The sequence below is a fragment of the Manis javanica genome, chromosome 3 (assembly GCF_040802235.1).
Source record: "Manis javanica isolate MJ-LG chromosome 3, MJ_LKY, whole genome shotgun sequence".
Taxonomy (NCBI): Eukaryota; Metazoa; Chordata; class Mammalia; order Pholidota; family Manidae; genus Manis; species Manis javanica.
Window position 1 is genome coordinate 59,143,402 of NC_133158.1, and position 234,576 is coordinate 59,377,977.

The following is a 234,576-nucleotide window of genomic DNA, read 5'->3' on the forward strand; positions in this document are numbered from 1 at the left end:
AGCCGTACACATCTGAACTCTATTTTCTTTGGAAGTGTAAACCGTAAGGAAGTGCTAAAACACATTTGCGCGTTCTGCCTCCGCATCCTAAGGTCAAACTAGCCGAATACCGGCCTTTAAAGGCGCCTAACACATATTTTTTAACCTTCCTGAAACGTTTAGGTAAAACTTTCAAACCGTAAATCTTAGAGTCTGGGCATAAACTCGGCTACGCTCCCCTTGCCTATATGCACCCTTGCGCACACGCCACCAGGCTCTACACCACCAGTAGAGCGAGAAGCAAAGCCACTGGCCAAGCAGGCTTCACGAAGTCCCCAGCGTCGGTGGACAGACGTTAGCCACGTTCATAAATGCAAACCGTTTGGGCAACTCACGTGCCAAATGTGGGTTAACCCTGCGGCCAAACGCGCGGGAAATACCGTCCTTTATCCTGTCACGGTTTTCAAAAAGAAATGAACTCTTACTGAAATTTCCACCGCTTCCCACACTGGCCACTCAGGTCTGGGGGAAGCTGGGTTTACTCTCCCTGCCCAGTAACGCAGTCCTGCCTTTGTGAATGGAGGGCGGGGCGAAGAGCACCGGAAGGAAACCCCAGTACCTCCTTTTGCGCCAGCGCAGATAGGCACCTCCTATTGGCCACCTCGGCCCGGAAGTGTTTGTGGTCGAGAGGGCTCCCTCCGCGCTTGCGTACGGCTGTGTATTTGCGTGATGCAGCCTTCGGGCTCGACCTCAAGTAGCGGTGCCTACGCAGGTTTTCTCCTACCTTCTGAAATCTGTTTAAACCGGTGATTCATTCATGCTCAAGCACCTGAAGTATGTCTGACTGGTAGGATTGCTCTGTGTTCCCAAACATTTCGGACCTGTTGGCGGCGGGTGGGGAGCCGCGGTGAAAATTACTGTCTGGAGATTCCCCCCGCTCCGCGCGGCTTTGGACAGCTTTATACATTCGCAGAAGACCCAAAATTAATACCTTATTTGCCGACAGCACACAGGACCTTTCTAATAGTATTTTTTCAAGTATTCGTTTACAGAAAAGGAAGCGGGAAAAACTGATGTAGTCCAAGCCGTGGTGCTGAACCAGTGTATATCGTAGTTGTAAGATGATCCAGAAATAAACGGCAATTTATTTTTTATTTCAATGTTTTTATCTTCATTTGGTTGGGCAGAAAGCCCAAATACTGGGCTGCCAGGTTCAGGGCCAGACGCCTAGCCAGCCTGCTGACTTGGAGCTTCAGAGCCATGGCGACAAAGGAGTCAGGAGATGCCAACGCAGAGCCGGCCCCCTCATCAGCCAAGCGGAGAAAACCTGTGCCTGAAAAACCAAACTATGCGCTCAAGTGTACTCTTGTGGGACATACGGAAGCAGTGTCCTCGGTTAAGTTTAGTCCTAATGGTGAATGGCTAGCAAGTTCTTCTGCTGATAAAGTAATTATAATTTGGGGAGCCTATGATGGAAAATACGAGAAGGCACTTTATGGCCACAGCCTGGAAATATCAGATGTTGCCTGGTCATCAGATTCCAGTCGTCTTGTTTCTGCCTCAGATGATAAAACGCTAAAGATTTGGGATGTGAGATCTGGGAAATGTTTAAAAACCCTTACGGGTCACAGTAACTACGTTTTTTGCTGTAATTTCAATCCACCATCTAGTCTTATCATTTCAGGATCTTTTGATGAGAGTGTGAAAATCTGGGAGGTGAAAACAGGAAACTGCCTCAAGACTTTGTCTGCTCATTCTGACCCAGTTTCTGCTGTTCATTTTAATTGTAGTGGGTCCTTAATAGTGTCAGGTAGCTATGATGGTGCCTGTAGAATCTGGGATGCTGCATCAGGTCAGTGCTTAAAAACACTTGTTGATGATGATAACCCCCCCATCTCATTTGTAAGATTTTCTCCAAATGGTAAATATATTCTAATTGCAACTTTGGACAATACTCTTAAACTATGGGATTATAGCAGAGGTAGATACCTGAAGACATACACTGGTCATAAAAATGAGAAATACTGCATATTTGCCAATTTTTCCATTACTGGTGGAAAGTGGATTGTGTCTGGTTCAGAGGATAACATGGTTTACATTTGGAACCTTCAGACTAAAGAGATTGTACAGAAATTGCAAGGTCACACAGATGTTGTGATCTCAGCAGCATGTCATCCTACAGAAAATATCATTGCATCAGCAGCGTTAGGAAATGACAAAACAATTAAACTGTGGATGAGTAACTACTAAACCCTTTAGAAATCAAAGCCAAGTTGGCAAAAGGAATCAGATATTTATAAAGATGGTTTCTCTTAATTTTGGCATTTTTTAAAACAGTTTTGGATTACAAAATTTTAAAACCTCAGTCTAAATTTACAAAGCAAGACAATTGGGCTGATTTTTAATCTTTAGGTCTATTAATCTCTTACATCTGTCCCTGAACAGACTCCCTTTCTGTTTCTCTCAGTGGCTTACAGAGTGTCAGTGTATTTGAGAAATAAATAGAAGTAAGGTTCACAAGACAAAAATGACTGATTCAATGAGGGGAACAATGGAGTTTGGAATAACTCCAAGGTCTTGGGTTTGGGAGGTCAGATGAATAGAAGCATATAAACCTGGGATGGTGGACTGGAGATGTATGTCAGATGCCACTCACACACTTTCAGGTGATAGCCTACATGATGGGATAAGACATGGTCCATGGAATCGAGTCTGTAAATTGAGAAAAATAAGTCATGGTTTGGTTCTGAGTGTCTAAGATACTAAGTTTTTATCAAGGTAAAAACTAAAAATAAAAAAATTATAAATGGCATTTTAGTGAAAGACCCTCTCACTACCTTGTCAAATTGTGCCCTCTCATGGTTTTTAGGCAAGCTAAGTGAAAGGTGAGCTGCTCTTTCATTATATGTGTCCTTACCTATGAACTCCTACCCACACTTCAAACTCAGCTCAGAAATCACCACTTTGTGGAGCCATTACTGCCTGCCTGACTTCTACCACAGCTGACAGCTAAGTTTTTTTGCTTCTTCCTACAGCTTCTGTTACAAAGTCCAAAATACATCATTTACCAGTTTGTTATGTAATAGGTTCATGGGCCCTGTTGCCAGTCATTTATGAGCTCTTGGGAGTCAAGAGCTCATAATGTTTTCTGTTTTTGTACATGGAAGGTGATAACAATAAATTATACCACCACCTCAGCTTCATTCATTCCTTCCTTACCTGCTTTCAGTAAATTTTTGGAATCAGTCCCCCATACTATTATTTTTGTTGATTGAAATTAAAGGTACCTGATCACACTCTCACATACTAACTTTATTCAAACAGGGCTTAGAGGAAATAAACAGTGGGAAGTTTGTGCCCACATTACCTATAGAGACATGGTAAACATGGGGAAAAAAGGTTAGAAATTAAGGTAAGACAATAAAACAAGGGCAAACTATCTTAATTCTTCTGTATTCTGCAGTACTTTGTAATAGTGCTCATTAAATCTGATTTGCTTGACAGGTTCTGAGGAATCTGAGATATTAAGAGTAATTATTAGGGTATGACAGCTAAGTATATGAAGTACTGGGAGGTGTGGAATTAGATAGGGGCAGTTCTGAAATTCTGGCCAAGAAACTTAAATTTAACCCATAAAGAGGTAGTCACTATGAGCTACTTTTAAATAGGAGCATGACACAAAATGAGACATGATTGTGTAAATTCTTGCTGCATGGTTACACTTGTGAGATTTGGTTTAATATTTTTTTTTACAATAAATCTCCAAGATAGAATACTTTAAAATGCTTCTTTAGAAGTTAAAAAATGGCAGTGTTCTATGAAGAAAGATTTTAAAAAGAAGATTAAAATTTACCCATTTAGAACATTAAGATGTAACATAAGTGTACCAAAATAATTGAGAAAAGCAATCTGCTAAAATGTGTAAGAAACAATGCTTTCTGATGATAAATTTCCAAGTGATAAAAATTGAAGAGCTTGATATCTAAAAAGCAGTGAAGGTCAAATACTCTAAAATTTACTCAAATTACTGAGTATTTTATTAAGCCAAGTTCCTGAACAGCTGCATAATTTTTTAATCTGCTATAGCCCTCTGGGGAGAAGCAGGTTGGGATGGCTATAAGGACTTACCCATTAATATTCAGGACATGTGAGAATAAATGAAATACTTAAATAGAAACTAGCATCCATATCTAACTTCAAGAGAACTTGGCATCCTAGTGAAAGTGTAAATGAGATACAAACCAGGTACAAATGCTTATCTCTAAACACTAACTTAATAAGAACATGCATCCAATAGATTCTCATAATTGAGAAATTCAGTATAAATAAAGGCAGAAGAAAATGGATCAGTTGTGAATTCCAAGCCCTGGAACAGAAGAGGCGACCTGGTTGGCCCCAGGGAACTCCACGATGCAGGGATTTCCAAGTCCTCAGAAACCTGCGGCTAGACCACTCTGATCACTGCACTTCTCGAGGACTTCTGCAAAGACTGCTCTCCTAAAGCCTCATCTGCCATGACACCTGAAGATGGCAGAGTATGGCTGCCTGCTGCCCAGGGTTCTAAGAAACACCACGGCCTCTGGGGACATTAGCTCTCTGAGATGCACTTGGGCAGTGTACTCAGCTGGCCTTCCTGTCTCAGGAATGAGTACACAGGAGAACGAAGCAGAACTAGAAGCCATTTTGGCTTTTTGGGCCATGTCACTGTGGTAATGGGAATCAAAGTAAAATGTGGGTACTGACTCTTTAATATTCTTTTTAGTATATTCGTCAGTATTTTTTATTTAGTATTTAATATTCTTTAATATCAAACTTGTCTCATTTTTCCTATTTTCATTTTCTCTGAAAGAGCTGAAAGGCTGTGTTTAATCTGGATCAAAGCTGCAAAATATGAATAAGCCATTTCTCTTAAGAAAATTTATTTGTACTTCTAGAGCAGAACTACGAAATGCTGTAAGTTTGTGCAAACCGTACGTTTGTGACCTGGATCCTCATTATCACATTTTTTCATTCAGGCTTGTTTTCTGCCACATCATTCCTGGATTTTCAAAGTCCAGCCAGCAGGGTACCTCTGCTACTCTGTTTTGGCCTTCATAGCTGCTTCCTCTCTCAGACGAGCTTTCTTTTCTAAGTTCAGGCTTGTTAAAGATTCATTTCTTTTGGCAGCCTAAAGTGAAACAAATTTGAACCCATGATTATTTGTACCAGTCTGGGGAGGCCACCATTATCCCCCACTGATAGTCAGTGGACTAGGACAGTGCAGGCATGGGACGGTCCGCCGCTTGCACCCAGGGCACAGCAGCCCCTCTGTGCACCCTCTGCTCCCTCTAATGCTTCACAGTACAGTAGCCCAGCCACTCAAGTACGAGACAGAAGGCCACACCTCTACCATCTCTTCCTTTCTGCTGCTTTCCTCAAATCTAGCCTCTCTTCTTCCTTTGCAGTTTATTCCCTTGCTTTGCCTTCACACTCCCTTTAGTGTTTCCGTACCTTCCTGTTTCCGTATCTATCCCTTTTCCTCCTCTCTTTCCTTACAACCGTTTCTCCTGCCTCAACTCATTGGTACACTTGCACTCTTTTGGCTCCTCCTCTTTTACCAAAAACATTCAGCTTTGGGGACCCCGGACTTGACCAAGTACTCCCACTGATGACTTCCAGCAGTATCTGTCCTACTTCTCCACCCTCTGAGAACCACGGCAGTGGGGGAGGGCAACCATCTGCTGCCTTCCCCTCCAGGGGGCTTGGCACATTACTGTAAAGCTTGTGTTAACAGCCCAGTTTCAAAATGCTTAAACCAAGTAAGTGAAACGAGCACCCTCTATATCTAATTTCACATGTAAAGAAGTAGGTGCTGGGAAGTGGGGAGAATGGGAATGATAAGTGGATGGTGAGGACAAAACACAATGGCTACTTCTCTCTTCTAAGTGGCACTAAGTTCAAAAGTTCTCTTCCAGTAGCATTTACCAGCTTTTTATAAATGGATAGTTCCACATATGACAAATGATAAAATTTTATGGTGTAGAGGATGCCTCTAAATTACATGCTGTATACTCTTTGGATAAGGCTAGAGGAGATCCCAGGAAGTAATTTGTTTCTGGAGTACTTAAACTCAGTATAATCTAGTATACAACGTAAATGTGGATTTCTCAGAATTCTAGAAACCCTTGTGTCCTATGCATAAAACTGCTTCTGCAGTTTTCAATCTGAGAACTAAGCATGAGAGGGCAAAGAGGGAGACAGGAGAAAAACTGCAACAGGGCAGGAACAGACTCGTCAAGAGAACGTTGACGAGTTCTCTTGACTGCACACTTGTCCACTGGACTCCCAGGTCAGCCTAAAGGGTTGGTATTTTCCATTCCAAGACTTGAGAAAGTGCCACAAGTTCATTTCCTTTTACTCTGGACTCAGTGGAGATAAGTCAGTTACTACTGGGTTTGTAAAAGAACCTTTTAATATTTGATATTAGATACCAGGCATCTCTTACCACAAAGAAGCTGTGATTTATAGAATCAGACATGGTATTAAAATGATGGTGTGACCAGAGCTGCCACACATAAAAATAACTCTATTTCAATCACAAAATAGAATGGTATGAAGTTTGGTAACTTGTAAACTTGGCTTTAAATTTATACCCCATCACTTAATAGCAGTCAGTTTAAACCTAGACCTGAGGTGACGGTAAAGTTGCTCCCGCTCATTCAGACTCCTCTTTTATAAAACATGGACAATAAGAGAACCTACCTCTTAGGTTCTCAGGGTTACTGTGGTGATGACATGAGTTTGACAGTACATGGTATATAATAAGCACTCAATGAGCGGGAGCAACTTTACCGTGAAACTAGCACCCTACAAGATGTTAGTTTCTTATATCTATTGTTTCACGTTCCTTCTTTCACATTATTTATGACATCTGTGATAACTAAACACTTTTTTACTTTACACCAAACTAATTTAGTCCTTCACCTTAGTATTTGCTATTTATCCTGGGCATGACATCCCAGGTTTGTCCCTACTATGTCTTACTTTGTTTCTTATCATTTCTTGTATAGAAAGTAGCCTCCTCTTCTCAGAGAATAAATATGAGGGTCAACCCCCGATTTCCTCAAGATCCTTTGTGGAAAACAGAGATAATAGAGGAAGTGGACACTCACCTTCTTGCCCTCAATAACCATCAAGATGCATCCTGCTACTGTAAGGGCAATCATTAAATAGCTGATCTTCACCCGAAACTTGTTCTTCGCAGCATCGAGCATTTCAAACCTACAATACAATGGCATCATGTGAGAAAGTTAATATTCTCTTTGTAAAGCTGCCAGCAGGATATAAAACTCACTGTACCACAAATCAGAAGGGGAGTGGTACCTAGAAATAAAAAAGGAGGTGGGGCCTAGAGATCTTGTAGGACCTTAGGGAGGATGGGACATTTTCACAACTCACTTTACATATAAAATACAGTAAGATAGTACAAATTTAAAGTAAGAAAAAGAGTGTGAAGATAGTGGAGCCAGGAACAAAGCAAAAAAAAAAAAAGTGAGGCATGTTAATCCACTCTTGACACGGTGGACTTCAGTTTAGGCTCTCAGGTGTGACATGAGCAGCCGATGTTAACAGGGAGACCAGCTGCTCTTTCTCCCTGGGGTTCTTAAGAAGATATGTGATATAATGATTGCCTGAAAAACAGATATTGCAATGAGCTTCACAAGCTTCAACAGAAAACACAATGGAGACCAAAAACAAACACAGGAGAAAGTGGAACATGTGCTCTTTCTGCCCAGCTTTTGCTCTGTCTGAACCGGATGAGATGCGAGAATACCTGCAACAGCAGTAAGAGCATTTAAGCAGTGCTCCCTTAATGTTTGCCTTTTAACTAATGCTTTGCTAAAATTGAGTAACAGTGAATTTGAGATTGCGCTTTTATTAGCAAGTGCCTCTTCTAACCTGCCCACTGATGCAGACCCATGTGCCTTAGCAGAGTACTGAAGATTGGATCATCATGCTTATGGGAAGGCTAAGAGGCCAACGGAGGAAGAGTTAACAGGAAGGCTGCTCCACCTTACGATTCTGTAGGTAAGCAGCAAGTCGAAGCTCTATTACCTGAGTATCTGGCAAAGCCTCAGGGAAGAGCATGTAGACTCCTAGCAGGCCCAGGATGGAAAACTGGTCTACTCAGTAAGGGTGTAAATAGAACTGATTATCCTTAGATGATTTTTAGCACATACTGCTTTTGAAATTATGGGGATAAAGTACTTCAAAAATGCTTAGAAGGGGGCACATGGTCTGGCACATGGCAGGTGGCAGGAGAACCCCAGAAGTACATGTGCCACGTGTAAGAGCTGGGACCAAGTGAGGCAGCCATGTGGACAGAGTTCTTCGAAGCTGGGCCTACAGGGTAGGAGAACTAGGGACAACTGCTAAGGATGGTGATGCTCTATTAAGAGCATCTGCGATCCTGCCAACCATAAACTAACTACCCATGTTGACAATATTTTATGTGAATTGGTATTTTCAACTGAAGGGCTGTGATCCTCATGAGAAGTGACAACAGTTTACATGTGAGGGAATGTTCAAAAGTAAAATGTGTTTGAATACAGCCAAGAACTTGCCCTCCATCCTCCAGGGAGTAGGCAGATGAGCAAGCTCAGCAGCACCCGTGCGGGACTGCCAGCCGAGGGATAAATGGCTGCCCAGGCCAAGAGAAGAGCCTTCTAAGTGTGACTCACTAGCTAATACTTTTGGCTTGAGGAGATCTTGGAAATCACCTACATGGCAGACTGAGGAAAGTGTTCCACAGCAAAGTCCACATAGTACCTAGTAGGGCTATGAGTATATACCACATTCTTTTCTGCTGGATGTTCAGGAAGAAATTAGGGCACAGGCAAGACCTTGATGTCTTAGGACTCCAGAAGCAGTCAAATTCAGGCTCTGTTAAGACTATTGTAAACAGAAAGCCAATACTACTTATCTTCCTGGAAAAAGATGTCCTGAATGAACCCAGCTCTTTTTCAGTCATCACCTGAAACCAGAAGCCAGAAGTTCCAGGAACAGTTTCTCACTAGAAGGGTATGTTTCCAGGAGCTCTGTCTCAAGTCCCTGTCCCTGGAGAGAAGGATGCCCCACAGAGGCATTCCTCAAAATCTCTCTAGGCCAGGATGCAAACCTGTCAGGGTCTTTGACATCAGGCTGGAGCAGTGGTTCTTAACTGGGGGATGATTTTGCCCCCCACCTCCTTGGAATATTTGGCAATGTCTGGAGACACTTCTGATTGCCACAATGACGTGCTGCTGGAATCTAAGCAGCAAAAAGGCCAAGGAGGCTGCTAAACGCCTACAATGCAAAGGCCAGGCCCTGCAACAAAGAATGCTCTGGCCCAAATGTCAGCAGTGCTGAGGCTGGGAAATCCTGAGTTAGTGGAATCTGTGCTTGTCACCTACAGACTGAAACAGTCCCACAGTCCCAGCCACAGATGGGTCTAAGATGCTGGTGACAGGAGACACTCTTTCCTGGACACTAGAAAGATAATATGTTGCTTTTAAATATTTATATGCCTACGGCTTAATACCTGAGAAGATTTTTATGGAATACAGTTACTGTCACTGGTACCTAACCAATACACTCGCAATAAAAACAAACTAAAAACAGTGAACATCACCATTTAGTCCCATTTCTGTAGCTAGGAGACCAAATCACATCAGATGACTTCCGAACACCTGACAGCTTTCATCAGGCTCTATATAGCTCCAATGAGAAGACACAGCTTTTCCTGCACTGTTTTTATTCCAGGTATTTGCCACAAAGCAAACATTTAGAGAAGTGAAAACTGTCCTAAAATTTGGCTGCAAGGTTTTAAGTAGACTCAGAGAAACTGCTTTTCCTTTAAAACATCAGAAATAAAAGCAGCTTACAACCCTAAGTTGAGCACTCACGAGACAGTCTCTGGGATTTCACCTTCCTTTTTGAAGCGGCCTGACCATATCAGGATCTTCTTCTCCCAGTCCGTAGGTTTGTGTAGTGGCACTTTGTGGCTGTAAGTGTCTGTGAGAAAATCAAGACAAGGTATCTTTCTTATTTGAGATAATGACTATCAAATTTAGCAATAGGAAAATGGCATTTGTGCTTTTTAGGTACTCACTAAACAGAACCACTGAGAAACCTCAAGCTTACTACAACTTTATTTGAATGCAATTTCTTAGGATGCCCCATTTCTCAAATGAGATTCCAAAATTTTGTGAGGACTGAGGTTAAATAAAGGCATTATTTCCAAACATAAGCCCTAGCCTTTGAAAGCTGAAAGAACACAATGAATAAAGATATAAAGGTAAAGATGAACAAGGAAGGACAGTGAGGAGCTTGTATGGCTTCAGTAGAATAAGAAAAACTTTTTAAGGTAAAATCAGATTATGAAAGACCGTGAATGCAGGCTAAGTTTTTAGACTTCACTTGGGAATGACTGTACATTTGAAGCAAGGAACACAAAGATTCAGGAAGATTAATCTGGAAGACAATGTCTGGGAGAGAAAGCTCGGTTGGACAGAGTGGGCAACAAGTCCAAACAGGAGGCTGTGATACCAGGGTGAGGCAGTATGTGTGGCCTGGAGCTGGAAGAGTGGGAGGACAAACAAGTCAATGTGAGGGTAACTGAGAGACCATGAAGAAATCCTGAAGGACCTCCAACCTGGATGACTAAGACAAGCAGTACTGTTAACCCAAGTAAGGAGACTGTGAAAAGAACCACTTAGGGAAGGAAAGAACACGAATACCACTTCAGAGCTATGAGACCCTAAATTTATGAATCTGAGTAGGTCTGACTGATAAGTTGGAAGTGGAGATAGCCATCAAACCAACAAAAGTAAACACCAAAGGGAGAGCGGAAGGCCAAGGGCTGAGCCTTGGAGCATGACCCACACAAGGCGACAGGAGAAAGGCAGCAAGGAAAGTGGAGTGGCCGAAGAGGCAGATGAACAAGAAAGGTACAGAACCTCAGAGTGCACAAGTCTCTCAAAAACAGGGAAAGTCACTGAAGATGGGGAGCAGAAAAGGAATCACAGAATGCCAGGGCTAGAAGGGACCTGGCAGATAATCTCTTCCTACTTCTATGTAGTGCCTACATCTTTTTTGCAGACAGACCATGTCCTTGACTGTCACTTACACACCACACTCATTTCTGCCTCCACACCTTTGCCTACACTGTGCCTTCCACTTCATCAGAAGGCGACACCAAAAGGCAAGTCATCAGGAAAAAATTCTAGAGAACCAAAGGCAAGAAAACAGGTTTACAAACAGTACTGCTGTAGTTTTACCTTTTAACCCTTCCAGCACTTGGCACAACTCTCTACAGTTTTCTCTTTTAAAAACCTTAAGTACTATATACCCCTTAAAGACAATTCAGGAAGTATAAATATGAAAAGATAAAAAAACCAGCCCTAATTCTCTTGTCATGGCATAATCACTGTATTTTTATTTTGGTGTATTTTCTAAGTCTCATCCTGATTTAAGTACATATTTATGTATAATTTACATGTACATCATCTTACACTTAAACGCAATATAAAATTTTGTACCTGCTCTGTTCATTAACATGACATACTTTCCATGCTAGTACGAGGTATTTATAAGCACCATTTCTAACAGCTGCAAAATCTCATCAAGCAGGTCTAACATATATAATATGTTAATCATTCCTGGATTATTTGACATTTAGATTTTTTCCCATTTTCCTATTTTATATAAAAAATGGGAACATTTTTACACTCAAAGCTTTTCCCACATGGAGGAATTATTCCTCAGGATAGATGGCCAGAAGTGAAATACCAGGTCAAAGGGTATAAACATTTTTAAGTTCTTGATAGAAATTCTTTGACGACAGTTCTTTTCCACTCCCCCAGACCTGCTGGCCCTAGGGCACGCCGTGAAGAAACAACAACCAAGTAGTTCCTGAGACCCTACAGTTTATATATTATGCTTCTTCTTTCCCTGGTGGTGATGGTGACAAGTTTGAGCTAGGGACAGGACTAAACACAGCTGAAATTAATGGCCAATGCAGAGCTTAGCCCTATTATATTTTACTGAAAACAGCATTCTTGAACTTCATCTTTAGGGTTCCTTGAAAGATAATTTCTAGACCACTATTTACTTTGATATTTTACTACTTACATCTATTCTCCTACAAAAAAGCTCCAGTCTAATCCTTGAGGCAGAAGATGAAAATGACACAAGGAAAATGAAGAAATCATTGTTATTTGTGAGCACAACCAATATAAATACAATTTGGGAGGCCTGAACTACCTGGTAGGGTATGATGGGGAGAACTTGTGACCACCTCTCTTTTAGGTTCCTTTGATTCCAAGTTCACTCTTTGGGAGCTCCCTTGTCCTACCAGGAAAAACTAATAAAAACTTACAGGATGGAGCTTTTGAAGTTTCCTGTGGTTTAGTGCAAAATCCATGCATGCTCTTCAAATCAGTGTTTCTGGTAAGCCTTAGAGATGAGGAAACATTTCTTTCACATAACCTAAAGCAACTTCCTAGAAAAGAGGGAAAATGTTTCAGAGAAGGAAAATCTGATATTGTCTCAAAATGAGAAATGCCTGCAAGGTATTTCATCTATAAAAATTAAGTCATTTAAAAAATACACTACTCTCTATGTAAGCTATACATACATTTAAGGTGCTATGCTCGGTGCTGATTTAAAATACATTTTGCTGATTAGGAAATGAGTCATTTACAACATGTTTCGTCTGTTGTAAGTTTTAGAGAAGTACTTCTCATATGTGTCCTGTCATAACAATAATGGTGGAAATAATACATATTATGGCACTGAGCTGTGTAAACAAAGATTAGAAGCTCTCAGAGGTGACAAGCCAAGGTGCCTGGCTGTCAGCACTGTTCTTGTAAATTCAGGATAGGGGGCTGCAATGGCTAGCAAGGTGCTCTAGGAAGCCTTGCTCCTTTAAGCCGTAATTCTCCAATTAGAAATCAACTTTAGATGTAGTCATGAATTATGTGTAATTTAAAAATAATATATATATAAAAGTATAAAACTATTATTTTATATATATAGTTTATTTTTACAGTCTAAATTCTAAGCACCTAAAGTAATATTACAAATTTCTATGTACTCACACCTGGTTTCAGCAATTATCAATACATGACCAATAAATACACTTTCATTTGAATCCTACTCACTCCCTGCCTCCTACTGAATATTTTTTTCCTCAGACTAAAACTTATTGTTCCAATAAACCAACAAATGACATTTTAAAATTTAGGACAGTGTACATTGCCACTTTCTTAATGTGAGGAGAGGTTGGGGGAAAAGCTTTTTATTTGCATAAACCAACAAACATTAAAATTATGTTTATTTTCAAGAGGGCTGTCATAATTCAACAGTTAGGAAATAGGACTCTCAAAAAGTGAGGTCATCATCTTCAGGTCCTGTACAATTTTAAAATGGTCGCTTCTCATGAAAAATCAGAAAGCATGGCAGAAGTGGATGCCATGAATTTCAATGTCTTTTCAAGACTTAACTCACTCAACTTCTCCCTTCTCTATGGGAACCAGCAGTACCACTTCAGATTTGCCCCAGGTGTGCATTGCTTAAAAGGTCTGGGAGGTACAGATGAATTCAGCCTTCACATTGTCTTCCATGTGAAAAATTTCTTTAAAAACATAAAGAACAACAAAAGAAACTCTGGCAGAGGCACTGAGGATGGGAATAGAGTCTGGTTTCCCCAGTCCCATTAATATACAAAAAAAGGTAGAATTCTACAAAGAGTGTCAAAACTCATCCTTTCTAGCCTCCTCCTCAAGTCCCAAGAGTGCAGCCAGAGGACATGGCCCCCACAACTCAGTCACAGAGGCAGGACAGGAGCCCAAGGGGCTGACAACTGGCCTGCAGCATCTTCCACTATGTCAGCATGGAAATGATTCAAATGCCACAATGACGACATTGACAGGGCACTGCAAGTAAATGACTTCTGTCCTGGCTCCATGAAAGATTGTATTGTTCCAAATGTTTTTCTTCTCAATTTTTTTATTGAGGTACAGTTGATATACAATATTATATTGGTTTCAGATAAACAATAGTGAGTCAACAGCTACTCAATTATTATAGTGCAGTTAGTATGTGTCAACATAGAAAGATGTTACAGAACCAATGACTACATTCCCCATGCTGCACATCTATCCCTGTGACCAACTTATGAATGAAATTTTTGTGCACTTTTATCCCCCTCCCCACCCACCTTAAACCCTCCTGCATGGTAACCACCCATAATTTCTCAGTGTCTGTGAGTCTACTGCTATTTTGTTCATTTTATTTTTAGATTCCACAGTAAGTTAAATCATGATATTTGTCTTTCTCTGCCTAGCTTATTTCACTGAGCGTAATACCCTCTAGATCCATCCATGTTGTCACAAATGGCAGAATTTTTTATGGCTGAATAATACTCCATTGTGTATATGTACCACCTCTTCTTTATCCACACGTCTATTGATGAACACTGGTTGCTTCCATATCTTGGCTATTGTAAATAATGCAGCAACAAGCATAGGGGTGCATAGATCTTTTTGAATCAGGGATTTTGTTTTCTTCAGGTAAATTCCTAGGAGTGGAATTACTGGGTCATATGGTACTTTTAGTTCTAGTTTTTTGAGGAACCTCTATACTGCCTTCCACAGTGGCTGTACCAATTGACATTCCCACCACAACCTCACCAGCACTTGTTATTTATTATCTTTTGGATAGTGGCCATTCTGACTGGTGTGAGGTGATACCTCATTGTAGTTTTGATTTGCATTTCCCTGTTGATTAGTGATGTCGAGCATCTTTTCATGTGCTTGTTGGTCATCTGTATTTCTTCTTCAGAGAAATGTTCAGGTCCTCTGCCCAGTTTTTAATTGTGTTGATTTTTTCTTATTGAAGCATTTAGGTTTTTAAAATATTTTGGATGTTGAACTCTTACTGGATAGATTGTTTATGAATATATTCTCCCATACTGTAGGTTGACTTTTTGTTCTGTTGATGGTGTCCTTTGCTGTACAAAGCTTTTCAATTTGACGTAGTCCCACCTGTTCATTTTTTATTTTGTTTCCCTTGCCCAAGATGATGTGTCCAGGAAAAACTGCTCATGCTTATGTTCAAGAGATTTTGCCTATGCTTTCTTCTCAGAGTTTTATGGTTTCGTGTCTTACATTCAGGTCTTTAATCCATTTTGAGTTTACTTTTGTGTATGGAGTTGGATACAGTTTCATTCTCCTAAATGTAGCTGTCTAGTTTTCCCAACACCTGTTATTGAAGAGGCTGTCTTCTCCCCATTATATATTCATAGCTCCTTTATTGTATATTAATTGACCATATATGTGTGGTTTATATCTGGGCTCTCAATTCCATTCCACTATTTATGGGTCTGTTCTTGTGCCAGTACCATAGTTTTGATTACTGTAGCTTTGTAGTATAGCTTAAAGTCAGGGAGGGTAATCCCCCCAGCTTTGTTTTCTCAGTATTGCTTTGGCTATTTGGGGTCTTTTCTGGTTCTATATGAATTTTAGGATTTTTTGCTCTAGTTCACTGAAAAATGCCATTGGTATTTTGATAGGGAATGCACTGAATCTGTAAATTGCTTTGGGTAGGAGTACCACATCTTCTTTATCCATTCTATTGATGGACACTTTGGTTGCTTCCATATCTTGGCTATTGTAAGTAATGTGGCAATAAATATAGGGGTGCATATATCTTTTTGAACCAGGGATTTTGTTTTCTTTAGGTAAACTCTAGGAATGGAGTTACTGGGTGCTTACTGGATTATTTTAAAGCAAACCCCAAGCATCCTATTTGTTCATCCATAAATACTTCAGTGTGCATCTCAAAACATAAATTTATCAAATTCACATCCAGAAAACCATTAATATAACTAAAAATATTTCTTTAATATTGGTACATTATGTTAATGTATGATTCAATTCCCCAGTGGGCTCAAAAAACTTTTACTACAGTTGAGTAAAATTGTGTAAAATCTCTGGACATGAAACTCCATTCTGAAGCTCCATTTTCCTTCCTACTTATGAACTTTTGAACTGTGCCAGAAACACAGTTTTCTTTTTTTTACCAAGTAATTGCTAGTAAAATCAACAGGGCAATAGGTATCTGAACAGAGACCATAAAGAAAAAGCTTTATGGAGATTGGGTAGTTAGTGAAGGCATACCAGTACACCAAAGAGCTAACAAACAGTTGTTATCGGCCTGTTAGTGCCAGTCAATAATTCTTTTTCTCCTCCTCCTTCCCTATCCAGGTCATATAATTGCCCCTACTTCCTCTTTCTTACAAGAACCCCTCATTTCCCTGTGCAGGTGGAATACTTCCTGGTTGATGCATCTGTGCTCCTCAGATTAAAATTCTGAGACCCAAATAAAGGCCTTTATTTCTTTTACAGTATTGCCTGCTGTTTCTTGGTTGACAGTTGATTTAAAGAGGTGCACATAGAATAAGGTTGATGCATACTGTATAGGTCCCCCCTCTTTTTTCATCATTTATTTGAAGAAACTAGGTCATTAGTTTTATAGAATTTCCCTTATTTTAGATTTTGCTGATTGCATCCCCATGGTGTTAACATATTCTAACTCACTTATTTCTTGTAAACAGATTTTTGAGATTTCATCAGATCGAAGTTAGAATTTTTAGCAAGAATATGTCATGGATGGTACTTCCTATTGTAGCACAAGAGGTATACATCAATTTTGTCTTTTTTTGTGAGATTAAGATTGATCAGATGCTCAGTCTGACTCATCCCTTATAAAGTTCTTCATTAATCTTTCTTTCATTTAATTTTTTTTAGCCGACATTAGTGATTGTTACTTAGATCTACTGTTTCATCAGGGAATGCAAAAAATTAGGGTAGTATTCTTTTTTACACTAACTATTTGGTTATTCTAAGATAAAAGTCATAAAGAAAATGTTGAACAAATGCTTGATTCTTTCCCATTACTTGGTACTTTTCAAATTAATGAATTAGTGTCCCTGCAACCTCCAAAGGTGACCTTTTGTTTAAAAATAACATAAGGACCTCTTGAATTTTAACACGTGATATGCTAAGTCCTGTCAAGTTATTTTTCTTTTTTGATCTTCAGCTATTCCCACATTTAGTCACTGGGGAGCTTTCTAAGTTGGTTCCTAAGTCCTTTCAACATGTGGTGAGTGATCCCTGATAGCTTCCTTACTCTATGACAAGATGTTTTGGGCTCATTTTGAATGCTTCCTGCCCCCGATCTGGAATCGGACATTCTTCCAACGTGCCCTGGCTCCTTTAAAGAGGAAATATTTTAGAGATGCCTTAGGGAGGCTAACTGTTACGGGTTGGCCATTGCTTCCAGGACTCTTCGGTGAGCAAAGCTAGTAAACACACTCTTATGTAAAATAAATGTATGCTTAAGAACTGAGTTTCATTAGCAATTTTCACCTTCAGCTTTAGTGTGAAAATTGTTAATAAGTCAGTAATTAACCAGAAATCAAAGTGGAGTCAGACTGAAATAGTTTTGATGAGGGTGGAAGAAAAGAGGGTAATTTTGAATATGGAGGTCATTGTGTAAGAAAGACCAGGGCTCCTTATAGGATTCAGTCAGGAGACCACAAGAGGCCTAAGGGCTGTAGGACATGGAAGACAGGGAGCACTCTTAAGAAGAATGGAACACAAAATCAAGCTGGAGAGACAAAGTAAAAAATCTGACAGGGCCCTGGCATTTCATGATGCTCTGGGTGACAAAAACAGGAATGCCCAAGGCTTGTCTTTAATGCAACAGAATGTGTACCCTCACAGCTTTGTGGTTAAAAGCTCACAGGAGAGTTCAAGTAGTTCCAAAAAATCTTGTTGTAAGTGGACAGATAGCCTATACCTTTAAAGTTGCAGATTCCTACCTGGCTGTCTTTATAGCTCCAGAGTTTGGAGCAGTAGGAGAGATGGGAGACGTAATAGGGATGAAATATGGTTACAGAGGTGGACCTTCCAAAGCTGGTAAGGAACACAATTTCCTCTTTTCCTCTCTTCTTTTTAAAAATAACATTTACTGATACATAATCTCATATCATCAAATTCATCCTTTTAAAGTGTATGGCTCAGTGGTTTTAGTGCTTACTCACAAAGATGTATGCTGAACACTACTAATTCCAGAAGATTTTCATTACCCTAGAAAGAAACCCTACATCTATTAGCAGTCATTCCCCATTTTTTCCTCCCTTCAGTCCTAGGAAACCACTATTTAATGTCTGTCTATGGATTTGCATATTCTGCATGTTTTATAAAAGTGGAATCATACAATATGTGGCTTTTTGTGACTGGCTTCTTTCACTTAGCAGGTTTTTTAAATTTTGGTATCATTACAATTACATGAGGAACATTATGTTTACTACATTACCCCCATCACCAAGTTACCCCCACATTCCCCATTGCAGTCATTGTCCATCAGCGTAGTAAGACATTGTAGAATCACTACTTGTCTTCTCTGTGTTGTACAGCCCTTCCTGTACCTACCCCCCCCACATTATACATGCTAATCATAATGCCCCCTTTCATCCCCCCACTCCTTATCCCTCCCTTCCCACCCATCCTTCCCAGTCCTTTTCCCTTTGGTAACTGTTAGTCCATTCTTGGGTTCTGTGAGTCTTCTGGTGTTTTGCTCCTTCAGCTTTTTCTTTGTTCTTATACTCCACAGATGAGTGAAATAATTTGGTACTTGTCTTTCTCCACCTGGCTTATTTCACTGACCATAATACCCTCTAGCTCCATCCATGTTGTTGCAAATGGTAGGATTTGTTTCTTCTTATGGCTGAATAGTATTCCATTGTGTATATGTACCACATCTTCTTTATCCATTCATCTACTGATGGACACTTAGGTTGCTTTCATTTCTTGGCTATTGTGAATAGTGCTGTGATAAACATAGGGGCGCATTTGTCTTTTTCAAACTGGGCTGCTGCGTTCTTAGGATAATTCCTAGGAGTGGAATTCCTGGGTCAAATGGTATTTCTATTTTTAGTTTTCTGAGGAACCTCCATACTGCTTTCCACAATGGTTGAACTAGTTTACATTCCCACCAGCAGTATAGGAAGGTTCCCCTTTCTCCACATCCTTGCCAACATTTGTTGTCTGTCTTTTGGATGGTGGTGGGCCTTAGTGGTGTGAGGTTATATCTCATTGTGGTTTTAATTTGCATTTCTCTGATGATTAGGGAAGTGGAGCATCTTTTCATGTGTCTGTTGGCCATCTGAATGTCTTCTTTGGTCTGTTCAGCTCCTCTGACCATTTTTTTATTGGATTATTTGCTTTTTGTTTGTTGAGGTGCGTGAGCTCTTTATATATTTTGGATGTCAACCCTTTATCAGATCTGTCATTTATGAATATATTCTCCCATACTGTAGGATGCCTTTTTGTTCTATTGGTGGTATCCTTTGCTGTACAGAAGCTTTTCAGTTTGATATAGTCCCACTTGTTCATTTTTGCTTTTGTTTCCCTTGCCCAGGGAGATATGTTCATGAAGAAGTCACTCATGTTTATGTCCAAGAGATTTTTGCCTATGTTTTTTCTAAGAGTTTTATGATTTCATGACTTACATTCAGGTCTTTGATCCATTTTGAATTTACTTTTGTGTATGGGGTTAGACAATGATCTAGTTTCATTGTCTTATATGTAGCTGTCCAGTTTTACCAACACCAGCTGTTGAAGAGGCTGTCATTTCCTCATTGCATATCCATGGCTCCTTTATCATATATTAATTGACCATATATGTTTCAGTTAATATCTGGACTCTATATTCTGTTCCACTGGTCTGTGGGTCTGTTCTCGTGCCAGTACCAAATTGTCTTGATTACTGTGGCTTTGTAGTAGAGCTTAAAGTTGGGAAGCGAGATCCCCCCTGCTTCATTCTTCCTTCTCAGGATTGCTTTAGTTATTCCGGGTCTTTTGTGGTTCCATGTGAATTTTAGAACAATTTTCTCTAGTTCATTGAAGAATGCTGTTGGTATTTTGACAGGCATTGCATTGAATCTGTAGATTGCTTTAGGCAGGATGGCCATTTTGACAATATTAATTCTTCCTAGCCAAGAGCATGGGATGAGTTTCCATTTGCTAGTGTTCTCTTTAATTTCTCTTCAGAGTGTCTTGTAGTTTTCAGGGTATAGGTCTTTCACTTCCTTTGTTAGGTTTATTCCTAGGTATTTTATTCTTTTTGATGCAATTGTGAATGGAATTCTTTTCCTGATTTCTCTTTCTGCTAGTTCATTGTGCACTTAGCATGTTTTTGAGGATTATCCATGTAGCACTTATCAGTATTTTTTTTTTACTGACATTTTATTCTATTGCATAGATATCAAAGGTTTCAATTATACATTAGTCAGTCAATAGACATTTAGGTGGTTTCCATTTTTTGGTTATTATAAATAATTCTAATGTGGACATTATGTACAAGTTTTTGAATAAATATCTATTTTCATTTCTTTGGGGGCATATATGCACCAAGAGGTGAAGTTGCTGGGTCATATGTAACTCTGTGCCTAACTGTTTGAGGATGTGCAAGACTGTTTTCCAAGAGCTGCAACACTTTACATTTCCATCAGCAATGTTCAAATTTCTCCACATCCTGGCCCACACTATGTTTTTTTAATTAAAGCCACCCTAGTGGATGTGAGTAGTATCTCATTATCTATTTTCTTACTAAGTAATGTTAAGGATCTTTTCAGGTGCTTATTGGCTATCTGTGTATCTTCTCTAGAGAAATGTTCATTCTGCTCCTTTGCTCATGTCTTAACTGGGCTCTTTGCATTAGTACTGTAGGAGTTCCTCATATGCTTTAGATACAAGTTCTTTGTCTGATATATGATACAGAAAATTTCCTCCCATTTCATGGGTTATCTTTTCACTTTTTAAATATTCTTTAAATACAGAAATTTTTAATTTTGATGAATTCCAACTTATTCATTTTTTCTTTTGTTGAACTTTTGATGTCATGTACATTCACAAAGACTACTGTTAGGTTATCAAATAAGAATGTTATACGGTAGCTTTAACACTTAGGTCTGTGATCCATTTTGAGTTAATATTAGCTATTGTATCTGGAAGGAGTCCAAATTCATTCTTTTCCATGTGGATATCAAGGTCTCCCAACACCATCTGTTGAAAAGATTATTTTATCCCCTATTGTATTATTTTGGGTCTATGTAGAAAATCAACTGAACATAAATGTGAGGGTTTATTTCTATTCAACTGACCTATATTCCCTTGTATTCTTTCTTGTGTTTTGACACAGAAGTCTGTATTAGCTTAGTGGTCAGCTAATAAGTGGACAGAGACTTCTTTAACTGCTTTCCACCAGTAAGTTTGCTAGCCTTTGATGAAGGGATCTGGGCATCCTCTGGGGTGGGTGGGGGAGCTGTTCCACTAAATTAGCTCTGAATCACATTGTAAAAAAAGGGAAGGGGGCAAGCCCTATGGTGTGAGGGGGTAACTGCCAGACAGGCCAAATAGTAACAATTCTCTGGGGTTGGGGTTTGGGGAAGCTCCAAATCTATTCTGTCTTCTGCAGTGCCTGCTCAACAGCTGGTTTTTACAGCTACTGTAATTGTGAGGCTATTAGTTTTCAAGGTTATCGTGAGGCTGAGGAGAGAGGAACTGGTTAAAACTCCACAAAGCTTGCCGTTCTTACTGCGATTAAGTCATTTTTGAATGAAAAACGGTACTCAGATTGTCACAAGCTTCTGGTTATTTTCTAGAGTTCTGAAAAAGCTGACTTTTAAGAATTTTTGGCAGTTTTCATTGCTTTTACATAGGAGTGGATTTTCAGAGGACCTAACTCTTACATGCCAGATGTTGGAACCTCTATTTGTGTAAAAATTTGTGGTTATCTGCAGTCCTCTTTCTAGGTCTGCAATCCCAAAAAGCTTTGCCTGAGTCTGGGTAACCACACCATCAGTGCCACCTAGTGGCAGCAAGTGTCCATTATAAGGAAAGTTGAATTATAATTGATCTCAGCTAGTTTCCTCACTTTAAATGTGGATGTAGAATGTACTTCACCAGGGCTGATTTGAGCGTCAAGTAGAGAAACAAATATGAGTGGTGAGATGCTTGAAACATAGCAGGCACTCCAAATTAAGTGTGTGTTTGAAACACTACTTTAAACATTAATCTGCAAAACATTTCAGAGCACTTTTCAATTTTACCCCAAAGGTGGTCTGCATTTCTGACCAAGGTAAATTTATGTAGTTATCAGCACATGAGGAAATTTTATGAACCACTTCAATAGTTTTTCATATCTCTCAGGATTAAAACAAAATTATTTAACACTGTGATTCTCAAACTTCAGTGTGTATCAGAACTACCTGAATGGCTTTTTAAAACACAAATCACTGGGCACACCTACCTCCAGTTTCAGAATAAATAGTCCTGGGGTGGAGGCTGGGAATTTGCATTTCTATCAAGTTCCTAGAAGCTGCTACTGTTGGTTCAGAACTACACTTTGAGAACCACTGTGTTTTGGGATTTTTTTTAAAAACTGTGGTAAAATACACATAACATACAATTTACCATTTTAACCATTTTTAAGTGTACAATTCAGTGGCATTAAGAACATTCACATAGTTGTGCAACCATCAAACCATCCATCTCTAGGGCTTTCTCGTCTTCCCCAGAGAACCAATGGTTTAATGTGACCTACAAGGCCCCATCACAACATCCTCCCCTGTTCCCTTCTGGTGGGCACTGAGACAGAGAGGGGCAGGGCTAACTAGCAGTGAGCAAGGAGGACTTTGTTGTCCGAACCGGAAACAGAAAAAGGATCAATTCGTTTTTTTCCTTAGGTATTACTGCCTTTCCCCATCCCTTTTGATGAGAACAGTGGCAGTTTAGGAGAATAGATGGAGGCAGTTTAGTAGAAGGCAAGTTGCCTCTCAGCTCAGTTTGGTAATGATAAAGCAAAAATGCTAACATGTACACCTACCTACCATCAGTCACATTAAGCGCATTTTTGGAGATACTAATTCATTCAACAAATAACAACCGAGTAAACTTACATTCTATTGGAGAGAAAGTATATATACGTGGTTAGACAGTAAATGCCAGAGAAAGAAAATCAACAATGGGGACATGAAGTGTTTCTGTGTTTGGAATGGGAGTGTGTGTGTGAAATTTTAGACAGGGTAGCAGGTAAAGTTTTCTTTGAGAATGCCACTTCTGGAGAAGGTGAGGGAACTATCATGAGAGGTGCACCTACGTAAGAAAATACCTTCCAACTTTTTGTTATTACAACTTCACACTGCATGCCAGTAATTTTTACCTAAGTATAAATGCTGACTAAAACAAATACAAAAAATGATATGCATATTAGAAATAACAAATGTAAAAATAATTTTAAAAAACCAACATCACTAAAAAATTAGGAAGTACTTGATGTGATTTTGCTTTTCATTTTGCATTACAAAAAAACCATAAAAAAGTTTTGATAATCACTATTAAGACTTCTTTTTCTATCTCAGACAGATAGAATACACCCCTCCAGACATCCAAGCCAGAAATGTTCTATCCTCTGGTGGATCACAGTTAAAAACAAACATACAACCCAAAAGAACAGCCCATTAATCCTTTTGCTGCAATGACAGCCTGTCTCTTGCTAACCAGGTCCACATCCCCCGGGGCCCAGCAGTAAGTCAAGATGAAGCCTCACTGCGGCCTCTAAGGATCTGACTGGCAAACAGCCAGGTAATCTTAAGAGTAGAGGTTCTCAAACAGTAGCGTGCATCAGAATCCTCCAGAGGACTTCTAACACAGATTATTGGACTCAGCAATAATGGGTGATTATTATTCAGCAAATATGGGTGGAGCCTGTGAATTAGCATTTCTGACAATTTCCTGGTGATGCTATACTGTTGGTCTGGGGGCTCACAATACGAAAACAGAACCTTTCTCATGGTCAGAGAAAGACGTTCCAAAAGTAAGGGTGGAAAGCTGGAGCGAATGTGAGGCTGGATCAGTCAGAGAGCTCAGTATGAACTACTTTAGCTTTACATACATGTATTTCTAATATATACATGTAACATATATTTAGAAAGAGAAATATGAGATTGGATAGATACAGACATAATGAGAAGTATGTGTGTACACATGGGTTAATATACATACATGTATTTCCTACCTCTACCCACTGGGAGGGCCTGGATTCAGTGCTACTTCACTAGCAACAAGCATTCTTAGTGCCCAGATCTTGGTTTCTAATACTATTGTCCAATAAAAGGAATAAGGACTCCTTGGAGGAAAATGACTGATTTTAAGCTGGGACAGAGAAAATACAGGATGAATCTGGGGCACCCTGTAGTGCGAGAAAGTAATGAAGTGTTAAAAAATACGATATAATGAGTCATAAGAAATACGTATTTGGTCATTCATAAGACCAATTATATATTTCCCAGGTATAGTTGGTCTTCATCCACAGTTCTGAAAACACTGCAGTCTTAAAGGGGAAAAGAGTACCTTGTCATGCTAATGAGAGACCTTTGGATCCACCCAAGGGTGGGGGCTGGAGGCTGAATCAGCCAGTGGCCAATGATTTAGTCAATCACGACTATGCAACAAAGCCCTCACAAAAACCCAAGAAGAGCTTATTACTCTGCTGTCTTGGATCCTGCTTCTCAGGAAGAGCTATGCTTAGGGAACCAAAATGCTTCCAAGCTCCACAAGGATAGAAGCTCCTTTATTTGGGACCCTGTCCTATGGATCCCTTCTTCTGGCTGTTAACTTGTATCCTTTATGGTATCCTTCGTTAAACAGGTAAACCTAAGTGTTTTCCTGAGTTCTGTGAGCTGCTCTAGCAAATTAATTGAACCTAAGGGGGAGGTCACTGGAACTGTTAGGCAAGAAGCCAGATATAAGCAGGAGGAAAGGTCGGGTTGACTAGAGAGAGGTCAAGACTACAGATAGCTTCCACCAATGAGGAAATTCCTAACAGGAGGAGTAAAACCACAAAGAAATTCCACAAGGTGGAGTCCAACTGGGCATGCTTCTGGGGTGTCCTGAAGTTACTTTTCCTCACTATAAAGTTATTAAAATAAATCGGCATTGCAGTTTAGGGCCCCTTACTGGGCAATCAGAATTCTGGGAAAAAGCATGCTCAGTAAAAATTAGCTTACATCGCTGCCAGCCCATCCATCAACACTTGTTTGTAGAACATTACCCCTCCTAAAAACCCCTTGCAGTCCCCATGAAAAGGAAATCTCCCTAAATATGAGGGGCCTGTCAGACACTAGGTGAGGGCCTGCCCTGTTACAGAGTGTAGTAAAACTTGCTTTGATTTCTTTAGTTTCATGTCTCATTCTATCTGACTTCTCTGTATCATGGAACCAAACTCCTTCCTAACAGAACCTCCCATCTGTAGTCGGTAGGTCAGAAGCACAGGCAACAGCCTGGGGCTTGTGACCAGCATCTGGAGTTGGGGGTGGAGGGCAGTCTTGTAGGACGGAGCCCTTAACCTGGGGAATCTGGTGCTGTGTCTGGGCAGATAGCAGCAGAATTGAGTTGAGTTTTCGGACACCCTGCTGGTGTTCAAGAATTGCTTGGTGTAATGTGTGAGAAGACCCCCCCTCCCACATACCTAATCAGGTACACACACTGGAATCAGGTTTGGGAACCCAAATGGAGTTATATTACTATTACTGCTGTGTATAATACTATTATTGTTGCTGTATATGATAGAACACACCTCAAAAAAAACAAAGGAAGAGGGCATGTAAAGGGCCACAGGAGATGACCTGATAGAGCCTATACTGGAATAATCTGAGCAACAAAATAAAAAATGTAATAACAGATTATAACTTAAGGTATAAAACACATAAGTCCATACTGATATAAATAACTAGATGAATGAATAAATGGGGGATAAGGGACAAATCTCTTACAGAAGATCCCAAATAATGTAGATACTCTTCCCTCTGGATTCCTTCCCCCTTGAGTGTGGGCTGGACTTAGTGACTGGCTTCAGAGTACAAGAGAGAAAAATAGTAACTTTGCAAGGAAGACACAAACTGGCCAAGGTGAAAATCAGGAGTCATAAATCATGTAGACATCATATACCATCCAATATGATGATAAGAGGGGCACTATTTATTCTTCCCCCAACCTGTAACCCTAGTCTTATCATAAGAAAGCATCAAACAAACCCAAATTGAGAGACACTCTATGAAATACCTGACCATTATTCTTCAAAACTATCAAGATCATGAAAATCAAAGAATGTGAAACTGTCATAGACCAGAAGAGGTAGAGACATGACAACTAGACACAGTGTGGTTTCCTGGACAAGATCCTGGAACAGAAAATGGGACAGAAGTAGAGCAACTGGTGAGACTGAATAAAGTCTGTCCTGTAGTTGACAATAATGTACCAATGTTAATTTTTCATTTTGACAAATGTACTGTGGTTATATACGATGTTAACACTAGAGGACTCTGGGTGAGGGGTTTACAGAACTCTGTACTATCTTTGCAACTTTTCTTTAAATTAAAATTATTCCAAATTAAGAATATTTTTTAAAACATGGTTATTTAGGTATTAATATCTTATTATTTTTAGTTTATACATATTTATGAATATTTTATATTTACTTGAAACTGAATATTTAAAAAAGAGAGAATCTGATATTACCTTTATAAAAAATGCCACTCTTACTCACACTGCAATATGCTTTTGGAATAGGATAGAAAAAGAAAAGAGTTCCTCTCCCAACCGGGGGAGACCAAAGATGGACAGATAAAAGTCATCTAACTAATGTACCTTGGTGGAAATGAGATTTTTAAAAAAATTACACAATGGTATAGATCTTGTCATACCTTGCTATTCTCAAACATGGTTGACATCACCTGGGAGCTTATTAGAAATGCACTCTCAGTTCCCACCCTAGACCAGAGAATCTGAATCTGCATTTTTAATGTGATATCCTAGTGATTCCTATGAGCATTAGATTTTAAGAAGCTAACAGACACCACTCCATTCACTCAACAGTTGATGAGTACTTACTGTGTACCAAACACATGGAAACCAATACCACATACTCTAAAGTGTAAAATAGTGCTATTCAGCTTCAGCTGGGTACTTAACAGAAATACAAAATCTCAGATTGCCCCCCACCCCAAATCTCCTGGGTGGGGTCTAGAAAAATGTTTTTATAACCACTCCAAGTGATGCTTATAGATACTAATGTTTGAGAAGCACTGCTCTAGAGAAGTGGATTTCAAACTTGGCAGACTGTAATCACCACAGTCCCTTAAAAAAAACAACAAAAACAACGTACAGGGGCTTCCCAGTGAAATCCCACTCTGGCAGCAGTACTTTTCAATCAAAACTCTCAGAGATTCTAGTGTGTTGTAATGTTTGAAGATCATTGCTCTTCAACATAATCAGCCAGAGTCCCTGTTGAACCTATGTGAATAACCAGGGCACAACCTGCAGAGCTTAATACCTATATCTGTATCGGGGCTCAAAAATCCCTTTTGGCAGTTAAACTACAGAAAAGCTCTACTCTATTTCTAACATCTGCATATTAATATTGTGTGACTCGTTACACTGAAAGTTTGGAATCCCTGTGGAATGTATTAAAATATGCACAGATTTCAGAGTTTACAGAGTCTCTGATAGCCACTCAGTACTTGATGACATGTAGTGTGAAGTGTCCTACAATTGCCTTACCTCCTCCTCTCAACCCGTGCGGAAAAGGCTGTATTTCAGCCCTCCTCCACAGCAGCTTGCTATGCCTCATGGATACACAGCCACTGTCTGATTATTTCACAATGAACGCGGAGCTCACAGAGCTGACCCTTCCGCAGGGCTGGGAGACTGTCGGCCCAACCACCTCATTCTCTTTCCCTGGTGTTCCAGGCCAGCAGGTACCATGACCTCAGCTTGGACAAGCAGCCTGTTTCTGGGGCAACAATGCTTTTTCATGTCCCAAATAAAGGTTTTTTACTCTAAATACTTAGGTGGTTCTCATGCTAGCCCACAAATGCCTGTTGCCCTTCAAATTCAAATAAAATATTGCTAGTCCCAACCTGTTTGCTGTGGTAAGAAAGGGCAAGTCAGAGAAAGGAACATTGAAAGAAGTTTGTTTTGTGAATCAGTAAATGTATGATTATTTCCAGGATGGCAAAGTCCATACACATATACTGTCTAAGCAATACGGTGTTTCATAATCACAGTGAAATAGTATGTCCAATGTTTATAGCTGCTCAGTAGACCTTACAGAAAGAAGAATGACTAAATTAGGGTTACCATGTCACCTAAGTTAGAACTCATTTCCCTCCATAGTTCATTTAGAAGAGGGAACCACTGATTTAGTTTCCACATTAGAAACAAAGCTAGGCTGCCCTAAAGGCTGATGGTGACAAAACAAACAAACAAACTCAAATATTAACTTGCTCTGAGCTTTTTTCAATGATTAGACCAGACAGGGATACTCCCTGTCTGCAACTATTCTGAGAAGGGATGGATTTTTTTCTGGCTTCAAACTGATTTGCCCAGCTCTTGTATGTGACATAGCCGTCTGAATCTGCCGGCCAGGCCAGCAGTGCCCACAAGCCTAACTGCCTAGTTCATGAGGCCCATGCTGACATTCTAGGGCTCAGGATTTAAGTGATGATATTGCCTACTGGCTCTCACTCTGGCGCTGGTATTGTGCTTACCCATGCTCCTCCACAGTGAGATTCCTTTTGTCTGCCACACTCCAAAAAGGATTTGGGAAACAGGGATATAAGTTTTAAGCAGGAAAACAACAATAACAATAGTGATTTTATCACCTGAGTGCAGGTAGAAGAGGGTGAAGGGAGGGGGAGTGGGAAGACATGAATATGGAAACCTCCGTTTAGGTGGTGCCACACTTAGTTTAAGTGGGCTCCTAATGGAGAGACCTGACATGTGAAAAATACTAGGGAGGAAAAACGGGCAAGACAGATTGACATTATGAGCTTTCTGAGCTGGCTAAAACCCTAATCACCATTTTCAGAATTATTTCTATGGGAAAAAAATTTTAGAGTTCAAAAAATAGATCTCCAAATAAACCTTTGGAACCTGGCCAGTTTTTAAGTTGGGGGAGAACTATGGAAAAAAGTCTTGCAATTCTATGTATCTGGCGGCCAAACTTCAGTGAGATGGGGCTACTCCTTGGTGGTATTTTTTCCCTTCCATCAACATTCAGCCCATTCCCGTTTTGCGGAATGGAAACTTGCAACTCTCTCGGCCTTAGCTGTTGACCTAAATTGGCTCTGTGACAGAAAAAGATTCCCTATCTCCCCATCTGTTTTCTCAACCTTCCCCATAGGCTTGGAACAATATTAGTGTTTTTTTCATTCTGAACTAGTGACCAGTTTCGTCTGTGGTCCCTCTTACTGAGGGATGTTGTACCAAACCTAATTCACATCCTCTAGATTCTTCCTTTTCACTGCCCTTTTCTTGCCAAACGTTGTCTCCCCATTCTTAAAAAAAAAAAAAAACTTTACGTAATAGAAGTAACACTTGCTCATTACAGAAAATTTGGAAGCTAAAACAATGTATGAAGAAAAATAAAAGCACTTATGATCACACTATCCAAGGATAATATTTAGGTATATTTTGTCCCAGACCTTTTCCTGTATTCATATACAACATACACATTTTTCATAATCAGATAATACTTTACCTTGTTGATACCACAAACTTTTTAGCAAGAACAAACAAAAGAAACAATGAAGGCACAGAATGCAGTGGAAATAAAACCAAAATAGTAGCCAGGAGAGATCAGTTATGCCCAGCTTTGTGCCTGTGTGGCCCTAACCAAGTCAGTTCCCTTCTGGGGCCTTGAGTTTCCTTATCTGTAGAGTCAGAAGCCTGGACTACAGGACTTCTAAGTTATCTCTTGATACTAATGTTATGGAATGTGTGTTAAACTGACAAGGAGGCCGCCCATGGTCCACTGCCTTTGTATACTAATGATAATAATAAATTCATTTAAAAATCTGCTGGTAAGTCAAAGGAGTTTAGGGCAGTAAAACTATCCTGAAGGTGTAATGGAAAGCCATTCCATTCCTTTGACCTAGTAATTATTCTGTAGAATTATTAAAAATAATTTAAAATAATGATTTCTAAAAGTAATTATTAAAATAATTAAAAGTAATTACTCCAAACATATCTATCATCTGTTAAACCATAAGCTAGACACTGCTAAGTGCTGAGGATTTGGTTAGAACAAAATAGACTCAGGCTTCACCCTCATGGAACCCACAGCAGCCATTTAGTTTCAAATCACTGTATCAGTGCTTTTAAAGTTAGCACAGACTGCTCTGAATAATGGATATGAGCTACGAACCCTCTCTTCCCAACACAGGTATATATAATCATAAGAATTTGAATATAGTTTCAGAGGTTCACAGGACCTCTCCTCTGTGAAAGGGTCCAAGAATGGCAAGTTACCAACCATGACCTTACCTACAGCTATATCTGCAAAACAATAAAGAAATTCGAGTTCATAAAAGCCTATGCTTTGTTTGTTAAGGGAGTATAGCAAAGATTTCCAAAAGAAACAATTAAAAAATAAATATCCGTCATTTAAAGGAAAAGCTTTGGCTGCTTGAAATTTCACTCATCTGGAGCATCTTATTCAAAATAATATTTTGGATAAGTGAGGTAAGCCTAGATTATGTTCCTATTTAAGCTACTATTCCTTTGGTTAAGACTGACTTAAAATCAGTACTCACAGTTGAAAATCCATCTGCACGTGAATGTGTGCTTCCATTTCACAAGTACATCTGCATTTCATGACTCTCATTTCAATCACATCAGAGACCCAAATGAGCCCTGACAAATACACATACAATACACACATAGCCTCAATAAGCAGCTTGAACACAGCAAAGAGCAGAGGTTCCAGAATTAGGGGGCCCTGATTCATCTGCTGGCTCTAACATTTTATGGCAAAGTGAGCTTGGACAAGTCATTTAACCCTCTGACCTATGTTTATTCATTTGTAACATGGGGGGGGATGGTAAGACTTTCCTAAGGAGGCTACTATGAGAAATCAACCAAGTAAAATAATTTAGGCCCAAGTATTTAGCTATAAAATGGGCAAAAGTGGGTGAGAGAGCAGACTGCTTCAAGTTGCTCACAAAACATCAAGACATTCAGAGAAGGTTCTTTGGAAAAAGTTGCTTATATAACGTCTTTAGTGGATCTACCTAGTAAAATTAATTGTTCTTAAATTGCTCAAGGAATTTTGCTTTGATTGAACATCCAACAGTGAAGTTCTTAAACACCAAAGTCTACAGACAGGCTTTGGAATCGTTATAATGCATAAATATATTCTCAAGGCAAAAGGATAACTACTTACAAAATACTCAGTCTTCATTCTTATGTAGTCAAAGTCCCTTTCACGCAGTCTATTCTTTTTTACAGACCAAGGATTTTTTCACTTACCTTGCTGAAAAGGTTAACAAAAGATTTTAGGTGAACTGGTTTAACAAAGCTGAACAAATCAGTGAAATCAATCTCTCTTAGTGGAGGTGGTGTTTGTTTTAAAGGAAGCAAATAATATTCTTCAGTCGGAAACACATTTTCCAGTTCATTTTCCACTAGAACTCAAAATAAGCCATGTAAAAGATAACTTTTTTTTTACACCTTACTTCATTTACATTTGCAATGTATATTTATATTATTTCAGTAGGCAAGTTTGGGCCAATTCTTCCTTTAAAATTTGAATCGAACAACTTATTGATAATTCGAAACCAAGGAATAAAAGATCATTACATCCTATCAAAACTCATAAAGGTGACCAAAAGAGTGATTTGCCCTTGTACCTAGAAAAGAGCCAAGAGGCAAACAGCCTCATTTCTCAGTCCCTATGAGCAAAGGCTCTACTAGTTCTCCAAGAAGGGGAATTAAGCTGACTCCAAATAGGCACAACACAAACGTCTACTAGGAAAACAAACAGCAGATTCTGTATTTACGTAACACTTTTCTCCAAGAAATTCAAAGCACTTCATTGTAGAACTGTTTAAATGCACCCCCCCCTTCTTAAGAAAACAACTACTACTATTCTGTGGGACACTAAATCCCTTTCCTAATCAGAAACTAAATAGGAAACCGCACACTCGAGGCTTTCTGAGAGCAGGGGAGACGTGGGGGCCGGAGGCGGAGACTCAGTTCTCAAGTAGAGTAACGACGGGAGAGGTTAGGGTGCAAAGCTGAGTGTGGCAATGGGGGAGTTTTAAGGATGGCAGGTGCCTTAAGAACTGAGCTCAGAGGAGGCTGGGAATGGGGTTGGGGCGAGGGGTCGGCGAGCAGGAGGTCGTTAAGTCGGTGGGAGCTGGGTGCGAGGTTCACTCCGGGCCGGCCCCTGTGTCTGAGAATACTTGCTCGCTCAGCCCTTGCTCTACCTTGGGGGTAGGATTCGAGAAACCTGAGGGGAGTGCGTGATGGAACTGAGCAACCACCAGGCCCGGGGAGGCTGCAGGATTCCTCCACTTCCCGCAGCCACGCTGGCTTCCCGCCCTACCCCAGCCTGCGTCTCACCCGCCGCCAGGCGCAGGCCACGGAGGCTTCCCATGGCCGCGTTCTCCGCCGACCAGCACAGCGCCACCGATGCGGCGACGGCGCGAGGGCGCCTAATGTCATCGGGCGCAGCGAGGGGAAGGGCGAAGGCCGCCCTAGAGGGCGGGGCTTGCGGGCCCTGCGGCCGGGGCGGGCGCGCCGTGCGCGGCGCGCGGGCGTGTGGGACGTGCGTGACGGGCGGATGCGCGGGCGTCGTGCCCGCTCGCCCGGAGGGGGCCGCATCCCGGAGGCGTCCCTAGTTAAGGCTGCCCCTGTGGGTGTGGGCACCGTGATCCTTTGCTGTATGGTTGCCTGCACGTAAGGAGGTGCCCCTTTAAACTACAAAAGCAATGTGCTCATTGTAGAGTTTTTGTGAACTGTAGACCCCGAAATCACACTGCTTAGTAAAACCAGATTTCAATACGCTGTTTTTCCAGATTTGCAATGAATTTACGCTTTATAAAAAAACACATTGACAAGTGGCCCTCTATCTTACTGGCTTTGGGAGTATCTCTGAAGGTGCCCGAGAAACTCACATATATGCTTCCTATTTTGTGTTCCATTTGTCCATTTTTATAAAACTAAACATGTTATTTTCACACCTTAACACCTTAGTCAACACTTAACCCACACTGCCAAAAATGTCTTTTCTTGACATTTCTTCGTGGTCCCAAATTCTTCACGAACAAAGGCCCCTCTGCTCTAGGGACGAGGTAAATAATGGAGTGGGAGCGTTAAGAAAACCTCACTTCTCTTAAATTTCCTTCTTGAACGACATGGTTGATGCGACTACCGAGGATCGCTTCCCTTTTTGTAAGAAAATGGGATTGGGGTAAAACGATCTCTTTTAAGTGCCGACATTTCGGCCCACGCATCTGAGCAAGTTCCAGATGTTAAAGGGGTAGGACTGAAAAGGATAGCAGGATAAACGCTCCTGTGTGGATGAAGACCAAGGAAAACACGGACCCTGCACTCAAGCCTTTTCAGATTCTTCTCCGAAAATTCTTGGTTAGGCGGTGCCTCGGACACCTTTGCTCCGCGGTGATTGGCTCGTGGTGGGGGCCTCGCGCTTGTCCAATATGGCGGCGCCCAGTGGCGGTGTGAGCTGTGAGGAGTTCGCCGAGTTCCAGGTGATGGGGTTTTCCTCATATAGCAGGCGTGACCCTCCCTTTGTCCCTGGACCCTGTTTCTTCTCTGGTCTGGGAGGGAGTGCGGACCAGTTGTGGATGAAGCGGGCACTTCAGGCTCCATTTTCGAGCCATTGGAGGTCATGGGGGCGCAGGCGTGGCCTTAGGGAGCAAGGCTCTTAGTGGGGGTCACGGTGCCCCCGCCGCTCCCGCCGCTGCCGCCGCTGCCCGGGCCGTGAGTACCCGCACCGGGAAAGTCGGGTGTCCCTGCGGTGGCGAACCCGAGCTCGGGCCTGGTGAGTAGGGATTGTAACTACCTCTCCTGAACTCAGTTCGCAGCCTCTACCATTCCCCTCCTACTCTAAGTTGAGCATTTATAGGAGAGAAGAAAGTGAGGAAGAGTGTATTTACTTGATAAAAAATTTGGCACAAGTTTTACTATTTGATGGGGCGAAATGTTTGTACCCTTGGTGGGGCGATTAATGCTCTTGCTACTGCCTTCCAAACCATTAGAGAAAATGTAGCATTTATGAAAAAGGCTGTATCTTTTATATATTCAAACACCAGAGGTCTAAGACTAGTTTATCAGCACATAAAGAACAGGGGTTTGGATTTTGACCAAGTTGCTATGAAAGTTATCTGTTCCAATGTAGGCATAAATGTGCTGCTGTTTAGGTCGAGTTGAATTTAAATATAATGACTTTACAAATGTATTTTTAACTAAAGATTTGAAAAATCATTTCATCTATCATTAACGCATAAGCTTTGTGCTTTGAGCCATCTTTTAAGGAGTGGTGTTCTTGAAGATAACCTCAACAGACTGAATTATTTGACAAACGTGATGTGGAAGATGTTTACGTGGGATCTTGCCACTATCACTTGTACTCTTCTGCTCCTCAGGTTAGATCAGCATGACAGCAGCCAACTTCAAATGTGAGCAAAGTGCCCAACAAATTCATATACTTGCAGAAGTCTTAAGAAAGAAAAAAGACTTTTGGATTCTAAAGAATATGGCCTGTTTAAGGTTTACTGGCCCATTGGTGGTCATGGTTTTGTCACAGTAGTACTATGATTTAACTTGAGTTAATGAGCTCGGATAATTGAACAATGATAGCCTTAAGGTTTATTGAAAAGAGGCCAGGCCAGGGAATTTAGCTGTTCTGGGTTCTAGTACTGCTTCTGGCATTAATGCTTTGGAGCATTAAGCTAATCACATAACCCCTTTTGAATTGACTTTTGAATCTGTATGTTTTCTTGGTCAATTTGTGAGAGAGAGAGAGCGTATGCCATTGTAGCTAGTCATCAGATAGGCAGTCAGTTACGCTTTGTGAATGATACACATGACTTAATGGCAGCACTTGTGCCTGCATTAACCTTCATTTGCTCTCAGTCTGGGAGGGTTGCCCAGCACTTTCTGTAAGAATCTCTCTGAGTAGTTTAAAGAGCTCTGGCACTTTTTGCACTGTAAGGAAATGTGTGCCTAGCGAGGTGATTTATAGTGTTTTTCCTTCTTTGCAGTCTTGAAAGAAATTCCTTTCTGGATCTTTCCCTCCTTTCCCCACTTATCTTTAGCTTTTCTAGTATCTTTTCGGTGACATTTAAAAATAGTTTATTCTCAGCAATCCCTGAACAAGTAAGTACATGATCAGTTTGGAGACTGCCATATTTTCTCAAATTCAACACTGCCCAATAGAACTTTCTGTGATGGTGGAAATTGATGCTGTCTAATATGGTAGCCACTAGCAACATGTATCTCTTAAACATTTGAAATGTGGCTGGTGCAGCTGAAGAACTAAGTTTTAAATTTTATTGAATTTTAATTAAAATAACCTCATATGGCTAGTGTCTACCATATTAAAAGCCAGGTTCTAAATCAGATACTGGTAATTCTGTAGTACACAGAGAAGAATTGATGTATTTGAATATCTACATTTGTAGGTTCCATTGGTAAGATTGAAACTGATAGATTCATTACCTAGTTAATGCAGATAACTGTAAGGAACTTAACCATATGTTCAAATTGTTTTATTGGAGGGATATTTGGCTATATAGTTAATGATCAAACTCCAAACTCTTTAAAGTTCAGAGTAAATAAAAAGCAGAGAATGTCAAACTACATAATCTTCCACCTGGATTGCTGTATCAATCTCTCCTGACTGATCTCTTTGCATCTACTCTTGTTCCTTTCTAATCCATTTTCCACATTTTAATATACTAAGCGATCATTTCAGAATACAGATCTGATCATGTAACCCCACTGTACTTAAACAATTCATTAATTCTCCATTGCCCTCAGGGAAAAGACAAAAATCCTAAAATGAGGGTCTCATGGTACACTGTTTTCTCTTACTCTGTATTTAAGCCATTTTAACTTTTCGATCCATTAAACTGGATTTAAATGAGTCTTGTCAGGAGCACCCATAATTTCCATCCTGCTAAATCTCAAAGTTATTTTTGCCCACTTGATTTCCCAGTAACATTCAACACAGTTGACTGTTTCCTCCTTGAAACCTTTCTTCTGATGTCTGTGACATCACAGTCTTCCTCCTATACTTTTAGATGCTAGAGTTCCTTTTTGGTCATTAACCTCCCTCATTTACAGTCACCTTGATCGCTGTTTCTGGCTTCCAGTAACATCAATTTGTTAATACAAACTGAGCCCAGTTCACTGTCAGACTGGTATATTCAACTTTCTACTTAGACATCTGATATGTATCTCAAATTTAACATATCCCAAACAGAACTTAAAAAAAAAAACCAGAAAACTTTTCATTATGCAAAATTTCAAATATTCACAAAAGAAGAGATAGTACCACAAGTCCACATATACCCATCCCTCAGCTCTGCAATCAATTCATGGACACTCTTGTTTCATTTATATACTACCATTCACCCCATCCTAACCAGATTATTTTGAAGCACGTCCCAGATATTTTTTTAGTAAATATGTCAATCTGTATCCCTAAAATATTACAATTTTAAACACAGTACCAGTATCACATAAAATTAACAATAACCCTAAATATCACCAAACATCCTGTGAATCAGAATAGAACTCTTAATCTTCCCACTCCTTCCAGTTGTTTTCCTTCCACAGTCTCTCCCCACCATTAATTACTGATTTTACCATCCCTTCCATTGCTCAGGCCTCACACCTAAAAGTCATCCTATTTTCCTGTCATTCCCCCTCACCCCACCAGTTCATCAGCAAATTCTATCAGCTCTGTCTTCAGCTAACTTCTATCAGCTAACTTCTAATTCTACTGCTACCTCTCAACCTATATCTTGCCTAGACCACCATAGTAGTCTGCTAAATGGTCACCTGTTTGCATTCTCCTCACTATAGTTAGTCCATTCTTCATTTAGCAGCTGAAGTTACCATTTAAAAAGCTAATCGTGTTCTATCATTCTCTCTCCTTTAGAGTTGAGTCCTTAATTGTCCCCATGGTCTCTATTGTCCTTTGCTCTCTTGTTTCCTGTGACTCACCTGATACCACTTTTCCCCTTATTCACTCCCAGCCCACTTGCCATCTTTTAGTTCTTCAAAAACCCCAAAGTTTATTTTTGCCTCATTATTTTTGACTTATTCCCCCAGAAGTTCTTTTAGTTGGCTCATCTACTATCTGAAGTATAAGTCCCTCGGCCACACCTAGTCACTGTTCATCCCATTACTCTAGTTTGTTGTCTTTTTCATGATACTTTTCAGGACTGAAATCATCTTGGTTTATTGGGGGTACTTGTTTTTTGTCTGTCTTCCCTTGTAGAATTTTGCTCCATAAGAGCAAGGACCTTTTCTGTTTTACTCACCACTGTAGCCTTGGTGTTTAGAATGGTGCCTGACACATACTAGACATTGCTAAATATTTTGTGAATGAAGAGTGAGTTAATCAGTGAGTGAACTGACTTAATCAATGAGTGAACTGGGTGGTACTCTAAGTGCTGCCTGTGCTTAAAGAAAGATTGCTGAGGACTCTACTCAGCCAAAGAGAGCTTTATCTAAAAGGTATAACTTCATACTTGGCCTCAAAAGATCAGTTTGATTTGGATAAGGAAAAAAGACTAAGATTTTAAAAGAGGCTTTTTAAATTTTTTAATGGACAAGTTGTGAGGTAAAGTTGGCAAGGAAGGCCCTTGTCTGCTCTTTTTGACTCTCAATCATGCTGCCACTATTTGTTTGGAATTTGCCACTTATTACCATTGTATTCACCACTGTTCACAAAATATTATTGGTGGTTGCCTAGTGAATGTGTTGGGATTATACCCTAAGAATTCCATTTTACAGAGAATGATGATACTACTGACAAAAACAAGAAGAGGGAACAAGATAATGAAGTTGATTTTAAGCCTGCCATTTGCCTGTGTTTTCTATTAGACTATATCCTTCTATAAGCTGTTTTATTTCTAGATTAAGATGTAGAAAAGGCCATTATGTTACTCAGGAAGATTAATAGATAGAAACAGAACCCAGACTGCAGATTTAGACTGAATGGCCTAAATGGTTCTACTTGGAAACACCTTAAATGTTCATGCCTGGGGAAGTCGCCAAATAAGTTGTGATACCCCCACAGGATAGAATATTTATGCAAATATTAAAAATGTCTTAAAGGTATTTTTAGTAACAAGGGAAAAGTGCTCATGATAGTATTGTCCTAAAGCAGGACTTCACAGTGTTACATAGTACTTTGATTTTGTAAAAATATTCATAGATGTGTATAGAAAAAAACCAAAGGGGCATCTTATATTAATAATGGTTAACTATGGACGATTTTTACTTAAAGTCCTTTTCTAATTTCTAAAGTGATTATGTAGTGCTTTAATTATAATAAAAGTTTTTATTTTAACAAATGGATGAAGAAAGAAATGAAGGAGTTGGTTTCAGTGACGGATTTCAATCTGCCAAAAAGGAAAGAAATAGGTTGGTATGTTGAGGGAGATAGAGGATCAAACAAAGTTGCTTTTGCTATAAATTAATATTGAATGTTAACTTATTGGATGTTTTCAGTAATCATATTCCTAGTATTCCATACTTTTATTTTCTTGATGATTTTTGCAGTGGTCATGTTTTGTTTTGTGGGGCAGAGGTTAGGGGGAGAGAATTTAAGAAACACTTAAAAAAGAAAGAGAAAGGTATACTGCCAGGAATAATTTCTAGAGTTTATGTTATGTCGAGACAATGTAGCTGATGCCCCCAGCCTTTCTCTCTGGGACTGGTGAAGGAAGTACCCTAATCAGTGGGCGGAAGGGATCCTGCTGTGTGGGTGGACCCATCAGAGTCTTTCTAAGTCCCCTGCCCTTTGGTATTACTTTTCTTTCGGTTGTTTTCTTTTCTTCATTTATTTATTTTTTCTTTAAATGCTTCTTTTTGTCACGTAACTTTCCATTCAGGTTATTATTCTTTTATTTTAAATATATATAGGAATTACTCAAGGTGATGAGGACGATTGATGACAGAATAGTACATGAATTAAACACTACGGTTCCAACAGCTTCCTTTGCAGGGAAAATTGATGCCAGCCAAACCTGTAAACAACTTTATGAGTCTGTAAGTGTATCTTTTGAGTCTTTTGTGCTTCTTTTATGCCTTTCTTTGCAGGCAAAATAAGAAATGAACATACAATTAAGCTGCAGATAAAAGAATATCTCCATGTTTTCTTGCCCACTCCTGAGTGTGTGTGTAAGTTTTGATCTGGTTTCTACAAATTAAAGAAAATGTGAGATCGTATGCACACTGCTGCAAAGAGACAGTTCTGAGAACAAGAGCAATTGTTGTTTTGTTGCTCTTACTGGCAGCCTTTAACTTGAGGAAACATTATGCACCAAGGAATGAAGGAGAGAGCAAAACAGTCAAGGAATGGAGTGAAACAAGGGCTTTGAATGAATAACCCTAGGAAGCCAGACAGCAGACAGAAGGAAGATAAAACCCTTCACACTTTCTCCATCTTTTTTCCCTCACTCATCAGGAAGGGGAAAAAAGCATCTGGCAGTTGGGAGAGAAAGAAAGCCACAAATAGTCTTTTCCTGAAGCTTTGGTTTCTCAAGTGTATATTTTGTCATTGCCTCTTAAAGATACCCTTTATTTCTCTTAATTGCCAGATGCAAGGGAAATATTGATGTAGCTAAGTATTTTTTATAGTTTACTTGTATCTTTTCATTAACTTGGAAGCTACTGTTCAAAATGGCATTTGCTTTTTTAGGCTCTACCACAAGATTGCTATTTGCATTTATAGTCTTATAAGGAAGGTATTACAAAACCCAAAGTTATGAAAAACAGTTTTGGATGTGCTTATTCATATCAATTAAATTGAAAGCATTAATTTCTGATATTTGTGTTCTGCTTTTATATGAAAGTACAGTATTTTATTGAATGGTAAGGTAATTCTTGTGGCTTGAGAAAATTGTTGTGGGCTTTAATGAGTAGAATCCAGTATTGGAAGTAGGTAGCATGGGTCCAAGTCCTAATATATTGTGAAGTTGTTTTGACATTTCATAAAGTTTCTTTGGATAGCTCCATTTAAAGAACTAGAAATTTCTGATCATATTAGTGACCACCCCGCCCCCCACCACTGTCCATATAATCTCTGTAATCTGTTCAGTTGTTTCCATTTACAATCTTTATGAACCTAAAGGTTTATAGTGCTTAAGGACATGGATTTAGATCTAGATTAAATCCCTACTTCCTAGCTGGGTAATGTTGAACATGTTATATAACCTTTTGCCTCAGTTTCCTTATTTGTAAAGTGGAATCATAATAGTACTTACTTCACAGGTTTGTTAGAGGACTTAGTTAGGATCTTAGCAAGATACCCTTATTAGAGCACATGCTTTCAATCTGAAGTTTTTCTAGCTTTATATTGTTTATTCTCTAACATAAAAGTCAATACTGAGTTAATACAGAGGACTGGGCTTGCTATACTAAACGATTTAATATAAATGCTTCCTGCTTCTCTTACAGTTGTTACTATTTATCCCTTTGTTGAGCCAGGATAACCTTGCATAGTAATTTGGAACCTTTCTGTTTGGTATATTCTAGTGTATCTGCTTGGGTGTTGTGGTCTGTATTCTGTAGGGATGCAGCAACGTGAACACCATGTAAAGGATTGTTCATCCAGTAGCTTTGTGCCAAGGATCTGGCCTGCAGAAGAGTGCCCATGCTAATGAGTACCACTGAGTCCCCTTAAAAACTGTCTTAGTTAGGAAGTGGAACTCTGAAATACCCAAGTTGTTTATGGTCACTGTGACTTATTTTAGCCCCTTTCCTTCCATAACCAATGAAGGAATATTTGTACTCTCTTAATGATAGGAGTACAAATCATAGGAGATGATCAGCAAGTTATGTGAAGCACTGATTTCAGAATTTCTAAATCTTAAAAGTATACTCTTCATAAAAATAATTTTAGCAAGATACCCTTATTAGAGCACGTGCTTTCAATCTAAAGTTTTTCTAGCTTTATATTGTTTATTCTCTAACATAAAAGTCAATACTGAACAATAAAAAGTCTGAACTTGGGACAGTGCTTTACAAATGCAAAGCTCTTATTAGTGTCATAGTGCTTTTGGGGTAATTCTTAGAGGTATCTCTTTAATATAATGAACTTCTGGACTGTATGTTTAAATAGTATGCTTCACCTTGTATCTTTTTATCAGAAGTTCTACAGGAAGATTTAAAACGATGCAATGATGAACAATTTTCGTTTTTTTAATGGTAGTTAAATGAAGGGTCATTGTCAGGATTCTCAAATGATTTTTGGGAAATTAGAGTTTAGTTTAATTTAGAAGCAACCCTGTTCTAGAACGAAAACACCAAAAACACTGTAATCAGGAAAACTGTTGGCATTATGTTTCCCTTAAAGGCAAAAAAGCATTGTTTTAAAATAATGACTAAAAGATAGTAGGTGAAAATTTTAGACTAAAAGAAGTTCTCAAAGTTCTGGTAAAAAAAACCTGGAAAGTCTTAGATATGCTCCCTTGAAACTAGGTTTCAGTCATTCCCTTCCACATTCCAAATGCTTTCATTTCAAAATTGCTTGCCCCAAATCAAAGGAAGTATGGTTATGATATAGTTGTCATTCACAATTTTTCTTCTCTAACCAAAAGCCTTGCCTTTTACCTTACCTAGTTTCTTAATGAATTTTATCTTAGTTCCTTTGATAGCACTTTATGTATCAGGAACAATTCTCATGTGAGCAAGTCTTTAAGATCTGAATTACTAATGAGCTAATACACCTGGTTTAGTGCTTTATTTTTCTCTGATAAGTTCATGTCACACACAGTTATCTATTGCTAGTTATCAAGCGTCCTCATTTCTTTGACGTACATGTACAGAAATCTATACATACTCCTCTTGTATATGGCTCTTAATTCTGAATTTTACTGAAGGATGTCCATGAAAACCCGACTACAGTAATTGATAATACAGACTACAAGATGATTTGTGGAGTAATTTCTGTCCACATGAGAATGGGTTCATAGTGGGGCTAATCTGAAGGGAAAGCAGGTTTAAGGGCAGGAGGGTGGTCTGCAGCTAGAAGTGCATCCACACGAAGGGGGCCAAGTTAAAGAGGGAACTAGTGGAGGAAAGTCCAACCGAGGAAGGAAACTGTGGTGAGAGACTGAAAGGAAAATACCAAACATTTTCATAGAATGTACACAATTTGAGTTTGATTTTAAAATGTAGATAGAAAAATGAGAATGTTGTGATATATTTCTAGTTGCTGCTAATGCTGTTTAATCAGTTGCTGGGCTGGGGGTGGGGGATGGTTAGAAAAAATATCAAAGTGACTGAATAGCATCTGACATCTGAGCTGTGTATTGAGTTATGTTGCCCCTAGATTTTAGATATCTAGGGAGGATATCAGGGATATTTTCTCATAATCCAGAGTTGATGCTCATTATTTAGCCAGTCTCATACAGCTACAGGAGAGCCTCTTAATTCTAAGGATGGTTCTGTTCTTTCTCTGTTTTGGGTAAACAAAGAGATTTGCGTAAATTGCTGCCCTCAGTGGCTCCTTTAATTCTTTGTAGTTATAACTGAAGCAGCGTATTAGCCAATGAAATATGGGCCTTGAGGCTGTTCTTGTGAATCCTGAAAAAAATTATCATATTGGAGAAATTTTCTATAGGTGGGGTTAATGTCTATTAGGCAGTTTAATTTCTTTCTGTTCATATAGGTAAGATTTATAATTGATGCGTGTTTAGTATCACACTCTAGTAATGCAAGGGTTTTTTTCTTTCCTGGCATATAGTAAGTAGACCAGTAGTTCTTAACCATAGCGTCCTGATATAATCATTTAAGAGAGATATTTCAAATAACTTACGAAGAATGCTTATAGAATGTTTAAGTTAGTCCTGCATTTTATGTGAATGTAAGTATAATGGTTAGGTTATGTCTCTTATAAAGATCACACGTAATAGTAGGATATTCTCTAGAGGGAAGAAGGAATACCAACGTGATTACACAGAGCAAGTAACAGTTAAATTTTAGTTGGAAGTGGACCACCATTGTTTATGTGCCATTATATAATGGCAGTTACATACTATTTTAGTGTTTTGCTTTTCCTCTTCCCAAAATTTCTGGGATGTTATCACAGTTTGGCTATGATCATGGGAGTTTGGAACATGGCCATCAGACCTTGTGAATCAAGGCAGAAAATTAGATGCAAAGTATTGTATTGGACTTGTTGCGTTAAGATGAAGTTTAGTAGAGAATTGTTTGTTGGATAGCCTTTCAGTCAGCACACACTATTGATGGAATCAATAATCTGTACTTCATACGTGATTTTTCCTTAATACTTCAACTGTAAAATCTTGAAAAGGGCTCTGTCTTACATAGGTAAATTTACCATTCTTTGTTTTTCTTTATTGTGTCGAAGAGCTTATCTTCTTGCACTTGGTTGCAACATGAAAGTACAGAAAAAGAGAGGAAGAATAGCCATAGGAAGTGGCCCAGAAGGTGTGTGAGGCTGGGTATAGGGTAGAAGAACATATGGGTGGAATAGTGGGAGGAAAAGGGATGTAGGGAGAAGACTGAAATGAAAAGCCCAGGGCGGGGAATGCAGGAGGAGTGGGCTCTCCTGGGAGAAAGACGACCCTGACCTCTTACCTTCCCTGGTGCTTCTGTTTGATCTGTTTTCAGGTGATGTAGCTGATTCAGCACAATCTTCTGTAGATTGGAATATAAAAAATGTTTTAGAAATTGTTACATTTCTGTAGTCTAAAGATTTTTTAAAAACACTAAAGTGCAATAAATTAGTATGACTTTTTTCTTTTCATTCTTTTGTTCTTTTAGTTGATGGAGGCTCATGCCAGTAGGGACAGAGTCATAAAAAATTGTATAGCTCAGACCTCATCAGTAGTAAAACACCTCCGAGAAGAGAGAGAAAAGAATTTGGATGATTTAACGTTATTAAAGCAACTTAGAAAAGAACAGACAAAGGTAAGTTAAAGATTTACATTTTGAGCCAAAGTTTTTCCATACTTTGCCTTGAAAATAAAGGCAGTATTTAATATGAAAAATTTAGAGTAAGATATTATCATCACTTTAAAGAATAGTGACCAGGAGATAAATACTTCATTTATAGTAGGCTTTATTTTATTACTTTCAGATATTCATTGGTACACTAATGTGCATTTCATGAACAAAAGAACTATAGTAGCTTTAGCTAAAAAAATCATATAATCGTATTTCTATTCCTTTATGTATTCTACTGATGAAAGGATTAATATAGATTAATATCACATAGAAAGTCACATCTATGTTGTGAAGCTTAACTTGGGAAAAAACATTTCTAATATATTTTTTAATATATTACATTTAAAAAATAATTTATATTTTTAATATATTTACATACATTTAAAAACTTTACATTTCTGTGGAAGTAAATATTTTCATCTGTAGAAATCTGCTGAAGTGTAATGTAGATATTTAAATTCAGGATATTGCTCTCATCAGCCATAAAAAAATATAGTACTATTTAAATATAACCAGAGACACTGGAACCTCATCATAACTTATTTCTCTCTGGTGGAAGTCACTGTGGGTCTTTGGCTCATTTTGTGCATTCCTTTGTTTCCACTTTATCTCCCATCCCTACAGTTTTTGCTTTTAAGAAAACAGCAAGTGTCCACTGAATGATTCTCCTTATTTTCACAGCCAGCTGTAATGTAGATAGGGTGTGGACCTCTGAGTACAGTTAATGAAGCAGAACTGTTTCTTTATAGCCCTTAAATGTAATATGTCAAGAAAACAGTTGATCCATGCACCATATTTTATTATGTGGAATGCATTGCTTGCTATATTCTTTCTTGAGCAGTGGGTGCTTAATGGGTAACTTTTTATTTTGATATAATTTCAGACTTACAGAAAAGTTTCTGTAATAGTACAAGTAACTCCTGTGTACCCTTTACCTGTATTCACCTGTTGTTTACCTTCTGTCCCACCTGCTTTGCCAGTCACTCTCCCCACCCTCTCTTCTAACGCCCCTCCCTCTCTTGTTGCCTGACTTCTTCTGTGCCCCCACACACACTGTTTTTACCCTGAACCATTTTGAGAGTATATTGGGCACATTGTGCCCCTTTACCCCCACGTATGTTGGTTATTTCCTAAGCACAGGGGGCTCTTCTACATGACTACCATACAGTTACTAGAATCACACCTGTATTTCAAGCTGGCACAGTGGGTGACTTTACTGATCCTTGCGTGCCAAGTGACTGAAAATCCATTGTGGGATGGAATCCTATTTTTCATACTGAACAGTTATCAAGTTTGCCCTTTGTTTAGTGGATACAGCCAAACTTTGAAAAGGGGCCCTTGTCATCTTGCAAGCCTTTGTTCTTACAGCTGCACACAGATGAGTGTGTACTTTCTCAGTTGTCCCACTGACACACTATGTCCCGCTGGGTAGAGGGCTCGTCCACTGTTTTTGCTGCTCTGTCTGTGACTCCTGCTTCAGCCCTGTATTCCATGCCTGCCTATTCATCAGGCAGTGGTGGGTTTCTTAGATGGTGAACTTATGCTCTAATGGTCATCTTATCCTACCCTCCCCGTTTATGAAAGCTGATAGATCATTTATGTAAAGCTGGTTAAAATCTAGTATTTTGGGATTTTGTGTTTTAAAAGACTCTTAAAGTTATTGACAAAGGAAACTGCAGGGCAGGGCTGTTAAATGAGACTGAAAAATCACTATTTGCAAATTAAGTCAAACAAAGAAGAGAGTGACTCTTGTTAAAGGAGAGCAAAGTCCAGAGGGCGCTGAGTAGGAATGACCACTGCAGGCGATTGAGTCCTCCCTCATTTCTGCCCCAAGCCTTTAGGGCCCAGAGAGACTCCCCAGGACGACTGCCACAGGAGGAGTTTGAGAAAGCAGTCAGTGGCTGGGACAGGTAGCTGCCTAGCTTATAGCTTATAGGACTAGAGCATATCCATGAGTCGTACTTAAGCAAATAAGCAACCTTGAATTTTTTTTTTTTGAGTTTCCTATAAAGATTGTGGAATCATAAAGACAGCTCTTGGAGCTGTTCCAGCTCTACCTCTTCATTTTCTATATGAGGAAACTAAGACCCAGGGATGCTGACATCCCCAAAGTCACAAGCTGGTAACCAGTCAACTGGGATTTTAACTCCTCTCTTCTGACTCTGTATTCATTGTTTTCACATTAAGCTGTGACTAATATTCAAATTCTGATTACTTTATTGAACTTATTTTTATATACACAGACAGCAGTCTGAAAGTCCCCACTTCTTTGAATACTTAACTTAGAAAAAAGCACATTTCCTCCTGAAACTATATAACTGCTGTCACCTGTTAGTAGCCTTTGAGAGGAAATTTACCTGTTTAAGACCCAGAGCCTCAAAAACAGTCATCTCAACAGCAGCATTTTGTTGGTGGCACTGAAATTATACTAGAAGTTGGCTGTAATAACATCTGTAATGCTCAGGAAGCAAAAAATGTGGGTTCTAAAGGCAGGTAGCTGCAAGGAAATAAATCCATCTACCACTTGGTGGCTTTGTAACCTTGTAAATTAACTGTTCTAAAACTTTTGAGTTTTAGTTTGTGAAATGGAGTTGATATGTTAATAACTTATGTTTTCTGTTCTGGTGAGGATTAAATTCTGTAATGTGTGTAGAGCTAGCATATTGGCTGATATGAAGTAGTAGTTCCTTTCCTTTTTGAGTCTCTGGGATCCCGTATTTATTGCATTAATCTTTACAGTATCCCCCAATTACTGGTGTCCACCTTTTGTTTAACCAGTACTTACAGGGGCACGGGGACTCACAGTCTTCTGTGGTAGTGCATTCTCTTTTTGAACAGTTGTAATTGTTCCAAGATTTTCTTACACATTGTGAAAATCTGTCTTCTTGTAATGTGTAATTACTGCTCCTTAAATCTTCTCTCTGGAGCTCTATAGGATAAGTCTATATAGGACATGTCTGTACATGACATCCCTTTAAATATTTGAGGGCAATTATGAAGACTGTTTTGTGGCATGTTGTGACACTGTTTTTTGACTGAAGCTGTTACTTCTTTGGCAGTCAGGCCAGGCTCTGACACTCATGCCCTTCTAGATTAAAGCAATGAAGCTTTAATGGTTTCCGGTCTACAGAGCTGATCAAAGTCTGAGACCAAAGTTACTTTGGTGTAGGCAGGCGGGCATCTTTAGGCCTGTTACTACTTAGTGCCCAGCACAGTACCAGCCGTCAGAAGGGCAGTCCTTCCTTTCCCACAGAGGGAGTCCTGTGGGCCTGTCTACACTCTGACATCAGTTCTGAGTCTAAGAAGGGAGTTTACAAGGAACCATTGGATCGTGACAAGTTCCAGTCTTAATAGTGTTACATCCACATTTCTCAAACCTGCCTAAACTGTACTACTAATTGGTCAGGTTCTTTGGCCTGGATGCCCGACTCATGGTTGCCCAGATCTTGGCTAGCTCACTGGCATTTTGTTCCCAAATCTTCTGGCCTAGTTCTTGACTTTGGCTTAAAGAAACCATCCTGGTTTTAACCTCTTGTCTTTTTCTCCCTAAGTTTGCTGAATATTTTCAAGCCCTCTTCTTCGAACTAGCTAGCTTCTTTTCTAGCAAGTCTCTCTGAACAGATGTAGTTAGGAGTATGATGGGCACTGCTGTTTGGGCCTGTGATGAAATTGGCTGCTTTTCTGATGAAGTCATTAGGCTGGCAGTTATAAAGAAAGCTGGAAAGATATTAACATATTCAACCTCAGATCTCTGGCTGTGCAGTCAAGGCGTGGAACACTCATGCCCTTCTAGACCCCTTGGGCCTTATATGTTCCCCTTCCCATCTCTGTTTTCTTCCTGATTCTTTTTTCTTTATCCGAATCAGTTTGTCACCTCCTTTTCTTTCTTTTTATTCCTTGTATTGTCTTTGCAAATGTGTATTGTAGGATCAATAACTAAAAGTGGAATTACTGAGTTCAAGGACATGTGATTTTACCTTAATAAATCTTACCAAATCGCCCTCCATAGAAACTGCAAGTTTGTACTCATACTCACAATGTGTGCATCTCTTCCCATACCCTCACTAATACTAGGTTCTATCAGACTCACAGACTTCATTTGAAGACATTTTTGTCATATTATGGCTTAATTTGCCTTTCTTTATTCACAAGTAAGATTGTGCATTTAAGAAATACGTTTATCGGCCATTTATACTTAGGTGGACCATGTGGGCATTTGAGTTTTTTTTTTTTTTCTTACAGCTCTCGAGGTGACTAGTATGCAGCAAAGCTTGCAGACCATGCTGTATAAGATTTAACAATTGGTTAAATATGGGGAGGATGGGCTGTGTCAAAGAAGGTTCCAAACTCTAGGTAATAATCATTGGTAGAGATTGCAGAGGCAGCAGCTGGTTTTGTTGGGAAAACATAGAGTTTGATTTTAGTTCTTTAATTTCAGTTTACATAACCTCAGTTTGTTTTCTTACCCTGCTTTCTTGCAGTTGAAATGGATGCAGTCAGAACTGAATGTTGAAGAAGTGGTAAATGACAGGAGCTGGAAGGTATAAAATGCTGTTTCTTAGAGGGAACTAGGAGGGAAAGTGAACTAACAAAGGGAAAGTAAGGGAGGGAGAGTAAGGAGTGCCTCGAGGCTCTTCTGAAGAATAGAGGGCCTTCCTTCATAAGCAAATAAAGGTTTTTACTTTTTCAGGAGGAGGTGGGGATAGTACCCAAATAGAGCCTTCTTCTAAAAATTAGCTTTACAGTCATGTAGTGAAATTTTATGACCTATCATGATAACAGAATTAGAAATATTCTCTGTGTTTCCTAATACTAATTATGGACATATTTGATTCTTAGAGTTTTTACTGATTAACTCAGAATCTTCAAGTAAGTTATTTTTTAAAATTAGCCTTTCTGAGCCCAGTTACTTTGCATACATTTCCACATCATTAGCTACCCTTCACAGTTTTTTACTGTCTAACGTATCTGCTCATGAAACTGTTTTTCTACATAGCTTTACTGGTATCTGATAATAGGGCTATTTTACAGCTTCTAGATTTACGTGCTTCTTATTGCTACCTGCATAATTCTGAATAGGAATTAGATGGGGGGACCAAGATCCCAGGACTTTATATGTAGTCAAAAATGACAGAATTCTCACTAGTTTTTGAAAAGGTGTATTATATACCCCTCTTAAACTTCAGAGATTTCTGAAGGGCAAATCTATTAAATCTGAAAAACTGAACTGAAAATCCTTTGAAATTAATCAGTGGAATGGGGATAAATCCAGAGATGTCAACTGAACCAAAAATTAGAATGTACCAACTTGCAGAGCCATAAATAAAGGTGGTATGATGATTACAACTTGAAAAATTTTGGCAGTATTTTTCCGTTTATATTCTCTGGAGAGATAATATTTATTTTTGGATTAGGTTTGGGAAGGCTACAATGAATATCTTGTTTGAAAAACCCAGTGCAGAAGCTGATGTGTGAAAAATGAGTGAGAAGAGTGAGGCATTTTTGGGTTTGATACTAGTTTTAAAGGAAATATGCTCCATCCACTCTGCAGAAAGCAAGGTTCCCCACTTGTTTTACAAAGAAGAAAATGTATCTATGGTGCAATACACTAGCAAAAGTTACTAGGAAGTCATTTAGGAAAAGGACTTGGAAATGCTCTGCCAAGTCTTAAATCCCATCCCAACCACTGGGTCTTGGCCCCCCTAATCTGAAGCCTCCTTTGATCTGAGCAGTGGAAACTTCAGGAAAATGTCAGGCCTGGGAACCTGACATGGAATGAACTACAAGATGAAAGGACCAGAAAGAGTCTATATACTTTCTACATGTTTTCTTTTAATTGTGAGATACATATGTCAAAGAATATGTAACATGTAGAATTTAAAGAATATTAATAAAATGAACATTTATCTACCACCAAACTTATGAAATTGAGTAGTACTTGTACCTAAAAAGCTTCTTTGTAGATTTTTCTTTGTGTATACACACATTTCCTCCTTTGTCACAGAAGTGGAAGTGAACTGTCCACACTTTATTTTATCCCCTTAATATAGCTTGAAGATCTTTACAAATCAGAACATAAAGAGCTTCCGTATTTTTTTCTATGCCTGCATTTTATTCCATGGAATGGCTATACCAAAATTTTTATTTTAGCAATCTCGTATTGACAGACACTTAGTCATAGAATGTTCTTTTAACATTTATATATTATTTGTTCAGGATTTTAGGAAGCAAGGTAAATAGAACAAAACATGTAAATTTACACAATTTAGCAAAAGACTGGCCTCCTTTCAAGTATATATCTGCTTGTGAGAAGGACCTGGCACTCCTTGGAAAGCAAAGCACAGCAGATAGCTAAATAAAATTTGTGTTATAAAAAGAGGAAAGAGCTTTCTCATAAACTTATTTTAGATATTTTTGTCTAACTGTCCAAAATATGTTCAGAATATAGAACTACAGTGTTGTTAATCTAAATAAGCTAGTTTGTGATTATTTTTTTCTTAGAGTAATTTATATTTTATTAGAATATCAAAATTTTCTTATACATGGATGTCAAGGTCTTCCATGTTCTTAGCACCTGGTAGTCAGTTTGAACTGGTTGAGGAAATTCCTGTTTCCTAAATCTGTTGACCTGGGACAAAAACGGTTACTCCTGAACCATGTCAAATTTAACTTAGTTCCAGCCCTGATTTATATAGGATGACTCAGTGACTTTCATTTCTGTTTAAATATCTTAGGTGTTTAATGAACGCTGCCGAATTCACTTCAAGCCTCCAAAGAATGAATAAGAAGATTAATTTTTTTAAAAGGACTGGGACATCTCATGAGAGCTAAGCATGACAGACATCAACAAGACGGGCTTCCTAGGATGATTTCTGAGCCAACAGTCCAAGACCTTTTGTTGATTTCAGCCCAACTTAGCCAAGACCTCAAATATAAATAATTCTGATAATTATGGAGAAATCAACTGCTGTTTTATACTGATTCTGTAAAAAAAAATGTTTTATAACTATTAAAATAATTTTCTGACTCAGTGTACATATTTACTTGTTTTCCAAGTCTCTACAGTCAGTTCTTGTAAGAGAATCTTTATTCAGTTTCAGTATTTGATTTGATTTGTATTATACCTTTTTGATTTTTACAAGTTTATTGACATGAGCGTGGGCTTTTTTTGGTCACTGATGATTTTACCCATTTATTCCTGTGGGTTTATTGCTCCTAAGTAAAAGGGCAGAATTACAGGCTGGGTGCTATCCAAAGGAGCTTTCTCTGGGTACCTTATCTTGTTTTCATATACAATAACTCATTTGGGGTGCAGTTTTTTTCCTGGGCAATATTTCCAAGGGCAAGGAAAGGAGAGCAGTAGAACAAATCTGAGAAAACCTGAGGAAGGCCTCTGTGATAGTATTCAAATGAGTCAATAAAAAACCTGCTCTAATTCCAGGATTTGGTAACTGTAAAAAAAGCACTTTCTACTATAAGATGATTGTATTAGTTTTCTATTGATACTTAATGAACTATCACAATGTAACAGCTTCAGATCATGCCTATTTATTATTTTACAGTTCTGCAGATCAGAAGTCCAGGCAGGCTCGGCTGGGTTCTCTGCATGTGGTCTCACAGGCTGAAACCAAGTCTGTCAGGCTGGTCTCTTCTGAAGTCTCAGGGGAGGAATCACCTTCAAAGTTCACCAGTTTGTCAGGTCGTTGCAGTTGTAGGACAAGTCCCCCTTTCCTTGGCTGCTTTAAAACTACTTAAAGCCACCACACTTTTTTTTTTAAGGTATCATTGATATACAAACTTATGAAAGTTTCACATGAAAAATATTGTGGTTACTGCATTCACCCGCATCATCAAGTCCCGCCCATACCCCATTGAAGTCACTGTCCATCAGTGTAGTAAGGTGCCACACAGTCACTACTTGTCTTCTCTGTGCTACACTGTCTTCCCCATGGTCCCCCCACACCATGTGTGCCAATCATAATACCCCTCAATCTCCTTTGGTAACTGCTAGTCCCTTCTTGGAGTCTCTTGAGTGTGCTGCTGTTTTCCTTCAGTTTTGCTTCGTTCTTATACTCCACAAATGAGTGAAATCATTTGGTACTTGTCTTTCTCTGCCTGGCTTATTTCACTGAGCATAATACCCTCTCTAGCTCCATCCATGTTGTTGCAAATGGTAGGATTTGTTTTTTTCTCATGGCTGAATAGTATTCCATTGTGTATATGTGTCACACCTTCGTTATCCATTCATCTACTGATAGATGCTTAGGTTGCTTTCAAATCTTGGCTATTGTAAATAGTGCTGCAATAAACAAGGGGTGCATAGGTCTTTGAATCTGAGATTTTGTTTTCTTTGAGTAAATTCCAAGGAGTGGAATTTCCGGGTGAAATGCTGTTTCAATATTTAGTTTTTTGAGGAACCTCCATATTGCTTTCCACAATGGTTGAACTTATTTACATTGCCAGCAACAATGTAGGAGGGTTCCCCTTTCTCTGCATCCTCACCAGCATTGGTTGTTTCTTGTCTTTTCCATGTTTATCATCCTAACTGGTGTGAGGTGATAATCACATTGTGATTTTAATTTGCATTTCCCTGAAATTAGCGATGTGGGGCATCTTTCATGTACCTACTGGCCATCTGAATTTCTTCTTTGGAGAAGTGTCTGTTCATATCCTCTGCCCATTTTTTATTAGGGTTATTTGTTTTTTGGGTGTTGAGGCATGTGAGTTCTTTATTTTGGATGTTAACCCCTTGTCAGATATGTCGTTGACAAATGTATTCTCCCATACTGTAGGGTGCCTTTTTATTCTACTGATGGTGTCCTTTGCTGTACAGAGGCTTTTTAGCTCTATGTAGTCCCGTTTGTTCATTTTTGCTTATGTTTCCCTTGCCCAAGGAGAATGGGTTCAGTAAAAAATTGCTCATACTTATATTCAGGAGATACCTGCCTATGTTTTCTTCTGAAAGTTTGTGGTTTCATGACTTACAGTCAGGTCTTTGATCCATTTTGAGTTTACTTTTGTGTATGAAGTTAAACAATAATCCAGTTTCATTCTCTGACATGTAACTGTCCAGTTTTGCCAACACCAATTGTTGAAGAGGCTGTCATTTCCCCATTGTATATCTATGGGTCCTTTATCATGTATTAATTGACCTATATGCTTGGGTTTATATTTGGGCCCTCTAGTCTGTTCCATTGGCCTATGGGTCTGTTCTTGTGCCAGTACCAAATTGTCTTGATTGCTGTGGCTTTGTAGTAGAGCTTGAAGTGGGGGAGAATAATCTCCCCCACTTTATTCTTCTTTCTCAGGATTGCTTTGGCTATTCTGGGTCTTTTGTGGTTCCATATGAATTTTAGAACAATTTTCTCTAGTTTGTTGAAGAATGCTGTTGGTATTTTGATAGGGATTGCATTGAATCTGTAGATTGCTTTAGGCAGGATGGCCATTTTGACAATACTAATTCTTCCTATCCATGAGCGCAGGATGTTTCTATTTATTGGTGTCTTCTTTAATTTCTCTCATGAGTGTCTTGTAGTTTTCAGAGTATAGGTCTTTCTCTTCCTTGGTTAGATTTATTCCTAGGTATTTTATTCTTTTTGATGCAAATATGAATGGAATTGATTTCCTGATTACTCTTTCTGCTAGTTCATCGTTAGTGTATAGGAATGCAACAAATTTCTGTGTGTTAATTTTGTATCCTGCAAGTTTGCTGAATTCAGATATTAGATCTAGTAGTTTTGGAGTGGATTCTTCAGGGTTTTTTATGTACAATATCATGTCATCTGCAAACAGTCACAGTTTAACTCCTTTACCAATCTGGATGCCTTTTATTTTTTGTCTTGTCTGATTGCCATGTTCAGGACCTCCAGAACTATGTTGAATAAAAGTGGGGAGAGTGGGCATCCTTGTCTTGTTCCTGATCTTGAAGGAAAAACTTTCAGCTTATCACTTTTAAGTATGATTTTGGCTGTAGGTTTGTCATATATGGCCTTTACTATGTTGAGGTACTTGCCCTCTACCCATTTTGTTGAGAGTTTTTAAGATGAATGGATGTTGAGTTTTGTCAAATGCTTTTTCTGCATCTATGGAAATGATCATGTGGTTTTTTGTCCTTTTAGTTGATGTGGTGGATGATGTTGATGGATTTTCAAAAGTTATACCAACCTTGCATCCCTGTGATGAATCCCACTTGATCATGGTGTATGATCCTCTTGATTTATTTTTGAATTCAGTTTGCTAGTATTTTGTTGAATATTTTTGCATCTATATTCATCGGGATTATTCTGTAGTTTTCTTTTTTTGCGCTGTCCTTACCTGGTTTTGGTATTAGAGTGATGTTGGCTTCATAGAGTGAGTTTGGAAGTATTCCCTCCTCTTCTATTTTTTGGAAAGCTTTAAGGAGAATGGGTATTATGTCTTCTATAAATTTCTGATAAAATTTAGCTGTGAATCCATTTGGTCCAGGGGTTTTGTTCTTGGTAGTTTTTTGATTACTGATTGAATTTTATTGCTGGTAATTGGTCTGTTTAGATTTTTTGTTTCTTCCTGGGTCAGTCTTGGAAGGTTGTATTTTTCTAGAAAGTTGTCCATTTCTTCTAGGTTATCCAGCTGTTAGCATATAGATTTTCATAGTATTCTCTAATAATTCTCTGTATTTCTGTGGTGTCTGTCATGATTTTTCCTATCTCATTTCTGATTCTGTTTATGTGTGTAGATTCTCTCTTTTTCTTGGTAATTATAGCTAGGGGTTTATCTATTATGTTTATTTTCTCAAAGAACCAGCTCGTGGTTTCATTAATTTTTTCTGTTGTTTTAATCTCAATTTTATTTCTTTATTCTCTGATCTTTATTATGTCCCTCCTGCTGACTTTGGGCCTTATTTGTTCTTCTTTTTCCAGTTTCAGTAATTGTGAATTTAGACTATTCATTTGGGATTGTTCTTCCTTTAAATAGGCCTGGATTGGTATATACTTTCTTCTTAGAACTGCCTTCACTGTGTTCCACAGAAGTTGGGGCATTGTGCTGTTGTTTCCATTTGTTTCCATAAAGTGCCTGATCTCTGTTTTAATTTGGTCAGTGATCCATTGATTGTTTAGGAGCATGTTGTTAAGCCTCCATGTGTTTGTGAGCCTTTTGGTTTTCTTTGTACAATTTATTTCTAGTTTTATACCTTGTGATCTGAGTTTTATACCTTTGTGTACAATTTCAATCTTTTTGAATTTACTGAGGCTCTTTTTGTGGCCTAGTATGTGGTCTATTCTTGAAAATGTTCCATGTGCTCTTGAGAAGAATGTGTATCTTGCTGCTTTTGGGTGTAGAGTTCTGTAGATGTCTGTTAGGTCCATCTGTTCAAATGTGTTGTTCAGTGCCTCTGTGTCCTAACTTATTTTCTGTCTGGTTGATCTGTACTTTGGAGTGAGTGGTGTGTTGAAGTCTCCTAAAATGAATGCATTGCCTTCTATTTCCCCCTTTGATTCTGTTAGTATTTGTTTCACATATGTAGGTGCTCCTGTGTTGGGTGCATAGGTATTGATAATGGTTATATCCTCCTGTTGGACTGACCCCTTTATCATTATGTAATGTCCTTCCTTGTCCCTTGTTACTTTCTTTGTTTTGAAGTCTGTTTTGTCTGATACAAGTACTGCAGCTCTTGCTTTTTTCTCCCTGTTAGTTGCATGAAATATCTTTTTCCATCCCTTCACTTTCAGTCTGTGTATGTCTGAGTTTGAAGTTAGTCTCTTGTAGGCAGCATATAGACAGGTCTTGTTTTCTTTATCCATTCAGGGACTCTATGTCTTTTGATTGGTGCATTCAGTCCATTTACATTTAGGGTGATTATTGATAAGTATGTTCTTAATTGCCATTGCAGGCTTTAGGTTCGTGGTTACCAAAGGTTCAAGGGTAACTTCTTTACAATCTAACCGTCTAATTTAACTCACTTAGTCTGCTATTAGAAACACAATCTGAAGTTTTTTTACCCCTCCTTTTTGTTACTCCTCCATTCTTTATATATTAGGTATCATATTCTGTACTGTTTATCTGTCCCTTGACTGACTTTGGGGGTGGTTGGTTTGATTTTGCATCTGCTTAGTAATTATTTGGTCTACTTTCTTTACTGTGGTCTTATTTCCTCTGGTGATAGCTGTCTAGCCTTATGAATACTTTTATCTATAGCAGTCTCTCCAAAATATACTGTAGAGATGGTTTGTGGGAGGTAAATTCTCTCAGCTTTTGCTTATCTGAAAATTGTTTAATCCCTCCTTCAAATTTAACTGATAATCTTGCCGGGTAGAATATTCTTGGTTCTCAGCTTTTCTCCTTCATTGCATTAAATATATCATGCCACTCCTTCTGGCCTGTAAGGTTTGTGTTGAGAAGTCTAATGATAGCCTAATGGGTTTGCCCTTGTATGTGATCTTATTTCTCTCTCTGGCTGCTTTTAGTTCTCTTTTATCCTTGATCTTTACCATTTTAATTATTATATGTCTTGCTGTTGTCTTCCTTGGGTCCCTTGTTTTGGAATATTTGTGCACTTCTATGGCCTGAGAGACTATCTCCTTCCCTAGATTGGGGAAGTTTTCAGCAATTATTTCCTCAAAGACCCTTTCTATCCCCTTTTCTCTCACTTCTTCTTGTACCTCTATAATGCAAATATTGTTGCGTTTGGATTTGTCCTCTCAATTCTCTCAATATTGTTTCATTCCTAGAGGTCCTTTTTTCTCTGTGCCTCAGCTTCTTTTTATTCATGTTCTCTAATTTCTATTTCATTTAGCATCTCACCTACTCCATCTAATCTGCTTTTAAATTCCTCTATTGTGTGTTTCATTTCAGATACCGTATTCTTCAACATATTTATCTCATTCCTGAATTCCTCCTTGAGTTACTGAATATTTTTCTGTAGTTCTGTGGTCATGTTTATGATTTTTATTTTGAAATCTCAGGAAGATTGATGAGTTCAGTTTCACTTGGCCCTCTTTCTGATGTTTGTGGGATTTTGGTTTGTACCAGGTTCCTTTGACATTTCATATTTGTATGTAGCACCCTCTAGTGCCCAGAAGCTCTACTCTCTGGAGCTGCTCAGACCCTGGATGGGGTTGCAGGTGAGCGGCACTAGTGCCTGTTGGGAAGAAAGAGGTCTTTCCTGTTTCCTGGCTGCAGTGCCTGTCTCCACTGCCAGAGCCAGTGGGCCAAGCATGCAGGGAGAAGCCTCTGCGTTTGTACTTGTAGCTGCTGTAGGTGGGGCCACCCTCTGGCTGGCCTGGTGCAATGGTGGGGGCAGCTGATTTGTGAGCAGGTGCCAGCTGGGATGAAGGTGCAGCAGGCTGTGAATCATGGTAAGGGGCCTCGGAGCTGTGTAGCCAGCCAGGGGAAGGGAGTGCCTGAAGCTCCTGAAAATTCCCAACCCACTAGGCAGAGTGCGCCTGGACAATTTTGTCCAACCGTTCTTTCTTCTGAGCAACCAGCTCTATGCAATCCTTGTCCCTGTAGCAGCCCTCTCGCTGTTAGGTAGTCTCTCAGACTGCCTGCCTTTCTTTTGTCTCCTAGCAGTTGGATATGGATCCTCATTTTCCACAAGCAGCTGGAATCTCATTCTCTCCAGATATTCCACCTGTTTTAGCTTTCCAATCCCACCAATCTCCAGAGCACCATGTAATGTAGGTTCGTGTTCCCAGAGCAGATCTCCAGGGCTGGGTGTTCAGCAATCCTAGGCCTCCACCCCCTCCCTGGTCCATTTCTCTTCCTCTGCCCTGTGAGCTGGGGTGGGGGAAGGGCATGGGTTCCTCCACATCACGGCTTTAGTACTTAACCATTTTCCTTGAGGTCTGCTGGTTTACCCAGGTGTAGACAGTCTGCTGCAGCCATCTTTCCTGTTACCCTTTCAGGATTTGATGTATTCGCTATATTTTCACATTATATATGGTTTTGGGAGGAGGTTTCTGTCTCACCTCTCTTTAATCTTAATCTGCCACTGCACTTTTTGACACAGACTCCTTCCCTCTTCAGACTAGTAACGAGTGGTACATTGAATCCTCATTCTTGGGTTCTGACTTCCTTTTCTGCTATCAGCCAAACTGCTTTTAAAGGATCTTGTGTGCTTAAGTCTTTAATATTTGAATAAATCAAAGTCAGCCGATTATATCCTTAATTCCATTTTACATCTGCAAATCTCTTGCCAGGTAATGTAATCACAGATGGAATGTCTCTTATTCACAGTCTGGTGGATTAGAGTGGGCTTCTTGGAAAGCCATTTTAGGATTCTATCATGATGCTTCAAACATAAGCCATCTGCCTCTGGCAAAGTTAGATTGACTGGGTCGTGGGTAGGCCTATGTGTTCAATATGTTGACCTGCATCAGACTTAACACACTGGGTAGCGAGCAGTAAAGGTATGAAGTATTCACTGATCTTTAAATACAACTTTTGAGCACTTAACTGGGTCAGATACTGTTTTTGTTGTTGGGCATATCAATAAACGACCTGCTTTAGTGGAGATGATAATTTAGTCTTATCAATAAGAAAAATTTCCTAGGGCCAGCAGTAAAGATTCTGTATAGGATTTGCCTATTAATGAATGGTGCCTGGCAGGAAATTGATGTTTAATAATTATTGGATGGATGAGTGAATTGAAAGAATACATGTAAGAATAAGAGTAAGACTCAACAAAGATCTTCCTGAGGCTCAGGAGGGAATTCAGAAACAATCCTTGGAAAGGATTCATAGCCTTTCCAGAAATACAGGTCTGCTATTACACTATCCAATCCAATTATGTTAACAGGATGCTTGAATCATCTCAATGTAACATACTATTAAAAATGTGCAATTCTGGGAATGAGGAGTGACTTTTAATATAAATGAATATTAGTATGTTTAGTTTGTGGTCAGTGGCACTTAAAGCCTCAAATATGAAGAAAGGGATGGCTCATTGCTCCTGAAAGTTGATTTGCCTCCTAATGTCTTGCATGTAATTGCTGCCTTAACAATTCATTGCTGAGAATAGGGAGGATTTAACCAAAAAAGAGAAGAAACAATGTGCAAAGGTTCAGGGATGAGTTTGGCCTTTTCTCAGCAGGACAGAGAAATAGTCAATAAAAGAAACACTGATGATCTATTTATAAATTCTTTTAATAAGTATTTGAAAGCTTTCTGTATTCTAGGCACTCATAGCTACTATTAATACATCACTGAACAAAAAGAAAAATCATTGACATGTAGTGAGGGGAGACAGACAATGGCAAAGAAATAAATTATGTAGTATGCTAAGTGGTGATGAAGTTCTGTGCCCAAAGTAAAGCAGGGAATCAGGAATGGGGAGTGGAGAGGGTGGCAAAGGACTGTTCCAAGCTCTTAGAGAATATTATACTGGCCTTGTTTTTCAAAAGCCAATTTAAATAGGGACTGAAATAAACCAAATAACTGCAGTAATAAAAAGGAAATATTCTAAGTTTAGCTCTAAAGACATCAGTTTGGGAAACAGAGAGATAATGTGCCTAGTGCTGCTGCAGGGGTCTCTGCTTATGGGCCAAGTGTTCTATTTAAGACCATCCAGGAATAATGCATAAACTGGGATAATAGTCTAATGTGTGGATTCATTTCAAATCAAGAAAAATGAATGTTCTTCCTAGGCTTACATGATCTAATCAATTATGTTAGTGATTACTTAGGCGACATGATTTCTATGTGTAGTTAGAATTAAGCTTTAATTGACTCTTAAAAATACATACCTGGTATCAAATGATTTCACTCATCTGTGGAGTATAAGAACAAAGCAAAAACTGAAGGAACAAAACAGCACCAGACTCACAGAACCCAAGAATGGACTAACAGTTACCAAAGGGAAAGGGACTGGGGAAAGTAGGTGGGAAGGGGGAATAAGGGGCATTATGATTAGCACACGTAATGTGGTGGTGGTGGGGCATGGGGAAGGCAGTATAGGTCAAAGAAGACAAGTAGTGACTCTATAACATCTTACTACACTGATGGGCAGTGACTGTAATGGGGTATGTGGGATGGACTTGATAATGGGGGGAATCTAGTAACCACAATGTTGCTCATGTAAGTGTATGTTAATGATACAAAAATAAAAAAGTAAATTGTAAAAAACAAAAAACAGAAACCATACCTGGGCATGAACATTGAGGAATAGTCAAAAAGTGATTACTTCTAGTAGAGGGAGTCTTTCCAGAAGAAACCTAATTTACCCCAAAGCATTATGTTGGGGAGGAAACCCAAGATGCTAGTAAGGGGTTAAAGCAGAAACATCTCCCAGCTTCTGAATGCAGTGGCCAGCTGGAGTACCTTGGTAAAATGAGAATGGGCTTGGCCTATGTGAATTTGTGGGTCTAACAGTGCATTAAGAAGGGGCAGCAGATCCACTGGTGCATAATTGCTATAAATGAATGACCTTTCCCCTCCAATTTTTAAAACTGCCAAGCAAAATCTGTTTCCTGCTTAAGATTCCTCGGTGATTCTCATTGCCTTGATGGTTAAGTACCAAGATGTGGTGGTGGTGGGCACAAGGACTTGTGAAGTCCTTTGTTCTCTGGCTCTTGCTTACCTCCACCTTCTCTCTCTACAGTACACTCTTTTTTCCACCAATAGGGACCTACTTTCTGTTCCCAGAAAAGACCCAGTCCCACCTCGGAACTTCATTATATGCTCACTCTTTCCTGGCCAATTCCTATGCTTCATGTCTCAGCCCACTTCTGTTAGCAAGCCTCTCCTGACTTCCCAAATACAAATGAGGTGTCCCTTTTATGTATTCCCATGATCAATCCCTCTGTCATGATTTTTATGACACTGTTTGGTTGCCGGTTTATCTCTCCTCAACCAATGTTTGAGGCCTGGTGCTGTGGATCTCAGTGCCTGGGATGAATAACCTGCGTCTGAACTTCAAGTTTCAGCAAGGGAAACCTCCAAGGGTTTCTTCTAAATAAATAAACCAGGCAGAAAATGGTCAATCCACTCCCTCAGGTAAGTGAAGAAACTTGTTTCCCAAAACAGAACAGAGTAGGCTTTGCCTACAACCTTGGTCAGAATCATGCCTTCTGAATCTTCTCTTGGCCCAATAAGCACAAGGTCTGTGGCAGAGGACTCTGGAAGTACCCTGACAGACAGCTAGGGTTGATTGCTTCACCCTTGCAAGACAAGAGTGTATTTTCTCTCTTTCTCTTGAGTTAGACAAAATGCTGCAGCTATTTTGGAAAACAGTCTGTAAGTTCTTGATCCATTAAACATAGAATTACCATATGAACCAGCAATTTCACTCTTAGATATATACCTAGGAGAAACTAAAACATATGTACACACAAAAACTTGTGCACAAATATTTATACGTTGTTTGTAATGGACAAAAGGTGAAAGAAAGTCAAATATATATCAACTAATGAATGAGTAAACAAAATGTAGTATATTTAAAAAATGGAATATTATTCGGCTATAAAAAAGAATGAATATTGGTACATGCTACAATATGGATAAACCTTGAAAACTCTGTGGTAAGTGAAAGAAGCCAATTAAAAAATGTGTATGATATGATTCTATATATATAGAATGTCTAGAGTAGGCAAATCTATAGAGACAGAAGGTAAGTCATTAATAGTTGCTTAGGGGTAGAGGTGTGGAGGAGGATGGGGATTGATAGCTAAAGTATATGGGGTTTCTTTTTGAGGTGAAAATGTTCTAAAACTGGCTTTGGTGAATATACTAAAAACTATTGAATTGTATACTTTAATTGGGTGAAAATTATATGATATGTAAATTATATCTCAATGAAGGTGTTAAAGAGAAAAATGGCAGTTAAGTGGGACACACAGTTTTGGATTGGATCTTTTTGCAGTAAAGAACATTTTTTGGATGACTGGAGAAATTTTAATGTTGTCTGGGGAGTAGATCCTAGCAAATGTATCAATGAAAATTTCTTGATTTTGATGGTTGTATTTCATATATTCAGGAGAATACACTTGTTCTAGGAAACACACACCAAAGTGTTTGCTGGTGTTGGGGCATCACTGTAGGTACTCTTGAATGTCCAGGAAAAAAGTTTTTAGTGACTAATCTGTAAATTTGAGACTGTTTCAAGATATAAATTTATTTTGTAAAATACCTGATTTAATTGCAAAATGTGTGGGTAGAGCTGGAATACTAGATTTTCCGCAACCGCAGAGCACTGATGGCCCGTGATCTAGCCTGCCTGTAGGGGGAGTCGTGGTGGCGGTGGTGGTATTACCCTTTAGCTAGTTGCATTATGCCTGACTAATTTTTTCAAAATTTCCAATTGACGATTTGTGTGGAATTTCTACTCTAAAGCAGTAAAATCAGTTTTGAGAAAGAAAAGGCAATGACTCTAACAAAATAGACAAGAAATAGTTGAAGACGTCAACTTATTTCATAAGGAATGCTTCTTTATTGATAGTTACATTTATGAGCAGGAATCATTCATCAGGTGCCAGAAGAAGATAGCAGACCACTTCTGGAACTTGCTACTAAAAGCCACTCAGCTCATCGTCCTTGCTTTTGCCCTCTTGGTAACCAGTAAGTGTCAGAGTCTCATGTTCTGCAGGAAGACTTTTGAATACTTTGATGTGAATGTAACTGTTATCACCTACTTGCACCTAAAAGGTGAAAAAAGGGAAAGGAAATTTATTCACATCGATCTACGTCACCTGAAAGATCTACAGACCCGTAAAGATTTTATTTCATAAGTTTTTCTGGAACAGTATTCCTAGACCAGTATCCTTAGGCCCTTGGCTTTCATCAATCTACCACCTCATTTTATGAGAGAAAGGGCAGAGGCATAGGTCCTAGGTTTATTTCATTTTACATTTTGCTATGATCTGACCACAAATCAAAATCTGGGGTTGCATTTCATTTTCAAAGATACACAAGAGCAAGAAAACAAAGCCTTTCTGTTGCTCCTGTTTTCTGACTACCAAATTGGGAAATTGAGACACTTTATTGATTGATTGTAATGGTATTTTGGGGATGAATTTGGCACCTAGAAAATCATGGTAAGAACTTCTACTTTTGTTCTTGGTTGAGACAATGAAAGTTATGCCTTAGAATAATATTTACTGTGTTCTGATGTCCCTTTCAAACCTAATTTTAACAAGTGCCATTTATCATATAACTATGTATGAGTCATATTATGATTAACATTTTATATACATGATTATGTTTACTTCTTATAGGCCTAAAGGTAGAACAATGATGATTTTACAGATGCAGAAGCATATTAAGAGATATTAAGTAATTTTTGATACATTGCTCAGCTAATAAGTGACAGAGTCAAAATGCAAATATAGCCTCCATCAATCTATATTCTTTTCACTCTATGGTGTAACCTTTTAATAGCATTTATTCAGTGCACCAGCCTTTGCTTACATTATTAGAGGCAGCAGAGCCAGTAGTTGAGCATCAGACTTCTTGGGTTTAAATCTTATAATTATGTGACCTTACTAGTTACTTTACATCCTGGTGCTCATTTTTTCCTCTCTAACACAAGGGATATGATCATACTTATCTTACAGATTTGTTAAGAGAATTACATGAGATAATACATGCCTAGCTGTTAGAACAGTGCCTGGCATGTTGTAAGTGCGCAGTAAATTTCTAGTTCATTTTATTCCACACACCTTGAAAAATAGGTTAATACCCACATTGTGCATATAGGGAATCAAGACTCAGAGAAGATGAAGAGCTGTGATCACACAGGTTTTAACTAGTAGAACAAGTCCAACAAGCATTCAAATCCAAGACTGTCTGACAGCAAAGCCTGCATGGGATCCTTGCATTCCACCACTTGCCTCTTGAGAGATACTTGAGAAAGAAAACAGAAGTCAAGACCAAAACTTTAGGCCAACAGTAGGAAAGACCTTAAATGTAGAGAGAGGTTCAGAGCAAAGACCACCAGGAAGTAATGAGGCAACTGGGGTCAGTGGCTGTAGTTCAATAGGAGAAATCTGATAGCAGAAGGAAGGAGAGAAGAAATTGTGGTTAAGATCAGCTAGGTGGTCTTAAGGGCAGAAGTTTTCAAGACAGTTTTCTGATAAGCTTTTTAAGATAAACATGAGCTGGTTAATGTGAAATTTATGCACTTGGATTAATCCTAAATTATTAAAATAATGATCCCAATTATAATGGAATGTTTCTTATTTTTGAACAAAATCATTTTTAACTGGAAATCATTCTTTTCCAGCTATAAAGAAAGCAGATTGAGAAATGAGGAAACGATGCCATTGCCGAAGGTCAGGAGGGATCTCATTCATGTGCGTCTCCAGGGCTTGGCATACACTAGGAGTTCAAATTTGGTAGGACAGAGCTGATCCACTTACATAACCCAGTTTGTAATTTTCTCATGCTAAACTGGTTACACTGCTTTATTTATTTTTTTTTGCTGAAAACATTGCAATTTTATATCTTCAGTAATTATTTGTTAAAGAGAAATAAGCCGGACTGTGCCTTGGTCAAATGGTTTAGTAAGGATTAAGTGAATACATTTGAATGTCTGTTGTTATGCATTACATCATAATTATTGTCTTCTCAATATGAAATGACAAAAATGGCTCCCAAATATTCATGGTTGACTTTTTGAATTGGTTCCCTCTCAGTAACTTCACAACCATTTTCAATTAGAGCTGGATAGTGCATCATTTAATTTTTTCAGTTATAAAATTAATTTTAAAAATATTTAAAATGCTCCACTGCTTTAAATTACATCTACAGTGCCACAGTTGAATCAACTTATTTCAATTGCATAAGTAGTTACTTAAATTGTATTAATCAAAATGTTTATTTAAGCGGCAAAAGTGATTTAAGTTATTTTCACAGCTAATGAATTAAATCATTCCTTAACTTCATTTAATACAGACACACAGAATCACAAAACTTTGAGCTTCAAGATAGCATCTGGTCCAGCCCCACGCTTTCAGGCAACTGAGAGATTACCCTCGTACTTCACACAAGAAGCAGCCATAGCCACAAATGAAACATGCTTAGAACCATTATGAAATATTTTTCTATACAAAATCTGAAAATTAAGGTAAGAATCAACTTAAGAAAGCTTTCTAAATTCACAAGAAAAAGATGGTATAAATATACCATCATCTGCCAAATTTGGTACTTAGGAAGTAGTATGCAAAATAGGCATTTAGGACGACTGGATGGAACAAATGATATGGTAGGTGTGACTGGGAACATCCCATAAAGCAAGAACTACAGTATCTTTTAGTGCCCAAGCGAATGTTTAACTCTAACCTTAATGTAGTAATTGGTTCCAGCAACCACTTGAGTTTTATATTGTACCACTTTGAATTCTTCATAGGTCCTGTTTGTTTTACTTTCAAGCTGGGGTTTAACCTTAAGAGAAAAGAGAAACAAATTATCAAAGCTTATATTAGACTCCATTTATGTGATTTACAAATCTGAGAACCTCATGTTCCTTAAAGTCCTCAAAGGTGATAAATGAGATCTGCAAGCTATTTTCAGTATTTCAAAGAATGGAAAACCTATCTTTATTAAGATTATGTAGGCTAGGTAAAATATCAAGTTTTGTGGCCTTAGGCTGAATTTACATCAAGTCAGTGTAATATGGTAATATGGCAATATCGTCACATTTCGACTGGTAAAGCTCTAATAGTTATTTAATAGTATATTAATATTTAATATTATAATTAATATTTAATACTATAACAGTCTGGTTGATAAAAATGGGGGAGCAATGATTTACTTCATTTAAATTTTTTAAAGTTTTGAGATGATTTCAGCCTCAAAGTTGCAAAGCGTATGTCTCAAGATTCTTAATTTAATCACATCTGCAAATCTCTTTACCATGTAAGGTAACGTATTTACTGGATTCAGGGATTAGGATGCGGACCTGTTTGGAGGGCCCGCATTCTGTCTACCTCAGAGGGATAATACCACTTGGATGCCAGCATTCACAAACTAAACATGACCAGGGAGCAAGAGAGACTCAAATTCAATATGTACACTTTTACTGAATCCACCAGTTTTCAATACAGGTCCTTCATTCCTGCCTTCAGCTAGGCCTGAGACCCTAGTGTCCACTTAGTTCTCTCTGACTCAATGTCTGCTGAGAGCAGAGCCCCAGAAGTCTGCCTGGATGGAGGATAGACAGCCCGCTGTTCCTCACACCGATCTTCCGTCACTCCTCAGGTTCTAGCCCCCTGCCTCCTCACTCGTCTGCCCCAGTTTGGTGCGGCTGGTGCGTGAGCCACTGTGGAGGTCTGCAGAGTGAATCTGCTTACTTCTGGCTCTGTGTTCCCCTCTGTGGCTTAGGCTCTGTCCAGATGGCTGCCATTTTCCATCATTCATCTGTTTTCCATGTTCCCGAAGTTTTGTTAATATCTCTGAGGTAGTGTTTGCTTATCTCCTGTTGTCTTTGTATTTGTGGGTTTGTACCTCTTTTCCCCCGAGTCCTTTCCTGTTATTTAGAGGGAAAAGGAAATAAATGTATGTGTTTGATATGTTTTGTTCATAGAGAAGCTGCCTCCCTGCCTTTCACTAAAGCATGTTATATGTACATACAGCTGCCGCCAGGCTTCCAGTGTACCTCGGGTCCCCCCCACCCCCCGCCATCCAGTCCCCCCTGGTGGGAAGAGACAGCACACCCTCTGCTCTTGGTGCTCCAGCTTGGGCACCAGAGCTGTTCTCAAAGACACAGGCCTGCGCAGACTCTTGTGAGTTCTTAGGACGCTTTCAAGGAGTGAACACTTCAGGGACCACCATCCATTTCTCCTATAACTTTACAATAGATGGGAAAAATGCAGTTGCTTTCTTGAGACAGAAAATGAAGCTCCAAAGTGGAGGAAGGGAGAAGACAAGAGTAAGGAAAAAAAAGCCAGAAATGGGAAGAGAAAAGTGGATGAGCATGCAGAGGCGCTGGGTAAGGAAAAGGGTTACTGACTTATTGTTCCCCCGTCCTAACCCTTTTAGGTCAACACTGGGTACCAGTCAAGCTAGAAGCTAAGTTGGAAAGGGTTCATCTCTACACTAAACCCCAAATTATCTATTGAAACCTCAGTTTACAAATGAGGAAGTGGAGGCTGTGAAGAGAATATAAGGCTGAACAATGATGAATTATAGTTATTTAAAGTTTTAAATGCCTTGCCTGATCAGTATCTGATTTATTGGTTGCAGTGATCTGTACTCCTTCTGGTTTCCAGTCTTTTGGTCATTTTTTTTTTTTTAACCATGAGACATAAGTTTTTATTTCTATCTGTCCTGGAAAGAGATTCAAATTTGTAATCTTTCCATTGTATCTATGCAATCCACAGGTCCAGCATTTTCCATGAGATGATTTCAAATGTCCTGTTTGTTTCTGTATGTACACTTGCACCTGATTTCAGACTGTGTGCCCTGATTTCAGATTCACCATCCTAATAACCTGTGGCCTTGCTCCAGAAGCAGACTTGTACTGCCTTAATGTTGGGTGCTACGAACCTGGTGTTGAGATTTAAGCTGAGAAGCAGGAAAAGGGACAGAGGAGGAGGGAGTTGATCAGGGAAACCTTAACTTTCAGAAGGCAGCTTGGTGCTGAAAGACCCTCCAGGTTGGGTCCTATGAGGGTGCAGGCCAGCTGGGAGTGATCATTTGGAGTATGGAGGTAAACAGACAGACCCTCAGCTGAACAGAGTTGACGTTCACCTTCCTCAGCCTGCCATGCACGGCGGTGGCTGAGGCGCTGTTAGAAATAATGCAGTTTGTCACTTGGGCCCCAGCCAGGGGAAGGATGCTACCAGGGAGGAGCACCTGGTAAAATACATTTACCCCACAGCTGTTCAACCTTTTCCTATGGCTGCAGGGCATGAATCTTGGTGAGTTGTTAGCTCTCTGGAATCTAAGGATTTGAGCCATACTGCACCTAACAATCAGGCATTCCCTTATTTGTAATCACTCTGCAGAAACACTGGGCTGTGTGTAATTTAGGAAAGAATGGAGAGAAAGCTAATGGATAGGCCATATTAGGGAAGTTTTACAGAGTAAGGAAGGAGAGTTTTGGTAGTAGCATGAAAGTACAGAGGAGCTGGCGAGAGGTGACTTAAGGACATTTGTGGTCTTTGTTTTGCAGAAGTGGGAAGTATGGGGTAAGGCACCCAGTATGCAAGAAATGATGGCACCTGGCCTAAGAGAGGAGGGGCTGGCTGAAGAAAGGAGGACAGTCTTAGACTGGAGGGAGAGATGAGAGATGGAGTGGGCCTAGGCATGCTCTGATGAAGATGGGCGGGTGAGTGCCTGAAGGATTCTGGTGTGGCTGAGTGGCAGGTTCCCTGGGTGTGGGATGGTGGGAGAGGTGAATGCAAAGCTGTGGGTGAGTGAGAGCCAGGAAATGCTAAGCCCCGGGTGTGTCCAAGGTGGTATGTGGAGGGGTGTTTGTACGGTGTCCTGGCAGACAATATTCATGACCTGTGTGTATGCCAGAAATGGTAGTCAGCAATCAGGTGTGACTTAGGGGTGTGCGTGTGTCCCTGTGCACATGTAATAATAACCCTTATTTCTAAAATTATTGAGATAATATTTCTTGCCCATAAACATATTCAGAATTCCCATCCAGTGGTTTGTTATATATGATAAAAGATAATGAATCGGCAGTAATGATCCAGAGGCTTTTGCTGGTAGGGCCACTCTTTTGGTTCTTATTTGCACTATTTTGACTTTTCATGGATGGGGCCATGTATGGCTCTCTATTTCCTTGTGTGTATCTCTTCTCTCCAATCTAATTTGAAAAATTCCTAGGGGACAGGGACCATTTTTATGTCTCTTTTCTCGCTATAGCAACTCACACAGTACTGGGTACATAATTTTTTCTGAATGAAAAGTCCAGGGTTGTTTTCCTTTGTGACAACTTGTCTCCCCAGATAGGAGAGAGGAGAGACGAGGGGTTTAGCAAAGACTTTCAATTAATGTAGGAAGTCTTGGAGAAGAAGGTTTCTTCCATGTGTACTTTCAACACATGCTAACTATGGTAGCATTACGTAGTTAGCATTCAGTCTGTTATTTTCAGAATGGGAAAACTCTACTGTCTTCAAAAATGTTCATCTTCTCAACTGCAAGGCCTTTGTTTGACTTCCTTCTCTTTCTGGTCTTGAACCTGTAGTTGTTTTCCTTTGATGCTTTACCCTTTCCATGGGGTTACCTTCTCCTTCCTTCTCCTCCCTCCCTAACGTAGCTTTTCTCTCGGTTGGCATTCCACTAAGAATCTCTTGGATAAGGACAGGGAAGGTTGATAAATGTCAGCTCCTTTAAGAATACCTGCATTTTAACAGGTGATTTTTAAAATGAGAAATATACCAAAGAATCAAAGAAATAAAACTACAAGGTAAGTGGCGGGTGGTGGTGGTCCTCCCTGGACACCCTCAAATCATAGTAGGTGTGTGATGATTTACCCACTTGCCTGGCCTTGCCTGGCCTTGCCTGGGGACCTAATTCTATAATCTTGGAGGCATTCATTAAATTTCCTCACCTAAAAGTGAGTATCTGTCTCTTGGGATTGTTTTTGGCAGAATAAATGATACAACTGATGGGAAAGTACTTCCTAAACTGACCATCACTCTGTTTTCTACACTTAAGGGGCACTGTCCCCTGAGGTTCTCCCCCGTGAAAAAGAGGAGATAAATAATAATAGGGAGTTTAACACTGGAGAAGCTGTTCTACCACAGAAATGGTTCAGTTGCAAGTAAGAGGTTGACAAGCTACCTCCAATGTCCATCCTGATCCAAAACCTATGATTATGAAAAATTGCTTAATTGGAGATCATTTTATATTATGTTTCAGATTATCTTGACTTCCCTCAATGGACTGCAAACTCCTCGAGGGCAGGGGCCATGTCATATAGTCCTTATATACTTTCTATAATATTTAACACAGTGCTGGACACCTAAGAGATATTCAGATAATGATTCGCTGATATTCATTTCTCATACTGATTTAAATCTGAGGCCGGCTGCTTGCAGAGAAGACAAGTCTGCCTCCCTGTCTCCTCCATGTGTTCAGGTCCTGTGGAGGACAGGGGTGAGGTAGCTCCTGCTAAAACCTGTCACTCATTCTACCTCTTTGACAGAGTTGGAACTTGAGGTAAGCAGCAAGAAAAGACTTTTAAATTAAATTTGTAATTAAAGATGTGTTTCATAGATGGGTGTTATTAATAAAGCAAGGCCTTCTTGAAGCGTCTTATTTTTTAAAAATTATTCTTGCTAACTGAGAAAGCCTTTTAAAAAAATCATTAAACTTTTCTGCACCCTCTGTACTTCCAATCTCTGTTTCTCCCAAACCCCTTTACAGTTCTAGTCCCTGAAGAGTCTCAGGGATTTTCTAGGGTCAGGGATGATTTCAGGCAAAAGGTTGAAGCAAACAACTGTGATGCCTCACCTATACCTATTAATTTCTGGTTTTCAAGTCGTTTTTGTGCATATTATCTCATTTAGTCCTTACAGCTCTGAGATGGGCAGGGCAAGAGGTATTTTGCTCATTTCACAAATGAAATTGAGTATTGCTTGCAGCACTCTGATCTCAGAAAGCCCATCTCCCATAAGCCTCCTAGGATATCATGTATCTCCTGTCCTGTAGGCCTGTGAGGTCCTGGACAGTAGCCTGAGTGATGGTTAGAAATGTAGAATCTCAGGCCCACCCCAGGCCTCTTGAGTCGGAATCTGCATTTTAACAAGACCCCCAGGTGATTCATGGTGACATTCAAGTTTAAGAACCTGACACAAGGATTCAAATGAAGATATTAATGACTTAATATTATTCATCCAAGAGAAAAGCTCCAAGATACTTATTTTTTAGAACTCTTGAAAGGGAAATATCTGGCTTTTTATTTACCAAAGAATGAATGGTAGAATTCTAGGCATCTGATCTCTTATAAAGCTCTCCAGTGTTCTAATACAGAGGATCTCATCTCTTCCCCTTATACAAGAAGCTGATCTTATTTGCCAAGCAGTGCATCAGAATGAAGTTTCAGAGAGAAAAAACAAGAAGGAATGATAAGAGAAAATAGGGCAACAAGGTACAAACTTAAAAGGGTAATTTATATATATTTTCTTTTCATAAAATATGCAATATAACTTTTTTATTATATAGTTGATAGCTAATAAAACAACTTGCTAAAAACATGACGAGTTCTGTTTTCACTGTAATCAATTTTGGAATCACCACAGACTGCCACTTTTCTCCTCTACTAGTTTAATCATCTTCTAAATTCTGAAAGACTCAAATAGTCAAATTTGTAGGACGTTTGTAAGTAGATTGCTGTTCGTGTTCTTCATTCAACCCACTAAAATAAATTTCCTTGTAGTGCACTTGAAGTCTGGTTTGTCAAATTGTTAACAACTTCAGTCTTTAATTATATGTTGGCTCCACTTGGTAAGATGAGAAAAGTTTCACCAGAAACTGAATTAGTAATCCTAGAACCATACATTGTATGAGCTTTAGAGATGATCCAATTCAAACTTTTCTTTTAAAAATGGGGAAACTGGGGCTCCAGGAAGAAATGTGACTTGCTCAAGATCACTCTCATAGTGGGGATTATTAGAAGTTTTGTCTGAAAAGATTTTTAGTTGAAAATAAGCCTGAGCAAAGCCACACCTTCCCCAGTGTTCTAGTTTCATATTCACCCACACACCTCACACAGGGCCAACCTAGGAACCAAGATTCGGGATCAAACCTTCTCATGGGATGCATCCACTCACCTCATCAGCAATCTTCTGGATTTCTGGAGTGGCAGGTCGGGCATCAGTTAAACCTCCGGGCATCATTCTGGCTAATTTGCTGGGCAAGATACTGGAACTGAAGTGATCAGGGAAGCATGGAGACTCCGGTTTTTAAAGGATGTTGGTCACAAGCTCCGCCTACAGAATGTTTTATTTCCACAAAGCAAAAAGGAACCGGGAAAACGAGTATGCCTTGAGGCAAGCCTTTTGATTCCTCAACAGAATATGCTACAGGAATTTGGAAGAATGAGGGCTGGAGCTGAGTAACTGGATATGCATGAGGAATCCTGCTGTCGCCAGAGTCAAACTTCTCTGTGTTCTCTTGGACGATGGTTCCACCCGTTGCATCTGAAGCCACAACTAGTTTCCCAATGTTTCAAAATCACTTACACAAAATTTAATTTTTAAAGGTATACTTACTAATAATATTAAGGCTGATTGTTTAGAATTTACTTGACTTTATGAAGAAAGTAGAAGGTTCTGTCTGGAGAACCGAGGCTGGGTATTTGTATTTTACTTTCATTTATGGTTCTAGAACTGTGTAAAATACAGAAAAACACAAAGAATAAAACAACAAACATCTATATTCCTATCACCCAGAAGAAAAACTTTTCACATTTTGTCATTTTTGCTTTCCAACTTTTTCTTTTGTAGTTATTTTCAAGAAATAAAATAGTCTAGGCCCCCCTCCCTGACTCAGACACCCACAATGTGGCTCCCCACAGAGGTAAACTACATTGTGAGTTTGGTATCCTTCTAGCCCATTTTTATACATTTACTTTGTGTGTTTTTAAAAATCTACTGAAATTGCACACTGAACATATATTCTATATTATACCTTTTCCCTACTGAACATGTTTTTGAATCATTCCATGTTGATACTTAGATAGACAAATCTAGTTCATTTCCTTTAACTACTTTTCTAGCATAGATCTGTATCTATCATCTATCTACCATCTATATCTATCCATCTATCTATCTATCTATCTATCTATCTATCTATCTATCTATCTATCTATCTATCTATCTATTTATCTGTCTATCTGTATCTATCATCTGTCATCTATCTCTCCATCTCTCCTCTCTACCTGTTATATGCTATATCATATTTTACAAACTTATTCCTATACTGATGAAAAATTTGGTTGTTCCTAGATTTTGCCCATATAAACAATATTGCATTGTTTCTTTTTGAACATGTGTTGGGGCTTTGGCAGGCAAATTATCCACAAGCAAAATTGCTGCTTTGTGTGAGTATTTTTGCATTTGTATTATTTTATTCAATTTTTACAATATGTAATATATACACATGACAAAAATGTTCAAAAGGAACAAAAGAATTTACAATATAAGGACTCTTCACCCATTGTATTCCTCAGCCATCCTTCTAATCTCTGGAGAAAACTAGGGTCACCAACTCCTTAAATCCCTCAGAGATATTCCTTATAGATATAAGCATATAATTAACTACACACATATATGCATGTACATGTGTATATATTTTTCTTTTATAAATGGTACAAGTGGTACCCTACCATGTAAACTACTATACACTTTGCCTTAACAATATATTTTGGAAATCTTTCTATATTATTACATAGAAAGGTGCTTCATTCCTTATAAGGCTTGGTAGGTGCTTGACAAATTCTTAGAAATAGGCCAGTGTCTTCCTGGATAATCTATGCAGATGGCTGCTTATGGTCTGCCTTCACCAGGTATTGAGAAGAGAGCACATGTGCTCACTTGAGAAGTGATACTCACTCAGGAGGCCACAAGTCGTCTTAAGACGTCTTAAGACTTAAGTAGGATGGAAGGACAGGTCATGGAGAGCAGGCAGAAGATTTTTTACTTTAATTTTTTACTCAGCTCTGGCCACAGATAATCCTTGATGTCTTGTGACTTTCCCAAGTCAGGTCCTCTCAGAGCCAGACCTCCAACTTTTCTCAAGGAACATTCCATTTCTACCTCTCTGTTCACTGAGTTCCTGTGATCCTTATCCAATCTCCCACATGGTGAGGCAGAGGCTGAGCAGCGTATCTTCTTTCTCTTTCTAGAGTCTATGCCCTGATCTTCTCAGGTATTCCCTCTTGACTCTCAATCATTTCTTTTAGAAGCAAAAACTGCTCCACAGTAAATACTGCTTTTGTCTTTGCATTCCTACTAAAATATCCTAGTTCTTCTCAAGGTAGCATGAATGCCTCTGACTGACAAGGGAAGAGGCACATACAAGAGAGTGGAGGAAAGAAAAGCTCAACACTGAATACCTCAGTGTTAATTATTTAATTAATTAAGCACACAATTAAATGCACATTTATTTTTAAGTACCTTTAAGATTGCTCTACTAGATATTGTTGTTTTGGTATCAATTATCTAGGCTCTTTATATGGAACTGAACATTCTCATATGATTTATATTTTTTGTCTGTGACCTCATCTTCCATAGGAATTATTTTTTATGGGAGATTTCCCTTGTAGGGAGGTTGGGTGTGGGCCTTCCTATGGAGTGGTTGCCTCTACTGGGCTATATAGATTGATGCACAGGCCCCAAACTATATCTTGGTTTGCTGTTGGCTTAGAACTCTTGAGTTATGAAGATGCTCAGAATCTGGGTTTATTTCCAGATTTTGGCACAAGTCTGGGGCTCTAGACTTCCCTAGCTAACTTTTTCCACCTATGGCTGGGGTAAATATATGGATATGCTCATTTACTAGACATCCCATTGTTTTCACTCCTAGGTATTTACTCAAGAGAAGTGAAAATATATGTATACATAAAGACTTATGTACAAATGCTCATAGCTGCATTATTCATAATAGCCCAAACTAAAAATGACCCAGCATCCATCAACTGAGGAGTAAATTTTAAAAATTGTATATCTATACTATCAAGTACTACTCAATGACAAAAAGGAAAAAAATAGTAATCTATTCAATAACATAGGTGAATCTCATAAGCAAGTCAGTGGGAAAAGAAGTCAAGTAAAAGAAGTCAAACACAAAAGACTATGTACTATGTTATGCCATCCATATGAAACTCTAGAAGAGGCAAAATTATAGTGACAAAGAACAGAGCAGAGATCGCCTGGGGCTGAGGGTGGGAGGAAGGATTGCCCGCAAAGGGGGCTGCAAGGAAATGTTTCCGGGAGATGGAACTCTTTTATATCTGGGCTGTGGTCATGGTTACACAAAGGTATGCAATTACCGAAACTCTTCAAATTGCACACTTAAAATGGGTGAGCCTTATTGTATGTAAGTTACACCACCAAAAAGCTGGGATAAACTACCTTGTAAACACCTTCTTTATGTGTCTCTTGATGTTACTTTTATATAACTTCCATTAATGTTTTTCATTAGAGTCTTAACTATCACTGCATCAACGTGTTGCCTTAAAAATGGTTGGAAAGGTCCCATTTGAAGTGTGTCCACAAAGGGAGGACAAAGCTCTTCTCTTGGCTATGCTTATGGGGAGGGGGAAAGTAGGAAGGAAGGACAGGTCATGGAGAGCAGGCAGAAGATTTTTTACTTTAATTGTTAGGTAATAGAGGTCACTAAAAATTTTGAGCTGTACAGAAACCATTTGTGCTTTAGGAAGATAAAACTGGAAGCCATGTGTAGGCTGGACTGGAGGAAAAGATCCTAGAGACGGAAAGATTGATTAGGAATTTATAACAATGGAACAATAAAAAGTTAATCCTGATCCAATGTGTATCAAATGGACTGGAAAGGAATGGGGCACGTATGACAATTTAATAAAGACAGTATTAGCAGGGAGGGCAGGACAAAGAAAAGGAACTTAGGTGACTGAGGGAGGTGTTCTGTTTGAATGATTAGGAAGATAATTTATTAATAGGATTTGGGATTATAGGAGGAAGAGCATGTTTAAACGAGTTGTTCAATATTGAAAATATAAAGATATAAGTGGGAAAAGAAAACCACGACTCCCCTTTATTTCCAGGCAAATCCTGGGGAGAATGAAGACTTTAGCAAAACAATTTAATCAAGGCCCTACTAATGTAATGATGAAATCAGAAATAATGGCCTTGATAGTTCAGTGGCCTTAGTTACAGAAATGTAATTTTCAATCATATTTCATAAAATGTCTTGTGAAATAAAAAATGCTATTATCATCTTAGGTAAAAATGAGGAAGGAGAGAAGGCAGGAGAACATTAACACACCAAAGAACTTTGGGGCACAGAGCAGAAAGCAATGATGGATACGTCAAGGTCTTGCTTAATTGGAATCAATTCCATCTTTGTATGTCATCAATAATTTAAATTTGTGTCTTGTTACTAAGAAGTGCAAGAATTTCTCCTGTAATAGACAAATGTTAGCTACTATAAAATATAATTTTTTTTCCAAATATGGTCTAGGACAGAACCCTTTTGTATGCTGAAACTCATAAACTATTCCTGGGAAGAAATTAGCTCTCTTGATAAAATACATAACCAGTTTTCTGATGAACTGTAAATAGGATTAAGACTTGTTCTGCGAACCTAGTTATTTTCTCATAAAATAACTAGTTACTTTCTTATGAAAAGCCTGATTAACTTGAACTGCTTAAAATGTCTACACTGACTATGGATACGGTGAATTATTACTTTTCCAATAAGATGTTTAAAATTATAAAAATGTAAAATTGTATGTTCTGCTAAAATGAATGATAATAACTGCTATCTTGTAGTGATTTGTATTTGTAAACCTCTGTACTACAAATTGTAAGGATTTGATTATTCCCTTTTCCCTTCCTGGGTAAAAGTTTTAAATGCCTGTTTGATAGACTTTCAATATCAACTTTTGTTTCCTTGTAGGTTGTCATACAAGTAAGACAGTAAGTGGAGTAGGATCCAAGCAGCAGTTTTTCCTGAGATTGGCAGGGCTGAAGTAGATGACGATCATGAAATGCCAAAAATAAAAAGCCATCACACCGCAATATGAATGTACTTAATACCACTGAACTGTATACTTAAAAATGGTTAAAATGATACATTTTATATATGTGTGTATGTTTTTATTGTATCACAATCGAAAATTAAAATTAAAATTAAAATCATGGAGGACAACAGTGGGGAGAGGCAGGGAGCTTATGTTAGCAAGCCTTATAGTCAGGAGTTTCCTGGAGTACTTTAGGTCTAAGGTCACCAAGATCTGGCCACAGGCAGTGGCTTTGGCTGTGACTCATTTTCTGTTTGGTCAGGGCTGTAGTGTAGCCATCACCCTGCATGGCAGCTGAGGCCTCCTCCCTGCATCTTCTGCTTTCCTGTAAAGGACACTCCCACCCACCCAGCTGCTCAGTTCAGAAGCTGTGAACATATGCTTCATTTCCTTATTTCCAAATACAATCCATCAGAAAATTCTGTACAAAAAAAATTTATTGCACAAAATATACTATATGCTGTTTTTTTCTCTACACGACAGAGTTAGGTGAACCCAAATTAAATGGTGTTACTCCCCTGGATAAATTCCTTTAATCTTCCCACTGAATTAAGAAAAAAAAAGAAAAATGCAAACTCCTTACCATGGACCACTAGGCCTTGCATAATTAATTCTGCCCAATTTTCCAACTTCATCTCATGATACCTGATGCTTTCTGGATGCACTGGCTTCATTTGGTTTCCAGAATATGCCAAGCTGTTCCCCACCCATGCCTCTGGGCACTTATGTTCTGTGAGTGAGGAATGCTCTTTCCCAGGTTCTGCACTGAGTCTTCCCTATCACATCTCAGCAGTGCTGTCATATTCTAACAGAGGCGTCTCTCGTCTCCCACTAGTTTCTATTATATCATCTTCTTTGTTGACAGCATTATTCACAGTTTGTGCTAATTTTGGTTATTTTTGTACTCTTTGATGCCTGGAATAACCACCACATTCCCAGACCTCAGAGCCTAGAACAATGCTTGGCAGACTGTAGCTGTTCAATAAATGTCTATTGAATGAATAAATTGTTGCCTATTTAATTGTCTTTCTCCTCCATTGTAAGCATTATGCTAGGGCAGGATCCCTGGCTGGCTGTTTCCTTGTCATCCTGCTGCCTAGAAGAAAGCCCAGCTCACAGTAAATGTTCAATAAATATTTGTTGAATGAATGGCATTCAGGCTCTCCATCTGGATTGTTCTTGGGTCTATCCAATGAATCTTTATCTAATTTGGAGAGTGGAACCTAGATTTTCCAGAGTCTGCCTGGGAGAAATGGAGCAAAGAGGCAGAGAAGTGGGGCTCTGGATCCGCATCCCTACTTCAACTGGAGCAACTCTTATTTGCCTTATATACACTATGGGTCTGCATAAAAATTAGCGAGGAGGTCTCCAGCCTCTCCGTTTTTTTTTTTTTTTATAAACCGCAATCCAAACAAAGACCTTCTTTTTACACATGAGGATACTGAAGCCAGGAGAGGCAAAGTCAAGGTCAATACTCATCAGTGACAGATCTGGGCTGGAGTCCAGGTCAACTGATTCCTATTCAGTGGTCTCCCGACTGGACCTCCTCATCTCCCATGGTACTACTCTCTGGCCTGTCTTGAGGGTTATTGGCTATGACCTGTAACCTTGAAATGTGGGCTTAGAAGAAGGTTTGGTTTTGTGTGTACACGTGAAGACAGAAGGGTAATTACCCTCCTGGAGTGATTTTGGGGCATAGATAGACTCTGTTGAACTCAAACCATCCTTTTGTCCATCAACCAGCATTAGAGCATGGGCACCTGCTGAGACAGAGCCCTGAGCTGCTGCTGTACTCAGCAGGAATGAGCTCAGCAGGAATGAGCCTCATTGTACACACAGGGCCCAAGGTGAGCATATCTGGAGAGTAACTGATGTGTGGTGCGGTAGTTTTCATCTGCACTGATAGGGTCTGGCTAGGGCATTCGCTGTAAGATGACCAGCAGTTCTGTGTGCTCTAACTTAATTGTGGGACCAATGCGTATATTCAAAACTAGGTTGTTTTCAACTGGTGATGAAGTTTGCTTATAAGTCATTTGTATGGAACTTGGCATTTCCCATAGAAATGCCCTCTGTCTGGTGACCTCTAAGCTGGCCTGTCAAACCCATTTAACTCACAATGTGTCTGCCTTGTGCAGACAAATATCATTGAACAAACACACTTATTGGTGGTTTTTCCCACTATGTTCCAGATAGATCTCATAGTTCAGAGAGGAAGATGGACATATGAAAAATGCCAACAATTGTAGCACAATTAGTGCCTTAACTGGGACTAACCCTGCCTGAAATGTTGAGGAAGGTATTTAAGAAGAGAAGACACTTGATCTGAGCCTTGGAGGATGACTGGAGTTGGTATCCAGTTCTGAGATTCTCTAGCTGTTATCTAAAATTTTTTTAATTTAACAGTTTTATTAAAGTATGATTGACTTACAATCAATTGTACATATTTAAAATGTCCAATTTGGTAACTTTTGATGTATATATGTATATCAATATATATACACATACATATACCAAAATCATTACCCAAAAGTTTCCTTGTGCCCATCCCTCCGTCCCATGTCTCTCCATAAGCAAACACTAGTTTACTTGTCACTGTAGATTAGTTTCCATGAATTAGTTTTATATAAATAGAATCATACAGTATGTTCTTTTTTGAGTAATATCTCAATGTGGTTTAATTTGCATTTCCCTAATGACTAGTTTAGTACCTTGTTATTTACTTCTTTATCACCCATATATCTTCTTTGATGACAGGTCTGTTAAAATATTTTGCCCATTTTTAGGGGGAAGGGATGGCATTTATTTTCTTTCTACTGAATTTTGAGAGTTCTTTATGTATTCTGGATATGTGATTATGAAATGTTTTATCTCACTCTATGACTAGTCTTTTCAAAAATTGTCTTAATAGTGTCTTTTGACATTTTTAATTTTGATGAAGTTCAATTGATCAATTTTTTTATGTCTCATGCTATTGGTATTGAGGTAGAGCAGGGTCATGGGACAAGCATCATGATTAAATTTTTCTGCCTATGATGAAAAATGTCAAGATATAAATAGTATAATAAAAACAGGAGGGACTCCATCTTAAGGCTAAGATTCCATTTTAAAAACCAGGGAGTTAGGAGGTAAGATTCCTAACATATTTTATGGTAATTAACCAACAACCGACCTTATCTTAAGGCATGGCGAGCAGTCCTAAATAGTGTTTCCACTACTTGAGGGTAACCACTATCTTGGAGAACAGGATCAATAAATTCCTGGTGTTAAATTTATTTTACAAACTACCTGCAGGACTATGGATGGTGACAGATTGTTTCTCATCAGAGACAGACCAAAAGTCAAGCCTATGTCCCCTGGCCCTTTGCCCTGTTCTTGAAGTCCTTGAAAGACATGAATCCTAAGCCTTTAAGGGTGCATCCTCTCTGAGGTTGCCTGCACTCCCCTTTCTTCAAGTATGCAATTTGCCTTAAATAAAGACTTCTTGCTGCTCAACTTACTCTGTTTTGTCTCTGCACTCTTCCAAGCCTCTTGGGAGGTTAATAAGAGACCCCTTTCCCAGTGGTAAGGGTCTTTGTTACTTTGTGCTATTTCAGTCAATTTTTTGAGACTTAAGCAGAAGTCTCCATTCTCCCTGTTCTACTTAAACCAAGTATGTAAGGGTTACTGTGTTCTCTGATTTGGGGTTGAAAGTTCCCATTACCTGGGTGACCTGGACAGCATTGCAGTTGCACAATCATGTTCTTTCCTAGCCTGCCTGAAATCTCCTTTCTTTGCCTTTGGGAAGTTCTCAGAACATAAGCTCACTCCATCCAGTGCTCTGTGGCTCCCCAAAATCCTGGGGTGGTAGGGGCTTACTTCCCAGGCCATGCAGATTCAAGAGGACACTGTACACTATGAGTTGCTGGCTTCAGGAATTACCAAGGGATTTGCTCAAGGCCAAGCAGGAGTTCAGTGAACTTCCCTTTCCTCCCTCTGTTCTTCTTTGCTCTCTACAACCTGTATGGCTGCTGCCATTCATTCTTGCTTTAATGAATTCCTTCCTTACCTACACTTGTCCCGCCTGTTCATGAACGCTTTCTTGATCAGAGTCAAGACCCCCGTTCAGGCTGAAGTTTCACCTAGTGGGCAGGGAGAGACCTCCCCAGATGAAGCTGCCCAACAACAGTATCATATCTAAGAAATGTTTGCCTAAAGGTTTACCTCTGTTGCTTACATTTATAGTTTTAGGTTTTTAAAAATTGGCTCATAATGATAGACATTGACAAAGTTTTTCCCCCAACAATTTCTTCCTTATGTTTCTCTCTTCCATTTTGCCACTGAGACTCTAAATTAGGATGTAAAGGAGTGCAGAGAGCATCAAGAGTCAGGAAAAAGAACTAATGACACTTAACCTGACTGCCTAGAGCAGAGCTACCCAGTTTTTGTGCAAATTACCCGAGGCTTCCGAGAAATGCGCCTGCCCTAAATTAGATAACTAAAAGTGGGCAACAGCCTGGGAACGCCTGGGGATGTAACCCGTGATAAGTCACGTAGACATGCTTGGGTAAGCAAGAGATAACAATGGAAGCAGTCAGGCAACTGGCGCGTTCCCTAAAAAGGTTACAATGTTTCCCATTGGTTACAATATAGAGTGTGTTTTAAACCTATTGGTTGTAGAACTGCGCGGGCTTTGGTGTAACGGCTGTGAAAATCCTATATAATCAGTACCTAAAGTTGCTTCGGGGTCAGCAGCTCGGACTCGGCCTGCATGTCAGGGGAGGTGCTGTTGGCCCCAGCTTGCTGGCTGAATAAAGACGGTGCTTGGATTTACATCTCCATGTCCATGTGGCTTGTTCTCTGGGGAAACCCCGGAGTCCTGGACCCTAACAAGGAAAGCTGTGACCGTGGGAGGAAGGGAAGAGAGGAAGGTAAGGGGGGCCTCAGTGGAGGGGAAGGGGAGTTCCTGAGCCAGCAGCCCCTTCCTGCTGGATGTTTTGATGCCCGGGGTCTTGTTTGCAGAGTCAAAGAATGTACTTCACAAACATCTAAGGTAGGAGAGCAAGGCAGAGGCTTTTATTTAGAGATAAAGCAAGAGGACAGAGCTCCTGGCTCATGCCAGGAGGGGAGAAGAGAGTCCCAGGGTGTTGCATTGTCTAAGAGTTTTATAGGAGGTTGAGAGACAAAGGGCTAGGGATGCACACCTGCTAAGTGGTCCCAAAATGTTTATCTTTGAAGAGACATTAAGTTTCTTATTAGTCTTCTGGATTTTTAACAAGAAATTTACTGCTCTGATTTCCTTCCAGGATAGCAGCTTCCTGGTCTGGGAGCATATCACTCAAGACTGCCTGCTTTGCTCCCAAGGTGGGCTGAGTTATTGTCTGTTTGTTAAAGAGTGTGTTAAGTAATTTATTTTTTAACTAATTGGGTTTTAAAATGCAATCTTATCTTCAAGATGGAATCCTCCTGTTTTTACTATATTGTTTTGGGCTTCCTTGTTAAATTGCCCAGGTTGCAAATCACTTGATTAAGGCTGGAGGAAGAAAAGCAGCACCTGGGTAAAGTGAGATAAATAAGCCTGGCCCCTCCAGCAGGCCAAAGCAAATTTCACAATGGATTATCTTGCTTTGTTTTTTCCGGAGGCCCTCACTCTACTAAGCCCATGGTCCCTGTCTCTGTAAGTCAGATATGCACATGGGCTGTTGAGGCTGTTAGTGGGTGGCCCTCTGTGACCTTAGCATGCAATACCTTAGGGACCTTAGATCCCAAGCATGCAATACCATCAAGCACACTCAGTAACTACAGTTACTACGGCTCTAGCTGCTTTCGACTCCATATACTCCTTTTCAAACTCCATTTCTGCCATGGTCTTTTCTCTCCAAAACCTTAGTACAGTGGTTTACAAATTCCCCTGCAGGGACTCTAAAGCTTTCTTAGAGCTCCGGTGTCCTGGAGGTGAAGGGTAAGAGGATATACACGAGGGGAAATGGAAGTTAGCTGCCCACAGAGGCTGTGCTTTGGCTCCTTGCTTTCAACCCCAGGTGGCTTGGCTGCACACAGAGGAGATGGGGGAAATACTGTATTTCCCAGAATTGCTTTAGAAGGACCGCTCTATTCTTACAAAAGAATATTCTTGTCAAGCCTCCTCAGCGAGCAAGCTGAGACCACTTCTCCTAGGTGTTGGCTGGCTTTAAGGCTTGAGAAAAGCACTTTTCTGCATCTGGAGGGAGGGGAGACAGTTCAGACAGCCAGGTGGCAGGAAGGGCAGCCCGTGCTCCATGGTGACACCCCTTTCCTGTGACTTCAAACCTGAAGAAAGTTGACTAAACTTGCAAAATGCTTGGCATGAGTGGCTTTCTTCCCCCCCCCCCCTTTTTGAGCAGGGGTGCACTGTCTGAGTTTCATGCCTGGATTGCTGTTGAGTAAAACAGACTGAACAGAAGGAAATCAGTAGGTAAGGTCCTAGGGCTCCGCCAAATTCCTAGGGAAGCATAGAGCTTCCCGTCTCCAAACTGGAGATTGTGGCAATCCTATCCAGATCTCTTTGGCTGGGGAGTTCCCAGTTCCCATCTGGTTTACACATCTTTTGGGGTTTCAGGTGGGATTTTTTCTCTTTTTAAAAATTGAAGCATAAATTGTGCTGGCAAGATGAACACATTTTATTTAAGTGCACAGCCTCTGTGCTTAAATTTTTACAGTTGTAGAGATCCATTTAAGTTATAGAATATTTCCATCGTTCCAGAAAGTTTCCTCATGTTCCTTCCCAATCACTCCGTTCTGCTCAACCACTAGTTTTGCCTGTTTTTAAACTTCAAATAAGCAGAATCATACATAGATGTCCTTTTGTGGTTGGCATCTTTTTCTCAGCATGTTTTAGAGGTTTCACACATGTTACTTTCATCAAGTTTGTTCTTTTTTTATTGCTGGGTGGTATTCCATTTCCATGAACATAGCCCATGTTTGTTTAATCAGTCTCCTGCTCATGGGCATTTGGGTTGGTTTTAGTCTTTGGCTATGTTGAATAAATCTATGAATAAGTCATTTCTCTTGCGAATATACCCAGGAGTGGAAATCCTGGAATATAGGGAAGGTGTATGCTTAACTTTATTAGAAACTGCCAAATATTTCCAATGTGGTTGTACCATTTTAAACTCCATTCACAACTCATGAGAGTTTTAGTTGCTCCATCCATACTGATAGTTGGTGGTGTTAGTCCTTTTAATTTTAGCCATTCTTGTGGGTGTATAGTGTATCTCACTGATTTTAATTTGGTGTTCCCTGATGAGTAATAACTTTTAGCACCTTTTCATGTACTTACAAATCATTTGGATATTTTCTTTCATGAGGTGCCTATTCAAATCTTGCCCCACACATTTTTTTTTCTATATTGGAAAAGTTCTTTATCTATTCTAGATGTGAGTTCTTCATCAGATCTATTCACGTAATATTTTCTCCTATCTGTAGCTTATGTCTTTTTATTTTCATAATGGCTGTTTTTTGATGAGCAGAAATTTTTATTTTGATGAAGTCCATTTTTTTTCTTTCATGGTTGTTGCCTGTGACATGTTTTAAAAATATTTGCCTACCTTAAAATTCAGGAATATATCTTCCTATATTTTCTTAGCTTTTACATTTCAATGTATGGTTTTTTTTTTGTATGGTGTGTGAGAGAGGGAGGTTAAATTTCTTTTGTTTTTCAATAAAAATCAATAGTGAAAGAAAATTATTTTCCGGTGAGTAGTACTGAATTTTATTGATAGATATCTCTGTTGAAAATAAATTGACTGTATAAATGTGGGCCTATGCACTTATTAAGTGCTTTATCCCCCCAGGGCCTGATAAGCCACAAGAAAGGGGAAAAAGGCAGCAAATATTAGGTATCTTGCCAAGGAAGTCTAGATCTAAAGAATAAGACATGTGGAAGGAAATGGTATATATGGTTGTTAACTTTATCCTTCCCTGGCCCCTAAGAACAATATTCCTATTGTATTATAGGTCTTCTGTTGACAAAGGCATTAAAATGTTAGGCTTGTAACCAAGTTACCTGGATTTAGGGTGTGCTATAGTCAAAATTGTGAGGCTCTCAGATTTCTGCCCCTATCCCAATCCCCTTAGGTGTTACTGTACTTGCCTACTTCCTTGTCTCATCTATTATAATGTACTCTTAGGAAAGAATCTGCAAATCTTTCACAAAAAAGCACAAATGACTGACCAAGATCTTCCAGCTTACCAACATGTGGCTGGCATTAAGTGCTTTGAGATGAAGAAATCCCATGGTGAAATTTTATGCATGAGATGAGCAAATACATTGTGGGAAGAAGAGAGTTGATAGTATCTATTAATCACTTCAGTTTAGTGATCACCTCCCTTTTTTACATGTTGGTGTTTCCTAGATTCAAAAACTTGTTCTGACTGTTAGATCACAAGCATCTCTTTCATCTCCATCCTTCTCTAGGGCCCCACCTCTCTCCATCCCAACAGTCTAAAGTTGGCCCAAGTTGCTCACAAGGGAGGAGATAGTTTCACAATATATGGAAAATGATGTTGGATTGGATCACTTTATCAAAGAGTTGAAAACTTTACAAAAAAAGTGTCTAATCATGCCCAGGTGTTTATATTTTCTTAAATTTATATGAACTCTGTTTAAATATATAATTTAATGGTTGGTAAGTGTCTGCATTTTATTTTCTTTGATGATTTTTTATTAAATGAGCTTTTCTTTATCCATTCATCTGTTAATGGATACTTAGACTGTTTCTATACTTTGGCTATTGTGACTATTGCTACAGTGAACATAGGACTAGAGGTATCTCTTTGAGATAGATATTTTTTTTTACTTTGAATATATACCCAGAAGTGGGATTACAGGATTATATGGTAGTTCTATTTTTAATTTCTTGCAGAACTTCTATAATGTTTTCCATAATGGCTATATCAGTTTACATTCCTACCAACAGTGTACAGGATTCCCTTTTCTCCACATCCTCTCCAGCATTTGTTATCTCTTATTTTTCTTCCCCCAGATTTATTGAGATATTATTGACATTTAATATTGTATGACTTTAAGAAGTATAATTTAGTGACCTGATATACATATGTATTATGAAATGATTCTCACAATCAGGTTAGTTAATACAACCATCACCTCTGTGTGTGTGTGTGTGTGTGTGTGTGTGTATGGTAAGAACTTTAAAGATTTACTCTTTTAACAACTTTCAAGTATGCACTACAGTATTGTTAACTATAGTCACCATGCTGTACATTATATTCCCAGAGATGATTCATCTTATAACTAGAAGTCTGTATCCTTTGACTACCTTCACCCATTGCCCCTGCCAATCCCCCTGAGCAACCACTAATTTTATTCTGTTTGTATGAGTTCCTTTTTTTTTATATTCCACATACATTGTCTTTTTCTGACTGACTTATTTTCATTTAACATAATGCCCTAGAAGTCCATCATATTGTCATAACAGCAGGATTTACTTCTTTTTAATGGCTGAATAATATTCCATTGTATCTCTTGTCTTTTTGATAGCAAACATCCTTACAAGTGTGAGGTGATATCTCATTATAGTTTTGATTTGCATTTCTCTGATGATTTGTGATCATGAGTGCCTTTTAAATTTCTGTGAAAAATGCTATTGAACTTTTGACAAGGATTGTATTGCCTCTGGAGGTTGCTTTGGGTAACATGGACACTTTAACAATATTAATTTTTCCAATCTATGAAAATGGGTTATCTTTCCATTTATTTGTGTCTTCCTCAATTTCTTCCCTCAGAGTTTTATAGTTTTCAGTGCGCAGATATTTCACCTCTTTGGTTAAATTTATACCTAAGTACTTTATTCTTTTTGATGATACTATTAATAGGATTGTTTTCTTAATTTCTTTTCCAAAGAGTTTGTTTTTGGTGTACTAAAATGCAACTGATTTTTGCTTATTGATGTTGAATCCTGCAACTAATTCAGTAGAGTTAGTTCTAACAGTTTTTGGATGGAACCTTTAGGATTTTCTATATATATATCATGTCATCTGCAAACAGAGACAATTTTACTTCTTCCTTTCCAATTTGGATGCCTTCTATTTTTTTGCCTAATTGCTCTGGCTAGGACTTCTAGTACTGTATTGAATAAAAGTAGTGAGTATGGGCATCCTTGTCTTCTTCCTAATTGTAGAGGAAAAGTTTTCAGCTTTTCACCAATGAGTATGATGTTTAATGATAATAATTAATTGAGCCGAAGACAGTTTTTTTTAAAGTAGAAAAGTTTTTTTTCTATTTATATTTCTAAGTCAACTATATCGTAATTATTTGGCACATGGCATTCTAGCCACTTGGTTTCCTGGACATCCCTGACTTCTCTGGCCATGGAAATTTCTTGAAACTGCAAGAAAAACTTTTCCATTGCAAAAGGTCACAAAAATTCTAGCCAAGACAAGGCAAAGAAAAGTAAGTTCTGGCCACAGAGGGCTCTTACTTTCCGTTGGGGGTGGTTGCCAGTAACAAGCAGAGCGTGAGGCCCCAAGGAGATCCCCAAAAGGTGATTTCTGAGCCTCCATAGAGGTTAGTATCTTGCAGTGGGTTAGGGATGGAGAATCAATGAGGAGTGGTGGTGGTGAAGGCTGAGGTTGGAATGTAAGGTGGCTGTTTGAGCCATATCTGCTCTATGGTCCATGACTTGGCTAACCTCCAAGAGGCTTATACAGGTATGCTAACACTGAAGGTGGGACTAATGCAGTTCAAGCCACCAAGTCTGTGTGCCATACCAGTCCCAGGGCACCCTCTGGGTGCCAGGATGGGAAGAGTGAGGGTGGGAACATAGTTTGGAGGGTTTTAGAAACAACAAGGTTGTCAAACATCTTTCACAAATAAACCTTCATCAACCTGGAGCTTTTCTCATTTCAAAAGTAAGTGTAGCAGCAATCATTCCCCTTCCCCTTCTCCACCGGATAGAGGAGCTGATGGCCTCAACAACCCCAAAGAGTTTTGGGTACTCTCAGAACACAGTAGAAAAGCTCTTATGACCTCAGGCACCATTCAGACTTTTGCTCAGTAGCCTGGTCTGTGAGTTGGGGGTGCACTTTTGCCCTTTGAGAGAAGAGGAAAAGTAGCTGTAGGGGTCTATCCACCCTGATTTCTCATCAGATGACCTGGCAACACTGGAATTGACTCAGTCAGTTTCTTTGACTAATAATAAATGCCAGGGTGGAGTAATATTATGCAATCAAGTTACTGTACTTCTCCCTAGGGAGGAAATTCCGTTTCTGCCCGAAACAAACACTGGGATCACTGGCATCTCCCAGCATGACTTTGTGTGAGGATATACCCTGGGAAAAATGAGCTCAAGCATAAACATAGGTCCCTGCTCTCAGAGGCTTCTTGATAAATCCCAATTTATGAGTTTGGCTTTGGTGTGGATTAACTGTGTTGCTGGTTCACTTTAGCAGAGCTTCCCAACCGTGACCTGGGCACCGCCCACACCAATCTGTAACATGTGGAGACATTTTTGAGAATGTCCATTCATCATATGGTGTTTCTACAGACAATATTATAAACAGCAGTTTAGTAGCGGAGACTGTAAATTGTGGCTTGTTACCTCAGAGCCACTCTAAGACTTTCAATCAAGAAAATGAGAAATCTGCACCCATTATAAATGTGAGTGCACAGAATAGTATGCTTTCTTCACAGAACATGACAAATAATCAGACTCAAACCACAGACTTATTAAGTGATTTAGGAAGCATCTTTTCAAGTAATCTGCCTGCTGGGACACTTGACAGTCATAGTCTTTTGTCTGACACATATGCTGGACCTGACATCCAGCTCTCATCTGGCCCAACCCAGAATCCCACAGTCAATTTAGATATCAAAAAGGCCTTTTCTGCCTCAAATATGCAGGCTCAAACTGAAGAGAGTGAGCTAAGCCCCATGATCACAGGGCCAGTCTTGGATTCGCTGGCCATACAGACCCAAACCAAGTCCTTATTTGCAGACACCTCTGCCCAGTCCTACAGTTGTCAGGGAAATTCTAACATCTAAGGCCTTGAAATGTTTGACACACATAGACAGACTTAAACTTCTTTTTAGACAGTAGCCCTCATCTACCTCTGGGAAGTATTCTGAAACACTCCAGCTTTTCCATGAGTACTGCTTCCTCTGACTCAGAAGGCCTAAACTGAAGGAATCTCTACTGCTAAAAACATTCCTGCTGTAGAAGAGCAAAGTTCAGTTGAAAGTATAGAAGCACAGACCATGAATTCTGTCTTTGAAACCCTGGGCAGTTTGTTCTTCACCACCAATGAAACTCAGACAGAAATGGATAACTTTCTTCTGACCATTTGGCCTTGAACACTGGAATCTCAGTTCAGCTCTGTAGGAACCCAGACATGTGTGGAACTACATAGTCTCCAATTTCTAGAAGTGGAGGAGGCCACGCACTGGGCAGCATTTACTGTGTCCTCCTGGATTAGAAAATGGAGAATGGGGGCAACTCTACTGAATGTAGTTGATGTTGCAGTTACTTCGATTCTTTGAGGTTCTTTGTTATTTTGTACTTGTAAACATGAAATTTGTGCAAAAATGGGAGTATGTTATAAAGTGTAAGATGTTAACCTAAAAAACAAAAAAATTCCCCCACCCCAGGATGCTTGTTCAATGCAGATTCCTGAGTCCTAGCCACATGTATTAAACTAAAATCCTGTGGGAGGGAGCCCTATAATCTGCATCTTAAAAATGCTCTCTAGATGATTCTTGTGTGCATTTAATTTAGAGGCCTAGCAATTTACAAGGTTGGTATCTTAAGTTTAGAGATGCAGCTGGGAGGTGAAAAGGTGGAAAAGTGGAAGAGAAGTCCATTGCTGGATGGAAGCCATTTTTACAAGAAGAGAAAACAAATGGAAACAGCCTAAGGAAAGAATTAAAACAAATGCTGGTAATATGTATTCATATAGATGCAAGTTGGTTCACGTTGTAGAACATGCAGCTGGGGGCATGAAATGTGCCCCTCAAGCCCTGGCCCAGTGGCCAGGCCCCCAGTCTTAGCTGAGAGTCCTGGGCCTAGGAAGATGGAACTCATTATTAGCAGAGGACAGGTGATAGCCACGGCACCACCACATCATCAGTCCAAAGCCAAACTGATCAATATTTCTCCACAACTTGTGTGGTCCCTTGCTTTTAGTGTTGTCTCCCTTTGTTTTGTGCCAGACTCAGCCTACCAATCACCTGTATTGTGGCTGGATTGGCCCCTGTGGTTCTTATTATGATTGCAGGACACCCTCAGCAATAGCCCTCAGGAAAAGAAATGGTTTATTACTTACAAGTCCTGAAAATTACATGGCACATTGAGGGCCAAACAGCAAGGTTGCAGGTGGAGAGAGAAAGGGAGAGTGAGTGGGCCAGGGGTTCTGCTCTTATTGTGGTAGATGGTGGTTTCTCAGGCTCACTCTTTATTGGTGAGTTTGTAACACAGAGCAAGCATTTAAAGCATTTGAAGAGAAAAAACAATGCAGCATAAGCAGTCAGTTATTGAAATCAACCAAGCTCTCTAAAACAGAAGGGGAACGAGTGCACTTCATGTAGTCAAGTGGCTGGCAATGTGTTTATTTGAGATAGCTATCTTTGAAGTGTATGCTTTTTTAAGTGGATGCCTGGTAATCAAAGTTAAGTCAGACACCTGAACTACAAAAAAGAAGAAAAACCTACTGTCAGGGCTTACACTACACTATTTTAACTTTTCTTCTGTTCCTTTTCCCTTGCACAGGTCCAGCTACCCTGGGAAAGAAGGGAAGGCAGAGTTAATCTTTAAAACTTCTTTTATTTTATATCTGTTGATATTTAGAAATACTGTATTCTTATAAAGGGCTTTTAAAGACTGAGAATATTCAAGTAAGCAAACCAAACCTTACATTAAACCAAATGAGTGAGATCTTGGCATAGTACTTCTGAGATTCAGGAAACTTCCAACTTAAAAGCTCATTGCACAGAAACCCAGGGGCAATATTGCTGGGGATTACTCAAATACACTGGTAGCTAGGATTTCACAAGGTCTCTCAAATTCACCCTTCCTTGCTGTTTTCACAGAGGCCAGTCAAGGCTTTCATCATTCCTTTCTGGGATTATTGCTGACAATTCCTGGCTGGGTCCCGCCCTTCTTGTTCCTTCTGAAAGCCAAACTCTTTCTCATACACTTTTAAAAACTGGTGCTGCATACTTTGGGAACATCCTGTCATTTATCAAATTCATTCTAAATCCTTAGCAGTAGCTCCCAAGGACCCCAGGTTCTTTTCCCGAGCCATCCTTCTCTCTCACAGCTCCCCTCCAACCAGGTCTCCTTAGTGTCTCTCATACCTCTTCCTCATTCCCATTTTTGCCTCTGTCCCCCTGCACATCCAATGCCCCTTGACAGGGATGTTGCCCCTTGTCTCCATCAATCTGCCTTCTGTACCGCTACAAAACCACCCTGCCCAGGGCCTTCTGTGCTTTCCCTTAGCTCTTGGTTTGCACTGCATATTCCTGTTGTCTCAGTTACTGCACTTGCATTCTGTTTGTCTTCTCCATGATCTGATTGTAATTTCTTCCAGGGTAGAGACTATTGTCTTGGCTGTTACCCCTCAGATCTCCTTGACTATCAAACTGAGCAGCTGCCTGGCAAATGTATGAGTGAATTCATAGGATCATACCCTTTCCTATTGGAAGTAGGGGACAACTAGCCTATGTGGATTTCTGGAGTCTTTGAAGGTCATTGGCTGAAGACATCTTGGTCAAGTTTTCCATTTTGTTGTCGAGGAACTGAGGATGAATTTGGATTCACGGTGTTTGTTAATCAAAGGACTGGGACTGAATTACCTGTTAAGTGGTCTTTTCTTAGGAATCCAAAATAGGTTCTGGTCAATCACTTTGCTAGCAAGTTGTTACACCTTCTGGTGTCCTTCTGCCTATTTGTGTCTCTCTAATGATAAAACATAGTTCTGTGTATTCCAGAATGGTAAAGGGAAACTTCTTTTCTTTCCTTTGTACAGACAAGCTGGGCTTATATTTTCCAGATGGAAAATATTTTCTGTATTTTCATGTAAAAATGGCTGTGCTCTGGAAAGCAAACAGCTTACTCTCAGGAGAAGCAGGGCACCCCTGCCAGCTGTGGTTAGCCAGAGCCTTGGCAGACTCAGTCACGGGCAGTGACTGAGGACAAGCCAGGGAGTAGGCCAGAACTGAGAAACCCACGGAACAACTGGAGTGGGTTTTGAAATAGTAGATATACTCCTTCCTCGGTCGTGGTTATCATTCCTTACAGATCTGGGTTTAAATATAATTCACACAATCCTAATCACAACCTTCAGTTTTCTGATTTGAATTGATTATCTATTCCTATCCTGCAATATTCTATAAAGGATTTGAATCAGCATGCCTAGGTGTTTAAAACACAGCAACAATATAAACCTGTACCATATGTAGTTGAGGAAATTGGGAATGGAGGAGGGAAAGAAAATAAGAGTAAGAAGAAATAAAAATTGAAGTCAATGTGAGGTTATTACACTACATGCTGGCCTTTTTAAGGTAGGGTGATTTGCCAGAGGCAAGCTAAAAATTTGGCTTTTAAGGTCCTTGGAGCCAAAGTGAAGAAGGAATCAAGTTTACTTACACAATTCCTAGAAAAGAGAAAATAAAAACAGACTAGTTTCTTATGATAAGCACAGCTATTCCCTGAGATAAAGGCCTGGTGGGCATCTCTTCCTCGGTCCTGCAAAGGTGACATATGCAAAGCAGTGAGGACTGTCTTCAACACATCGTCACTGTACGTGCAAGCTCCGGAAGACTTAGAAATTCTGTTTCTCACATACTGACTGAAGGACAGTTCAGACAAAGCAATTTTGAGTGATAAAATGAACAGTGTAAAAAATCTCTTAAGCTCACTTAATTCCAGGATGAAATCTCAAGTATCCAGATAAATGGATTTGCTGGATCTCTTTAGGCAGCCTTCCATAAACATCATTTCCTACAGATGGGCATCCAGGATTCAAGGTTATATGCCCTTTGACTATTAGCTGGGCTTCAGGTTTCCCACACTGTTGACCAAGGGCTGACAGTTTTACCTCTCATTCCACTAATCTGTTCTTATAAATGGGATGTTTGGCAGTCTGTATGCTTGGTCTGAATTTAAGTTTAGGGCCTAGTAGTCTGATCCATGCCAGTATGGTTACAGGGCTACTAGGTTGTACAATTTCAAGAGCATCATTCATACAGTATTCTAAAATGGAGCTCAAGTTTGTGGATGTTTTACCAAGGGCATTTTCTTATTTTTGCAGTGAAAATATATGTAAAGGGAAAGAAGGCTTTAATGGGGTGGATTTAAATTCACCCTACTTGTAAAAGACAGGCTAGCTGGAGCAGAATAGCATGGTGATTAATATCATGGGCTTTGGAGTCAGAGATGGCTGGGATCAAGAATCTGGCATCAAAACTACCTCACAAGACTGTGAGGATTAGATGGAAAATGTCTGTAGAGTATTTCACTCATTGTCTGGCATATGTATACTTATTGTTTCATAAGTGGAAGCTAGTTGAGCTTTTGTTTCCAGAAAACCTTGTAAACATTCTTAGGTTTTGCGTCCTCACTTGCATCTTGAAGGATCTATAAAAGTAGAGAGAGACGAAGAAAATGAAACAGGATAGAAAAATGCATTTGGATTTTTGGATTAATTTTTATTATTTGAAATAGGTGAGCTAAAAAGTCTCATTATTACAACCAAACCAGGCTGGGTATCTAAGTACATCTTTTCTTTTTTCTTTTCCTGATATAAAGTGTGGTCCTCAGTGGTGATATTGGATGGGTAATGCTGGATGGTCTCCGTTCCAGGGTCTACTTCTGACCAACCCTTTCACCTACTGGTTCTCTTCTGCGTTCCATGCCTTGGCCTCCCCCCATTTCTCACCCATAGAAAGACGGATGTTATCCTCCACTTGTCACCCACTCCCAGCCCCGTCTTCCAGTAATCCCCAGCTGCTGTCAGTTATGGTGGACTCCATCAACATCTTTCCATTTAGCCTGCACCACCCTCGCTCAGGCCATGGTATCCCTTCCTGAATAACAGCAGTAGCTTCCCCTGGTCTCTCCCTTTGATCATGCTCCTTTTCAATCCAACAGCCAAATATATCTTCTAAAAAGTGTGTATCTTGTAGTATTGTTTCCCCAATTAAAAGCCTTCAGTAACATTCTATTGTCCTCAGGAGACAGTACTCACTCTTCAGTATGGCTTACCCTTGCGGACTGGGTTCTTGCTGAGCTCTCCTGGGGCGCCTTTCTCTTTGCCTCTCTGCTCATGCTGGAAACCTTCTTCTGTGCTTCCATTTGCCTGTCTGTTTCCTTTTTGTGTCCCTCCAACATTCATATGTTGAAGTCCTAACCTCCAGGACCTCAGAATGTGACTATTTGGAGATAGGGCCTTTAAAGATGCGATTAAATGAAAATGAGGTCCCTAGGATGAGCCTTAATCCAATGACTGGTGTTCTTTTAAGATGAAGTCAGGATGCAAACATAAGGAGGGAAGACCCTGTAAGGATGAAAGGAGAAGATGACCACATGAGAGCCAAGGACAGAGGCCTTAGAAGAAACCAACTCTGATCTCAGACTTCCAGCCTCCAAAATTGTGAGAAAACAAATTTCTGTTGGTTAAGCCACCGAGTTGTGGCACTTTATTCTGGCAGCCCTAGAAAAATAATACAAGGCCTAAGCTGAGATGTTGTTTCTCATGCCATCCCCACCTGTGACATCATGTGCCTCTGCTGCATACTCCTGTAGCACTTTCTAATTATTTTTCTATCAGAGCTTTTACCACAGTGTATTACAATCACCTGTTTTGCTTTTTCTTAAAAAAAATATTTATTTTGGTTATTTTTTTTTGGTTTGAATTCCTATCTAAACCATAGGCTTCATAGGCAGGGGCTATGTGTGTTTTGCTATCATTTTATTCCCAGAGCTTTGCAGAGGTGTCGTACATGTTCAATAAATAGTTGCATGAATGAATGAGTGAGTGAATGCAGGATGGTAAAAAGTCTGGAGGGTAAACTAATGTCAATCACAAGTCACTTAGAGACCAGGATATAATTTCCAGTGTCAAGAGATCTGTTAAAAGAATGTTAACCAGCTATAGTTCTCAGCACAAATCATAGAAATCATCTCCCTTCTATCACTCTGGTTAGAAAGCAACCGTGAAACCAAACAGAACACAGCAGTGGAGGCTTCATTGATTGGCACAAACACTCTATAACTCCAAATGGAGCTACAGATAATTGATTCAGATATAGGAAGAAAAATTAAGTAGCTATAGTTGACGTCGGGTCTGGATTGAGCATTGGCAAGTGGGTTTTATCCTTTATGTTCATAATTCTTCACCAGACATGCCTGGGTCAAGCACCATTCTTCCTTCTGCATATCAATGCTCTACCTCATCTTACCTGCAAGCGGATGCAAGTGGGTGGGGCTGTCAACCAGAGCAGAGCCTGGAGGCAGAGAGCGGGGTCAGGAGTTTTGAAGCCCAGAACAAGTAGTCACACCAGATTTTTACCCAATACATTCTAGATGATTCATTTAGCCTGTGAACTGTACATTCAATATCTGTATAATATATTCAAGTTACTTCCTGGTTCTGCAATCAGCTGTGAGGCCATATGTGGGGAGCCATGCTACTCAAGGAGTGTAGCGAAGCTCAAGCTGGAAGAAGACACCCACAAAGCAGGGACCTTCACAGCTGGCCCCCCCTATTACCCACCTTGATTTTGCTTTTTCTATTATACTATTGGCTTTGCTTTTACCTGCATTTTTTGCTAAGGGTTAACTAACCTTTGCTGAGCAGTGGAAAGGATGAAAACATGTTTCCCAGGAGCTTTTCAGGACAGTGCTCCTGAAGAATGGAACACGCAGGGGCCAAATGGCGATCTTGGCATAAAGTACCGAAACCTACTGTTAGTTAGTCAAACATTGACCACTCCATTTCCACTGAGATTAACCCCCTTTTTTATTATTACAATGCTAGTGAAACTAGTGATGGAAAGTTTTCTAGAAATAGAGTTATGAGAGAATGTTGAATAGAATAACCCTGTCTGACACTTAATTAATCTTCTCATGTTTTCTTCCCTCTGCTACTTCTATAGTTTTTTTTTCTTCTTTCCTAATTACAGCCATTTACTAAACTTTGTGCCTTATATGTGAGATTACCAAATACCATAATTTTCCAGGAAGTAAAGATACCTCAAGACAAGTGCTGGGCATAGAAGCCATGGAGCATAAATCTGCAAAGAAGTGAAAAACTAACCTTTGCAAAGAATATTACTTCTCTCTCACTTACCAGCTTTACATCTCCCTGTATGGCCCCGTAAGATGGCTGGTTAGCCATAGACGGGTAAGATTCCTCAAGGGAGGTACAACCTAAGACAGGCACAGTTGCAGGGGCCATCAGGTGAGAAAATGGGGGTCAACAGAGGTGAGGCTTAGAACCTCATCCCCCCAGTTTTGAGAGAAATTGTCTACACCCGCGGATGTTTTGTTGCCTTTGTTCGGCTTGGATTAATACCTAGTCTATAGGCACAGACCTGATCATCTACACTTGCCTTCTTACAGCACTAAATCATGCTTTCTATCTATATCTTGCATCTACCTACTACTTCAGCATTTTATTAGAAACATAAAGGAGAAAAAGTGGGATTCACATACAAAGTATAAAAATCAAATGAATAATCATACATCATGTTTGACTTGATTGTTTATAGTTTAAGGTTTGTAGTTAAAACAGAAACAGTTTCTATGATATGAATGCTCTTGCATTGTTCACCGTGTAAGAACTTGTTTAGTCCCTGCAGTAGTGGAGTCATGGAGACCTGTGTAGCATATGTCAGGGAGATTTTGGTATCCACACAGAAAAAGAAAAATGTAGATAAGAAGGGGAAATTTAGTTTGCTGTCTACTGTGCCCTATAAAGGGGTATAAGGTGAAAATATGAGTTTATGATTTTAGATTGCTTATAAATTTATTAAAGCGTCTAAGAATATTTTTGTGGGAATCCTAGCTAACTGTGGCACTAGGTGACCTGTATTTCACCCTGGGCTGATAGACTCCATAGTCGCTGCTACATACTGTATGCTCCTTCGGTCACATGCACTACTTAGAAACTGCGTTGCATAAAAACGTAAAACACAATAGAGTCCATGTTGATAGGAAAAGTTTCGGTCAAGGAACAGAAAAACAATCACCTGTCTAACACTTGACCAACCATGAATAGATTAGAAAGAAGAAGAAAGAAAAAAGCTTGCCTATACTTATTAATCAACTGCCTATACTAATTAATCATCAGAACAATAAAAAATAATCATATCCTTGTGCAAAATGGTATAAATAAAGCTGTCATCGGCACTTTGTCGAGAGACCACCTCCATCTGACTCCGTGTCCTGTCTCTCCATGAACCGACTCCCTCTCATCCTTTTGGGCTTCACACACCCCCTCTGAAGCTGGACTCCAGCAGCGATAGTACAATTATAGTACAAAATCTCCATTTTGGATCAGCAATTCAAATACATGTGATTTGTAAAATACTCTCGTTGAGCAAATTAATATCTGAGAATTAAAAAAAATCAGCACATTTCCCAGAGAGTGAGCAAGGAAAGATAACCAGGGCTTAGATGATCTCAAGAGATGTTTCTTTTCTTCCTTGTTGCTAAAGATCCTTGCTCTTATTCATCTAAAAAAACATTATTTCTCTGATTATGAAAATGAAACAAGCATATTGGAGAAATATTTGAAAATATGGAAGGAAAATAATTATCATGAACAATTCCACTCATACTCTCACCATGCAGAGATACCTTCTACGTTCTGGTGAAGAACTTCCAAGTTCTAAGGGTTCTATTCAAATATGTGCTTTATAAAATTGTGATTGTACAGTTGCTACTGCCTTATTTTTATTGTAGTTTCCTATATCACATGTTCTTCTACAACTTGATATTTAACAGCTGCATAGAATTTTAACATGCAATCTTTACTTAAACAATTATTCAACAATTCAAGTTGTTTCCAATCTTTTGCTAATATAAATAACGCTCCATAAATATTTATATAAACTGCTGCCCACATATGTTTATTGATTAGAGGATGGTACTGTCATAGGGACTCATATTCCCAATTTTCTTAGTGAAGATGATCATATGCCCTGATTTTGTGGTCAAATTTTGTACTTTCAAGTTCCAGGATCCTTGTTATCACAGAAACACAGGGCCACAGCAGAGAGAAATACTCAATTGAGGAAATTGGGGTTAGAAGTAGAAAGTGAAACTGCTTTTTTTTTTTAGCAGGAATAATGATAGATACAAAATTATGCAAGCAATACATCTAAGAACCCATGTAAATACTGAAAAATAAAAGTGTGGCCAGATAATAGTTCAGATATTTTTACTCTTCTTGGATTTTTCCCCTGCCCATTTGAGCTAGTGGTCACCTTATCCTTGTCCATCCTTCAAGGGAGAGATGTTGCATGTTAGCAGAAGTATGCAAGACTTTCTGGCTTCTATTTCTAAGAGGTTAAATTCTAGAGTAGGGAAGTGAGACTTGAAAATATTGTTCCAGGTAAGGGCAAGGGAAATGATGAATGCACAGAGATCTCTGGGGCTTGGAGCAAAGGAGGGTGATAGCAAAACCTTAACAGGAAGTAGCTTCAAGGTGCATCCAAGCATATGGGATCCTAGGCAGCCTCACAGAGATTCCTGTGCCCAGGCGTAGGGTGGGAGCAGACGGCATGCTGACTGGAATGGTGGACATTCTCCACTGCAAACTGGATACAGTTGAGACCTGCAACCAGACTGTGACCCCATCTTTGCACTGTGTAATGTTCTGAAGAATGGTACAACCCAAAAAGAGTGAGGGCGAAGAATTAGTCCATAGAATTAAGGCTGTTTCCCTGTGAGATGAGAGCTCAAAACAAATACAGAAAATTAAGTTATATGTCTTTGATACTTGGGCTTATGGTTTGAGATTTATATTCACTATAATTCACTTTTTTATTTTCTGTAGAAATTAATGAAATGCTCAGAAAACCCTAACAGGAATATTAATGGGATTCAGTCTCATTCTCACCTATGTGGCTTCAAATCTAAGCATATTTTTATGGAGCGTGAAAGCTTTATGGGGCAGAGTTGTGGGACATAATCGATGCAAATTCTGATATATCGTAGAGTTATTTAAAAATATCTGACATTTCCTTCACACTATTTCAAAGAAATGAAGTAATAATTTGGGCATTTTAAGAATCAATTTATAATATTCAGACACTTCAGAATTTTTGCTTTAGAACTTTAGAAGTATATCTTAGTTTTCATATTAACTTTCAGTGAAGGTTAATGATGTTACATGTTTTATAATTTGGTAAAGTCAAATAGTGGTTTATCAAGGTCTCTAATGTTCTGGCTCTATTTAAGAGTCATGCTTGGGAGTATTCCGAGTACAAGCTCTATTTTCTCTGAGTATCATGCTAAAATAGCATTTCTCATAACCAGATTTGTGATAAAATTTGGACAGAGAACATTGCAGATTATATTGCCTGGTAAGTTCCCAGTGGATGACTTTGATTTGAAGTCTTAACCTGATTTGGTTGGCCAACTAACTCTCAGGGGACTTTTAATTATTCAAACGTAGGTGACCTAATGCTTTATAAGGAAGAGATGTGGCTATGAGATAGGTAGATAGATTGATAGATATGATAGAGACAAATGTAATGAATGGATAACTTCTTTTCTGGAGAGGTGTGAATTAAGAGTCTTAACTCTTTCTTGGCACGTGGGTTAAACCTCTACACCTGAATCCTCATGTGTGCCAAGGGTGCTAGTCTTCACATGGTGGATGGTCCCTTGAGAGGTGATGTGACAGAAGGCAGCAAGGGCCCTGTCTCACCTGGGCTCTTGGTGTTCATTCCACCAGGGTCATCCTCTCCTCTGGTGAGGCTCTTTAACAGGAAAAACATATTTATGGAGATGGGTCATTTTATAATCTTTATTTCCTTCTATAAGGTTTTGTTTCCTCTGTGTGTGCTATTTTTTATTTTTTAAGTGGCAGGAGGACAAACTTACTGAGACCACCATTCCCAATTTTTTCCTGCAAGTCTTAGTTCCCTGGAGGTGCCCAGAAGGGTGGGCTGTGTTGAGCCCCAGTTTGCGGCCAGATCATGTTCCCAGTGGATCATGGACAGATGGAGAAGTTCCGGCAGAAAGGAGAAGTTTTGGGGGGTTTTCCAACTGGGAATTTTCACGTCTCAGCAGCTCAGGGACGGCTCGAAGGACGGTAGAGGGTTTGCCAAGGTGCTGGTAGTTGCCATCTCCCACGGGATGCTCCACAGGGTTCACGGCCACACCCTGCACGCGTGACGTCTTTGCCTTATCCTTGTGGTAGGCACCCCGGCCTTCAGGATGGGCTTGTCAGTGCAGCTCCTGTGGCCTCTGCGCCGACTATAGCTCTGCTGGCTGAAGAGATGACCTCTTGGAGCCCGAGGGCACCTTCACTCGGGTCTTCTTGGTCTCAGGCTTGTGGGAGATGACAGTGGCCGTCCTGGGAGCTCGGGCCAGTAGGTCCTCCTGCAGGCAACACACGAGGTGGCCCTCGGGTGGGACCCCACTGGAAGCACAGGTGTAGCTGCCTGGACGGCTGGGCGCAGATGGAAGATGCTGATGGACGACGCTGACGCATGCGCCCTCGCTGTGCCAGAGCGCGAGCCTGTGAGCTTGAGCCTGTGCGATTGAGCCCGTGCCCTTGAGCCCACGGCTCCCGCTGCGCAGAGCCGTGTCCTGTCCTGGGGAGCGTGCCGCGGGGCCCGGGCCCACCCGCTCCCCTCCAGGTAAAGTTGTAAGCCTGCCGGTCACCTGTGTGGGTCTAAAGGCAGGTAATTTCTCTCCTCTACAATTCAAAGACAGTTTCCACAACTTGACCATAACTGTAGATGTCCTACATTCTATTCTTGTAGCTCTCATAACCAGTTATGAGGTCATCAGCTGATCACATATTGTCCCGGGGGCTTAGGCGAACAGGGGAGAAGCACGGTTCAGGCTCTGGTTCCCTCTCATCCTTTGGATTCTGACTATGTGGAAGAAAGAAGGGACCGAGAGGAAGTCCGGTCGGAGCCTCACCTGGAATCTGCTGAGTGTAAGTTGTCCATCCTTATTTACAGCAGATATCATGCACAACATGTTCTTTTCTGGCAGAAAGGAGAAGTTTTTGGGGGCTTTCCAACTGGGAATTTTCACTTCTCAGTAGCTGTAAGGCAGTGAGTCTCAGATGTGTGAGAGTCTGAGAGGAAGGACACGTATAACTTTGAAAACCCTTGTTTGTGTGTATGTTTGGAAGACCAAAGATAACCACTTTTAAAGCATGAGCTACATAAGAGATGAGGTCTTTTTCATTCTTTTCTAACAAGTAAATGAAGCTTGATAAACCTGCTTTAGGGCTAAAAAGAAGGTGCCAGAAGATGTAAAAGAAGTATAATAACCCCAGTGCTAACTGAATAGGGAATCAATAGCAGTTTAATCAACAGCAACAAAAGAGCTGGAAGGGAGCTTAGAGACTGTCCAGTCCAGGGGTTGGCAAACAACAGCCCCAGGAGCCAAATCCAGGCAGTGCCTGAATTTTTTATGACTCGCTAACCAGGAATGATTTTGACATACATTATTAAATGGTTGAAAACAAAAATTAAAAGAAGAATATTTCTTGTGAAATATGACATGTGAAAACTATGTAAAATTCAAATTTCAATGCCTATAAACTTTTATTGGGACACAGTTATGATTACTTATGTATTCTCAATTAACTGCTTTCATGCTACAGTGACAGTTGAGTAGTGACAATGCATGGCCTGTGAAGCTTAAAACATTTATTACCAGACACTTCACCGAAAAAACTTTGCTGACCCCTCTCTCCCGTATCTAGTTCAGGGTCCGGGCAAGGAAATTGAGTTCTGAAAAGGTAATTAATTGGCTTGCTCAAGCTCAGATGGCTAAACAGTAGTAGGTTCTTACTAGTATTCATGGTAATATTTTTAATAAAGATAGGGTAAGTTTTGCTTTGCTTCTAATGCCCTTTTATAGCACCTTCAGCATTTTGCTGACCTTTCCAACTAAAGCATTTTGAGACCTGCTTGAAATATCCTTATAAATTAGTTTACAAATCTATTAGGAAGGCTGTTTATTACCTTTTGAGCACTTTACAGGCGGTTGGGATCTATTGCCACCAAGTGGCCAATGTCACCTTGATTATGCTTGCCCAACTGAGCTATCATAGAATTATCATAGTATCAATGGGATCTCATGGTTGGAAGAGACCTAAAATTTCAGCCACTTAATAGTGAATTATTGGTTAAAGAGACCATAGGCTGTCTAGTCATTGTTCGAAATAAAAATAGAGGTGTATTTTTCCTGCTAACTTTAGAATTCTTTTGTTACTTGGTTATTTTACCATGGATTTGCTGAGAGTTTGTGGATATAATAGTATGTCATCTGTAAGATGCTGTGTTTAGGACTGAGGTGTATGTATTTTATTACATTAAGGAAATATCCATTAATTCCTATATTCTTGAGTGCTTTTTTACATCAGGAATAGGCATTGAGTTTTGTCAAATATTTTTTCAACCTTTATGAAGATCATTGTATGAAATTTCTTGTATCTATTAATATGGTGAATTATAGTAATTGATTTTCTAATAATGAACCACCCTTGTATTCCTGGGGTAAATCCATTTAACATGGTATATCACTTTCTTGCTGTGGCATTGGATCCTGTTTACTAGTATTTTACTTAAGGATTTTTAGCATCAACATAAAAGTGATATTGTGCTGTCATTTTCTTTATACTGTTTTTATCAGGCTTAGGAATTATGCATTCATTCATAAAAATAATTTGGATATTTTTTCTGGAACAATTTATGTTATGTTGGGAGTATCTGGTCTTGAAAGAAATGATGGAATTGTCCTTTAAAACTGAGCCTTGTGCTTTTTTAGGTAATTCGTTTATACTTTTCTCTGCTTTTTTTATACAAACACTGGCCTGTTTAAGCTCTTTATTTTTACCAGAGTCAATTTTGACAGACTGTATTTTAGTAGGAAATTACCCATCTCCTCTAATTTTTCAAGTATATTTGCATAGTGATGTACAAATTATTTCCTTATGATTTATAAAATATTTTCTATGTTTCAGTGGTTATTTCCCTTTTGTCATTTATTATTTTGTCATTCTATTTTTAAAATAACCAGAATTTTATTAATTACTTCTGCTGTTTTTCTGCTCTTTACCTCATTAATTTTGGTCTTTAGAATTATTGGTTCCTTCCTTACACTTTCGTTTAATTACTTTTTATTTTTCTAGCTTTTTGAGTTGGGAATTTAATTCACTTATTTTCATTCTTTAAATTTTATTGCCAAAAGTGTTTAAGACTATGAATTTTCCTTGGATTACTTTGAAGTGGATCCCACAGATTCAAATATGTTATGTTTCAGTCTCATTATTTTTTGCAAATTCAGTAATTTCTGGAAAAATAATTTGTATTTCCCTTTCACCCAAAAGTTGCTTAATAGGTTTCTTAATTTGAAGGTGGAATGCTCCTCTACTTCATCTAATCTTCTTTTAAATTCTTCCATTGTGTTTAATTTCAGATACTGTATTTTTCAAAGTTTTTATCTCTTTCTTAAATTCCTCCCTGAGGTCTTGAATATTTTTCCGTGGCTCTGTGAGCATGTTTATGATTTTTATTTTGAAATCTCTTTCAGAAAGATTGGTGATTTCAGTTTCACTTGGCCCTCTTTCTGTGTTTGTGGGATTTTGGTTTGTACCAGGTTCTTTTGACATTTCATATTTGTAATGAATAATATGGAATAATAACTTTGTGTAGATGGCACCCTATAGTGCCCAGAAGCTCTAATCTCTGGAGCTGCTCTGCATCTGGAGCAATGGCGGGGTCGCAGGTGAGTGGCACTGGTGCCTGCTGGGAGGAAAGAGCTCTTTCCTGCTTCCAGGCTGCAGTGCCTGCCTCCACTGCCAGGGCCAGTGGGCCAAATGTGCAGGGAGGAGCCTTATACTATGCACCTGTAACTGCCATAGGCGGAGCTGTCCTCTGGCTGGCTTGGTGCAATGGCAGGGGCAGCAGGTATGCAAGCCAGTGCTGGCAGGGAGGAAGGAGTGGCAGGCTGTGTGTCACAGTGGGGGGTCTTGGGGCTGTGTTGCCACCCAGGGGATGAATGCCTGAATCTCCCAAAAGTTCCCAACTTACTAGGCTGAGTGCAGTGGGACAATTTTGTCCAACTGTCTTTTCTTCTGAGCAGCAAGCTCTGTGCAATTCTGCTCCTTTAGCAGCCCTTTCACTGTTAGGAAGCCTCTCAGACTGCCGGTCGTTCTTTTGTCCCACAGTGGCTGGTTGTAGGTACCTGTTCTCCACAAGTGGCTGGAATCTCAATCTCTCTAAGTATTCTGCTTGTCTTAGCTTTCCAAACCCACTAATCTCCAGAGCACCATGTAATGTATGTTCATGCTCCCAGAGCAGATCTCCCAGGCTGGGTGTTCATCAGTACTAGGCCTCCACTCCCTCCCTGCTCCATTTTGCTTCCTCCCACCTGTGAGCTGGGGTGGCGGAAGGGCTTGGAACCCACTGAGTGTGGCTTTGCTACTTTGTCATTTTCTATGAGGCCTTCTCTTTTCCCCAGATGTAGGCAGTCTTTTGTAGTATTTTTTCTGTTGCTCTTTCAGGATTAATTGTATTTGCTATATATAAAAATATGTGGTTTGGGGAGGAGGTTTCTGTCTCACTTCTCATGCCCCATCTTTAAGCTTCTTCTTCCCACTTTGTTTTTTTAATATTCCGTGTTTCCATAAATTTCTATTTACACTAAGAAGCTTGATTAGTTCAGGTTTAATGTTTCATGTGATATTTTTATGTGGGTGCTATGTATTTCCCATTGCACCATATAATGAAGCATGTATGTTTCATCCTACTTGAGTGATATAGATATTATTCCATGGGTTAGGTGAATAGACTGATCCTCCATTATAAAAGTCACTATCAGCATTTCGTGTAATGGTTTTAGCATCCACTGATGTACCCTTGAACCATTATTTCATGAGGTGGTGCAAAGTAGTGGTTTTCCTTTCATTACTTTTGGTGTTTTTGGTTGTTGTAGTCCTATTTATTTTTTAACAGCCTTATTAAGGTATAATAAAATGGATATATTTGAAATATACAATTTAATTACTTTTGACATATTTATATACAAATTATTATGTAATGCATTATTAAATATATATAAATAATGAATTCTTCTATAAAGAGGAATTTTTCATCACAATTATTTGATTACCTTGAAATACAGTTCATATAGGTAAAGTCAGGCTAAATGCCTAATTCTTTGCCTTAATGTATCAATTAAACAGGTAATGAGTTGCACTGGAAACTTTCATCGGTGACGAAGTTTTTTTTTTCCAGTTCTTTTTTGGGGGGTGGTGGTCAAAGGGTATTATTATGTTCTCTAGGATTTTTGTATATTTGAATTTAAGTCAGTTATGGCCACTGTCCTTTTATTGATGCTCATGTTGTTCCAACTTAGGCTTTGGAATCCCCTTCAAATCAATTCTTATGTCTTTTTGATACAATTTCAGTAGTTCTTGATACCTTCTTTGCTTTTTGGCACAAAAAGATGTCATAGATTCATCTTGTATATTTCTTACCCCAGACCCAGAATCAACCATTTTTCTAAAGAGTCCTGATTCTTTTTAGTGGGGAATGGTAGTTAGAGCTATGGGTTGTTTTTATGTTTTCATTTTTAATCTTCTAAAATGAGATATTGATTCATTACAAATGGTATATATTAATGATACACATTATTGGGATAATGTTTTTTACATTAATTGTTTAAACTAATATTGTTTAGGTTTTTTTCAATATCAGAACTAAATAACAATTTGTGGTTATTTCAAATAACATTATTCTATTTTGCCTATTACTTTTCTGCATGTGGTCTGATTTTACTCATCACAAAAACTCTAAAGAAAGGGCACTGGAGCCAACAAATTGCGAGATCTAGGGACTCAGCCTCGCTGTAAAGATAGTATGAACTTGAGTGAACCACCAGTTCACTCTTTTATGTTTCTGACTCCTCATTTACCTGGGCAATGGTAAAGACATGGCCTGTCTTTGTGGACAGCTGTCAGTTGCATGTGTTCCATGACATATATCACCTAACTCATTTGGCATCGACAAGCAGTTGATTTTAGCTAAAGAAGTAAAGCAGCCAAGGGAGGCCTATAAGAAGGGCTGGATAAGTTAGAGACACTTGTTCCTTTCCATCTTCCACACCCAGAAGAGGGAAGGGGTAGGAGTGAAAGAACAGACCTTGGACATTTCTCATTGTAAGTCTATCAAGCCAAAGGTGGCCTGGTGATGGGATGAGAAAGCATAATCATTCAGTTGGATTTGATTTTCAAATTTTAAACTGGGCCACATTTTTTTTATTAAGGTATCATTGATACACAATGTTATGAAGGTTTCACATGAGCAACATTGTGGTTACAACATTCACCCATATTATCACGTCCCCCTGACACCCCACTGCAGTCACTATCCATCAGTGTAGTAAGATGCCACAGAGTCACTACTTCTCTTCTTTGTGCTACATTGTCTTCCCTGTGACCCTCCCCACATGATGTGTACCAATCATAATGCCCCTCAATCCCCTTCTCCCTCCCTCCCCATGCACCCTCCCCCACCTCTCCCCTTTGTTAACTACTAGTCCCCTTCTTGGAGTTTGTGAGTCTGCTGCTGTTTTGTTTCTTCATTTTGCTTCATTGTTATACTCCACAAATGAGGGAAATCATTTGGTACTTGTCTTTCTCCACCTGTCTTATTTCACTGAGCATAAATACCTTCTAGCTCCATCCATGTTGTTGCAAATGCTAGGATTTGTTTTCTTATTATGGCTGAATAATATTCCACTGTGTATATGTACCACACCTTCTTTATCCATTCATCTACTGATGGACACTTAAGTTTCTTCCATATATTGGCTATTGTAAATAGTGCTGTGATAAACATAGGGATGTTTTTGGGTAGGAATTTGGGTAAATTCCTAGGAGTGGAATTCCTGGGTCAAATGGTATTTCTATTTTTAGTTTTTTGAGGAACCTCCATATTGCTTTCCACAATGGTTGAACTAATTTACATTCCCACCAACAGTTTAGGAGGGTTCCCCTTTCTGTGCATCCTCACCAGCATTTGTTGTTGCTTGTCTTGAATGTAGCCATCCTAGCTGGTGTGAGGTGATATCTCACTGTGGTTTTAATTTACATTTCCCTGATAATTAGCAATGTGGAGCATCATTTCATGTATCTGTTGGTCATCTGAATTTCTTCTTTGGAGAAGTATCTATTCAGATCCTCTGCCCATTTTGTAATAGGGTTATTTGATTTTTGGGTGTTGAGGTGTATGAGCTCTTTATATATTTTAGATGTTAAGCCCTTATTGGATATGTCATTTATGAATATATTCTCCCATACTGTAGGATGCCTTTTCATTCTGTTGATGGTGTCCTTTGCTGTACAAAAACTTTTTAGTTTGATGTAGTCCCATGAGTTCATTTTTGCTTTTGTTTCTCTTGCCTGAGGAGATGTGTTCAGGAAAAAGTTGCTCATGATTATATTCAAGAGATTTTTGCCTATGTTTTCTTCTAAGAGGTTTTATGGTTTCATGACTTATGTTTAGGTCTTTGATCCATTTTGAGTTTACTTTTGTGCATAGAGTTAGACAATAATCCAGTTTCATTCTCTTGCATGTAGCTGTCCAGTTTTGCCAACACCAGTTGTTAAAGAGGCTGTCATTCATTGTATATCCATGGCTCCTTTATCATATATTAATTTGGACCAGATTTTTTTTAGAAATGCAAGTGACTGGAAAGACATAGATTCTGCCCAAAATGTTGTTAAGTGATGGGAAGGAGAGATTCAACAAAGTCTGGCCAAAGGGAGTGATTGGGGAGACAAATTTAACTATTTGTAACCCATTGTGTGCAGAATGTACAATAAACTGGGTGTATTTGGTAATCATAATCAAGAAGTTATATATATATTTTTTTTCAGCTTTATTTTTATTGTTACCCAGTTCAAATTCTTAGAGTCCTGATGACATGCTTGAAGTAACTCAGGTATACAAAAGAACATTAAACATATGAGTAGTAATTACAGTATGATAGGGGGTAGGGGAAAGAGGGAGATGTTGGTCAAAGAGTACAAACTTCCAGCTGTAAGATAAGTTTGTTCCAGGGATCTACTATACAGTATAGCAATTATAACTAACAATATTATATACTTGAAAGTTGCTAAGAGTAGATCTAAAAAGTAAATCTTATTCCCATCAGAAAAAGGAAATGTGATGCAATGCAGCTTAGCCTTTCATTTAACAGACATTATAGTAACAATGCACAATACACATACCCAGTTTAACTAGAATTTAAAATCACATTTAATGAAGGATTTACAGTCAACCACTGTGGCATGGCACACCAGTTAAAAACCACTGTCTTAATTATTTCTCTGAACTAGATGCTTCATTTTGTAACCTAAATCCAGCCATTTCTACTCTCTTGGGGTTAGTTGTTTTGTGTTTTATTTTTCAAATTCTATTGTAGACAGAATTTTACCTATTTTTCTCCAGCCTTTTGAGAAAGTTCCCAGGCCTTATTCCAAGGTGTGCAGGAAGTGCCCTGATTTTAGTCAGCAAGCCTCATTCATCTATACTAAGAATCTCAATGACCACTATTTACTCTGTAGACTTTTCTACATTGTGGCTTGTTATCCTTTGTCTTTTATTCAGCTGAATTCAGTTTTAATAATAAACTCTAATTATAAGATACCTGTAATTTGTCATAGATTTCAGTGGTCATGTGTACCAGTTTTTCAAGAGCAATTTCAGTTTACGCCTGTCATCCATTATAATTTTTTTTTTTTTTTGAGAGGGCATCTCTCATATTTATTGATCAAATGGTTGTTAACAACAATAAAATTCAGTATAGGGGGGTCAACGCTCAATGTACAATCATTAATCCATCTCAAGCCTAATTCTCGTCAGTCTCCAATCTTCTGAAGCATAACGAACAAGTTCTTACATGGTGAACGAATTCTTACATAGTGAATAAATTCTTACATGGTGAACAGTACAAGGGCAGTCATCACAGAAACTTTCGGTTTTGATCATGCAGTATGACCTATAAACAATCAGGTCAAATATGAATATTCGTTTGACTTTTGTACTTGATTTATATGTTGATCCCGCATTTCTCCTATTATTATTATTATTTTTATTTTTAATAAAATGCTGAAGTGGTAGGTAGATGCAAGATAAAGGTAGAAAACATAGTTTGGTGCTGTAAGAGGGCAAATGTAGATGATCAGATGATCAGGTGTGTGCCTATGGACTAAGTTTTAATCCAGGCTAGACAAGGGCAGCAAGACATCCACGGATGCAGAAGATTTCTCTCAAAGCAGGGGGGGTGAGGTTCTGAGCCTCACCTCTGTTGATCCCCAAATTCTCACCTGATGGCCCCCCTGCGACTGTGCCTGTCTTAGGTTGTTCCTCCCTTGAGGAATCTTACCCGTCTCTGGCTAACCAGTCATCTTCCGGGGCCATACAGGGAAATGTAAAGTTGGTAAGTGAGAGAGAAGCCATATTGTTTGCAAAGGTTAGCTTTTTACTTCTTTGCAGATTTATGCCCTGTGGCTTCTATGCCCAGCACTTGTCTCGAGGTATCTTTACCACCTGGAGGAATTATGATACTTGGTAAATTCGATATGAGGCACGAATTCTATTTAAGGGTTGTAATTAGGAAGGAAGAAGAAAAGCTATAGATGTAGCATATGAGGGAAACTTGGGAGGATTATTTCTTTGACATATCTTCTTGTATAGTACCTTAAGTATGTATAGGTTTTAAACTACTAACTAATTTGCACAGACATATTAACATAATAGGAATATGGTGACATAAACAAAGCAAATCTATAATTACCATCCATCTCCAGTGAAGCCAAGAAAATCATTTAGGCACCCTAGGCATTTGTGAAAATTTATCTATGATATGATGGATATTGTCCAACTGTACTTGAACCATCAGACAAATTAAAGCAGCCCATTTCTGGGATCTGTTCACATCCCATATGTTCTTTTAACCATAGATAGTCTATAGTCATGAGATTTTGGAGTGCTACAACTTGCACCCCTCCCAACTCCTGGTTGAGTTCCAACAGTACAGATCCGGTCAAATTCGTTGTCTCACTGTATGCACATGCCAGCCTAGACATCTCCCTCCTCATTCTTATGGCAAGTCCAGGAGACGGTGGGCTGGATGCAGCCACAACCGCAGCATCGTCCGGATCCCTGTGGAGGCTTTTTGATGATCATCCCCTGGCACGAGTCCTCCAGAGAGTGCTGATGCCGGAAGCTCCTCCTCATATTGTATCTTAGTTCATTTTCTGGGTATCCAAGCTAGGCCTTGATCTTCTGCATAGAAACAAACAGACCCTTTGCCCACACTTTGACATGCCCTCTATACCACTGTGCAGAACTCATTGGAGGTCAGCACACAGTAACTGCTTTTTTGTTTTTTTTTCTTTAAATTAAGAGAAAGGAATATTATCAGAAAAGAGTACCTCCATAGCTGATCATCTGACACCCTTTAAGTGATCAACATTAAGCATATTTAAAGCATGCGTTGATCTTTGATTTACCAATAGTTTTATCCTGTTAAGGAGTAATCCCCCTTTTCTTTCTTTCTTTCTTTCTTTCTTTTTTTTTTTTTTTTTTTTTTTTAATTTTTAATCTACACTTACATGAAGAATACTATGTTTACTATGCTCTCCCCTATATCAGGTCCCCCCTAACAACCACATTACGGTTACTGTCCATCAGCTTAGCAAAATGTTGTAGAGTCACTACTTGTCCTCTCTGTGTTGTGCAGCCCACCCTCCCCTTGCTCCCTCCCCCCCATGCATGCTAATCTTAATATCCCCCTTCTTCTTCCCCCCACTTATCCCTCCCTGCCCACCCATCCTCCCCAGTTCCTTTCCCTTTGGTACCTGTTAGTCCATTTTTGGGTTCTGTAATTCCACTGCTGTTTTGTTCCTTCAGTTTTTCCTTTGTTCCTATACTCCTCAGATGAGTGACATCATTTGGTATTTCTCTTTCTCCGCTTGGCTTATTTCACTGAGCATAATACTCTCCAGCTCCATCCATGTTGCTGCAAATGGTTGGATTTTTCCACTTCTTATGGCTGAGTAGTATTCCATTGTGTATATGTACCACATCTTCTTTATCCATTCATCTACCGATGGACATTTAGGTTGCTTCCAATTCTTGGCTATTGTAAATAGTGCTGCGATAAACATAGGAGTGCATCTGTCTTTCTCAAACTTGATTGCTGCGTTCTTAGGGTAAATTCCTAGGAGTGGAATTCCTGGGTCAAATGGTAGGTCTGTTTTGAGCATTTTGATGCACCTCCATACTGCTTTCCACAATGGTTGAACTAGTTTACATTCCCACCAGCAGTGTAGGAGGGTTCCCCTTTCTCCACAGCCTCGCCAACATTTGTTGTTGTTTGTCTTTTGGATGGCAGCTATCCTTACTGGTGTGAGGTGATACCTCATTGTAGTTTTAATTTGCATTTCTCTGATAATTAGCGATGTGGAGCATCTTTTCATGTGTCTCTTGGCCATCTGTATTTCTTTTTTGGAGAACTGTCTGTTCAGTTCCTCTGCCCATTTTTTAATTGGGTTATTTGTTTTTTGTTTGTTGAGGCGTGTGAGCTCTTTATATATTCTGGACGTCAAGCCTTTATCGGATCTGTCATTTTCAAATATATTCTCCCATACTGTAGGGTTCCTTTTTGTTCTATTGATGGTGTCTTTCGCTGTACAGAAGCTTTTCAGCTTAATGTAGTCCCACTTGCTCATTTTTGCTGTTGTTTTCCTTGCCCGGGGAGATATGTTCAAGAAGAGATCACTCATGTTTATGTCTAAGAGGTTTTTGCCTATGTTTTTTTCCAAGAGTTTAATGGTTTCATGACTTACATTCAGGTCTTTGATCCATTTTGAGTTTACCTTTGTATATGGGGTTAGACAATGGTCCAGTTTCATTCTCCTACATGTAGCTGTCCAGTTTTGCCAGCACCATCTGTTGAAGAGACTGTCATTTTGCCATTGTATGTCCATGGCTCCTTTATCAAATATTAATTGACCATATATGTTTGGGTTAATTTCTGGGGTCTCTAATCTGTTCCACTGGTCTGTGGCTCTGTTCTTGTGCCAGTACCAAATTGTCTTGATTACTATGGCTTTGTAGTAGAGCTTGAAGTTGGGGAGTGAGATCCCCCCTACTTTATTCTTCTCTTTCAGGATTGCTTTGGCTATTCGGGGTCTTTGGTGTTTCCATATGAATTTTTGAATTATTTGTTCCAATTCATTGAAGAATGTTGCTGGTAATCTGAGAGGGATTGCATCAAATCTGTATATTGCTTTGGGCAGGATGGCCATTTTGACGATATTAATTCTTCCTAGCCATGAGCATGGGATGAGTTTCCATTTATTAGTGTCCCCTTTAATTTCTCTTAAGAGTGACTTGTAGTTTTCAGAGTATAAGTCTTTCACTTCTTTGGTTAGGTTTATTCCTAGGTATTTTATTCTTTTTGATGCAATGGTGAATGGAATTGTTTTCCTGATTTCTCTTTCTATTGATTCGTTGTTAGTGTATAGGAAAGCTACAGATTTCTGTGTGTTAATTTTGTATCCTGCAACTTTGCTGTATTCCGATATCAGTTCTAGTAGTTTTGGAGTGGAGTCTTTAGGGTTTTTTATGTACAGTATCATATCATCTGCAAATAGTGACAGTTTAACTTCTTCTTTACCAATCTGGATTCCTTGTATTTCTTTGTTTTGTCTGATTGCCGTGGCTAGGACCTCCAGTACTATGTTAAATAACAGTGGGGAGAGTGGGCATCCCTGTCTGGTTCCCGATCTCAGTGGAAATGCTTTCAGCTTCTCGCTGTTCAGTATAATGCTGGCTGTGGGTTTATCATATATGGCCTTTATTATGTTGAGGTACTTGCCCTCTATTCCCATTTTGCTGAGAGTTTTTATCATGAATGGATGTTGAATTTTGTCAAATGCTTTTTCAGCATCTATGGAGATGATCATGTGGTTTTTGTCTTTCTTTTTGTTGATGTGGTGGATGATGTTGATGGATTTTCGAATGTTGTACCATCCTTGCATCCCTGGGATGAACCCCACTTGGTCATGGTGTATGATCCTTTTGATATACTGTTGAATTCTGTTTGCTAATATTTTATTGAGTATTTTTGCATCTACATTCATCAGGGATATTGGTCTGTAATTTTCTTTTTTGGTGGGGTCTTTGCCTGGTTTTGGTATTAGGGTGATGTTGGCTTCATAGAATGAGTTTGGGAGTATTCCCTCTTCTTCTATTTTGTGGAACACTTTAAGGAGAATGGGTATTATGTCTTCTCTGTGTGTCTGATAAAATTCCGAGGTAAATCCGTCCGGCCCCGGGGTTTTGTTCTTGGGTAGTTTTTTGATTACTGTTTCAATTTCTTTGCTTGTAATTGGTTTGTTTAACTTTTGTGTTTCTTCCTTGGTCAGTCTTGGGAGGTTGTATTTTTCTAGGAAGTTGTCCATTTCTTCTAGGTTTTCCAGCTTGTTGGCATATAGGTTTTCATAGTAGTCTTTAATAATTCTTTGTATTTCTGTGGAGTCTGTCGTGATTTTTCCATTCTCATTTTTGATTATGTTGATTTGTGTTGACTCTCTTTTTCTCTTAATAAGTTGGGCTAAAGGCTTATCTATTTTGTTTATTTTCTCAAAGAACCAGCTCTTGGTTTCGTTGATTTTTGCTATTGTTTTATTCTTCTCAATTTTGTTTATTTCTTCTCTGATCTTTATTATGTCCCTCCTTCTGCTGACTTTAGGCCTCATTTGTTCTTCTTTTTCCAGTTTTAATAATTGTGATGTTAGACTATTCATTTGGGATTGTTCTTCCTTCTTCAAGTGTGCCTGGATTGCTATATACTTTCCTCTTAGGACTGCTTTCGCTGCATCCCACAGAAGTTGGGGCTTAGTGTTGTTGTTGTCATTTGTTTCTATATATTCCTTGATCTCTATTTTGATTTGTTCATTGATCCATTGATTATTTAGTAGCATGTTGTTAAGCCTCCATGTGTTTGTGAGCCTTTTTGTTTTCTTTGTAGAATTCATTTCTACTTTCATACCTTTGTGGTCTGAAAAATTGGTTGGTAGAATTTCAATATTTTGGAATTTACTGAGGCTCTTTTTGTGAGCTAGTATGTGGTCTATTCTGGAGAATGTTCCATGTGCACTTGAGAAGAATGTATATCCTGTTGCTTTTGGATGTAGAGTTCTATAGATGTCTATTAGGTCCATCTGTTCTAGTGTGTTGTTCAGTGCCTGTGTGTCTTTACTTATTTTCTGCCCGGTGGATCTATCCTTTGGGGTGAGTGGTGTGTTGAAGTCTCCTACAATGAATGCATTGCAGTCTATTTCCCTCTTTAGTTCTGTTAGTATTTGCTTCACATATGCTGGTGCTCCTGCATTGGGTGCATATATATTTAGAATGGTTATATCCTCTTGTTGGACTGAGCCCTTTATCATTATGTAGTGGCCTTTTTATCTCTTGTTACTTTCTTTGTTTTGAAGGCTATTTTGTCTGATATTAGTACTGCAACCCCTGCTTTCTTCTCACTGTTGTTTGCCTGAAATATGTTTTTCCATCCCTTGACTTTTAATCTATGCTTATCTTTGGGTTTAAGGTGAGTTTCTTGTAAGCAGCATATAGATGGGTCTTGCTTTTTTATCCATTCTATTACTCTATGTCTTTTGATTGGTGCATTAAGTCCATTTACATTTAGGGTGACTATTGAGAGATATGTACTTATTGCCATTTCAGGGTTTAGATTCGTGGTTACCAAAGGTTCAAGGTTAGCTTCTTTAGTATCTTACTGCCTAACTTAGCTCGCTTATTGAGCTGTTATATACACTGTCTGGAGATTCTTTTCTTCTCTCCCTTCTTATTCCTCCTCCTCCATTCTTCATATGTTGGGTGTTTTGTTCTGTGCTCTTTTTAGGGGTGCTCCCATCTAGAGCAGTCCCTGTAGGATGCCCTGTAGAGGTGGTTTGTGGGAGGCAAATTCCCTCAGCTTTTGCTTGTCTGGGAATTGTTTGATCCCACCATCATATTTAAATGATAGTCGTGCTGGATACAGTATCCTTGGTTCAAGGCCCTTCTGTTTCATTGCATTAAGTATATCATGCCATTCTCTTCTGGCCTGTAGGGTTTCTGTTGAGAAGTCTGATGTTAGCCTGATTGGTTTTCCTTTATAGGTGACCTTTTTCTCTCTAGCTGCCTTTAAAACTCTTTCCTTGTCCTTGATCCTTGCCATTTTAATTATTATGTGTCTTGGTGTTGTCCTCCTTGGATCCTTTCTGTTGGGGGTTCTGTATAATTCCATGGTCTGTTTGAATATTTCCTCCCCCAGTTTGGGGAAGTTTTCAGCAATTATTTCTTCAAAGACACTTTCTATCCCTTTTCCTCTTTCTTCCTCTTCTGGTATCCCTATAATACGAATGTTTTTCCTTTTGTATTGGTCACATATTTCTCTTAGTGTTGTTTCATTCCTGAAGATCCTTTTATCTCTCTCTATGTCAGCTTCTATACGTTCCTGTTCTCTGGCTTCTATTCCTTCAATGGCCTCTTGCATCTTATCCATTCTGCTTATAAATCCTTCCAGGGATTGTTTCACTTCTGTGATCTCTTTCCTGACATCTGTGATCTCCTTCCGGACTTCATCCCACTGCTCTTGCATTTTTCTCTGCATCTCATCCCACTGCTCTTGCATTTTTCTCTGCATCTCATCCCATTGCTCTTGCATTTTTCTCTGCATCTCTGTCAGCATGTTCATGATTTTTATTTTGAATTCTTTTTCAGGAGGACTAGTTAGGTCTATCTCCTTCTCAGGTGTTGTCTCTGTGATCTTTGTCTGCCTGTAGTTTTGCCTTTTCATGGTGATAGAGATAGTTTGCAGAGCTGGTACAAGTGACCGCTGGAAGAGCTTCCCTTCTTGTTGGTTTGTAGCCTTTTCCTGGGAGAATAGCGACCTCTAGTTGCTTGTGCTGAGCAGCTGTGTGCAGACAGGGCTTCTGCTTCCTGCCCAGTTGCTTTGGGGTTTATCTCCGCTGTTGCTGTGGGCTTGGCCTGGCTGGGGCTGTTCCTCCAAAATGGTGGAGCCCCATTGGAGGGGGAGCGGCCAGGAGGCTATTTATCTCCGTAAGGGGCCTCTGTGCTCCCTGCTGCCCATGGGGTTAGAGTGCCCAGAGATCCCCAGATTCCCTGCCTCTGGTCTAAGTGACCTGTCCTGCCCCTTTAAGACTTCCAAAAAGCACTCTCCAAACCAAAACAACAACAGCAACAATGAGAGAGGGAACAGAAAGAAAGAAAAAAAAAAAAAAAAGCGATTTTTTTTTTTTTTTTTTTGTCCTCAGGTGCCGGTCCCAGGCACCCGCTCACTGGTCCTGCTGCCCTGTCTCCCTAGCACCAGGGTCCCTGTCTTTTCAAGGCTTCCAAAAAGCACCCACCCACCGGTCCCGCAGGGAAGGAACGCTCGATATTCTTTGTCCTCAGGCACTGGTCCCAGGCACCCGCTCACCAGTCCCACCGCCCTGCCTCCCTAGCACCGGGGTCCCTGTCCCTTCAAGGCTTCCAAAAAGCACTCGCCAAAAAGAGAGAAAAAAGGGGAAAAACGCGCGATTTCCTCCGTCCTCAAGTGCCGGTCTCAGGCACCCGCCCACTGGTCCCGCAGGGAAAAACGTGGGATACTCTTTGTCCTCAGGCGCCGGTCCCAGGCACCCGCTCACCAGTCCCGCCACCCTGCCTCCCTAGCACTGGGGTCCCCGTCCCTTCAAGGCTTCCAAAAAGCGCTCGCCAAAAAGAGAAAAAAAAAAAAAAAGGGGAAAAACGCGCGACCTCCTCTGTCCTCAGGCACCGGTCTCAGGCACCCGCCCGCCGGTCCCGCAGGGAGAAACGCGGGATATTCTTTGTCCTCCGGCACCGTTCCCAGGCACCTGCTCACCGGTCCCGCCACCCTGCCTCCCCAGCAACGGGGGCCCGTCCCTCTAAGGCTTCCAAAAAGCGCTCGCCAAAAAAAAAAAAAAAAAACCGCTCCGGTTTCTCTCCACCCGCCTGGAGCCAGGGGGAGGGGCGCTCGGGTCCCGCCGGGCCGGGGCTTGTATCTTACCCCCTTCGCAAGGCGCTGGTTCCTTGCAGGTGTGGATGTGGTCTGGATGTTGTCCTGTGTCCTGTGGTCTCTATTTTAGGAAGATTTTTCTTTGTTATATTTTCATAGCTCTATGTGTTTTTGGGAGGAGATTTCCACTGCTCTACTCACGCCGCCATCCTGGCTCCGCCCCCCCAGAAGTTATATTTTTTTGTGCCTCAGTATAAGAAGTAGAGATTCTGGAACAGAAAATTTAGAAGGAATTTCTTTAAACTAGAGATTGATAATCTGTCCTTAATGTACTCACCTCGTTTTACCTGTAATTCAGTTATCTTCCACTAGGTGGCAGGAGATATCTTGGCAATGCCATCCACAAGATTGAATTACAAATTTCTGCTTAACTCTTCCTTTTTTTTTTGTGTGTGTGTCTGGCTTATTTTATTTAACACATTGTTTTCAACATCCATCCACCTTATAGCATGTATCAGTATTCATTTTTATTGTCAAACACTATTCTGTTGCATGGATATTCCACATTTTATTCATCCATTTATCAGTTGATGGCTATTTGGGTTGTTTCTACTTTTTTGGCTATTATGAATACAGCTGCTCTGAACATTCATGTACAAGTTTTTGTGTGGACATATGTTCCTAATAAACACTTTGCAACCCAAACTCCATCTCAGCGTCTGCTGCAGAGAATCTGACCTGTGACACTTGCCTAGCTTAAGCACAAAGATGGTTTATTACAGGCCAGGTTATCAGGGTGTCACAGAATCCAGAAGCAAGAGACACTCATCTCCCCTTTAGGAATTTACCCTGCAGGTATACTTGCACAAGACAAAGCATTGTATGTGCAATGATTCAGAGCAGCATTGTTTGTATTGGCAAAATGTTGGTGCAACAGGATTGAAAGATTAGCTCACAGCGATCAGAGAGGTTGTGACTTGTTGAGTTGCACAGCAAGTGAGGGCAGGATTTGAACCCAGGCCCTTGATTCCATAGCATGTCCTCTTTTGCTCCCCTCCTTCCTTCCCTCCCAACTGGATTCAATAGGGGCTTTGTACATACAGCCCACAAAACTGGCTGCCCTCAGTCTAGAAATAGCCCATGCATGTGTTTAGTTTGGACTGTCCAAGCGTGTAATGTTTAAAAACCTGGGGATTTCACATGAAAATGCAGATGATGAGTTTCTTTTTTGAGCCTGAAAGGGCATGATCTGCCAACATTTGACTTGTACATCTAAATGGCAAGGCCTGCTGATGGTGGGAAGTGGCTGTGTTGTTTATGGGGGGCTTTCAGCCCCTACCTTGCCATTCTGTGCACACCCAGCCCACCTCACCCCCTTCTGTTCTCTGCCAGGCTCCTCTATACATTTGAGTTTGAGACCTTTGTGGTTCCAGCATCTCACTCACTTTGGGTGTGTGTCATTCTGAGAGGCCGTCTCTAGTTGTGACCTAGCCTCCATGCTAGGGAAACCCAGCTCCTAGGCTTTCATTTTGCTGACTTTCTCTCTTTGTTGGGAAAGGAGGAGAGGGCAAGGGGGGAGATGGTGTCTTAGTCTGCTAGGGCTGCCATAACAAAATACCATAGACTGGGTGGCTCAAACAGCAGAAATTAATTTTCTCACAGTTGTGGAGGCTGGAAGTCCAAGATTGAAGTCCTGGCAGGGTTTGGTTTGGGCAAGGGTTCTCCTCTTGGCTCCAGACAGCTCCCTTTCTGCTTTGTCTCTTTACCTTCTTACAAGGACATCAGCCCTAGTGGGTTAGGGCCTGGCCCTTACAGGTCTGTTTTTTTATTTTTTATTTTTTATTAAGGTGTGATTGATATACACTCTTAGGAAGGTTTCACATGAAAAAACAATGTGGTTACTACATTTACCCATATTATCAAGTCCCCACCCATACCCAATGCATCACTGTCCATCAGTGTAGTAAGATGCCACAGATCCACTATGTGCCTTCTCTGTGTTACACTGTTCTCCCCATGATCCCCCACACCACGTGTACTAAACATAATACCCCTCAGTCCCCTTCTCCCTCCCTCCCCACCCGCCCTCCCACACCCCTCCCCTTTGGTAACCACTAGTTCATTCTTGGAGTCTCTGAGTCTGCTACCATTTTGTTCCTTCAGTTTTGCTTCATTGTTAGACTCCACAAATGAGGGAAATCATTTGGCATTTGTCTTTCTCCGCCTGGCTTATTTCACCGAGCATAATGTCCTACAGTGCTTAACTTTCATTGTAGATTTTAACTGTATATTTTTCAAATAAAAATTAACAATATTATTTAAATATTTTTATTAAAAATGTGAAAAATTAGCTATTGCTTTAATTCAGTTAGAAATCAGTACAAACCATATATATATATATATTTAAAGTCTAAAGGACAAACTACATAAAAGTATTTTTCATTCTATTCTAGGTAATCCTGTTCTTCTCCCTGAACTGACTGAATGCTATTCTTTAATTCCCTCTTGTGTTCTTTTGTAATTCCATCAGTAAGAAATGGCTGGCACAGCTCTGAGACTTCAGTTAAACTGGGTAACACAAATTTCTTGTGGTTTCCTTTTGCTGTAGTTCTAGGATGTTGGGGTTTAGGGAATAATTTTTTTCTCTATTTTTTAAGAAAATTTGTCCATAGTTTCTATTTCTTACTTTCAGAGTTTCACTTTTATCCCTTCTATTGGCAAAAATCAAGAAATGAAAATCTCTGACCTGCTAAGACCAAAAATCCCCATTCTGTTAGGTTACTTTCTTCGATTTGAAGGCAGTAATTTTCCACTGATTCATTGAATGACACCGTTTTTTTCCCATCAGGTTTCTAACTGGAAACTCATTTAAACTTCATAAGGTAGTACTTATCTTGCCTCCCCCTAGCCACAAACCTGAGTTGCTACAAATTAAAATTTTTGTAACAAGTTCTACCCACAAAGGGTATTTAAAGCCAAAGTTTAAAACTTCTGAGGAATATTTCAACAAACATTTATAACAGTTTTTAAAAATAAATTCCCAACTTTTTATTACAAAATTTCTAAACATTCAGAAAAATAGTGCAGTAACACCCCTATATCACCTCTCAGATGAAGCAGTTCTTAAGATTTTGCCACATATTTTGATATATGTCCATCTTTTTTGGTGAAACATTTTAAAATTGGAGATATTGTGACCATTTATCTCTAATCTGTTCAGCCAGCATCCCCTAAAAGTAAGGACAATTTCGTTCACTAACCAGTTCATACATTACCCAAATTTCCCTCAAATTCAAGTTTCCCACATTACTTTTGGTTGCTATTAAAATCTGATAACCTAGAAAAGACTTTAAAAAAATGTAAATAATGAGAACAACTTTTTGAAGAGAGCAGGACAGTTATATAGAAAACCCCGTATTTTGGGTCTGTCTGACTTTTCCTTGTAGTGCCTGCCATTTGATTCTAAGAGCATATTGTCAAGGTAATTTTGTGGCAATCAATTGCTTTTAAAATGTGAACACTTTCAGAGTTAAGGGGTTGAAGCCACTTCAAAATCTTTTGATCTGACTGATTCTTTGTGGCTCTGGGAGACTTGGGAACCGCAGACTGTCAGGCCAGGAGGGCCTGCCCTCACTGATACATTAGAAAAGGGTAAGCACAATAGTTTTCTATTGCTGCTATAAAAGTTATTATAATACAGTAGCTTAAAATAACAAATTTGTTGTCTTACAGTTCTGGAGGTCAGAAGTCCCAGATGGGTCTCACTGGGCTAAAATCAGGGTATTGGCAGGGCTGCACTCCTTCCTGAACACTCTCACGGAAGCTGTTTTTTGCTTTTTCCAGCTTCTACAGGCCACCTGCACTCCTTAGTTTATGGCCCCTTCCTCCATCTTTAAAACCAGCAGTGTAGCATCTTCAAATCTCTCTCTGACTCTGGCTCTGGCCTTCCTGTTTCCCTCTTCCACTTATAAGGACCCTTGTAATTACACTGGCTCTCCTAAATATAATCCAGGATACTCTTCCTATTTCAAGGTCAGTGATCAGCAACCTTAATTGCATATGCAACCTCATTCTCCCTTGCCATGTAACATAACATTTTCACAGGTTACAGGGATTAGGATATAGATATCTTTGGGGACCATTATTCTGCCTAAGACAGGAGGTGACATGACAAAGATTTGTAGGTTACTCCAGGAATCCTTTTAATACACTGCAACCTTATATTTTTGTTTGTTTTGCATTGGAATTCAGTAAGAGGTGATCCTGTGTTAAACCCTATTCAAGAGAGTTTAATGAAAGAGGCATAGAAGGATTTTATGGCAAAATTAAATTCTTATAATCAGGTAGTTTTACAATTTGGTTCTGAAGGGTAGTGCCGGTTTGTATGTCTGATATATCTGAAGTCAGATTGTTTCACTTACTAGTTTTGTTTTATTTTGATAAGAAGGGTAAGTGTTTTCTTTGACTGCAAGTAGAGTTGAGCCAAGAAAAAAACAGTTGAATCAGATATATTAGGACATTCAGTTTAAGTCTGAAATCTCCACTCTTGTGTGCGCTGGTTATGAGGCCTACTCTTTAAATTAATTATGATGGGAAACTTCACAACTCCATCTTGGGGGAAGGTCTGGAAGGAGTTTGGGAGGCGCTTGTGCAGTGGGCCAGGGAGGTGATCTTCGGCATATCTTGGATTGCAGAAAGCAGTGATTATACTGGCCTGTGAGCTCAGGGGCATTTTGGGAACTTCATCTGTGATGAATGTCCCACAAATGTGGTTGCGTCAGGGGAAGTAAACCAAGTGTTTTTGGGTATTTGCACTGTGTCATTTATTCTGCCCAGGGGCCACTGCTACCTGGGAAAGAACCCTAGGGCAATAGTAACTTAGAACTTACTGTTGTGTGTGTTCTTAGATCCTGACTGAGAGGGCTACCTGTAGGGGCAGAGAAACTAGAGGTACTGCAGAATGCTTAGGAGTAAGTGAGGAGAGTGCATAACCCCCGTTAAGGAGCCTGCAGGAGAGAGGTCCCAGCAGTGGAGGGATCTCCAAAGAACACATGAGAGTACTCACGAGCAAGGGGTCAGCTGTGAACACCTGCTGGGGACCAGTCGGATGGGGGCTTTTCTGCCCAACCTTTTCTTCCTCTCTGTACCCCAGCCTTGGCTGGGCTAACCACACGTGTAGGGAGAAGAGGGCATAGCACGTATGTAAATAGGGAAATAGCTGACCATGCTCCTTTCCTTGACTCCTGGCTTCTCTCTGTGCAGGAGGCTTGGGCTGAGGGAAAGAAAGGAGACCTAAATTAAACTAGGTTAAGAGTTTGACTGTAACATGAAACCAGACATTTTCATTACTGATTAGGACTTAGTGTCACCTAAGAGTTACCAGAAAGGTCATACCCAATTTTTCTTTTAGGGGCCAGAGAACTAGCCTTGCAGAGCAGATTTAGATGGATGTGGGAAACAAAAATGAAGTTACCTCTGGATTCTATCCTATTAGTCTTTCTCTTTCAGTATGATTGTTACAGTTGTGAAAGTCCAGGACAGATATATCTGGTGCCTTAATTAGCATGCTGGGGATGGGGAGGATGGTCAGGAGATTGGAAATGAGGAGAGACTGAGGAGTGCTAGTAACATTTTTTTTGTTTGTTTATATTTGGTTTAAAGTTCACTTACCACATCTGAATAACAAATGTGGTGATTTTAAAAATTATTCTTTGAACTTTTTTCCTTCTACCTTACCTAAGGTCACTTAATATTGCCAAGGTGTCGGGAGAGATTAACATGTTCTATAGCCTGTCCAGTCGAGATTTCTGGTAGATTTAGCTTAAGAGCCCACAGTGATCTCTTCCAATCTCCTGTCCACTATAACCTTGGCTTTATTATTCCTTAAATCATAGCTAAAATACCTCAGGTAAGGCTGTGTTTCTTTCTCTTTCCCTCCTTCCTTCCTCCCTCATTTCTATGACATTTTATTATTTTTCAAAGGAAAGAAGCAAACAAATGATAAACTCTATTTCCCTCCCCTGTATATCCTCTTCTTCCCTTTCAGTGAAACTTCATTCATGTTATTCTGTGTGGACATACTTATTCTGTGTCCTTCTCTCCCCCTCAGCATTACTTCTGAACTCGATTGTATGTTTTCACATAGCACACACACGTGTCATATCTGACATTTGTGGGCTTTCCCGCAGTGGGATTACAGTATAATTTCCTTAACTATCCCCTGAGTGTTGGGTGGCTGGGTTCTCTCCTGTGTGCATCACAGGACCTCAGCAGTGTGTCAGTGCTTCCTCGGGTGTAGACCTCCTTGCTTGTGGCCCAGACAGGTTCTTATTTAGCCAGAACACATTGGTGCTAATTAATTCTGTTCCCTGTTTGATTATTTCCTTGGGAGCATATACATAAAGAGAAATTCCTGGCTCAGAGGCTGAGATGGATCTGTTAAAGACTTTTAAACCTTTTGCCAGAGGACAATCCAAAAAAAAAGAACCAGCCCACAGTTCATGTAAGGATAAGATAATAAATAACAAATCACTTCAGAAGACCCAGGAAGACTTGTCTTTCATTAAGCTCCAAGGGCTTTCTGATATGCTGCAAAAAATTACTTTCTGAACCTTGCTGTAAAGGTCTTAATTTTATTAAAAACTGTTTGCTTTTCAAGTAAAATTTTTGCTGCTTGGCAGATTTTTAGGTGCTTTTTGTTTCTGTGAGTGTTCAATGGATTGACTTTTCTTGTGATGAATGGGGCCGGTCAATTCGCTGAAATGCTTTTGTGTGATTTTTTGATGGATGAATTCTTTTTTATCCATTGGCTGATTTTTGACATTAATTTTTTATATGAATATTGAAAGAAAAAACTACAAAAATAGAAGGAATAGAAAAATGAAGCCCCCATATGCCCATTACCCAGTTTCAAAAACCATTTACTTTCTGTTCTTTCTCATTTTTTCCTCCTTATTTGCCTTTTTAAAGCAAATCCCAAGCATCAGATGATTTCCCTCATAAATACTTCAGTGTGCATCATGTTTTGTTAAATGACTGCAGTGTGTATGACAAACAAATGGGAAAAATGTTAATAATGAGTGAATCTGGGTAGAAGACATACAAGAGTCCTTTTTACTGTTAGGGGAGCATTGTGTATTTTCCTCAGTTCTTGTCCCCGCCGCAGCAAAGAATTGAAGGGCAGAGACACAATAGTGAAGCAGAGTAGAAGTTTTATTTTACTTGCTAAAAGAGAAAAAGTGCGGGCTACCTCAGAGAGAAGAGGTGCCCTAAAGGTTTAAGTTTTATTTAAAAAGAGAAAGGGAGACACTCGGAGACAGGGAAGTGTGAGCTGCCTCATAGAAGACATGCACTGAAAGGTTGGGAAAGTTTTATTGAAGTTACACACTTTCAACATCAGAGAGAGGGGCGCCCCTAAGGGTTTAGGGCCTGGGGTTTTATAGGCAGTTGAAGATTTTCAGGAAAGTGACAAAGGGCCAGGTGCAGACCAGCCAAATTATCCCAGAATGTTCATCTTTGATAAGACATTAAGTTTCTTCTTTTAACTTAACACAAGAAATGTACTGCTTTGATTCCTTTCCAGGATATCAGTTTCTGTCTGGAAACGTATCAGTCAAGACTGTCTGCCCTGCCTCCAAGATGGGCTGAGCCACACTGTCCATCTGATAAAAAGCAATTTTAGCTTTAAGATAGAATTCTTCCTGAATAGGCTGGGCCTTTGAGCAGGCTAAAGTAAATCTTAAGTGCTAATTGACCCAATGAAAGCACAGGCTATGCTGAGATACTTTTCTTTACCTGGGGATATTCAAACTTCTAGGCCAAGTTGCTTCTGGCCTTCTGAACTTCAAGAGACTAACTCATTAACTCTTTGAGTCCCTTTTAGTGGGCTCTACTGGCCTTATTCTCTTTCCACCCCGCTCATATCTATGTTCCTGCCTAACAGTACTACTTATTTTTGCAAATTATCTGTTTTAAATTATTTTTAAATAAAAAGCAAAAAAAAGAGATCAAACCCATGCCATAATACCATCACATCTGATAATCCAAGGAACAGATTTCTCTTGCTTTACTATAAATCATGTTCTTGAAAAGAGATTAAGGGCAAAACCCAGAAAATTATTAAAAAGAAAATAAAAATCACGATTTTAACACCTAGACATAGTCACCATTGAACAATTATGTATTTTTCTTTAGGCTATTAAACACATATACACATAGACAGACAGTCATACACAAACATGAGTATCATTTAAAAAGTCAGATAGTGCTAATTGGCTTATCATCAAGCACAAAGATTTCCATCATCCTATCCCCTCTGGTCCCATTCCCTGAAGTACTTGCCACTATTTTTTCTCTCTTTTATCTGTTGGCAGGTTCTCGTGGCAAAATGCCAGCCTCAGCTCTGTTTTCAGAGTGGTATCTTTCTGATCTGCCACAGCTGTTAAGCTGAAAGGGAATCATATTTTGTTTGTTTTTTCTCAGGAGAAGGTTTTTCATTTTGTGCTTAATCTTAAAAGTACTTTTTTGTTAGTGGAGGACACTGGCATACTGGCTCATTCATACCCACTGTGACCTTCTAGCACATATTCCTATCCTGTAGAGGCTGGACAAGCAAAAGCCACATTCCTAGACTCCCTTGCAGCTAAAGTCCTGCACATGACTGATGGGAGTCTTGGAAAGCTGATGTGAGTGGGACCAAGCACAGTGGCAGAGAGGCTTGGTTCCTCCAGCTACAGTGGAAGTCCTAGTGTCTTGTCCCTTGGTCACAGGTGCTAAGTGGAAGGCATGGGAAACAGGTTTTTGTGAGAAAAACTTCATAAAGGGATTAGGTATTTCTCCTGGCTGCATTGTTCCTGTAGCATCCAAGCTGAACATCAGAAGTTTATAAGCATCCTAATACCCTATCACAAATCTTTATGTTGAAACTAGCTAGAGTGGATTATATTGCCTCCAGCTAAGAAACTTGATAGAAGAAATCATTGAACTCTGTGGTACTTCTTGAGTACCTAAAAGCAAATCCTCTAAACTTCAGTTACCTATGGTGACTCCTGAAGGGGGCATTTTTATGTCAGTTATTTTATTTGGCAAGTAACCATAGTTGTGGTAATTTTGGCACTAATCTTATATCCTCTTTTATAACAAACTTAGACAAGATTAAGTACCTCATGCAAGGATATATATATATATATAGTTTGTATGTTATGCTGCTTAGAATCCCCCTCCTGGTTTCCCACTATTCCATATATTCAGCCTGTTTATGAGTAAATAAAACAATAAAAAAATATTTCTATAATAGTCCCAGGACCAACTGTAGCTCTAGCAAAATTGTAGGAGTGGCAGCTGACCTAACAGGGTGATTTGTATGTAATATGATATGTTTAACTTCATTATGTGGTTATTATTTTAAATTATTTTCTTAATTTTTTGGATATAATTTTGAGCTTAATACAAAATTTGCAAAGCATAGACAATCCCAAAGAAGGAGAAATGATTAGTCTACCACCAAGCAGCAATCTCTATTTATAATTTGAATGTTTGCAGAGGTCAGGTAGAAACAAAACATTTGAAGAAAATTGGGAGGTTTTGAGCAATAACTACTGATGTCAGGAGCAAGCACATTCTTTCAAAGACACTTCCTGATGCTTTTGTTAGGGTTCAAATCCTGTACTGACCCATAGTGTTACTCCCAAACTTTGATATCTGACCTGTTTTCACCATACTTGTGAGATTTTCCCTCCATGTACTGGGAACTCAGTACTATAGTTAATTGCTCTAATTGGTTCTAACCTCCTGCTTTAGCCAATTACCCAGGTAGCCCGTGTCCAAATTTTGGACGGAGGCAGTTGGTGATGTATCTCCATTGTTCCTTCCTTCCTCCAGTCCAGCTCTTGATATAAACGGGTACCCCTACCTCCACTCTAAACTCCCTCTACCTTTGTGCAGGGTTCAGGGGAGGGGAGGGATGTGGTGGTCATTCCAACAGACGACATGGCCCCCAAGGCCCACTTGATGCTGGGGTCATAGTTGTCCCCCCGGACCCGAGTGTACCTTCATGCTGGTTCTGCTGTTTCTCGCTTCTGCTTGCCCTTCTAGTAGTTCTTTACTTCTCATACCACTGGCTGAGCAGTTTCCCTCAAGGCTAAAACTCTCCTCCCTCTCCGTGAAATGAACTTTGTTCCTGGGACTGGTCTTACTCTGTACCTGTATCCCTGATCTCTTCTCACTCCTTGCATAACAGCAAAGTTCTCATCCAACCCCTAGTATTTTTCTGTGATCTGGGACAGGAAGGCCATGGTCTCCTGGAGACCAGTAGTTACAACAACTTACTTCTACCTACATCAATTCCACCCAACTTTGGGAGATGCTTTTGTCTCCAGTGGACTCCTAAAATGACCACCTGGGCTCAGACCAATGCAGGCCACCTCCTCCAGGGATTAACTAGCACCCCTTATCTATGTTCTGTTGCTCTTCTAGCACTGATAAGTGCAAATGCAGGAGATTAGAAAATGGAAACTCTGGCTCTGTACAGAGCTAGCCCACTGCTAATAATGACTTTAGGCCAAAAGGAGAAATAACATTGCCCTGAAGTGTAACTTTTGGAGACAGAGGCAGGGCAGCCCCAGTGTCCCCAAAATAGAAACGAATGCAATTAGACAATTTGCAGTGATCATAGGGACTTTCAGGGTCATATCTTCTAGGAAACTCTTTGAGTGAAAATCCTTCATAAGCACATAATTCATTTTTATTTTCAAATGAAAGATAAACAGTTTACCATTGCCAATGGACTGTAAAGAATCTTTCCAAAAACGGACTTATTTTATACAAGAGAAAACAAACCCTAGTTTGTTAAAGCTACTAGTTTTCAGGTTTCTGCTACTAACAGAGCATAGGTTTTGTTAGAGACAAAGGCTGTTAATTATTTAAAACTAAAACCCAGAAAGACTCAGAACACAAGGTTTACACTTCCCCAAACAGGTCTGGAGGAACAGAATATTGGTCAAGAGTTCCCTTCTGGGAGGAGAGAGAGGGATCTGGTTGGAGGGAGGACACCAGAGTGAAAGCAGGTGTGGATCTCTGAGAAAGGCCCTGGCCTATTCCCTGAGCTGGTAAAGCTAAGGGAAGGAGATGACAATTAAAAAATTACATTAATTTTTTGTTGTTGCTGTAACAAATCACCACAAATTTAGTGGCTTACAACAACCTTGAATTTATTATCTTACAGTTCTGGAGGTCAGAAGTCCAAAAAAGGTTTCATTGCTAAGATCAAGGTGTTGACAGGGCTGGTTCCTTCTGGAAGCTCTGGGGGGAATTGTTTTTCTGGTCTTTTCCAGCTTCTGGAAGCTGCCTGTGTTCCTTGGCTCCTGGCCCCCTTCCATATTCAAAGGTGGCAGGGGTCAGTGGAGTCTTTCTCACATCACAGCAGTCTAACACTGATTCTTCTGCCCTCCTCACTTTCAAGGATCCTAGTGATTACATTGGGCCCAGCCAGATAATCAGGGATAAGCTCCCTATCTCAAGGCCAGCTGATTAACAACCTTGATTCCATCTGCAGCGGTGATTCACCCTTGCCATGGGCCTTAGTGTCATGACAGGATCTAGAGATGAACATGTGGGCATTTTTGGAGGGGGGCATTATCCAGCCTTCCACAGATGCCTATACAGGTTTAGAGATATGTGCCCTGTTTTTCCTTTGGCACCTTAGAAACCTGTTGGTCTCCATGAATTCTGCACACCACGAAGAGGCAGCAGTCCAGTAGACAAGGCAGTGTGGAGGCCAGGGGAGAGGGGCCTGAGAGCTGGCCAGTAGTTCCCAGGCTGAGTGCCTCTCTCATGAGAGAGCGGGCAGGGCCAGGAGGAGCCCAGCAGTTGGGGCAAAGTGACAAAGTGATGCAGCCGTGCAAATCCCTGTGGCTCCCATGCCTGGGGACCATGTGGGGATGGGATGCCTCAGAGGCCAGCGTGGAGGCATAACAATTAGTTAGGGCCAGATGTCCTCAGAGATGTCAACGGGAGCTGCTAATACCCTGTGCTCTACAAAACCCGTCCTGCAAAAGGGAAGAAAGAAACCTGTGAACTGAGCCCCAGAAATCTAAACTGTTGAGAAAACTCTGAAGTTACTGAGAAAACCCCCATTTGACTAAGATGAAGTTTCTGTCACTAGATTGAAGGGAAATATGAGATGGAAAGTAGGTTGTTACAGAAAAAGAATGAAAGTTCATATTTCACACCCTGATTTTGGGCTGAGAGTTGTGCTTGCTAGGTAAAAATGAGAACAGTGATGTTGAGTCTCCTTTTCTGACAAGAATATTGGGAGACTACTCTATTTCTAAGCACTTGGTGAAATAAAGCTCAGGGGAAACTGTGTGTTCTCCTTGATGAACCTCCTCCTCCAGGTCAGCCATGTGTGTGAGCTGCACATGGAGGTCAAACTCTGAAAGGTGTGACATTTTGCACAGCAGAGTAGCTATTTTGACCCATAAAAACCAAGCCATCAGACTTGCTTTCTCTTTTTTTTAAGGATTAAGTAAGATGTGACACGTAAGTGCTCACTCAGCTGTGTGCCTTGTGCGGAGGCGTGCCCGGGCCAGCGCCCTTCCTGGCTCGGGAAGCAGGTGCCTCTCTGGGGTCTTCCTGGGTGAGCCCTGCTCTGTGTCTCACAGTTGTGCTCCCACAGGGGTCTCCTAATGCCTTTTTATCCACATTAACAACCATCATATCAACAAGCTCCTTTAAAAATTTTGAAAAGGCAGCCCTTTGGAAAAAGTGGTTGGAGGAAGTCATCAAGAGCTGCAAAGTTTGAGCCTCACACAGATGTAATTGCTATATTTTGGCCTCTGCTTAAAGTGATCTGAGAAATTACTGCCAGACTGGTGATGATCTCCCTTGGTGCTGGAGGTCCAGGTGCTGGCACCACAGAGGTGGAGCATGGGGGCCCCCAGGGAAGTGACTGACGCTCTGGCTTCTTCACCATGAGCCAGTGTTACTAGGCTGACCACCTGAACTGGGCCCCAGAGTTTTAGGGCTTATTCTGGAGCAAGTTATTGTGAACAGTGAACTAATCATTAAAGTCCAAATGGTAAATAAATAAAGTTTGTTTTATAGTCTAAGCAAGTGAAAAAATATCAGTAATAATATTAACTAATATTTATTGAGTTCTTACTGTGTGCTAGGCACCAAGCTAAAGTACTTTATATACATGACCTCATTTAATCCACTTAAGGGTTCTGAGGGAAAAGAATGTGATTACCCTGATTTTAGAGACAAGGAAGCTGGGACTTAGCAAGTTTAAAGTTCCGTGCCTTGGTCACCCAACTTGTAAGTGAATCAATCTTAGGCTTGAACCCAAGTCTCTCTGCCTGCAGAGCCTGAATGCTCAGCAGTATGTCACTCAACCCCTTTAACTACTGACTGGCAGACCCCCACTTGTGGAGGGAATGTAGTTATGACATTTGCGTGCCAGGCTAATGTCCCGTGAGACGGTTCTTGGAACCATGCTTTCCTACCCAGCAACTTGTAGGGGCCAATGATGGGAGCTTGTTCTCTGCAAGAGCAGGTGCAGATCTGGCTTCAGGAAGCCTTGGGAGCAAGGATGGGGGAGCTTTTGGACCCCTGGGGCTCACATAGGGCTTTGCTCATGGGGGTGAGGGTGGTGGGGTGGGCAAGGTACACGGAGCTCAGTAATACTGCCTTATATAAACCAGACTGTGACAATTTTCAGTTTATATTGTCCATGGGCTATTACAACAGAAGTATTTTTTAAAGGATAAAGGTACATATAACAGTATTAATTACAGATAACAGCTCATTGGATTCATGCAGTCCCTTCCCAACAATTTGAGGTGATTCTTGTGATCCTGGAATCTAAATATGGCATTACTGCTACATTCTGGACAAAACCAGATGTATTGGTATAGGAGGGATGCTAACCTTCTAGATGTCACATGATAGCAGCAGCAGGTAGGTGACCAGATACCTTTTGGTTTTTATAAATAGGTTGGGGACACATTCACTTTATGGTTTTGAACATTTAAAGTTCTTCTCATTGCCAAGGTGCCCGGAAGCACTACTGACATTTTGTCTTTCAGACTTAATTCTAGTGGTGGCCAATCTGGTGTCCTGTCATTTTGTGCACTTTTGTCCCTCGGCCAGGCTGTCTGCAATGTTTAGGGCAGGCATTTCAATGTTAAAAAAAGGAGGGAGCAGTTGGGTCGCATAAAGCCTTTTCATCTCTGGTTTGTTGGTGGGACAGAACAGAGGGAGAGACAAGCAGAAGATGTGACCGTGGCGTCCTCAGCACTCCGACAGTCCAACCACAGGAGCACACGGCTCTTCTTTCTTTAATTTTAGAGAGAATGTCAGTCTTCTCATTGTCATTTAAAACAGTGCAACTAAGCTTGAGGCCTGCGCGTGTCTTGCTTCTTTCCTCCAAGTAGTGACTCCTCACGCCTGTTCAGAGAATGTGATCCCAGAAACCTCTCTGGGTCCTGCCTGGACTGGGTGTGTCCTTCCAGTTTACGAATGCAGTGTATTTTCGGTGACAGTGCCGCCTCCGGCACTGATGACAAAGCCCCGTGAACTGGACACCATCAGTGCTGGGGACACCTCTTCAGGGACCTCGGCCTCTGGCTGGCAGCCTCCACCCACACGCCCTTGCAGGCCCGTCTCCTGGGTGCTCAGTGCTGAGTGTGTCTCCCCGCACTGCAGTGGGAGTAAGGCCTGGTGTCGGCTCAGGGTATCGTTGCTTTTCTGGGCCTCCAGGGAGTTGTGGTGCATGGAATTCCTATGAGCCATGGCACTCTTCTGAGGCTCGTCGAAGCTCAATGAGAAGGTGACAGTGCCACTGCCGAAGATGACCTTCTGCTTGCAGCGGGGCTGCTGCTGCGATTGCTGCTGCGGCCGTGGCTGCCGCTCTTGCTGGGTCAGCGCCAGTGGCGGCTGCTTCTGCCTCTCCGGCTGTGGGAAGGGGTCTTCGCTGTTGCTCTTGCTGCTGATGGAGGACGGGGGTGTGGATCCCGTGGAGCCCCCGAGGCTGCTGGACCGCTTGCGGGAGACGTTGCTGCGGCGCAGTGTGGCCCGGGCTGCCACCTTGAAAGCGTGAGCGGCGGTGCTGCAGCGCACCTCCTCGATGGTGTTACGGGACGGCTTGAAGAGGATGATGTAGACCTTGTTGAAGAAGATGCAGGCCAGCAAGCCGAAGCTGGCTGCCAGGATGGCGATCACCTCCACGGCAGAGACAAACTTACCGTAGGTGCTGGCATAGGCTGGAATGAAGGAGATCCAGACGATGAAGAAGATGAGCATGCTGAAGGTGATGAACTTGGCTTCATTGAAGTTCTCTGGCAGCTTCCGGGACTTGAAGGCAAAGAAGAAGCAGATGGCAGCGAGCAGGCAGGTATAGCCGATCAGGAAGCCCAGTGCCATGAGCGAGCCCTCATGGCATGTGATGAAGATGATCTCATCCTCCAGCTCATGGTTGCGGTAGCTGGAGGGCGGGGCGGTGTAAAGCCAGATCGCACAGATGACAATCTGCATGAAGGTGCAGAGGAAGACCAGCAGGAATTGCAGGTTGAGCCCCCACCACTTGCGGTGGAAGCTGGTGGGGATCTTGGCCTCAAATACTAGGAGGACGCGGTTGGTTTTCACCAGGATGCATGAGATGCAAAGCACAAAGCTGATGCCAAAGGCTGGCTGGCGCAGGCGGCACGTCCAGTCCTGGGGCTCGCCGATGAAGAAAAGGGAGCTGGAGAAGCAGCAGAGCAGGGAGAAGAGGAGGAGGTAGGAGAGTTCTCGGTTGGTGGCCTTGACGATGGGCGTGTTGCGGAACTTGATGAAGACACCCAGCACGAAGGCTGTCAGGAAAATGCCCAGCACAGCAAAGAGGGTGAGTGCGATCCCAAAGGGCTCTGTCCACGACAGGAACTCAATCTCCTTGGCGATGCAGGAAGTGTGGTTCTCATTTGACCAGAAGTCATCGGGGCACTTGTCACAGGCACTTGCATCTGTAAAATGTCCCAGTGAAGAGTTTGTTACTGTGTGGCACCGACTAAAATTTGTGAATGTGAATGTGGTGGTGAGGGTACACAGGTTATTGGATATAGTTATTTAAAATTCTCTTTATTGGTGAAATAATTGTGATTTTTACATTCCAAATAACATACTGAACTGAGTTATGTTTAATAATAAAATGAATTTCGCAAATCTTTGATAGTTCCATAATTTTTTTCCTTTGTACGTGGTTGGGGAGGGTTGCTCTGTGCTGCTCTTAGCACTGTCTGATGATGGTTTGGAGCACAGAGGTCAACCTTGCTGGACAGGTCCTTGCCTGCACACAGGGTGTCCACATAGTCCATCAGCTTCTCAGTGATTCAAGCTTAGCCTGACTCATTTTGGATATATGGATGGGCTTTATAGACATGCCAGAGAGACTTCCTCTTAGATTAAGGCAGAATATTCTACACATATGACCTGTGCCTTCCTCATTCCACATCCATGGCTTTCCAGTGAGGAAGGCTGCACATTCATTCAATCAGTGGGTGTTTATTAAGTCTCTGCTATGTCCTAGGCAGCCTGCAGTTTTGGGAAGTGAAAAGAGCACAGGCCCATGCTTTGCTGTCAGAGATCTAGAGGGGAATCCTGGCCCTCCCATTACTAGCTGTGTGACTTTGGTCAGGCTCCTTAACCTCTCTGAGCCTCAGTTTTCTCATCCATGAAATGGGAGTAATAATGACCCCATTATTGAGGTGAGGATGAAATGGGATAATAACAATAGTAACAGTTACAGTTCATATTTATAGAGAGTTTCTAATATGCCAGTCAGGGTTTTCATTTAACAAACATTTATCTGGAACTTTACATGTTTCACCAATATTAACTCATTTTATTCCCAGAACTCCATGAGATACTATATTTATTACTATTCCTACTTTACAGATAAATAAACTGACACAGAGGAAGAACATAAGTAAAGCAGCAAGTACAGAACCAGGGACCCAGCAGGCAATCCATTATGGCCTATTAACCCTGGAGCCTGGAACAGACAGAACTTTGTTCAAGGCCACTGAGCTAGAAGCAAAGGAAAACAATACTGGAAAGCAGTATTTGAGGTAAAAGAAAGATGTGTAAGCTCTAATGGTATTATAAGACTTTTAACATTACTGTCCCCCTCGGTGCAGCCTCAACATGACACTCAGACATACCTTGTTAAATGAGAAACCATGCTAAGTACCCTCTCAGCCTAGCCCTTCCAGGGACTTCACTAACCCCAGGGCCCTAAGGTGGTATTGCAGGTATTGCAGAGTGTCCACCAGGGTCTGCTGCTTTACCTGTTTCATCACTGTACTCCCCATCGGGACACTCCACGCACTCAAAGCAGCAGGTGGGCTCCCCTTCAATGATTCCTTTCCTGGTCCCTGCCAGGCAGTCTCGGCTGCAGTTGGAGAAAGGCACCTGGCGGATGGAGAGCACAGAAGTGAGGGTGGCAGCTGCAGGATCAGTCTTACAGCTCCTTTGACACGTGTGGGGAGGAGTTTGGGCACAAGGACCAGTGCAGCAGACTCGAGGCCCATTTCAGGAAGAGGAAGGTCCAGAGGTCCTTATTCCTGTCATCTATGAAAGGGAGAGATGACTGCAGTCAAGTGTGCATGTGCACACCCACACAAATACATCTGTGGGAGTCTAGGAAGATTAATCGTTGCAAGTTTCCACAGTGACCAAACTTCTCCTTAAATAATCCCCCTGTTCTGCCCATTCCAAGTCCCAGAATGAGACACCTGTTTACTCTTAATGGCAGTAAAAATTTGAGACAAATTAAAAGATGCAGGTACATGGACCTAGATACAGAGGGACAGTCACAAGGGAAGATGCTGAGATGAGGGAAAATTTGTTTGAAAATTAGACTCTGAACTTAGTAGCAAATTGAAATTCCTGTGATTTTATTTTGGGCTTTACAGGGTGATTTCTGAGATCCTTGCAACAACTCAATGAGGCAGTCAGGCTGGGAATATGAGGGGTTAAAAGTAAATGCATCAGAAAGCTATATCAGGCAGATAATAACCAAAAGAAATCAACAGTAGCTACATTAATTTCTGATAACAGATTTTCTTTCTTTCTTTCTTTAATGGACTTCAGGTGCATAGAATTCAATTAATTATAATTCTTGCTTCTTTCCATCATTACTTGTTCATGTTTGAATCCTTTTTAGTTAGTCATTTTTCATGACTACAACCAGAATAAAAGCTATGATTAGGACAGTAATGTACAACTAATTGTTCTCTAATGCTTCTCTCTGCCCTCCTTCCCCCATCACGTATTCATACCCTGAGATGACTGTCACCCTGGGTTCATCACAGGTAAATAATACTAAACTTGCAAGGAACAGATACATCTAATCTTAAATGAACTCTACCAGAGAGCAGGAAAAATTTTAAAAAGGAACACTACCAACTCATTCTTGTAAGGACAGTATAACCCTGATCCCAAAACCAGACAAGAATAATAAGAAAATGAAAAAAAAATGAAAGGCTTATTTCACTTATTTTTTTTAAGTTGTCTTCAGAAGCAGACCTGAGGAGAGGATTTATATCCAAGTGATTATAATGAAAGTTCTTCCGACGGAACCAGGAGAGGATGGAGGAAGTAGGTCATAGAAGGGAAGAGGACAAATATGGATGTGATGTGGAGCAGAGTCCCTCACAAGGTGGCTTCTGCCTGATCCCACAGGGGAACTCTGGACTGCAAGTTATGCCTCAGAGCTGTCCTGACCTGCGGAAACTGGGGGCCTGGGCTTTCGTACTTCTACACCACTCATTGGTTAAGGGTCATTTCAGGGAAATGTAAATTCCTAGGCTCTTCTTCCTCCCTGAGCTTACGGGCAAGAAGGGTTCCACTAGCCTACAGGCAGTCTTCTGATAAAGAGCAGGGAGTTTTGGTTATTGGGAGCAGAAATAAAAAGAAGTCCCCGAAATGGCATATGAAGTAAGGAATCTGAAAGAATCTGGGAAGAGTACAACTTGTTTCCATTATTTGAAAATAGATGAAAAACACTAAAACAATTAACAAAAACTCAAAAGACACAAAAAAGAAGATACGATAATCATGTTGGGTTTATGCCAGGAAGTCAAACAAGTTTGGTATTAGAAAGTCTGTAAGTGTCATTCACTGCATTAATATATTAATGGAGAAAAATCATGTGATTGTCAATAAGTAAAAGCATTTGATGAAATTCAGCACAAACTGGTGATTAAAAGCTTAGTGAAAGGAGGAGTAAGAACAGAGATGATTGATATCATTGTGTCATGAAAGAGGAACAGAAGCAGGAGTAGTGGACCTGCTGATTGCTAAGACCCTCAGGACCCTGGAAAGGACAGGAAGGAAAGCAAGTAATGAAGGGAGGCATACATAAGCACGTTCAGCTCTGGTAACCCCTTCAGACACTTTCTTTTAACCTTTCTCAAGCTACCATCCAATATGATCGTCTCATAACTTGTCCTTTGGCTTATAGGTCAGCCCTGAGCTGCTTGGATGACAGGGAATTACCTTGGATGTGAGTTGTCCAGGCCTTGCTTTGAGTGATGTTCATGTTTGTATAAATATTTTGGGCTGGTTGGGGGAAGTTTTAGCCAAGGAAGCTATCAGTAGCCAGGGAGTCAGATTTGTAAAGAATAAAATTATTTCTATATAATAAGCTTGGTGTTCAGGTTCTGAGGCCTCTCTCCTCTGTACACTGAACACTCATGGATTTCACAGGGAACCCCAGCCGTGCAGAGGTAGTGAGGTGAAGGAAATGGACTCATCATCTTGGAATTCGGTGGTAAAGCCCGAGGCCCTCCCAAAGCCCAGCACAGTCTCCTGCCTGGTGGAGGCATGTAGTGTTCTGACGGACAGCACATACCTCCCTGGAGAACCCGCTCCACAGGATTTTCTCCTCATTGATGAAGAGCCTTTCTCCTTTCTTGGCATAAACGTTGTAATATCCGACTTCCTTAAACACTATGGAACCATCCTCTGGGGAGAGGTGCCAGTTGATAATGGAATAGTTCCCCACCAAGTCGCCACATTCATCAAAAGTCACCTGCTCCCCCATATTGTTGGTAAAGTTTAGGTGCCGTAGGTGCTTCAGGACCTAAAGAGGAACAGAGATGAATATGCTGAGTATAACTCACAGGGCTGCCTTGTATGGTTATATGGGTTGTGAACTGCACAAGGACAGTAAATGATCTTGTTCTAACAAAGTGGAAGGAGCATGGAAGAAGCTCCTTTTTCTAATCTACACTGAGGTACTTGCATGTATTAGTGGCAGCCTTGGAAAGCCATGAGCTTACTTGGTACTCAAATTGTAACTGGGGTAGGAAACACTTCCTTGAAGTCATGAAAGGAAAATGGGTACATCTCACCGTAGCCATTGGCCAAATCCAGGCTCCTGCGGGTGCCCCATCACCTGGTGGTGATGGGTCAGGGTTTGTAAGCCAGAGCCATGCTTTCATCTTCTGAGATGGGCTTTGGGGAAGGAATTGAGGCACTAAGTGCTCTTATAATCTGCGCCGTCTTTACCTCTGCTACTGCTTCTGTGGAAGTATCTTGCTGCCAAAAATCACAGAGGTGGTGGAAGGAAGAAAGAAATGAGGTTGTGGGTGGGGCCCTGGCCATCACTGTGATAATAGTCATGGCCAATCCTTTTTACTGGGTTTTATGGGCCACAGAGTCCTTGCACAAAAAAGTCATGATAATAACTACTAAACCTTATTAGTCCTTTTACTACCTTGGGGGCACAGTGCTATATACTTTATATTCATTATATAATTCTCACAACAAATAGTGTAACTCCCATTTTATTGATGGGGAAACCGAGGCACAGAAAACCGAAGTGTCTTGTCTGGAGTCACACAGTTAGCAAGTGGTGCAAAGTCTGAGCTCTTAATGGCTATATTCTGTTGCGGCTCCATTAGGCTCCAGGCCCTGCTTCCTGCAGGCCCCTGGTGTGGGTCCGGAGGCGGTGAGCACTCGGAAGCCCATCTTTCATGTGGGATGTGCCAGGGTTCACTGAGGCCCTGGGAAGGAGTAAGACCTGGTCCAGACTGTGAATTAGGGGCACTCACTTCCTGTGCACCTCATGAGTCACCAGGTTGTATCATTCTCCAGCTCTGAGCGTGTTTCTTCACCTGCAAAGAGAGTGCTAGGCCTGAGGCTGCAGGGTCTCCCTAAGTCTAGTACGGACTTCTCTGTTCTGTGGTTTGGTGGCCCCAGAAGTACACTTAGAGCCATCCCTCTCTTTTATCATTTTTAAAACCTGCATCTCCCTTAAAAAAAACCCAATATCTAATCTGACACTGGGGAAGAGTTTGGGTTGAGTCCGTCTAATGGATGGTCTTACTGAGACACCTGTTACACATTAATCTCATGTGCATGACAGGCTGAGCTGGCTAAGCTAGAGCCCTGAGGGCACCATTCATGTTCCACTCCACTCTGGAGAGGACGCTGCTTTTTAACTTTTTTTTTTTTTTTTTTTTTTTGAGAGGGCATCTCTCATATTTATTGATCAAATGGTTGTTAACAACAATAAAATTCAGTATAGGGGGGTCAATGCTCAATGTACAATCATTAATCCATCTCAAGCCTAATTCTCGTCAGTCTCCAATCTTCTGAAGCATAACGAACAAGTTCTTACATGGTGAACGAATTCTTACAGAGTGAATAAATTCTTACATGGTGAACAGTACAAGGGCAGTCATCACAGAAACTTTCGGTTTTGATCATGCAATATGACCTATAAACCATCAGGTCAAATATGAATATTCATTTGATTTTTGTACTTGATTTATATGTTGATCCCACATTTCTCCTATTATTATTATTATTTTTATTTTTAATAAAATGCTGAAGTGGTAGGTAGATGCAAGATAAAGGTAGAAAACATAGTTTAGTGCTGTAAGAAGGCAAATGTAGATGATCAGATGATCAGGTGTGTGCCTATGGACTAAGTATTAATCCAGGCTAGACAAGGGCAGCAAGACATCCACGGATGCAGAAGATTTCTCTCAAAGCAGGGGGGGTGAGGTTCTGAGCCTCACCTCTGTTGATCCCCAAATTCTCACCTGATGGCCCCCCTGCGACTGTGCCTGTCTTAGGTTGTTCCTCCCTTGAGGAATCTTACCCGTCTCTGGCTAACCAGTCATCTTCCGGGGCCATACAGGGAAATGTAAAGTTGGTAAGTGAGAGAGAAGCCATATTGTTTGCAAAGGTTAGCTTTTTACTTCTTTGCAGATTTATGCCCTGTGGCTTCTATGCCCAGCACTTGTCTCGAGGTATCTTTACCACCTGGAGGAATTATGATACTCGGTAAATTCGATATGAGGCACGAATTCTATTTAAAGTTTGTAATTAGGAAGGAAGAAGAAAAGCTATAGATGTAGCATATGAAGGAAACTTGGGAGGATTGATCATTTCTTTGACATATCTTCTTGTATAGTACCTTAAGTATGTATAGGTTTTAAACTACTGACTAATTTGCACACACATATTGACATAATAGGAATACGGTGACATAAACAAAGCAAATCTATAATTACCAGCCATCTCCAGTGAAGCCAAGAAAACCATTTAGGCACCCTAGGCATTTGTGAAAATTTATCTATGATATGATGGATATTTTCCAACTGTACTTGAACCATCAGACAAATTAAAGCAGCCCATTTCTGGGATCTGTTCACATCCCATATGTTCTTTTAACCATAGATAGTCTATAGTCATGAGATTTTGGGGTGCTACAACTTGCACCCCTCCCAACTCCTGGTTGAGTTCCAACAGTACAGATCCAGTCAAATTCGTTGTCTCACTGTATGCACATGCCAGCCTAGACATCTCCCTCCTCCTTCTTATGGCAAGTCCAGGAGATGGTGGGCGGGATGCAGCCACAACCGCAGCATCGTCCGGATCCCTGTGGAGGCTTTTTGATGATCATCCCCCGGCACGAGTCCTCCAGAGAGTGCTGATGCCGGAAGCTCCTCCTCATATCGTATCTTAGTTCATTTTCTGGGTATCCAAGCTAGGCCTTGATCTTCTGCGCAGAAACAAACAGAACCTTTGCCCACACTTTGACATGCCCTCTATACCACTGTGCAGAACTCATTGGAGGTCAGCACACAGTAACTGCTTTTTTTTTTTTTTTAATTAAGAGAAAGGAATATTATCAGAAAAGAGTACCTCCATAGCTGATCATCTGACACCCTTTAAGTGATCAACATTAAGGATATTTAAAGCATGCGTTGATCTTTGATTTACCAATAGTTTTATCCTGTTAAGGAGTAATCCCCCTTTTCTTTCTTTCTTTCTTTTTTTTTTTTTTTTAAATTTTTAATCTACACTTACCTGAAGAATACTATGTTTACTATGCTCTCCCCTATATCAGGTCCCCCCTAACAACCACATTACGGTTACTGTCCATCAGCTTAGCAAAATGTTGTAGAGTCACTACTTGTCCTCTCTGTGTTGTGCAGCCCACCCTCCCCTTTCTCCCTCCCCCCCATGCATGCTAATCTTAATACCCCCCTTCTTCTTCCCCCCCCTTATCCCTCCCTGCCCACCCATCCTCCCCAGTTCCTTTCCCTTTGGTACCTGTTAGTCCATTTTTGGGTTCTGTAATTCTGCTGCTGTTTTGTTCCTTCAGTTTTTCCTTTGTTCCTATACTCCTCAGATGAGTGAAATCATTTGGTATTTCTCTTTCTCCGCTTGGCTTATTTCACTGAGCATAATACTCTCCAGCTCCATCCATGTTGCTGCAAATGGTTGGATTTTTCCACTTCTTATGGCTGAGTAGTATTCCATTGTGTATATGTACCACATCTTCTTTATCCATTCATCTACAGATGGACATTTAGGTTGCTTCCAATTCTTGGCTATTGTAAATAGTGCTGCGATAAACATAGGAGTGCATCTGTCTTTCTCAAACTTGATTGCTGCGTTCTTAGGGTAAATTCCTAGGAGTGGAATTCCTGGGTCAAATGGTAGGTCTGTTTTGAGCATTTTGATGCACCTCCATACTGCTTTCCACAATGGTTGAACTAATTTACATTCCCACCAGCAGTGTAGGAGGGTTCCCCTTTCTCCACAGCCTCGCCAACATTTGTTGTTGTTTGTCTTTTGGATGGCAGCTATCCTTACTGGTGTGAGGTGATACCTCATTGTAGTTTTAATTTGCATTTCTCTGATAATTAGCGATGTGGAGCATCTTTTCATGTGTCTCTTGGCCATCTGTATTTCTTTTTTGGAGAACTGTCTGTTCAGTTCCTCTGCCCATTTTTTAATTGGGTTATTTGTTTTTTGTTTGTTGAGGCGTGTGAGCTCTTTATATATTCTGGACGTCAAGCCTTTATCAGATCTGTCATTTTCAAATATATTCTCCCATACTGTAGGGTTCCTTTTTGTTCTATTGATGGTGTCTTTCGCTGTACAGAAGCTTTTCAGCTTAATGTAGTCCCACTTGCTCATTTTTGCTGTTGTTTTCCTTGCCCGGGGAGATATGTTCAAGAAGAGATCACTCATGTTTATGTCTAAGAGGTTTTTGCCTATGTTTTTTTCCAAGAGTTTAATGGTTTCGTGACTTACATTCAGGTCTTTGATCCATTTTGAGTTTACCTTTGTATATGGGGTTAGACAATGGTCCAGTTTCATTCTCCTACATGTAGCTGTCCAGTTTTGCCAGCACCATCTGTTGAAGAGACTGTCATTTTGCCATTGTATGTCCATGGCTCCTTTATCAAATATTAATTGACCATATATGTTTGGGTTAATTTCTGGGGTCTCTAATCTGTTCCACTGGTCTGTGGCTCTGTTCTTGTGCCAGTACCAAATTGTCTTGATTACTATGGCTTTGTAGTAGAGCTTGAAGTTGGGGAGTGAGATCCCCCCTACTTTATTCTTCTTTTTCAGGATTGCTTTGGCTATTCGGGGTCTTTGGTGTTTCCATATGAATTTTTGAATTATTTGTTCCAATTCATTGAAGAATGTTGCTGGTAATTTGAGAGGGATTGCATCAAATTTGTATATTGCTTTCGGCAGGATGGCCATTTTGACGATATTAATTCTTCCTAGCCATGAGCATGGGATGAGTTTCCATTTATTAGTGTCCCCTTTAATTTCTCTTAAGAGTGACTTGTAGTTTTCAGAGTATAAGTCTTTCACTTCCTTGGTTAGGTTTATTCCTAGGTATTTTATTCTTTTTGATGCAATGGTGAATGGAATTGTTTTCCTGATTTCTCTTTCTATTGATTCGTTGTTAGTGTATAGGAAAGCTACAGATTTCTGTGTGTTGATTTTGTATCCTGCAACTTTGCTGTATTCCGATATCAGTTCTAGTAGTTTTGGAGTGGAGTCTTTAGGGTTTTTTATGTACAGTATCATATCATCTGCAAATAGTGACAGTTTAACTTCTTCTTTACCAATCTGGATTCCTTGTATTTCTTTGTTTTGTCTGATTGCCGTGGCTAGGACCTCCAGTACTATGTTAAATAACAGTGGGGAGAGTGGGCATCCCTGTCTGGTTCCCGATCTCAGTGGAAATGCTTTCAGCTTCTCGCTGTTCAGTATAATGCTGGCTGTGGGTTTATCATATATGGCCTTTATTATGTTGAGGTACTTGCCCTCTATTCCCATTTTGCTGAGAGTTTTTATCATGAATGGATGTTGAATTTTGTCAAATGCTTTTTCAGCATCTATGGAGATGATCATGTGGTTTTTGTCTTTCTTTTTGTTGATGTGGTGGATGATGTTGATGGATTTTCGAATGTTGTACCATCCTTGCATCCCTGGGATGAACCCCACTTGGTCATGGTGTATGATCCTTTTGATATACTGTTGAATTCTGTTTGCTAATATTTTATTGAGTATTTTTGCATCTACGTTCATCAGGGATATTGGTCTGTAATTTTCTTTTTTGGTGGGGTCTTTGCCTGGTTTTGGTATTAGGGTGATGTTGGCTTCATAGAATGAGTTTGGGAGTATTCCCTCTTCTTCTATTTTGTGGAACACTTTAAGGAGAATGGGTATTATGTCTTCTCTGTGTGTCTGATAAAATTCCGAGGTAAATCCGTCCGGCCCCGGGGTTTTGTTCTTGGGTAGTTTTTTGATTACTGTTTCAATTTCTTTGCTTGTAATTGGTTTGTTTAACTTTTGTGTTTCTTCCTTGGTCAGTCTTGGGAGGTTGTATTTTTCTAGGAAGTTGTCCATTTCTTCTAGGTTTTCCAGCTTGTTGGCATATAGGTTTTCATAGTAGTCTTTAATAATTCTTTGTATTTCTGTGGAGTCTGTCGTGATTTTTCCATTCTCATTTCTGATTATGTTGATTTGTGTTGACTCTCTTTTTCTCTTAATAAGTTGGGCTAGAGGCTTATCTATTTTGTTTATTTTCTCAAAGAACCAGCTCTTGGTTTCGTTGATTTTTGCTATTGTTTTATTCTTCTCAATTTTGTTTATTTCTTCTCTGATCTTTATTATGTCCCTCCTTCTGCTGACTTTAGGCCTCATTTGTTCTTCTTTTTCCAGTTTTAATAATTGTGATGTTAGACTATTCATTTGGGATTGTTCTTCCTTCTTCAAGTGTGCCTGGATTGCTATATACTTTCCTCTTAAGACTGCTTTCGCTGCATCCCACAGAAGTTGGGGCTTAGTGTTGTTGTTGTCATTTGTTTCTATATATTCCTTGATCTCTATTTTGATTTGTTCATTGATCCATTGATTATTTAGTAGCATGTTGTTAAGCCTCCATGTGTTTGTGAGCCTTTTTGTTTTCTTTGTAGAATTTATTTCTACTTTCATACCTTTGTGGTCTGAAAAATTGGTTGGTAGAATTTCAATATTGTGGAATTTACTGAGGCTCTTTTTGTGAGCTAGTATGTGGTCTATTCTGGAGAATGTTCCATGTGCACTTGAGAAGAATGTATATCCTGTTGCTTTTGGATGTAAAGTTCTATAGATGTCTATTAGGTCCATCTGTTCTAGTGTGTTGTTCAGTGCCTGTGTGTCTTTACTTATTTTCTGCCCGGTGGATCTATCCTTTGGGGTGAGTGGTGTGTTGAAGTCTCCTACAATGAATGCATTGCAGTCTATTTCCCTCTTTAGTTCTGTTAGTATTTGCTTCACATATGCTGGTGCTCCTGTATTGGGTGCATATATATTTAGAATGGTTATATCCTCTTGTTGGACTAAGCCCTTTATCATTATGTAGTGGCCTTCTTTATCTCTTGTTACTTTCTTTGTTTTGAAGTCTATTTTGTCTGATATTAGTACTGCAACCCCTGCTTTCTTCTCACTGTTGTTTGCCTGAAATATGTTTTTCCATCCCTTGACTTTTAGTCTATGCTTATCTTTGGGTTTAAGGTGAGTTTCTTGTAAGCAGCATATAGATGGGTCTTGCTTTTTTATCCATTCTATTACTCTATGTCTTTTGATTGGTGCATTAAGTCCATTTACATTTAGGGTGACTATTGAAAGATATGTACTTATTGCCATTGCAGGCTTTAGATTCGTGGTTACCAAAGGTTCAAGGTTAGCTTCTTTAGTATCTTACTGCCTAACTTAGCTCGCTTATTGAGCTGTTATATACACTGTCTGGAGAGTCTTTTCTTCTCTCCCTTCTTATTCCTCCTCCTCCCTTCTTCATATGTTGTGTGTTTTGTTCTGTGCTCTTTTTAGGGGTGCTCCCATCTAGAGCAGTCCCTGTAGGATGCCCTGTAGAGGTGGTTTGTGGGAAGCAAATTCCCTCAGCTTTTGCTTGTCTGGGAATTGTTTGATCCCACCATCATATTTAAATGATAGTCGTGCTGGATACAGTATCCTTGGTTCAAGGCCCTTCTGTTTCATTGCATTAAGTATATCATGCCATTCTCTTCTGGCCTGTAGGGTTTCTGTTGAGAAGTCTGATGTTAGCCTGATTGGTTTTCCTTTATAGGTGACCTTTTTCTCTCTAGCTGCCTTTAAAACTCTTTCCTTGTCCTTGATCCTTGCCATTTTAATTATTATGTGTCTTGGTGTTGTCCTCCTTGGATCCTTTCTGTTGGGGGTTCTGTATAATTCCATGGTCTGTTCGATTATTTCCTCCCCCAGTTTGGGGAAGTTTTCAGCAATTATTTCTTCAAAGACACTTTCTATCCCTTTTCCTCTTTCTTCCTCTTCTGGTATCCCTATAATACGAATGTTTTTCCTTTTGTATTGGTCACATATTTCTCTTAGTGTTGTTTCATTCCTGGAGATCCTTTTATCTCTCTCTCTGTCAGCTTCTATACGTTCCTGTTCTCTGGCTTCTATTCCTTCAATGGCCTCTTGCATCTTATCCATTCTGCTTATAAATCCTTCCAGGGATTGTTTCACTTCTGTGATCTCTTTCCTGACATCTGTGATCTCCTTCCGGACTTCATCCCACTGCTCTTGCATTTTTCTCTGCATCTCATCCCACTGCTCTTGCATTTTTCTCTGCATCTCATCCCATTGCTCTTGCATTTTTTTCTGCATCTCTGTCAGCATGTTCATGATTTTTATTTTGAATTCTTTTTCAGGAGGACTAGTTAGGTCTGTCTCCTTCTCAGGTGTTGTCTCTGTGATCTTTGTCTGCCTGTAGTTTTGCCTTTTCATGGTGATAGAGATAGTCTGCAGAGCTGGTACAAGTGACCGCTGGAAGAGCTTCCCTTCTTGTTGGTTTGTAGCCTTTTCCTGGGAGAATAGTGACCTCTAGTGGCTTGTGCTGGGCAGCTGTGCGCAGACAGGGCTTCTGCTTCCTGCCCAGTTGCTTTGGGGTTTATCTCCACTGTTGCTGTGGGCTTGGCCTGGCTGGGGCTGTTCCTCCAAAATGGTGGAGCCCCGTTAGAGGGGGAGCAGCCAGGAGACTATTTATCTCCGTAAGGGGCCTCTGTGCTCCCTGCTGCCCAGGGGGTTAGAGTGCCCAGAGATCCCCAGATTCCCTGCTTCTGGTCTAAGTGACCTGTCCTGCCCCTTTAAGATTTCCAAAAAGCACTCTCCAAACCAAAACAACAACAGCAACAATGAGAGAGGGAACAGAAAGGAAAAAAAAAAAGAAAAAACACGCGATTTTTTTTTTTTTTTCCTCAGGTGCCGGTCCCAGGCACCCGCGCACTGGTCCTGCTGCCCTGTCTCCCTAGCACCAGGGTCCCTGTCCTTTCAAGGCTTCCAAAAAGCACCCACCCACCGGTCCCGCAGGGAAGGAACGCTCAATATTCTTGGTCCTCAGGCACTGGTCCCACGCACCCGCTCACCAGTCCCGCCGCCCTGCCTCCCTAGCACCGGGGTCCCTGTCCCTTCAAGGCTTCCAAAAAGCACTTGGCAAAAAGAGAGAAAAAAAAGGGGAAAAACGCGCGATTTCTTCCGTCCTCAGGTGCTGGTCTCAGGCACCCACCCACCGGTCCCACAGGGAAAAATGCGGGATATTCTTTGTCCTCAGGTGCCGGTCCCAGGCACCCGCTCACCAGTCCCGCCGCCCTGCCTCCCTAGCACCGGGGTCCCTGTCCCTTTTAGGCTTCCAAAAAGCACTCGCAGAAAAGAGAAAAAAAAAAGGGGAAAAACGCGCGATTTCCTCTGTCCTCAAGTGCCGGTCTCAGGCACCCGCCCACCGGTCCCGCAGGGAAAAACGGGGGATATTCTTTGTCCTCAGGCGCTGGTCCCAGCCACCCGCTCACCAGTCCCGCCACCGTGCCTCCCTAGCACTGGGGTCCCCGTCCCTTCCAGGCTTCCAAAAAGCGCTTGCCAAAAAGAGAAAAAAAAAAAAAGGGGAAAAACGCGCGACCTCCTCCGTCCTCAGGCACCAGTCTCAGGCACCCGCCCCCAGGTCTCGCAGGGAGAAACGCGGGATATTCTTTGTCCTCCGGCGCCGTTCCCAGGCACCTCCTCACCGGTCCCGCCACCCTGCCTCCCCAGCAACGGGGGCCCGTCCCTCTAAGGCTTCCAAAAAGCGCTCGCCAAAAAAAAAAAACTGCTCCGGTTTCTCTCCACCCGCCGGGAGCCGGGGGGAGGGGCGCTCGGGTCCCCCCGGGCTGGGGCTTGTATCTTACCCCCTTCACAAGGCGCTGGGTTCTTGCAGGTGTGGATGTGGTCTGGATGTTGTCCTGTGTCCTGTGGTCTCTATTTTAGGAAGATTTTTCTTTGTTATATTTTCATAGCTCTATGTGTTTTTGGGAGGAGATTTCCACTGCTCTACTCACACCGCCATCTTGGCTCCCCTGCTTTTTAACTTTTTAAATTTATGCCTGTATCTATTTTAAAATAAAAACTTATTCTAAGGAAAATTATAGAGGTAAAAGGAGTCACCTAAATCTGCTCATAAACAGCTCTGGGATGGGTCTGGGGACAGTCGATGGCAGACCACGTGTGCACACAGGCACGCCATCCTGGTACCTCCCCTGACCTGACATGTGCGGTTTACCCCTTTAGTGTCCTCACTGCTACCTTAGCAGACTCCGGCTGCCCTGCCTTCTGTCCCAGGCCTGTGGGGGAAGGGAGTCCTCACTCCTTGCTACCTGGTTCTTCTGTTCTGCAACCAGAGTTGCTGAGCTTTCCTCAAAAAAGATGGAGAATTAATTCTACTATGCCATGAGCTTACTTGGTACTTAGATTGTAACTGGGGTAGAAAACACTTCCTTGAAGTCATGAGAGGAAAGTGGGTACATCTCTCCAAGGTCACTGGCCAAATCCAGGCTCCTGCAGGTGTGCCATCACCTGATGGCTCAAGGTTTATAAGCCAGAGCCATTCTTTCATCTTCTGAGATGGGCTTTGGGGAAGGAGTGGAGGCACTGAGCGCTCTCAGAATCTGTGTGGTCTTTCCCTCTCAGCCTTCTTTGATGGTCATCAACCTTACTTTTTTCCCCCTAATTTTTACTGAGCCCTTAAAGCAGTCTGCAGAGAGGAGGTGCCCAGAAACCTTCCTTTCTTGAACCTTCAACTTTTCTTTTTTCTCTTTCATCTTGGTGTGGCCTGACCACCTCCTATATAGAGTAGTGGACTCCCTTTTGTCTACCCCAACACACCCCTTCCTGACACATTTTTCTCCTCTTAGAGGAGCACACAGTCCTCCTGCTCTGTGAGGCTGACTCCCTCCACAGCACTAAGAGCCCCATTCCTCCCACCCACGCTGGAACCTCTCTGACGTGGTCACTCCGCCCTTCTCCATTTCATGATCATGTCCCTTACACGTCCTGCTGGGGACCGCTCATGACTCAGATTAGCTATGCTTCAGGCTTCCGCAGGTAGCTTCCAAAGCCTTCCACCCTTCAGTCATACGTACCTACCAGTACTTGTCGGTGCAGATATTTTATCCTAATCATACAGTTTCCACTGCCCTTTTCAGAGTCATGCTGACTCTTGTCTTCACTCTGATGTGTCAAGGAGATGAGAAGAGTGAAGAGGTGGGGGATTCCCTCTTATTTACACTTCCTGTGTGCCAGACATTGTACTAATGCTTTACACACGCTATGTCATTTAATCCTCACAACAACTCTGTGGATAGGGTCTATAACTATCTTCATTTTATACAAGAGGAACTTGAGGCATTGAGAGGTAAAGAAACTTGCCAAAATCATAAACTATCCCACACTGCCTCCAATATAAATTATCAAATGTCCATGGTTTTGTCAATAATATTTCCTTATTAAATATATTCTTAAAAAGCATCACTCTTATTCGAAGAATACTTTAGCTTATGAAGTAGTAAGGTTAGAGTAGTTAGTGTCAATTTCCTTTCTTCTATTCAGGTTTCAGTTCCTTGGCTTTTAATACGCTAGGCAATAACCTCCCTCTTTCCTTTTCTCTGTCCATGGCTTCTCTGCAGTGAAACTCTCCAGGTAACAGTGGGTGAATAGAGAGGAAAACCGGAATAAGATAATATCATAATGAAAAGGTCATCTTCCACATTGGTCAGCCTGGACAGAAAAGTGACTCAGAAGTCATCACTGGCTATAATTCTTCTGCATTGATGTTGGCAGGGGCTGGAGATTCCTACCATAATCCTAACTTGAAAGAAGAAGGAACCAATCAAAAATCATTTTCTTTAAGTTCCCATTAAAAAACTCATTGTAAATACAAGGTTAGATTTGTATACTGTTAGAATCAATCAACAAACAAATATTTATGGAATATCCACTACATGTTCTGAACTGGACTGCAGTAGTACAAGATATAATAATATAATCTTCACAGAGTTTACATATGGATTAGGGTGACAGATATGTCATAAATATTGGATGAAATAACAAACAATGGAAATCAAAATATAGTTAAGGGCTAACTTATAGGGTATCAACTCTGAGCACAGAGAAATTCACAGGAGATGGAGATTAAAAAGGGCTGAATAGTAAATGAAGATATCAGTCTGAGGATAAATTAGAAAAATAAGGTCAATGTGGTATTAATATTAGTTAAAAGAGCAAGTAGGCAGAAAAATCAATAAAGATATGAAAGTCTTGAATGACACTATCAATCAACTTAACATAATTAACATTTATAGAACTCTCAGCCCAATAACAGTAGAATACACCTTCTTTTCAAGAGCACACAGTATATTTTGCCAAGGTAAACCGTACCCCAGCTCATAAAGCAGGTTTCAATAAATTTTAAAATATTCAAAACAAAGTATGTTCTTTGACTCTATCTCTGAAATTAAATTAGAAATCAATAACAGAAAGATATATGGAAGCTCTCCAGATACTTGGAAACAAAGTAACACACTTCTAAATAACCTGTGTTAATGAAGAAATGAGAAGGAAAATTAGGTTGCATTTTGAACTGAATGAAAATGAAAACATAATATATCAAAATTTGAGGGATGCAACTAAAAATTTAGAGGGAAATTTATGGCACTAAATGCCTATATTAGAAGAGAAGAATGGTCTCAAATCAATGACCTCAGTTTCCAAGTTAAGAAACTAGAAAAAGAAGAGCATTTTAGAATAAAACCAAAGAAAGGAAGTAATAAAGATCAGAACAGAAATCAATGGACTAGAAAACAGAAAAATAATAAAGAAAATGACTAAAACAAAAAGTCAGTTCTTTGGGAAGATTTTAAGAGTATAAAGAGGATTACTGAGACATAAAGATCTAGAAACCATCACATTTTAAATTATCCTTATTTTTAAAATGGACACAGGCTGCTAAAATCTTTATTAGGAACAATTAGCCTAATATGTACTTATGAATATGCCTAACAGAAGAAAACTATTTTTTAAAATCTATTTTGGCTTCTTTTATTTAAAAAGAAGGAAAGGCTTATCCTTCATGCAGTTAGTCTGAATTAATTTATGAAGTCAGAAATACTGTGGTTTTATTGTATGAGTGTTTTCTGCAGACTTCTCTTGATACCACTTAGCTTCTCTCTTATTTGTGCCTGTATCCATGTACTGTCTTACTGTCATCCACTTGACCCCTGTCTTCTCTCACTATTTACCTTTGTCTCATTGTCTTCCTTTAGGTGTTTGCTCATTCAACAAGTATTCACCAAGTAACTAACAAGGGCCAAGCAGGCACTTCTTAGGGACAAGAGGTATGACAGCATTCCAGACAGACAGAGAGATGTTGTTCATCATGCTCTGACTTGGTTAGTTGTGTCCACTCTCACCTCTTCTTTATGTCTATGTATGAACCACAGTTTCAGGACAACTGGTTTCCTCTGGTGGACACCTGGGTTTAAAGCTATGGACCAGTGTCTCCTCTATGAAGCCACTGACTGACCTGGCAAGCATGTTTCCAGAGAAACAAATGTTTCTTCTCATCAGGGAAACAGACCACCTGGGGCAGATGTGGGCTTTCTTGCTGGTTGATATATAACTTCAGGAGAATCATTTTGGCTTCTCTGGGTCTAAATTTCCTCACCTACAAAAGCATAATACTCGTGACTAATATTTACTGAGCACTTAGTATTTACAGGTAGTATCCTAAGCACTCTATACATATTAACTAAGGTCATCCTCCTCATAAACCTTATATGTTTCATTATCTCCATTTCTCCAGTGAGGAATATGAGCACAGGCACGTTAAGTGACTGCCCAAGGTCATAAAGCATGTAGGTAGCAATTGTGATTTAAATCCAGTTAGTCTGGCTCTACAGTCCAAACTCTCAACTGTCACATTATATATGACATACTCAGGTGTTGGAGTCAGGTTAGACAGTCTATACATTAGGTTGTCTAGCTGTAGTTACAAGTTAACTAGTGTAATGTTTAGGTTGAGAGGATGGACATATTTAAAAATGGGTGGCGGAGACATGTATAATGTTTGTGGCAACGTAAGAGGCCATAATCAGAAAAGCAGTCCAAACTGAATGACATCCAGTTCTCCATGCATGGCTTGTGTTTTACCACCTGGGGACTTCCAGTTGTTTTCTATTTTTAATGAACTTTATTGAGATATAATTTCATAGGATAAAATGCACCCATATTAAGAATGTAGTTCTGAGTTTTGGTGAATGTACATAGTGAATGTAGATAGTATCTACCACTACTCCCAGAAGGTTCCCTGTGTTCCTTCCAAGTCAGTCCCCATCTCCACTTGCAGCCCAGGACACTGCTGATGTTAGACATACCATTACAGATAGAATATCATAGAAATGGAATAATGGAACATATCCTTTTTTTTTAGCCTGAATTTTTTTCTCTTACCATGATGCATTTGTGATTCACCTATGTTGTGTGCATTTGCCTTTGCTTTTGACATTTCCTCCAAGGATTAGGTCCTTTCTGCAAATTTTATCTCAAATGATATCCTCTGTTTTCTTCCTTACTTCAAATCCTGATCTGCATAGTACTGTTCTGTTTCATCCTCACACAGCAGGTGTGTAAATAAAATTACATGAGTGTTGAATTTTTCTAGACCAAATTTGCACTTTGTTCATTAATAATCAATTATTTGTTTTCAAAATCACATCTGTGTCACCTCTTTAAACATCTTTAATGTTTCTTTTGACATGTTGACTTGCACACTTTGCATGTGAGCACCTAATTTTTTGCATAATACCTTATAAAACTGGGAAGATGGAAATGGAAACCATTTTATCCTTTAAAATCAATTTAAATTGATAATCATTGAACCACAAAAAAGCAAAAAGCAAAAGTTATGAAATAATTCAGATATTTCCTCTAGAGAGAACACTTTTCTTATTTTAGAATTTTAAAAGAAGGGACTAATAATTCCATTAAAAAGAAAATATAAAATTTTACTTGAGATAAAAATTCAGCATAATATGCTTCTAGTAATTTTATTTGGGGATATACATGAGAAAAAAATAAATGAAGGGGAAAGAGGGGAAAAGGTAATAGAAAGACTTAAATATAGAAGGTAATAAAGATAGAGAGATACATAGGCTCACAAAAAACTAAACACTGAGGTATATTAAGAGGGAGTGATGCATGTAATGTGCACACGTGTAGATGATATTTTATGTGGTAATATTTCCATCTTGTGGCCTCTTAGGGTATTTCCTCTAAAGCGTTTTAAAGTCAGCTTTTGCTCACTCTAAGGACAAATGGGAAATCACCTCTTGGCATGTACTCTAAGGGTCAATTGAATTTCCAAAGTAGAGACTAGAAACCCCCCATTAAGCTGGAAAGCTAGGATTTTCAGCTTTTACAGATGGCACGGTTTCTTAGTACAAAAAGAAAATGGGATGGGATGCACAAAAGTACCCCATTCCTTATAAATAATGAGAGACTGTTTACACAGATAAGGAGTCCACTTTCTTTGCTAATAGTGTAGGGAAGACCCAGGGAATTCCCTTCTCTAACCTCAGCCATATTTTCTTATCTCCCTGTCCCGTCTGATTCTAACCCCAGTTCATCCTCCCTGCCCCAAACCCCCAACAGTACCAGCAATTCCTGGAAAAAGCAATTCCACTTGACTTCTATTATCAACATGTTCTGTCATCATGCATGCCTATGTTTTGACTGGCGAGTGGTTGGTGTAAAATGGGGGAAGTAGGAAGCATGCCCTGTGCGTGATCGTCCTGAGAGAAGGAAGAAGATGGCTCTGTACTTGCTTACATGGTGTTGGATTTAAATTTGGTTGTTGGACATGTGTCTGAGGCTTGCCGGGTCAGAACTTAGAATACCCTGGCCAGAGTGATTGACTTAAGGATGGGTTGTTGGGTTGAACAGTTCTCAGCAGAGAACTCTAGGCAGAGTTGTAAGCTCAAATCAACTACACTGCTTGCTACTCTTTCATTCATTTATTCTACACATATTCAGGTGTCAGGTGTTCTGGACACAGTGCTGAACGATACAGACGTGGTCCCTACTCTCATGAAGCTTAGGCTGCGATGAGGAGTCAGAGTGAGGAGAGAGCTGAGGAGCAGCAGGGGACGGGCTGGGTTCAGTGGGGGTCAGGAGAGCACTGTGTGTTGTCTGCTCATAAATTACCTGTTAGTGTGACTTTTTAGGCATATGAGTTGGTTGATAAATATTAGGGGCAAAAAGCTCAGCAAAATAAAAAACTTGTGATGGACCTTATTTTACCAGAAGTTTAATTAATAAGGATCTATCTCAGTCAACTGAAGACCATAGAACTTTTAGCTGTGTATATAAATGGCAAAAATGAGGCAGACAGAATGATCAGAAAGTGTGTGTGGCAGGGTATGATTTGAAATGACTTCCCAAGAAAGTGAATTTTGAAATAGTTAAGAAATCATGGTGGACAATGATAGAGGAGACAAGCCTCAGTGGCCCTGCAGGTGTGGGATATCACCTAAGCAAAATGCTGTGCTGACCACTGCAAGTGCTCCGGGGGGAGGAGCTGGGCAGAGTGGCTTATAAGAGAGTTGGAAGAAGGTGGGTGGAATTCCACACTGAGATACTTCGATTAGATTGTATAGAGGTATGGGTGACAGGTTTCCATGTAGGTCCTAATAACGACAGTGAATAATTGCTGGGCCATCTCCTGATAGAGACATGGCTAAGATCTTAAATTACGGAATGCTCAACTAGCCGCCTGGGTTCCTGAGGCTTAAAGGAGACTTCAGGCAAGCACACAGGACATCTTGGCCAATGCCTACATCTTATCCCTCCCTAGAGCTCTGGCCCCATTTCCCTATCTGTCTCCTCTTCTAGCTGAATTGTGCCAGACCATGTGGGAGCCAGGATGGTTAAACCTGTGCTAGGGCCAGCTGGGGTGTCTGTGTAGTGGATACTGTTTATTTTGGTTGCTTTGCTTCTCTTTCCCCCTTTTGGCAGCAGCCTCCGTATTTCCCTTTGGGATTCCCACCTCCTCGTACTCTCCATCTATGTAGTTTGGGATGAGTCCACTCCTAGCTTCATTGGTATGTGCTTGGGACTGGTCAACCAAAGTGGTTTCTGGGACTTTTACAGGAGATCCTGGGAAGTAAGGAGAGCCTAACAGTAAGGATTTTGTGAGCCTGAAACTGCTACAGAGGCTGAACATTGCTAACCCTAGGAATAAGGAACAAAGGGATGGAGAAGAAAGTGTCTGCTTGTACCTGAAATACTGAGAATTTCAGAATTACAAGCTACTAATAATGTTTCTTGTCTGGTTAAGCCAGTGGTTTGGGTTTTCTGTTGTATGTGACTAAAAGTCCCAATCTCGACCTGGGCCAAATTCTTGGCTTTTTTTTCATATGCCCAAGCTTTGGTCTTGACCATCTGGATCTTTCTTGTCTGGCAGAGAAGTCATTGAAGAGCAGAACTGTCAGATTACCCCCTGGAAGCCTCTTTTCCCTTCAGCCCCACCCTGATCCTGCAGGCTTTTCAAGAACTGGAGTCCTCCTTCTGTGGGTTATGGAAGGGAAGAGAGGAAAGACAGTGGTATTGACTAAAAGATTGTCTCTTTTTCCTTTTTCTTAAAACTCTACTCCTTAGCAGTCCAGCTTCTGAAGTCTTTTTGGCCTTTGACCTTCATTAGAGCTCCTCTTTCTTTGCAGGGTAGGGTTGTGGGTACAGTGCAAGGAAGGAAACTTTAAGTACCTCATAGAGATTAGAAATTTTAGCCAGCAATGATGTCTGAGTAAGATTTTCCCCACACAAGAAGGGCTAAGAACTTGCAGTTCTGGCTCATACTGCCAGCCTAGGCAGTCACCCCTCATCCCATTTTAGAGATTTAGAGAATCTCTAAAGTAACTGACACAGGTTGTACATTCTTTGTTACTTGGTATTTTTTCCCAAGGGTCTGTGGTGGTTGGGTTCTGTATGCAAAGCTGCTTTAGTGACCATTTTTACCTAACTAATTAATAAATTAGAGGCATATAGAAATCCTACTATAATAAAAATCTGTTTAGAGCTTAAACATTTACAAACTGCTTTCACATCTACCATCTCCTTTCATCTTAAAAAGAGCCTTGGGCAGAAAGCACACTGTTTATTAGGCCATTTTACAGAAGAAGAGATTGACTTAGAGCAGTCGCTTGCCTAAGATAATGCAGCTAGTAGCTGGGGGAGCTGGAGCTGAAGCCAGAGGCTGGGTCCTTTGCCTCATTCAGGGACTTCTCTCCCAAACTAGCAGGCAGTCTGGGTCAGTCTGGAGCTGAGGAAAATCAAAAGGAGTAGAAAACATGGACTGATGGAAAAATCAAGGTATATATACAAGATACAAACAGCTATGTGGATATAAGTCAGGCCAGACTTTATCTTAGGAATTCCATGAAATGAAAAAGATAGTGTTATCTCTCTTAGGTGTAATTGTAAAATATAAAACATGACTAAACTATAAAATAAGCATAGGGATTCCACTGAAATTGTGATTATTTTCTGTGATAACTACTTAGAGCTTCTTTTTGAAATGTCCAATATCAAATTCTTTCAGGAGGAGTTTTTCCTGTGCCCTTGATTTGCTTGTGTTATAAGCATAGCCTGTTTGGTGGTCCAGCACATTATATTATGAATGATAGAATGGTAGAAGTGGTGGCTAAACACAGTAACAGCTTTATGCTTCCTAGCATATATAGTGTATATAATAGGTACTAAACAAATACAAGGGAAAATGTCTGTTTTTCAAGCATTATAGAAACACTCCACTCAGTACTAAATCTGTTCCAAGATATTTAAGAAGTTTTAGGGGCCATATTCTAGGTACTCTGAACTACTGAACTAAAGAGCAGCTGAGCCCAGGCTTTAAACAAATAATCAAATTACTATCAATTTTGCAGAAGTGAGTTGCTCAGATGTTTGAGTTCAAAGCTACATTTAATGACCTCATTTAGATGTTGCCTTTTTGAGGTAACCACTTAATATGTCTTGCCTGGATCAGCCCAATTCTGCTTTATTACACAGTGAATTGCTCTCTAAGTGAAGTACGTACCTGCCAAGCTTCAACCTTCTTGATATCTGCACAGGAACCATTGGTGAAGAGCCCTTTGCCAGGCAAGCAGGTATATATATCTTGCAGGGCATGAGCAATGGAGTAGACTGCTAGGTAGACATTGTAGGATATCCGTAAATGTGTATAATCCATATAAGGAGTCTCCACACTGCTGATGTTCTCTTCCCCTGTACAGAGAGGTCGGAAGGCAGTGGAGCTGTTGCTTATCCTGCCACCACCTTCTTCGTGACCTCTCAGGAAGGTGGCCACAGGTAAAGGTCCTTTAGCACCTTCGTGGAGGTGGCAGTTGAATGTTTCTTCCCAAAATTCCTTGGCAAAACCATTGTGAACAGACTTCCTGGGATGGACTTTCTGCAGGAATTCCCGGAAACCTGGGATTTGCCCAGCCTTCAAAGCAAATCCAATGGTGCCTCCAACCACATGGAAGTACTCTGGCATGGCGATCAAGGATGAGCTGGCCCAGGCTTCGCTGGCCAGCCAGATCCTGCCTGTGATATTGCGCCGGACGATCTCCTTGATGAGGGGTTCAAGGTCTGGGCCACTGGAGAAAACGACTATGACTTTAGCTGTGGAATTCTGAATCACCTCCACCACTTGCTGGATCTCCTCCTCATCAGAATACTGAGAGATGAGTTCACTGAAGTCAATGCAGATATCCCTCTCCTCAGCTTCCTCTCGGAACTTCTCGATCCCTGGCCGGCCGTAGTCATCATCAGCTGCAATTGTGCCCACCCAGTTCCAGCGGAAATACTCAATGATGTCTGCCATGGCAGTAGCCTGGTGTTCATCGTTGGGGATGGTACGGAGGAAGGACTTGAACTGATTCTTGTTGCTCAGGAGCCTGCTGGAGGAGGCATAGCTGACCTGGAAAGAACACATGAATGCATGAGTGAGGTGCCAGATGGGCCTCAAGGCTGTGCGGAAGTGGCTTTTTGAGCCCCCATTAATCTAATTGATCAAGATGCTCTTAACTGCAGACAGAATAAAAGGGTGAGGATAACCAGAACCTATCTATCCGTCTCCACTGTAAGCCATCAAGCATCTGTTAGTCTTATCAGGGAGAATTCTAATTCCCAGTGGGTGATTCTTCACAATGCTACCTTCAAAAAATGGGTCTGGCCATTAAGTCAACCCAATAATAAATAGTAGGATCTACCTAATCCTTCACGGAGAGTCTTTAGGCAGTGTTCCATAGACTCTCCCAGATCCCTTTGCGCTGCCTCACTGGTTGTAATGTATTCACATACACATCTTCTGCTCGTTGGGTCCAGGTTCTGATTTGAACATTTTAGCTTCCCCTTTATTGTGATGAGCACATTGTCCATGACTCAGTGCTGGAAGGAATCAGGTTCCCTATGGGTTATGAACCTAAGGCTCTTCAGAAGAGCCCCAGGGGGTTCCCCTTTCCTGTTTTATCTAGTTTCTCTCTTCCAGTCTCCACTTATTCCCTCTCTTCCCTCCCCTATTTCTTCACCTCCTCCACCCTCTCAGTACTTTAGATACAAGTACCCTCATTGCAGTCATTTCTAAGAACTGTTTATCATTTAGGACCCAGGTTCATTAGACTCAGTTTTCCTGCACTATAATAATGATGCACTCCATCAATAAATATAGTCAGAAAAACATTCTTTCCTCTCGTGGCTTCTCAGTGAGTTCAACCACCACCCAGAGCCCTTTCCTCTGTTCAGTTTCAGGTGGTGGCTAAGGCTTCTTGACAGGCTTTAGATGTGGGTCTCCATAACTTAGAGAGGCTGAAAAGGAACCCTGGAGAAGCTGCCTTGGTGATTTTCCACTTTCTGAGACAGCAGGTTCTACATTTGAGCATGGGTGTGTCCCACCAAGGGAAGAAAGCCTTACCCTTTGAAGGTGAAAGATCATTGCTTGGAGAAGTATCCAAATGTCAAGTAAAGTGTTTGTTAGTGCAGAGCTTCCCAACTTTTTTTCACATACTCACAAACACTGAAGTGGGGTTGATGGAGGAAGCTGGCCAGCTCTGGTGGGAGTGCTCTGGCCACCCGAGACCCTACCTAGCCATCCTCGAGGGGCTCAGTTTCTCAGCAGGCTTCAGCCCATCTGCAAGCGCTCCTTTGTGTCTTGGCTCACCAGTTAGGAAGTTCCTAGTTATTGGACCATTTCTTCTCAAGTATGAAGCATTTTTACACTAAACGGAATTCTTCTTGGCAATGAAGGAGTGTTTAATAGCTCTTATTCTCCAATTTTCTAGAGAGATTTTAAATTTTTTAAGAAAACCAGGTTGAAATTTTGGGAAATGACTTTTTAGTATTTCTCACCAATTGAAATAATTAGTTTTCTATGTTAAGTGTTCTAAAATGAATTTTTTCTGATGTATTCCTTTTTAACAGTGAAGAGTTTCTGAATAGTTTCATCAAGGACATAAAAGGCATTGGTATATGAAAGACCTGGGCCAACTTTACTAATGGTAGGCATTCTGACAAGAGCTTTGATTTTTGGAAGTTATAATATGGAATTTTCAGTTTTTCTCTTTTTATCAGAATAAGCCTCTTCTTATTCCACTAGGAGAGTTCATGAGGTAGGTAGTTAGATTAAGTAACTTGTTGAGATGTTACTGTTTTTAGAGAACTCTATTTGCAGACTTAAACAAAGCTTCTGAATCAGGTTTTTGCAAATGAAAAACCTACCTAGGCATTTTGTAAGTTCATCCATTATTGGTTATACTTCTTGGTTTTCTTTTGGAAAATGGGCTTAAAAGGGCTTTAAAGGGATAAAAATTACAAGCAAATATATCCCCCATGATTATGTTTCCTTTAAGAATGCATTTCTAATTTTCCAGTTTTTAAAAAGCAACCTAGTAAAGTGGAGATAAATAACACTTCATTACCCCCCAGTCAAAAAAAAAAAAACCCTTGAAAACACACCAAACTTTGTTATATATTGAGAAGGGAGAATTTCACAAAAGATTCAGAAAACTTCTAACCACAACTTGTTCTATGTGGTCTGCTTGTTATATCCACTTGGTGGCGTGAGGGGCGTAAGAAATACCACTAGCCTCTGCTGCCACCTTGCAGAGCAGTGGTTCCCAGCTCTGGTGTTTGTTCGAATAACCTAGGGAGCTTTCAGAGCTCCCCACGCCCAGGCTGCACCTCATATCAATTAAATCAGAAGCTCTGGGAGGGGGCAAGGACTGGACGGTGGGGAGGTGAGACCCAGGCATCAGTATATGTAAAGCTCCCCAAATGATTCCAGCATCGCATCGGTGGAGAACCTCTGCTGTGGAAGCACACTGGTTTGACTGATAATCACTAGTCTTCTCAGAACTTTTGTAATTTAGATTGAACTCAACCTTATCTTTCATCCAAAGCACAAAGAATTAAAGCCCTCTCATCTTGTACTTTATCTACGTGACGGCAGTTACATCTTACTGCTTGTTGACCATGACAACTTACTTTAACCGTGTATTTCAAATAATACTGACCAATATGCCAAATTTGAAAGATACATATTTGCATCTCACCCAACACATTTACTGATGTGGGCTTTGTTAGACCACCTTGGCACAAAGTTACAGAGCCAGGGCTTCCCCATGGGAAACACCTTTAATTCCCTGAAGTAAAGATTTGAGAAATGATGACAAGATTTCTCAGTTGTTATGTGTGTGTAAAGGGATAATGGCTATCACCAAGGAAACAGAGACCTCCCAACATAGAAATGGGTATTAATCAAGGTACTCTTACAGAATTCAAATATTAGACATTGAAAAAAATTTTAAGTGTGATTTATAATTTAATTTAAAAATTAACATAAGGGATATATCACAACTGAGCTGATTCTCCCATCCACGGACATTAAGGTTATTTCCAATTTTCACTATTATAAAATGATGTCATAGATCTATAAATATTAACACGAGAAAAGTGTTTGCTCTATAGTGTGAAGGGGAAAAAATCAACTTATAAAATGGCATTTAGAGTTTGCTGTCTTTTTTTCTTGATGAAGAAAATATGCGACTTTGAACAAATGTTTATTAAAGCACTTGTTTCAGTGAATTGGTGCTATTTGAAAATGCAGGTGTTTGAAAATCCCACCTAGGCTGATATCCTGCAGGGTGGAGACTATTTATTCATAATAACTCTATAAATATTTGTTGAATGAAGTAGAATATTTTCCATTTCTAGAATGTGCAAGACAATGCTTATGCTCCTGTTTTGTGAGAAAATATGCTCTGCTTCCCTCTGAGCTAAACTTTCAACCAGAGGGGAGAAAGGCAGAGACTTTTAAGGGAATAAGATTAGGGACACATACTTCGAGTTTGAAAGTTAATATTTACATCATATGGTCTCTTTCTTTTTAGTAATGGCAGCAGAAGGGTCATTTAGTAAAGGAATGGAGTGGAAAATAAATAACTTTACACTTTGGGAAAAAAACAAAAGTTTTAAACCAGGTATTTTTCAAAGAATTTTGCAAGAGTTGTGAAGTCTAGTTGACCTTGTTGAAATTGGGGTCTCAGAAGTCACAAATGGTCATGATATAGGGCACCAACTAAAAAGGTCTTCTGTGCCCATGGAAAGCCAGAGATGAGAAAATAGCAAGTGTGACCCTGGGTAGGGCAGTCCTCCTAGCCTGCCTCTCCTGACCCGTGTCCTCACCGCCCCATCTGAGAACCAGTACCTGGGGAATGTAGAAGAGCCCCAGCAGATTTGCCACTGCCGTAGAGATGCCCGAGCCAGTTGCTCCCACAACAGCGATAGTAGAGGGAATGTGCTCTGAGCAGTTGCAGAACTCGTCAAGGTTCAAAGAATCAATTTTGTTCTGTGCCACAAAACTCAGAGTGGCCTCCAAGGCTTTAGAAACAGTGTTGCAAGTATCAAATATCCTGTATCCCAGCGTCATGTTGGGAAGAAGGGCTGGGCTGCTGTTTATTTCCTCTATGGCAAATATCATAGCTTGTAACCAGCGAAACCCACGGAAATTATACCTGGAAGAAAGAAGACATGGAACAAAATGGGAGGCTTTGTGGTCGACTACTCAAATGGAGGAAGGGGACACATCTGGGTTTGGATTGTGGCTGTTACCCTTCGGTTCCATGATGTTGTGTTCTTTGAGACTCCATGTCCTCTCTGTACAATAGGGTGGCTGTGAACATGAGATAATCATGTAAAATTCTCAGCATGGTGCCTCATACAGAGTTAGGGTGCAACAATAATGATGGGTGTTGTTGGTAATGAAATTGGGGTAATGAAATGAATGAGTAATTTGTATCTGCCTCACTCAGCAAAGAATTTGAAGTTACTGATACGAAGTACTTTAATGAAAGTAATAGAGACATTAAAAAAAAACCAGGGAAAATATAAATAAGATTAGGGTTTTAATATATGGGAGCCTAAAAATAGTCTCAATTTGCAATCACAAATTTAGATGGTGACATTCCTGGAGGTCAGAGGGGAAAGAGAAATGAGAGCTCATATTTGTAAACAAACAAACAAATATTATGCATAGGAAGGCTGTTTACAAGCAGAGGTTATTTCTGGGTGGTGGAATTTTAAAATTGTGTGATTTTGGTTTATTTATACTTATTCTTTTTAAAAAAGTGAGCATGCATTGCTTTTAAAGCAAATTAGCAAAGGGAAACAGCCTCAGTGATGTAGTTTTCTCTCCTCCAAGACTTGGCTCAGAGTAAGAGCTCTGCAAGTGTGCTGAGTAAGTGCATCATTGCCCAAAGGAGAGAACATAGTAATTCCACAGGTTCTTTCTGTAGATCGTGGGTTATACTACTTGAACTCAATGACAGGAACTGAGAAATACAATCTGTTATACTCCAGTGTATTGTTTAGGTTCCTAAAGGTCCTGGTCTAACTTTTAATGTAATGTTTTCTCTTAGTCATTTTCTTTATGTTTCATCATTTATTTGTTTGTTTGAGCCTGAAAGTTATTAAGAGATGCTACAAAATTTTTCATTACATAAAACGTCTATACTGCTGAACTGATTTTACTATCTTTCTTTAATGTAATTAAAAATACATTATTTCAGGGCAAGCTTCTGGCTTGATCTTACATATATACAGAGTACATGCATAACTCCGTCTAGGAGGGTACAATAAAGAGGTTACTTGTCCACATGGGTCATGTGAAGGATGTAAATAGCACCAGAGAGTGAAATTCTGCACTTAGTTTTTCTGCATTCATAAGAAAAATGTGAAAATTTGTATCTAATAAGAAAATTTTTATCTAATTAGAAAATGTTCTAATTTGTGGGCTCTCATTAAAATATGAATGGAAATCCAGTTTTGTTGGAACAGTCCTAGTTTTCATGTTCTGGAAGACCAAGGAAAAGGGCTGGACCCCCCTGGACATCACAAGTCTCAGGCTGAAAGTACTGTTCTCTCTTAGTAGAAGGGTCAGGACTTGCAGTACATGCAGTCATGGTCTCTAATGTCTAGATTAAGGGAGATGAAGCCCATTGTACTCTGCAGAAGTCAGATCCTACTTGAAGGAATGGTGCCTCCTTTTAGATGCCATATTGTAAAAGAGTCATGATAGACTAGGGAGCCTTAGATGGAGGGCAACCAGAATGGTGAGGGATCTGGACATCATGTCACGAAGTATTGTTCAGAAAATTGAGACTCTTTGGCCTGGAAAAGAAATGATTCAAGGGGACATGTTAGCTGTCTTCAAATGGCTGCAGAGACAATCCAGTGAGAGAATTAGATGGATTCTGTGTTTCTCCATCTGCGTTAGATAGATTCTGTATTTGCAGGGGGATTTCAGCTTTCTATAAGAAAGACTTTCTAATGGGAGTGGTCCAAATGCTGTGGGCTGCGTTTTGAAGATGCCTGGGTCATGCCAACCATGGAGGGTCCTTTCAACTTTAGAATCCTTTAAAAGAATTAGGAGTGAGGCAGCCAACACTCAGGTATTACTAACCGTTGGAGCACTTAAGGTCAATAGGAGATTGTACGGCTCAGGTTTGCAAGACTTACACTAAATTTCTTTCTAGGTACTTAGTCTTCCATTAAGCAACACTGCTGCCAGGTGAACAGTGAGGACTCAGTTGCCTAGTGACCAGGCATATGCTCTAACAGGCCATGATATTTTATTTTTGAAACATTTCTTTATAAAGGGGGACAGCTGGAATAATAAGCTTCAGCATGATTATTAATCACCATTTTTGAAAAGACAGAGCCAGATCTGAAAAAAATTATTTTGACTTTGATTCAGCTTTTCTCCAACCACCCGGAAAGAAGAGGCTCTCTGCCTTGGCTCCTTCCCTTACCTGATGCATTCCACAGACTCTGGCCTTGACTTTAGATCTTGATCTTTGGCTGCTACTCCAAAATGAATAGGAAAGAGCCCCCCGAGGATAATGTCCCCTTTCTTCTGGGCACGCTGGTCAGGCCCATAGGCAGAAGTGCACCAAGTAAATGCCAAGAGAATCACACAGCGACTATAAAAGGCCATAGTTCTACTTGCTCTCCAAGAGGAGAGACAAGAGTGCTGGTAGTTTAGGGGCCTGGGAACTTTCCCCCTTGGTGCGGTTCACTCCCTGCAGTGGGGGCACATATCTACAGGGTGACTAATAACAAAATGGAAGTTGCGACGTTTGAATTTCCATTTCTGCCTTCTCCATTGCAGAGTAGTAAGATGGGTGGTTCTTGAGTCTTTAGAAGCCACATCATGTAAAAACCACCTGTGATACTTTCTAAAAGAAAAGAGAGACAAAACGAATTAAACTAAGCCTATATCCAATCTTGTTATGATAAACACAATAAAAACGGCTTAGAATTTCCATACAGAGGTAGCAGGTGATCAAGGCCTGCCTGTGAGTCTCATTTTTAGAGTACTTCACGTAAGATAAGAAAACTTTACTTGTGCATATTGGAGAAGGACTGTATTAAGTTGTGAGAGGCCACATTTTAAAGAGGCCACTGATAAGCTACGGCCTCAACTGTTGTTGATGCTGGATTTTATTCCATTCATTCTTATGCATAAATAATACATAAAATTGGCCTAGGAGTAGCAGTTTCTTGTATTATAATAATATTACCAGTATTTTATTAAGCATATATATTCTTATAGAAGATATAGAATGAGTCCTATTTAAGTTTAAATCTGACTTTAAATCAAACACAAGCATCAGGAAAGGTCGCTTAATCTTTATTTATTATGGTAGACTCCCGCTTTTGTGCCTCCTCATCACAGATCTCTGGCTCCAGTTTGTAATATGATACCCCATAAACCTTTGCAGAGTGAAATAGTTCTTGTAAAGGGTGCAGATAAATCAAGAGTCAGATTATGTTCGAAAAAGCTCAACAGCTGATGGAGGGAATATCCTTCTGCTTTAGCACAATTATCCTGGTAGGAACTCTTTGCACTTCTCACTCTATCTCACCTACTCTGTGGGTCAGTTACAGTTACCCATTATATACTGATGTTGGCTAATTAGCCTCTCCTGAGGCTCAGAGCCAAGCATTGAACTGTCAACCAGACATCTCGCACAGGTACTTCCAACTTAACAGACTCTAATCTCACCTTCCTCCTAACCTTGTGCCTCTTACCTGTTTTCTATCTCAGCAAACGATGTGCGTCTACAACGGCACAAAATGAGGAGTCATCGTTGCCTCCTCCCTCTTATCATTGCCCTTGGGAGAACTGATAAAGGGAAGCCTCACTGACATGGTATCTGGAGGCCTGCAGGGGGCGCTCTCAAGTCCACCACTCCTGGTCAATTGCAGACCCCACAGGAAAGAAGAGACGAACATGTTCATCTCATACTGTTTTGGCTTCTTTACCCTCCAGTAGGGTAAGAAGAGGGAAGACATTCTGCCTCCCCAAACGACAGCCCAGCAATAGCCCAGCCAATGAGAGACTGTTACAACTCAGTGAGGAGTTTTGTGCCTTTGTGGATGGCACATTTGCTGCGAAAACAGCAGCCACCACACATGGGCCTCCCAACTTACTCCAGTGGACTTTATGCTTAGAAAAGTACCCCAATTCTCCCCCTTTCTTCTAGGAAAGAGCATTCATCCCCTTTGTTCTTTGGACATGCTTGTGGTTTTGCGATGGCTTGCATGTCCTGGATTGCAGTTCTCTGCTGTTCCCGAACAAGCCCATTTGCTGGTAAAATAACTGACAGTTTTACTTTTAAGGTTAACATCATTCATATTCAAACAACCACCAAGTCCTGTAGAACCTACTTCCTAAATCTTTCTGGAATCCATCCACTCCTCATTACCAGGCCATGTTAAGTTCCCCAGCATTTTCATTTTTGCAGCTATTTCCTAACCTGCCTTCCTGCCTCCAGTTTTGTCCCTTTGTGGTTCACCTTTGCAAATATTTGGATGCCATGGAACAAATGGTTTGGAGCACAGGCATATGGAGTTAAATCTGGCTTTGAATCGGAGTTCCACTGCTTCCTAACATTACTTTTGGAAAGTCGCTTAACCCCTGTGATATCATTAAAATAATGCATGGAGAGCCGTTAGCCGAGTGCAACTGGTAAGCTCACAGAAACTACTGGCTAATGAATACCTTTCTAGCCTCACACTTGACAGTCTTCCCTTTGAATCCCGCACTCCAGCCATACTGAATTTCTTTCAGTTTCTCACATGCACCAGGCCTTTTTTTTAAATCCTCAGACTTCACACATGCTCTACTCTAGCCTCCTCCGTGGTCCCCCTGGTCCATGTTTTGCTTGGACAACATCAATATATTTTTCAGCTTTTAGATGTCCATTACTGTGGGGGCATGGCTCCATCAACTGTGGGACCCTTGGGTGAATGGGGGAAAGAGCTGTGGGGCAGACACAACCTATGCCAAGGTCTTGGGGTGGAGCTTGGGGGTGGAGCACAGGCTGGATTTCCACCTGTGCTAACTCCACAGCTGTGCAGTGAGGACTTGCAGGACTTACAGGAATCTTCAAGGAGGCCTTCCCTGGAATCTCAGACTGATTAAGTCCACCTAGTACTTAATATCTTGGATCTTGGAATTCCCTCTTGAAAGATTTACCACACTGTAATTACATGCATAAACATCTAATTCCAGAGCCCAAGCTTTTAACAATTGTCATATGCTGCCGTTTGCCCCTTAGGAACTCCACCTCCTCCTCCAACAGCCATTCTAGCAGAGGGCACTGGGCCCCACATGGAAGGAACACCTCAGCCTACACCCAACATTTGTGGAGTTGTCTCCAGTAATGTCTGAACATCCACAGCCATCTAAATTCTCTGACTCCAGTCCTGCTTTTAGATGTTTGGCTTCATTTCTTGGATCTTGGTCATATAATCAGTCACATATTTACTATGTCCACGATCTAAGGACTGGGAATATAAAGGTAACAAACACATGCATGTTCCCTGCTCTCGGGAGCTTCCAGTGGGTAGGCATGCTGTGTAGAGGGTCAGGATTTATCTCAACATTAAGAAGTGAGAAAACAAAATACTGTAACTTTGTTTTCAATGACTGAATTCAGTTTTTCTCCTCAGCACTAGGACAATGTCTGAAATAATGACTGCTGAATAAATGTTTGCAGAATGAATGAATAAAAAAAAGAAAGTAATTTGGAAGGAGACAGAAACTAACATTTTTTGAACCAGGCATTGTGTCAGGTCCTTTAAACATACAGTGTATTTTGAACTTCACGACTGTAAAGAGGACAATACCAATTCCACTTTCTAGATGGGGGAATTTTCATATGTTCAACTTCCTGAGTGAGAAATTCAGGCATTTGAATTAAAAATGCTTCAGAACTTAGAATTTTAAGAAGTTCCATGTAGTGCACTGAATTAGGAGAGGGAACATTTATAACTGGCTAGGGTGAGTCACTAAGACCTGTTCAGTTTTTCCTGTGAAAGATTAACTACTTGAAGAAGTTTATTAACTTCATTAGTCCATTCAACAGAAAATTCATGGCAAGAAGTAAGAGATGAAGGAGAGATTTCAGGTCAATTTGCAGCAGTTAACTCCACCAGTTTAATGTATCCAAACCACCCTTTTTAGTACAATTACCAGGGTCTAATTTGCTTTCAAAGCTGAGAATCATTCCAGGCTCTCCTTCTCCCTTTCCTTCAATACCCATCACTTTGTCCTGCTGGCTTTACCAGACCCCCTCACTCCGCCTTCCCATTCCCATTCCTGTGGACACTGCCACTTACCCAGACTCCCAACTTGTGCAAGTACCTCAACTTCCTTGTTGCAAAAACTTTCTTTTCTTTCTATCTTATTCCTCCCACTTCCTAGATATCAACAACCAGACCAGTACCAAGTGTGATCATAGCACAAGTGGTCATCCAAAATAAAGACCGCTTTCCCCAACTTCCTTTATAATTATGTGTGGTCAGATGACTAAGTTTGGTCAATGGGCTGTAAGCTGAAGTGCTCTGTGGCAGCTTCCAGGTAACTTTGCTTAAGAGAGAGCTGGTATTTGTCCCTTGTCCCTTCCTCCCCTTCCCTCCATTCTGCTGCATGGAGGTGGATGTGACAGTTGGAGCCCATCTTGAACTATGAGCTGTATCCTGGGAAATCATAGTGTCATGAGCTGAGGATGTCATGGAGCAAACCTCGGTACCAGACTATTTTGGACTTACACATGACAGAGGGGAAAAAGGCTTCTAGCTCATTTAAGCCACTGTTGTAATTTTTTTCTTACTGCAGTTACATGAACAGAATCTATCCAAGAATCACAAAAAACTTATTTGTTCTTCTAACTATAGGTTTATTTCATTTAAGTCATATATAATCATGTTTTCCATCCTGCAAAAATGTATTGCAAATACAAGCTGAAGCTAGTATTTGTTCTCTATCTCAATAGCAGATACATTTGGAAGAAGAAATGACCCGTGGACCAGCTGGTTTTATTTTTAGAAGGTCATTGAAATTATGAGTGTTTCAGTATTGACAGCTGAATGATCACTGAGTTCCTTATCCAAGAGAAGAGGGATGGGAAGTCAGGGCAGACTGGTATATGATTCCACAGGTTCATGAATTTATGAATTCATGCAATTATTTAGTCATTCAAAAAACACTGATTGAGCTCCTCTTGTGCTTGACATTAGGGCACTCAGGAAAGAAAGTTGAGATTGTTGCTTTTAAGGTGCTCATAGCTTAGAAGGAGACAGAAAGATACAATTACAGTGATGCAACTGCTAGGAAGAGACATGAACTAAGGATTGAGGGAGCCCAGAGGGAGGAGTGACTGCCAGGAGTCTTTGGTGACCACCAGGAGAGATAATTAATACAAAAGTTGGATGGCTTATCCAGGTTCCAGAGTCAGGGACAAATTAACAGAGGACAAGAAGACAAGGTGAGGAGTCTACACCACAATATTTGAATCTCCATCAAAGTAAAAACCACCTTGACTCTTGCCCCTTGACTTTAATATTTCTGGAAATTGTGTAACTCAAGAGCAGAATGATTTTGCCCACATTTCCCCTGGAGGAAACCAAGGCATAGACCTTCTGAACATAAAACCACTCAGTAAATTAGAGGTACAGCATGCTCAACAGCTACAGTTTCTCAATTCCTGGGTTGCAGAAATAAAAATTCTAGGTTGCCTAGAAAAAAAGTGGCTATGAAACCAAAATTGGTTTCCAATAATGTGATAATTTATTTTTGTAGGGTAAGCACATTGATTTACCTCTGGTTTATTGTACTGTAATCTTTGCCCTTTCTCATGATATGATCATAAAGAATATGAACAGTAAGGTGTGATGCCATTATTGCAGAAAGGTGAAACATGTATGTTTTAATGAAGGGGAACAGGTGAAAACCTGATAAAGTTGAGCCAATAATCACAAAACTTGTGTACCCAGCTCTGGTTACAGCTTTCTTTACCTCTTGCTGAGGACACATCCACAGCGTGGGTTTTTATATGCACCTGGTGCACATTTGCTAAAGAATTAGGGACCTCTTATCTGTCATCACCAATGTGGCCACCCTCAGTTCAGGGTCAGACTTCATTCCGTCTGTATTAAAGCAGGGGACATCTTGTTTTAAAATGAGGGCCCTCTTTCAGCACTGGGGGAACCTGAACCGCCCGGTCACACTTGGCCACCTCCCTGCAGCCCTGCTCGCTCTCCGCCCGCCAGCTGCACAGGCTCTTACCCGCCAGCTCCCTGACAGCAGGTGTGGCTTTTGGAGAGTCCACGCCTCATTTAGCCCTGGTAATGGCTTAATTGAGTCGGAAAAATGCAAGGACAGGAGCGTGATAAAAACCAGCTGAGCTGGGTTCCTGTTAGTCATTGGAAAAAGCTATCAGGGAAGGGTGGAGAAAGGATGAACAAGACTGGGGAGGAGCAGCATGGGGCACTGAGCAAAGTGGGGAGAAAGCTGAGACCAAGCAAATAAAGGAGATGAATAGGAGAGGAAGTGAACATTTATTAATACTGTGTTATGAGCTCCTTGATGGCAGCACCTGGTCTGTTCCATTCATGGCCTGAAACTCAGAGGGATTCATAAACGATTAAGTGAATATAGTGTGGAGAGACCGTAACTTGATAAACCAACTTAGAAGTTTGTGAAGCTGTATCAAGAAGACAAGAAAAGAACAAAGAAATAGAATAGGAGTTAAGGGAGGATGAAAATTCAAGCTTAAAAAATGACAAGAAATGATCATCCTTTGCTCTAGCCTCTTGTGAGTTGAAATGTATGCTGGCCTTGGGGTTTGACATTGCCAGTGTCTGAGGTTTCACAACAGGACTGAGTGAATTCCTGGGGACACAGGCTGAGAGTTAAACTTGTCCCGAAACATTTTCCCCCATACCTTAAGGAAGCTCTGCTGATAGATGTGTGGACACCCACAGACTTCATGAAACGGTTTAGGTGAAAAGCAAGATATACAAGTCATGCTTTTATAAAGAAAAATGCCAGCACTTCAAGTCCTCCATGAAAGAAACAATTCTGTGGAATAACATCCCAGTATTGCCTTTCAAAATCACAAGGAACCCTGACTACCCAGGGTGGTGTTTTTCAGTCAGGTGTGCAAAGGTGTGCCACAAAGTTTTCTGGAGTACAACAAATTTGGGAATTGGTGTGCGTTCTGTGCCACAGGGCGTGTTTGCCTTCTGAGGGCTCTGGAAAGTCCAGCAACAAAGATAACTGCTTAGCTTTAGCCCACTCATTCTCGAATTTATTTCAGCATGTGAAATGCTGACCTAGTCGAAAGCATAGTTTTTCACTGAAGCCTCTCCTTGTCTCTCTGGATGCATTTTTGAATGGGGTGTATGTCTGTATGTCCGCCCTTCACTGGATGTGGCATTAACCCCAGGTCTGAAATTCCAAAGGGCAGTCTCAGAAAGAAGGGAGGACCGTGGGGTGGGCAGGTGAATGCTGATTGCATGCTGCAGTCATTCTCTCATCTCAGGCATACGTGCCCATGTTCTTCTCCTACAGGATATTTCTGCAGCACTCGACAGGCTTGCACACCGAGACTTTCTCCCTTCCACTTGCAGCAATGCTGGCCTCGTATAGTGTCCCTTACAAGGACCGTTGGAACATGCAGTGGTGCTAGTAAACCAGCTCTCCGAAGGCAAAACAAAGGAAAAAATATCCTGATTGGTATTGTTTGTCTGATACTCCCACCATGGCAGATTTCAAGCTACCAGTGGTTTAATTGCCAACTTGCAAAAATCCTTGATATTTAACCATTGGCTCTTGCAAGCTGGTAGAAGCATGCTGCAGCATCCCATGGGGACACAGCTCTAAACCACAGAAATACTGGTCTTCTTTGGAAAAACTGGTCCAAATTATTTTATAGGCACTATGAATCTTCTAAACTTCTCCTTTCGCCTCTCTGCTGTTTTAGGAAGTTTGTCAGCCAGATTTGTGGCACAGCTTAAGCTAAAATAGAAACCAAAAGCAGGCATTTTTGTGCTCTAATATTATTACGGTATTTTTCTTTCTGCTCTTATTTCACTCCAATTTCCTCACCATGTTAAATATTTCATTTTTATTAACAAATTATAAATGATAGGGATATAAACACAAAACACACAAATCTGGAGTTTTGCTGATGGCAATAAGAAATGTACCCAGGTGGTACTCCCTATGCAGTTAGGAGGAAGGGGTCTGGGAAAGTCATTCTTGCCTCTTTAAATGAGTGGGTAGATTTAAGCAGACTGTTTTGGGACACCAGGCCATTAATCTAAAATATAGAATGTTAAGAGGAGGAAGGGACCCAGGAAGCTTATTGTTCATACTGAATCCTGACACATCAGTGTTTGGATCCCAGTGGCCAGGTTTTTCATGTGGAGTAACTGGAATTCAAGAGTTCATTGACAAAACTGCGAGATTTAGAGAGGGAAAGGGACGTCATTTTTCTTTTTTTTTTTCCTGATTTGTCAATGTACCCTAGTGTGTCTTAATATCAGTTTAGGCCCTCAAAAGAGTAAACTTTCAGTTGCAGCATAAAATCTATTATGGAAATTCTTGGAGGTTTAATTGGACTTCAGGTGCACACAACTGGATTAATTGTAATCCTTGGTTGATGACACACCATCATTGGTCCCTGCCTGGTCCACTTTTTATTAAGTTATTTTTATTTTCAATTTGTTATTATTTTCTGTTCATACATCTTTCCCATTTTTCTGTCAGAGTTTTGGTCCTTTTCCCCTCAAATTTTAATAGTTATTTATATGTTATGGTTATTAGCCCTTTACCTGTGATATACGCTGCAAGTGTTTTCTTCTAATTTGGCAGTTCTTTTATTTTACCATGCAACTTTTTAAAAACATTCTGATGTAGTCAAATTTATGAATTATTTCTTGTATTGCTCTAGATTCTGAGTCAGTGTTAAAAAGTTTTTCCTGTCTACACTGAATTTATAGAGGAATTTACCATTTTTTAAGTCTAATTTATTATTATTATTTTACATTTAGTTTCCTGTCCAGTGTGGAGTTTATTTTTGTGTATGGCATGAGATATGGATCTAATTTTATCTTTCTTCCAAGTGGCTGCTGAGCTGTGCCAGCAGCAGTTAATGAAAAGCCCATCTTTGCTTCCATGATTTTAGATGCCACCTTTATTTCCATGTTTACTTAGCTCTAGCTCAGGACTTTCTATTCTATTCTACTGGTCTGTATGTCTTTTCTTGTAGCAAAAGCATGCCATTTTAATTATGGATACTTAATAGCATGGCTTAATAGCTGGTAGAACTAATCCACCTTTGCAGTTTTTATTTCCAGTATATTTGTTTTTCCTTAATGAACTTTTGCATCAAACTTGTCAAGCTCCATTTAAAAAAAGCTTGTAGATATTTCAATTGTGACATTGGCATCTTTATGATGTTGATTGTCCTATCCAAGAACAGGGGAGTCTTTCCTTTTGTTTAAGTCTAATTTTGTGTCTTTTAAGAATGTTTCATCTTACAGGTTTTGCACATTTTTGTCAAGTTTATTCCTAAGCATTTAATCATCTTTATTACTATTATAACTGGGCCTTTTTTTTTTTTTTTTTACCGTATGTCCTATAGCTGGTTATTGTGTCTATGAAAACTATTCTCTTAGCAACTTTCAAATACACAATACAGTATTGTTAACTGTAGTCACCATGCTATCTGCAGGGTACATTCCCAGGGCTTATTTATTTTGTAACTGGAAGTTTGTATCTTTTGACCACCTTCACCCTCTTTTATCCCTTTATTTCTCAGTTATTTGTAATAATTAATAAGCATCCCAAATAGAATATCAGTAGTACCCTTCCTGCCTGTAGGTTCTCCTCTTGCATCCTAGGTTCTCTTGCCTCTTTCCCACCAAAGAAACCATCATCCTGAACCACATGTTCATCATGTCTTTGCTTTTTCACTCATCCCCTCATTAAAAAATTTTTAAATGATACTGAAGACTCAGGATACACACCAAAATGCATGATTAGATTTTGGTGATGAAATCATGGATTTTTTTCCTTGTTTTGAAATTTTAAGAAAATGTGTATTTTAAAACTAAGAAAGATCTTATTGTAAAATGTTATTTAAAAGGATAGCTATATATAAATAGATGTAAACATTAGACACAAAGACAAAACGCTGCAAAAAAAGATTTTACTGTCTAGCCATACTAGTTATATACCCTTTGAAATATATTTTGAAAAACTGTGCTATGGATACTTCTTACTTCATATCTTCTGTCCTTTTTGTTCTTTGCTTCTTATTTTCACTTCCTTTTAAATGTATCTTCTGTCTCTCATTTTTAAATTAAGATATTATCTATATACTCTCTTATGAAGGTTTCACATGAAAAAACAATGTGATTACTACATTAAACCATGTTATCATGTCCCTCCTATACCCCACTGTAGTCACTGCCCAACAGTATAGTAAGATGCCACAGAGTCACTATTTGCCTTCTCTGTGGTACACTGTCTTCCCCATGATCCCCCACACCATGTGTGCCAATCATAATACCCCTCAATCTCCTTCTCCCCCCATCCCCACCCACCCTCCTCTTCGGTAACCGCTAGTCCCTTCTTGGAGTGTGAGTCTGTTGCTGCTTGGTTCCTTTGCTTCATTGTTATACTCCACAAATGAGGGAAATCATTTGGTACTTGTCTTTCTCCACCAGTCTTATTTCACTGAGCATAATATCCTCCACCTCCATCCATGTTGTTGCAAATGGTAGGATTTGTTTCTTTCTTATGGCTGAATAATATTCCATTGTGTATACATACTACCTCTTCTTTATCTATTCATCTACTGATGGACACTTAAGTTGTTCCCATATCTTGGCTATTGTAAACAGCACTGCAATAAACATAGGGGTGCATATTGTCTTTTTGAATCTGAGAAATTATATTCTTTGAGTAAATTCCTAGGAGTGGAATTCCCGGGTCAAATGATATTTCTATTTTTACTTTTTTGAGAAACCTCCATATTGCTTTCTACAATGGTTGAACTAGCTTACATTCCCACCAGCAGCATAGGAGGGTTCCCCTTTCTCCACATCCTCGCCAGCATTTGTTGTTCTTAGTTTTTTCTATGCTGGCCATCCTAACTGATGTGAGGTAATATCTCATTGTGGCTTTAATTTGCATTTCCCTGATAATTAGTGATGTGGAGTATCTTTTCATGTGCCTATTGGCCATCTAAATTTCTTCTTTGGAGAAGTGTCTGTTCATATCCTCTGCCCATTGTTTAATCGGGTTATTTGCTTTTTGGGTGTTGAGGCGTGTGAGTTCTTTATATATTTTGGATGTTAACCCCTTGTCACATATGTCATTTACAAATATATTCTCCCATACTATAGGATGCCTTTTTGTTCTATTGATGTTGTCCTTTGCTGTAGAGAAGATTTTTAGCTTGATGTAGTCCTGTATGTTCATTTTTGTTTTGTTTCCCTTTCTTGAGGAGATGCATTCAGAAAAAGTTGCTCATGTTTATATTCAGAAGATTTTTGCCTATGTTGTCTTCTAAGAGTTTTATGGTTTCATGACTTGTGTTCAGGTCTTTGATCCATTTGTAGTTTACTTTTATATATGGAATTAGACAATAATCCAGTTTCATTCTCTTGCATGTAGCTGTCCAGTTTTGTCAACACCAGTTGTTGAAGAGGCTGTCATTTCCCCATTGTATGTCCAAGGCTCCTTTATCATATATTAATTGACCATATATGCTTGGGTTTATATCTGGGTTCTCTAGTCTGTTCCACTGGTCTATGGGTCTTTTCTTGTGCCAGTACCAAATGGTCTTGATTACTGTGGCTTTGTAGTAGAGCTTGAAGTCAGGGAGCATAATCCCCCCAGCTTTATTCTTCCTTCTCAGGATTGCTTTAGTTATTCGGGATCTTTTGTGGTTCCATGTGCATTTTAGAACAATTTTCTCTAGTTCGTTGAACAATGCTGTTGGTATTTTGATAGGAATTGCACCGAGTCTGTAGATTGTTTTAGGCAGGATGACCATTTTGACAATATTAATTCTTCCTATCCATGTCTCTCTCTTGTTCTTAAATAAACTTTTAATTGAAGAATAATACATCAGATATGCACACAAATCATAAGAGAATTTTCACATTGTAACACTTACATGTAGTCAGTATCCAGATCAAGAAATTGAACCAGAACCCAGAGGCCCCACTCATGCCTCATCCTAGTCATTACCTTCACACAAGGTAGCCAGCAGCCTGACCTCTATCATCAGAGATCAGTTTTCCATGTTGAACTTTATATAAATGGAACTATGTAATACATACTCTTTTGTGTCTGGCTTATTTTGTCCAACATTATGTTTGCAAGGTTCATCTATGTTGTGTGTTGCCATGGTTTGTTTTTCCTCACTTTTATATAGTATTCTTATATGATTGTGTCACATATTATCAATTCCTTTATTAATGAACAGTTTGGGGTTTTAATGAATAGAGCTGCTGTGAACATTCTTGAACATGTCTTTTGGTGAAGTATGTTGAGTATATACATAGGAGTGGAATTGCTGAGTCATAGAGTTTGTGCATATTTAGCTTCAGTAGATACTGTGAAAAAGTATTTCAAATGGTTTTAACCAATTTATTTTCCATCAAGAAGTGCCTGAGAATTTCCGCTGATTCATATCTTTGGCCACTCTTGGTATTCTCAGTCTTTGTCACTGCGGTCATCTCTTGCTTTCATTTTATGTGGTTTTATTATATCTACCTTTATTCCTAAACCATATTAAAAATTTTTAAGTCATTTTAAACTTTATAAAAGTGTGTCATAAAGGCAGTATATGCAGAGAAGACAAGTAATGATTCTATAGCATCTTACTATGCTGATGGACAGTAACTCTAATGGGGTATGTGGGGGCGACTTGATAATAGGGGGAGTCTAGTAACCATAATGTTGTTCAAGTAATTGTACATTAACAATATAAAGAAAAAACCTTTGAGGAAAAAAAAAGTGTGTCATAGTGTATGCAACCTTCTGAGACTTTTTTCACCTACTTGAATATTAATAAGATTCATCTATGTTGTATATAGGTCATTATTCTGACTGCTGTATAATTGTCCACTTTGTGAATATATTTAAGTTTATTCATGTGCTTTCCAGTTGATGGGCTTTTGGGCTATTTCAGTAATATCAAAATTCTTTCCTTCAAGTTTGCTCTAAGATTGTGCAGGAATCCTGGGAGAGCTCTGTGAAATTCTCAAGGCACTTAAAATGGATAACTGCTTTTAGCTTCTTGCAAATTTCCAAGGCCAAAAACAACATATCCGCAGTGTTTTAGTATCCTGTTTTACAGAAGGTTTTTCCTCAAAGTTAACTAAAATCACATTTATTTAAAAAATTAGGGCCACTTTCTCTTGCTTACTTTACCATTGTAGTAAAAGACCAAAGGCAGAAAACTCATTCATTTAAAGATAGAAAAGAATCTCTTTCATTTTTTCCAGGCTTAATTACCCCAAATTTCTTTCAAACCTTTCTGCTGAGAGCTATTTCATATTTTCTGGAGATATATGTTAATATCTGATGGACTTTTTCTAACTTTTTCATGTCATTTTTTAGAGTATGCTAACAAAAATTGGTACCATGCTTGAGACTGATCTGAGGTTGAGAGCATTATCTCCCAGCCCTTACATAACAGATCTCAGGATGTATCTGTTACCTTCTGTCCATAGCACCAAAATTTGGCTGATGCACAGGCATATCCAGTTATCTAGGTTCTCCCTGTTTTTCTAAAGTACAGTTGCTTAAGCAGTTCTTTTAGAACCTGTATTTGTTTTCTTAAATCCCCAAATATAACCAGATTGCAATTGTTCAAGCTGAATTTTAGTCTGATGAGGTGTGGCCTCTGTTAAAATTCATTTGAATTTATTTTGAATTTTATTAAATTAATTTTAAATTTTGTTCCATTTTTGAAGGACCACATCTTCCTGTCAGAAAATAATTGGCCTTTCCAACATTGCACATGTTGGACAATTATGAACCATCATTTAAAAATAAACCCTGGAACACGCTGCACTCAGTTGTCCCTTCGGGAAGGCTCTCCATTGCTAATGACACCTGCAGCTGTTCCAGGGCAAGACTGCCTCAGATTAATAAAACTTCCCCAAGTAAAGCCCATATATGTTTCTATAAGCCTGACTTAAAGCTGGATTATCCAGCACAGCCTCACATGTGGTGAAACACACCCATTTAATTTCCTGCAGTGTGGTAACCCTCGGGCAGAAGTGTAATGTCAGCATCTCATGTCTGTCAGACACTAGATGGGTGCAGGGCAGTGGGTGTCAACGTGCTGTCCTGGGCCAGTAGCAGTGTCACCTGGCACCTCATTAGAGTCGTGGAGCCCAGGGCCAGCCCTGAGCCACTGAGGACGGTATGTGGGTGGCCCAGCTGCCTGTGTTCTAGCAAGCCCTGTGAGGAATCTGACATACACTTGAGTTTGAAAACCACAACTAGGTGGTCTTAACAACTCAACGGTGCAACTTACCTGGATTGGTTTAGGTTAGTAGTCTGTTCTTGCCTCTGACAAATCTGTTTGCTAAGAATGATTTCAAAGTGAACCTTTTTCTTCTAACCCTGTAACTTTTTTCCTAAGCATAACCTAGCAAAGCAAAAATGCATTGGAACAGAAGCACAGTTTCCTGAAATCTTTCTCATGCAATAATTGCTAATATCTTATGACACTAGTATTTCAGACAACACAGTTCAGAAATCATTGCCTTATAGCCAGGGTAACTTTCTGATTCCATAACCAGTATGCACAGTTCTGTGAATTAGAGAAAATGCCTGTTAACCATAAACCGGCCACTTCTTGCCTTCTCTCCCAGCCAAATGAAGGGGACTTACCCATTTGGTAATCATTCTTCTCTACCTTTCCCTAGGAGAATTTTGGGAGCTCTGCTTTTAAGTTCAAATCTTTTATTATTAAGTTCATTTTTCAAAATTGCAAAGTGGATACATATTCCTTACAACCAGTGCATTAGCCCCAGTTGGGAAGGTCCAGGACCTGTTTACATGTGACTATTAGAAGTCACCTTCACACATCTCTGTCCAGCACCCCCTGTTCTCTTCTGCTCCCTTTGGGGTTCAGGCCCCTTCTTTCAGGAGCTAGAATGGAACATTCTGCAATCTGTGGCTACCCAGTGAGTTCTCTACCTCTCTGCCTGCCCTGAGCCCCAACTGGTTCCTGAAGATCTGGTGGTCTGGGTAAGAAGAGGCCATAGGGGCCTTACAATGAGCTCTTTCCACCTTGATTTTCCCATTCTTCTTTCGAAATGTAATTCTATTCTCTTATTTTTGTTTTCTTCTCTTTTCTCCCTCTTTTTCTTTCTTTTGTGTTCCAGAAATTTCCCAACTGATATTTAAGTCTTCTCCCAATCTCTTCAATAAGCAACAAGCTCTTTAAAAAGTAAGGCAACTGTTATTATTCCTGTTCTTATTCAGCTGTGGCGATGTGCTGATTACATTAGATCAGAGTTGGCAAACTACGCCTGTGGGCCAAATCTGGCCTGCCTGTTTTTTTTTGTAAATTACATTTTATTGAAATACAGGCATGCCTATTCGCTTGCATGTTATCTATGGTTGCTTTTGTGCTAACTAAAAGGCAAATTGTAGTACTTACAACAGAGATTGTCTGGCCCACAAAGCCTAAAGTATTTACTGTTTGGTCTTTTACAGGGAAAGTTTGTTGACTCATATTAAAGTGAACCCAGAGAAAACTCTACTTTTGCCATAACTGTACACTGACAGCTTAGGAAATGGTTATGTGCCTGGCATGACCAATGGTTTGTGCAAGTTAGCTTTTTCAGTTAAAGGAATGAGTCCAGCAGTCTTTTTTTGTGGCCAGGGAAGCAGGTCACTTCCCCTTAATTACCGTCTGACTTAGGAGGCATCAGAGGTCTTGTTTGTTTACGATGTGCTCACATGACCAGAATGGAGTAGGCTGTGTGTGGGGACTCCCCACAGGGAAGAAGTTTTAGTTAAGGATGGGAAGTCCAAGTTGAGAGTCTGAATCACCAGCTGGAGAGATTTTTGCCCGCTTTGATACTGCTAAATGAGTCAGTGCCCTGGGAACCGGTTATCGTCCTGTGAAGATGAATTTAAGGGCGGGTTTGACTGGTGTGGTTTGGTTGGGAAGCAGAAGCACCACTACCTCCCAGGTAGCCCAGGCGCCATCTGGGCAGGGTGTTGGCCTCAAAGGAGGAAGCCCAGTGCTTCAAGTGAGGGAAGAAATGTTCACTCTGGAGATGGTTTTAACTCTCTTCCCCGTAATGGGATGGGAGCGCATTCCCTTGGGAAGCCATTCTCTTGTACTCTTTCCCTCCTCATTTTCTCTGTTCCTTCACTTCGTGGCTCCACTTCCCACACTCTGAGGCCCAGAGCAGGGTGTTACTGGTGAGATCAGAGGAGAGTGCCAGGAGGGGAGGGGGCTGATGTCAGTGCCCTCCAGCTAAGAACCACAGGACAGGGCTGGACTAAGGTGAGGAAAGAGAGGCACCTGACCTGCAGAATATAAGAGGCCCTCCTTGTCAAGGTTGCCTGAGGCCTGGCCCTGCTTGAGGAACAGCCCTGTGGTTACAAAGTTGGGTTTGGTACTCAATGCAGAGGTCATCTCAGAGAAGGTGATAAAAAGGACTTACAGGGTTGTGGCTTCTGAGAGATGATCTGGGGGCGGTTTAAGGAAGCAGGGCTTTGCATGCTGTCAGGGAGCAGGGATCATTCTGCGACAGGGTAGCTTAGTGAATCTTAGTGAAGGAAGGGAGACTGGACTGAGGCTGAGGTTGTAACTGGTAAAGAAGCAGTAGTCATCTGAGCTGGGATAGGGGGATGCTTGGTCATTCTTATGGTTTGGACAATATTAATGTTTTTTGTAGACTGGCCTTTTTTTGTCTTTATCTATCATGGTCAGAGAAGTATTGCTTGATGGTGATGTTCTATGAAACTACTTATGTTCAACAAGAGAACATCAGGGCCTTGCTGACAATACCACCCAGCTCCCAGAAATCAGGAGCCATTTTTCTTTTTTTCACTGACAGTCTCATTTTCTTTGAAGTCACAAAAATCACAGAGAGTGGACCCAGAAAAGACTTTAGAAACCATCTAGTTCAAACCTGTCACATTTAAGTTAAGGAAATGGAAGACCAGAGATGTTACCTGCGTTACCAACATCACACAGCCAGTTAGTACTGTGCCACACAAACATACAACACCCCACCGCTGGTTCTGGGACCCATGTTAATTGTCTCTGGGAGCCCCACATACACTGGACCTACCTCCTTCAGCTGCCTTATTTGTAGGGGTAGGCAGAGCTAGACTACTCTCCCCCTTTCTCTGCTCCCCCTTGCCTCTCCTTGTAGTTCTTCCAACAAGTCATGTTCTTTACTGCCCTGGGCCCTTCCCACAAGCAGTTTCCTCTGCTTGGCACGCTCTTCCATCCTCTGACTGGCACCTCTTGCTTAATTCATTCCTACTCATCCTTCAAGGATTGGCTCAAATCCCACCACCTCCCAGGAAGCCCCTCCTGACTCTCTAAGCTGTACTCTCCTAGTGCCCTGTGCACTTCTCCGTCCGAGTCCCTCTCAGTCTCCACAGTCAGGAATCTGGTCTGTCTTATTCATGGATATACGTTCAAGGCACAGGAGATGCTCAGAAATGAATGGATGCACTACCCCAAGCCTGGTGGAGGTTCTACCACTAGAATTCTTTTTGTAGTATAATAAGTAAAGGATTCAGAAATCTTTTCTTGGGGCCCCTACATACACTTAGAGTCTGGTTGAAGAATACAACAGGCTAAAGCAGAAATGCTGAGTTGTTGCAAGTAGGTAGAGGATGAATCTGATGATCCCATTCCAACATCATTCTTCCTGTGATCACTATCTGGACATGCGGGTGTGCTGGAAACGCCAGCAGGCAGCCAGCAGTCCTTCACACGGTGAAGCAGTGCAGGGTCCTGGTGTCTGAAGCTGCTATTGCATTGTTATTATGTAAAGTGTTTAAGAGTGTGGACTGGCATGACAAAGATGCAAAGATGAGACTGTCCAGGGAGTCTGTGTGTTTTTGGGGGGGTGGTGGTGGAAGGAGAGGCATGTGGATCTCTCAGAGGTGCTGGTAACTGTGACTTGCTGTTGCCTGAAAAATGTATATCTGCACCTAATTCTATCTGTTTCAGGTGTTTCATTTGCTTGAAGAGCAAGGTAACGTGGGTAGGCCCCAGAGTTAGAGCAAGAATAGAGGCCAGGTTTCCTTATTCTCCATCTAGTATCCTTTCCCTTATGCCAAAATGCTTATTCCAACATGAGAGGCAATGGAATAACAGTTGAAGACAAAGCTCTGGATGAACCCACAGTTCAAATTTCTGCATTGACAATTCCTAGTTGGTGACTTGGGGCAAGTTGTTTAATTTCTGTGCCTCTGTTTCCTCATCTTTAACACTGGAATAACAATGGCAGGGTTCCTGGATTATATGAAAATAATCCTTGGAAGAGTTTAACATAGAGCCTAGCGCATAGTAAATGCCAGTCCGTTGGTTCTTAACATGATGATAGTGAGACCCCATCTCCTTACTTGAACTGAGCAGAAGGGTCATTTTACTATCTTATCTGGTCCTGGAATACACCTGGTTTTGCTCACCTACCTTCAAACAGCAAATGTACGGTGATGAGACAGGACTGGGGCAGAATGACAGCCAACAGAGTAAAGGGACTTGCTGAGAGGCAGCTGGCATCCTGTCCTCAGGGTGGATAACATTAGCTGTGTGACACTCCTACAATGGGGTCATGATCAGGACGTTTTCTGATGTTTCTAAGGTAACTACTGGACAAATGATGAAAGCTGTGGAAAGTCTGCACTAGTGGCAAGCAGAACAAACAGGAAAGGTCTGCTGTAGATTCCATAGGGAGAGCTGGGTTTCGGGTTTCAAATGTGCAAATCCCCATCCTTTATGTATCAATCTGACAGGTCATTGCACCTTGAAAGCATGTTTGTGAACAACCAAGAGAAAGCCCGTCGGCTGAAGAAACCTGGTGGAGAAAGAGGACTAGATGGGGTCAGAAGACAAGGGTTCTTTCTAGTCTCGGGCCTGCCACTGCCCTTGGGACCAGCTGCTGCCCTTCTCTGGGCTTTGGTCTCTTCATGTGTAAGATGACCCAGTTGGACAGCACCGGCTTGGTGGGTCCTGAGAAGTCCCTTCTATGCAGGCAGGGCCTCAGTAGAGGGCTGGCTGGCCTTAGCAGTGGCCACTCTTCCTGTCCCCTCCCCTCGCCTTGTTCCGGGGAAAGGGTCTCCTTCCCTCTTCCCATCCCGCCGCCCCCGCCAGGGGCCTCAGCGGCCGCCCTGGGGCTGGGTGCAGCGCGCGGAGAGGCTGCCACCAGGGCAAACGCGCTCCGCTCTCCGCCGTCAGCTCCTGCGCGCCCCCGCGCCCTCCGCCCGGGCGTGCAGCGCCCGCATCCGCCGGGGGACCGGCGGTGCTGAAGCAGAAAGATCGCAGATCGATTTCAGCCCCGCCGGCCTGTGGCGTCAGCAGGGGAGAGAAGTTCTTCTGGCTTGTAGAGCTTGGAGTTGGGAGGCTGCTTGTGGCCGGGGCCGCCAGGCCCGCGGAGAAGGGACGCTCGCTGCCTTCGTGCTTTCCTGGCCCGCGCGCCTGCCCTGCGCCTGGAGGACCGCGTGCCAAGGCCGTGGGCTCCTCAAGGGGTTATTGATAACAGCCATACACACTTTGCGCAAAATGAATACATAATTAGAATCCAATAATGCGCAGGCCAGAAGGCATTTCAGAATACATTTAATCTAAATCTCCCTTTTACAAATGGGTAAACTGAGGCTCAGAGAGGGGAAGCGGCTTGCCACGGTCCCACGGCCAGACTTTAGCAGTGCTAGGAGTAGGATGTGAATGTTCATTTTCTCACTTCCTGGGGCTTACTTAGTTAAGGAATGGAAGGCTTCTGATATTTAATTTATAGTGTGCAAACTTTTTACAAAAGTAAACCACAAAGGAAAAAGACATCCACTGGAACAATAAAATATTATGTTCAAATGCTACAGAATTTTAAATCTGGAAAGAATATTAGAGGTCTTATAGCTCACTCCCTCATTTCAACTATCTACTGCTTAGTGGCAGAGAAGGGTATAGACCTGACCACTGCCATGCTGTTATTAAATAAACACCTTAATAGAAATGCAAATAAACTCCATAGTCTCCTACACTCCACTAGGAAAGGAAATTTTGCTTCTGGTGTGGGTCCTGATTTTGAGTGTAGGGTAGAGATGGGAGGAAAAAGTATAGAGGCAAAACATGTTTAGCAGACTTAATAAAAGGAATTTGTAAATTTAAAATTGTTTATAGTAAAATATACACTTAGCATAGAGTATCTTCATAGTGCTGTAGGATTATTAAATTTTAACAATAATCTCAGAAAATGAGTTTTTTAATCTTTTTTTTATATCATTAGTTTTTCTATCTTGTAAGGACTTCACTGCACATAAGCAAGACTGTGTATATCAACTGTGGTAACCTTAAGAATCTGAGATCATTTATAGTAAAATGCTAAATGTGATCAAGAAATCCAGAAGGGATAAATCAGTGGGTATCTGAGAGGAATTGGGTGTTGGGGGAAGAAAGGGGATGGGAAGGGTGGGGAGGATGCCTGGCGGGGAATAGAGTGGGTGAAGGCACAGGGTGGGGTAGTCCTGGTCACTTTTTAGTCACTTTCCCCTCTTAACCTGGTGCTGTGAGTACTGACTCAGTTTAGGCTCTGCTAAGGAAGATATAATGGGACTAACCCTAACTTCACAGAGCTATCCTAACACATGTAGAAGTGTCTGGCACATCACACTCCAGTAAACAGACACAGCTCCTGCCTTGGTCTGCTCAGCCCCCTCCTCCTTTCTAAGTGACCAGTCCTTCAGTTCCTCCTGTTTTCAGGGTCTTGATTCCAGTCAGAGACAAATAGGTCTATGTAAGTAGAGCACAAGAGGTCTGATCTCAATTTGAGAAGCTCGTCTTCTTCCTGTTCTCTGCACCTGCCATTCCTAATGGCACATAAGGAATTCCATGTCCAACAAAGGAGGGCTGGCATGCAAAGACAGTACAGCCTCACAAGAGAAGATTGTGTGGTCCTTGAAACAGGTGTAACACTACCTAAAGACATGGAACAGTACTCATGACATGCTGCCAAATGAACTTACACAAAGTTACAGAATAGCAGGTACAGTGAAACCAATTTGTTTCAAACATGTGACTAGACATAGGAAGAATACATGGAGTCTTATAAACATCCCTGGGAGTTAGGGAAGAGATGACTAGTGTTAGTTCCATGATACTAAAACAACAATAGCAATAAGAAAATTATCTGAGATTCAGGGGGATTAAGTGACTCCCCTAATATGACATAACTGGCATCTGGCAAAGGCTCAGCTACAACTGGATTTCAGATTCCTGATTCAGTGTTCTTCTACTGGGCCCGTCTAATCCACTCTTTCCTCAAATTGCTGGTATCCTTCTAGGTATGAATACTTCAGGAAGGACATGTTACTTTTAAGTAGCCGTATTGACATAGCCACAGAGCCATTTAGATGCCCTTAGGAAATAGCTTTGTTTTTTGCTTTAAGAAATGACGCAATGATGTGCTCAACAGACATTCTCTCTGCTTCCTGAATCTCTTGTGGGCAAGTGGTGTGGGCAAGCTGCCAGCCACTTTATGCCCATACCCTGTGTCCCTAGGCTATCAGAGCTGGCGAGGGCCTTGGGAATGACTCAGCCAATGGAAAACCGAGGGTCAAGACAAAGTGAATTGTCTTTACCCCAGCCGGGAATGGACCCTCCCAAGGGCCTCTTCCAGTCCCCATTATCTCATTTCGTAGAATCTACTCTGAAATAATGCTGTTGTCTTTTAAAGGCTATCCCAGAAACAGATACCAACCCCACCTAAGTCCTGGAAGAAATTCTCCCTTTTGGGAGAATTCTCAATTACTGTGTTTGGGGCAGGAAGGAAGGGTGCAAACAGGTGTGAATTCAGGTGTTCGGGTGGAGAATATGCTGGCTTAACAGCTCTGAAAAGAAGTGGGAGAAGATGGGAGTTGAATGGACAAATAAGAAAGAGGTGAGTAAAAGGTAAAAAGTATTTCACATTTGCCATTTACAGTATTTACATTCACACTTGTTAATTGAATCCTCCCAATAGACCCCACAGATGTTACCCTTACTGGCAAAGTGAACTCTGAGACTCAGAAGGTGAAACACCTTGGTCAAGCCACACTGTAATAAATCATGGAGAAAGAATTTAAACCTAGGGTGTATTGTTCCCAGAAGACTTCCCTGATGTACTTGGATTTTTGTTTTTATTATTACTGTCTTTGTAGCTGCAATAGGTCAGTAAAGATTCTGCATCTTTAATAAAAGATTCCTGGAGTTCAAGGTTCAGTTCTAAATAAAAACTGCAGAAATAGAGCCTCTCCCATACCATTAAGTCCATTATTTGTTGAATGAAAGATTAATGAATTCAAAGCTTCCTCTGAAACCCTATAGATCTTCACTCTGCCCCATTATGGACCGTCTAGGTGAAGATTTTCTATGGGTAGGGATGTCCTGAAGCTGGAGTGGAGAGAGGCTGGGCTGGGACTAAGAAAGGAGAGACTTTAGCACAAGGTGGCAGCTGAAACAGAGGATTGATGATTCTCCAGGGAAGGGAGTGAGGGGAAAAGAAAATGAATGATAGCCTAAAGTAGAATATCCTAAAATGTTCTTGGTCAAGTATATGTGGAAACACAGTGTTAAATAAAACTAAACATCTCTCTTTACTACAGGACTTACCAGAACCTTTAGGCTAATATGCACTGTAGAATCTCCAAGAAAAGGATACAATAAATAAAGCTGAAAGTTGAGAAGACAAAAATAATGCCATTCTGTTTAATTATTTGTTCTTATGTTTTCTCTTCTGGATCATAAGTTCAAAGTGCTGTAAATCCTTGGTGTTCTCTGATATATTTGATTCATTTGTAGTTAGCTGAGATCATCGGGGATGCTGATGATGACTAATACAGACACTGCTCTAAATTTCTTTGCAAATATTCAGTCTGTGTCACATTGGACTCCCAATAGTTGGAAATAATCAGTACTATCTGACACTTCATTGGCTTCTGGCTTATTGTCATAAGTTACCAACCTTTCTGCAGGTTGCTGGGTAGCATTTAGCTTTGGCTGGGGATCAGTGCTGGGAGAAGAGCAGGAAGGAGTGGTCAGCTGCAAATAAGCTCCTGGGGAGGCCTTGGTGCTCCTTGGATTGGCCATTGAATGAACCATCTGTTCTGTTTACCTTGGGATCAGGCATCTTCTCTCTTTTTCTTTCCTTTTTCTCTCTTTTCTCTTTCTCCCATGTATAAAATACTTTTATTTATTATATGTTAGGTATAACTTACATATAATTAAGTTCACATATCATAAAAGTACAACTTGGTGAGTGTTTACAAATGTACAGCATCCTTTGTAACCACCATCCCACATCAAGGAACAGAACATTCCCAGAACCCCAGAAGACTCCCTCATGCTTTTCCCAGTCTGTTACACCCCCAACTACTACTCAGATTTCCATCACTTTAGAACAGTTTAGTTTGTTCTCTAACTTCATACATAATTCATAGCATGCAGATGCTTGTTGCCCTGCAGGTTAATGTGCCCTGATGTAGCCATTTTTCATGCCTGGGCTTCGGGCATGTGCTCATCTCATCGTGGTTGACACAAAGTATATTTTACCTATGTGCATGCAGATATACCAGCATGGCAACAATGAGCTGAAAACCAGTGACAGAATCCTGAATGTTTTACCTCAACTGCAAGATTCTGTAGAGATGGCAGAGAATGGGACCAGGAAGGCAAGTACGTTTCTAGCAAGGCTACCAAAAGGCCTCATGTTCCAGATCAAACCAATTCTGCAAGGCAGGGGCTCCTCTCACTAAATCACAGAGCTAAAGAACACAGAGAATATGCAATGCCATTAGATCTCAGTATGTCTGAATCACCCACCAAATACCTCATCAAACTGGTGTCATAATGGCACATCTCCTTCTCTCCATCTAACTGGTGACTTTGCCACTTTCATAGTTGGCTCAACCCTGACCAGGTTTTGAATAAATTCCCACTTTCAGTTCCAGGGAGGCAGTGCTTGTAGAGTTCAACAGATTCCCGCTTTACTCTGGGCTGCTGTGACTTTGGTGACCTCAGTCTTGATGAATCCTGAGTCTAGTTATCCTGGTGCTGGGTTTGGGTCTCTGATTCCTTATCCAGGCTGCGTCTCCCTAATACCAAAAATCTGCTCTTCTGGAACTTGGAAAATCAGTGACCCCATACTTGCCTGGACTTAGGAAATGAACCACAGATTCTATTTCTATAGATAGCTTATACTAGGCTGTTCACCTCTGCAACTGAATCAAGCCACCACTGCTTTAGGGACCATTTGGATCTTAAGTGAAGCCAGTTGAATTTATCTACAAAAAGGAATTGGTCTACCTCCTATCTGTCTACCTCTCCCTGATTCATGGACACACACCTAGTCTAAGTTACCATCTATCTTCTGAATGACAGGCTCCCAACTGGTCTCCTTACTTTCACTCTTGCTCTAAAATAATCAATTTCCCCACCATTTTTCACGTAGGAGTTAGAATAAACTTTTAAACATGGACTGATGATCTGCCTCTCCAGCCCCACTTTGTACCGCTTGCCTTTTGCTCATTATTTTCAGCCCTCCTCCTGCTCTCTTATCTGTTCCTGGAACGCAGAAAGCTCTTGGCCTTGCTGTTGCTTCTGTGTGGAATGCTCTTTTCCAGGCTGCCTCCTTCTCATCTTTAGTTCTGACCTTAAACGTCACCTCCATGGATAGGTCTTCCTGACTGCCCTATCAAAAGTTGCCCTCAACCCAGTTGTCTGACATCCTGTGTATTTTTTCTAAATAGCACTTATCTGTAATCACTCTGTAACATGTAATTTGAAAATGCAGATGTGACTGTTTATCTGTTTACTTATTTATTATCAACTCTGTAGCTCTAAATCTAGATTGTAACCCCTTGAGGGCAGAGAACTGTTTTGTTCACAGGGGAATCCCCAATACATATCACAGTGTCTGAAATTTAGCAGGGGCTCAGTAAATATTTGCTGAATGAATGAATAGATTATTCCCCCCTCCGCTTTCCCATCTCCAACATCCAATTCATCACAAGTTCCTATAGATTTTGCTTCTTAAATAACTCTTGATTCTTTCCACTTCTTTCTAGCTCCACCACTACCAGCCTAGGTCAGGCTACCAGCAACCTTCACACAGCCTGCTGTGACAACCTTTTACATTGTCTCCCTGCATTCATTTGGGCTTCTCGCCAATCTATTCTTCTCCCTGCAATGGGAGTAACCTTTGAATACAGAAATGTGGTCATTTCATGTCTTTGCTTAAATCACTCCTGTGGCTTCCTTTGGTATGAGGGTCAAGACTACATTTCAGTGGTCTACAAGGCCCTGCATGGTTTAGTACTCCCCAGCCCTGAACCTTATTTTCTGCTCCACAGTCTATCACTCTCTCTGCTCCAAATGTGACTATATCCTGTTCTTTCCAAACTCAAGGACCATCATTTGCTGTTCGTTCCACTAGGAATCTGCTTCTTCTCACTCTTTGCTACATTAGGCCTGTTCATTATTTGGATATCAGCCCACATGTCATTTAAAGAAACTTACCTTTACAATCACCTGTTAATCCTACCAATCCCCCATTTATCCATACAAGGTTGGGTCTGCTCAGCTACATGACCTCATAGAATTATACTTTTCCCATCATTGCATTTAAAACAAATCCTAATAGAATATTCATTTCTGTAATTGTTTGCTGCTTGTCTCCTTTATTAGACAGGAAGCTCATGGGGATGAGGGCAGTGCCTGTTTGGTTCACTGTCATGGTTCCAGAGGATGGCACAATGCCTTGTATATAGTAAACAACAAATATACGTTGAATGAGTGAATGTAAATAAAAAGCAGACATTCCAAATGGTGAAATTATATCTATAAATCATGCATGAGTAACGGTAGTTCATTATTGGTGAGGCACTCTTTCATGTGTCAGAAGTCATTGACAGCATATACACTGACATTTTTCTAACTTACAGAATCTATAAATTACAATCTTTGTGTTAATAACACTAAAAATAAAAGCTAACATTTATTGCGCACTTTTTTGTGCCAGACTGTACTAGTACCTGAAATTTAGTCCTCCCAAAACAGCTTAGGATGGTACAGTTATTGTCCCCATTTTTATAGATTAGATAACTAGTTTATAATCTTTCTTCCTTTTTTTAAATTCTTCATGGGAGCTCCCAAGAAACCTTCTAGATCTCAGGTTCCCTTGCTCTGTGAAAGATGAGTTGATGAGTTTTGAATGTCAAAAGGACTTTAAGATAAATAGTAAATAAGCCAGATAAATAACCATTTAAAATTCCAACAAAGACACCCCGTAGTGAGATCATTCATCCCCCTACCCTGATGCAAGGCTGCTGAAAGCTAGAAATCCCAGTGGTGGTGATTCAAACTGTGTCCCACTGCCTTCTCCTATATTCCTTGCCCCACTCAAGTATTAGAAAATATCAGGTAAAATGATCATGAGGGTAAGGTCAAGGCAACCTTGAGGAGAAAGCAAGGGGACAGATAATACCACCCACTTAGGCTTTGATGATGTGGCCTTTCACTGTGTCTGTGGGAAGTATGCCCATTGAGAAATGAGATTAATTTGACAAACATACTTAAAAAATAATGCCTTCCATTTGTATAGGGCTTGACAGTTTGTAAAAGTGCTTTCACGTCCATGACCTAATTTGATTCTCATAACAGCTCATGAAAAGTGGACATTATGAACATCCCATTACAGATGAGCAAACAGAGGCTCTGCAAGGGCAAGTGAGGACCTGACTGAGGCCCACAGCCCTCAGGGGGCAAAGCCCTGGCTTGGTTCCAGAAGTTCTTGTTCCTCTGAGGCTTCTGCCAACCATGTACATGTATTTCAGAGACAGACCCTCAGAAAGCAGCTCATGTTGGTGCTCAGAACACTTCTGAATGGGTGCCCCCACCTGGAGCCAGTTTCTGAGCTGTCGAATAAAACCAATTACACCTGACTTGGTGCCAAAATCTTGTAACTCAGCTTAATCATTACCTTATTCACCAGACTTAGCTGACTCCTGGCAACTTTGACCTATTTCCAAAAATAAAGTCCTCCCTCAAAGGTAGACTTCACCAAAGTGGATGATATTCAAAATAATGGAACAATGAAATACATGGAATAATGTCCACCAAATAATACTGATTGACTTTTAGTTGCTTAAAAAATATCTAATCTTTGTTATTTTCTACATTACTTGAAATCTCTATAACAAGCCATGTTTCATTTTAATGAGAAATGATAGGGATTTCTTTAAGAAAAATGTGGGAAGCGAATATGCCAAAATATTAACTAATAAGCAGTTGTAGATATTGATGCTTGTTGTTTGTGTGCATATGTGTGTTTCCCTTCACTCAACTCCCCAACAATCTTTTGAGCAACAGAAGCATCATGGGATAAGTAGAAAGCCCTTCAAGGGCTTTACTTAAAAGCTGAACACACTCATTTGACTGTCCACACACCACTGTGTTAGTTTAAAATAAATCAGTAACGCATTTTATGGTTCATTCACAACCCAACTGTCTAGCTGTGCCTGTGGTTTACTCCTGGAGGCCGAGGGTTGGAATCACAGTATGGCCCAGCTTTCTCACATGTGTAGGCAAAGACTCTTGATCAATCTGTTGCTCAAGGTGGTGTGGCAGCCTGTTTGGGAGAGTAGCAAAGGCAAGGATAAATCTCCTGCCTCCCTTCCCCCCTCCCCCACCCCGTAGGGGTCCAGAAAACTCTGGTTTATGTCCTTTCAGTGGCACAGATTAGCCTCTTAGTGATGCATTCCACACTCCTGAGGTTAATGAATGACTCTGAGGAACAGCAACTCATTTATCTTGGGCTTTTGTGTGCACCTTAGTCAAGTCAATGAAAAAATATTGTGCTGTGGGCACTTCCAAACAAGGAATTGGCCTACAGCCCCATTGCCACGTGTCCAGCTAGGGAACTTGGTCTTTCCTTGGTTACTTTGATTCCAAGGACTCCTTAACACCCAAGAGAGATTGTTATATAGCTAAATTCTACCTGTTAGCATCTAGACTCTAAATTCTAGCTATTAACACCTAGATGGTAAAGCACTACTGTATAGTCCAAGCACCAAGTAAGTGACCACTGACTTTGCCTGAATAGTAGTATAGTTTTCCCTGTTGGGCTAGAGTTGGGATTCAGATGTTTAGCATGTGGCATTAGATGATCTTGATATTCCTAGCACACCCCCTCCCACCCACTACCGCCAGGCCCACTATCTCCCCAGGGCTTATGAACATTCTGAACTGAGAAAAAATTGTGACGCTGTATCTCTATCCCCTCATCTGAGCCACACAAGTGAGAGATTGGCGAACTGAGTTCTCTTCCAGCTCTGAATCCGCTTGTCCACACCCGCCTTTAAGAAGCCATAAAGCTACTGTGGCACATTTTTAGAGAAGTTCTAAAGAAATTTTTTTTTTTAGAAGACAGCACAAATTAAAGACTTGAGTGAAATGGATATACTCCATTAAAGGATCTTAAAAGAATCTTCAAATGGATACTGTAGGTAGAAAAAAAGATAGCAGAGTCATGAAATAGAACCAACAAACCTAAAAGGGCAAATGATAGCACAGAGAGAGATCAAAAGGAATAAGGAAATAATACACAGCCACAAGAAAAATGCAGGCACTTTCAAAAGTCACCTTGGAGTTTTCAACAGAGGGAATGACACAGAGTCAATTGTTAAGGAGCTAAATGTGGGCAGACGATGCATCGGTAAAGATGCAGGACAGTTTGGCAGAATCTGGTCATGTGGAACATCCACAGGGAAGAAATAAGAAAGATATCTTCAAGTGGAGAGCTTGCCCCCCTTAGAAGCCACAGCTGAAATAGTCAGGAACCAGCATGAACAAGCATTCAGCATGAACCAGCAGTCCTAACGACAAGTACAGAAAATAAATAGACACAGTTACTCTGATTGCCCTTTGGTGAGTCACTTCTGCTGCAAGGGCCCAGCTGGACCAGTGAGGATCACCATTGTGGTTCCTTCCAGCTCTCATATGTTGTACTAACCATCAAAGCCAGAGGCATCTTTAAGACATGATATCCCAGATAGCCAGTTAGCCTTTGACAGGAAAGTGTCTGCAACAAGTATGGAGGGAGAATGGAGAACTTAAACCCTTCCTATTTTTTATCAGTTGTTTATTCACACTTTTGATCGGTAAAAACCCAGTATCACAAGCATCATATGGCTCCAGTCCTGTGCCCAGGGTTAGTCTTTGGCTCTTCCTGGCACCTCTGGAATTATATTCCATCCAGTAGGGCAGTGGCCCCAGCTTCTTCCTTGAATGACTCCCCCTGTCCCACAACCTCCCACCTCACTGGCCCTGAGCCCAGATCCAAGTATCTCTGGGAGAAATTGCACCTCCTGAAGGGAAGAAAGTGACTTTAATCCTTGTCTGCTTATCTGCTTATAGAACCCCCCCTTTTCTTTTCTACTTTGAGAATAGATTCATTTTATCTGCTTAATAGGAAGCGTGCATTGTCGGTTACTTCCTGGGGCTTGGGTTTCTGCTTTATCCAGCACTTACTGTCTTATTTGGCAGAAGTCCAGCTTTATGTGAAACAAATTTTCACAAGGAACTGTTGCTTAGATGGCCATCCTGTTACTTCCCCTCCCAAAAGCATCACAGGTCACATTGTAATCCTTACCCTCTGTGTCCTATGTGGGATGCAAAACAGAACAGCCATCTGATGTATTTGCTTATTTGTGGTCTCCCTTCATATTTTCCTACGAGCTCCTCCCATTGCTCTGTCTGAAATCTCCATTTCCTCCTGTGTTCCCCTTTCCTTCCCTTCTCCCATGTTTGGATGTGGCTGTCTGTCATCCTCCCGGGCGGTACTCATGGTAGCGCTGTCACTCTTTGCAGTCTTCCTCCTTCCTTCTCAGGCACTTTATTTTTTTCCTTACCTCTGGGCTGACTGCTGTTGGGCTGTTTTAAGGAGATAGTATTAGGGCAGTGTTTTTCAAAGTGTGATTCCAGGACCAGCAGCGTCAGCATCACCTGGGAACTTCTTAGGAATGCGGATTCTCAGACCTCACCTAGACCCACTGAGTCATAAACTCCAGGATGGGGCCCAACAACAGGTGATTCTGATATCCGTCCATTGCATTAGGAGGTGCTTTTGGCTGGAGAATACTCAGATCCTGCCCTCAAGGGTTCCAAGGAACATGCACATACAGAGAATATTAGCTGGGGCTTTGGCCCTAAACCTTAATGCTAAACTGGAGTGACTGAGGTTGGACCGCAGAGATGATCCTTTTTCTCTACTATGTTAGCATACGTCATCTAGATCTAAGGTGTGTAGTCTTGCCTCTTTCTCCAAGGCTAGCCACAAGTTAAGCACTTCCCAATCTAGAATGAGAAAAGGATGTCAAAATGCATAGCACTCAGCACTAGAGGTGCCAAACACCACATGTGATGAGGAAATGTTAAAAGCTTTCACTTAAAAATTAGGAACCAGGACAAAGATGCCCCATCATCACTTCTCTTTGAGATTTTGCCAGAGGTTTTGAACAGTTTAGTAACATAATGAAAACATATCAAAGTGTAAGGTTTAGAAAAGAAAGATAAAATTATAGACAACATGATAATCATAGAATTTACATACAAATAATTAGAATTAATGAGAATTGAGCAAAGTTGCAAGATATATAAAAGTCAATTGCATTTCTTGATCATCAATAACAGAAATATATACTTTGTAAACATTTATAATAGAAAAAAGTAAGTTTCTCAAGAAGACCATGAACTGAAGATGTACAAGAACTTCGGGAGACAATTTCAAACATTATTGAAAGACACTGAAGAAAATCTAAATAAATGGAGATCTCTACTGTGCTCATGGTAAAGAAGACTCAATATAAAAGAATAACCCAGTTAAAAAATGGGCAGAGGACCTGAACAGACATTTTTCCAAAGAAGACATACATACATACAGATGGCCAACAGGCACATGAAAAGATGATTCACATCTCTAATTCAGGGAAATGTAAATCAAAATGACAATGAGATATCACCTCACACCAGTTAGAATGGCCAGTATCCAAAAGACAAGAAATAACAAATGTTGGTGAGGATGTGGAGAAAAGAGAACCCTCCTACACTGTTGGTGGGACTGCAGATTGCTGCAACCACTGTGGAAAGCAGTGTGGAGGTTCCTTAAAAAGCTAAAAAAAGAAATACCATATGACCCACCAATTCCACTTCTGGGAATTTACCCAAAGAAACAAAATCACTAATGCAACTGAAGTGTCCATCCCTAAATGAATAGCTAAAGAAGAGGTGTACATATATTACAGCCATAAAAAAGAAATCTTGCCATTTGCAACAACATGGATGGACCTAGAAGGTATTATGCTAAGTGCAATAAGCTAGTCATAGAAAGATAAATACCATATGATTTCACTTACATGTGGAAACTAAAAAAACAAAACAAAACAAAACATGAAAAATATAGAAATAAGTTATACACAAACAGAAGAGACAGGTAGTTACTGTGGGTAAGGGGTTGGGATGGGTGGGTGAAATAGGGGAAGGGGATAGAGAGGCACAAAATCTCAATTATAATATAGATTAGTAATGGTCATGAAAGTACAGCATAGAGAATATAGCCAATAATACTGTAATACCTTTCTATGTTGACATTAACTGTACTTATTGGGATGAGCATTTAATAACATAGGTAACTGTCAAATCACTATTTTGTATACTTGAAACCAATACAATATTGTGTATCAACTATACTCCAATAAAAAAAGAAGACTCAATATTGTTATAGTGTCAGTTCCCTCCAAACTGGATCTATAGATTCATGGTAATTCTAATTTAAAAATCTCAACAGGTGTGTGTGTTGCATGTGCACAACTTGACAAATTGCTTCTAAAATATATATGGACAGGCAAAGGGCTGAGAACAGTCAATACTCCTAAAGAAGAACATGGAAAGGAGGCTTACCCTACCAGCTGCCAAAGCAATACTGTGCTGGAATAATTGAGGCTGTTGATAATGACAGAGAAGATGTACAGTGCAGAACAGAGAGCCTCTTACATATGTGGAACTTTGATAACTGACTGATGGCATTGTGTCTTGGTGAAGAAAGAGTGGACTATGCCATAACAGTATTGGAACAACTGGTAACAATGTAGGACAAAATGAATTTGGACTTGTACTCAGATCATACACAAAAATCAACTGCAAATAGCTTGAAGATTTAAATGTGATAAGCAAAATTTTAAAAAATTTAGGAGAAAATATAGTGTCTTTGTAACATCAAGATTTTTTAAAGAAGTGAAAGAAAAAGCATAATAATAGAAAGGATGACAAATCCAACAACATTAAATTAAGAATTATTAATAAAAGATCCCATAAAGCAAAAAAACAAGTTGCAAATGGGAAGGTGATGGTTGCAGCAATGCAATTTAAGGAGTAGTACCCAGAATATGCAGTATTCCTATTGAAAGAAAAATAGAAACCTCCTGATGGAAAGACAATGGGCAAAATACATTAATAGGCATTTTATAGATAAAGTCTGAATAGACAATAAAAGAACACATACACATTGGTAAACAAATCGAAACCACAAGAATTTGGCAGTAACTCAACTGTTGTCAAAGATATCAATAATGAGAACTTTCATACACTAATGGTGGAAGTTTAAACTGGTAAAATACTTTGGGAATCCATTTTGCATTATCCAGTAAACATGAAAATGTGCCTACCCTAAGCCCAGCACTTTTACCTCTAGGAAGAATGCTCTAGAGACTCTTGGATATATGCCACAGAGTTATGTCAAAAATGTTTACAACATTTTTTTAATAATAGCTGGAAACAGCAAATACCAATTGCTGATAGGGGAATAGATAAATACATTTTGGCACACTCATGCAATGAAATTCTATACAGCAGTGAAAATGAATGAACCATAGCTATAGTCTTTGACATGGATTACTTTCACAAATAGAGTATTTTTTAAAATGCACATTGAAGAAAAATGCAAAGAGCATAACTCCATTTGTACAAAATTCAAAACAATGCAAACTGAAAAATATACTGTGTTGTCTGTACAGGTACTTCTGATATAATGTAATATACATATTTAAAAAACAACATTCTTATTCTGCAAAACCATGCATTGAAAGTAACAGAGATTAGGGACTGTTTCCTATGGAAAAAATTGGGGAAAAAATCCTACATAACTTTGTAAACAAGCTGTTAATAAAACCAATACTAATCTTAATAAAAACAGTATAATTACAAGACACATGACATTCCTAATGAATTAATACTACTGCAGATATGAGAACGGATCTTACAGAAAAGAGGAAGATAGTGTCTTAGGAGAAGGCTTAAGGAAGGTTGAGGAAGCTGCCTTAGGACAAAATGCTTGAAGAACAGGAAGAACTGTGTAAAAAGCACTTCCTAGATAGGGGATGAGGCCAAAGTGAGCCAGGAGAAGGACTCGGAGTGGTTGAGTTTGGGTATAGAAATTCCCAGCTTGCTGCATTCTGCTGTGTCAGTGTACTTTGCAGTTAGCTGCTGCTTCTTGGTGGTAGAGAACTTTATGTGTGGGGAAACCAACTGTAGAAACAATGTGACTTCTGTGTATACTGACACAATTCCGTTATTTACTGATTGCATATGAACTAATGTGCACTACAGTGACACGTTGTAGTACAAAATATTGCATAAAACTATAAGGTAGGGGAATGTGAAAGACAAATTTGAGAGTTACCTCTTTGGAGGAAGAAGCAGGATGCACTTGATTAGAGGCACAAAGGGTTCCAAATAATTAATTTTCTTAAGCTGGATTATGGACACACAGATACACATTTTCTTATAATTCTTTAAATCATACATTACATATTACCTCTAGTATGAATGACATTCCATAATCAGAAGTCGGGCAAATAATGGTATTTTCATAGTAATATGTTAGAAAATATAAAATGAACGATACAAAATTGAAGTTAGTTATGTAATTTACTAAGAAAAAACAGATTTTTTTTTTGGTTTAGAAAACAATACATGCTAACTGTAAAATATATAAGCAATGTAGAAAAGTATGAAGAAGAAATAAAAAACAGAAAATTGAAAATCACCCAAAAAGTCCATCTCCAGGAAACCTCCTGTTGGTGACTATATACACACATACATGTAAAATTTTACAGCAATAGGATCATATTATACATTCTGGTGTGCAAACTTTTTTTCTTAACAATCTGTATTTACAGTAATAAATACATAATAATCATACTTAATGACTTCATAGTGGTTCATGGTATATGAGTCAAAAGTTACATAGCCAATCATCTATTGCTGGGAATTTCAGATATTTTATATTTTTTTACTATTATGAACAGCATTTCAGTTAACCTAGTTTCAAATATCTCTTTAATATTATCTGATTATTTCCTTATGATTCATTCCTAGAAATGGAAATGCTGTGTCATGAATTGTTTTTTTTTTTGGCTTGTCTGGGATTTTTGCTCTTTTCAAAGATTACTTGCTTTTTTAAAAACCAATATTTTGTTTTTTTTATAGAGGGATTCCTAATTTTAGTACTATATTTTTTGAGGTTAAACTGTTCCTTCTACACTTGATTATGCCCTAAAAGAAAAAGGCAAGGGTCAGAAAGCTCTGCACCCTTTCTGGAGTCCAAGTGGTGGAACTTCCGAAATGCCTCAGGAGGGCCCAAATCAAGGGCTGAAACAATTAGACTAAAGATTACCAGCTGAATGGAGAATATAAATAGATGAGCGACAGATAGGTGGACCTTCTAGAAACAGAAATGGGGAATGCAAAGCAGTCAGTGAAGGGAGCCAGCAGAGAGATGATCAAAACAATCAGAGCAGAAAGAAAAGCTGAAGTAAGAATGCAGACAGTTTTCAAAGACATTTTGAGGCTTGAAAGAATGGGAAGCCATGTGATGAGTATAGGAGGTGGATGTGAGGATGTCATCAGCAGCAAGGGGCAGTTGCTCAGGAAACCAAAGCACACTGGGTTAAAGAGAAAAGTCTAATGAAAACCTGCACTAAGGAAAAAAAGTTATTAAAGAGATTAAGGAGATAGAACTTGGCATCTGTGGAAATGCTTGTTGGTGGGGGAAATTATAAACATGAGAGCACTGGTAAATATAAACAATGGTCAAAGATCTTTTAATTTTTTAAAGAAAGTGTGAAATTTCCTTCACAGTTTGAGTGACAGCAAGGAAAAATACCTACTGCTCCAGAGTAAAAAATAAGGGCTGCTGGTGTTCACAAAAACCTGGCAGCAGAAGGGAGGTGGAGAGGATTTAGTTAGTTTAGATCAGAAAAAGGATTTGGATCAAAAAAAGCAACAAATCTCCCACTTGAACCACCCAAGGATATAAAATGCCAGACAAGGGCTCAGCTTCATGCAAATATTTCCAGCACAGACCATCAGCTGCGCAGCTTAGCTTGGCAGGTAGCTGGGCAAAAAGAAAGATCTGGGAAGTTGTTAGCATAAAATACCAACATAAGGAATGTCCAAAGGCTCTACATCTTCAAACAACATGCAGACATTTTCCCAAGAAAACTTCAAAGTCAATTTAAAAGTAATTATTACACAGTGAAACAGATAAAAGAAGAAAATAAAAATTAGTCTTAACATTATGAAACAGATAAAAGAAGAAAATAAAAATTAGTCTTAACACTATCCCCTCAATCTCACAACTCTACATATTTTATATATACTTACATATTTTATATATATCTCTACCTCTAGCTCTATTATCCTTTCTCTTTGAGTCTATTTTGTAGTATCTGTTTTTACAAAACTGTATTTAATCTGAATGCCTATAGTATATTACTATATTATGAACACATTTCTATGTCTTAAATATTCTTTTTTCCAAATTAATTTATAATTACTACCTGGTATTTCACTGTTTTTGTGTATCATACTTAGTTTAACCAGTTCCCTTCTGTTGGACATGGAAACTGTTTCAAATTTTTCATATTATGAATATTGCTGCTCTGAACTTCCTTTTGGTTAAACCTTTGCACGTATTAATAATTATTCTCTTAGCATAGATTTGGGTATGGGAATTGTTAGATTAAAGGATAAGAACATTTTAAGAGCATTTAATAAGCATTTCTAAACTGCCCTCCAGAAAGGGTATATATATTTATACTGTAATAGTGGTCTATGAGAGGGCTTTTTGCAAAATCATTATACTTTTTGAAGGACAGATGAAAGCTCTGAGAAACTAATTTTAGACTATGGACTTTGAATTACGTGACCTAGGTTGGATTATAGGATGTTCTACTTACTAGCCATGAGACCTCAGTCCAGTCACTTAACTTCATTAAACTTCAGATTCCCCATTATACTGGGTTACCACCTAACTAAAGTTTTTGATAAGATTAAAAAAACGAGGTATAAAAATGCTTATCACAGTGCCTGATACACTCTAAGTACCAATGAAACAGCAGAAAACATTCCCCAGAATGATTTCCCTAGGGTTTCACTGTGGAAGCTACTAAGAGCACATGGAATGAGGTACCAAAGAGCAAGGAATTCAGGTGATAGGAGACAGGGAAGGACAGCATCAGGACCACCGTAAAGCTGGCTCATAAATGTGAGTCAGAAAAAAGCCTTTTGAACAATGAAGCTAAACGACTCTAACATTATGTACTAGTGGTTGTGTCCATGTAACCGTGTAGCTGCCTTAGGCTGTAACACACACACAACCAGCGCTTTCTCCTACTAATGGGCAGGGAGGAAATGAAAGCACCCTGGGAAATCTCATGCTTCTGTCCAGCTGTTCTGCTGACCCCTTATAGGGAGATAATGACAAGTTTTGGGAAACTACAAAAGGAAGATTGGGAGCCCTGAGATGTATAAGCTGGGTTGATAATGCCGCCCAAGCTACAAAAGCTGTAATGACCTCAAGGAGGAGGAGGGCGGAAGTGGGGGGAGGGGAGGGAGAAAACAACCAGAGTGTACAGAGCAAATGAATGTGTCCCGCCATACTGGCCCTAACACCTCACTGAGGGGAAGTAGCTCTGTGATACACAAGCTGGGAGTGGGCGGGTGAGAGGTTGACATATACGTGAATGAAGACAAGTTTGCTGAGTGAAACTGGGAAGTAAAATAACGGAAATGGAATTTGAGTAAATATAGAAGGAAGAGAGGGGTGTCTAGAAACCCTCAAGAAGAACCTAGGGTTATGGGGCATTGCTGGGGCTTCTCCGCCAAGGGCAGGGCTTCGTGGGTAAGCGCCTTCTCAGGGCACTGCGGGAAACAGGGCGACTAGCAAACCACCCGCAGCTGCAGTGTAGGCAAGGGGATTAAGAAGGTTTAAAGCTGGCCTATTATTTGCCTTCTTGTTGGTATAGCTTGATTTCACCAACTTAGAAAAGGACAAGGTAGGGATAGGGGGATAAGAAAGGAGAAGAGCTGGAAGTGGGGTAGGGGAAGCAACCAGTCCCTGCCATGGCTATTCTGAGGGAAGCCCAGAGGTGCAAGAGGCAGGCCCTGCTCCAAGGAGTTCCGAATCCCGTTAGGAACACAGAGTCCCTCGGTACACAAACGCAAGCGCACATGATAAATGGCCAGGTAAGGACAAAAGATGCAGTGGGGTGTGGGCTGTGGGAAAGCATAGCTGGGAAAGCTTCTGGCGTAGAGGGCCTGCATGGGACCTGGATGGGTAACGAGAAGAGAAGGGATTCCAGACTGGGGACTCAGCAGGAGTCGGCAGCTGAGGCAGGACTGAGAAGGCGCGTCAGCTGGGGCCCTGGTAACACACCACCATGTGAAGGGGAAAAAGCTTCGCTTAGGGGCCAAGAGGATTTGTCCCTCCCGCTGACTAGGAGTCCTAGCACCTCAGTTTTCTCAACTCTAAAATGAGGATAATACCTTCCTTTCAGAGTTGCAAAAATGAAGATATGAATAAAGCAGTAATAGTTACTTGTACATAATAAGTGCTTAGCAAGTGATAGATTATAGTATTATATTACTGCTCCTGGAAATAAAAGCACAGGATAGAAATGAGAGGCTAGGAAAATGATACTATAAAAAACAAGTTGAAGACTTCCAGAAATGAAAATGGTCAAACAAAAAAGTTACAGTGTAAGTGGTGATAAAAATTAAAGAAGGGGTGGATTAGAGCAGGAATACCTCTGTGTGTTCCACGAATCAGCAGCAGCAGCACCTCCTTGAGAGCTCTTAGGAACTACAGACATTTGGCTCCACCCCAAATACCCTACTAGAGAGACCTACTTACTAGACTTTCTGGAGGCGGAGCCTGGCAATCTACATGCTAAAAGTACCTCTGACCTTAAAGTTTGAAAGCCCTGGGCTGCAGGATTTGGATAAGTTTCTTGGCCAAAAGATTAGTTCAAAGTAGACACATGTGATGTCAGTTGGCTTTGACTTCAAAATTAATCTTTGCACATGTGCAGAACTTTAGAGATTCTGCAAGGAAAGTAAAACTATGGAAAAGGATTAAGATTGACTGTAGTCATAAATATGGTTATAGTGCAAGTGGAAAAAGTTATGTCAGTTCAATCCTGGCTTGCTGGTATAAAATTACAAAAAAACATGTAGGTTTTTAGAGCTTTGAGGATTTTGGAATTGTGAACCTATATTGATTCATTTAAGCCACAAGACAACCCTCTGTAGGCAGCAGTTTCATCATGCCTACTGTATGTATTGAGAAAGTGAGGCACAGATAGGTTTCCAAGGTCACAGGGCTACTACATGGCAGAGCCAAGATTTGAACCCAGGTGGTAAGACTCCAGAATCCACCCTTTTAGCTGATGGTCCATGCTGCTTCACCTCCACTGTCATTTGTTTAACCCTTCCCTTATTATTGGACATACAGGTGTTTCTAGTGTTCCACTTTTACAAAGGAACACTGTGAAGAACATCTTTGGGTATAAGTATTTAACTGTATTTCTGATGATTCTTTAGGATAGGGTCCCAGAAATTGAAATCCTTGGTCAAGGGCTATAAACAATTTTAACGCAATTGTTTTCCAGATGCTGTTATAAGGATCACTGTTTCATCCCACTCTGCCAGCATTATCTTTCAAGTCTTTAGTGTTCTTGAGAAACAAACTGGTATATTATTTTTAAAATTCTTGTTTCTTTTATTCAAGTAAAGCTACAATATTTTTATATGCTCACCAACTGTGTACTTCCTCATTTGAAAACTGTTACACCCTTTGACCCCTTTTTTGAAACATGGTCTTAATGTTCCTCCTATTAAATTCTGTAAGCTCCTTAGGATAGTGAAACTTTTAACCTTTTGGTATACTTGCTATAATGTTTTAAAGTTTATTTTCCTTTTAATTATGACTTACATATATAAGTATTTTAAGTGTTTATGTAATAAAATCTATCAATATTTTCATGATTCTCTATTTCACACTTAGAACTTACTCATTCCCATAAAATATACTCTGCTTTCCTCCCCAAATCCCAAAACAGAAATTTTCAAACTTCAAGTTTAACTTTTAACTTGAAGTTACCATTTGAGTATATTTATGGTAAGAAACTCATTTCTTCAGAAAGCTATATAAGCTATGTGTGTTCATTTTTGGTGGTGGATATCCTTTGAGTTCCAGGAAACCTGAATAAGATCAAGACACAACCAGATAGTGGGAAGAAAGAGGGCTAGAAATGCATGGGATCAGGAGCATTAATCCAACCTGTCATTTGAAATCATGCTTTCCCTGGCAAGTCATTCCACCTTTCATTGCCCTCATTGGTGAAATAGAGATGATGATACCTATCCTGCCCAGCCTCTTGTTTATCTCTTGGATGTTCTGAGGATCAAATGAGTTAATAATAGGAAGTTCTTTGTCAACCACTGGTGGCTATGCCAGTCTACATATTGGACTGTGTTCAGTTCATTCATCTGCTCCAGTGTACCAGGCACCATGCTGGATTCTGGAGTTTTGACACTGAATAAGACATGCTGTCTGCTTGGTGAGCTTGGACAATGTGTATTAGATCATTTATATCTTTTAACAGCTGATGAGCAGGCAAAATCAGGTGGATGAAATGGGTTAAGGGGGTCAAAAGGTAAAAATTTTCAGTTATAAAATAAATAAGTCCTGAAGATAGAATGTACAGCATGGTGACTAAAGTTAATAATACTGTACTGCATATTTGAAAGTCTCTACTAATTGAGTAGACCTTAGAAGTTCTCATTACAAGAAAAATTTTGTAACTCTGGTGATAGATGATAACTAGACTTATTGTGGTGATCATTTACTATACATACAAACACTGAATCATTATGTTGCACACCTGAAACTAATACAATGTTATATGTCAGTTATACCTCAATTAAAAAAAACAATGAGGTAGGCAATATTAATAACCCTCGTTTATAGATAAGGAAACTGGGGCACAGAGAGGTACTTGTCCAAGGTCACACAACTAGTGAGCTGTAGTGCTGGGACACAAGCCCAGGCAGTCTGATTTCAAAGTCCAGGTTTTAACCACTATATGGGCCACCTCTCTAAAGATGAGGTGAAATTGGCTGACAATTACATACAATGAAACTTTACCGGAATATTTATTTTCAAGAGTGCAGAAAGAGAAGCCCATCTGGTCCTCACTACCACTTTTCCTGTTCTCTCCATGGGCAAACATTTAGTACAGAAGGGCTCTCTTGGGTGGAAGCTGGGGGCATAGGGATGAGCAGACCTTCATCCTGACCTGAAGGAGTCCAGGATCTGGTGGACAGGGCATGTGAAGCTGTGGTAGATAACCTTGGCCTGATAGTTCCTCTCCTACCAGCTCTCTCAGACCGGCTGGTGCCCAACTCCCTACCCTTCCTCTTCCTCAAGGACCACCACCATGGAGACCTGGGTACCACGGCTAGTGTCTCGAAGTGCACAGTGCCCGCTCAACGCCCAACATGCAGTTGGAGCTCAGCTGATGCTTCCTGAGCTAAACATATCAAGTTATAGAATACTTAGGAAGACTATGTGAGGGATATGATAATTCTTTCAGCCATCATCTTATTGAGAGAATAAAAACATGATTTTTTTCCCTAAGGATAAAGAGCTTACAATTATTTGGGCAGGGGGACAATAACAATATCTTTGAGCCTGCTTTTTTCTTTCTACATGAAAAATAACTAAACAAGAATCATGCTTGTTAGGAACTCTACCAACTAAAAACATGGGAGAAAGAAGTCAAGTTACTCCATTTTTCTATTCATTAGTAATTTTGCTTGTATGTATGTGAAAGGTTTGTTGAAAGAATATCTAAAATTAGTTTCCTCTCTGCAGGTATCATATTACCTTTGTCCCTGTCATCACTGATAAACACTCCCTGAGGGTTGGAGGAAAAAAACAGTTTTCCACTCTGGTTCCCAGGAGGAAATAAAAATCAATTATAGATGAGAAACACATGAAATCCAATTAATTCAGGTTATTAACCTAAGAAATCATTCTTCCTGCTTTTTCAATGTAAGGTAAGACCTCAGAGATGAGCTGAGCCAAAGGATATGGGCCATATGCCAGGCATTGTGTTGGGCACTTTCCATATAGCTTATTTAAACCTCACAACCACCCTCTGGAGGAGACATTACCTCAGTTTTTCAGAAATCACAGGAATATCCACCAGAGAGGTTAAATATGCTGCCTAAGGTTAGAGATAGAAGTCCACTTTCATCCAGACTCTAGACTGTCCACGATGGAGGCAGACCTTATTTTTCCTCATTTCACACTTTACCACCTCACTCCTTGGCCCTACCTAATTATAATGTCTGTGCATTTTTGTGGCTTCAAGTAATGATATAGTTGTTGAAGCAACTAATCCAACAGGACTACATTCAACAAGCATTTTTCAGGATCCATATTTGGGGGATCCCAGCAACTCAAAAACAAACACTACCATGCACGTCTGGATTATTTCCCACTTTGTGAATGGATGATGTGGCTAATCAAAACTACACTGCACTATAAAATAGGGACCACCTAAATCCTCTAATTCCCACTGGCTTTAATAATGGCATCTCAGCCAGTGCTTATTGGATTGAGGGAGGACACATAAGAAAAGAGGAGAAAAATTCAGTCAGTGTCAGGCAAGAGTTGAACCCAAACCACCAGGAATGAGTGAGGATTATATATGTGCCCCTTTATGACAGTGGCAAAAAAATGAAGTGGCAAAAAAAAGAGTCTAAAAGCCTCTTGGACATGGGACAGATTGAGCAAGGATGAATTTTATTTGTAATAGATTAAGCCTACCTGATCCTATTTCATGTTATAGAAGTCGTCAAGGGGTTTTCTGAATTAGACAGCTTTTTCGGTATCAGTTATTAAGTCCTCTGCATGTAAGCACTTCCTAGATACTTTATTCACAGTCCTGCTTGTTATCTGGCTTCCTTTTGTTTATTCCAAGATCACTTGGATGACAGAACCAAAGGATGACAGACCAGAATCCCACTCCCATGTCAGATGAGTGACTGAGTGCCGAGGAGTCTACCTCACAGGTATCTCCAGCATCTGGCTCATTTTTTTGCATGGCCACTACTGTGGCCACCACGGTTCAAGCCTTCATCACCATCACCTGGATGGTTATAATCTCTTGCAGTTTCTTTGCTCCAGACTTCTTCCCCTTTAACCAGAATCCACACAAAGCCAGAATGATTATGTTCTAAAGAAAATTGCTCACTAAGTCACTCCTCTATTTAAAACCCTCCCGTGGTGCTGTTTGCCCAAGGATAAATAATGACAATAGTATCCAAGAATAACTGGGTGCATAATTGATGCCAGGTACTACATGACTTGTCCCAACTCTTGCAGCAACCCAGTGAGGGAGGTATACCCTCATTACCATTACTTATTGAAGCTAAGTTACTTGACCAATGCCCAACAGCTAAAAAGAGCTGTGACACAAATGTGGATCTGTATGACCTACAGTGCATATTTTAGCCACTATCCTACCCAGGTGATGGCATGTGGGTTCTCTGTGGCCTGGCATGCTCACCATGCCAGCCTCATTTCTAGGAGCCCCACATTGCTCTTCAGGCTTTAGCTCTTTGAGCTACCTGCAGGTCCTGACCCTTGACATGCTGTTTCCATGCCTCTGATTTTGTTTGTTTTCCACATGAATCCCTCCTCTATAATGCCCTCTCCCATTTGTCTATCTTGTGGGATGTCTCATCTTTCAAGATTCAACTCAAGTGTTGATTCCTCCAAGAATCTTTTCTCAATCCCTCCTCTCTGTCGCAGAACTGACCACTCCCTTCCTGTGCATCACTGTGCGCCAGTTAAGCTTCTATTATAGCAACACAATACTGTCCTATCCTTACATGGATGAGTTTGACTCCCCCCTCTTAGACTTCTGTGAATTTCGTAAATGCTAGGACTGTGTCTTACTACTCTGATTTACCCATAGTATCTAGCACAGTGCTGGGCTTATAGGTTTACTGTAAATATTGTCAAATGAATGAAAATATTTGTTTGCACATGATATATATTGCTTGGTCAGAGCACTTGTGCCACTGTATTGTGAGACTGATATTACTTTTACTTACAGTATCAGCACAATTAGTAATTTTTTATTTACTGAAGGACTATATATGAAACTCTGAAGAGGTACATGGAGCTTTAGGGTGACTAAAATTTTTGGGCATCCTCCCAATTACAGCAGCGGATAAGGATGGAGAGAAGATACTGTTGTCCACATGCCACACTTGTTTTCATCTGGGAGCGTACTCAGTGATAATGGGCTGTCACAGTACAAGCCAAACGTGGTATGGGAATGACATACATATCTCCTTTAGCAATGGGTATATGGGCGGCTCACATCTGAAGCACAATGCACATGTTTTATTGTGCACAATTAGATAGACTGATAAGAATAAAATTAATTTAAACATTTAATTTAAAAGCAAGAATAGCAGCGGTGGAAAACCATGACCAACTCATGACAGCACAAGTGATATTGTGATGACAAAACATCCTTTCCCCAAATTTTCAGACACACCAGTTCTACATGTGTACACATGTCACATTGTACAACACTACATGGCAGCCAGACTTGATTACTGGCAGCTAAATGCAATTCCTAACTGAAACGTTCTGGTCCTACCTCAAAACCATATATATCCCCAAATTCTGACCTATCCTCGAGTCTCAGCTCAAGGGAAACCTCCTCAGGAAAGCCTTCCCTTGTCTTGCAGTACAGTCGGTATACACTCTCAAAGAATTTTCTTCAGAGCTTATCTTTGTTTGTGAATACATGTTCCATGCTTAGTTTACTAATGGTTACCTTCCCAAAGCATCTATAAGATCCAGGAGATCAGGTTTTATTCATAATTTTTTCTCAGTGACTGTCACATAACCAGACACTCTGTAAATATTTTCAATGAATGAATGATTCCTTCACCCCTTACTCACTAATTGCCCTGTTCTCTTAAGAATTATATCCAATTTCTTGCCAGACTCAGGCTGATCCTCAACCCATTCCTCTTCATTATTTCCCTACCCTTTCACAAGGCTCAGTCCTTACTTTCTATTCCTCTCCCCTTCCAGACCCAATTAAAAAATGCATCTTAGAAGTGACAGCTTCAAACCAACCTGAACTTTCCAACACGTGCGGAATCCAGGTCAAGGTCATGCAACAGGAAACAATAAAGAAAATAAAGGAAAATGTGGTGACTGGAGTAGCTATTAGGTTATTTTAAACATTCTGAACAACTAAAAAAATCTATTAATTCAGTAACAATACTTTAAACCTCTTCTACTTTATCATGTAGATTAAAATGGGTTTATTTGCCAATGTTTTCCACTCCTCAGTATGTTTTAGCTTTGCCTAGACACAGCCTTGGAAAAGAATTGATTGTGTTTACTGTTGGCAGGTAGTAAGCCACACATGTGGTCTCTCTCCGGGTTGCTCCTAAATAACCGCGCTCTGTGCTCCAGGATTCTTCTCCACCCGAGTGTGGGCCCACTCCTCCCTTCCTACTACTTGGTTCCCCTCTAACATCTTCTTCTACATCTTTTCCCACTTATCTGCCATAAATCTATGTTCCTAAGCCCCTTCACAAGTATAAAGCATCCATCCTCTGAGGCCCTTACAGAGGAAGAATCCTATGTGCACCACTCTGCTGGTCCTGGGTGGAGGAGGGGGAGGCATGGAAAGGTGTAATTGGAAAAGTTCTGCTTTCAGGAATAGGAACTAGTGAGGTGTTAATTTCTGGAAATTTAGAGCATTTTAGGAAGTGTTCTTCATTAATTCCCCTCAGTACTGGACTGTACTTAAATTGCACTTGGAAAGTCCAGTTTAGGAGAAAGAGCAGACAAAATGTAATTCCTCACAGACTCTTCCCCAAATACTGCTTTCTTTGAATCTCTGAGAGAGTTAAGGCAACTAAACGAAATGCCCTGTCTCTTGGTAGTAGGCTTCCTACTCCAGGGGCCACCCCAGCGAGACACTGTGAAGACATCAGTGCCAGAGTCAGTGGGGCACACTGGAGATGGAGGGATGCAGGTAGTGGCGGTGACGTCATTTTCTTCGGGTACTTTCATTAGGCAGGAGGTGGAATAAAGTATTAAAAGTAGGGGACGAAACTTGTAAGAAGAGCAGAAGATATGGGTAAAACCACAGGGGAGGTATAAATGGACACAAATGCTAGCACAGGCATTTTTCTAAAAGATAAACTTTTGAGTCGAGTTTTTAAAACCATGTGCATGTGTTACCCGTTTGATGTTATAATTTTGAATAATTAAAAAAATAATGTAAGACTGCATCAATCTGGTATTTTTTTTCTCCCCAAGAAACACGGCAGCTGGTAATCAGGCACGACCCTAATTGGGTGCCACTGGGGCAAGGTTCCCAAGGCAGCTGGAAGCTCGGGTCAAGGATCCTGGGAGAGGACTCGCGGCCCAGGCGCTGGATGCTGACGCCGTGCCCTCCCACATGGGAACGCGCTAGAAAACTGCCCATTCCCTCGCTCACACACAGGAAGGGGGTTCTTCCTGGCCGAGCCACCGACAGAAACCAGGCGCAGGCACAAGGCGCTGCCCGCAGCCTGCGTCTCGGTGCGCGCTGCCTTCCTCGGCGAGGGCGATCCGCCGCCCCTTCTGGGGTAACCGAACAGTCCGGTCCTGCGCCCGCGAAGCCTTTAGTCTGGTTGCCTGGTCGCGCACGCAGGGTTCCCTGGGCTGAGCTGCTCCGGCGTACGTCTGTCCTCTGGCCCCGAGCCCGCGACCCCCAGGCGCAGCCACTGCCCGTCCTCCATCGGCGCGCTTTCCGCCAGACCTCCTCGCGGCCCCTGGACCTACCTGGCGCACCGGCCTGGGCTCCCTCACCAGGTGCAGCGCAGGCCCGTCGACTCCGGTCTCCACGACGATGGGCTCGAGGCTGGGCTCGGGACGGCTAGCGGGCCCCACTCCCGGCGCCAAGGTCACGGTCCCGGAGAGGCGCCGCTCGCGGGGCCGGCCTCGGCAGCCCCGCAGCCCCTCTGGGCGGCCGCCGCGGCCCCGGCCTCGGAGCTCCGCCCCTCGCCCGCTCCCCGCCCGCTGGTCCCTTCGCGGTCCCCGACCGCCGAGCCCAGCTCCCCTCGGAGCCCGCTCGCGGGCTGCTCCCTGAGCCTGCACCCCGGGCAGCCCCGGTTCCCTCACCGTCTTCCTGCCCAGATCGAGCGGAGCGAACTCCTAGCGCCCGGCGCGGAGGGCGCGTCTGCCCCCCACCGAGGGCTGCGCTTTGGGTCTGGTTCCCGGGGACCCGGCGCTCGGGTCCTCTCCGGTGCTGCGCCAGGAGTTCCCTGACCCTCTGCCTGCTCCTGCGGCCGGAGAGACCCCCTTCCCTCCTCCTTCTCCGAGAAGGAAAAAGGCCTAAGCAATAGGGGACTTAGGGCTCCGCCAACGTTCTCCGTGCCGAGTGGGCCTCTGTTTGCTGACTAAAGGCCAGAGAGTCACGGTAAAATAAGTATATCCCCCGTGCCAAAACTCTTACTCATTCTGCGGGACTCAGGCTGGGCGCTGTCCTCGCTGCGAGATCTCTGTGCTCGCAGACCGCTCGCGGTCGTTCCTGGCCAGCGGCAGGCACCTGTAGCGCGGTGTTTCCCTTACCCACCCGAACGGGCGCTCCTTCGAGTCCGGGATCCGGCCTGCCTCGCTCATCCCAGTCTCCAGCCCCTGGCGTGGCGCCCGCCACCTATCAGGCGCTCGAATATTTTATGAATAAATGGAAATTTAATTTTTTGGTGGAAAACCGTTTTTTTCATACAACACATTCTTTTTGGGGTTGGCAAATTCCTAGCCACTATAAAAAGCCACGAAAAATGTTATCCCCTTTGATGCAACATTCTTGGGAAATTTCCAGAACAAAATAATACTCGTGCAGAAGTTCGTAGCAGGATCATTTATTACAGAAAACAATAATTTAAAAAACCCACAAAAAGTAAACAAAGCCAAACTGTCAACAATAGGAAATTGATTAAATAAATCATGGTAGTGTAACTTAATGAGATATTACACAATCATTAAAATGAAAAACATCAAGGCACGAGTGTCTCAAGATGTTTTAAGAACAAGAGGCAGTATTTATAAAGAAAAAAGGAAAATCAAGCAACATGATAAAGTGTTTACAAAATAATATTAAACCAAAAGGGTAAAAATATTGCATAGTTACTATGCTTAACAACTTCAAGTAAAAATGCAGATTCCTTCTCTATAAAATTGGGGTGGGATTCTTGGAGTATTAAATGAGGTATTCGAATGAAGTGTCTGATACATACTAGATACTCAGCAAAAACTTTCCATTTTCTTGCTTCAAAGGAGCACAGACTTACATCTAGAATCTCAAAGACATCCTCATCATAGCCAGTTCTGCACATTTGACTTACTTCCTCTCAAATGCCAGAGGGAGTTGAGCAAATGTTCAAGCACCAGGTTAAAGTGAAGGGTAGAATCTAGTTGGTAAGAAAAAATGCCAAGTCCTCCCTCAGGCCCAAATACCCAGCAATAAAAATTCACAGTGGGGGATTTGGCCCCGGAGCAGTGCAGATCAAAATGTCTTAGAGATTTTAGTTGGCTACATGCACAGCCTCATTGGTGCCCAAAGGCTGAATTAATTCAGCCCCAAAGCTGAATGAAGCTGCATTTTTAGGCTGAGTTAATACTCTCCAATGATCAGTTTACACCTGGGCATAATGTTCACTTATCTTTAAGAAAGTGTCACTCTGCAAAACTATTATTACTCCTATTTTAAAGACAAGAAACTGAAGCTTACAGAGGTTAAGGTATATAGGATCCAGGGGCAGGAGGTGGCAGAGGCATGAATCTCATCATTTTGACCATAGCCTAGGTGCTTGAACATTTTTCCAGGGGGCCCAGTGTGCACATTTCCCACTTGAGGTACAAGAGATAGTTTGGGTAGTACACAGACAATAATGTTAAAACACAGTGGACTGCATGGTGAAAAAAGTTATGCCCTTTTCAATTCTCTTGATCCTTTGGATTATGTCAAGGAAGAGATCTCATTTCGGTGGTGCTTTGTTTTTACACCTAGGGGACCTGCCTCAGGCTCAGCACCTTTGATAGGCAACTGTTCCAAAGTAGAATTTCATGTAATCACTTTCTCTTCCTTCAAATATTATTCCTTAGGCTGTTAATTTCTAATTAGTAGAGCTTTTCTACTTACAAGGTGATGTGGTTTCCATTTAAGGTAAGTTTACTTAAAGAAGGAAATTGGATAATTGGACAGAAATAGGACCAGTGATATTTGGATGGTAAATATGGCAAAATGGTAGAGGTGGTACACAAATCTCTGGCATCTGAGAAATACTGCCCCATACTCAATTATGACCAGTGGATGGAAGGTATGGTTTAGAAGTTTCAGTTCAAAATGAATGAAAATACTCTGACAATCAGAGCTGTCTGGGAAGATGCAGAAGAACTGCCTTGTGGGTGTTAACCATATTCCCTCCACTCCAGGGGTTGGAGCAGAGTGGAGATGCCTGCTTGTCACAGGAGGTTAAACACTAGATAGGCTAGAAGCTTTAAAGTTCCTGCCAACCAGGAGAATCTTAGATTCTTGACAGCAAAGTTTCCCAAGGAGCTTTGATCACTGGAGAGCCTGGATTTGTAGTAAGTTAACATTAACTCCTTTTAAGGACAAATCCCAAAGAAATGTTCCAAGTGAGCTTTGAGCAATAGCAGCACCACTGTGACAATTGTATAATTTATGGAGCACTAGCAGATTATTCTCAAGGCAACTGCTTTGAAAGAGACATTTTGGGGGATTTGAAAATGTTAGGGTGCTCAATCATTTACTCTCTAATTACACTTTCTTCTGTTGTACCCTTTATTCATCACCGTCCCCAAGGGCCAAGAAGATGGGCTGTTCCCCCTTCCTTCCACATTCTGCATCTCCCAGTCCCAGGCTTCACTTTGTGTGGTGTCTGCTTAGCGCAAAGCAGCTGCCCCTGCCATCACTTTGATGCATTTTGACCTGTATAAAAATGCATGTGTAGTGAAAAAGGTGCACAGCAATTCAAAAATTACTTTGGTGCAGGAAATTTACTTTGCGGCTGTGTGGCCTAAAAATTCATGTTGTACAAGAACCATGTTCTGACTGCCTTAAAGTTCTGGAATATTTGGCACATGAGTCATCCTAAAGAGTCATCTGGGCCCATTGCTTTAAGGGCAGGAATCCTCTTAGGATCTTATCTGGCAGGTAAACTAGTGGGAGAAGAGCATTCAGATTGGCCTATGGAAGGATTAACTGCCTCCACTAGAATAATTCCATTCAGGGAAAGCTCATTCGATTGTCAGACAGCTATTCGGATTAGAAAGTTCTTTCCTGGGGCATCCTGATGTCCGTCTTTCCCTCATACCCCTGATCTTATCCATTTGCAAGTCTTGTTGGCTCTAATTTCAAAATACATTCAGAATCAACCTTTTTTCCCCAACTCCACCACTATCAGCCCCATTCAAGCCAGCATCATCATTCTTTTAGAAAACATCCTAACTGCTCCTGTGTCTACCCTTGTCTCTCTACAGTCTATTCTTCCCACAGCAACTGGAGCAATACATTTAAAACAAGTTGGATTGTGTCATTTTTCTGTTCAAAACCTTGTCTACCATGGCTTCTTAGCTCACTCAAAGTAAAATGCTGTAAAATCCATGACCCATAAGGGCCAGCATCATTTAGTCCCTAGCTCTGTCTTTGATCTCATCTCCTACAATCTTTCTTAGCTCCATACATACTGGTTTCCTTGTTGGTCTTTGATTGTGCCCAAAAAATCCTGCCTAGGACTCTTTGCATTTATTTTTCCCAGTCTGCAGCGCCCTTTCCCCTCTTCTTTTACCTCCTATTTAAGTGCTACCTTTGCAGGGATGCACTCGTCTGAGATTCCTATCCTCTAATGGCATTGTGCCTCTTTCATCCCAATTTATCACTATTTCTTTATTCTGCTTTACTATTTGTTTGGGGTGTTGTAAACTTTATTGGTGGTTTGAGAGCAATCATATTGGAGGGGGCAACGGGACCAGAGAGGTTGGAGCAAATGGCAGCACAGAAAACACTTAAAAGTGAATATTAAATACTCTGTAATTTAAAAACAGCTAGAGAATCCAGCTATCATTAATTTCTTATTGGCTGCCTTTCCTCCTGGGTTGCCTGTCTCCTGCCATATTCTTGTAGGGTTTTCTTACACTCGCCCATGTCCCCTTTTACCCTACCCACTTTCAGGATGCTCCAAGAAATTCAAATGGAGCCCATCTTTTTGTTTTAATTAACACATTTATTGAAGTATAACTTATTTTTAGAAATATGGATAATTTGACCAGCATTCATACTTTTCCATTCTGTAAAATCCCCAGAGAATAATCACTATCCCAGCTTATAACAGCAATTTTTTAATATTTATATTAATGTAATCATTCAGTAATTCTCTTTCATGTGTAGCTTCTTCCATTCACAGTTTATGGGCTCCAACCATATTGTGTAGTAGCTTGTTCCTTTTCATTGCCATATAATATTCTATCATGACCGTATCACAGTTTATTGATCCATTTTACTATTGGCTGTCATTTGAGTTGCTTCCAGTTTTGAGGTATTATGAATAACTGCCATCAACATTCTTGTGCATATTTCTGGGTATACATGTCCTTGCATTTCTGTTGGGCAATATATTGGAGTAGGATTACTGGATTAATAAGATAAATAAGAACTCTCATTTACTGCTGGTGGAAATATAAATTGGTAGGATCACTTTGGAAAGTTGGCAGTATCTTCTAGTGCTAACCATATGAATACCTTTTAAGTTCTGGATTCTTTGTCAATTATTGATATTAAAAATATCTTCCAATGCTGTGGTTTGCCTTTTCTTTCTCTTAGTAGTGCCTTTCCATAAACAAAAGTTCTTATTTTTAATGTAGTACAGTTTATCTGTCTTTGCTTTATGGATAATATGTCTTGGTCCTGCTTAAAAAGTCTTTGTCTATACGAGATCATGAATATATTCCTTAATGTTATCTTCTAGAAGACCTACTGTTTTGCCTTTTACACTAAAATCTACAATACTCCTGGAATTGATTTTTGGCTGGTTAACTTTCATTTTTTTCCAATGATTATTCATTTGAATAAGTCAGTTGAATAGTCCAATGAATCCAATTGATACATTGAAAAGATCGACCTTTCCCTCCTGTTCTGTGTGTCACCTTTGTCATAACGTACCCATATATGGCTCTGTTTCTGGACTCTCTACTGTGTCTCATTGGCCGATTTGTCTGTTCTTCTGCCAAAATACCACAATGTCTTATTTACTGTGGCTTTATAGTAAGTTTTGAAATCTGCTGCAGCAAATTCTCTAACTTTATTCTCCTCTAAGATCATCTTGGTTCCTGTTGGCCTTTTGCATTCTATATACATTTTTAGAATCTGGTCAGTTCACACACACACACACACACACACACACACACACACACACACACACACACACACACACATCCCTCTCCAAAATTTCTACTGGATTTACATGGAATCTATAGATCAATTTGAAAGAAATTGACATCCTTATATTTAGACTTCCAATCTACAAACACAGCACATTCTTCTACTTATTTAAGTCTTCTTTAATTTCTCTCACTAATGATCTGTAGTTTTCTGTGTATAAGTATTACATATATTTTGCTAGATTTATACCTAGGTATTTGATGCTTTTTGATGCACTTGTATTTTGCATCCTTTTAAAATTTCATTCTTAACTGTTACTGATACTTTGCTGTATTTTTCTTAGGATACATCATAACTTCATCACCTGACATATATTTGTGTGTTATTATCTATATCTCTTAAAAAATGTAAACTCTGTGAGAATTTTGTCCATTTTGATCAGTTTTATTCCCAATGCCCAAAATAGTTCTTGGCACATAATAGGCGCCACACTGTTGAATTGATTTAAATTGAGCTGAAATCTTCTCGCAGCTCATACTCCCTTCCTCTAAAACAATACAGCATAAGTCTCCTTTTCGTATATGATGAGTCCTCAGCTCTGCCCCGGCAGCACTCCCTTCCCAAAGTCAAGCGCTTCAGTTCTTCCAGTGGTTCCTCATATGCCAGGTTTTAGAGACTTTCATAATATTGTCTGCTTTCCTTAGTATGCCCTCTGCTTTGCCAATGTTCCCTTTCACTCTGGGCTCCCAGAACTGATTGGACCAATGCATATGGTAAATTTAGAATATTACTTCCCTAAGCTGACTCATTTTTATTTGCTATGTCACAGTTTTGATGCACAGTAAGATTGTAGTCAAGGAATATCCTTCCACCTGTATTTTTAAAATAAAGTATACTTATTTTAACATAAATGCAGAAGCTTTATACCTTGAAGCTAATAAAGTTTAAGCATCGGGGTCCTTCAGCTGTATGGCCCTTGTGAATACAGAGATGTTGGGAGTTAAATAAAGGGACCTAACTCTAAGGCTGTGGTGATTTCTTTATCATGCTACTATATATTCACTGTAGTTCTTTATTTTTTTAGTATTCACAATGTTGCATTTTTTAATTTTTAAAATTAATTTAATTATTTTCCCAGTTTTATTAAGATAAAATTAGCTTATAACACTGTATTAGTTTAAGGTCTACAACAAGATGAAATTATATATATATGTTGTGAAATGATCATCACAGTAAGTTTAGTTAACATCTATCACCTGGCATAGTTACAAAATTTTTCTTGTGATGAGAACTTCTAAGAACTACGCTCTCAGCAATTTTCAAATATACGATACAGAATTATTAACTCAAGTCACCGTGCTGTACATTACATTCCCAGAACTTACTTATCTTATAACTGGAAGTTTGTAGCTTTTGACAACCTTCCCCTATTTCACTCAACCACCCTTCCCCAACCTCTGGCAGCTGCCAATCTGTTTGCTGTATCTGTGTGTTCATTTTAAAAAACATTCCATGTATAAGTGAGATCATACAGTATTTGTCTTTTTTGGTTTGGCTTACTTCACTAAGCATAATTCCCTGAAGATTTATCCATGTTATCACACAAAAAAAATTCCTTCTTTTTTATGGCTGAATAAAACTCCATTGTGTATGTATACCACATCTTTATCTATTCTTCCACTGACTGACATTTTCATTGTTTCCATGTCTTGGTTCTTGTAAATGATGATGCAGTGAATGTGGAGGTGCAGATACCTTTTCAAGACAGTGATTGCATTTCCTTTGGACATGTATTCAGAAGTGGAATTGTTGTATCAAATGGTACTTCTATTTTTAATTTTTTGAGGACCTTTCATACTGCTTCCATAGTAGCTGCACCACTTTACATTCCTATCAACGGTGCACAAGGTTCTGTTTTCTCTACATCCTCTCCAACACTTATTATCTCTGCTCTTTTTTATAACAGCCATTCTGACAAGTATAAGGTAATAATGCATTGTGGTTTTGATTTGCATCTCCCTGATGATTAGTGATGTTCAGCAACTTTTCATGTACCTGTTGAACATTTCTATATCTTTTTTGAAAAAATGTGCTTTCAGTTCTTCTGCCCATTTTAAATTGGATTGTTTTTTTGCTATTGAGTTGCGTTAATTCTTTGTATGTTTTAGATAGCAACCTCTTTTCAGATATATGATTTGCAAGTATTTTCTCCCATTCTGTAGGTTGTGCTTGGTCAAATAAATTTGGAAGTTTTCCTTCTTCTTCTATTTTTGGAAGAGTTTGAGAAGGTTTTTAAAAATTATTATTAAAGGGGGACTTCTAAATTCTATAGGCTTCAAGTCCCAGCTTTGAAAAATCCACAGCTACCATCGTTCATAAAGGTGAAATACTGGATGTTTTCTCCTTCAGATAAGAACAAGACAAGTATGCCTATTCTCACCATTTCTATTCAGCACTGTTCTGGAGGTTCTAGCAAGGGCAGTTAGGCAAGAAAAAGAAATAAAAAGCCAGATAGGAAAAAAAGAAGTAAAACTATTTTTGTGACATGATCTTGTATATAGAAAATATTAAGAAATCTACAAAAAATTATAAGAATGGATAAATGAGTTCAGCAAGGTTGCAGAATATAGGATCAATATATAAAATCAAGTGTGTTTCTTTTAACAATGAACAATGTGAAAATGAAATTAAGAAAAAATCTATTATTCAACAGGATCAAAAAATGAAATACTTAACACTAATTTTAACAGAACAAGTCCAAGACTTATATTCTGAAGATGACAAAACATAGTTAATAGAAATAAAGAAAACCTCAGTACATGGAAAGATGTCTCATGTTCATGAATTAGAAGAGCAAATATTATTAAGATAGCAATACTCCCCAAATTGGTTTACAGATTAGTATAATCCCTATCAGATTCCCAGATGACTTTGATTCTAAAATTCATATAGAATTGCAAGGCACCTAGAATAGCCAAAATAATCTTGAAAAAGAAGAACAAAGTTGAGGACTCACATTTCTTGATTTCAAACTTTCTACAAAGCTACAGTCATTAAGATTGTGTAGTACTGGTATAAGGATGGACACATAGATCAATGGACTAGAATGGAGAGTCCAGAAATGAATCTATAACTAACTGATTTTTGACAAGTATGCCAAGACCATTCAATGGGGAAAAGAATAGTGTTGTCAACAAATGATGCTGAGAAAATAGGATGGAAGAGAATGAAGGTAGATGAATATGCCAAAGAATGAACATGCAAAAGAATAAAGGTAGATCCCCAGCTCACATCATTTACAAAAATTAACATACATCATAGACCTAACTATAAGAGCTAAAACTGTAAAGCTCTTAGAAGAAAATGTAGGAGCTAATGTTCAATAAGCACATGCAAAGATCTTCAATATCATCAGTCATTTGGGAAATGCAAATCATGACCACAATGAGATACAACTTCATACTAACCAAGATGGGTATAATAAAAAAGATGGGCAATAACAAGTGTTGGTGAGGAAGTCAAGAAATTGGGATCCTCATAAATTCCTGGTAGGAATGTAAAATGGGATGCAATCATTTTGGAAACAGTTTGGCAGTTCCTCAAAATGTTGCAGAATTATCACATGACCCAGTAATTCCAGGTATATATAGGTATAAGTATATATACATATATCTTAATTAAATACCAAGAAAATTGAAAACATATGTCCACCAAAAACTTGTACACTAATATTCATAGCAGCATTATCATAGTAGCCAAAAGTGGAACCCAAATATCCATCAACTGTTGAATGGATAAACAAAATGTGGTATTTCCGTATAATAGAATATCAGTGGCCACAGAAAGGAGTAAAGTTCTGATAACATTTTACAACATAGATGAATATTGAAATTGTTAGGTAAAGTGAAAGATGCTGGACAGAAATGGTCACATATTGTATAATTGAACTTACATGAAATGTCCAGTATAGGAAAATCGATAAGACAGAAAGTAGATTAGTAGTTGCCAGGAGTTAGGGGGAGGAAGAGAATGGGGAGTGACTGTCAATGGGCATAGAGTATCTATTAGGGGTGATAAAAATCTGAAATTAGGAAGTGGTAATCAACCCACAACTCTATTCATTTGCTAAATACCACTGAATTATACACTTAAAAGGATGAATTTTATGGTATGTGAACTGTATTTCAATAAAGCTGTTATTTAAAAAACTAATCAAGACAAAGTGAAAAATTTGAAGATATCAATAAAAATAGAAGAAATAAAGAAGTAGTCCAACAAATAAATAAATGGTAAATGATGCTATTTTATGCACAGTAAGATTGAATAGCATTACCAAGGTATTATTTATCCCCAAATTAATATATAAATTCAGTGTAAACTCAATGAAAAATTAACTGCTTTTTAAAAAATGAATCTTTTTCAAGATGATTTAAAGTTCATCTGGGAAAGTAAATACACAAGAAAAATCAACAAAATTTTAAAACAGGAAAAATGTCAAGGAATTTATCAGGATAAGACTTATTATAAAATTAATAATTAGAGAATGTAAAACTAGATCCAGGAAGACTATGGATTTAGTTTGTGATAATGGACAATTGCTCATCTTTTTTGGAAAAATAAAATCATACCTCACAACATACACAAAGCTAAATTCCATATAGATTAAATAGCTAAATATTAAAAAAAATTATTAGAATAAAACTTCTGAGAATATTTTTATAATCTTGTGATTGGTATTACCCTCCTAAGCTAGATAAAAAATGCAGGTACCAAAAGAGAAAGACAGATGGATCTGACTATATACAAACTTAAAATTCTGTACAATAAAAGGCATTAAAAACAAAGAAGACAGGAAATATTTGCAATGTATATAATAGGCAATATATTTTGGTAATATTTAGAGGACTTCTATGAATCTTTTATAAATAAGTAAAATATGAATGATTAATAGAATAATGGGCAAGATATGTGAACAGAAAATTCACAGATGAAAAAATACAAATAGCTAATAATACAAAAAGATGATTAGTTTTCTGAGTAGTTGTAGAAATGCAAACTAAAACAAGAAGATATTTTTGACCATCAACTTAACCAACAAATAGTTATTTTAAATATTATAGTTCCCCTGGTTGCAGACCATGAGAAGAACGAGTATTTTCATTTATGGTTGATGGCAGTTTAAATGGTATAGACTATTTGGAGGACAATTGGGCATCATCTACTGAAAGTTCAAATATGCATACCTTTTGACTTAGCAATTTTACCTTGAAGAGTGTAGTCTCTAAATATACCTATCAGTCTTAAGAACATTTCCCTCCGAAGAATAAATGGAACTTAAAAGAGTACATCTCTTGTGTACAGAAAGCATTGATTTCCATCAGCACTGATGGAAGTAGAAACTACTTTACCAAATATTTATCAAAAGTTCAAAAATTTCATACCATTTGACCTGGTAAATTCCATTACTGGTAGTGTCTCATGAGGAAATTATCCTATGATGATTAAAACTTTATATATAATAATATTCAGAGCATCACCATCTTTAAAAGCTAAAATTTTTAATTTATTTAGAAGTCCATAATAATAGAGAAATTCAAAATAAACCATGGCAAATTGCTCAAGACTATTATGACATCATTGAAAATGATGCTTATGAAGATAATGTATTATTAACATGGAAAGTACTTCGGAGATTACATTTTGCAAGGATGTCAGGGTTGTCAGTTATACATGAATTATCATCACAGATGTATTAAATAAACAAATGTCTACCACTTGAAAAGCCCTTTCCATATAGCAGTCCCAAGGCCCTCTACTATCTCTCTGTTTGCCCATTCCCTGCCCCCTCATCTGCAGGGTTTCTCCACGTCTCTGAGTGTGTCCAGGCTGCAGCTGGCCTTTCTACTGTTCCCTTTAGCAACGGTGGTCCTCTCACCCCTGTGCTTCGTTCCCCACAGGAACCACCCTTCTTCCTGAAGCCTCCAGGCTTCAGGCCTACCAGGTGGTTGTCTGTACTAGACCCTGACTGAGGAGTTAGGGATTACAGAGGGGAATTTGACAGCAGCACTGAAAAGAGCATCAAAATGAATGGACATCACTGTTGCTAGAACGGGTCGTTCTATTTCCTCAGTGGAATTCTGGTGCCAACTGTTAAAATAATAATGTGCTTTCCTCTCCTAGTGAAAAATTCATACGCATCTTTGAACTGAGGAAATATATGGTTGATTTAATCACACATGGCCTGCCTGTGGTTGGCAGGGCTGCTGAGAGCTGTGTAGCCCCGGGTCGGTGAATAGGATTCACGCACGCTCTGTATGCAGTGGCCCAGGGAGGGCCTCAGGCCTGCCACCTTATGTTAGTGTTAGCAGTCAGGTTCTGTGGTGAAATAGGGTTATATGCTGAGCCCATTTCCACCGGCAAGAGAGGAAATCAAATTCCCCAGCCTCAGAATAGGGACAGCTTGTGCTGTCCCAGAACCACATTAGACAAAATAAAACAAACTGGTGCTTTCCTGTGAAATGGTGCTGCCCTCATAGCCATGTGGGGAAAGACAGATGAATCATGTGGCTCCCTGCCCTGGTCGGCCATGTCCACAGGCTGTGGCCGGTAGTCAAGGACAGGGCAGGAAATGACCCCGCGTCGTTCACCGCAGTTTACTGCTGGAGAGGAAGGCTGCCAGTGTCTTCAGGAGGCTACAATCTTATTAAGCTCCTGTTAATAAGCTTAACTTCCTTATTTATCAGGATAATGCGGTCTGGGATTAAACAGCGAGCCTAGACTTCAGCTTTCAGGAAATAACCGATTTTTTTTCTGTCTTATCCCCACAGTCGTGAACCTACAATTAACCATTCCACTTTCATACTATTGACTTTAACTGTGCTGTATACCAAGCTTATATATCTGAGTCTTTAGTTCTGTCTCAATTATCTATTTTTAAAATCATTACCAGCTGATTACTAAGAAAACCATAGTTATAAATATTAGACTTCCTTTCCAAATAACGGCTCAGGCTCTTTTGAGAAGAAAAATTCTGGCCTTATATTTATTTCTGTGGTAAAAGCATATCTACTTGAACTTTGAATGGTCTGTTGATTATTAGGTCTCAAATTTTCCATCGGAATTTCTAGGATGAACTTTATCCTTTCAGTTAACTGCAGAATGTCTCTCTCCTTCCCAAAAATCCCTTCTTATTCCATGTCACAGACTGGTCTGGGACTGAATGAAATTAGAGGGTGCCTCCTCTACCAGCCTCCTTCTACCCCAGGGACCAGTGCCCCATGAGCAGAGTTCCCTGCAGACCTGAAGCATCCATTAAACACTCAGAAAAGCAGCCAGAGGTGGTAGCCTTGCAGACAGGCCCCCACCCTCCCCTGACTGTTTGTGATATGGCATTTCTCAACTGGGAGAGGTGGAGCGGATGACAGAATAGAGAAGGTGGCTTCTGCTGCTCCCCTGGGGACGTTAAAGCATGCAAGCTGACTGAAGACCACCACGGTGTGAGTTAGACGTCTAGTCAGGCAAGAGGGTTTCCAGATCAGGTGTGGGGCTTGGGACCAGGCCGGTATCCTGCTTTGTAAAACTAATGTCAGGCAACCTCGTGTGTTAAGTAGGTGTTGGCAAAACCTCTCTGGCCAACTTGAGTTACCCTTTAAGCTAAGTTTGACTAAGAATGTTCCTGAGTATTAGCCAGTGCTTTATATTTATTAATTTAAATAAAGATGATTCAAATTGCTCAGTGCTTCTGTGACCATGTCTACCTAGGAAGGTGGAAGATAAATACATCAGGGGAGGCACTTGGGCCAGTACAAGGAAGAAGTCTTTTCCTTCCCCTGTTAGGGGGCTTTAGCTGGGCTCATGTGTCTTACAGTGCTTCTGGGTTACTCTTTGCAGACCTACTGCCAGACCTCTGAAAGCCTCTGTAGGGCTGCAGAGACCACCTGCCCATTTATCCCAGAGATTCATGCTCACTATTGGAGAGTGGCCCCAATAATAAAAGCACAGCTAATCAAACAATAAAACATTTATTGGATACCTCATATGTGCTCATCATTGAGCTGGGTGCTTAAAAATACGATATATTATAAAATTATAATGCCTATCGTATATTAAGTAGTAAAAAAAAAAACCACTGGAAGACCCATTATTATTCACATTTTACGCATGAGGAAACTGAGCCCAGAGTAAGGTTAAACTCCCTGCCCGAGACCATGCACCTGGTGGTGCAGAGATTTGATTGTAAATGCCAGGCCCTGAGCTCCAGGAAGACAATGGATGGCCCTTTCCTGTCATTTATGACTCCTAAGTTCCTGGAACCCCAAGGCTATAATGGCTTATTTTCCAGACTATGGTGAGAGGGAAAATGTGGATCCACTGACTGAATGTTTTCTATATTTTTCACAGCCCAGATGTTTAGGTTTGGTTTTTTCACAAGTTATCTCTTATTATTGTAAGGGCCTTTCTCCAGGTATAGGATGCATTTATGTGCCACTGTTTCAAACAGTACTCAAAATGTGCTTTTATTCACATCACTATCTGTTTTCATCTAAGCACAGAGTAGTTTATCTGGATCAGGTTCATCTGACAACTCCAGGGTGATTTTTCCACCCCTACATGCTCCAAATCCCTTACGTTAGGAGTTTTATTTTTCTGTCACCTGCTTGTTGGCTCACTTTTCTTAGAGCAAGAGTGACTCATGCCATGCTAAGTCAGCAGGGCAGCCAGGAGAGAGGAAAGCAGTCAAACCTGGAGTCTATCCCTGTTAAGGATGATGGCTCAGAGAGGAATGATGTCAGATAAAAGCCATGTTGGTGGCCAAGGAATAACAGCCACAGGGATCGGACAGATAGAGCACATCATGTTCAGAGCTGTTGTAGAGCTGAGCCAGGCATAGTGGAAGCTCCAGCACCCATTCTCTCTTACTGCACCTCATTTTTCTCTTTCATCTCATTAAGTACAATATGAAATGAGGATGGATGTTTAATTATTTGTTTAATGTATTCTTTCTGCCAGACTGTGGGCTCTGTAAGGGCAGAGGTCTTGTCTGCTTTATTCACCACTGCTTATCCAAGGCCTAGCACAGTGCCTGGTACATGGCAAGTACTCAGTAAATATTAATTGAATAAAGGAAAGGATTAGGGATTGCATCTCATAGTAGATGCAATGTAGAAATGTGAATAGCAAATTAGACATAGGTAGAAATATGGTTAATAAATTGCAAGATGGCAGAAAAAAAATGTCTGGAGGGAAAAAGCTGGTGAAAAGTTAAGAAACAGGGAGGATAGTGTGGGGAAGACCTAAATCAATTAATCAGAGTTGCAGTAGGAGGAGAAAGAGAAATTTGGAGAAACAATTTATGAGGAGATAATAGAGGAGGAAATGAAAAAGAAACATCAATACACCAGCTTAAGGAGCTTAATGAAAACCAAGCAACATAAATAAAAGGAAGTCTATATCTACACACATCATAATGAAACTTCAAAACTCCAAAGACAAAAAGAAGATTTTAAAAGAAGCCAGAGGGGGAAAAAAGATTGCTTTCAAAGGAGTGATAGCTTGTCAGTTGACTCCTCATAGCAAGGGAAGCTAGAAGGCAGTGGAATAATATCTTTAATGCACTCAGAAAATAGTTACCAACATAGAATTTTCTATTTGTTAGGAATAAGGGTAAATAAAAATTGAGTCTTTCAATAGTAGGTATTCACTAAAAGAAATTCTAATGCATGTACTTGAGATACACAGAAAATAATTCTAGAGGAATCCTAGAGGGAAGGTTTACAATGTAAGAAGAAATAAAGAACAGTAAGACTAGTAGGTATGTGAACAAATTGACTATATAAAACAATAATGATGTCTTGTGATATCAAAAAAGAAAAGGTATGATTGAAATACACGGCAAAAATAATATGTAAGTTGGAAGGAATTTAAATGGTATTAAAAGTATTTTGTGGGCTTTGTATTTTCCAAAAAGAGATAGTGATTAAGTGTGTACTTTGGTAAGTTTATATGTAATTTCTATAGTTATATTTCAAATAATGGCAACAAAATGTTTAATTTCACACCTAAGAGGAAAAAAAACTAGAATGTTAGAAAATAATCTAAAAGAAGGCAAGAAAGGAAAGAAAAATACACACTGAACAGGTGGGACAAATAAAAAGCACAAAATATAACGGTATATTTAAACTGAAATATATCAGTAAATATAATAAATGTATAAGAATTGATAAACTGGATTCATAAAAACTAAGAAAAACTGTTTAGAGACATCTCAAACATAAAGACACTGAAAGGTTAAAATTCAAAAATTGAGAAAAGATACAGTAGGCAAATACCAATAAAAGCTGGTATGGTTAATATCACACAAAGTAGATTTAAAGGCAAAAAATTACTACGTTTAATGAGAATCACTCAATAATAATGAGAATCACTCTATAGCAATCACTCAGTTCACCAGGAAAACAATGAAGTCTAAAATCTAAAATACACCCAATTACATAGCCTCAAAATATACAAGGCAAAAATTAACAGGATCACAAGTAGAAAAATGCGTAACTGTAGTGGGAGATTTAAAAAGTTTCTCTTGGTAATTAATAGAATAACAATACAAAAAAATCAATATGGATTTAAATGATTTAACTAATGTGATTAAGAGGTTTAACATAATGAACTTATATAAGAATTCTGGTACCCAAGAACTACAGAAAGTATGTCTTTTCAAGCCTATAAGTAACTTAAAAAATCTGACCATACACTTAGCCATAAAGAAGTTACAATAAAAGAAAGCAGAAGCTGGAAGTCATGCAAATCATGTTCTCTGACCACAATATAATTAAGCTAAAAATTGGTAAAAACAAAAACAAAAAAACTAGGAAATCCCTAAATGTTTAGATAATAAGAAACACATTTATAAGTAACCTGTGAGTTATATAAGAAGCCACAGCGGAATTTAGGAAATATTTAAAACTGAACAACAATGAAAATGCTGCATAGCATGTTATTGGGATATAGTTAAAGCAGTTTTTAGAGTGAATTTATAGCCTTAAGTAAGTAGATAAGAAAATAAGAAAGCCTGAATGTCAATGGATGAATCATTTGTTTCAAGAAGTTAGAAAAAAAGTGATAAAATAAGCCAAAAGAAAGAAGGAAATAAATAATAAATATAAAGCAGAAATTAATGAAGTAGGAGACAAACATATGATAGAGAGGATTACAAATCCAAAAGGTAGTTCATTGAAAACACTAATACAATCAACAAACCTCTGGTGAGACTGAGTGCACACATGAGAGAGGTGGGGCGTGGGAGAGAAAGAATAAACATAAAGATATAAAAAACTGACGTTAGGAATGAAAAAGGACTCCTTGCTATAGATCTGGCATACATTAATATGACACCAAGATTTCATAAACAAAGTTATGTCAATAAATTTGAGAAGTTAGATAAAATGGACAACTTCCTGGAAATTATAACAATCAAAGCTGATTCAAGGAGCAAAAGTAAACTTGAATAGTCCTACCTTACTGAAGAAATTTAATCAGTAGTCAAAACTCTCTTACAAGAAAATCACAGTCATAGGTAACTTTACCAGTAAGATTTACCAACCACTCAATATAGAAATAATTACAGTATGACACAAACTCTCTCATAAAAAAGAAAAGAGTAACATTTCTCTAACTCATTACCAGAAATTAATATACTTTTGAAAATGAAAACTGGACTAGGAGAGCGGAACAAAGAAAAATTATCAGACAATCTCACTTATGAACATGGATGCAAAAAGCTGAAACCATATTTTTTGTGAGTTAATTTCAGTCATATATAAAAAGGATCAAGACCAAGTTGCATTTATCCCAGAAACATAAATTTGAGTAGCTTTAGAAAGACAATTAATATTATTCACCATATTGGCAGAATAATGTAGAAAAATCATTTTATTGTCCCAAAAGATACAGAAAACCATTTGACACCATTGAATGTCAATTTTTAATAACAATGTAGAAAACCTCTTAACCTAGGAATAAAGAGAATTTATTTAATCTGATAATGAAAATCTACAGCAACCTGCTGCAAACATTACTATGGTGAAGCATTAGAAAGGAGAGCCTATCACTTTCAACCAGTGTTGTAATGGAAGTCTCGGAAATACAGTAAGGCAAGGAAAAGAAATGTTTGAATGGCATAAGGATTGGGAGGGAAGAAATAAAGCTATCACTGATCTTAGATGACATGATTGTATAAGTAGAAAAATTGAAAGAATCTATGGTAAACCAGTAGAATTAACAAAAGAGTTTAGGAATTTTGCTGGATGCAAAATCAATGTTCAAAGCAAAGTTGTAGTTCTAAATAACAGCAACAGCTCCTTAGATATGAAAATAAAAATAAAAATATCACATCAAGTGCCAAGGATTATGTCTATCAAAAGATGAGGAGGTGAGCATGGCCACCATGGAGAAAATTATAGCATTTTATTGAAAAACATCAAAGAAGGCATAAATGATTGGAGAGTCCAACCATACTCATAGGATGGAAGACATGATTTTGTAAAGTTGTCTGTTCTTTACAAATTGATTATTAGAGTTACTGTAATGGCAGTCAAAATTCATAAAGCTCTATTTCTGGAATTTGATAAGCAAATTCTAAAATATATATGAAAGTGCTAATGTCTAAGAATAGCAAGTCAAAGAGTGGGAGGACTTAATTAACCAGATTTTAAGGCTTTTTAGTAAGCCCTAAATAATGTGGTATTGGTGTAAGAATGGAAAATAGAGAAATGGACAAAGCAGAGAGCCCTAAAACAAATCCACGCACATCTGAACATGTTATTTATAATAGAGGTAGCATATCAGAGCAGTGTGGAAAGGGTAGATTTTTTAGTAAAGAGTACTAGGAAAATTGGGTATCCATATAAAAAAAAATTATTTGAGATATCATACCACACACAAAATACACAAAAGTAAATTCTAGATAGTACTTGAATGTGAAAAGGAGAAACAAAAATATTTTAGAGGACAATGCAGGAAAATATCTTCATGACTTTGGATATAGGGACTGATTTCTTAAACAAGATATAAAAGCACTAATAATAAAGGAAAAGATTGATGCTTTTGATTAATTAAAATGAGTAACATATGTTAATCAGAAGAAAAATAAAAAGAATGAGAAGAAAAGCTGTAGAGGAGAGGATATTTGTGATGTATAAAACTGACCAAAATCCCCACTAGTAATCAGAATATATAAAGAACTTGTGTGAATCAAAAAGAAAAAGACAATCCAATTTAGAAACTGAATAGACCAAACAGGTACTTCATAATAGGGGAAATTTAATTAGCCAATGAGCATATGTAAAGATGTAATCAGGGAAAGTATGCAAGCTAAAACCACAAATGAAATGTCATCACATATCTACCAGATTGGCAAAAATTAGGAAGTCTGACAATACCAAGAGTTGACAAGGCTATAAGGTAGTGGAAACTGTCATACATGTTGGTGGGAATTTAAATTGGAACAACCACTTTGGAAAATAGTTTGGCCTTATCTGATAGAGCAGAAGCTAAGCACATGCCGTGCATCTATGTATGAACTCTAGAGATACTTGTGCATATGTATACCAGGACATGTGCATCAAAATGTGGAATCTTCCAGGGGTGAAGGAAATGTTTGAAATTTTGGTTTTGGCAGTGGCTTCAGGAGCGTATAAATATGTGAAAATGCATCTAATTACACATTTTTTACATGGGTTCAGTTTGTAAATTGTACAAACTGATTTAAATAATACATAGACATGCTATAAGATCATGGGGGCTGGCCACATAACTTGCCAGGCCCAGTGCCAAATGACAATGTGGGCATGTTGTTAAAAAAGCAGGAAGAAAGCTTTTTTCCTTTCTTCTGTGGTCTCTCTTATCCTGTCATGGTGTTTTTGACTTGTTTATTGTCACGCTCCCTTGGACTCAGGAGGGCTCAGGGATATCCCTGGGGCAAGTGCAGATCTTCCCAGGCACTTTGGGACCCCACCTCATGGCTTCGTAATAGTGCAGGCATGAAACTCAGCAACTGTGAGTTACCCCCCCCCACCAGCTGCCAGACCTAGTCTCTGAAAGTTCAGGCAGTTAATCTCCCCTTCCTGTGGGAAGAAGCCCACCTTTGCATCTTCTCCCGTCAGTCCTGGCCTACAGAGAACAGAGATCACTGGACTTCTGACAATGCGTGTCCTCCCTTTCACCAGCATATTTCTTGCCTTGGTTAATGAAGTGCCTTCCAGGCCCTTCTGAGAAACACAGACGGTTGTAAATTTTCCAGATTTATATAGCAGGCTCATTCTAGCATTTCAGCTTCTCTAAGCCTCTTGAGCATTTCCTTCAGTTTGCCATAACAATTCTGGCACCTGTACATTTTCTACAGGCCAGGTTTTTTTAAATCTTCAAGAGCCATCCCAGTAGTATATTAGAACTGTCACCTGGGACCCTTTAACAGCCAGGTATTAAATCCTTTATCTAGATTTTTATTCTGCCTCCCTTGATACAGCAATCCCAGGATGCCCTCTCAGGCATACTTTCCCGGTTCCTGCCAGCACATGCTAGCCAGGAACTGTGTACCCAGTGGCCAGATGGAGATAGGGACAGATCCTAAAGAAGGCAAGGCTCACCTTGAAAATAGGGTTGCCAGATTTAACAAATAAAGATATAGGATACAGGAGATTAGGATACTAAGAAATTATTCACTGTCTGAAATTCGAAGTTAACTGGGCACATTGCATTTTATCTGGCAAAGCTTCTTGTAAAACACTGCCTCCTTTGAAATCTCTTTCTAGCTTTAAGCAGTGGAAGGGCGCTGTCTGCAACAAGGGAGAGCAGGTCACTTCCGTAGATCCAGAAGGTTCAGGCAATTTAAAGTTCTCCATGAATCCTCACTCTGATCTTCAGCTCTGCCTCCCCTCTGGCTGCAGGAAATGAGTGTCTCTTTAAATGTTGCCAAGGAGATACCCTGTTTCAGTGCTTAAAGTTGTTCATTAATAGAACTGAGCCTGTGATTTTCTTTCTGCAAAGGATCAATAGTGATTATCAAGAGCTATCTGATCCCACAGTCCTTCCTGACAGTTACTATTGCTCCCATAACCCTCAACTACTTGAGACAGTAGTTCCTAAACTTGTCAGCATATTGGAATCACCTGGGAGCTTCTAAAAATACTAGCACCTGTGTCCTATTGCCAGAAATTGTAATGTAATTAGTCTTATATGGGGTCTGGGCTTAGGAAGTTTAAAGAGAGTCTATGCCAGGACATTGTTCCAGTCAGTGTCCTGTATCCCGTTATAGCTCGGTACTGGTAAGTCTTAGTAATCCACTACCACAGCATCTGGTAGTGTAAAAACCTTGTCCTCATTGTCACCAAGCTGGTGAGTAACCAAAATATAAAATCTCACTTCAGTGTCTACTTTCTAGGACCCTTCCTGGTATCAACTGTCTTAGGTATGGTTCCGTGAAGACAGGGAATTTACCAAGGCAACTTGCTGGGAATGCTTTCAGAAAAAGAAGGTGACGATGGAAGGAATAAAAACCAGCAAGAATGTGGTCCTAGCTGGAGATTAGCTTTAGAATCTGATCCATGGGAGCTCTAGAACATAAATTCCACTGTGGGGCTAGCCCTGTCTTGAGGCAAGGAGGCCAACCTTTTGTACCTCTATGCCAGTTAATCATTGGCTGAGGTCTGTCACCAGAGGGGATGACAGAGGGCTAGAGGGCAGCTTCTTAACTAGGGCCAGGACTAGGGTGAGGTTAGCAAGGATGCCAAAAACTCAGTAATCAAAGGGAATACTATGTTATGTGTCTTGCCAATGGGTTTCAGCCCCAGGCAAGTTTGCTATGGATTCAGTGTGACCGAAGAAATCTTTGGGGTGATAGGGTTATACCCAACTTTATTTCCAGGTGGCAGGCTCAGTCACTAGAATCCCATTCACTCAGAGCGAGTCTGTATGCAGCAAGCCAGTCTCTGCTTCTGTGCCCCTCTGTCCTCACAGCTGTCCTCTGGGCTTCTCTGCACAGCCGTCCCACGCAGCCATCCTCTGGGCCTCTCTGCTTAGTTGTCCCACACAACCGTCCTCTGGGCCTCTGTCCTCGGTGCTGCCACCACTCCAGCCTCTGCTCTGCTCTCCTGCAGCCTTGCAGCCCTGCCACCATGTTGCACCCAGAGCACTGGGCAGAGCTCTTTTTACAGAGTTAACAGCCATGTATTGCCTACAGGTGTGCAGTGAGCTAGTCAACCACGGCCAGGTGAGAATCCCAGCCACAGGAACTCTCATTTTATCCACATAATGCAATATTTTAAATAAATCAAAATTAATAAAAAAAATTCATGATGAGCTCAAATTTTACTTAAAGATAGGATTAGGGGAGGAGGTTCCTATTTGGCCAAGTGCAAGTCTCAGAAAGAGGACCACTGCTTCTCTTTCTTTAGGATAAATGATTTCCTGGTCTCATATCATTTATGACTGGTTTGTTACCAGTCAACATACATAGCTGGGGGCAGGTGCACTGGGCAGATAAAGGAACCCAGGTGAAGTACCAACAACTCCCATCATCCCACTGCAGACAGTTAAGTTTGAGTTAATTTTGGGGTGGGAGAAGGAGAGAATAATACTTGATCTTTCTGATGAACTCATAAACCTCTGTCCATGGTGATTGTTCAGGGATGAATTTGTAACCCAAACAAGCCCATTCAGCATTCTATCAAGATACAGATAATAGAAAAGATGCTCTGGATCAGCACCACCAGCTGCAGCCACTCATAGCTATCTTTCCCAGTTGCTTTAAAGTTATCTGCCTGTAATAGGAGAGGAGACCAGCATGCAAGAAAATCCAAGCAAAATGAAGCGAGAGAGAGGGAAAGAGAATGGCCTGAAAATATTGTTTGTGCCTTTGGACTTAGCTGGGTCAAAGCTTCTCTATTCCATGATTAGGCACTCTTTTGTTATGCAAAACAGAAAGTCTGACTAAAGGAATAAAAAACCAACTTGAAGAATAAACAAGGGGTGAGAGGAGAAAGCAAGAGGGAGAGAAAGAGAAACAGTCTGTTGGCTAACATAACTGAAGTGCCCAGGAATAGATTTGTTTGTTCCAGGTACGGCTGGAAACAGGACCTGCATGACATCACTATGCTCTGCCTCTCAGGTCTGCCGTCTTCGGACTGGAGTCGTCTTCAAGTTACAACGAACTAATGAGCTGAATGACAGAGTCTGGTTTCCTCATAATCTATTCACTCTTTTTGACCATAGCTCCATGATGCCTGAATCAAACATTCACACCTGAATTCTCTCTTTCTTTTGGATAAATGATTTCCTGGTCTCATCATTTTTCTCCCACCAATTTTCTCCTCAGGATCACTTATACCCACATCTTAGTGTAAGACTAAGTGTAAGATTTGGGTTCAAATTGCACCTCCTCCTCCTGCCCCAATATAATTAAATACTTGTTCATTGTTCCACTGCCCTCACAATCATTTTTTCTTTGCTATATTCTTATACTCTCTTACTTCCCTATGCTTTCCTTTTGTTTCTCTCTTCTCTTCTTCAACAAGTTCTTAAGCTTCTACAAGATGATGCAGCCTTTTCCTCTTCTTCCCAAGATAGTATATGTATGAGGTTTAACACAGTGCCTGACACATGGTGGCTCAGTAAATGGCTCTGATGTCAATCATACAGCATCACTCCCTGACATAGGTTTGGGAAGATTTGACCAAAAAAGAAGCTTAATGCCCAGATGCAAGATTTTCTTCATATCTTACCTATACTTCCTGCTGCAAATAAGCCATTTCTAGTAAGTTCTGAATATAAGCAACTAGTCAGGGAGAATGAAAATTCTTAAAATTCTTACTGACCTGTGTCATCTTGTTTTTTTTTAAGTCTTGCTACAGTATTTTTCTTCCAGCTGAGGATCTTTAAACCCTAAGGACATTCACACATGTTAGTATGCATGGCTGGTTTGTACACAGGAACAGGATTTATTTAGAATGTTAAAAACAAAGCATTCCTTTTTTTTCTTTTTCTTTCTAAATTGAATGAGAGTCTCAAACTGGTTCTAAGAGAGTTCAACTCAAAACTAGAGGAAAAATAAGTAAATCAGTAAAAAGAACAAAAAAGTATGAAAAGGCATTTGATTATTTGGGTTGACTTTTCTTTTTTTAATGGAATAGACTTGATGTTTTCCCATCAAGTGGACACAGCTCAACTGTTCTTCCAAAGGTTATGAGGTTTGAAGCCTGAGGGCAAATACTTGATGTGTGCAATTAAAAAGTGGCAGGTGGACTGGTATAAACAGCATGTAACTAGTTTGTGTTACCAGTCAGCATGGCAACCATACCCTGGCATGTTCTAGTAAGAAGCTTGAGATATCTGCTCTGGGTTGCAAATACAAATTTAAGAAAAAGTTTTAATTATTTGGTAGCCAGTGATCTGGAAGCAATTACCCCTGTTTCCTGCTCTGTGCCTTTGGTCTCTCATATTTGAAACTAACCTTTGCTCTAACCCCATGCTGGGTCTATGATATTGCAATGGATCTTTTCAAAGACTGTGATTTATAATAGTATTTTCAGTGTGCTAGCTGTGTCTGAATCACTTAGCATTTCCAAAATCATATTTTAGTTAGTCTTTCCTTTCATTCTCATTGAGTGCTGAGAACTCCTATAAGTCCATCTCTTCCAAAACAACTCCCTTAACTTTCCATTTTCCTGTCATTTGGGTCTGCTGCTATAGCGGAGTTTGACTGATTAGTAGCTAAGTATGGCAGTATCATGGTTTTACAATAGAAGAAGGGAGAAAAATGAGGTTGGTAAACAGTTGATTTAGGTAGGAGTTACATTGTTGATGACTTTGGATTTTAGGCTGAAGATAGTCAAATGGTAGAGTCCTTGAAAATTTTGAATAGCAGAGTTCTAGGTAAGAAGGTAAATTAAATACACACAGCTAATTCCATTACCTCCTGAAATTCCACTAAAACTAAAAAAATTTTTTTTAAATTTGAATGGACACTTTTAACAAGTACAAGAATAGGAAAGGAGACAACAGAGACAACAGCTTGGAACCTGAAAAGTAGATGGATGAATGGTAACTAACTTAGCGAGCCTGGATAGCCAAATCTCACCTGTCAGCAGGGAAACCTGACTTTCCTCTTCCACCCTGGCAGAAATCTGAAGTCTTGTCCTCTGGAGAGAAATTATTTGAATTGGGAGACATCTCACACAGTTAGAT

At 40.1% G+C, this 234,576-nt stretch overlaps 5 protein-coding genes and 1 long non-coding RNA gene across 9 annotated transcripts; 3 read left to right on the forward strand and 3 right to left on the reverse strand.

The window, feature by feature from the left end:
- Positions 1 to 721: 721 nt before the first annotated feature.
- Positions 722 to 2,789, forward strand: WDR5B (WD repeat domain 5B). The gene has a single exon (XM_017676837.3). It carries the CDS (start codon positions 1,240 to 1,242, stop codon positions 2,227 to 2,229), a length of 990 nt encoding a protein of 329 aa, XP_017532326.2. The 5' UTR covers positions 722 to 1,239; the 3' UTR covers positions 2,230 to 2,789.
- A 2,092-nt stretch (positions 2,790 to 4,881) lies between these two features.
- Positions 4,882 to 32,762, reverse strand: FAM162A (family with sequence similarity 162 member A). Its single transcript, XM_017676850.3, has 5 exons — positions 32,532 to 32,762; positions 12,377 to 12,499; positions 9,903 to 10,011; positions 7,131 to 7,239; positions 4,882 to 5,146 (listed from the first exon to the last, which is right to left on the reverse strand). The coding sequence occupies exons 1-5, from the start codon at positions 32,563 to 32,565 to the stop codon at positions 5,054 to 5,056; spliced, it is 468 nt and encodes a 155-aa protein (XP_017532339.2). The 5' UTR covers positions 32,566 to 32,762; the 3' UTR covers positions 4,882 to 5,053.
- Positions 32,763 to 33,534: 772 nt separating this feature from the next.
- On the forward strand, positions 33,535 to 51,174 carry MIX23 (mitochondrial matrix import factor 23). 3 transcript variants are annotated; one of them, XM_017676811.3, is made up of 5 exons: positions 33,535 to 33,679; positions 39,093 to 39,218; positions 43,962 to 44,108; positions 48,626 to 48,685; positions 50,879 to 51,174. In XM_017676811.3, the coding sequence occupies exons 1-5, from the start codon at positions 33,629 to 33,631 to the stop codon at positions 50,927 to 50,929; spliced, it is 435 nt and encodes a 144-aa protein (XP_017532300.1). In that variant the 5' UTR covers positions 33,535 to 33,628; the 3' UTR covers positions 50,930 to 51,174. The 3 variants fall into 3 exon arrangements, with proteins under 3 accessions (XP_017532300.1, XP_017532315.1, XP_017532308.1); XM_017676819.3 differs by lacking the exon at positions 33,535 to 33,679 and adding an exon at positions 33,715 to 33,972; XM_017676826.3 differs by lacking the exon at positions 39,093 to 39,218 and having other exon boundaries at positions 33,543 to 33,679.
- An 11,350-nt stretch (positions 51,175 to 62,524) lies between these two features.
- Positions 62,525 to 72,081, reverse strand: CSTA (cystatin A). The gene is made up of 3 exons (XM_017676802.3): positions 71,846 to 72,081; positions 65,397 to 65,498; positions 62,525 to 62,755 (listed from the first exon to the last, which is right to left on the reverse strand). Exons 1-3 carry the CDS (start codon positions 71,909 to 71,911, stop codon positions 62,627 to 62,629), a joined length of 297 nt encoding a protein of 98 aa, XP_017532291.1. The 5' UTR covers positions 71,912 to 72,081; the 3' UTR covers positions 62,525 to 62,626.
- Positions 72,082 to 81,541: 9,460 nt separating this feature from the next.
- LOC140848391 (uncharacterized) lies at positions 81,542 to 209,717 on the forward strand. The gene is made up of 3 exons (XR_012129176.1): positions 81,542 to 81,704; positions 205,834 to 205,924; positions 207,972 to 209,717. It is a non-coding gene; the product is annotated as an uncharacterized lncRNA (long non-coding RNA).
- Positions 124,278 to 210,642, reverse strand: CASR (calcium sensing receptor). Of its 2 annotated transcripts, none has more exons than XM_017676781.3 (7): positions 210,397 to 210,642; positions 163,634 to 164,059; positions 161,032 to 161,338; positions 156,364 to 157,248; positions 136,972 to 137,202; positions 134,405 to 134,528; positions 124,278 to 133,081 (listed from the first exon to the last, which is right to left on the reverse strand). In XM_017676781.3, exons 2-7 carry the CDS (start codon positions 163,816 to 163,818, stop codon positions 131,595 to 131,597), a joined length of 3,219 nt encoding a protein of 1,072 aa, XP_017532270.2. In that variant the 5' UTR covers positions 163,819 to 164,059; positions 210,397 to 210,642; the 3' UTR covers positions 124,278 to 131,594. The 2 variants fall into 2 exon arrangements, with proteins under 2 accessions (XP_017532270.2, XP_036869061.1); XM_037013166.2 differs by lacking the exon at positions 210,397 to 210,642 and adding an exon at positions 209,724 to 210,386.
- Positions 210,643 to 234,576: the final 23,934 nt, after the last annotated feature.

Bases quoted from the DNA above. Each gene is read 5' to 3' on its own strand.
- WDR5B (XM_017676837.3), top strand. From the start codon at position 1,240: ATGGCGACAAAGGAGTCAGGAGATGCCAACGCAGAGCCGGCCCCCTCA.
- FAM162A (XM_017676850.3), bottom strand. From the start codon at position 32,565: ATGGGAAGCCTCCGTGGCCTGCGCCTGGCGGCGG. The intron at 12,500-32,531 runs GTGAGACGCAGG...CCTCTTTTCTAG, and splicing joins TGGCCTGCGCCTGGCGGCGG to GAAGTTGCTTTAGGTTATGT. The intron at 7,240-9,902 runs GTGAGTGCTCAA...ATTGTATTGTAG, and splicing joins GAAATCCCAGAGACTGTCTC to GTTTGAAATGCTCGATGCTG.
- CASR (XM_017676781.3), bottom strand. From the start codon at position 163,818: ATGGCCTTTTATAGTCGCTGTGTGATTCTCTTGGCATTTACTTGGTGC. The intron at 134,529-136,971 runs GTATGTGCTGTC...TCCATCCGCCAG, and splicing joins GGAGCGGGTTCTCCAGGGAG to GTGCCTTTCTCCAACTGCAG. The intron at 133,082-134,404 runs GTAAAGCAGCAG...GACATTTTACAG, and splicing joins GGAGTACAGTGATGAAACAG to ATGCAAGTGCCTGTGACAAG.
- MIX23 (XM_017676811.3), top strand. From the start codon at position 33,629: ATGGCGGCGCCCAGTGGCGGTGTGAGCTGTGAGGAGTTCGCCGAGTTC. The intron at 33,680-39,092 runs GTGATGGGGTTT...AAATATATATAG, and splicing joins AGGAGTTCGCCGAGTTCCAG to GAATTACTCAAGGTGATGAG. The intron at 48,686-50,878 runs GTATAAAATGCT...TAAATATCTTAG, and splicing joins TAAATGACAGGAGCTGGAAG to GTGTTTAATGAACGCTGCCG.
- CSTA (XM_017676802.3), bottom strand. From the start codon at position 71,911: ATGATGCCCGGAGGTTTAACTGATGCCCGACCTGCCACTCCAGAAATC. The intron at 65,499-71,845 runs GTGAGTGGATGC...TTTTCTCTTAAG, and splicing joins TCCAGAAGATTGCTGATGAG to GTTAAACCCCAGCTTGAAAG. The intron at 62,756-65,396 runs GTTAGAGTTAAA...TTCACCTTTTAG, and splicing joins GAACCAATTACTACATTAAG to GTGCAAGTAGGTGATAACAG.